At 41.0% G+C, this 245,083-nt stretch overlaps 2 protein-coding genes, 2 long non-coding RNA genes, 1 other non-coding gene and 1 pseudogene across 8 annotated transcripts; 3 read left to right on the plus strand and 3 right to left on the minus strand.

Annotated features, from left to right (window-relative positions):
* Window positions 1-11,543: 11,543 nt before the first annotated feature.
* LOC114225805 (transcription factor BTF3-like) lies at window positions 11,544-12,029 on the minus strand. Of its 2 annotated transcripts, XM_088022103.1 has the most exons (2): window positions 11,648-12,029; window positions 11,544-11,590 (listed from the first exon to the last, which is right to left on the minus strand). In XM_088022103.1, exons 1-2 carry the CDS (start codon window positions 12,027-12,029, stop codon window positions 11,544-11,546), a joined length of 429 nt encoding a protein of 142 aa, XP_087878229.1. The 2 variants fall into 2 exon arrangements, with proteins under 2 accessions (XP_087878229.1, XP_087878228.1); XM_088022102.1 differs by having other exon boundaries at window positions 11,544-12,029.
* Window positions 12,030-12,752: 723 nt separating this feature from the next.
* On the minus strand, window positions 12,753-12,859 carry LOC114226082 (U6 spliceosomal RNA). The gene has a single exon (XR_003612670.1). It is a non-coding gene; the product is annotated as a U6 spliceosomal RNA (small nuclear RNA).
* Window positions 12,860-47,987: 35,128 nt separating this feature from the next.
* MAP3K20 (mitogen-activated protein kinase kinase kinase 20) lies at window positions 47,988-226,609 on the minus strand. 2 transcript variants are annotated; one of them, XM_088021634.1, is made up of 20 exons: window positions 226,528-226,609; window positions 213,555-213,747; window positions 147,860-147,947; window positions 134,150-134,251; window positions 129,498-129,563; window positions 125,055-125,083; window positions 124,796-124,933; window positions 117,372-117,458; window positions 111,657-111,731; window positions 105,632-105,738; window positions 98,343-98,478; window positions 86,074-86,118; window positions 84,226-84,256; window positions 83,991-84,130; window positions 79,282-79,344; window positions 78,196-78,288; window positions 62,347-62,463; window positions 59,779-59,853; window positions 57,251-57,401; window positions 47,988-49,647 (listed from the first exon to the last, which is right to left on the minus strand). In XM_088021634.1, exons 2-20 carry the CDS (start codon window positions 213,711-213,713, stop codon window positions 48,947-48,949), a joined length of 2,403 nt encoding a protein of 800 aa, XP_087877760.1. In that variant the 5' UTR covers window positions 213,714-213,747; window positions 226,528-226,609; the 3' UTR covers window positions 47,988-48,946. The 2 variants fall into 2 exon arrangements, with proteins under 2 accessions (XP_087877760.1, XP_087877761.1); XM_088021635.1 differs by lacking the exon at window positions 62,347-62,463.
* On the plus strand, window positions 87,442-93,216 carry LOC114223741 (uncharacterized). The gene is made up of 4 exons (XR_003612234.2): window positions 87,442-87,863; window positions 88,171-88,363; window positions 91,890-92,073; window positions 93,137-93,216. It is a non-coding gene; the product is annotated as an uncharacterized LOC114223741 (long non-coding RNA).
* LOC114223735 (uncharacterized) lies at window positions 94,159-111,043 on the plus strand. Of its 2 annotated transcripts, XR_003612233.2 has the most exons (9): window positions 94,159-94,572; window positions 95,740-95,840; window positions 97,916-98,046; window positions 99,653-99,787; window positions 101,281-101,407; window positions 101,945-102,211; window positions 105,655-105,999; window positions 107,325-107,436; window positions 110,758-111,043. It is a non-coding gene; the product is annotated as an uncharacterized LOC114223735 (long non-coding RNA). The 2 variants fall into 2 exon arrangements; XR_015767864.1 differs by having other exon boundaries at window positions 97,916-99,787.
* LOC114223726 (large ribosomal subunit protein eL38 pseudogene) lies at window positions 110,319-110,530 on the plus strand (annotated as a pseudogene).
* Window positions 226,610-245,083: the final 18,474 nt, after the last annotated feature.

The raw sequence follows: 245,083 nt of genomic DNA on the forward strand, positions 1-245,083 counted from the left end.
AACCATTCGAATTTTCTCCTTTAAAAACTTTTCTCTCGGGAATAATTCCTTTACAGTAAGAGAGCATGCGTGAACACACCGCGTTCCCCTCTGGATGTATTGAATACAAAAACTTGTGCGCAAGTAATACCAGAGAACAATGGATTGGAAGAATTGGGAGGGTCTTGGTCAGAGTCTTCGAGCCTTTCTAAAACACGCCTGCCCATGGTCACTCTGTCACAGTGTAAGGGACAAAGAACTCACGGTCTCGAAGGTAGGCGCCAAGAGAGGCGGTTGGTTTGGCGAAATTCTTGGCAGTGGTGGTGATGGGGGGGGCGGGTGAGTGACTCAATAAGTATTGAGTAAATAACTATATAAATGGTGAAAGAACTAAAATTGTCGTTGGTGCTGTGTCCTTGGGAATACAGTTTTTTGCCACTGAAATATGTGAGAATTTGGAATTGTGAAATGCGTAAAGTAAGGGAAGATTAAGTCCTTTGAGAAGTTCTGATAGGAAAATTCTTAATTCTCTTGGGGCACTAGAAAATCGTTTACATATTAAGATTAAGATGTCTGGTCTATCAGTCTTTTTAGTAAACCGAAAGATGCAAATTAAAACAGATACAGTTTCACTCAGAGGCAAAAATTTAAAAAAACCTGATAAGACCAGGTGCTGGTAAGGACATGAGGAAATTCCTGCAATGTTAGAAGTGTAGTTTTTTTTTTTTTTTTTTTTACTTCACAGGACAGTTCAGGGATATTTAGTAAAACCCAGCAAAACCATTTCCAGGTATATTACCCCCCCAAAAAGTTTTTCACACTGCTGGTTAGAACCCATTGGTGAATTGTGACATCAACTTTGTGGGTTACAGCTAGCACACTTTCTTCTTTCTTTTTGAAATTGGGTAAAAAATAGTAGTAAGTGTGAGTATTGTTTTCTCGAACTGTGTCACTTGTGTGTGTGTGTTTTGTATAAATGCGTATTTCATATTGCGCTTTGCCATGGACAGAATTTTCAAAATAGCATCCTGGAGAATGTGCATGATGAGTCTTGTACTGATGTTCTCTCATTCATTCAGGTTAAGTATAGACAATGCCTATTACAGCAGGCACTATTCTGAGAACTGGAGACTCAAAGGCCAGGGAGTGTACATCCTAGCAGAAGAGTAGAAGTAAACAAGATAATTTCAGGTGTGATAACTTCTGAAAAGAAGAAAAAATAGGAAATGAAAGAGGTATTAATTCAAATAAGAAAAACAGGAAAGGCTTCTCTGAGGTGTTACCTGAGCAGGAGCCTGAGTAAAGCAAGGGAAGAAGTCATAGGAGATAAGGGAAGTGCTGGTTTTAAGCAGAATGAACAGCTGGTTCAAAGGCTCTATAAGGCAGCTAACAGAAGAAGCCGAGTATGCTGTGACTATAGAGCTAGGGTAAGAAAGGGAGAGGGCCCAGATCGTGTGGGGTCTTCCTGACCATGGGAAGAGCTTTGGATTTTATCCTAGGTATGATGGGAAGGATTTTGATGGAGAGACCCAATCTGACCCCATGGACTGTATGAACTGTAGGTTGAAGGGGAGCAGGATTGAAAGCTCAAGGCACTTAGGAGCCCCTGGAGGAGAAAATGATGGCTTGGACTAGGGTAGTTTTAGGGTGGGGAGAACTGCTCAGATATATTATTTTGAAGATCGAGCTAATGGGACTGGAGGGATGGATGGTTCATTCATATTAGCATTGTGTATCATAGTAAAATATGGCAAATTAAGTGCCCCTCAGAAGGGAAATGGATGCACAGACGGTGGTATATTCATAGAATGGAATTTGAACAGTAATTCAAATGAATGGTATGGCTTACTTGCACCAATGTAGATAAATCTTAATATTGAATGAAAAAGCAAATTGCAAACATTTCTGCAAACTGTACCCCTTAGGCAAGTTTTAGAAACATAAAACAAGACCAAACAAAAGAAACCTAAAATCTACTTAAGTTGTGAAAGTATAAAAAAACCTACATGAACAAAACAGGATACAGTAAACTCTGAGGAGGGAAAGATGGAAAGAGAGGTGAGGCCTTCCACTCTATCATTAATGCTTTTTTGTTGTTGTTACTTTCTTTAAAAATAGTGTGAAGCAAATATGGCAAAGTGTTAAATGTGAATGGTGGGCACACGAATGTCTTTTATATTTTTACTTTCCATGGGGTTTTCTTTTTTCTTTTGGATCCAAAACATTTTATAATAAAATTTTTAAGTCTGAAACACTTGACCCATCTGTCGATCAAGATCTAGGTTTGTAGTGTTAACTATGCAGTCCCTTTACAGGGTCCTATAAATGGGAATGTAAGTTCATCTTGCAATTTTAGGTACCTTATAAAGGTCTTCAGTCACTGTGTTAATTGTATCCTGGTAAATACGTTCATTTTAAATGAAAGCCACAAAAAGCATAAGAATGGAAATTCAGTGTGCTCAGCAACAGGTAACAGGGAATGACATTTCATAGGCACATACCTGCTATCTACAGACAGTATCTGGTATGAGAGCTGTAAATACAAGTACTCAGAAAATACTTATTACCAACTAAAATGATTGTAGATGGAATTTTAAACCTAAAACTTTCTAAAATACTGTCTCCTATTGAAGAGCTTTAAGGTATGTGTTGTCCTGTAGCTTTTATTCACCTTGCACAAAGAATTCCATTTCCTATTATTGGGTTTGAAACTTGACAACTCAGCACTTAAATAATGAGGTAAGGTGAAGTCAAACTTGAACTCAACATAATTGATTTTAAGACAAAGAATGCAAGAATTAAGATCATTTTTAGAGGCGTGGGTGTACTTGTTCTCTGTCCCATACACCCTTCCTTCTCTCAGGAAATGTAACGTGAACCCAAGTGGCTCAGTAAATGAGAGACCTTCAATAGACCATGCACACCCAGAGACAAAGGGCTGGTGAGGGGTTTCACTGTGTTTGTGGATACAGACAGGTTGCAGTCTGTCAGGTCACAAATCTCTATTCTAAATAACCCCCTAATTATAGATTTACCTCCCCCGTGTCTGCTTTCAGGATGTACAAAGGCAAGAAACCTAAAAGGCCTAAAGTTACCCTTCCGTTGCCAGAAGCCACTCTGTGGGAGGGCCCAGCCCATTACCACCCTGGTTGAGTTTAGTCCACAAATCCTACCTCTCCAAACTCTACTTGTATGTTTGCTTTTGATTATATGTCTGCACTGTTGAGCAGGTCAGTTTGCAGACATCGGATACCTGGTTAGAGAAAGGAATATGGAAACATGAATGCAAATCTGGTTGTTTTTAGCAAGAGGAAATACTTGTTTTTTCATGGATAAGCATTGTTCATTATGAAATATTTGATGGTATAAAGTGTTAAAGCATCATTGAACACTAGATGAGATAAAGTCATGTTTTAATTACTGAATCAGTTCAAACATTATGGAAGCTGAACTATAAATATAACCTAACCGTCTACATTTTACCAACCGCAACTCCCCTCTAACTTGTTCTCCTTCTATAACTTTTTAAATTTGCCCTTGATAAAGTGTTTTTACAGGGGTACAAATATTTCTTGGAGTTAAGGATTTCATTTCCCTTGGATATAGACCCAGAAGTGGAATTACTGGATCATATATTTCTATTTTTAGTTTTTTGTGGAATCTCCATACTGTTTTTCCATAATGGCTACACCAATTTGTATTTCCACCACAGTGTGCAAGGGTTTCCTTTGTTTTCCCCATGTCCTCGCCAACACTTGTTATCTCTTATCTTTTTGATATAATAACTTCAGAAAACACAATGAGGGGAGGAAAGAAGTCCAGAAAGATGTAGCAGAAAGTTGGCAGAGATTTCTTCTGGGATAGGGGAGCTAATGGTGATTTTTCTTCTCTCTTCTCCTCTTTTGTTCTTTCCAAATTATCTGGAATGAGCTCAAATGACTTTCAAAACCACAGGAAAAACAACAGAAAAAAACAAGAGTGGCTCCCTATCCTTAAAATAACAGAAACAAACCATGCCAAGGAAGAGAGGCTGAGGCACTTAGGGTGATTTGGAGGGGATGAAAGATGGGGGTGGGGGGAGTGGTGTGTGAAGGGAAAATGGAGTCAAGGAAAGGGAGGGTCTGTTGATGGGGCAGCCAGCTATGAAGTGCTTCTCAGTTATCCTGGGGGCTCTGACCAGCACCTGCTTGGCCTTCTGGGACATGGTAGCAAAGTCCTGCTGAGCAGCTTGGGGCCCATAGGCACCTAGCAAGATTTTTGGTTTTACTCAAGAACTTCTTGTTTTTAATTTGATCATTTCCCCTTCTGGAAACAACTAGGATGCAAAAAAAAAAAAAAAAAAATTCTGTGGTTTAGTTGTGAGCAGTCTCTGTTCATTGCATAGACAACTTCTTCTAAACTATTATGGTTGTGAATTTTCCAGATCATAGAATTCTTCAGATTTCTTTTTAAGCAACTCTTTGGAAAGAGAATCGTTGCAGAGAGAGGAAGTTTATTAGCTGAAAGGAAACTTAGGGATTGTCTATAGAATGGTTAATTTCTGGAGTGAACCAAATTCAAGATGGTGAGGGACCTAGGGAGAAGTCTAATCTGCACATTGACATATAGAATTCAAAACCAGTCTACCAGCAGTCCTTAAAACCTTAAACATAAATACCATATGATCCATCAATTCCACTGGTCAACTGGCAGAATTTCCGCTTTTTCTCTTTATCTCTTTTGGAGTCCCCAGAGGTAACCTTGTGAATGGTATGGCTCATCTTAGTCGTTTTTCAAAGCAGCTTTCTTCAGGCTTCAAATGTAAAGCATACAAACTGCTATGGACTAATACTTTCTCTACCACTCACTCCGGAATTTCATATATCCCAACCCACAGAATTCACTAAGGAACACTGACAGAAAGCTGAACGCTTATTTTTTATTTTATTTTTAAAAGATTTTATTTAACAGTCTCACTTAACAGAGAGACACAGTGAGAGAGGGAACACAAGCAGGGGGAGTGGGAGAGGGAAAAGCAGGCTTCCTAGGACCCTGGGATCATGACCTGAGCCGAAGGCAGACGCTTAACGACTGAGCCACCCAGGCACCCCTGAACTCTTATTATTCTACTTTGCTTTTCCTTAGGCTTATCAGAAAAACAGCTGGTACCACACCCAGGACACCTGTAGGGGGCTGAATTGTGGCCCCTCAAAATACATATCTTTGTTCTAATACCCAAATTCTGTAAATGTTCATTTAGGAAAAGGGTCTTTGCAGATATAGTTAAGGGCCTTGAAAGGAGACCATCCTGGATTATCCACGTAGGCCCTAAACCCAATAACAAGTGTCTTTATAAGAGAAGAGAAGTCACAGAGTAGGTCATTTGAAGATGGAGACAGAGATTGGAGTGAGCAATCACAAGCCAAGGTACAAGGACAGCCCCCAGAAGCTAGAAGAGGCAAGTAATGGAATCTCTCCTTGAACTTCTAGAGGAAGCACAGTCATGCCCACAGCTTGATTTCAGACTTCTGGTCTCTGGAACTGAGAGAGAATACATTTCTGTTTTAAGCCACAAACTTTGTGGTAATGTTTATGGCAACCACGGGAAATTAATACAACCACATTGGCTTCCAGTCTCTAAAGAAGAGGAGTCCAAACAGAACCAGCTTGACCAGGCTTTCATGATAGAGATGGGATTGCCATTACAACTCTGGTGACAAACTAGGTTAGATCTTTCAAACTCTTACTCTGAAAGACAACTAGAATAACTAGGCTTTCCCAATTACCAGCTCGTGTTCGTGACTTATGGAGCCAGTGCTAGGGACTGAATGTATGCCCACCCTCCATTCTACCCACCCCATTCATATGTGGACATCTACTCTAATGAGCTGATATTTGGAGGTGGGGCCTTTGGAGGTAATCAGGTCATGAGGGTGGAGCCCTCATGAGTGGGATTAGTGCCCTTATAGAAAGAGACATGAGAAAAATTTGCTTCCTCTCTCCCTGCTCTCCACTTTGTGAGGATCCAAGGAAGACCACCATCTGCAAACCAGGAAGAGGGCCCTCACCAGATACTGGATCTGCTGGCACATTGATTATGCACCTCCCAACCTCCAGAACTGTGAGAAATGAACGTCTGTTGTTTAAGCCGTGCATCCTGTGGTATATTTGTTAGACTAGCATTAACAGCCAGTTTTTACAGTTTCTAATTTTTCCGAGTTTTAGATAATTGTCCTTAACACGGTCCTGATCAACCCAGCTTTCCTACTGTCCGTTATGTTCTCATGACACTGACTTTACAGCAAGCTTTTGTCTGCCTTGGATACAGAGCATCATTTTGCCTTCAATCTTACTATTGGCCAGCATTATCTCTTGGTATTAACAAGAGATTAAACCAAGAGAAAGAAAATGATTGGCTTAGGTTCATCTTGTGTATGTGTGTATGGGACCACTACGGTATTATGGATCAGTGGCCCCTATGTCAGGTGTCCAATCTGTGCTATCTGGGAGCATGAGAGAATTATCATGTGGTATCAAATGTGGTGCTTAAGTAGCTGGGGCTGGGTATTCAGATGCTGTCTGGCACAGTATAAGGGTAAATAGTGTGGGCTGTGCCTGGGTTTGCATGGTAGCTCTGTCACCCACCACATGTTTTATGATCTTGGGCAAGTTAATCTCAATCTCAGTTGTATTATCTGTAAAATGGAGATAGTAATCCAAGTCTACCTCATAGGGTTGGCATGAGGAATAAATGAGTACATATCTGGCATATACTCAGTACTCAATACATTTTTTTTAAATTTTTTTATTATGTTAATCACCATTACATTACATCATTAGTTTTGGATGTAGTGTTCCATGATTCATTGTTTGTGCATAACACCCAGTGCTCCACACAGAATGTGCCCTCTTTAATACCCATCACCAGGCTAACCCATCCCCCCACCCCCCTCCCCTCTAGAACCCTCAGTTTGTTTTTCAGAGTCCATCGTCTCTCATGGTTGGTCTCCCCCTCCAATTTCCCCCCCTTCAGTGCTCAATACATTTTAACTATTATTGGGGCTTAAATTTACCATTTAATTTTTTATTTCCTGTTTTTTCTCCTGTTTCTTTGTTTCCCTGTTTTATTCTGCTTTCCGGTGGGTTTGAACATTTTTTAAAATTCAGTTTTGACTTATTTATAACTTAGTGTATCTCTTTATATATTATTGTTTGCTCTAGGTATTATACTTATCACAGGCTACGAGGGTTTCCATTTCACAAGTTCAAACTATTATTGAACCTAATAAGCACATGACTTTTCCCATTGTGTGATTCCAGAGATGCCCTCAATTAACATGATTCATATGTCACTTATTCATATGTCACTTATGGCTGAGTAATATTCCATTGTGTGTGTGTACACCACGTCTTTATCCATTCATCTATCAAGGGGCACTTGGGCTGCTTCCGTAATGTGGCTATTTTAAATAATGCAATAAACACAGGGATGCATATATCCTTCAAATTACTGTTTTCATATTCTTTGGGTAAATATCCAGTAGTGTGATTACTGGATCAGATGGTACTTATATTTTTAATATTTTTGAGGAATATCTATACTGTTGTCCACAGTGACTGCACTAGTTTGCATTCTCACAGCACACAATGGTTCCTGTTCTCCACATCCTCATCAACACTTGTTTCTTGTGTTTTTCATGTTAGCCATTCTGACAGGTGTGAGATGGTATCTTATTTTGGTTTTTGCATTTCCCTGATAAGTGATGTTCAGCATCTTTTCATGTGTATCTTAGCCATCTGTATGTCTTCCTTGGAGAAATGTCTGCTCATGTCTTCTGCCCATTTTTTAATTGGATATTTGTTTTTTGCTGTTGTATAAGTTCTTTATATATTTTGGAAACTAACCCTTTATCAGGTAAGTTCTTTGTAAATCTCCTCCCATTCAGTAGGCTGTCTTCTAGTTTTGGTGGTGGTTTCCTTCACTGTGTAGAAGCTTTTTTATATAGATGTAGTCCCAATAGTTTATTTTTGCTTCTGTTTCCCTTGCTTCAGGAGACCTATCTAAGAAGATGTTGCTACAACCCATGTCAGAGAAATTACTGCCTGTACTCTCTTCTAGGATTTTTATGGTTTCAGGTCTCACATTTAGCTCTTTAATCCACTTTGAGTTTATTTTTGTGTATGGTATACAAAAGTGGTGCAGTTTCATTCTTTTGCACATAGCTGTCCAGTTTTCCCAACACCATTTGTTGAAGAGACTTTGTATTGTATATTCTTGTATAATCTTGTATACATTGTATATTCTTGTATAATCTTCAACATATTCATGTTGAAGATTAATTGACCATACAATCATGGGTTTATTTCTAGGCTTTCTATTTTGTCCCATTGATCTCTGGATCTCTGTGTCTGTTTTTGTGCCAGTACCATACTGTTTTGATTGCTACAGCTTTGTAGTGTATCTTGAAATCTGTAATTGATACCTCCAGCTTTGTTTTTCTTTTTCAAGATTGCTTTGGTTATTTGGGGTCTTCTGTGGTTCCATACACATTTTAGGATTGTTTGTTCTGGTTCTGTGAAAAATGCTGTTGGTATTTGGATAGGGATTGCATTGGATCTGTAGATTGCTTTGGGTAGTATGGACATTTTAACAATATTTGTTCTTCCAATCCGTGAGCATGGGATGTCTTTCCATTTGTGTCATGTTCAGTTTCTTTCATCAGTGTTTTAAAGTTTTCAGAGGACAGGTCTTTCATCTCATTGGTTGAGTTTATTCCTAGATGTTTTATTATTTTTGGTTGCAATTGTAAATGGGATTGTTAATTTCTTCTTCATTATTAGGGTATAGAAATGTAATGGATTTCTGTATGTTGATTTCATATTCCGAGACTTTAACTGAATTCATTTATCAGTTCTAGTAGTTTTCTGGTGGAGTCTTTTGGTTGAATATACAGTATCATGTCATCTGCACATAGTGAAAGGTTAATTACTTCTTTGCCCATTTGGATGCCTTTGATTCCTTCTTCTTGTGTGATTGCTGTGTCTGGGACTTCCAGGACTATGTTAAGGTGGTGAGAGTGGATATCCTTGTCTCATTCCTGATCTTAGGAGAAAAGCTCTTAGTTTTTCCCTGTTGAGTATGGTATTGGTTGTGGGTTTTTCATACATGGCCTTTATTGTGTTGAGGTATGTTTGCTCTAAACCTACTTTGTTGAGCGTTTTTATCATGAATGGATGTTGTACTTTGTCAAATGCTTTTTCTGTATCCATTGAAATGATCATATGGTTTTTATCCTTCCTCTTATTGATGTGATATATCACATTGATTGGTTTGCAAATACTGAACCACCCTTGCATCCTGAAAATCCCACTTGATCATGGTGAATGATTTTTTTTTTAAGTATTATTGTATTCACTTGGCTAATATTTTGTTGAGGATTTTTGCATCTATATTCATCAGAAATAGTGGCTTGTAGTTTTCTTTTTTTGTGGTGTCTTTAAATGGTTTTGGTATCTGAGTAATGCTTCATAGAATGAATTTGGAAGCTCTCCTTCCTCTTCTATTTTTTGGAATAGTTTGAGAAGTTCAGTAGAACTCACCTGTGAAGCCATCTGGTTCTGGACTTCTGTTAAGAGGTTTTTTTGTTTGTTTTTAAAGACTATTTGAGAGAGCACGAGCAGGGTGAGGGGCAGAGGGAGAAGCAGACTCCCTGCTGAGCAGAGAGCCCAAAGTGGGGCTCAATCCCAGGACTCTGGGATCGTGACCTGCGCTGAAGGCAGACCCTTAACCGACTGAGCCACCCAGGTGCCCCTAGGAGGTCTTTGATTACTGATCCAATTTCATTGCTGGTAATCTGTTCAAATTTTCTATTTCTTCCTGCCTCAGTTTTGTTACTTTATATATTTCTAGGAGTTTATCCATTTCTTCTAGGTTGTCCAATTTGTTGGCATATAATTTTTCATAATCTCTTATAATCACTTATATTTCTGTGTTGTCAGTTATTTCTCCTCTTTCAATTCTGATTTTGAGTCCTCGCTCTCTTTCATTTGATAAGTGTAGCTAGAGGTTCACCAATTTTGGAGAACTAGCTCTGAAGGAAACTGTTTCCTTTGTTCCTTTGCTCTAAACCTAAAACTAGCTCATTGATCTATTGTATTATTTTTTTAGTTTCTATCTTATTTATTTCTGCTCTAATCTTATTTCCTTTCTTCTATTGTTTTCATGTTTTGTTCTTTTTCTATCTCCTTTAGGTGTAAGTTTAGGTTGTTTGAGATTTTTCTTCTTAAGGTAGGCCTATATTATAAACTTCCCTCTTAGGATTGCTTTTGCTGCATCCCAAAGATTTTGGACTGTTGTGTTTTCATCTTCATTTCTCTCTCTCCCTCTCAACCTCCCCCCTCTAATAATATATATTATTTTTTCCTTTTTTAAGTAAGCTCTGTGCCCATCATGGTGCTTGAAATCCCAACCCTGAGATCGAGTCACATGCTTTACTGACTGAGCCAGCCAGGCATCCCATGTCTCTGTATATATATATTTTTTTTAGTTTCTCTTTGATTTCTTGGTTGACCATTCATTGTTTAGTAGCATGTTATTTAACCTCCATTTACTTGTGCTCTTTACAGGCTTTTCCTTGTGGTTGATTTCTAGTCTCATAGCACTGTGGTCAGAAAAGATGCATGGTATGAATGTGATCTTTTTGAATTTGTTGAGACTTGTTTTCTGGCCTAATATGTGATCTCTTCTAGAGAATGTTCCATGTACGCTGGAAAAGAATGTGTATTCTGCTGTTTTAGTGTGGAATATTTTGGATATATCTGTTAAATCTCATGTGTCGTTCAAAGCCACTGTTGTTGATTTTTCTGTTTGGTTGATGTGTCCATTGATGCTAGTAGGGTGTTAAAGTCCCCTACTATTATTGTATTACTATTGATTAGTTCTTTTATGTTTATTAATTGCTTTATGTATCTGGATGGTCCTGTGTTGGGTGCATATTTACAATTGTTATATATTTTTATACCCTTTATGATTATATAGTGCCTTCTTTGTCTCATTACAGTCTTTGTTTTAAAATCTATCCTGTCTGATAGAAGTATAGCTATCCTGGCTTTTTTCTTACATCCATTTGCATGATTAATGCTTTTCCATCGCTTCATTTTCAATTTCCATGTGTCTTTAGATCTGAAATGAGTCTCTTGTAGGCTGCAGATAGGGGAGTCTTTTGGAGCACTTAGTCCATTTGCATTAAAAGTAATTATTGATAGGTATGTACTTCCATTTTGTTACTTGTTTTAATTTTTTTTTGTATGTGAGGTCTTTTTTTTTTTTTTTTCCTAGGCAAAGAACTTTATTAACCTTGTTTCAAACTTTATTCCCAGGCTTCTTCAGCTTAATTAGCTGCAAAGAATGAACTGTGTATAAGCAAAAACTGAAAAGAGCTGCAGTGTCCAAGGGGCTTGGGCTTAAAAATATTAGAGATCTAGATTTTATCAGATCCATGAACAAAATTTTAAAAAGCAGTCATAATATAAAATAGCAGCTCCCAGTAACTTCAAGTTGTATCTTCTTCAGAAGTTGACTCAATTCAGTTTGCTTCGTTCTTGGAAGCTTCATCAAAATTCTCCACAAGATCTGGAACTTCATCATCATCACCCTCTCCGGTAGCAAGTGGTGCTTCTCCATCCACAGATTGTTTGGGCAGAGCTTCAGCCAGTCTTCTTAAACTAGTCAGACTGTCTGCACCAAGTTGGTTTAAGATACTGGGTAGCATTTCTGTCAGCTGCTTTGTCTCAGCATGGCCTGTAATGGTGAAAGTGTTTCCTGCCAGCGATGCCTGAACTTTAGGGTTGTTAAAGTGGAGCACTGTTCCTTGGTTTGTGAACATATTCACTTCTTCAGTACCAGAGATATTGCTTACCCCTAACTTCTTTAACGAGAACTGAAGTTTTTTATCATCTGCTGTAGCCGTTCTGTGAACCACCTTCTTTCGGCGAGCAGTTCCTTTCCCACCAATGTGCACTTGTGCTTGCAGTTTGGCGAGTTTCTCCTGGTTCATGATAGTTTCTTTCATCTTGTTGGAGCGGAATTGGGACCGCTCGGGGGTCTCAGGCGGACCGGCTGAGATGAGGTGCACACATGCTGGGACGCAAGATGGCAGCTAGAGGATGTGAGGTCTTTCTTAAACTTTGTTTTCACCCTAATAATTATATAATTCTGACTAGAGACCAATGTTTTACTTTAACTTCTGATACCTGTTTGTTTCTTGGAATCATGGTTTTTAATTTTAGTTTGTAGTTTTCAGTTTTAAAAATATTTCTACAGACTTATATACTATTATGAATGTAGTTCATTGGCTTATTTTTGAGGACACTAATGATATTCTCTTTCTTTAATGACAGCACTCTAAATCTCTTTATTAATTCTATTTTACAATCTACCACAGCTTTCTTATTCTTTCTCTGAATTCCTAAAAAAATTTTACATCCAGTTTTATGCTCACCCTTCCCTCTAATCCCACTTGAACCATATTAAGTTAGCCCCTCATGATTTCTTGTCCCAATGGCTGGAATAGATTCCTGGTTTTCTAGCATCCAGCTTATTTGCCCCCCTTCCTATACATTCTTCATCCTACTGCCAGAGTGCTTTTTCTAAAATGCAAATTTTATGATATTGTTCCTTTGCTCTAAACCCCATTGTCTTCAGGATACAACCCAAACTTAGGCCTTTCATCAAATTCTAGTCCAAGAGGCTCCTGTGATGTCTTTGGTTGCCATTAAGTCACCCCTGTCACACCTGTCGGTGCCTCTTCTTCACAAATTTGCGTGTCATCCTTGCGCAGGGGCCATGCTAATCTTCTCTGTATCGTTCCAATTTTAGTATATGTGCTGCCGAAGCGAGCACTGTCGGTGCCTCTTCTACTCCATTGCCTGGTGGTCCCAATCAGCAAGGTCCTTGCTGTTGCAACTTATATCACTCCATCATCCCCTCAATCACTGATGCAGGTGTTTGGTGACATTTTAAGTGCAGATGTTGGTCCTTCTGAAACAGCAAAAGCCTTCCTCCAATTTTTGCAATTCTTTCATTAAATTGTAAAGGGAGTAGGCCATTCTGAGTTACAAACTGGGAGAAACAAGTTTCACCAGGACCATTTGGAGACTATTAGAGTAGAATCTTTGTGTCCTGTTCCAAAACATCTGTTTGTACCAAAACTCCATCAGTGTTCCAGAAGATACCTAACTTAGCCTGAGTGCTCTATTAGTTATTTCCTTTCACACTGGATGATGTTCACCTAAGAGCTAGGGATGCCATTTCTCCCATTGCTGGATCTCTGTATACCTGGGTCAGATTGACAATTCTGAGTGTTTTCATTTCTTTTTGATGGCCCAGAAAATGAGTATATGTTTGTGGGTATAGAGATTATGTGCCACTGATAGTAAAATTTATTTTTATTTTTGTTTTTAAAAACTGCAATTTTTAAACACTGTTAGAGCAGAAGGGAGCTGTGAAGTATGACATTATGGAGTATTTATAATTCTGTCATATTTACAAAGGTAATTTCTTCTCTCTGGAAATCTGGGAGAGGATGGGGTGGAAATCTGGTTCTCCTCCTCATTCCCACCACCTTTTACTTGACCACATGAGTCCTCACAGAATCAGGACTTCTGGTGTACTAGTTTTTTGTTCTTGTTCTATTGTGTTTGTGGTAAAATATACACAAAATGTACCATTTGAGCTATTTAGTGTACATATAATTCAGTGGCATTAAATGCATTCGGTGTGGTGTAGCTATCACCACTGTCCTTTTCCAGAACTTTTCATCATCCCAAACATAAACTCTGTACCCAATAAATAATTTCCCATCCCCTACTCCCACCCCAGCCACCGCTCTTCTACTTTCTCTATGAATTTGACTCTTCTAGGTACTTCATACAAACGGAATCCTGTAACATTTGTCCTTTTGTGTCGGGCTTATTTCATATCACTTCCAGGGTTCATTCATATAGTATCAGAATTTCATTGCTTTTAAGGCTGAATAAACCATTACCCAATATGATAATAGATCATTTGAATACCCTATGACTATTAATGAAATGGAATGTGTAATTTTAAAACTCATAAGATATATCCAAGCCCAAAGGAGATTCTACCGAACATTTAAAGAATTAAGACAAACTTAAGCTTAATTAAGACAGTTTGGGACAAAATATTTACAAACTGCATATCTGAGAAAGGACTAGTATCTGAAAGCTATAAGGAATTCTCAATATTCAGCAGTAAAACAAGCAATCCAACTTGAATGTCCACAAAACTCATGAAGAGACATTTCACTGAAAAAATTTATAAGCACATGAAATGTTTGATATCCTTAGTTATTACGGAAATGCAAATTAAAACCACATTGAGATTATCACTATACATCTATCAGAATGGTTAAAATTAAAAAAAAAAAAAGTGATACCACCAAATGATGGTGAGGATGGAGAGAAACTTGGATCACTCATATATTGCCAGAGGGGATATAAAGTGACACAGCCAGTCTGGAAAACAATTTGGCAGTTTCTTAAGAAACAAAACATGCAAATACCATATGTCCCAGCATTTGCAGTCCTGGGCATGTATTCCAGAGAAATGAAAACTTATGTTCATATAAAAACTACATAAATTTTCATAGCAACTTTATTCATAATAGTGAAAAACTGGGGGGGGGGAAATTTACATGTCTTTCAATGGCTGAATGGTTAAACTATGGTATATCCATACTTTGGAATACTAATTATTAAAAAGAAATCACCGATACATACAACCTGCATGAATTATGAGAATTACACTGAGTGGAAAAAGCCAATCCCAAAAGATTACTTGTGGAATTATTCCATTTATATATATGTAAATTTTTTTTTTTTTAAGCAACCTCTACCCTCAACGTGGGGCTCAAACTCGACCTCAAGACCAAGAGTCACATGCTCTACTGACTGAACTAGCCAGGCATTCTAATTTATATACATTCTTGAAGCGACAAAACTATAGAAATAGAGAACATATTAGTGCTTGCCAGGGATTGAGAGGATGAGGGTTGAGGGAAGTAAGCATGGCTATAAAAAGGCAACATGAGGATTCCTTGTGGTGATAAAATGTTCTGAATCTTGATTTTACCCTGGTGATTATGTTGTACTATGGTTTTGCAAGAAGTTACCATGGCAGGGAGGGGACTGGGTAATGTGTGCATGGGGTCTCTTATTTTTTACAACTGCATGTGAATCTACAATTATCTCAAAAATCAAAGTTTGATTAAAAAATAAAGCTGGGGTGCCTGGGTGGCTCAGTTGGTTAAGCGCTTGACTCTAGGTTTCAGCTCAGGTTGTGATCTCAGGGTCATAAGATTGAGCCCTGAGTTGGGCTCTGTGCTCAGTGCCGAGTCTGCTTGAGATTCTTTTTCTCCCTCTGCCCCTTCCCCCACTTGCATGCACTCACTCTCTCTCAAATATATAAAATCTTAAAAAAAATAAAGCTGTTAAGCATAAAATATACTGAACAGTTATCTATAAAGTAAAAGTCTAAAGATACTGTCCCTAAGACAGTCCAAGTTTTTTGGACAAAGACAACGATAAATCAATTGCCTGAAGGTACAAGAGAGAGTGACCAAAAGCAATCAGGAACTTCGGAGTTGGAGGAAGGGACTAGCTCTGTGGGGTCTCCCATTTCTGTAACTTTTACCTGAGGGAAGTCCCTACTTGGCACCAGATAGGCAGGCTAAAACTCCAATAGGAACCTGCAGTGTTACTGGCTTGAAAAACCAGAGTCTGAAGTGGCCACAGCAGCTGGAAATGGACTGAGAATCTCAGAAGAGAGACATAAAGGGATAATCTCAAAATCTGCACATAAATTCTGCCCAAATCTTTGATTCCTAAACTACACATGTGTGAGACAGATCCAAGAAGTTTATCCATGACTAAAAGAACTAAACAGATTTCAGCTGCTGCTAACTGCAGGAGAGTTTGAGTTTGGAGTTTGAAGCAGGCGTAGTTAACTTTCTGTTAAACAATCAAGACTCTTTGGAAGAATAAAATCCAGAGTTTCTACAATGATTATTAATAATGTCTTGAGTAAAATCCAAAATCACTGGATATAGGGAATAAAAGAAAGAAAACATGACTCAGGCATTCAGTGTAGACTAACTTCAAGATTCCCCAGATGTTGAAGTTGGCAAACAAAGATTGCAAAACTGCTGTTATAACTATGCTCAGGGACATAAAGGAAAATATCTTGTAATTGATAAATGAGATATCAGCAGAAAAATCAAAAGTATTTTTTTAAAGATTTTATTTATTTGAGAGAAAGAGAGCATGAGAGGGGAGAGGGTCAGAGGGAGAAGCAGACTCCCTGCCGAGCAGGGAGCCCGATGCGGGACTCGATCCCAGGACTCCAGGATCATGACTTGAGCCAAAGGCAGTCGCTTAACCAACTGAGTCACCCAGGTGCCCAAATCAAAAGTGTTTTAAAAAAGAACCCAGAGGCGCCTGGGTGGCTCAGTCAGTTAAGTGGCTGCCTTCGGTCAGGTCATGATCCCAGGGTCCTGGGATCGAGCCCCACGTTGGGCTCCCTGCTCAGTGGGGAGTCTGCTTCTCCCTCTCCCTCTGCCTGCCTCTCTGCCTACTTGTGCTTTCTCTCCGTCTCTCTGTCAAATAAAATCTTTAAAAAAGAACCCAAATGGAAATTCTGCAGCTCGAAAATAACCTAAATAAAATGATGGATGGACTTAACAGAAAATTGGAGATTATGTAAGAATAAGTGAACATGAAGATAGATGATTAGGAATTATTTGGTCTGAAGAATAGGGAAGAAAAAAGATTGGAGAGAAAGGAAGAGAATAGAACAGGGACTTAGTGACATGGGACAATATAAAAATTTCTAATATATGAGTAATTGGTGTCTTAAAAGGAAAGCAGAGAATGGGACATAAAAATATTTGAAGGAATAATAATAGCTAAAAATTTCCCAAACTTATAGATTCAAGAAACTCAATGAATCCCAATAGGATAAATACAAAGAAAGCCACATCTCTGATATTCTTAGTAAATTTTCTGAAGACCAAAGATGAAGAGAAAAACTTTAAAAGAAGTTTTTAAAAATACATTGTATACAGGAGAATACAATACAAATGACCACTGGCTTCTCATCAAAAGTATTTAAGTATTCCAAAATCTGTGTTTTAGTGTAATTCAACTTTAGCATACTACCGGTCAGAAAAAAAGCAGTAGGACACATGTTCATGATACTAGGCCCTTAACAGAATTATTGGAAATTTTTTGTTTAGTTCCATTGTTCAAAAGAGATCAAAGAACCAGCTACTACATACTGGACTGATGAAAACTTACGTAAGAAAATAAAATTGTGCTTTCACTATATAAATATTAACACGCAAGTTGTCCTACCAACCCCTGAAGAGCTAGAGTAGAAAGGACTGGTAGCAGAGTTTAGAAACAGGATCGCTGATTAAATTGGATTATCATCCTGACAGCCTCTTCTAATCTCTAGTCAATGCTATTTCCCTAGGGGTTTATTTTCTTTCTATTCTTTGGATAACAGAAGTGTTACTTTTCAGATGATATTGACCTGATCCAGGACTAGAATCAGATGACTTAAAATTTTATTACTCTCCTCAGGATCAAGATCAATGTAGGAAAAAAGAAAAGCAACAATAGATATTTCTGAAATTGAAGTGTCATCAGAGACATTCAAACAAATGAATTTATAGAGGTATTTTAAAGCTACCTTCACAATGGTTGGAAAGAAAGCAAAGCAAATAAAAAAACCATAAATCAGAAGTGGAATTGAACATGTTACACTGATTCTTAAAAAACTTAACCTATAAAGATAAAAACATCTTAGGGAACCAAAGATAGAACCTCATAGAATGGCTGTATTCTCAACAACCTTTTACAGTAAAGCTATAAAACCTGATTTTAACAATGGCACTGGATTGAAGGTCTTAAGCCTTTGAATTCTCTAATCTCTATTTCCAGTCCTGACTTGACTTCCTAACTGTAGACTGCCATTCACCACTGCCTCATGCTTAGAGGAAGTATGTTACTGAATAGTATTTTCCTAACTTCAGCCATTCCAGCATTCTTGCCTCATGTTTTGCTGTAACTGTATAACCCTGGTACTATTAGTTTTTATTCATTTTCTGTACTTTGACTCACAATTTTGCTTGTATAAAAGTTGAAATCATAGCTATAGTTGGAAAAGTAGTATCATTAGCCATCAGTAAAATGATAAATGGATAAAATACAACACATGATTATTAAATTCTAATTAGATGCTATTGTCTTCCAAAGCCTGAGACCTGTTCTCTTTTGGATAAAAGGTTATCCCCTTACATAATGATTTTTAAAGGATTAAAAGAGACTTGAGAATTCTGGTGTTGATAATGGCAGAGTTGCCAGGATGAGAATAACTGTCCCAGAGATCACAATTATAAACTCAGGACAAAGTGTAGCCAGACAACTATTTGAAGACTCTGGAGAGGGGACAAAAGCAGGCAGGTACTAAGGGGAGGCTTTCATACCTTAAAAGAAGGGAACTACATGCAGTGGATGAGATCCACATTTATACAGATATTCCCATGTCTAGGCAGCATGGGGCCACCAGAACTCAAGCAGAAATCTGCAGTCTTACTGGCTTGAGGTGTCAGAGCTAAGAAGCTAATGGAGGAACTAAGAGATTGAATACTAAAAAAAAAAAAAAAAAACCCAGAAGGATGAAAAGAAAAAATAGAGAAACAAAAAATAGTTGAGATGGATAGAAAACAGGAAAATAGAACTGAATTCAACAAACCAATAATTACATCAAATGTAGATGAACCTAGCACACCGATTAAAAGGCTAGGATTGCCAGACTGATTTAAAAAAAGGAAGTCTAACTGTGCTATCTAAAAGAGACACACTTGAAGAGTGGCTATATTAATGTGAGGCAAATTAGACTTCAAAACAAAATATATTACCAGAGATAAAGAAGAATATTTTATAATGATAAAGGGATTATCTCACCAGGAAGACCTATCAGTACCAAATGTATACAAATCTAATAGCAGATATCAAAAAAAAAAATTTAAAACTTCGACATAACTAAAGAGGAAACTAAAATTCATAATCACACTTGGAGATTTTAACACCCTTATGTCAAAAATTGACAGACCAACATACACACACAACCAAATACCAGGATATGAAGAATTTGAAAAACACTATTCAGCAACTTACTTGACATTTATAAAATATTTCATCCAGCAACTGTAGAGTAACAGAATATATGTTCTTTTCAAGTGCAAATGGAACATTCATCATGATAAATCTTATTTTAGATCATGAAATAGTCTCAAAAATTTTAAAAGAAATCGCAGTTATATGTAGTATCTTCGCTGACCACAAGAGGATTAAATTAGAAATCAGTAACATCTAGAAAAGCCTCAAATATTTTGAAATTAAATAACACACATCTAAATATTATCCATGAGCCAGAAAAGAAATCATAAGGGAAGAATATTTTGAATTGTATCATAATGAAAGTAGAATATTAAAGCAGGCACAATGAAACTGGCAGTAGAAATCAGAACAGTGATTGCCTTTGGCATGTGGGGTAACTGATGGCATGAGGGATGACATGCTCTCACATTAGCAAAGATGTGACTTTATCAGGATGTTTTTGAGGAGCAAATGATCTCAACCCTTGGGCAATGGAGTCATTATAGCCTATAACTCCTGATACTGTATCTCCAGCAAAGACTTTTTATTGGAACTCCACACTCCCATATCAAACTAGCTGTTTGATGTCGTTTTGAATATAACAAACATTATCAGTCATGGATCTGTTGGCTCCTTAAAATCCATTCATCTTCAGATCTTTCCACTTCAGTAAATACCATCATCATCTACCTAGTTGCTAGCTAAAACTCAAGTGTTATTCTTGATTCCTCTCTACCCCTTATTTCTCACATCAAATTGCACCAAATACTATAGATTCTACTTCAACAAGTCCATCACCCCTCTACTTCTCTCCATCTCCACTGCCATCATTCTAGTCTAAACCACCATCATCTCTCTGGATACTCCTTTGATTTCCTAAATTTCCTGTAGATACACAGGAGCCAGAGCAGTTTGTTGTTTTTTTTAGACAAGTGACTTAGATTATGTCATTCTTCTGTTTAAAAAGTCCTTCATTAGCTTTCCACTGCTCCAGGTCCCATATGCTCTGGCCTTTGCCTACCTCCTCCAGTTCATCCTTACTAGTGATCGCCTTGCTCAGTGTGATTCCTCCACAAGAACCTCAGACTCATAACCACCTCAAGGCCTTTGCCCTTGCTATTCCCTCTGTGTGGAATGATGTTTGTACTGATTCCTTCAAGTCTTTTCAGATGTCACCTTCCTAGGTCTTCTATTACATTCACAGAGGCCTTCCCTAAGCCCTATTATTTTCTATTACAATATCCTATCCCTATTTATTTTCCTCACAGTTCCTCTCAGAATCTGATGTTTTCATGGTTATTTAATTAAAATATGTTTCATACCCTACTCCCAACACATACACACACACACACTACCTAGAATGTAAACTCTGGGAGAGTAAAGACCCTGTCTGTCTTGTTCATGGCTCTCATCTTAGTACCACGGCTGATGTAGAGATTCAGTATATGTTACCCCCAAATATGCCATTTTGGCATATTATTTTGAATTAAAGGAACTGGAGAAACAGCTGGTGCAGAAAGGATACTCACCCTCCTTTGGCCCCCTGAAAACAGGAGATAAATCCCCTAAAAGGTACCCTCCCTATACTAGAAGAGTAGAAGACGTCTCCGGGAATTTAGGGCCAAGATGCTGTCCTTGTTATTTCTTCACCATATTATTACCTGTGGCGCAAACCCCTTTGTCTAGTCAGTTCTTCACAAATCCGGTCACTTCTGTCTCATATCCTTGTGGGGCTCCCATAAGTATGAATGTAATTAAATTAGTTTTCCTTCTCCCTGTTAATCTGTCTTTTTATTACAGAGTAGTCTCAGCCAAGAACCTAGAAAGGAAGGAGGAAATTTCCTCCCCCCCTACACTGGCATATAGTAAATGCTGAATGAATTAAGAATACCTGCGTATGCTAGGAAAGCCTATGGAGAGTTTCTTGGTTATACTATTTATTACGTTACTGTTATAATAGTCTCCTTTTTGTTAAAACCTAGCAAGGCTTCTTTTAGAATGAGCCTAGGTTTGTCATTTTGATTTTTCACAATTGTAAAACAGAAGAATTAACCCTCATGGCCTGGGAAGAAAAATAAGTCTTTGGCCTTAGCCTTCGTAGGCTCCTATAGAGAGTGGAAGAGAGAAAATGATGAACAAAGAATGAAGGAGCAATGTGAGGAGACTGAATCATCTCCTTGCTTCCTATCTCTCCTCCACACACCCATCCAGCTTCCTGGCAAGCTACTGTTTTTAATACACACACAACCATATAGTTTCCCTATTTGCAATTCCTCAATGACTCTCCTGAACAAAAATTCAATAATTTCAATCCAGCCCTGTTACCTATTGGTCTTTATTTCTTTGGCCGCTCCAATGACTCAGGTGTTTCTCGTTTCTTCTTACATCTCCAGGATCCACCATTTGTTCTATCACTTGGTATTCTTTTTTTTTTCCTTTCCCAACACTGGCTATGGAATGGGTCACATTTCCCCAGGAACCCATAGAGGCCCGAGTTTATAGACAGTCTTCCTGTTTCCACTCTAAAAATGTTCTTGGGGGTTTTGATCTAGGTGTTCTCCTCTATCTACACACACTGGTGGTTGATCACATACAACATTCCTCTCTCCTTTCTCGTTCTTACCCTACTCACCCCTTTTTGGGCCAAGTCTTTAGAGATAGGGTGTCTTTCTCTTTAGAAGAAAGGCTGATAATTCTAGAGGCAGAGTGAAAGTGAACGAAATCCAAGAGTGGTATATTTGTTTATACCTTTCTCCCTACAAGCTGGGCTGCCCTGGAATTGCAAAACATGTCTTAGTGGTGTACTTAATAGACTACAACGCAGCATGGAATACCTCCTCTTGACCTCCTGCTCTCTTCACTTAGTCTCAGGCTAACTTCTTTTCTCAGAAATTAGGCCAGAAATAGCAGCCAATGAGCAATAGATTCGCTTTGTCTTAAGTGGTTTATTTGCATTTTGAGGACTTCCTTCCTAGGAAATACCTGTCTCAAAGAGCTTTTGCCTCATAGAAGAATGACCTCTGAGAGGTCATTTTCTATCTTTCTAGACTTACTTAGGTGTTCCTTTTCTGAGTTCCCATCAAGACTATTTCATATCTTAAGACTGTTCTCACCCATCATTAAGATGCTTGAGAATAGGGACTTAGCATTCCTGATACCTACGACAAGAATGACAAGGGAGCTTCATTTTTTAGTACAAACTGATGGATTGGTAGTGATTGCCTGGAACATTGAGAATGACCATGATCCTGGGAAAGTAGGGGAGAACAGTAGCCCCTCAACTCTGGCTTAATATGAAAGAATTAATTAATGGTCATTATCGTATATCAGCATTCTCCTTGTGAGCCTTCATCCTGGCTAATAGATGTCTAAGTGTCTTGTGTACCAAAAACAACCCTATGGACCTCAGGCTTTTCTATGGGAACTCTGATTACCCTCCAGCTCTTATAGAAATGAATCTTAGTGCAGCACTCAACACCTGTAACTTCTGACAGGCCTGAACCCTCATCACGACCACCTGGCCAATTTCAGGGCTCCAGATGACACCCTACATCTTCCCACCCTTCACCTACCATAAACAAGAAAGCATACAAATTCTCCTAGTTCTTGATGGCTGATTTCAGTTCATTGGTCTCCAGCTTTGATGCCAAAGCCTTTTGAGGTTCCCACCACACCTGCCTTCAATTCCACTATCTGCTTCCATGGCTCTCATTTACCAGCCTCCAGGTGACCCAGGATTTGCCATTATCCTCAGGAATTTTAGTGCTATGCAAATGATGCATCTAACAGCTTACCACCAGACTCCCTATACCTAGTTCTAATGGTCCCCAAATTCTTCTCATACCTCAAAACTGTTCCATTTGCAGGGGCGCCTGGGTGGCTTAGTTGTTAAGCGTCTGCCTTCGGCTCAGGTCATGATCCCAGGGTCCTGGGATCGAGCCCCGCATCGGGCTCCCTGCTCCGCGGGAAGCCTTTTTCTCCCTCTCCCACTCCCCCTGCTTGTGTTCCCTTTCTCGCTGTGTTTCTCACTCTCAAATAAATAAATAAAATCTTTAAAAAAAAAAAAAAACGTTCCATTTACAGAATGATCAACCTAATGGCATGACTTAAGAACTGTCTCCTGTTCTGTCTCTTGCTTGCTCATGTGCTTACTTGCACAAGGCCTTCTTTATATTTTACCAAAAGCTGCTGTCCTTTTGACAGCTCTTTTCTTGCCCTCAGGCACGGTGGTCATCGTGCTTACACCTTTCCTCTCTGGACTAGACCTCATGGTCCATTGCTTCAGTCTCTTGCTCACCACCAGCCTCAGCTCCTTCCTTGCTTGTGCTACTGCCCTACTAACTCTATAGGCCTTCTCTGGCAGCTGAGCTATTGTTGTAAAACCTCATATGAAAAAACAAAGACTTCATTTGATGATGAGGACTGGTAGCATTCTGAATTTATGATGTATAGTTTAAGATGGATTCTCAGTGCTGCTGGTTAATGCTTTATAGGGTTCCATGTCTGTTCCTTCATTAAATCCCACCGAGGCTAACCCAAACCATTTATCCCTTTCATCACACTACTCATGCTACACTTACCTCCTTTTTTGGCTCAAGATTCTACCTCCTATTTCAGTCAGAAATAAAGACACACTTTCTTGACTGGTTTCCACCTAACACTGCTCATTTATTCTTAATCTCCCTCCTTCTCTTGTTCAAGACTATTTTCCTGTGTGTTTTTTTTTTTAAGATTATTTATTTTAGTAGGAGAGGGGCAGAGAGAGAGGGAGAGAAGCAGACTCCCTGCTGAGCGTGGAGCCCAGTGAGGGGCTTGCTCCATCTCATGACCCTGAGATCATGACCTGAGCTGAAACTAAGAGTCAGATGCTTAACTGACTGCACCATCCAGGAGCCCCACTCTGTGGTTTAGATCAATATTCTCCAGATGTGACTGTAGCTTTAGCAGAGGTCTTGGAACTTGTTAAAAATGAAAGTTATCAGCCCACCCAGACTTACTGAATTATTCCCTTTAGGGATGGCAGGGTATTTAACAAGCCCTCCAGGTTACTCTGAGGCAACCAAAGTTTGAGGATCATGGGTGTAGACTTCTTCTGAGGATTTGCTTGTTCTTTCATCTATCTGCATTCTCTTTTTTCACATAATATTTCCCTTTATGGGAATTTATTCTAAGGAAATAATCTAAAATGAGAGCATGTTTGGGGCGCCTGGGTGGCTCAGTCAGTTAAGCTCTGCCTTTCACTCAGGTTATGATCCTGTGGTCTTGGGATCGAGCCCTACATCAGGCTCCCTGCTCAGGAGGGGGCCTGCTTTTCCTTTTCCCTTTGCCCCTCCTCCTACTGGTGCTCGCTTGCACACTCTCTCTCAAATAAATAAATAAATAAAATCTTTAAGGAAAAAAGAGTGAGAATAGATATTAACTCTTCTTTCAGTGTTTGGTAGAATGCACCTGTGAAGCCATCTGGTGCTGGACTTTTCTTGGGAATTTTTTGACTACTGATTGTTTCATTGCTGGTAAGCAATCTGTTTAAATTTTCTATTTCTTCCTGCTTCAGTTTTGGGAAGACAGATGTTTCTAGAAATTTATCCATTTCTTCTAGGTTGCCCAATTTATTGGCATATAATTTTTTGTAATATTCTCTTAATATTTGCATTTCTTTGGTGGCAGTTAATTCTTTTTCAATGGTGATTTTGTTTGAGTCCTTGTGCTCTCTTTTTTTTTGGATGAATCTAGCTAGAGGTTTATCAATTTTGGTCATCTTTTCAAAGAACGAGCTCCTGGTTTCATTCGTCTGTTCTGTTGTTTTTTAGTCTCTATATTGTTTATTTCTGTTTATTTCTGCTCTAATCTTTATTATTTCCTTTCTTCCGCTGGTTTGGGGTTTTTGTTTGTTCTTTTTCTAGCTCCTTTTGGTGTAAGATTAGGTTGTTTATTTGAGATTTGTCTTAGTTCTTGAGCTAGGCCTGTGTTGCTATAAACTACTTTCTTAGAACCACTTTTGCTGCGTGCCAAACGTTCTGGACCAGTATGTTTTCAATTTCATTTGTCTCCATATATTTTTTTATTTCTTCTTTGATTTCTTGTTTGACCCATTTATTATTTAGTAGCATGTTATTTAACCTCCATGTATTTGTGCTCTTTCCAGATTTTTTCTTGTTGGTCATTTCTAGTTTTAGCATTGTGGTCAGAAAAAATGCATGGTAGGACTTCGATCTTTTCAAATCTGTTGAGACTGGTTTTCTGGCCACCTATGTGACTTATTCTGGAGAATGTTCCATATGTACTTGCAAAGAATATGTGTTCTATTGTTTTGGGATGGAATTTTCTTAATCTGTTAAATCCATCTGATCCAATGAGTCATTAAAGTCAGTGTTTCTTTTCGGATTTTCTGTTTGGATGATATGTCTATTGATGTAAGTGGGGTGTTAAGGTCCCCTACTATTATTGTATTACCATTGATTACTTCCTTTATTTTTATTATTTACTGCTTTATGTATTTGGGTGCTCTTATGTTGCATACATAAATATTTACAATTATATCTTTTTGTTGGATTGTCCCTTTTATGATTAGTGTCCTTTTTTTTCCCTCTTGTTTTAAAGCCTTTTACGGTCTTGTGTTAAAGTCTATTTTGTCCGGTAGAAGGATTGCTATCCTAGCTTTCTTTTCATACCCATTTGCATGAGAAATGTTTTTCCATCCCCTCACTTTCAATCTGCCTGTGTCTTTAGGTCTGAAATGAGTCTCTTGCTGGTAACATGTAAATAGGTTTTGTTTTTTTTTATCCATTCTGTCACCCTGTGTCTTGATTAGAGGATTTAATCCATTTGCATTCAAAGTAATTATTGATAGGTATGTATTTATTGCCATTTTGTTACTTGTTTTATGGTTGTATTTGTAGTTCTTCTGTTTCTTTCTTCCCTTGCTCTCTTCCGTGATGACTTTCTTCAGTGATATAATTGGATTCCTTTCTCTTTACTTTTTGTATCTATTAGTGGCTTTTGGTTTGGGCTTCTCATTATATAATACCTTCTACATGTAGCAGTCTACATTAAGTTGATGGTTACTTAAGCTTGAATCTATTTTTTGCAACCTCCCCACCGCCCTTTATAGGGATTTGGTAGCATACTTTACGTACTTTTATTTTGTGAGTCCCTTGACTGCTTTTTAAAGATACGCTTATTTTTACTGCTTTTATGCTTACTTTTATTACCCTTACTTATGGTGTCTCCTTTCCACTCAACCAGTTCCCTTTAACATTTCTTGTAGGACTGGTTTAGCAGTCATGAATTCCTTTAACTTTCGTTTGGGAAACTTTTGAGCTCTCCTTCTATTCTAAATGATAGCTTTGCTGGATAGAGTGTTCTTGGATGTGGATGTTTTCCTTTCAGCATTCTGAATATATATCATGCCACTCTCTTATAGCCTGCACAGTTTCTGCTGCAAAATCAGCTCATAGCCTTATGGGGTTTCTTTTGTATGTAACTGTTTTCTTTTGCTGCTTTTAAAATTGTCTTTTTACTACTTTTTGCCATTTTAATTTCTGTGTGTCTTAGTATGGACTTTGGTTGATTTTGTTGGGGGATCTCTGTCCTCCTGGATATGAGTTTCTCTTTCTTTCTCCAGATTTGGCAAGTTTTCAGTTATTATTTCTTCAAATAAACTTTCTGCCCCCTTTTCTTTCTTTTCCATCTGGGATCCCTATAATGTGAATGTAATGACACTCGATAGTGTCACTGAGTTCCCTAAGTCTGTTCTCATTTTGCATAATTTTTTTTTCTCTCACTGCTCAGCTTGATTACTTTCCATTATTCCATCATCCAGGTTGCTGATTTGCTCTTCTGTTTCCTCTAGTCTGCTATTTATTCCGTCTAGTGTATGTTAAATTTCATTTTTTGTGTTCTTAATCTCTGATTGATTCTTTTTTTTAATCTCTTCTTTGAGGGTCTCACTAATGTTCTCTACTCTCAAGTCCAGTGAGTATCTTTACAATCATTACTTTAAATTCTCTATCGGTCATATTACTTATTTCTGTTTCTCTTAGATCTCTTGCTGTGGTTTTTTCCTCTTCTTTCATCTGGAACATATTCTTTTGTCTCCTCATTTTACCTAACTGTCTGTTTCTGTGTGTTAGGAAAGTTGGCTATGTCTCCTGCACGAAGAAGAGGTTCTGTAGTGCCCTGCAGGGCAGTGTTCCCTGTTTACCAGCACCTGGTGCTTCAGGGGTGTCTCTTGTGCGTGTCGCATACACCCTGCTATTGTGGCTAAGCCTCTTTTTCCTTCAGTCCAGTTGTGTACAGAGACCCTTTGCCTGTTGTAGGCAGGGTTTGGTCTGTGTGGTGTTACTGGACCAGTCTGAGGTTGCCTTGGGCTTGAGTTGAGTCAGATGAGGTGTTTACCAGAGATGTAGTAGCACCAAATTGCAGGGTGCTTTCCCTGTGTTGTCCCCTGAGAAGCTTTCATTGGTGGCCAGGAGTTGCAATCAGACTATAGATGTCTGCCTCCAACCCAGTGCTGGGTCTGAATTCTGAGTGGTGTGTGTGGTTATCTTCCCCTCTTCCCAGGTCAAGAGTCACTTTGGAGTGGTGCTGGTCCCTGTCTGGGCTGCTTGCACACTGCCCGGCTTGTGGCCCCTTTTGAATGGGCTCCATCTGAGGGAATATTGGAGGGGGTGGGTATGAAAAGTGTGTGGGGGTAGGGCAGGCAGTTTTAGTAAGGTTTGTACACCGGTCCTTTGTGAGAGGGGACCTGCTGTTGCCAGGACCAAGGCCCCACAAAGTGCGTGGGTCAGGAGACAATGTGTTAGCAGGCTTTGCAATGGTCTTCTTGGGGAGGGGGACCCACAGCACTGGGACTAAGGCAGGGCTGACTGGAAAGGGCAGATCCATGAAGCCCAGGGCAGGGCTTGGTGTAAAGAAGTTAGGTGGTACATGTAGGCACAGGGCTAGTTCCCACAGGTGGCTATGTTTTTATGTTGGGGTGTCAGGGAGGGAAATGGCACCTCCCTGTTCCTTTGTTCCTGGAGGAGTCCCCCTAGAGATCTCTGTCTCTCCAGGACATGCTCTGAGATTAGTAAATAACTCTCCCTACCATATATCCCAGACATTTTTCAAACTGCTGCTTCTGTGGTATAACTCCGCAGACTATTTGTTGTGTTCTCTTTAAGGATGAGGACGCCATCCCGGCTCTCCCAGAGCTGAGCCCACTGATTTTTAACATTCCATGTTTTCAGGCCTGCTGGTTGTAGGAACTCACGAAATTTGGCCCGTCTGGTGTTCAAAGCCAAAAGTTGTGGGGATTCATCCTCCCCTGTATGATATTCTTCTTCTCTCCCTGCTCCACACTGGCATTTCCTCCCTCCCATGGACAGCCCCGCGGGTCTGCTTAGCTCTCCAGCAGGTCTCCGCTCTTCCTTAACCCTATTCATGTGACCTCTTCTTTACATTTACTTGTGGAGTTTTTCTGCCAGTCTTCAGGTCGTCTTCTGGGTCATTTACACTGATGCGAGTGTTATTTAGTAGTGTCTGTGGGACGAGGTGAGGTTAGGGTCCTCCTACTGTGTCATCTTCCCAGCAATCTCTGGTCAAAACATTTTGAAAGCCACTGCTCTGTAGTGAGAACACAGGTGACAAGCTACACTCAGTTTTTCAGAGCTTCCTATCAGCTTTTCTTCCTCACTCTAAAAGATGGTGTTGGAGGAAAGCATGTAAAATGATAGAAACAGACAACTAACAAAAAATAGAGGAAACTTGGTGAAAACAGAGACTCTACATGGAAAAATAAACATTAACAGGAAAAGACTACATTAATATTCTCAAAGGGATGAGGAGATACTAAATGAGGACAGAGTGAACACTCAGAGAACAAGAAAAGGAGAGCCTTCAGAATAAAAACTAAAATTGCAGAAATGGAAACCTTAATATAGGTTTTGGAAGATAGATTTGAGGAAGCCTTGTTTACCTTTGTATCTCTTTCTAGAACCTCATTCTGCATAAATCAAATAATAATTAAAGATCTGTTAAATGACCAAGTGAACTAATGACTATAGAGCACGGAGAGGTTAAGTGATTTGCCCCAGGTCACACAGGTAGTTTTCAGTGCTAGTATTATAAACCAGACCACCTGGCTAATAAATCTTTCTACCATACCAGAAAAATGCAATAAATACCTAAGTATTTAAATATATTTTGTTTTGGGGCAGCTGGCTGGCTCAGTCAGGAGAGTGTGTGACTCGTGTTCTTGGGGCCATGATGAGTTCAAGCCCCATGTTGGCTGTACAGATCACAAAAAAAATGTTTTTTAATATACTTTATTTTGGGGCGCCTGGGTGGCTCAGTTGGTTAAGTGACTGCCTTCGGCTCAGGTCATGATCCCAGGGTCCTGGGATTGAGCCCCGCATGGGGCTCCTTGCTCGGCAGGAAGCCTGCTTCTCCCTCTCCCACTCCCCCCTGCTTGTGTTCCCTCTCTCGCTGTGTCTCTCTCTCTTTCTCTCTCTCTCTGTCAATTAAATAAATAACTAAAAAAAAAAATCTTAAAAAAAACTTGTTTTATGAGGCACATGTTCTGTTTGCCTGTTGACATGTGGAAAGAAGGAGTAGGCTGAGCTGGTGTGACATTTGAACACTGGTGTTTTTATCCGGTTGAGTTGAGAGTATCAGCTTCTCTGTGCCTATGACTTTTGTGGAGTTACTGGAAGTTCGAAGGACGTTATCAATGACCCTAATAAGGAGAGAGCTGAATAGTGAGAAAAGACCAATCTATGGAAACAATTAGACCATTTAACACTTTATTACATAGTCTCATTAAAATAGTAATAGAATGTAAACATCAGGCTGTCAGTAGTATAGGAATTTTGAGAAAGGAAAATCAAACTCTTTGTGAGCCTGGATCCTCAGAGGAGGCCAGAAAATCGCTTGGGAGGTATTTCCTGCCTGATAATTTCCTCTAGCAGAGAGCTGATGGATATTGTGCTGCCCCTGCAGTCTTTAGCTTAACCACTCTGGGGCTTTCTGGCTGGGCCTACCGTTGGGCCAATTCTGTTTTTCCACAGCAGATGTTTACACCTGGTTAAATATAATCTCCACAGACTGTTACTAACTTTAGACATAAAAAACTCCTACATGACCTCCAACCTGTCACAACCAACAATGTGATTCTTAGAGCTCTGGAAGTTTATTGGAAAAAAAAATTAGACAAAACTGCTTCCACGTCACATATAGCCCATCACAAAATATTTTTGCTGATCTCCATCTTTTTCAGGGGAGTATGGTTATTTTCTTCTAATTTATTGGTATGTAATGTCAGGAGGTCTTTCTGGCTCAGGTTTTTCCCCCTCAATTGCCAAGTAACGTAACTCGTCTTTTCTGGCTTAGAGTACTAATAGTAATTAGGACAGAGGGCATTGCACCATGGAGGTAAAAATTCAAATGAGTATCTTTGAAGCACATCATCAGTATCTTTGGGAGCTGGGTTTGTGGAAAACACAGACTTAAAAGGCAGAGGTTATGATCCTCCGCAGTATCGCTTAAACTGGTAACAGAATCATCGCTGGTGCTGTCGCACACAGAGATCTTTGTTTTGAGTGATTGCGCACAGTGGGGAGGGAAGAACAAAGAATGTCTGAGAAACTTTGTGGCCTTCAATCAGCTCAGCCAGTTTCTAGATAATGGTCAGGGAATAGTTTTGATGTGTCCCCTTGTGGGGTGTGCTTCTGCTGGTCTTCCTCAAGTACTCCCACATGCATGGGGACATCTACTGGGGGAGGCCGGAATAAAGGAGCGGAAACCGGGGATTAAACAAATAATAAGAAACTCAGCATTCAAACACATCTGAGATGACTGAAGTTGACTGGTGGCAGAGCCAACTAGTTATTACTGTAGTTTATTGGAAACTCCCAAACCACGTTTCTCCACAGGAGTGAATAATGTTCTGCCACTCAACTTCCAGTAACATCTGTCATGCAGAAATTACTTTAGAGACTGTCTGTGTATGTCATGTTCTCTTTGCTATGACAACTGTATGCACATTTATTTACTTATTTATTTTAATAAAAGATTTTATTTATTTATTTGACAGCGAGAGAGGGAATACAGGCAGGGGGAGTGTGAGAGGGAGAAGCAGGCTTCCCGTGGAGCAGGGAGCCCGATGCGGGGCTCGATCCCAGGACGCTGGGATCATGACCTGAGCTGAAGTCAGAAGCTTAACAACTAAGCCACTCAGGGGCCCCTGTATGCACATTTAATAGTTTTCTGACAATGGTTATCATTTGAAAGAGAATCCTGCAGGTAGGCAGTTTGCCTTTCTGATGGAGTTGCAAATGTTTGTGGAGTGTATTTCACTTTTATTTTAAGATTTTATTCATTTATTTGAGAGAAAGAGAGAGAAGAGAGTATGAGAAGGACAGGGAGGAACAGAGGGAGAGGAAGAAGCGGGCCCCCTGCCAAGCAGGGAGCCCAATGCCGGGCTTGATCCCAAGACCCTGGGATCATGACCTTAGCTGAAGGTAGATGCTTAACTGACTGAGCCACCCAGGCGCCCCTGTATTTCACTTTTATAATATTGATCACATATAATAATAGCTACTTACTGTATGCTGGGCTCTCACTGTTCTAAGCACTTTACCTTATGAGATAGGATAGGTACTATGATTATCTTATTATACTGTGGAGGAATCTGAAAAACAGTGGGGTTAAGTCACTTACCACATGGTTTGAAAATGGTGAGCTGGAATCTGAGCCAAGGCAGTCTGATTTGAGAGGCCTCTGGCTGTAGCCTTGACAATTTTAGAGCTACAGACTTAGAAGGTAAATGTCAAAAAGCTACGAAAAAAGATTCTAAGATACTGAATCTGAAAATGAACCCTGCCCATAAAGTATTTTATCAGTGTAATTATTTAGGGAGAGCAAGAAGGTCTTTACGAATACAGGTGGTTACTAAATTAGAAGGGTAAGCAGGACAAAAGCTTTGTTATTCTGGGACTAGAAGTAACATATATGATTTGGTAGTCATTTAATCAGCTGCTAGATGAGCATAAACAGTTGATCTAAGTACAGATTTTACATGTTTCACACATAGATATATAAAAAGTACTTTCTTTTTTTAAAGATTTTTTTTTATTTTATTTGAGAGAGAGAGAGAGAAAGCACATGAGATGGGGGGAGGGTCAGAGGGAGAAGCAGACTCCCTGCCGAGCAGGGAGCCTGATGCGGGACTCGATCCTGGGACTCCGGGATCATGACCTGAGCTGAAGGCAGTCGCTTAACCGACTGAGCCACCCAGGTGCCCAAAAAGTACTGTCTTAAGAGGTATATGCATCTTCATCATTTCAATAGCAAAGAGTGCAGGCTGGTTCCCTTTCACTGGCAGGGCTGTGTAGGAGAGCTTGTCTTTCGGAGATGTTCATACTTAGCTGGTGGTGGAAAGAACAAGGAGCACTTGCTGTTGTAACTACAGAGAAGAATCACAAACATAGCTACTGCATGTTGAATGCTGGCTCGTGCCAGGCACTTTGTTTGGAGTTGTACACGCATCCCTAATAGTCACAACTCACCTGTGAAGACAGGATTCTTGGACCCATTTTTATAGGTTGGGAATGTGTGTCCAATGTGATATAGCTCCTAAGTGACAAATTAAAATTTAGGGCTGTCTCAGTCTCAAGGATGAAATTCTCAGCTCACATCTGATAGAGCAAGAACTCGGAGATCTTTTCAATAGCAGTGGTATTGATTTGTACTAAGGTTTGTTGGTTACCTTTTGAAGATGCCTGGCTGGAATTAAGGGTGCAGACAGCAAAGTGGGCACATCGTGGGTAGCTGGTATGGTTCCTTCAGAGCCTGGTGAAATACAAAAAGGACCCACCAGGCGGAGGAGAAAGAAAGCTCTCCCTAGTAGGTTTATCTAAAGATATTCAATTGTAATGTTTACATAGGTACATTCTTAACTTAAAAAGATACAAGTAATTCACCCTCATTTTTGAGGTATTAAATGAGCACAACAAGGAGAAAAGACAAAGTGCCTGTTATCCTACTACCCAGAGAGAAACATTTTACTGTATATCTTTCCAGACTTTTTTCACACATGCACACCTTTTTTTTTTTTTAAGACTCATTTTAGAGAGAGAGGGAGGATGCACACACTAGCAGGAGGGGCAGAGGGAGAGGGAGGGGGAGAGAAAATCTCAAGCAGACTCCGTGCTGAGTGCGGAGCCAGATCTCCTGACCATGATCCCGACCATGAGATCACGACCTGAGCTGAAACCAAGAGTCAGATGCTTAACCAACTGTGCCGCCCAGGCGCCCCGTCACATACACACCTTCAAACTTTTTTGTGCAATGATACCAGATTAGAATCTTGGGATCCATTAAAAATTTATAGAATTTTGCAATTTACCAAGCTACCATGGTATTTAGTGTTTAGGAACGTAAAACTTGTGCAACCGAGTCCCTAATGTACAATCCTTAAAATAGCCAAGGCTTAGAGGCAACAGGTGTATTTCTTCTGGTTGGAAAGTCAATTGGATTATAAACTTTTAAGGAATTTAAAATTTGATCCAGCACTACTACAGCATCATTAAAGCAATATAAAAGCAAAACAAAGAAAAGGGCTGGGGACAATGGTGTTAGCAAAGATGAACAAATAGAGTAAAACAGATATGTAAGGGCTCACCTGGGCATTAGCTGTTTTCATCTCAGGCCTAGCCATTTTAATTTGAGTTTTAAGATGTAATAAAATACTAATAACAAAATGATTATCGCTATAATTTATTGAGCCCATGGTGGGAGCCAGGTGTGAACTGAACACTTTACATATATACCCTTTTATCTTTTAAAGATAACTTATTAAAGGGGCGGCTGGGTGGCTCAGTTGCTTAAGCGTCAAACTCTTGATTTAGGTTCAGGTCATGATCTCAGGGTCCTGGAATTGAGCCCTGCATAGGCTCCACATTGGGTGTGGAGCCGGCTTAAGGTGTTCTCTCTCTCTCCCCCCCCTCCGCCCCTACCCTCGCCTCTCTCCCTCCCTCTCTCAAAAAAAAAAAAAAAATGCTTATCTTATTCTTATTTTGTAGTAATCTTAAATAAGAGCTAAGGACTTTGCTTTCAAGGTGATATAGGGGAGGAAAAATAATTTTCTCTTTACCCTTCTGAGTTCTTGGCCGAGACCTCCCCCCCACAACCCCCATAATAGAAGACAATTTCATAGGAGAAAAATAAAACCAGCTTAATTACCTACATTCATACTGGAGTCTCACAAAAATAAGAGTTTCAAAAAGTGACTAGACAACTGTGATGTATATCATCCTGAGCTAAGCAACGGGATAAAGGCTGGGGCTTCAAAGGGAGAAGCAATTCAGGGGAAGGTGAGAAGAGAGAGGTTTGGTAAACAAAAATGTCCTACTGGTAAGTCCCTCAGGTGAAAAAGTTATCAGGTAATAGTTCTCTTCCTGGTGCAGGCCCCCCTTTCTAATGTAAATGTCCTTTATAAATGTAGATTTTCCTTACAAAAGGGTAACATCTACTCTTCAGAGCTTCTCCTGCTTCTGCAGTTTCTTAAAAATGGTTAGCTCAACGTAATCCTTATACTAAAGAGGCTTGTGGTGGGGTGGCACATTTGGCTACCCTTCCCCTTCAGGAAGGAGAAAAAATATATCTCTAGGATGACCTTAAAAAAAAGTCAGAATTCGGGGCACCTGGGTGGCTCAGTCATTAAGCGTCTGCCTTCAGCTCAGGTCCTGATCCCAGGGTCCTGGGATCGAGTCCCGCATCGGGCTCCCTGCAGGGAGCCCGCTTCTCCCTCTCCCTCTCCCTCTCCCCCTGCTGTGTTCTCTTTCTCGCTGTGTCTCCCTCTGTCAAATAAATAAATAAAATCTTTTTAAGTCAGAATTCTTTATTTTGTGTGGTGTTTTTTTTGGTCTTTTCAGTTCTATTTACTTTGGTCAGTGAGCCAGTACTTTCAGTGGTGGGTCCAACAAGCTGTTGAGCTAAAGGTGGCCTTCTTACCCTCAACCCAGCTTGACTTTGGCGAATTTACAAATGTGCCCAGTGTTAAAGGTCAAAGCCTGTTAAGTGCAGAAGTGATGGATTTCTTCTCCTTCCCTTGCCTGTTAATGGCATTGTGTTATTTTTCCAAATGCTGCAGTCAGCAAACTCGAGAGTGTGTATTGATAACCAGTGCCTTATTTTTTAGGTTTTCGTGTTCTCAGTAATTTGTTTTTAAACTAAGAATCAACATGAAGTCATTCTTTTCAGTTTGGATATAACTTCAATGCTAGGGAGTGACGTGCAGCAGAACATGTGACTCCAAAATGTGCCACTTTGGCATGTGGATTATTTTGAGCTGAAGGTTATCAAGACCTAACAGACCAGGAAGTTTTCTTTTTTATTTACCTCTCCCTTAACTGTCTGTGAGAATTTAGATAGGGGGACAGACCAGCAAGAGAGCTATTACCAGAGAGAACTTTTTACATTAGAAAGACTGATCTGCTCAGCGAACATTTGTTTACCAACGTCTGCTCTTCCCACCTTCCTGTGAATTGTCTTCCTTACCTTTGAAGTCCTAGACCTCTGCCCCCTTCTCCTTAGCTGAGAATGGGATATAAACCTCAACGGCCTGACTATCTGGGAGACCTATAGCTTTGGGATTCCTGTGCATATGAAATTTAATTTGTTTTTCTCCTGTCAACCTGTCCAATGTGAACTTAATTATTAGACCAAAGAAACTAGAAGGGAAGAAAGGAAAAGTGTTTCTCCCCTACAGGAACTACAGAAAAAAATATACCTTTTAGATATGCCTAGACTTTATTTAGTATAATTTGTTAACAAAAATAACTTGTTAACAAAGTTTGAGATACCCATTCCATGTAACAGATTCGCAGTGGGGATGGGGGAAATAGCGATCTTCTGAGAAATTCTCTTTTAAGATACACATCAAGTTAGGGAAATTTATCTGTTATTATAAATTGTATGCTTTTCTCCTGTTAATCCGTTTTTGTCAGTTTAATTTTCAGACCCAGCCAGAGACTGGCTGGGATGAGAAAGGGATGAGAAAAACTTTTCCCTCCCCTACGGCACTCATTCTATTTTTTCTGTAGCTATCATTGGAATCAGTCTTGTAATGACAGTGTTGTGAATGGAACTATAATGATTTATTTGAATTAAAGACTAAACTTAAGTTCTCCCGTATTCCAATTTAGACAACACTCTAGATGTTTCTAATACCACAGGGAAATCTTTTCGCCTTTGTAGATCAGAGATAAGGGTTTTCAACACAGCGGCGGCCTTGGGTATGGGGCCCAGCATTTGTGGCATGGCCATAAAGCACTGCAGAAAGGAGGAACATTGTTACATTTGGTACTTTTCCGGTCTGTGTTTGAAAAACCTGTCTATGAAAAATGGTGGGTTGAGAGGAGAGGAGGGATGCTTTCTTTCGGGGAACCTGACTATGGAAAGCAGCTCACAGCTGAACACTAAAGTACAGAGGTTTTCACTAGCATGTCAACTGGCTTGTATTGAGCACCAGATCACCACAGCTCTATCTGAAGCAAAATGAACTCTCTCTCTTTAAAGACAACAAAAAGCTCTTAAGGTAATGACTGGACAAGTATCATTAATTCAGGAGACAAGTATCATTAATTCAGTAGACCAGCATGATTCAGGTTGAAAGTGCCAGCCTTCAGGAACATGCAGCAGCCATTCATCTTGAAAAGCTGCTGAGCTAAAACAAAACAAAACAGAACACCTCTAAGAGACAAAGACCTGGAAAAAACAAAATGGTAAAACAAAGCAAAACTGAAGACAGTTTAAGATTTGAGAAGTCTAGTTAAACATTCAACAGGGTAATGTTTATAAAGCACCAGGCACATAGTAAGCTATAGTTAAGATTTTATTTATTTGAGAGAGAGAGAGAGAAAATACAAGTTGGGGGAGGGGCAGAGGGAGAAACAGACTCCCCGCTGAGCAGGATCCTGAGATCTTGACCTGAGCAGAATTGAAGGCAGCCGCTCAACAGACTGAGCCACCCAGGCGCCCCAAGTAAGCAAGCTATAGTTAAAATTGTAGTTGCTATTGTTGCTACTACTGAGAATAGGAGAGGGAGAAAAGGCAGGAAAGGACGTTGGAAAACTAATGGGAAGCAGTATGTAGTTCCTCAAATTAAAAATAGATACACCTTCCGATCCAGCAATCTTAATTCTGGGTATATATCCAAAGGAAATGAAAATTGGCTCTTGAAGAGATATCTGTACTCCTATGGTCATTGCCTTGTTATTCACAATAGCAAAGATATTGGAGACATCCGAAGTGCTGGTCAGTGGGTGAGTAGAAAAGATGTGGTGTATGTACAATGGGATATTATTCAGCCACAAGAAAGAAGGAAATCCTGCCATTGCAATGACATGGATGGACCTTGAGGAAAGTGTGCTAAGCCAAACAAGTCAGAGAAAGACAAATACTGTATGACATCACTTATATGTTGAATCTAAAAAAGCCAAACTCAAGGCGCCTTGGTGGCTCAATCAGTTAAGCATCTGACTCTTGGTTTTGGCTCAAGTCCTGATCTCAGGGTCCTGAGATCAAGCCCAGGGCTGGGGGGCTCCCCATTCAGGAGGGAGTCTGATGGGACACTGATTTAGGTTAACCCTACTAATTTCAGATGGCAGGCACAAGGGCCCTGAAATATAAAGAAACCTCTGAGCTACCTAAGATAGGCACTATGACCTATTCATCCCAAGAGCCCAGAACTTGGATCCTTGGTAAACGATTATTAAACTCAAGTGCTCAAGAGAATCAAGAGATTCTCTCTCCCTCTCCCTCTGCCCCTCCCCTATTCCTGTGCCTGCACGCTCTCTCTCAAATACATAAATCTTTAAAATAAAAAAATAAAAAGCCAAACTCATAAAAATAGAGAATAAAATAATGGTTACCAGGGACTGGGTGGCGGTGAGGGGTAGAAATAGGAGAGATGTTGTTTAAGGGCCCAAACTTGCAACAGGTCGTAAATAAGTTCTATAGATCCAATGCACAGTATAGTGAACCTAGACAACAATATTGTATTATCATCATCAAACTTGCTAAGAGACTAGATCTTGATTATTCCAACCATTAAAAAGAAATGATATGACAAAGGTGCTAATTATCATTACAATGGCAATCATAATTTATAAATGTATCAAACCAACATGTTGTATGCTTTAAATTTACAATGATATATGTCAAATATATTTAAATTAAAAAAAAAAGAAAGTCACAGTTAGGTGACCCAGCTAGGCAAGGACTGACCGGCCTCCCAGGGTGGGGTCTAGGAAAGAAGATAGGTATAAAAAACTAATCCTGGCTCTGTTACCATCTTGCCATGGTACTGGGCACTTGAGTTTAATAATGGTTTACTGAGGATCCAAGTTCTGGGCTCTTGGGGTGAATAGGTCATAGCGCCTATCTTAGGTAGCTCAGAGGTTTCTTTATATTTCAGGGCCTTGTGCCTGCCATCTGAAAATTGGTAGGGTTAACCCAAATCAGTGTTCTCAGACTTTAGTAATATATGTTCTTCTTTTAAAAGGAAAAGAATTGGGGTGCCTGGTTAGCTCAGAGGAGCATATGACTCAATCTCAGCGTCATGAGTTTAGCCCCACATGGAGTGTAGAGATTACTTAAATGAATAAATAAATAAAAACTTTAAAAAGAAAAATTATGAAATTCTAAAAACTAAATTACTATTAAATTATTAAATTAAAAAGAAAAATTAAGAATTATTAAATTTAATAAATTATTTTGGTTATAATGTTACTTAAAAATAAATACCACCACCCAAAAAGCATATACTTCTTGCCTTATATAGTAATCGTCATTCAACTATACAACCCAAATTAATTTATAAGCTGAAAATCAAACGAGCGCATTAACTGGGTATGAAGAATGATGTTTTTTGAAGTAAAGTTGTTGTCCCCATCATGAATATAGCACCTTCACTTACTCAATTCTGTTACCATTTTTCTCTCGTCTAACCACCGGGAAACTAAACCTGTGTGCAGGTTTACCAACTACATAAATGTAGTTCATGTATGTCAAGTTTTCCTTTTATCATTTGCCCACCAAAATGAATTTTGATGCTATTTAGAATCAACAAAAACGGACCTCAAATACAAAAATTGCATGGCAGTACATAGATTTGAAGTGACCATGCAGATGATCCAAAATGTGCTCATATATTGTTTAGATTATTATTAGAATACAAACACAAAACTTAAGATTTCTTAAAGAATGTGTGACCTTTAGAATACATCTGACCCCAGTTTGGGGGACACTTGGGAACAGTAAGTCCTTCCTAGCTCTCAAATCCTACAAACTCTATTCCTACACTTAGGAAGTTAATCCTTGATGTTACTCATCGTTGGTGCTCAATTAAATATTGGTTTGAATTGATTACACTTTGGTATATAAAGTTACCCAGTCTGTGAAATAATAGGAAATACATATATTGGTCTTTGCTCCTGGTTGCTGCCACAGAGCTCCTAAAACCCTTGTGGTTTCCTAAGTAAGGAGAACACCTTGGAGCATCTTTTGTTCTAATATTTTGTTTTGATTCTGGTTCCCTACGCTAAGCTTCTCAATCCTTTGCAGTTTACTGGGTGATAGGAATGTCTGTTCTAATGAGGAGATTCTCAGTGTGCTCCTGGGTAGGGGCTTGTCACAGGAAAGATCTGCTCTTGATTTAGAAGCTTGGAATTTTCAGCCCCATCACACATTCTCCAGAGAGGAGAGAGGGGCTGGAAGTGGAGTTAATAATTGATCATGCCTACATAATTAAGCCTCCATAAAAATCCCAGTAGTAGGGGGTTTGGAGAACTTGGGGGGTTGGTGAACCAATGGTGGTGCTGGGAGGGTGGTATACCCAAAGAGACACGGAAGCTCTGTGCCCCTTCCCACATGCCTTGTCCTTTGCATCTCTTCTATTTGGATGTTCATCTGTATCTTTATTGTATCCTTTTATGATAAACTGGTCAAAAGTCAACTGTTTTCCCATGTTCTGTGTGCTGCTCTAGCAAATTATTGAACCCAAGGACGCGGCTTGGGAACCTCCAGTGTATAGCTGGTCAAAAGCACAGGTGACAACCTGGACTCGTGATTGGCATCTGAAGTGGGGGGGAGCAGTCTTGCGCGCTGAGCCCTGAGGTTAACTGTGGGATCTCTAGGAATATAGTGTCAGAACTGAGTCAAACTGTAGGACACCCCGCTGGATTTGCAGAATTGCTCAGTGTGGGCAAAAAGCCCCACACACCTGGTGTCAGAAGTGTTAGGAGTGTGGTAGTCATGTGAGTGTGAGGAGGAGGTAATAGGTTTCCTACTCACAATCCTGTGAAAAAGTCCGTTTACAAAGCAGAACTTTTTATCTGCATAATTTTCTTGGTATAGTTTATAAATGCCACCAAAAACTACTTGTTCAACTCAGCCAATTACTTGGAGTATGCCCTTCTAGTAAACGGTGTAGATTAGGTATCAGAGGATAAGTGTGCTGCAAAAGTATGCCTATACCCTATTTTAAGAGAAATTATTGCAGCTACAAGACCTTACAGCCTAGATGGCCATACTCTCTACCCTATGCCATCCTCACACTCCTCTTGATAGGCCACAGGACCAGGGAGGGCACCTAGCTAGCCTAGGGTCTGCTGAGCAACCTGTGACTTCTCAGGTCTATCTCAAAAACATGAGCTGGGCCAAGCTGAATTGGTCTCTTTTTGGGGGACTTTGAAACAACGAATATGGAAGGAATTATTACCAGTTAAAGGCAGGAGCTGGAGCTGAACGTTTAGAGGAGGCATCTGTGATGGGAAGCCTTATTGGTGCAGACTGATATACAGGAGAGCAGCAAACATCAGACGTTGGTGCCGTAGAAAAAGCAGCAGCCATATGGGCGTAGCTGAGTCTCATTAATGGTAGAGCATGGAGACAAGGATCCAGTGACCTGACCCGGATGCTGAGAGCCACCTTGAATTCCGAGCAACCCTCCAGCACCAGTCTATGTGGGGTCACACCCTGTTGCAGTGCCACTTCTTGAATTACTTTGGGCAAACAGCTAACCTCTCTATTCCTCAGTTTCTTCACCTGTAAAATGGACATAATAATAGAGTCTACCTCATAGGGTTGATTATGAAGATTAATGAGGGAAGGGCTTCGAATGAGACTGGGCACATAGTGATCAGTCCATAAATGTTAACTCTAATCACAATTATTTCTTCCATGATATATTTTATATTACGTTAAAATAAATTTAATTGTGTTTGAACTAGCTAGGATGGGACTGTGTTTCTTATCATGAAACCTCAGTAAAACAAGCAGATGGTGTTGTTTTCCTTTGAGTTTGCCCGGAACTTCATTCTGAAAATTGGCCACCTAGCATTGGATCTCTCATTTTCAGTAAACTCATTTTGATTCTTTGATAACATAAGACTGTGATTTGCTATAATGGCTCAAATTTAAGGCTGGGTCATTTTGAGTGTTTTCTATTAAATGCAGGAACTAGTGATTTTTAGGCATTTTTTTTAAGACAAAGAATAGGGGTGCCTGGGTGGCTCAGTCGGTTGAGCATCTGCCTTCGGCTCAGGTCATGATCCCGGGGTCCTGGGATCGAGCCCCACATCAGGCTCCCTGCTCTGCAGGGAGCCCGCTTCTCCCTCTCCTCCCTGCTTGTACTCTCTCACTGTCTCTCCTTCTCTCTCTCTCAAATAAATAAATAAAATCTTAAAAAAAAAAAAATAAGACAAAGAATCATTGTGTAAGCTAAGTCCTGAGAACTGGGAAGTTCAGAGGCACAGGTGCCCCAGGCCAGGATGAAATGCAGTGAGAGGGAGGGGCTGGTGTGCAGAAAGAGCCAAAGAACCACAAAGACGTGGGGGAGGTATTATTCCTGGTCCACAAAATACATGATATCTCTTTTCCATTTTATCTTTCTAATTTAGTCTCTAGAAAAATAATTCCCCCTACCTCTGAGATTTGTTTCTGAATTTACAATGGAAATCACACAGAATGCAGGGCCAGTGTCAAACACACAGTAGGACCTCGGCATATGTTTGCTTGACTGAATTGAGCATTAAAAGGTACTCTGCAGAGCACCTTGTTAGGAATACTTATTTCATAAAACAGATGCTCTGTCTAAAGCACCAGAAATCCAAAGGAAACCAACAAAGGCCTGATGAAAGACGGAGGAAATGTATTTGCCCTGATGGTTTTTAGAAGCATCTAGTCATACCTCCTAATCTCCAGTTGCTGTGGAGACTTAAGATGATCCAACTGTACCAAATAAAGTAAGTGTTAACTGATAGCTGCCAGACCTCAGCAACACCGATTTCACATGGGATCGAACATTTTGCAAAGCACAGGCTTCCATGAGAACAGTGTAGAGGAGAGCCTCGAGGGGTGGCCTTGAGCTCTGCCTGCCTTTGCCTGTGACTGGCTGAGTTGCTGCGTGGGTATGTTGCTCCAACAGGCTTTGGTTTCTCCATTTGTAAAGTGAGGGCACTGAACGTCTGATGGTCTCCATGATGCCTTCCTGCTCTAACACTCAGTCGAAGCATGTTCAGGTTCAAATTTCAGATTCTGAGAAAATGTAAAAGAGGCGGAAAAGGCAAAGCTCAGAGGGAAAGACCTCAAACTGCGGTTGGAGGGGTGGGGAGTACAGAGATCGTAATGGTGTCTGTGGTAGCCAGCCTACAAGGTGACCCAGTGACTCTCAGCTCGTGGTGTTCACAACCTTGGGTAGTCCCCGCCCATGCTGATAGGGCTGACCTGTGTGAACAGTAGGATATTATGGGAAGTGACTATGTGTGACTTCTGAGGCTAAGTCATAAAAGATATTGTCGCTTTCCCCCTACTTTCTTGCTCACTCTCTCTGGGGGAACCCAGCCACCGTGTCACAAAGATACTTAAGTACGTAGAACTACCCACATGAAGAGGACCGGAGGCCTCCTGCCAACAACCAACACCATGTAAGAGAACCGTTTTGGCAGCAGACCCTCCAGCCCCAGTCAGGCTTTCAGATGAAGGTAGCTCCAGTGAACACCTTGACTAACACTTCATCAGAAACCTGAGCCAGCATCAGCCAGCTAAGCCACTCCTGAATTCCTGAACCATGGAAACTATGTGAGATGACAGATGTTTATTCTTACTTTAAGCCACTGGAAGTTTTGAGGTGATTTATTACAGAGCAATAGATAGCTGTTACAGTGTCTGTAAGAAAAATATATTCACGTAGAGAGGGTTTATGTAACATGTGCCGGTTAGTTCACCTTCATTCCTTAATTTTTTCACTCATCAAAAACTTTATTGAGAACCTATTCTGTGGCAGGCACTCTGCCTGGTGGTGAAATTCAGGAAAAAATGGAAGTTTCCTGTGATGGAGAAGCTCATAATCTGGGAAGCTGGGGGGCTGGGTGGGTGGTGGCAAACCGTAAATGCTTCTAACAGATGCCACTTTAATATCCCTGCTTTAATATTGCATTTTCCATTTCTGCCGGTGTTTTGAGTACATAAACTTTGGCTGTGACTTCAGCGGTTGAAGAGAATGCTCATCAGTTACTGCGGAATGACTGTTTTTGGTTTTAATAAGAGTGATCAATACCATCAGCTCCCCCTTTAAATGCTAATGAATGCTTTAACACAGCAGATGTAGACATACAGTACACTGCAGATTAAAATTAGGCACAAAATTAAATTGCTTACACATAGCAAAGGAGCCAGTTTGGACATCTTGATAATCAGCCGCAACCAGCTGACAGATCTTGAATTGTCCCTGCACCAACGTCAAGCCTCCCCCAGTCTCAGCCAGAAAACAGGCATCATCTGGCATTAGGAGTGCTCCTGGTACCTTTGGGTATGAGAAAGGAAAACTGCCAGGTTAGACTTTCAGTAAGCCTTATGTACTTTTAGAAGCAGTCACAGCTGCACTGGAAAGGGCACTAGGATTAGGAACAATTGCTAGTCATTAAAAAGACAGAACTTTAGGCCTCTGGAAAGGACAGCCTTGTAGTGAGACTCTATAATGTCTAAAAGGACAATGTCTATGTTTGAACTTATTTAACGTACATAGTATATCTGTTTCTTCTTTTTTTTACTCCCATGGCAAGTCTTTATTGAGAGCCCGTGTTTATAGTGCTATACTCTAGAAATTCAAAATGGAAAGTATGTAAAGTTCACCATGATACAAAGAGCTGCTTCCTGAGCTAACGTTTTCCTTGGGGCACTTGGCATGTCCACAGTCTGCTGTCAGTGATAAGCCCCAAATTTAATCAGTGTCGCAGAGTTATTCTCAGGGGCCAACTCACACCGGCAAAGCTCACAAAAGACTGATGTATAAAGTCCGAATGGCAATTATTTTAACACCAGAAATACAACTCTAAAGTGGGCTGGAGACTCCTGTTAAGGTCACTTAGTGAGCACAGGATTAGAACAAGAATTTAGATGATTTAATTGTTTGTTAGCCTGATTAGTAAACTAATCAATGCATTCATTCAGCAAATAGACTGAGTACCAACTATGTGTTGGAGACACACTGGTAATCAAGATAGGCACAGTCCCTGCCTTCATAGATCTGATAGTCTCGTAAGGAATACAGATAAACAAATTTGGGGACAATTATAACAGTGGGGATACATGTGATTGAGTAACCAAAAGGTTCTCATGAGGAAGGGCCTTACCCAGACCTGGGGATCTGAGAAGGTCTCCTCGAGGCAGTGATGTCTTAGCAGAGAGCTAAAGGATGACCTAGCCACTCAGGGCAGGGGAAGCTGGATGGAGGGATTAAACGTTTCGAAGACAAGAGGGAACATGGGAACGGTTCAGTGTGGCTATGGCATAGTATTTGATTGCTGTGGGGAGAGGCAAATGGTGATGCCGAAGAGGTAAGCAGGAGCGGGACCATATGACCATCTCCACGGCAAGTTCAGATTTCCTCAACTGAGTGGATTCTCATGTCAGTTTGGAAAGGGCTCTGCTGGATAATATTGTCCTGCTTAAGGGGTCTCCGTGAACGACTGGACATATTGCGCCCTGCGTGAAGGCCTGGCATGGATAGTAAGGCTAACCTTTTCCCTTGTGGGTCACCTCATTCTGGCCTTCCAAGACTGACCACCTCTGGCTGCCTCCACACCTATCCCTTAAACCTCCCACCACCTCTAAAAGACTCATGCTCTCCTTGGATTGCTTCGTACTTCCAGTCTGATTTGCAAACATGTTTTTCAGGCCTGAGGGGTATTGAACCATTTGTGGCCATTCCATTGGTTAAGTATCAGAGGTTAGTGTTGCTTCCCTATCAACACATTTTAATTTAAATTTAAATTTTACACTGAAGATTTTATATATCAAAAGGTGTTTTGTTCATGCCAAGTTTTACCAATTATCGCTTGTGCCACTGTGAGGATTCTTTTGTGGCCATTGTTTCTTAATCTGACTTTCCCCCCGGGGTCAGATCTTACTGTTCTGTTTTACCATGAGTAGTCTTAAATATTGCAGTTCAATTTTTGTTATTTTTATGAACTATATTCATTATTAATTGGTTGAAAACAGTTGCTAGTTTATATTTATTTCTAAAGTAGTCCTCGATAATCTCCATTTTCCTATACAGATTTGGGATTATTTGATTATTCAGACTATTTCTATGGAGGGGCACCTGGGTGGCTCAGCTGGTTAAGCATCTGACTCTTGATCTTAGCTCAGGTCTTGATATCAGGGTCCTGAGTTCAAGCCCCCTGCCCCTCCCTGCACTGGGTTCCATGCACATCAGGGAGCCTACTTAAAAAAAAAAAAAAAAGGACTCAGACTATTTCTATAGAATTGCTAATTCAGTGACTTTGCAAAGAGCAAAATATCTTGCTTTGTCTGGGCTATGCCTGGAATAATCAGTACCTCTGTGGGTAGCAAGCAACAAAGATTTAGCAGTTCTAGATTCCATCAGAAGCCTACTTAAGGACCACTAAATCCTCACATTTAGAGATGCCCAACTCAAGATAGACTTTCTTAATTTGTTTCTACTGTAATTTTTCTCTTAAAATATCCTTTTTTATTATTTTTAAAAGATTTATTTATTTATTTATTTGAGAGGGAGAAGCAGGCTTCCCGCCGAGCAGGGAGCCCGATGCGGGGCTCCATCCCGGGATCCTAGGATCATGACCTGAGCCGAAGGCAGACGTTTAACTGACTGAGCCACCCAGGTGCCATCTTTTTTTTTTTTTTTTTTTAATTCAGTCTCCTCAAAGTTCTATAGTTTGTCATTGTTGACAACTGATTTAGTTGGATGGAAAAAAAATCCTATTAATCCTTGCTCTGTTCTTGACTTATATTCATCTTTCAACCTGGCAATCAACTTTTGGAGAATAAACATCATTAGAAAAAAAAAAAAAAGAAAAGAACAACTCTTACTTTTGCTTTACAACTAAGAAACAGATTCCGGATGTTCTTATTCTGGTTTTGGGCTGGGAGCATTGATGCTGACAAGTATTTTTCCAATAGATATTACAAAGTGATCAGTTTTGTGGGCTGTTGGAATAACCACTGTGTGATCAGCTACTATACTAACTAGGGCTGAGGTCATTAAGTCATTTCACTACCAGCCTGGATTCTCCAGCCCATAGCCCAAGAAAGCTAGAAGAGGAGAAAACAGCCTGAAACCAGCAATCATTTGCATAACACTTTTTAAACTAGAGTCTTAAATAATTCTCCAGAATGCCCATTTTGTTTAATAATTAAAGCCATACTTTTAGAGTGACTCAGTTAAGATTCTGTTCTGTGTTCAGGCACTTAACCAAAAATTCTAATCAAATAAAATATTTTATTGCCTATTTGGAAGCAGCATGCTATTAAGATAGCATACTTTCTATTAGTCTATTTTTCTTTAAATTTAAACTCAAAGGACAAGAAGAAAATAATTAAAAACAGACTGCAGTTGCTATAAGCTTTGTGAGAAAGGACCACAATGGAGCTTACAACCTTAGAGACATGGGTTATGCATGATGGAAGAGAGTACCCCGCCCTCTGATTTTACCACTGCCCATTGTTTTTGCCTATAAACGCAGATGGCAAACATGTACTACAACTTACAAAACCGAGTTGTCAAATCAATGTTTAGGTCACAACTTCTCTTGTAAATAAAGGTCATTTCCTATAACCTTGACTTTAATGCGTCCCAAATACAGTTTTCCCCACCAGGCCCCAGGCCCTTATCAGAGCACGGCAGCTACTCTGGGAACATTCGCTCAAGTTTGATGACTGGTTCCTATTGAAGAGAACTCAGCCCCACGGAATTACAGTGTGTCATTAGAACTTCTCCAGAGCATTGAGAATCCTTTGCAGGGCAAAGGACACTTGATATTCAGGGTGAGTGAATATTGAACAGAATCTCAGAATATATTGAAAGTAACATTTATTTATTTATTTGACATAGAAGTTTGTTACCTCTTGACTTTTTGATTTCTAAAATATGAAGAATTTCAGAAGTTGGATCTCACAATTCCTGCCCTAAGCTGCAGGCAGTTTCCTCCCACCTGCACCATTTACCTTCCCCCGCCCCCCACCTCCCGCCCCCCCCCCCCAGCTGCTTCGAGATTTCTTGCTGCAAGGATGGTATTTACCATCTTGCTCTTAACAAGATGTTGGTAATTTTAAATTTCTTTGGCTTGTGGCTTGTGACGTTATTATCCTGCTCTGTGTCTGTTTTCTTCCAGAGTTTAGATTTCTGACATTCCGGGAGGTCTTTATGGACTGTTGTTTTTCCCTCTTTGCTCCTCCTTTGGTAAAATGTAGAAAATAATATTCAAAAGCAGTCCCTGGGAGCTTTGGGAAAGCAGTAACCACAAATCTCCTAGGCAACTTTAGATCTTTGGTTTCTGATGAGTCTTAATGAAAGAGATATGCATCACAATAAACATTAAGTTCAGTAACCTTTTTTATTGCCTAAAAATGACGAACCAAATCACTTCAGCTCTGACCATGATAAAAATCTAAATACCTTACTAAAATAAATACTAACCAGCAGTGTCAAGACTGAGGCACTTGCCTCAGGCACAAAATTAAGGAGGCCTCCAGAAAAAACAAGAAGCCCCAACACCTCAGTAATCAAGACAAATGATATTTTAATGCAGTATTTTAAAAATTAATGCAAAAATTCATGATGAACAAAATATCAAAATTTTAAATAGACTGGATCCGTAACAGTGCCTTGCCAAGCCATATTGGAGCCTTAGACAAGGGGAAAAATCAGTAATACTGATCCTATATTTATGGAGAATTTTGACTTTTTGTTTATCACAGAATTTTTTGCATTAATTTTCATTTATTTAAATATTGCATTAGAATATTATGTATCTTGATTACTGAGCTTTCTGGCTCCCCATCAATTCTGCACCCAAGACAAGGACCCCCCACTTAACATCACCCTAGTCCAGGCCCTGCTAACCAGAATGGCAGTGGTTAGGGAAATAAGGTGGCATATCTCCTCCTCTCAAAATGTTAATTCGAGGGTGGGAGGGTATGTATAGTTATGTTTAAGTCTAGTTATCATCCTTGGGCAACCAACATCCATCATTTGAGCTCTGGTTTGGCTGTAGTTGCAATTAGAAGGCATTTCCTAAATCCAAAAATGGAAACGTTGTCTTTTTGTTAATTCTGTCTGAAGGTATTGTCTTATTAAAATCCATTACATCTTTAAAAAAAAAAAAAAAAAAAAGGAAAGAAGAGAGCCTATGTAGGAAAACTCATCTAGTTCAATTCATCAGAAGTTTCTCCGTCCACGGTAGTTTCCTCTGGCTCTTTCCCTGTTAGTCTTGGCAGCAGAGGGCCTGTGCGGTTTCTTACGGTAGTCCACCCTTGTCCATCCTCCCTCGCTGGCTTTGCTGTCCTCTTCACTGGCTCGTGAGTCGGTCTCAGGGTGTAAAGGCATCCCTGGTATGGTCCTGGGTTGATGGCAGTCATTTGGGCTTCTCTTGAAGTCAGGTGACTGCTGAATATTGAGTGCTGACTGAGAAACCCTGTATAATTTTCCAGAATATCTTTCTCGTGAAGGTGTGGAATGCTGACTTTTCCCACTGTACCTTCCCCTAGGAGAAGAATTGAGTGATACGCTACCACGATCATATTTGTTCTTGCTTCTATCTGAGTATCGACCCCTCTCTAAAGAGCTGTCAGTTGGCAGACTGGAAAAGCCACTGTCCCTGGAGTTGAGATGCAGGGAAGAGAAGTTTTTGGTCAGTCCATACTGAGTAGGAGAGGAGCTTCTGGATTGGTTTATGGGTGTAATCTGTTGATACTTAATGGGCACCTGGGTCCGCCTTACAGCAGCAGCATAGGAATCCTGGTCATTGAAATAGCGAAATAATTGTGACCCCAGAATGGGATTGCTCTGGGAACGCTGTAAAGAAGTATCGGATGCAATCTGCCGCAACCTCAGAGTATCCAGCCACTGGCGATCAGCACCTGCAGAGGAAGTGGAAATGAGCATCTTCTAAACCACAGTAAAGCTGCATGCCTAATTCATAAGCCTGTCTCAAGACAGTTCAGGCCTGCTCAGGATGCTCCAAGCTTTACCGTTCATAGAAATTCTAGGCTAGGTATAAGGACATTTCCTTTATTATTATAAATACTTCTTAGAAAATAAGGGAATTGCACTAAATGAGTATATGCTATATGCTTGGCCTCGTTCCAGAGGCTTTATTTACATGGTCTCATTTACTCCTCTCAATGGTCTCAGGGTAAGTACAAATAATCTTACTCCATAAACCAGGAGACTGAAGCTTGGGAGGTCTGGTAACTTGCCCAAGGTCACTCAGCTAAGAATTCCAGATTCTTCTGCATCTAAATCCCATCTTCTTCCCACTTAAGCCATGTCATCACTTCTAGAAATTGCTGTTTGCATGTGTTTGGATGGTAGGGGCATGTTTAGTAAACGAAAGGTTATTTGCCAGCAGGCACTTTTAAATCCTCAAGAACCCTAATGCAGATAAAAGAAATTGGGTTCCAGTGGTTGAGACAGCTGGGGATTGTCTGGAAGAAAGACAGCTCACATCTCTAGAGGAGAGATTCTGAGGTTCAGGAATAAGAAATTTTTTTTTCCCCATGAAAAGTGAAGCTTCATGGCAAACAGGAAGAGAAGGTAAAAGAAAATGGTAAATAAACAAGAACCATTTAGTAAGCTCTATTTCTGTGAATAAGCAAGTCACACCTTGGGTCTTTTCTGCCTTCCCTAAGGGCCTCAGTCGTATTGCCCACACCCTTGAGTTTCCTCCTAGTCTTTCCTGAGCTATTCTCACCATGCCTGTCAGGAGGAGCTTCTGGAGAGGAACAGAGCGTGCTCACTTCTCTCTCCAGCAAGCAGCCCCCCCCTCACTGCCCTGCACAGGTGACCACACCTCTGAGGTGAGTGACTTGTCCCAATACAGGTGACCTCCTGTGTCCAGACATTCCTCACAGCTTCACCCAACCACAGGGCCTTCTTGCCTTCCCCTTGACTTCTCTGAAATTGTCGCTTCTAACAGAGCCCCTGATTTTGTTCGGTGTTCATCCTCCTCATGGAACCAAGTGCACTGGGGGAAGCTGACCACCTTCTGGCTCTGGTGGCAGACTTTGATTGGCCTGAGCCAGATGCAGTGATGTCGTGGGCAGGAATGGACACGCTGCTCAGTTTCTGGCTAAAGCAACCCAAGGGATCATCTGCTGGGGGTGTGTAGGCAAATCTTTCTCACCCCTCAACGTGAGAGCAGGAAAGGTATTGGCCCCTCGTGTCCTCTGCACACTGCCATATCTTTACACCATGGCTGTGACTGCGGAGGAGCTAGGCCGCAGGCAAAGTAACAGACTGAGGATGGCAGAGTGGAAAGAAGGAAAGGTTTGTTCCTTGTCCTTAACATGGGCGACCCAGCCGCTCTTACTGCACCTGAGCCCAGCCTTCTTCTGGACTTCCACAGAAAACAGCACATTTTGTTATAGTTAAAACCTGTGGTTTCAGAACTTTAGAATGCCTACATTGTTGGTCCCTACCCCCAGTTTCTGACTCATCAGGTCTGCCCTTGGGTTTGAGAATTTGCATTTCTAACAAGTTCCTATACATTGCTGGTCCCTACCCCCAGTTTCTGACTCATCAGGTCTGCCCTTGGGTTTGAGAATTTGCATTTCTAACAAGTTCCTATTTCTAACAAGTTCCTATCCTGAGGCTGCTGTTCCTCGGATTCGTGGTCCATTTGGGAGGAAGCCAGTGGAAGTTGGATTTTCTGTTGCTGCTAAAACATATATCCTAACTGATCCAGGTAGTGTCCTTTGAGTCTGCACATCAAAAGGGAAAAAAACAGGAGGGGGCGCCTGGATGGCTCATTCGTTAAGCATCTGCCTTCAGCTCAGGTCATGGTCCCAGGGTCCTGGGATCGAGCCCCACATCAGGCTCCCTGCTCGGCGGGGAGCCTGCTTCTCCCTCTGTCTGCCGCTCCTCCTCCTTGTGTTACCTCTCTCACTGTGTCTCTGTCTGTCAAATAAAGAAAATCTTAAAAAAAAAAAAAAAAACAAAACAGGAGGAAGGAAGGGAGGCACACTAGCTAAAACTGGGGTAAGCCAAAGGGAGGTCACGCCCTCCTTTTATCCTGCAACCTCTCCTGTTAATTATAATCAGAGAGAAAGGCTGATCCAAAGCCATCCCACTGGGAGTTTAAAAGGTATTGACCATTCCTAACTCTCTTAGAGAAATAATTTGCTTTTTCCCCAAAAGATTTAGATTTCAGAGGGGTGCAGGACACTTGTTAGATCTCTGCCCATTGTCCTCTTTGGGGAGTGTCCCTAGCCTGTCTCTACCTACATGGCTACAGTTCAGTGCACCACCTGCCTCCCTCCCCGCTGGGAGTGTCCTCACCACCTGCCTCCCCCGCTGGGGGTGTCCTCATCACCTGCCTCCCCCGCTGGGTATGTCCCCACCACCTGCCTCCCTCCCCCGCTGGGGGTGTCCTCACCACCTGCCTCCCCCACTGGGTATGTCCCCACCACCTGCCTCCCTCCCCCGCTGGGAGTGTCCTCACCACCTGCCTCCCTCCCCGCTGGGAGTGTCCTCACCACCTGCCTCCCCCGCTGGGTATGTCCCCACCACCTGCCTCCCTCCCCGCTGGGAGTGTCCTCACCACCTGCCTCCCTCCCCGCTGGGAGTGTCCTCACCACCTGCCTCCCCCGCTGGGGGTGTCCTCATCACCTGCCTCCCCCGCTGGGTATGTCCCCACCACCTGCCTCCCTCCCCCGCTGGGAGTGTCCTCACCACCTGCCTCCGCCGCTGGGGGTGTCCTCACCACCTGCCTCCCTCGCCCGCTGGGAGTGTCCTCACCACCTGCCTCCGCCGCTGGGGGTGTCCTCACCACCTGCCTCCCTCGCCCGCTGGGTATGTCCCCACCACCTGCCTCCCCCGCTGGGAGTGTCCTCACCACCTGCCTCCCCCGCTGGGTATGTCCCCACCACCTGCCTCCCTCGCCCGCTGGGAGTGTCCTCACCACCTGCCTCCGCCGCTGGGGGTGTCCTCACCACCTGCCTCCCCCGCTGGGTATGTCCCCACCACCTGCCTCCCTCCCCCGCTGGGGGTGTCCTCACCACCTGCCTCCCTCCCCCGCTGGGAGTGTCCTCACCACCTGCCTCCCTCCCCCGCTGGGAGTGTCCTCAGCACCTGCCTCCCTCTCCCGCTGGGAGTGTCCTCAGCACCTGCCTCCCTCCCCCGCTGGGAGTGTCCTCAGCACCTGCCTCCCTCCCCCGCTGGGGATGTCCCCACCACCTGCCTCCCTCCCCCGCTGCGAGTGTCCTCACCACCTGCCTCCCTCCCCCGCTGGGAGTGTCCTCACCACCTGCCTGCCTCCCCCGCTGGGAGTGTCCTCACCACCTGCCTCCCCTGCTGGGGATGTCCCCACCACCTGCCTCCCTCCCCCGCTGGGAGTGTCCTCACCACCTGCCTCCCTCCCCCGCTGGGGATGTCCCCACCACCTGCCTCCCTACCCCGCTGGGAGTGTCCCCACCACCTGCCTCCCTCCCCCGCTGGGAGTGTCCCCACCACCTGCCTCCCCCGCTGGGGGTGTCCTCACCACCTGCCTCCCCCGCTGGGTATGTCCCCACCACCTGCCTCCCTCCCCCGCTGGGGGTGTCCTCACCACCTGCCTCCCCCGCTGGGTATGTCCCCACCACCTGCCTCCCTCCCCCGCTGGGAGTGTCCTCACCACCTGCCTCCCTCCCCCGCTGGGAGTGTCCTCACCACCTGCCTGCCTCCCCCGCTGCCAGTGTCCTCACCACCTGCCTCCCCCGCTGGGTATGTCCCCACCACCTGCCTCCCTCCCCCGCTGGGAGTGTCCCCACCACCTGCCTCCCCCGCTGGGGGTGTCCTCACCACCTGCCTCCCCCGCTGGGTATGTCCCCACCACCTGCCTCCCTCCCCCGCTGGGGGTGTCCTCACCACCTGCCTCCCCCGCTGGGTATGTCCCCACCACCTGCCTCCCTCCCCCGCTGGGGGTGTCCTCACCACCTGCCTCCCCCGCTGGGAGTGTCCTCACCACCTGCCTCCCTCCCCCGCTGGGAGTGTCCTCACCACCTGCCTGCCTCCCCCGCTGCGAGTGTCCTCACCACCTGCCTGCCTCCCCCGCTGCGAGTGTCCTCACCACCTGCCTCCCCCGCGGGGGATGTCCCCACCACCTGCCTCCCTCCCCCGCTGGGAGTGTCCTCACCACCTGCCTCCCCCACTGGGGATGTCCCCACCACCTGCCTCCCTCCCCCGCTGGGAGTGTCCTCACCACCTGCCTCCCTCCCCCACTGGGTATGTCCCCACCACCTGCCTCCCTCGCCTGCTGGGAGTGTCCTCACCACCTGCCTCCCCCGCTGGGGGTGTCCTCACCACCTGCCTCCCCCGCTGGGTATGTCCCCACCACCTGCCTCCCTCCCCCGCTGGGGGTGTCCTCACCACCTGCCTCCCCCGCTGGGTATGTCCCCACCACCTGCCTCCCTCCCCCGCTGGGAGTGTCCTCACCACCTGCCTCCCTCCCCCGCTGGGAGTGTCCTCACCACCTGCCTGCCTCCCCCGCTGCCAGTGTCCTCACCACCTGCCTCCCCCGCTGGGTATGTCCCCACCACCTGCCTCCCTCCCCCGCTGGGAGTGTCCCCACCACCTGCCTCCCCCGCTGGGGGTGTCCTCACCACCTGCCTCCCCCGCTGGGTATGTCCCCACCACCTGCCTCCCTCCCCCGCTGGGGGTGTCCTCACCACCTGCCTCCCCCGCTGGGTATGTCCCCACCACCTGCCTCCCTCCCCCGCTGGGAGTGTCCTCACCACCTGCCTCCCTCCCCCGCTGGGAGTGTCCTCACCACCTGCCTGCCTCCCCCGCTGGGAGTGTCCTCACCACCTGCCTCCCTCCCCCGCTGGGAGTGTCCTCACCACCTGCCTGCCTCCCCCGCTGCGAGTGTCCTCACCACCTGCCTGCCTCCCCCGCTGCGAGTGTCCTCACCACCTGCCTCCCCCGCGGGGGATGTCCCCACCACCTGCCTCCCTCCCCCGCTGGGAGTGTCCTCACCACCTGCCTCCCCCACTGGGGATGTCCCCACCACCTGCCTCCCTCCCCCGCTGGGAGTGTCCTCACCACCTGCCTCCCTCCCCCACTGGGTATGTCCCCACCACCTGCCTCCCTCGCCTGCTGGGAGTGTCCTCACCACCTGCCTCCCCCGCTGGGGGTGTCCTCACCACCTGCCTCCCCCGCTGGGTATGTCCCCACCACCTGCCTCCCTCCCCCGCTGGGGGTGTCCTCACCACCTGCCTCCCCCGCTGGGTATGTCCCCACCACCTGCCTCCCTCCCCTGCTGGGGGTGTCCTCACCACCTGCCTCCCCCGCTGGGAGTGTCCTCACCACCTGCCTCCCTCCCCCGCTGCGAGTGTCCTCACCACCTGCCTCCCCTGCTGGGTACTGCCACCTACCACCATCTCCTCCTGAGGAGAGACTTAACTGGTCCAGAGGAGAATGCTTGGACAAAAACCGCACAAATAAGTCTTACTCCAGGGAATCTGGAATTGGGACCGATGAAGTATTTGGTGATTCTCAAAGTGGTGGGATTTGAACTCCATGAACTTGGAGGCAGCTGGCACCTCTTTTTCGTCATGTGGGTTGGGAAACAGAAAACCAGCTTTTAGGGACGCCTGGGTGGCTCAGTCGTTAAGCGTCTGCCTTCGTTTGGCTCAGGTCATGATCCCAGGGTCCTGGGATGGAGCCCTGCATTGGGCTCCCTGCTCCGCGGAAAGTCTGCTTCTCCCTCTCCCACTCCCTCTGCTTGTGTTCCCTCTCTCGCTGTCTCGCTCTCTGTCAAATAAATAAAATCTTAAAAAAAAAAAAATCAGCTTTTGGTAAAAGAGAAAAGTACTGCAGAAGTGGAGAGAGAAGACCCCCACAGATTTCACAAGAGTGTTGTAGGGATCAAATATGAAAGCCCTACAGAAGTAAAATGTGCCTTATAAAAATTAATTCACTGGGATGGGAAAGTTATTATAAGAGGTCCTTGTAAAGGCATGATAGGAAGCATGCAAGACAAGATGGTTGAATTAGCAAATAAAAGAACTTAGAAATGCAGTGCTCTGTGCTACTGAAAATCAACACATTATATGGGTTAGTCAAGGGTAGAAACAGCATGCTGTAAGAGGTTATGTGAAAATGTGTTTTGTGGCTGAGAAAGCTTGGTAAAAACTCCAGGTCAGTCATGGTAGCCAAAATGTCTTCTCATGATTAATTGTGAAAGAAAAGAACCCAATCAACTGTGTTGAAAAGGCAGGCAGGTCCAGCATGCTGTCAAAAATTTGTTGGTGAGTTTTGAGTACCGCCCAGGATTCTGGGCCCCCTGGGCTGGTGGATAGAAGAAGGCCTGGTGCGCTTGACAAGCCAGTTCTACAGTAGAGGACACATTAGCTGGGTTCTCATAACTCTGACACCACCCATGTGGGTACTTCTTTTCCAGGCCACCAAAGAACCTCCTGATGTGGCTTTTCAGGCGTATTTTCTTATTGGGAAAAATAATGCACTGATCAGAAAACATGTACATCTGGTTCGTTTGGCAGGTGTATTTCTCTTGGGGAAAAAGTGAATTGCTTGGGGGTTTATGCGTCCAACTCTCACACGTCTGTTAGCTTGTAGTCCCGCAGAGCCTATCTCAGGGTTGTACCTGAGTTTCCGGACCTGCAAAGGTGAAGGTCAGGACCTCTTCCCTGAATCTACCAAATAATGACCAATTGAACAGCAAGTCAGCGGGCGCCTGGGTGGCTCAGTTGGTTGAGTGACTGCATTCAGCTCAGGTCATGATCCTGGAGTCCCGGGATCGAGTCCCGCATCAGGCTCCCTGCTCAGCAGGGAATCTGCTTCTCCCTCTGACCCGCCCCCCTTCTCATGTGCTCTCTCTCTCTCTCATTCTCTCTCTCTCAAATAAATAAATAAAATCTTTAAAAAAAAAAACAAAACAGCAAGTCAGCTGGCCTTCCCCTATGTAAATGCTAATTTGTTTTAGTATAGCATCTATAATTACTGCCACCACTGTCCATCATAGGCATTTCATGTTTTCTCTTTCTCTATCCTTCCTTACCTTTCCTTCTCCCCTCTCCTCTTCCCCTCCTTCCCCCCCTCTTCGACCATCATTCTTCTGCTTCGATGTATCCGTGGTGGTCAGGACTCAAGAAACTGCCCCAGTGATACCTCTGGCTTCATAGGAATATTTGCTGGACCCAGAAGATTCATATCCCTATCTACAATTTTGGAAACTGAATATATATGTATAAATATATATTCTTATTTACCAATATAACATAATCATTAATTTTCATCTTTGCTCATAGTTATCCAAATACTGAAATTTATTGTAATATGCTCATTTATAAGTCCATAAATACTACTGTCCATATAGTCTGTCTATAAAACCAGTATTCTAAAAATAAAAGAAGGAAGTCTTATATTAGAAAGCTATGTCTATTCACAAACTGGCACTTATCCTGGGTATGAGAATTTGATGTTCAAGTTTTTGGAGTCTAGCATACAGCACACGTCTAAACTTACTTGAGTCAGACCTGCTTCTACAGTTGCCTTCTGAGTTAGGGAGTAATGTCTGAATGGCAAGTTGGACGGCTTTCACTTCATCCTGAGGTTTCATTCTACTCCACTGAATTGAGTGGACGTGCTTAGTGCTCTTTGGAGCTCGAACATCACTCTGTTAAAACAAAAACAAAAACAAAAAAACTCACGACCAAATGCTCGTGTTTATAAAATAGGAAGAAAAAAAAATCAGGTTATCATGTCACTTCAGTTTAACTCCTTAGAACACTACTATCATAAGGCATTAGGTGAAATATTTGTACAGTTTGCCTTTTAACCACTTTATTCCTTGGATTATATAGTAGTTCAAAACGCAGTTGTCTTCCCTCAGAATGTATTCTGTTTGGCAAATCTCAACTTACCTTTTTGTTTACTGAGAAATGAAAGACAATTTCTTCTGTTTAAAGTACTTGAAGACAGATGTGAATACATAATCTGACCACTATCCTGCCCATGACTGCTTTGGATCATCCGGGCAATCGGGTGACAGTGGGCAGCGTGGCGGACTAATTGTCCCCATGGAGGGTGCACAGTAACAGGTGCAAAAGTGAGGCAGGATAGGGAGTTAAGAATAATGACTAGAAAAAGGAGAGGACACCAGATCCAAGACAAACCACCTTCTCATCCTGAAACCCTTCATCACCTCATTACGGTTATGAAGTGACCATGACAAACACAAGTAGTGCATCATCACAGACCATAAGAAGAAGAAAGAGGAGGAGGAAGAGGAAGAAAGAGAGAGGAGAAGAAAAGAATTTAGTGTGGTGTGTCTCCACAACTAAGGCAGGCAGAGATGAAATCTGGCTGTTGGAACTGTCCAATTACTAAAAAGAAGGCTTGTCCTGCACAGTGGGGACTGGTCAACAGATTCCAGAATAGTCTAGATTCCAATCAACTCCGTCATTTAGGTTTTGTGTCCTCCAGGCAGCACTTTGACAATTACTGCTGTTTCTCAGGCAGCTCATCCCTGATGAGCTGTGCTCGCTGGCTGGTGAGGGTAAGTAAGTGCTGTAATACTCATTGGCTTCCAGTATCAGGTCACCCTGGATAAGCGGAGTGGCCAGGGTTTGGATTTCTAATGCCGAATCAAAGCTAATCTGGCAACTCAGAAGACCGTCACAATGCAGCAGTGCACGGAGTCCAATGTGAGACTGATTTCCTTCATCTTACTGCTGGGAAGGGAACGAGGAGGACAGCTGAGGAAGAGTGGAAGCTGGATTTACAGTCAGAGAATCTGGGTGTGTCGCCACTGACTACCCCAAACCTCAGGACTTCCTTCCATCTCTCTGAGCTGGTTTTCCCTAGCTGCCAAACGAAGCTAATGCTCCCTATCTTTAAGTATTGATACAGGGTTAATGAGAGAAAACAGGTGTAAGCTTCTCTTATAGGGCCTAGGTCATGGTGAATCCTTACTAAATGTTTCCTGCATGAATAATTGAATGAATGAATGAAATGCATGTCCTTTGGATGGCAGATGCATGCTAATATCTCCCTATGTGAATAGACTCTGTGCCCTGCTTCTTCCCCTCCACCCTGTTTCTGCAGGGTTTCTCTACCTTGGAAAGTGTATGTCCCACCAGCCATGAAGATATTGCTGATTTTAAAAAACCTAATTACGTTATTTAAAGCAGTAGACTGCTTAAAACACCCCATTGGCATTTTTAGTAAATCCAAACTCCTCACTGTGACCCTGTGAAGCTCTGTGATCTGGCCTGCCCACCCCCTGTCATTGTCCTCTGTGCCTCAGGAGCTTGGGCTTGCCTTTCCTCTGCTGCCTTTTCTTGCTGCCTCCTCATCAGAGGAATAGGCCTTCCCTAACCACCCAGTCTCATGCCCCAAGTCTCACTATTTTCTGGTTACCACTTACCACTCTCTACTTATTTGTTACCTATTTATTATCAATCTCCTCCCGCTGGAATATAAACCTCAAGAGAGAGTATAGATTTAGTCTATCCTAATCATAGAACAGTAACTGTCAGTAGGTATTTGCTAAATATATGGATTTTAATTTTAATAGCATATTTTCTTAAAGTGTCAGTTTTTCCACTTTTCTATATATAAAATATATTGAATCTGTTTTTGGTAATAGACCTCCCTGCCTGCCAGGTGATAGTAGAAGTTGTGCTCTGTCCTTCTGAAGAATCCCTGATCTACCCTCACCCCTAAACTCTAAGCACCAAGAAGGCAAAACTCTGTTCTGGTCACTATTTGGTCTTCCCCAGTACCTAACACGTGACGTGACATGTGGAAGATGTTCAGTCATTAACTGACGAATGGATGAATTACTACCTCAATCTTTATCTAGGTGAGAATATCCTGTTCTCTTTCCTTACCAACATTTTGTTAGCATAGTTATGTTAATCTTCCCGTATTCATATTGGTTGAATAGTTTCTCTTCCGATTTTATGCCCCATGAGGGAGCAAATAAATTCCCACTGAGAAACTGTCGGTAAAGCCACCAGCGCCCCACCCCTCCCCAACACCAAGCTTACCTCATAGGTGACAGTGCATTCTACAGTCTGATTTTCCATTATTCCTATAGTCCACTTCTCCATTACAAATGGGGGCTGAAAAACAAAAGTTAGGATGGTGTAGAGCCTGCCCTGCTATAGCATGTATCTTTGAGGCCAGCTACGCCATATGCAATTGGCAAATAGGGCATAATGTCAGATTATCATGAAAGTCGTGTTGTTGGTTCCCATGTGATTACTCACAACATGCTAATGTTTTGGATGTTGATTTTCATAAGGCATCCTTTTCTATAATTATAAACAGCTAGTCTTAGTCCCATAATCTTCTCTTCTCGGATATACCACTCAATCCTATCATTAGGTCATTATTCATGCTAACGTTTTAAAGTATCAGTAGAAAGCTTTCTCATATTTAAGAGAAAGCCTTAACAATACAGACCCCGATGTACCTTCCTTGGAGTGCAAGCAGTAGCTGAGTTAGTGGCTTCAGCAACTACTCTGCTTTTTCCCTGTAACCCGGCTATCCAGCTATCAGGCTGTGTGTGCAGATGAAACTGTGGCGACATTTCCCCACTGTTTTAAAACAAAGGATTAATGAAGAAGCCTATGCCTTTCAAGGGGAGACTGTCTCACCCCAAAACATGTCACTTTGGCATATGTATTGTATTTTTAGCTGAAGGCCATCAAAACCCGGCAGACTCAAGAAAACTTTTACCTCTCCTGTAACTGCCTAAAAGAATTTAGATAGGGCACCTGGCCCAGAAAGAGAGCTATTATCAGAGAGAACTTTTTATCTGAAAGACCTATCTGCATGGCAGGGCAAGCTTCTAATTATCAAACATCTGCTCTCCTTATCTTCCTGGGAATTGCCTTCTCCCCCTTTGAAGCCCCAGGCCCCTGGCTCATTCCTTAGCTCAGGATGGCACATAAGGCTCAACTGCCTGACTTGCCCTTGAGTCTCCTATCTTTGGGGCTTCTGTATGTACAAAATTAAATTCTTCTCCTGTTAATCTGTCTTGTGTCCTTTTAATTAGCAGACCAGCCAAAGAACTTAGAAGAGTAGAAGGAAACTTTTTCACCCTGACACCTTGGATCCTATTTTAGTTCTGATGAAAATGGTCTTTATTATAAATGAATCTCCACTCTCTTAACCACCCTCCACCCCTTCATTCTAGCTTTAAGGTTACAAATGACCGACTGGGCTTGAGATGGGTACAAAGCACACCACGTGGTAGAGATTTAACTGGGCTTTTTTTTTTTCTTCTTTTCTAAACGAGGACTGTTATGAGTCTTGTCGATGTTAAAAAGTTCTACAGATTTTGAATGGTCTGCCCCAATCCTATTTTTCCTATAACCCCAGTTAATGTTGGTGTGTGATGTTGCAGAAGATGTGCTTCTTTGGGAGTGCATATGTGGCATTATACCAGAAACACCTGTATTTGGGTTTACAACTCTACCCTGTCATTTTTGCTGTGAGCAGCTTCCTTCTGTTATCAGGCAAGGGCTAGGATCTTGCTTTTAAATGGCATAGGTTGGGGGGGAACGAGCAGGCATCTGTCCAGTCTTCAAGACATCAAAACATAGTATGTCCCAACAAAATCAGGGAAAGTTAAAACCAGAGCATAACCTTTACAGATAAATAACACCACTGAAATAACTCCCAGTTACTCAGAAGATTCCAACAATGAATATCAAATCAATCGACTTGATGAATACACTTGCAAATTCAAAGGACTTGGATGCTTAGCAATCTTATGCCTAGGAAGGAACACATTTGCAAGTCTAATGCTGTGGCTTTGAAGACTCTTCACTTCGCCACTTGTGTTTGTACCCAGGTTCTTCTTTGCTACAAGCCCCATTTTCTTCACTGAAACCAAATACACCATTCATAGTAGACTCAAGAATGGCTTATGTGATGTTTCGAGTGACTGTCCAATGGATAACATGGATATCCATGTTGACCTTCTACTATTGAAGTCTCATGTATTTTTTTTTTTTAGTATTATTGGGACAGAACTGAATTTTTTTCCATTTTGAGGAGAAGCTAAGCATTTCTCTGAGTCTGTCTTCTGTGTTTTAATGGATGTGCTTCTACCACTGACCCTAAAGTAGTGAGGTATTCTCTGGCCAGAGGTGTGAACTCAAGGAAGCCAAGAAGATGTCAACAAATGCCTCATGAATAACCTCCCCTCAGTCCTTCAAGAAACTGAAGACAACCAAGAAAGCCTTCCTCCTTCCAAGTTTTTCAAAGTTTCAAATGACCCCAAAGTTGTAAATATTTTCATGATGCCACTTTCTTTCCTTTAGTAAATGATGGAGTAAGTGTAAAGAAATAAAGAAGGAAATTTTTTTAAAAATTAAAGGACACTTTTTTTGTAGTACTTTTTAGTTCACACAGCATAAGTGGAATTTTAACAAAAAACTATTATGATCTCAATCTGCTAAATAAAATGTGCCTTTCAACAGCCAGCTTGAGGCTGAGCTGATGTGAACATCCACAAGCACAAAAGTATACTGCTGGGGGATTTTAATGTCTTTGTTTGATATCTGTGAATTCCAAAAGCTTTTAAGCCGTAAATAGAACCCTACCTTTGTCATCTTTAAAATCTCTGCATTGGGTAGGTTAGTGTTGAATGTCACATCTTTGATGTAGGTTATTGCAATTTCATCCCCATCCATCTCCATATACATTTTCCACTTACAATCCTGGAATTAAAAGCAAAATTATAGAATTTCAGAAAGTGAAACAATTTGTTTTAGTCTCAATGTTTTATAACACATGAAGTTTTCTGAATGAGATATTATTGAAGTATTTTTTTCCTTGTTCGAAAAAAGGACGTGAAATTAAAGCTCTTTATATATCAAAATAACCCCCAGTTAGTGCAGTCTTGAGACATGATTCATCAATGTAAATGTTCTATCATAGGAGTTGCAAACTCAAAATCCTAAAGGAGCCAGGCAGATAAAAATGAGTAAAGCCAGGCAGTTTCATTATAGAGCCCTAAATTATAATCTTTCAAAGTAGACCCATTTAATTTACATATTAAACATTGTCAGAATATTTTTTCATTCACACAAAAAAATGTGGACTTCCCATTTTGAAATATAAGGCCCTCTTGATCTAACTTTCACTTTTCCAGTATTGATAATATGGGCTCAAGAAATAGCTCACTTTCCTCTTAACAGGAAGGATAAGTGCAAACGTGATATATGATGACTGATAGCTGGCCCATGTGTTGGGGAGTTATGGGAGGGTTAGGACGTTGGGGGTCTAAAGGGCATCTGCCCTAAAGGGACGGCCACCACTCAACTTCTGTTGATTGTCCCCATGTGGGAATCTGAGCTCAGTCTTGCTAGGTCCTTTGAGGTTTCTTGAAAAGCTGGATATCTGGATTTTTATGTGAAACCTCTAGATTTTTTTTAAATGATGTTAATTTTCAGTAAAACCACTCTGTAGTGAAAAAGTGCTCTACATCATTAGGGGAATGTGAAATAAAATGTCACCACAATGAGATACCACTATATGCCCACCAAATGGCTAAGATTGGTAACATCGAATGTTGGCCAGGATTTGGAGGTACTGGATTGCTAGTGGAAGTGTAAATGGTGCAATCACTTTGGGGAAAGTTTTGGCAATTTATTATAAGCATATAGCTGCATGTATAAACGTAGCATCTACTCGATGACCCAGAAATTCAACTCCTAGGTATTTACCCAAGAGGAATGAAAAAAGACTTGTACAGTGTTGTTCTGAGCAGCTTTGTCATAATAGCCAACCCCCCACCCCCAAAACAAAACCAAACCCTAGAAGCAGGCCAAGTGTTCATCCTTAGGAGAATGGATGAACTGTGATGTATTTGTAGAATGGAATGTTACTCAGCAATACAAAGGAACAAATCACTGATGCATGCAGCAACATGGATAAATCTCAGAAACATTATAGTGAGTGAAAGAAGTCTCACACAAAAAAAGAACATACTAAGGATTCCGTTTATATGACATTCTAGAACAGATAAAAACAATCTATGGTGGAAAACATTCAGAAAAGGGGTTGCTTCTGCAGATGGGCATTGACTGGGAAGGGGCATGACAAGACTTCCTGGGGATGCTAATACTCTGTTCATAGGGGTTTGGGTTACAAAGGCATATGTACTTGTCAAGACTCAGCGAATATATACTTAAGATGTGTGTACTTCTTACCGAACTCCAGCATACTGAGGTATTTAGGAGGAAGCGTACTGATGTCTGCAAGTTACTTCGAAATGCATCAAAAAAAAATAAAGATGGATATATATGGCTAGAGTAATAGATGGACAGACATGTGATAAGGCAAGTAGAATAAAATGTTAACGGCTGAATCTAGGAGGTGGGTACAGGAGGGTTCGCTATAAATATTTTTTAACTTTGCTGTATGAATAATGAGAACGTGGGGGGACAAACACTGTGTGTGCAACTAAAAGGAAAAATAAGCCATGTCTTTGCACCAAATTGGACCCCTGGACCATAAATTCACCTTCTCTCATGTTATTTGAAGAATGAAGGATTCTGAGAGGTTAAGGATAATGTACCGAGCACCTTACATGCTGAAACTAGAAAATGCTCTCATAGGAGTAGACCTGGAATGTCTCCTGAGCAGGCTCAGACAAAATTATTACGGAAAAACACTAACAAAGAGGCTGTTGAAAACCTGTTGGCTTCCACAGAAAGCTGGGGGAGCTCAATGTTTTAGGAAAGCTTCTAGGCAAATTGCAGAACCAAGCAGGGCCCATGCCTGAGAGGAGTGACCCTCTTTGCCCAACCACGTTCACAAGATGGAGAGCCAATTAGTGAAGGAAAAGATCTATTCAATAACGTGAAAACCGAGCTCTTGGCCAACATAAGTCAAATTAGTCGCTCAGAATGGACAAATCTCTCAGTATTTCTTTGTTTTGGAGCCATTGCTGCCCCGGCAACGTGGGCCCTGAGATAACTGGGCAGGATAATGACTGTTTGGAGTCATGATTGCTCTTCTCTGAAATGGCAAGCGCCTCCTCAAGCAGTGACTAGAATAAAAAAGCCCTAGGAAAGATGAATTTTACTTATATCTTTTTCTTTCGCCTGTCCAGTTTTGGAATTAAATGAGTCAAATCACAGGTGAAAGACCTCAGGTTGTGTGGAGATGCCCGATTCCCTCTGCTCCACTCTCCGACCTCACAGCCCAAGAACTCTCCTTGACCTCAGGCTGGCGATCAGACCCTCCTGTGCACAGGCTCAGAGCGGCTGTCTGTTGAGAAGGGGCTGACGGGGGGGATCTCACGTTTGTGGACTACTTCATCTGCTCCTGGCATGCTGCTGGGTACTTACATGGTGCTGTTCTGTTTGATATCCACAATAACCCTGCAAGTTAGGTTTATTTTCCCGCTAGGTGAGGAAAAATAAGGCTCAGATAAATAAGGAACTTTCCCAGGGCTTCCTGGCCAGTAAGTGGTGGAGGTGGGATTATAACAGCACAAGGCTGCCTGGCTCCAAAGTTGGAGGAGCTACCGAGAGGGAAGGGCAGTTGGGAGGCGTGGCAGGGTGTACTCACTGGATGGTTTTCCAGAGCCCCACAATTGGGACCAGCTATCAACAACAGGCAAGTGGGAGAAGGACCAGAGAAGATTTTGCTGAAACAACCAAAAAAGCAAGTGGTGACAGGTCCTCCCCTGCAGCAACTGCTTGCCTGGTCCCAGGGTCCAAGTTGGGAAAACAAGGATCCCCGTAATAGTGTTAGAGACCTCCTACTTTTCCAAATGTTTTCTCTTTACCTGGAAGAAAGGCTTTTGCCTGAACCATAAAAGATAATGCAGAAGCAATAAAACGATACTCAAAGGCATTATAAGACAAGGGGGGCATTATCCATTTTATGAAATTACAAAGCTGGGTGGGAAAGGAAAAGAATATGCAGTGTTCACCTAAATTATTAACTTAATCTGACAGTGCCCTGACATAATTGCTAGGTTTTTTTCAGGGCATGTATGATTTCATCGTTGCCTAGTTAAGAAAAGTAACCCATAAATAAAGTCATGGAATTCTTTAAATTCTGCTCAATTTCTTATTACCCCCAGGTATTCCTGGCATTTTTGCTACACATGGAGTCATTAAGTTGTCAATAAGCACTGCTCACAACTACCAGGACTTAAGCAAGATATTGAATTCCACAGAACCCAACTGAGGCGGGACGCCATGTAATGAGTTCTTGACCAATCGATCATTGAAAAGGTTTTCCTTAATAGTAAGGTGAATTAAATCATCAATAACATCTAACAACGTTAGAAGTAAAAACTCCGCATATTTATGAGCCTAATATAGAATCTTACATGCAAAATTGCTACCTTTTCCATCTCTTGGTAGTGGTAGGGACCAGGTAGTGGGAACGTGGGCCCGGATTTAAAAACCATTCACTTTTACCAGGGTGAACTATTGATTTCGGCTTGATATGAGTGATAGAAATGTGGGTATTGATTTTTGAATCGGAAACATTCAAGAGTCACTGTGGACATCTTGAGAACAGCTCTCAATCCTGACAGGCAGAAATCAAAAGCAGACAACTCTGTATTCTCAGAGCCCATGGGGGCCTCAAGGGACTCCTTTTCCAAAACCATTGCACCCCTGGCGGCCTGAAATGGCCCCATTCCTTTCTCATTTGGTTTAAAGTGTTGATGGGGGGCGCCTGGGTGGCTCAGTTGGTTAAGCGACTGCCCTCGGCTCAGGTCACGATCCTGGAGTCCCGGGATCGAGTCCCAAGTCCCGCATCGGGCTCCCCGCTCAGCGGGGAGTCTGCTTCTCCCTCTGGCCCTCTCATGCTCTCTCATTCTCTCTCTCTCAAATAAATAATAAAATCTTAAAAAAAAAATAAAGTGTTGATCATTGTTAAGATAGAAATAATATAGAAAAGGAGTACACATTAAGCCATTACTGGGGGAGCAGCAGGGCGTGAGGGGGACAGTTCCAAGTCCAACTCCCTGAGCTTGAATCCTAGTTTTGTCACCCCCCAGCAACCTTAGCCAATACACAGCCTGTTTGAATCTCGGTGTTTTTTATACACAAGTGGGTTGTTGTGTTGTGTGAAGATGAAAGGAGATAATGTACATAAGGTACTCAGCACAGTGCCAGAGCCCAATGAGGAACTTGGAAAGGAGCAATTATAACTATTGTTACCAATATTAGTCCCCAACACAGCTCCAGTGAGTTTATCAGACTGGCCGGCCCACCATCCAGCGACCATCTAAGATCGGGAATGGGCCAGAAGTTGAGTGCGCAGTACAGCTTGTTCCGAAAAGGAATCCGGCCAGCGCAGGCAGGCTGGGTCACAGCATCTTACCTCGGCAGGAGTTTGGGGATCCAGAGGGTAGTGAATAAGTCTGGTGCCAAGGGCATTATCAGTGTTGCAAAAAAGAAGAAGGTGTGGCCAGTGGCAACATAAGGACTGGTCTTACGAAATAAATAGAAGAGGGAAGAAACTTGTGTCTTCTGACACAGATGGATTATGTAACACCAGTTCTGCCCTTTCCCGAGTCCACAGATCCTAATGCAGCCCTATCAGGGAGAGCCAGCGGATGTCTGGAGGACAATGGCTATGAGATGTGATTGACAGCCCGAGAAGAGCCCTGCCGAGGAAACTGAAGCAGAGAGAGAGGAGGTAATTTGAGCAAGATCGCACAGACAGCAAGGGGTGGAGTTCAGACTGGATCCTCAGTGGTCTCTTGGCTGCTGTAACGAGCAGGTTTCTAAAGCCTCGGTCTTTTCTGAATCCTGAACTCTTCCTTGTTATGGGTTAACAAAAGTAAGAATTACAGTACAGAGGAGTTCCGTCTTCCGAAAGCAACAAACAGTCCAGATCATCTTGGTGAATTCCTTTGTAAGTCTCCATGGCAGAGACTGAAATACAAGGTCTCTAGTAAGTCCAACATAACCTACTTTCCCTCCCTTATTGACAAAGACCCTTGCTAAAAGTGCAGATGCTGCCATTCCGCTGTCTGTCTGCTCCTTTCCTTGATTGATCGGGTCAGTATTTGGAATCACCAGCACTTTCCTCCAGTCCTGGCTTAGGCTGTGTGGCTAGGCATGACTTCCACTCTCCAAACCAGAAACAACCCGCTCCCACTTAGTTGCACAAGTGGATTGTGGAGACAGGTCTGACCACTGTGGATTTTTATTTCATAGCTAGATTCCCACCCAAGAGAATGTTCTCACTATTCAAATTTGTATCCTGATGCCCATTTCCAGGGAATGCTACTACTAATCAGTAGGAAAAAGGCACTGGCCAGGAGCAGTGCTGGGCCCTGGGATGTTCTTTGCTTTGAATAGCAAAACATGGCCATCCAAACCTTTCCACTAACTGGATTATCTGCCTCTCAATGCAAATCTACGAGAAATGAATGGAATTTTGTTGGGAAGAGGGGAGTTTTTTGCATTTGAAACTGATGAAAAGAATTGACAGTGCTGTTGGGTGCCCAGGATATGTATTATTTATCTGGGCAGCTGCTGAAATACCTGGATAATTTTAGAAGCAAGTGTGGTTAATGGAGGAGGAGAAAGCATTCCATTTGCACCACTTCTGTATTGCCAATTATGTTAAAAATTTTTCTGAATTAAGATTACTGGCCAAGTAAAACAGAAACTCTTAACACTGTGAAGACAAAATCCTAAACAACACTCAGTTAATGCTAGATTAAGTATCTCTTTGTGAGAAATCACTATTACATTCTTTGTAAGCTGTTTAAAATTCTTTGGAGTTCCAAGCTGGTACGAGTGATGCCAAACACAGATATCCCTTCTCCCTCCCACAAAAAAAAAAAAAAAAAAGAAGAGAGTACAAAGAAATGATCCATATAGAGGTAAATTTTACAAATAGAAAAAGGGATTGAAGATAGCACAGAAATTAACTTTACGTATTGTTTCAAGTTCTGGGCAGTTCAGAGACAACAGTCAATCGATGGCTCACTCTCTCTCTCTTGCTCTGTTTCCCTATCAAAATTTTATTGCAAATGTGAACACCATAGATAAGTCTTAATCTAGGGCCAAGATTATTCAGGACATTTCAGAAAGAAACAGACCCCACATTAGGCTTTTAGGTTCCTACAGGTCACTTCTACCTGAAGATTACAGACAAAAAATTTTTGATGTGTTTTTTTATTGAGGTGGTGCATACTTTGCAAACAATAAAATGCACAGATTTTTAAGTACACCAAGCAGTGAATTTTGACAACTGTATGCACCAGCGTAACTACACAAACAAACGAGATAGTCCCACTACCCTAGAAAGTCTCCTCATGTCCCTTCCCAGGGGATGCTCCCCGCACAAGTGGAGGTACCCACGCTTCCCATTTCTATCACCACAGATTCATTTTGCCTGCTCTAGAACCTGACCAAATTGGAACTGTACAGTAAGCACTTGTATTTGTTTGGCCTCTTTCACTCGGCATGGTGGTTTTGATATTTGTCCATGTTACTTAATCCCTTCCAGCCTTACCCTGTTGTAGATAGCCCTATCTCCATTTTACAGATGAGTAGACTGAGGCTCAGAAAAATGCAGAGATTTGCGGCAAGGTCACGTAGCTGTGCCGGGGCTGGGACTTAGGTTCTGGGCATACCTTGTCTAATGGTAAAGACACTGAGTTTTAAAATCCCCCCTCCGTCTCCACGCCCCCCACCCCAACCATGGATGGAGAAAAAGCAAAATCACCAGAGATTGCTCGTGATTCTAGCAGAGAGGCCCCTCCACCTTAGAAAGGCCTGTACAGAGGAAACATTTTAAAATATAAAATAGCGGTCAGAATAAACTTTGTAAGATTCAAGAGGGGGAGAAAGGGAGACAGTCTCCTAGCAGGTGACTGTTGGAAAATGTAAGAAGTAACATGAGATGAAATAAAAATGCGGTAGAACTGTTGGTCATGCTGGTATTAAAAGTAGTAAGATGTTGATGATTTAGGCCTCCGAAGGCTCCTTTACATGCGTTGCTATTATGTAGCTCAGCTGCTGAAACCTGCTGTTTTAAAGGCAGGAGAGTGGAACATCCCGTGAAAGCACCTGGGTTATTTATCATTATGGATAACCCCGTTACTCTCTATTTTATTATGCTGCCTTTAAAAAGAAGATAATGCAAGTACGGTTAATTTGCTTCTCTTCTTTATCTATACGGTGTCATGACCCATCACGGCTTTGTCCCACGAGATTTGTTTTTCAACCAAAAAGAAACCCACAAGAAGCTCTCCCTAAAAATTCCATTAATAACCTCTTTCAGCGCGTATAGGTTGCAGGGTCTGGAACTAAGAATGTTTTAATCTCTTCAGCAAAACAATGTCTCATAATGATGTACAGGACTATTGCTGTACTGATGAAGAATCATACATAATTCAGCACCTTTCACTTGGCACCACTGTGATGTCCTCATTAGCCGTGGCTCACAGTGTCTGTCAGATGGTGTCCATGCGAACGCAGGCATTATATTGTCTTTGAGATGTGCAGCTGCTTCCATGACACTGCCAGTATATAAAAACATGACGCCGGTTTGTTTTATTTAGTGCTCAACCTTCCAGTTTGTAAAAACAAGGCTGACACAGAGCCTGACATGAGGCAGTGAAAATAATTAGCTCTCATTTTCTCAGCCTTCTATTTCCTTCTCCCCGCTGTGTTCTCTTTCCACTAAACCACCACATGTCAGTCGGAATGGGAGGCAATTAGCGGGCTCATTTCAGTCCCCACAACTGTGCTGAAAAGAAAGTATTTATGATGGCACAATGAACAGCTGAAAGATTAAATAACATTTGCCTTTTGAAAAGAAAATGACTTCTAGCTAAATGGGCAATTTTTGATTATTCTCAAACAAGCTTAGAGTAGTTGGTTTTTAAAATACAAGAAAGGAAAATGAGTCATTTTTAGGTGAAAGAATCAAATAAAACTTGACACAGTAATGCAAATAACTGATGTTTTATTGCAAAATATGTAAATGCGTTATACCCTTAACAATGGCTTGTGTCTAAGGTCAGGGCAGATTGGTGCCAACTAGACACCAGTAGAGATAGGTTGTTATATTGCCTTTTGGGGGCTTGTTATTGGAGTTATATATGAAAAAGGGACTTTAGGGATGATGTTAAAGTGAAAGAAATCAAGTGAGACATACTTTCATATGATGCATTACACACTTGACTACCTGAAATGGTTCAGATGTTAGCTGACATGTTTGGAAAGGGCTTTTTCGTTTTAGGGTTTTTTTTTTTTTTTTTTTTACTCTCTTTAGAATTGGAAGGTACTAGGTATTCATCTTGGAGAAAAAATAGTAAGTCTTGCTATTGATTTTTGAATAATTAAGAATCTATTCTCAAGACTGGGTTTCTTAACCAATATAGAAGGTGTTCTAGCGTACCTAATTACTGCATAAGCTTTTTTTAAATGCGGGCAAATGGGCTGCAAATTGACTTTTACCCAGGACACTCAAAATATAAAAACAGTTTTTCTGACTGCTAAATTCTCCTCCCTTCCTATGACTTCAGAGGTGATGCCAAAAATTACGACTTTTGGGAAAAAAAAAAAAAAGACCAACAACACTGGCCTAATTAGTAGGCATTGTCTTTTGACAATGAGCTGTTCTCAACCCAAATCCTGATGTCCAGGATTGATATAGTTGTCATACATCTTTGCTTTTCTGATGCAGTGCTTTTAATTTCATTTCAAATAATCAGTTCCTGTTATAGTTGATTATTCTCGAGACCTAATTTTTGGTTCAGAAAACGCAAGTTATTGTGAGTTATTAAGGTCTTCTCTCTGCAGTGATCCTCAATGGCTTTGGAAAATCTGCTTCTAAAGGCAGAGATGTCCTCTCTTATGACGGAACATTTTAAAAAGACAATCACAAATTTAAATTTTGTTTCTCTGTCTCCATAAGTCTATCCCGCTCTTTACAAACTCAAATCCTAATTTTTGATTCATACAATATGGTCATTCTATCTATATGAACCAATGGCAACCCATGGAAACCTGAGTCAACTATGGATTCACTAGGAAACTGGAGCTCTCTGTGAGCTAATTACACATATTATTACAGCTGGAAACCAACAATAATGTGTTTGTCATGTAGTCAAACCTGTATTTTATCATGTATACTTCCTTGCTGTTCACTTTTCTAAAAGGAATTCGGGGTCTTGATTAAGAAGACCACAAGTGATCCAGTCACAGTATGCTGGAGCCGCCCTCACGAGATGGTTGCTCAAACCTCTTCCCAACTTCAAGTTCAGTGGCATCAGACTGGTAACCTGAAATTGGCCGTGGTAAAAATATTTGTACCATAGCGATCTGCAAACTCTACAAGTCAGGGCTGTTTCCTCCCATTGTTAGACATTTTCTGGTGTGCCATTTCTACATGTGACTATCAGTCTATCAGCAAATATGTACTGAGCAGTTCTGCTCTGGTTCTGTAGGCAGCAGCTTGACCCATTTGGGGAAGCATAGCCCCACTGTTATTAGAAATGCGGAGCAAGTCATGCAGTCATATTCTGAGCTGCATTTGCTCCTTTGCAGTCAATTAAAAGTTGTATTTCTTATAGAACCCTGCTACTGCAAGCTCATATACTCAGGCACACTAACACGTATGTGTACATATATTTTTTTTTCCCCTGAAAGATAGTCAGTCGTGGGAAATAAACTTCCTTCCACTGCATTTTTAATAAATGCAAGATACAGCAAAGTAAAGTACAGTGTGTAGCTGTTCTGAAATTTACAAAAAGTGTTGGCTTTTCACTTCCTTACAAAATCCTTTTCTTTGTGCCTTATTTTATTCATGTTTATCTATCCATTTATAAAAATTATACAATAGGAAAAAAACCCTATTTGACAGTTTTTTTATATTTACAGTACTCTGAGAAAGGGCCTGGAGATTCAATTAAGTTTATTAAATGCAACGTTTTATAAGCAATCCACTAATAAAGACCTGAAAGCACAGTAGTAGGTGGGAGGTATTTGTAAAAAGCAGGGCTTCTAACCTCTAGGTGAAACAAGTGGAGAAGCAGAACCATTGACTGAATTGCTTCTGGTGAGGTGTGGGAGAAGGGGCCCAGGTGCTGCCTGTCAGGCGTGTGGAAGGAGCCAGAGGGACGGACAGAAAAGGGCTTCTGCTCTGATGGGGGCCTATTGGAAGGCTTCCACGCCTTCAAAATGTTCCTCTTACTTTCTCTTCCCCATTCACTTGCTCCTTCAGAATTCTGCTCAAAAGAAAATCCGAAGTGGTGGTCCTCTGGTAGGAAGTACCAGAGTCCAGACGCCTGTCTCTCTTTCGGGGTCTGCTGGAGCCAGGGTGCTGGGAGAGACGGGGTGTTGCTTTCCCAGGCTCCCCTCCGACTGTCATGGCTTTCAACTTAGACCCACTAGTTTTGCGCCTCACTGGGGAGAAGGAGGGAAGTAGGACTCGAGGGGCAAAGTCAGTGATTGTCCAGCACGCACAAGGAATGCACGACTCCCCAGATAGTTCCTTCGTAACCCTGCTTTTGAATTTTTAAGACACAGTCTCAGAAAGTTTCTTGGTGAGAAAACTGCTGGGTGATTTGATAGTTTATTCCTTGACAATCTGAGAATCAATATTCTTTTTTTTTTTTAAGATTTTATTTATTTGTCAGAGAGAGAGAGAGAGAGAGAGAGAGAGAGAGAGAGAGAAAGCACAAGCAGGGGGAGTGGCAGGCAGAGGGAGAGGGAGAAGCAGGCTCCCCGCCGAGCAGGGAGCCCGATGCGGGGCTCGATCCCAGGACCCTGGGATCGTGACCTGAGCCAAAGGCAGACGCTTAACCAACTGAGCCACCCAGGCACCCCCAGAATCAATATTCTTGACTGGCGAGTTTATACGAGATGTAATAATAAACTCTATGGAGCTGAATATGTCAGTAAAAAAGGGTGGTTGCCACCCTGGAGGGGGTGGTACATGGAGGTGAGATTCTGGAAGCCTTTTGCCTTCTGTGCCAAGTCGAAGAAGGCCTTAGATGACAAAACACAAGGCATTTCCCACACACAAAAAAAGTGGTAATTTAATATTAAGTGATCCCCCCAAATTATCTTTTTATTACCAATATGCCTATTTTGGGGGATGATGATACTTTCCAGAAAGGGGAGTATGACACAGTGGTTGAGTCCTTGGACTGGATCTGCCCCTAAATGGGTGGGGCCTCTGGGTAAGGAATTTTACCTCTCCCTTTCTCAGTTCCTCCCGGACAGTGATACAGGGATGACGCTCCCTGGGACGGTGGCTTGTAACAATTACATGAGAAAAATGTTTGTAGAGCACTTACCACACTGTCTGGCAGAGGTATGAAATAATCATCATCATCAAGCATTTCAAGCCTGAGCATGGGAAAATTTTGAGCTGAGAAAGACCCCATCTCTGCCAATTCCACTGGCACAACTTGAAGTTGCCTCAACATATAGCATTATTTAAATTAATAATTTATTCTTTAGAAATAGGTCAAATACATGAGTAAAACCATTCTCACTTATTGTTAATTTAATTTGGTCCAATCGTATTTTCCCTGCTAGTTTGTCCCACAAAGGAGAGAAAAAAAGCCTACTTCATTTGTGTGAGAATTCTCCAAGTATGTATGGGGCTTTAGCCTGCTGAGGTCCTGCTCTCCAGAGGGTGTGGCAGGAAGACGGATCACAGCAAGGCATCTCGAAGTGGCACTGAGCCACTCTAGCTGGCATACAGGCACTCAGATGTGAATGGCTTTCCTCAGTTGAGCAAATCAACCTTACTTTTGTGCCAGAATCCATCTGGTTGTAAAATGAGGCTAAAAAAAAAAAAGAATTGTATCTGAATTCTTAGAACAAAAGGCTGACAGGTCTTACAACGAAAGGCTTTTTCCTCTACACGTATTTGTATGTTTGTGTCCAAGGTCGTATTTTCTTTCTCTCCTCCTAGCAGGTCAGTTACTAAAATGGCCTTCTCAGATGCAATGGGAAAATGTAGCTACCATTTTCATGATAAAGTCACTGTCCTATATTATTCCCAGTGGCTGTAATTAGAACGCATTTTTCGTTTTATTTGTAAAAGAAAAGGCGAAATGGTCAAGCAGATCTCCCTGCTTTGCAGGCCCAGGTTTGGAGAGAACTTGCAAAGCGCCAGTGTCCTCTTGTAACTATTCTAGTCACTGAAAGGCTTCACCTTTTCTGTGAAGATGGGTTTATGAGAACTCAGTTGGGATTTTGAGGATGTCTCTTTTTTTCTTGGGTTCCACCTTTAAGGGTCAAGGTAACAAGGTTTTCATGTGGGGACTTGGAATTTCAGTTCAAAGCACATTTTTGGGAAAATGTTTCATGATGCTGGGGTATATATATATATATATAGGCTAGCATAACTGGGTAGTTTAGAACTGGACAGTAATTTATTCTAGGATTATTTTATGAAAATTTACAGATGGCTTAAATATCTTGGGTCAGGTATGAGAGCTAACACATGTTTAAGAAGAAGGTAATGATAAAGATGTAATTTCTGGTCTGAGCTCTGTCCTCGCCTCACCTAAGGCTGCTCAAACAGCTCCCTCTTGCTGTTCCCTGATCAGTGATGGCAATACTGTACCTTACGCCTCTCACAGAAATGCCAGGGGGATAGATGAGATGACATTTATGAAATAACCTGAGCTCTTTAGAAAGAAGCAATCTCTAAGCATCAGCTTTAAATACTATATTCAAGAAGTTATTTGCAAATGACCATGAACCTCTTCAAGTCTCGTTTCAAAACTCACCCCTTCCAAAAAAGCTTTTCCTGGTTGATCTCATCCATTCCAGTCACTTCTTTATACTTTTAGCACCAGGGCATCACATCCACTTTGTACATTTCACTCGATCTATTACATTATAATATCGTCTGTCCAGCTGCCCACACTGGAAACCTCAGCACCATCCTGGCCCCTCCCCCTTCCCCCTCATTACTAGCGGGTGACCCAGGCTGATCAGTTCCATCTTGGAGTCCTTGGACTCGTGGCATTTCCATGGCATTGCCATCGCCTCCTCTCCTCGGCCCCTTTAACCGGGTTGTCTGCATTTCCCGCTCCCAGTCTTTCTCACATTAGCCTGGTCCTTCCCAGTTCATCCTCCCCTGTGCTGCTGAGAGCTATCTCTTAAAAACAGAAATCTGATCCCATCTACTCCCTGCTTAAAACTCTTCACACTCCTTGGTTTAGCACTGAAGATAGCTCTCTTACTGGTTGCCAGCCACTGTTCTGGCCTTAACTCTCACCGCACTAGTTCACCGGCTTCATGCTAAGTCTCAGAGGCAGTGCTGCTGGAGGTGAGTTGTGAGGTCCCATAGGAACTCGCCCAAAGAAGAGCTCCCTTGTGTGTTCGCGGCTTTGGGCTTCTGAGCTTTTGCATATCCTGTTCCTTTTGCCTTCCTTGTCTTCTCCCTACCGAATAATTCCAAATGGTTTTAAAATTTTAGTTGAAGCCTCACTTCTACCAAAAAGACCTTAAGATCCTCTCTGACCCCTCTCTGCATCTGCTTTCAATGCACATCCAGTGTGCTTCCATTGAATGATGTGCTTGATGTTGTAAAAAAAAAAAAAAAAAGCATCATTCTGTACTACAACCATTCATTGATCTTGTCTGTTTCTTCCAATCAGATTTCTTCCAATCTTCTTGCAAGTCGGAGACTATACTTTTTGATTTTGTATTCTGGCCATCTCGCAGAGAGCCAGATCCTCAGTAAATGTCTGCTGAATGCATCGTTGAAATTATTACTCTGTAGGCATGATCAAGTACCAGCAGACTGACAAAAATTGCAGTGACATTAGGCCTTGTAAAAACCTCTGGCTCAAGAAGTCTACACAACTGTGGCCAAAAACAGACCACTGTTGGTCTCAAAGATCAATTATACCACCCACGTTAAAAAAATCCAAAAAGATGGATTTTTTAGTTTTCCACATTAACAAGTCATTTCCTTGTTAACTGAAAATGATTTTCTTGGTTGAGACTGCTTTTGACAAGTCTCTCTCAAGAGAATTTGTCCCTCTTCTTTTACTACCTATAAGCCATAAAATGGTTTAAACAGCGAGTACTAAGTGCCTTGGAGTTGAGGATATCAAAGAAGGCAGGTTAAAATATATAATTTGTTTGCCATCACATGGACTTGGGAGTGCCCACAGCTACAGAATCTCAGGGTGAGAAGGGCGCCTGGTTGTTGCTGGAGGGAGAGGATCTGCCTCTCCTGGCCCTCTTTCTGTAGCTGCTTCTAACAACAGGAACAAATACACAGTGACCCCCTTGAGGAAAGAAAGGAAAGTGTCCGTATACAAGCAACCTGGAGTCACAGCAGTTTTCGCTCAACCAGCTCCTATGGGGCGAACTAGGGAGGTGAAGATTTCCATTCAGCAGAAGCACCAGCAGACCTGCCGGCGCAGGCAGGACGCTCGGTCAGGTGTCTAGAAAGTGTATCTTTTGAAGCCCTGGGTGACACTCAGCCCCTCCCAACCACTTCCAGTCATTCCCAAGCACGCGTTACAGGAGCGGCCTGGGATAAGTGCGGTGTGCTGGGCGGCGGGCCCGTGGACCAGTTCTGCCTACAGCAGCCCCGCCGGAGCAGCTGGCAAGGGGCTGTAAGGAGTTGTATGCACCAGGTCTCTTGTCTGCCTCAGAAGAAAGGTACAGGTGGTGCAGAAGGTAAGAGCTTGGTTCTGGGGTCCCAGAGGCCTGCGTTCAAATCCTCATTCTGCTGCTTGCTAGCCCGCTCACCCTGGGGCAAGTCATGGACCCTACGGAGCCTCAGGTCCCTCATTTGTAACGTGGGGGGGAAGTAGCATCCACACCTCAGTACTGTTCTACTGTGTCTGGAACGCAGTAAGTGGTCAATGAATAGGAGTTATCGTCAGGACTACCTGTTTACAGGAATCCAAAGCAACATAGACCTGTTGTGATTCCAGTTCATCTGCCGTCTGGGTCAAATAACTGTGCCATACTCTAAAATTAACATAAAGTGAAAGCCTGACTGAATGAGTGCTGGTCAAATGCCCTGCTGTCCTATTTCGAGCTGGTAATTTGGGTTTCCATATTGCCTATAGTTCTACTCTCGGTGTCATTTTACTTTCAGTATTCTAAAACAAAAATACGAAGATGGGATGCTCGAAGCCCAGCAGCATGAACAATCACTCAGATATGCCCCAACCCCCCCCCACCCCACCCCAAGCTTTGTTGTGAGTTTCCTTGATGGTTTGGGTGGCCTCACACAGGACTCTTCAGCTAAACAAGAGTAAGATTCCAAGACTGGATTACATATGTGACTGGCAGCTTTTTAGCCAAATTGTGTTTTATAAAGCCCCTAAATTTACTCAGAATTGAGTTATCGGCTGGATGGGGGCAGGAGGGAGGTATATGAAACCACAGAGTTCCGAGAGAGAAAAAGAGTAAATTAGATTGAAATTTACCCAAAGGATTTAAAATGTGATTTACCTGTGGGCCGGTTCCTGGTTTCAAGTGAAAACCAAAAACAAGTTCAAGGTTCACAACTTTTTCCTCATTTTCTTTAGGTTCATCTACTGAGTCCTAAAACAGAAAAACCAAGCACCATTTATTCTAGATGGTACGTTGTGTTTTTATTTTTACTTCTCATATAAAAGAGATGATTTCTCAGCACTAGTGTTTCCATTCTAACCTACTGATTCACGTTTCGTTATTTTGGATTAAGCTCCAAATTACAATTACTTAAAGCAAGAGAAATGACACCTTAAGCCTTTGAGAACATTTCCACATGATTTATCTCACGAGCGACAAACTGAATGTCACCATCTTACAGGGTTTCACAATGCATCTTGCATTGTGCAGTCTGACCCTAGAAATGCACTTAACACCTAGAGATGCACTAGGAGACTTCACTCTGAGAGTTTCATAACACTCAAGATATTTGCAAGCTATTCCCAGAGAGGAGCTGTGTGCTTGCTAGAGCAGATGAGGATGAAGGGCCAAGAAGAGGAACAGAATGAACCTTCAGGAGCTTAGAGATGGAAAACCATAGTTAGTGAGCAAGAAGAGTTCTGTGTATTAATTGCAAATATCTACTAATTGTATAAGAAAATATGCCATATACCTTTAGACTATATTCAAAATAATATGTCAAATATACTAACATATCATTCAAACAATAAACCTCCCACCTCCCCGCCCTAGTGCTAGTGATAGATAATCCAGAGCCCTAGGGTGTGAATTCCTTTAGTGACTTATGTGTGGGACAAAGGTCTCCAGAGACAGGTGGGAGGCCACTGTACTAAGCCACAGTGTTAGTACTTATATCCCCTAGCCACTAAGGTGACGTGTTGTTCTTATCACAAATATATTGTTAATATTTCAACTTGCAGGAATCAAGCATGTTCAATTTATGTACATCCTAAGCTTCACTCAAAGGGCCTTTTGTTAGATAAAGATTAAATTTCACTTCAAACAACAGTTCCCGACATTGGCAAATTGAGGTGTGGATGTGGCAGGTGCATACATCAATGAAATGGGACATTCTCGGTAAGAAAAAAAAAAAACCTTTCTTACCTTAATTAGTGGTGGGAAGTGAAACAAGTTTAGGTAATCATGGGTTAGTTTCTCAATGGCTGACTGTAAAAAAAAACAAACAAACAAAACACATGACTTTATTAATGATCCAATAGTGCCGAGAGGATTAAAATTACTGTGCACATATAAAGACATTCTTTATTTATGTAGCCCATAAAATATCTTGGGGATGTTACTATCCACCATCTATGGAGACTAAAACTGATTGTTCAAAGTGTTATAGGTAGTTTGTAATTATTTAATGGAACAGGAAGATATTTTAAAGATGTTAAATCTCAGACTACATAATAAATAAAACCACTCTTCAAGCCCTGGTAGGGTATACTCGTGACAAGTTAATGTTCTAGTGTACAGAATGCAGTCGTTGCCCTGAGTAACTGTGGGAAAAACAACAAAGAACATGAATATATCACCAGAGACTTTCATCAAGGCTGAAATCTCGCTAAAGGGTTTACTGCATTGTAAGGGCTCTTCTATGGGTATGTGTCCAACACGCCCTCCCCCAATGGAGTACAAAGAACTCTTAAAGGAAAGGAGGACAATTTAAATTATGATTTTTTTTTTATACTCATCAGGTATAATCCAGCTTTTCTGTGAACTGAACATATCACGTAGAGAGTAAAAAAAGTGCTAATGTGAGAAAAATTAGATGCATTTTTCAAAGTGAAATGAAAGCTGTTGACACTTGACAATGTAATGAACACTTACGGCTATTCAGCCCCATTCCTTCCACATGGTCCCTCCACATGAAGGCTTCCGGGCACAGGGAGAAGGGTGCTGAGACAGGCTGAAAGGGGCAACCGAGTGGCAAAAGGGTAGGCAGAAGGACTGTTCACTTTGATGACCTACCATATAAGGGCTGAGAGTCTCTCTGTGAAAGTACCCAGAAATGACTGTGCTTTCCTTAGTGAAAGAGCAGAGAATGGAGGGCACATTCTCACCCTTGGAGGGTGGTGGTGGGTGTGTGGGGGGTGGTGTGTGGGGGTGGTGTGTGTGTGGGGGTGTGTGTGGGGGGGTGGGGGTGGGTGTGTGGGTGCGTGTACGTGTGCGTGGGGGTGTGTGCGCGTGTGTGTGCGCGCGCGTGGGGGGTGTGGGGGGGTGTGCGCGTGCACGTGGGGTGTGTGTGTGGGGGGGTGTGCGCGCGCGTGGGGGGTGTGTGTGTGCGGGTGTGCGTGTGCGTGTGCGTGATGTCTGACAGGTACCAGGAGGGGGGGCTCCTTTAGTCTGGAGTATTCACCTGATGTCCTGCCCCCAGAGGCCCAGCTCAAAGCATTCTTTATCCTCATATCGCCATGAGTGTATACAGATCTCCCAGAGCAAGCTTCCGTCGTCCTTTCCCCTTAATCTTTCTCTGTCATATAAGCTTATTTGTTAGAAATACCCATGACCCAGCTGAGTTGAATGGAGTGCCACATGTTGGCTGAGCCCCCCACGAGTGGCCAGTAACATAGCCATGGTTTTGGCAGGCAGGTGGACGATGCATATGTCTGACTTCTGAGACTCCCCTCTCTGGGAACTGTCTTTATGCGCATAAGCATTCTCACCCATGAGTTTCAGGGGAGTCTTGGGTTCCCCCACAGATAATTGGCCTGCTCCTTCTTTTGGAGCTCAAGGCAGACACTGCTTCATGAGCAGAGGACCACTGCACTGACCCCATCCCAACCAGCTGCTTCCAGTGAGGGCTTTTTCTCTATGCATGTGTTCTTTGGCTTCTCTGCAGCATTAGACTCTGTTTTTATGAAGCTTTTCAACCTTTGGCATCTGTGACACCATTCTCTCCTCCTTTTCCTACTTCCTGGGCGGATCAGCCATCAAACAGAGAAAGCTTCCCAGCTGGAAGACTGTGCGTGGTCCGGCGTGTACGTGCAGCTGTGCTTTACTTCTTTTTATTTATTTATTGAGGTGCAAACCACTACCATGAAATTAACCATTTTAAAGTGTGCTGAATCGGCAGCATTTTGTATCTTCACCATGCTTTGTGACCACTACCTCTGTCTAGTTCCAAAACATTTGGGGACCCTGTGCCCATTAGTAATCAGTCCCCATTCCCTCCTCCACCCAGTCCCTGGCAACCACTAATCTGTTTTCTGTCTCGATGGATTTACCTATCTTCTGGATATTTCATATAAGTGGAATCCTACAATATGTGACCTTTAGTGTCTGGTTTCTTTCACTCCACATGGTGGTTCTGAGGTTATTCCATGTTGTGGCGTGTGTTCACAATGCTTTCCTTCTTGAACCTGCAAAGAGATCTCTTCCCCGTGGAATCCTTCCCTTCTCTATTCACATTTTCATGACACTAGCTAGGCCTTATTATTTTGCCTCATAACCCCTGAACCGGTCTTTCAAAACCCAGCCTCTCCTTTCTAATCCACTTCACAACTTCCAGAAGCAAAGTTTTAAACATGTCAATTCTCAAAACTTCCAGTCCTCTCCAGAGCTGGTCTAATTCCAGACCCCTGGCCTGAAGCCCCCTGAGCTGCCCAGGGTCTGGCCTCGCCTCTCCCCCGCTTTTGTGGCATGAAGCCTACCCGCCACTGAGGCTTCCATCGACAGAACCACCTCTTGCTCCTTGCATTGGACCTGTTTTTTCTGCTCCTTTACAATCTCTTCTGTTTCTTTCTCTCTTAACTCCTTATTCTGTCTGGATTCACATTCTTGCCTTTCCTGCTCCTGTCTACATTTCAAATTCTGCCCTTCTCCAAGATCCAGCTCAGGGGTCCACCCTACTTCAGGAAGTTTTCCCTCTTGCCACCCCACACAGCCCCTCCCAAGGAGAGGTAGAGATTAGCTCCTTTGCTCCCAACTGCCAAGACTCTTATGAGAAGTTGTATGTACACGTTTTCTCTCTTCTCTGGGGACGTACGCTCCTGAAGGGCAGGATTCTCCTCGGTATGTGCACAGACCCAGTCTTGCGGTTAGTAGGTATTGCCTCATTTTGTTGAACAATAGTAAGTTTGGACATCACTTGCCCTAATGATACCAACCAGCTCGGAGGGGGCACTTTGTCCTAGGCCAACTCGGGATATTTAAATCACTATGGTTTTGTGATTTACAGCTTGCCCACCCCCTTTCCTCCTGACAGCTCCTTAAGGAATGTTGGGTCCTTTATCAGAGATGGCAGAGGGGAAGGGGACGTGGGGGCATCAAGAGACAAATAAGTCTTCTGCCAAATAGGACAAGGTTTACCACATTGCTCTGCTGGAACCCTGAAACTTCTCTGCACTAGAGAAAATAATTTTTCCTACCACAGCCCATCTAAGCCAGCTTAGCTTTTCAAGATGGACGTGCCCATACCCAGAGGTCAAGATTAAATTACTTGCCAGCCTTTGAGATGTATGTTTATGCACGAGGTTTCCTACCCATATCCTTAGAGGGAAAAGACAGTGTGGTTAAGGCTAAGCCATCATCCAGTGGGTGCTGAGGGGCTGTAAGGCTATTCCTTGCATGGGCCCAGGACCCACAGAATAGAGGTAGATGGGTTGTCTTTGGACCTTAGAGGGGATTTCTTTAGAAAGGCCACATCGGTGGCTCTAACCAAAGTAAAGGGGCAAGTAGTTGGTATGTTGGTAGAGACTTGGTGAGATGTGGATTTGGCTAAGAAGCTGCTTTTTCTACATTTCCTTCTTTGATTTCTCTTCTTTCTACCCTGTGCCCCCTCCTCCATCCACCCACACTGTGGTTGAGGAGGTTCAGGGAACAAACTGATTGTATCCTAAGATCTCTCTTGAAACAGACCTCTGACTAATAACAATGTCCACACAGATGCCAGCAATTATTTGGTTTGAGTAACTAAAGAACAAGACAAAACAAACAGATCTGGTTGCTAAACTACCAAAAAAAAAAAAAAAAGAAAAAGAAAAAGGAAAAGCAACAGCAACAAAAACAGGTTTAGCTTTGCAAGTGTTCAAGACTTCAGTTTCAGGGGACATGTTAGGATTTCCTGAGAAAATGATGACATCCCCACGTGGTGGTGTCAGTTCCAGGTCAGAATGACAGACATGGCCAACTGAAGTCGTGTCCCCACGACGTGAGGTGCTACGGTGGCTTGGCTCAGCCCGTGGACAGGTCCAGCATCCTCAGGGACTCCCAGTGGATACCTAGCCTCTGGCTTTAAATGAGGTCGCCTCCTTGCCTCCTGGGTGGATGGCAGTCCCGCAGGCCCCCCACCGCCATGTTTCCAGGTCTTCTGGCACACTAAGCTTTGTCCCACACCGCGGCCTCCCCCCCCCCCGGCAGTGCCGTACCCCTGGAGCACCTCTTCGCCAGCGTCCCCTTCACCCGATTCGCGGCTGCTCGTCCTTCCGCTCTCCGCCTCGGCCTCTCCGCGGAAGGCCGTCCTCGCCCACCCTCACTCCTTCTTTGTGGCATTTCCTACAACTGTCATTTGACCATTCTTGCACGATCAACGACTATCTTCTCTACGAGACTGGAGATTTCCTGAGGCCATGGAGCGATGCTCAGGTGTATCTAGGTGACTTCTGCTGTGCCAGGTGTTAACCCTTTTGCTGTTGGCCCATGAGGAGGGAGTAGGGGTCCCATGGGGATGGCAGCTATTAGCAGCTGGTGTGGAGGTATTCAGTATTATAATAGCCAGTGCACTTGCGTGTGTACCCTCAGCCTCTGGCACAGGGTCTGCTACAGGGTAGGTGCTCAGCAAAGATCGTTGACTTCCCTCTCTGAGGTACCTTCAGGTGAATGATGTGCCCTTTGGAGACAATGCCCATGTCTTTCAAGTCTTCTTCCTCCAGAAGCAGCAGTCGCTTTCCTGTAATGTTGTTTTCCTTAAACAAGCTTGCATATACGCTCATCTCTGCTGAAGAGTCTCCTGAAGGAAGGGATTAGAAGGCAGAACATTAGAAGAAATCCTGTCCAGAGCAAAGTTAACTGCATGAATTAAGAAGGTTAAGTTATTCCACTTGCCTTTTCTGACGAGCTGCTGAACCCAAAAATACTGTGAAAGAGAGGACATATATGGTTTTGAAGATTCACACGTGGTCAGTAGCTGACTTCACAGTAAAACACACTTTTCAATAGATTAAAATATCTGTAATTTTGCACTGTAAATTTCTGACTCAGCCACAAAGGTAAAATGAAAGACATTCTCTTTATTGGTTTTAAAACTTTAAGCTTTCAAGTAGGAGATATCCCTCCCTGTGGAAGTCTTGGGACACTTAAGGGAATGTTGGTTTTCCTCCTTATCTGGGAAATTTTTAAAAATCCTTCAAGAAGGTTCTTACTTATAATGATTTTTCTCTTTATGTGCTGGTGGTCCCTGGGGTTGCTGAGAGGTACTGGTTTACCCGGGAATTGTATGAGGAACAGGGACCACACAGCGGTGGATAGAGGAGTGGGCAGAATATGCCCTGTGTTCTAGGCCTGGTCAGGAAGTAGCTATGTGGCCCGAGACAGGTTAAAGCTCAGAGCTTCCTGTAGAGAATGAAGTTGGACCCAATGACCCTCAGTCTCTGAATTTCACTCGGCACGTGTTTACTGGTAGCCTCTCACACAGATGGAAGGGAGGCCAGACCCAGTCCCAGCAATTCTCTGGGGAGCCCTTAACCCTGGGATTTTTATTTACATGGCTTCAAAACCACTCGACCTCAGAGAAAAGACTAAAAATAACTGTTAGAGCTCAGTGCTTTTTAAAAAAATTTCTTCTCAAATGAGATGGGCCAACTTTGCAGCTGGGGATAAAGAGATTCTATCCAGGCCCATGAAAAAGGAGACCCTAAGTTCTTTTTCCTTGTGAAGCAGGGCTGGTGGGAACTTTACAATCAAGGAGGCCCAACGAATGGGAAGAAGTGGAGACAAGTGGTGCCAAGTTTTCTTACACCCTATACTATAAGCCAAAGAAGTTAGCTAATGCTGAAAATAGTCGTACTTCACCAGAATACACTAGGCAGAGAGGAAAATGCCCCAGTCCAGAAACCAGGTTGAGTTAGGTAAACACGCCTTCCCAAGAGTTTCCAGTAGTGCATTTGTACCCTGTGGCATCCGGTCTGTCCCCTGGGGTAGGGGCTCCCTGCGGCCTGGCATTGCAGCTGTTTTTCATATAATGATAACCTCGAGCATATAAAGTGGACCTGGACAGGCGTAAGCCCCTGAAGTCTCTGATCAAGAATTTTGTGGACCTTTCACTAAAGAAACAGATGCAACAGGCTAAGAAGGATTACCTCTTAGGGTTTCTACCCCAGTGTAAGGTATAGAACTTCCTTTGGACTTAAATAATCCGTCCTCACCCTCTGGCTGCAGAGAATGTCTGGGAGCTGGCGGCCATTCCTCCTTGGGAAGGCCAGAGTAAAGATGAACCTGTCACTTCCAAACAGGCCTGAGGTAGGAAGGAAACCCAGGTCCGCAGAACCCCAGCTAGCACTGCCTTTACCAGATCTTTCTCCACTGTGGTTCAAGTCCATCCCTGGTATTATAGGAAAATTTAAGATCAGATTTTTTTTTTCAGAAATGTTCATTTGGTATCCTGGACCACTCCTTTAACACTGTCATTGGTATTCATGATAGTATTCTGGAATACCTTTCAGAGCAAATAGGGAGGTGGAATCCTCTTGTAAGATTTGAAGAGATACTTGCTTTGCTCTTGAGGCCTTATTTTAAATCATTACTGCATTAAAAATAGAAAAACAAGGAATTTGTCAACTTCTCCTACTTAGACTTTGCTAAGGCCCAGACCCCTCCGGCTGCATTTGTAACTTGTGGACAAACGTCTGAACCACCAGCCCGGGCCAAACGAGGCGTTAACAGAAGCGGGCTTACCACGTCGTCTTCAGTCCACGAGCCAATCTCAAAGGAGGGCAGCAGCTGCATGGGAAATACGAACGCAGTGAAAAACAAAAGCAGTATCATCATTGTCTTTTTGGTTTATCCCTTGTCTTCCCATTTCAGCTTTCGGCTGCTGCTCTGGCTTGGTTCCTCCTACAGGTGAGGTTCCTGACCTTATGGGGAATTTCTCAGTGCTCCAAGCATTGTGCCCACAGAAGCCAACCATGGGCACCAGCTTCTCTGTAACAATTCCTTGCACTTGGTGAGCTGTGGCAGGGGGACTGTAGATCTTGATACTGTCCTCTCTTGGTACCTGGCACACGCACCTCCCTCAATGGGGCTTGGCAGTCAAGGAGTTTCTGACGTTTGCCAGAAACCAGAGCCTCCCTTGGAATTCCCAGTCAACATGAAGATCACATGATTATTAAAGAAAATTCCAAAGCAACCCTTTGGTAATCAGATGACTTACATGCTTCTTCTTACAGGAGAATTTCTAAGTGTTTAACCAAATGACTCATTTGCATTAACCAAGTATTAGGACCCATGGATGAAAGACAAGTTAGATGGGACTCTGTCCCAAGAAACAGGTTGCAGAGTCTGCTATAATGGAAACTCAACTAACCTATCAGGTGTAGACACGAAAGGTGCCTTTGCAAAAGAACGTTGGCCTGCATCATTTTCAAAGCCAGAGAGCTACTCGTTTCAGTATATGCCCACGGCCATAGACTCAATGAGACATGCCTACATAATCTGAAAAAAATTGGTGTGTCCTGTGTCTTGAATTAAAGTTTGCCATAGCCATTAGCTTTAACTAACTTATCTTGCCAGAATGGTTGGATTGCTCATAAGATAACATGGCAAAGCGTCTTTCAACCTTTGTTACAGAGATTTTTTTCTGTGAATGAGTTGAAAAAAGTTGAATTTGGTTGCTTTTAATATTACTCGAAAAATCAGAGGGTACGTGAGTTAATCCTTCTAATCTGCAAATATTTTGAACTCACATGCTTAAATCCCTGCTAGGAAAAGTATGCCCCTCCCTTCAAGCAGCTTTTAATTTAATTGGGGGTGAAATAGATATGGATTATAGATGGAGGAGTTCAAGGCTACCTTCACGCTGGTTTCCTCAGTGCCTGGCGAACAATCCTTGGTAAGTTTTTGTTGAACCATGTTGAATGAATACAACTGCAAGGTACATTTACTAAAATGCTCAGTTCTCTGGGTTTAGCATGGAAAAGCAAGGGTTTCATAGACTAAGATGGGGGAACAGAAGGCATGGTGGTTTGAGCTGGGTACTATAGGGCAAGAAATGGAGAAGTGATTCTGGGTGAGGAGAAGCAAGAAGGCCAAACACTGGCAGTGGGAGGAGGGAGAGGAGGGAAGGAGGGCATGTTTGCCTTACTGGAGCACTGGATGCAGCGTGCGCATGTTCGGGGGATAAAGGGGAAATGCTTAACAGCTTTGCTTAAAATGCTTAAATTCTCTCTGGCAACGGTTAAAATCTCTAGGGAGCCAAGCAGATTTAAAAACAAAAAACAAAAAACAAAAAAAACCCTGCAAGTTACACTACATTTGAATGTGTAGAGTTTTAATATTATGGCTAAGTTGCAAGGGTATAAATCACTGCTCTTCTGTATGTACCCATGTGCCCTAGTTCCCTCAGGACTGCCCCTCTCCTCCTCTGAAATACTTGACGTGTCAGAATCGTCACATGCACTCACCTGCTTCAATGATGCAGAAAGGAAAATGACTTGAAGAAAATCTAAAACTGAATTTGATCACAGAAGGTACATGACAAGTTTTATGTCTTCACAGGGCAGCTGAATTCAGCTGCAGAAAGGTGTCATTCCCTTTTCCCATCACAGAAACCAATGTGAAATAAGGAGCATTTTGAAAAGTTCAAGGAACAATAGACTGAGTTACAGAAATATTTCCCTGCATTAAGGCTAGTCTCTATAGGGAGTGGGGGGATTGTAGTGTTTTGGTTTGTATATAATTCCCAAATGGTGTGCTAAACAAAATAGAGAAATAAGTATCTCTTGGATAAAAGTTGTAAACGTGACAACTAATCAAAACCAACATATATGGTTTTAGGGTCCAAAGGAGAGGGGAAGAGTTCTCGAGCCTTCCGAGGGTGGCTCAGCAAGATTCTGATGCCGGGAGAAAGGCATAGATTCAGCTTGCTAATGCCTCCGGCAGAATTCTTGCTCCAGGCTTGCAGAGATCAGTGAGAGGGAGGCTGGAGCCAGGCACTGCTTCAAGACGGTTTGAATTTGGCAAGACGGAGGTAAGAGTTAATGATCTCCAACCACATCGTGGTTTACCATTTCCTTTGTGCTTTCTGTACCTTCTTAGCATGTCAGTGTATCTGCTGTAGGGTGAGAGCTCTAAGCCTTTCGTTCTTTGGGGATTAAAAACAAAAGTCAACTTGTGACTGTCCCATCACTTTGCAAATTCGTTATTTATACCCAACTGATGTTGGGAGAGAAAAGCTCACATTCGTGTGGATGCGTGTGACAGTGATTCCTTCCAAGGATGTTGAGAATCCAATCTAACAAAGATCTAATATACACAGCAACACATTACAAAGGGATTTACTGTCAAAACGTTTATTGCAAAATGGAGTCTTAAAACAAAGGAAAGCAAAGAAAAGTTCACATCAAAATGAAATGTATGACACCAACTTGGATTTCTGAATACATTGTGGACTCTGTGCTGGAATATCAAATTCCAACTACGAAATCGATAATGAGTAGTCTTACCACACACGAGTGAAATGTAATCTTCCATAAAACATTATACAAGATATATGGCATAGTATTTGCTCAGAATAACACTGTAATAGAATAGTTGAGGAAAAGGTTTTGTTAAAAAAATAAAGTGATAATGCCATCCTCTATTCAAAGCGCACACTCAAAGAATATAAATATTTCCTATTATTTAGTACAGAATTCTTTAAAACAGTGCAAAAGCAGTATGTGCAGTGTATTGTATCTCACATTAAAAGATAAGCTAGTCTGCACATTATATAAAATAATTAATGTAGGTGCTGAAAATGCTAGTTGTAAAGTCAGTAATCACATGCCTGAAAGCTCCTCACAGGCCACAGAATGCAACTCAGTTGCAGCCCGAGGCAACGGCGCTAGCAACGTCGCTAGCCCTTCAGGTTCCCTGGTACACACTCCTTTTCCAATACAGAAATGCTACCGCTTGCAGGCTATGCCACAACCCAAAGAACAGAACAGATTCTTCTCTCTGGCAATGCTTAAAGTCAGAACAGGAAAGCAGTCTGACTCCAAAGCAGCAAAAGGTGCCTGATTATAGAAAAATGATGCTCTATCATAAACGTGGTGTGGTGAGACACTGCCTGTTCTAACAGGACCACAGCGAGTCTAGTGTTACCAAAAACCAAAAAGGGTATCAATATTTAACTCAGAGTAGCTTTTAAAATGATCTTCTATGAAATGCTCAGCACGCTGAAAAGTAAAGTTATGTACACATCACAGTGCTATGAGAAGTCCTTCTGGCTCTCTCCCACATCTTACCTCTGATTCCTTGATTTTAATGGGGATCCATTCTGAATACCTCAGCTGTTGCTTAAGTCTAACAAATGTGCTGCATGTTAAAAATCACTGGCTGCACGCCGGCCCTCAACATTTCCAGACCATCCAAAACAAGTGTGCTCTGTGCCTTCAACCACTTCCCCTTGGTTATGAAATGTAGAATATTAAAATATGACTTTACTTCAACAGAAAGTCCTTTTAAATTAACCTCCCTCGGTGATGGGTTTCTTTTTTATTTTGGAATTAGTGTCATAGGAGAGTGACCTCCTCCCCCAAATCCATTTTGCTATTTTATAAAGTTTCCACCAGAATTTTTCAGGGGAAAGAACCCATTTTTCCACAAGTGGGGATTTAATGTCACCAACCTATAAAATTCATATTGTATAGTAGTTGTCATTTTGAAACTGCATCTTTTGACTTGAGCAAGTTTGTTTAGGTGGGAAATGAGATGTAGAACTCAAACTGCCAGGTTTTGCAAGTTTCTCAGTGGGGGGAGGGACAATGCTGTTGGTATTGTGGATGGAGTTCTTTACTGGGTGGGGCTGCCCCTAGCGCTGGGCACTCCACACCACCCCCAGTCCCTGTGACAACCCAAACTCTGCCCCAGCACTCGCAAACACCAGTAGGGGCCCCAGATGAAAGTGTAAGATCTGTATGATCGACTTTCTGAATACAGAAAAAAAGATGAAAAAGAGTAGTTACATTTTCCGTTGTATGGCTCTGACAATTATTACTACAGAGTTTATCATTTTGAATCTTTAAATTTCTTAGTGTTTAATTACTCTCTTTATAAATGTACATTCTTTTAAGTCAAGTAACTGGAAATACATCCAACATCAATAATTTGCCATTTCAGGGGCGCCTGGGTGGCTCAGATGGTTAAGCGTCTGCCTTCGGCTCAGGTCAGGATCCCAGGGTCCTGGGATCGAGCCCCACATCGGGCTCCCTGCTCAGCGGGGAGTCTGCTTCTCCCTCTCTCTCTCTGCTGCTCCCCTTGCTGTGCTCTCCCTCTGTCTTACAAATAAATAGATGAAATGTTTAAAAGATAATAATAATTTGCCATTTCAAATACTGGTCTGAAAAGTGAATTAGAAGCTGCACAATTAACATCATCTTTAGAAATTCTATGTAATAAACAGTTCTTTTAAAAAGTAATAAAACTAGGGCGCCTGGGTGGCTCAGTTGGTTAAGCGACTGCCTTCGGCTCAGGTCATGATCCTGGAGTCCCAGGATCGAGTCCCGCATCGGGCTCCCTGCTCGGCGGGGAGTCTGCTTCTCCCTCTGACCCTCTTCCCTCTCGTGCTCGCTCTCTCTCATTCTCTCTCTCTCTCAAATAAATAAATATCTTAAAAAAAAAAGTAATAAAACTAATAGAGTCTAAAAGTCTTCTACATAATCTTCACGGGAGTGAGAACCCTTTAAAATTCTGTTTATATGATTCAGATTTTTAGGGATGTTCGAAACCGTAGAAAGACACTGATTTGGAACAGAGTAAAATAATGCTGTGTGGCAATTAGAATACAATGCCAGGTGGAAAACAATTTCACACCTATCATGGAAGCTTTCAATTCTGCTGTATCCTAAATCCCTGAGGTTCTTCACGGTAGAGTATTGAGCTACAACCATCTCTGGAATACTGGTGAGGAAAATGGCAGCACTTGAGAGATCGGGGAGATCTTACCTAATTAATGGTAAACCTCGGTCTGCGAATAGAGAGTCCTATTACCTTTTACGTTTGGCCCTAATTGGCTCCTTTTATTAATGCACCAAAATTTTATGTGTAATTACAATAGGTTTATATGTAAATGAAGAAAAATGTCAGTTTCATTCTGTTCCTATGTTCTAATTTTGCTGATGATTCTTATTATGAGAGACAGGGTTTACATTCTTATGTAACGTGCACAGATCCCAACATCAGCCCAGAATTCCCCTGTCAGGGGGGCCTTCCCTGCCCGGTGTAAACTCCACACACCCCCCTGTGTGTGTTGTGTGTGATCCTCTTTCCTCGGCTCCCCTTCTCAGCATGCACCTGTCACACGTTTACATAACATAAGGCATTTGTTTTGTTGATTGTCAGGCTCTCTGCTCGCTGGCATGGATGCTCCATGGATTCCCCTCTAGCTGGTCCCTAGAACAGTACCTGCCACAGAGAGAGGGCTCAATGAATATCTGTGGAACGAATAACTATCTTTACCCAGAAAGACGTGCAAGAGGCTTTTAAACTGCTTCCTCTTTGGCTCTCTCCTTCAGGTTGCTAGACCACAGTGACCTGGACATGCCGCAAAGTCAAGAGTTGAAAACCATCTCTCTGCTGCACTCCCAGATGTTCTCCTTGAGGGGCTCAGCCTGAGGGAGGGAGCACATCTCTGCTGAGCACAGACAGACAGGATGCCTGTATGTGTCCGTGCCTGGGTGCCGCCAGGACTAGCTTGCGGTGAGCACGTATCTGTGTATGTTTGCATGGACAGAAGGTGTACCCCATTGGCTACTAGGGAACCCATCTTCTAGGGAAAAGGTCTACCTGTTCCTTCTGTTTTTACTTAGTCTGTGCGTGGAGGCAGGGCCTGCAAACGCTTCAGGTACATAGGCTTCAAAGAGCAACAGATTAAATTTGTTTATATAGTTTATATTCTAAGAATGTTCTCTTATATCTATCCTGAAAGCTATTCACTTTAACTTCCATCTCCTACTACTCAACAAACATGACTTGAAATTGACAGTTTAGTTTTCCAGGTTACTGTAACTATTTATTTTTTTAGTATCTTTTCACTGGCTAAAATTAACTGACCACTTACCATGGGCCTGGTACTGTGTTAAGCGCTTTACATGTATTATTTCATTTCATCCTTACAACAGTCCTTTCAAGTGGGTCCTGTTCTTATTCCCATGTCAAAAATGAGCAGGCACACACACAGAGGTTAAGTCATTTTTAACAGATTACACAGCAGTTCTGAATCCTAATTTGACTCCGGATTCTTCTCTTTATCTCACTGTGGTATATAGACTGTTCTACATTTCACACCCAGAACATTTTAATAGTTATTTTTCTCCAAATAAAGCTGGCACAGCGTACTGATCATTTTGTGATATTTTTCAGCTGTTAATAGGGATTAGAAGCATGTCATGTTTCAAATTTCAAGAGGCTTTTTATGATTGAATATAGTTGGAAATAGTATTAGATAATATCTATGATGATATCCTTTCTTAAATTTCCCATAAAAAGAACCACCAGCAGTATTTTAGTTTAATCATCAAATGAATGGCACTTCTTTCCAATACAGGGTGAAAAAAAGTTTTTGTGCCTTTGCCTGTGTGTGTGTGTGTGTGTGTGTGTGTGTGTGTGTGTGTGTGTGCGCACGCACGCGCGTGCGTGTTGTGTGTGTGTGTGCGTACATATATATGACTACAAATGTTTTGTAGTTTTTTTATCAGTGTTTTACAGTTTAAACAAGCTTTGACAAATATAACATTCTGAGAATATTTCTCTGGTGAACTAGGTTGTTGGAGCAACACCTACATTTACTTCCGTTTAACACTGGCATGGCTGAGTCAGGGTTAAAAGAAAAAAAAAAAAAAACTCTGGAAGGCTGGATTTGATCTAAAAAGGACCCTTCATCTGGTACTTCTGTCTCAGTAAGTTTAACTTATCTGTGCTATTCCTTTCATAATCTTTTAGTTCCCTCTTTAAAACCTTTATACATATATCTAGAACCCAGGATGCTCCTGCCCCTCTGGAAAACAAACATGTGCACGCCACACTGGGGGTGCACAGCGGGTCTGTGTCAGCACTTGGTATCAGCCTGCACGTAGCCCTTTAAGACCATCTCTTTCTCCTTTTATAAACTAAGCCTTAGATGACAGTGTGTTGTTCGGAAGCTTCCAGGACTAGCACTGGTATGAAAGCCTACAACATCTGCTGTTGGTTTCAAATTAGAGCATTTCTTCTCTCAATGTACTATTGAGAACATCTCTCAGGTTTTATTGTGAGTAGTTGTGCCATTAAGGATCGAAAATTCTTGGCATTTCGGTATTTCGGAAGAAGTATTTGTTATAGCCTTCTTTCATCTCAATTTTTTTATTGTTAGATTTTGTAGTCACTGTCAATTATTTCTGACAGAGCAGTGTATTACCATAAGAAAAAAAATGTAGTGTGTTACAGGAAAATCAGTGTCAAAGAAGAATTAGAGGAGGTAAGAGTGCTTTTTCAAAATGTAAGTCTTCTTGAGCAATTAAATAAATGAAATCAAATCAAATACAAACGTTAAAGTATTTGTTTAAAAAAAAAAAAAAGCCAGAATGTAATTAGTTAAAACTACTATATTGTAATAGAATCACAAATTTCTATAATCAGGCACCACATCTGCTGACTCATTAAATATACCTTTCTGGCTTAATTCCCCCCGCCCCCCATTTTTCTGTAAGCAGAAAAAAAAAGTAAAATCATTCAAGAAATGACTGTCATAGAAATGTGATTGGCCTACAAACTCAGTGCTTAGTTTTCTACTTCCTTACTGGTTTTTGTACAGACTGAGAGAGCAAGTTTCTTTCATTTTTCCAAACATTTTCAATTTTATTACTTTGCTTTCTGGTTTCATTCACTATTATTATCCATGTCATTATCCTCCTCAGCACCGTCATCATCATCATCATCGTCACCTTCTGACAAGTCAAAATCACTGAACCCCAGGGCCATGTTGACCTTCTTCCCCTTTCTCTTAGATGTGGTTTTGGAAGAATTCTGCTTGGCTTGCATGTTTATCTGCATCCCAGAATGCAGCACAGCTCCTGCTTTGTTCATTGAGAAGATATCCCCAAAGCCCATCAGCATCATGGCCTGCAGACTCTGGTTCATGCCATGGCCCTCCCCGTTACTTGCTGCTGTGATCTGACATGACATCTCTGCACTGTTTGACTCCTCTGTCTTAGATTCAAAGTAAGACTCCTCAGACATTCTTGCAGCAAGAGGCAAGAGAAGCTATCATGAGGAAAGAAAGGACAGAAGTAAAAAGAGAAATTAGGACCAATTTAAATAAGGAAACTGATACCACAAAATTAGTAGGTGCTGCACCGAAGGTAAATGATTAGTGAAACAAATGAATGTAGGGAATTATGTGAGAATTTATTTAATGGCAGGTTTGGCTCCAGCATATTTGCCATAATTTATAAATGACAGAGTAAATCACAACCAAAAGTTTGCAAAGCATCATGGCGGGCCAAATTTCAAATGGGAAGAAGTTGCAAGTTTTAAGCCCTCATTTCACTTAAAATAGTTTTGAGGATTGCACTTAATTTTTCCCAATTTCACTTTCACAGAAACATTTAGCTAACTATTAAATTAAAAAAGAAATTAAGTCGAGATTAAATCTCAAGTAAAAAATCAAGAAATGTTGTACCAAAGAATAGAGCTTAGAGGAAGCGTGAAAACAGTTCAGCAGTAAATACCCTTCTATGGAAATCTGGGCCATTAATCTCCTTTTCCTCTAGGTTACTATTTGACGCTAAACTAAAAATGAGTCTAGAATTCACTGGTTTCCATTTATTATTTATTACAGCCAGATATAATATTAGTTATTTAACTTATGACATAATTCACATGTAAACAAACTCTAGATCTGTCTCTAATACTTAAGTTATAAACAAGTATGTAAATACAGATGACAACTGGGAGGAGAGGAAATTAGTATTAATTTAGACTGTTACCTTGTGCTCTATTCTCTAAGTGTCCTTCTTTTAGCAAAATTTGTTTACTAGGAATTCCCCCTCTCACCGTGGATACTGACATCTATTTTCTACCTTATGTAATTATTTTGAACAGCTAACCTATTCCCATAAGTACTGATCATATTCATTTCAGAGGTAGAATTGTCAGGATCTAAAAAGTGTTCCTGCTTCTTCTTTTGAGGAATAAGCAAACAGGCTTATATTTTTGGTATTGCTTAAATATTGGTAAATTTATGATAAACAAGTAACATATGGAATGACCTTTACATCCTGGGTGTAAAGATACATTTTAAGGCCGATTTCCTAATTTTTAAATTGGAGTTTTGGGGTTTGTTTTAAGTTTTTTGTTTGTCTGTTTTGTTTTTTGTTTTTTTTCAAGTAATCTCTACAACCTATGTGGGGCTTGAACTCATGACGCCAAGAGATCAAGCGTCGCATGTTCCTCCAACTGAGCCAACAAGGCACCCCCGGAGTCACAAGGTTTTTAAAAACTATCTTACTCTATTAGGAAAAGATCTCCAGAGTTGTTAGCTCAATAACAACTTCAGAAGCTTCAGCTAAAAAGTACCAGTTATATGGAAGAAAAAAAATTGCTTTAGCTCCTTTAACATTGGAAACAGGATATTACTTCCCTTGCAGTCAAACTTCCCAGCTTTTCAGATTTGTTTTCAAATGTTAGATTCTCTTAGGGAGCGCTTTGTTGCTGATTTATTTCATTATTTCATGGGTTCTTCCTCACATTATGTTAAGTTCTCAACAGATGTCTCTCAAATAAGTTTTTATTTTGAAAAGAAAATTTTTACATAAAGCTACAACAATAATAGAAAAATAAACATTGACCATATTTATGTATGGAGAATTCATCTTCCCAGATACCTTCAACTAATGTTTTAATTTCAGGAAAGATAATAGTATCCTTCCTAGAAATAAATCCAATAATTCCATCTTTTATGAAGTTACATAAATGTTAAACTTTTATAATTAAGATGAGGCTACACACAAATGGAAAGCCTAAGCCTCCAGCTACTTCCTTTTACAAAGGTTTATTTTATCTTTCTCTCAGAAACCTCATTTAAAGTCAACTAGAAACTGATGTAAGGATAAAAGAAAATACCTACTTAGAAAATACGTGAGCACAAACTTTCTTTCCTTCAGAAATACCAGCTCTAAGCAGAAGAGACATTAAAAGCAAGTACTGTAAGAAAGAAAACTTAGCCCTCATAGGTAAAAAAAAAAAAAAAAAAAAGAAAAAGAAAAGAAAATCTCTGAGACCATGCTTCATGCTGTCCATTGTTAGATGGTAGCCTTCAGAGCAGGTCCTTTACAGAAAGTTTTCTGGAGTTAAAACACAAGCATATAACCTACTGAGCACTCCTACGGTTTCATTATTTATTACACAACAATGTTACTAATAGCAATAATGTGTGCAAGGCAGCCCATGATTTCTTAGCAAAACTAATGCCAATAAACCAAAGAAAGATTCTAAGGCATACTGTAACAGGTAGTTTAAAGTTTTTTCTTACAGTGCTACATTTAGAAGGAGTCAAGCCATGCAGTGCTTTATAGCTTAAGATTTCAATGTACTTAAAAAAACCAAAACAAAAAACACCTCTCAGCCTTCAGAAGACAGCCATATTTCTGCCTCTCCTCAGCTCTGGCAGAAGCAGTGCTCCTTGCAGACCCTTAGGGTAATGCTTCTGAGTCTGCTGGTTGGTACCAATTTAACCAGAACAGGAGACTTCCCTCCACTTCCTTCTTGAGAGGCAAGTTAAATTCACTGAACTTATAAAATGTGGCACCTTTTAATGTCCCACGGAAGTCTTACGTATAGCAATTCAGTTCTTACTTTGGAAATCCCTGCACAGCCAAAGTCATTTCGGAAAAAGTTAAATCTGATAATAAACATTTAACTTCACTATATTTCCCTTTTCTGGATATCAGGTTGCTTCTCCACATGAATTGGAAAAGGAGGCAAACTCTTTTATTCTTTAGACACTGGAAAAATACTTTGCAACTGGGCACTGGCTGCTTGATGAAGATTAAGGCTTTTAAAAATAGGAAAGCTTTTTGAAGATTACAGTAAAGTGAAGGGCATTTAAGTATTTTTTGGATATAACTGCCACAGCAACTATCAAAAATGAATTTAAGATACATAACAAGATTACCTCTAATTTTACCATTACTTGTGATTTTAAAGTGGACAAACATTACCCATTAAGAACCCTGGAAAAGCCAATGATAAACTGAATTCCTGAAATGATAAATCATTCAAAATAGGGAAGAATCCTAAAATTTGATTAGACTTTAGTATATCATGGCAAGATATAGGCGCAAGCTAAATATGTAACTAGTGAAATCCTTAAAAAGAATTTTTATTTTCCTCTAAACAGAAGACTTGGAAGAAAACCAAGGTATTTCCTAAGTGTAGTAAATACTGGAGGCTTGTCCCAAGGGAAGTCTTTTTCCAATCTCTTGCTGCAATGATTATAACACCAAATCGAGTGAGGAATATTAATGCTTGTCATTTATATGTCACTAAGTTTGCTTTCTTTTAGGAGGAAAACTTGGTTAAGTTCTGTTACATCAAGACTCTAGCTAGCTGCCGCGGCGTTACGCTTATTAATTACTGATGGGCTCCATGGAGTTAATCAGCCTTTAGGCACATGTTCTGGGGATCTAACAGATGGTATGAAAATACACTGCATTTTATTTTTGTAATTCTAATATACAAACACACTGATAATAACAGTTCTTAGAGAAAGAGCCAGAAATAGGCTAAGCTTTTCTTTTAAATTTCTGGCATTTTGTTAATTGAAATTAGATCTGCGTGTTACTTGAGTGTCAACGCAGCCCCTTTCCCATGCAGGCAGAAGGCAGCAAGTGAGGTGGTGGCAATGTAGGGGGAGGGGAGGGCTGCCATGCTGCCCCGCTCCGCTACATCTTCTAAGTGGGGGGCTGAGCCACCCTGGTGGGAGCACTCACCGGGGTGTTGGACTGCTCCGTCAGCTTTTGCTCCCACATCTTCAGACGTCTTTCCCTTTCTTTGAGTTCCTGCTCTTTACAGCTGAGGTCCCGTTCGAGTTTCTTCAGCCTCTCAAGAGTTGCCTCGATTTCGCACCTGCACAGGGATGACTGGTGATTTTATAAGTCTCAGCGTTGCTCAAGAGTTAGTAAATGCTTAGTGGTTCATCGGAATGCTTAAGCAGTGTAAAAGGCTAACATTTGCGCTTTTATTTTTCACCAGTTTTATTGAGATATGATGGACCTACATCACTGCGGAAGTTTAAGGTGTACAGCGTACTAATTTCAGTTACGCACACTGTGAAATGATGACCACTATAAATTTCGTTAGCATCTATCATCTCATACAGAGAAAGCAAAAAAAGAAAAAAAAATTTTCTTGTGATGAGAATTCTAAGATTGACTCTCTAAACAACTTTCACATATATAATACGTTAGACTATAGTCACCATGCTATACGTTACATTTCTTGGACTTGTGTATCTTGTACCTAGAAGTTTATGCCTTTTGACCACCTTCCTCCTATATGCCCTCCCCCCCTACCTCTGGTAACCGTAAATCTGATCCTTTTTCTCTGTGAGGTTGGGAAAACTTGTGCTTCTAAACCAAACAGTAAACTATCAAAGAAGAAAATCTGTCATATCCTGCAAAATCAACAGGTAGTTTCTAGTTTAGGAAAAGAAGTTCAAAATACTTCTTTAAAATCACTTCTTTAATGAAGCATTGAAGACCCACTGGGGTAGAGCCTGAGCTATGGAGCTGCATCCTGGCTTAGCTATTTAGTGAATGCTGACATTCAAGTAGCCCTTTACAGTTTAGAAAGCACTGTTACACAGTATCTCATCTTACTCTTGTAACAGCCCCCAGAAACAGATACTAATCCCATACAGATGGGGAAAATGATATTCAGGTTAGGTGATCCACGCCACATCGCCAGTAAACTCATGTTCGCTTATTCCCTAGCTGGGTGCCTCAGTCAACTGATTAACTGACCCAGTTTCCTCAGCTCTAGGGGGTGATGATTATCTTACATCAGGGTCCCCCCCTTGCTTGATCCTAATAACTACTTGGGCAGCTTGTTAACAAATATACAATAAAACACGGATTCCCAGGACCCTTCTTTAGGGCTCATGATTCAGTAGGGCTGGGGTGGGCCTTAGGAATTTCCATTATTTAATAAAAGACCCAGGTGACTTTTATAATCAGGCAAGTGTGGGCCAGATGAACTCTAAGATTCTTTTTGAAGTCTAATCATTTTTTTTTTTTGGAAGTTCCCTCCTTAGTCTCAATAGGCCAACCAAGCTCACCCCTTGGAAATTGTCCAGTTCTAGGAGCCTGTCCTTTGTAGAAAGTGAATTGTTGACTTCGCTCAACACAAGCTGTCTTCTTCCTTCAAGGCTGTCACAGTAAGTCTCAGTTACACTCAGAGCTGGAAGTGGCTTCCCTTGGGTTTCTTAAAGGCCTGGAAGCAGCTGATGGCTGGAGGTTAACTGCGTGCTGCTTCCGGGTGCCACTGAGCCAGACCTGCTGTACCCATGGCATGAGGCTGGCTGGGACCCTGACTATGGAAGGTACTGGCCCAGACCTAAGTTAATGGGTGTATGTAACCCAAATCTGCCTTTTTAGCTCCAGGGAAAATTAGAATACACGGCCATCTTATTCCAGTGCCCTTGTGGATGAGAACTAAATGAAAACAAAAATGCTGTGGGCATTAAATGGCAACATCCAAGACAGGGAGCAGCTACTGAGGGGGGTCTGGATCTCGGCCGGGCACTTTGCTTCCCTGGCTGTCTGAAAGGTACACCTCGGAGCCAGGGAGGTAGCAAGTGAGTGTAAAAGCATCTGCTGTCAGCGCTCCAGCCCTTTTCCTGGTGCCATTTGAAAATAATAGAACGATAGAGTCACACTACATACCCTAAAGAAAGGCACTAAGTCAGCAATCTTTCAGAATCATGACTGTCATAAAATCCAGATCGTGTATTTCTGGGTATTTCTGACAAGAGTATTGTGCCCATTCAGAGATGAGTTTGTGTTTACTTTCCAAATGGAGGACTGAGGGGGTAAAAATCACTGGAAAACCTTAGGTGAAACTTTTGTAATGAAGGAAGGAAGGACCAGCCACCCTGGGAAACGAAGGGGGTCAGCGGGTGATGGAAGGAGGCAGCAGAGCCCGGCACGCTCTGTGGCAGACGGCCGGGGCCTGGGGCTGCGGTGTGCTCGGTGCTTCTGCCCCGCCACCTGCACCCCTGCCAGAGAGACGGAGCATGCCCAGACTCTGTTTGGTCAGGGTACACGGCCAGCACATTCAAGTTCCCTCATAATTTAAGCCAAGTTTCAGCTCTGGGAGCCGACTGTGATTTTGAGCCCTTCTGGAAAACAGATCAACAGTTAAGTAAGCTGAAAGATGGGACACAGAAAACCAAACACTGAGTAAAATGTGCTTCCTCAATCCATCTCCTCAGGCTCAGCACTTCCAGCTCTGCTCCCCCAGTGCCCCGGGTCTGCAGGGAGTGCTGGATGCAACGCAGACAGCTGCCCCCTTCGCTGTTCCCTGTGTTGCCCATGCATTGTTTTGCATCAGAAGCATCTGTTGATGTACCTATATTACCTTCCTGTTCGATAAATATGAGTGTTTTAAAAAAGTGTTTTAGTTGATGAAAATTACAGTTTTTTTTCCTTAACCCAAATCCAACTAAGGTTGACTTCCCCTAGTATCAATTCTCCATATGCCAAAAACAGAGTGAACTGGAATTTTCTTTTTAAGGCCAATTTGTAAAAACAGCCATATTATACATGATAAATAGGTAATATGTGTAGTAATATTATATATTAAATGATTGGTGCTAATATCCAAATTGCAAAGATTACATTTTTTGATCTGTTTTTTGTTTTTAATAAGGCATGCCACAGCGAGAGTATTCTGATCACCAAGGAGGAATACAACCAGCAAAGTATTCTGCCAAGAGGCCCAGGTCCGAACACGCCATCCCAGCACCACAAAGCTTGCTCAGTGCGGATTACCACAGGTCTGGAGACAGTCACATGGGGCAATGAAAATTGCAAACATGACCAACAGGGTGACACATTTCCTGTTCTTAATACTCACTGCTATTATTGCTAATAAATCAATAAAAGGAGAGACAAGCTAAAGATATGATGAACAAGGAAATGCCTGACAGATTTCTTTCCTATCATCTAATAGGTCAAAGGAAAAAAACATAGTTTATGTGGTTTTTAATAACCTAGTTTTAAAAACAATTTTAAGATTCATCATTTAATTCTCTCAAACAGGATGTTTCACTGGGTCTATGTGTAAGGAAGCTCTACCAGAAAACAAGCATTTGCCAGAAATACCAGATTTCCTACACATGCTTTTGACCCTAGTCACGTGGTTTCAGACACCAGACAAAAGGGAACAGTCTGAATGTGTATTCTTAGAAATATCCAGATGATCTGACAAAGCATTTAATTCTTTCTGGTATGTGGCATAGACGGGGATAGTTGTTTTGTCTTAATCATAACCTAAAATAATCATGCTCTGTAGTATTTCTCTTTGCGCAAAGGAATCAAGTCAAGTGAACTCTGCGTGCTAATGAGTGGAAGATTCGGCACTGGCCATGGGGGTCCAGGAAACAGCACCACATAGACTGTGTGCCCCGGCAGGCCTGTGGGACCAGACCGCGTGGGTTCTAGCACTGGCTCTGTCTTACACGGTGTGATCTGGGACAGGTGACCCAACCTGTCCAGGCCTGAGATTTTACATCTGTGATAAAAGTTAGAATGGCCATGTGGATTAAAACAAGATGATCCAGATGAAGTACAAGCGTCTGGTAAGAATATAATGAATGAGAGCTGTGTGTACTGACTCTAATTAACATTATCATTACTACCCCCTATGTTTTTAACCAGCTGCCAAGTTCAGTTAAAACAGCTCTACGACTTCTCAGACTGCTTTAGTGGTTCAGGTAAAGATAGGTAACCTTTCTCTCACCAGCCCTCAGGATTAATTAGCTCCTGAAGGACAGCCAAGGAAGAAGCCAGCTAGGCAACTGCTTGCTTTTTACTAAAACACATTAATGTATTACCAATGTTATTTTCCTCATCTTTTCATCGTGAAGCATTTAAAAAAATGTACTATTCAACTATCTAGGTTTGCAGGACATAAAGATATCCAAAGAGAAATCACTCTCTCATAATTTCATTATCCAATGGTAACACTGGCCTTTTGATACTTTTCACTATGTGCATACAGCATATACACATAAATGTCTATTTTACAAAAAACCAGAATCATTCCAGTCATACTGGACCCTAGCACCTCTATTTTTAAATCATCTGTCAGATCTGTTATATCATGCATGGCTCCATCTATTCCGTATATGGAGATATCATCAGTTTTTAAAACCATAAAAACCACAAAAACCCAAAAATCTCTTTATTGCACTTTATGCCATTCTGGTTTGCAATTCTAAATGACACTGTGCTTACAAGCAGGTGTCCATACATTCTTGCACAACCTTTCCATTTATTTTCTTAGAGATAAAATGGTAGTGGTGGAGGGGTTTGAAAGGCAGTATTTTCAGCAGCAACATACTAGAAAGTTTATAATGCTGGATATTTTCATAATGTAAAACTTTGCCAATCTGGTAAATGAATTATGTTCCCTTATAGTTACCTGATTGGTAAGTGAGGTTAACTATTTTTCATATATTTATTGGCCATTTGATTTCTCCTTTTGTGAAATGCCTTTCATGTCCTTTAGAATGAGATTATAATTAAAATATTTTAAAGACAGTAACTCTGTCTACTACAGTGGTTTTCAAAGTGTGATCTGGGGACCCATGAGAGGTTTTCAAACGATTCAAGAGGTTAAACTGGTTTTCAGAATAACATTAAGACATGATTTGCCTTTTCTACTCTCATTCTCTCACGAGTGTACGGACTTTTCCAGAGGCTTCATGATAGGTGGCAAAGCCACAGGCTGAATGTAGAGGCAGGATTTATTGTTTCTTAAATGAATCAATAACTACATATTTACATTTTTTTCTCCATTCTCATTTTGAGTGTGGTAAATATTGACAGATGTAACTCACTGAAACAAAATCTCTTTCTTTGTAGTCCTCAATAATTTTTTAGAGTATAATGGAGTCCTGAGACCAAAAACTTAGACCTGCTGAGCTATTATATGGGGGGGAGAATGGCTGGATCACCGTATGGCCTTTGTCTTGGAAGTTCATGATGGGTATTGCTTTTGGCCGTATGGAGCTTTTACATTTTTATATCGAAAACTTACCAACTCCCTCCCTCTATTCTGATATATAGTATCTGAGATACTGTATCTCAAGGGTATCAATAGTAATGTTAAAATCCCACTGATCTTTTGGAGAACAGATCAAACAGCATCTCCTCAGGAAATCCTTTTATTACCTTGTCAGACTAGATTAGATTTCATGGTTGTATAGTCTCACATGTCCAGTACTTCTCTGTCATCATACTTATCAAAATAGTCATAAAAAGTTACTTGTATATTTATATTTAGTAGTTTAACATTAGACACTCCAGTCCATGTGCATTGGAGCTGTTCTGCTCATCACCACAGCACAGTACAAGAGCACCTTGCCCCAGCAGAGATTCAGGGACTATCTGAATGAATGAATGTCAGAAGCACACTTGTAATAGTCAACAAATTAGCTTACATGTTTATATTCCCTTGTGTAATACCATAATGTCTTTTAATATTACTACCACCGTGGTGTTTCCTTCCTCTAGTATTTATTGAGCCACTGCTATGTTCAAGGCACATTCTAGATGCTGCAGGTATAGTAATGAACAAAAGAAATCATCTGACCCATTTACATTTCAACCAGCGAGACACAGATGAAACAACAAACCAGAGAATTGCTTATTCATTCCAACAGCAGTCGTGGCTATGAAGGAAGGAGATGCTCTTAGGGCACATAAAGTAGAACCTCATCTATCTAGGGTCAGAAACATTTCCCTAAAGACATGTTATTTTAGTTGCTATCTGAATGATGAACAGGAGCCAAGCTGGATGTAGGTGTCAGGGGTGGTACGCCACTGAAAGGGATGAATTTTATACAGAAGAAACTGCATTTGCAAGGACTCTGAACGTGGAAGAAATACGCATCTGTTGAGGGACCAGAAGCCAGAAATTATGAGGCAGAACTATGCTCCTCAGGTCAGACTGCTGAGGTCAAAGCACAAAGGCTCTCATGAGTCTCGTGAAGCGTTGGCCTTTGTACTAGAGTAATCCCCTACGTGGATTTAAAAGCAGGGTCATCTGATTAGATTTGCACTGATCTTGTAGGAAAGAACATTATTACATGTTTCGTTAATTATTTAAGTCCAGAACAAAACCCGTAATACCTACACTCAAGCAGACAGTATGACTTTTGTTTCCCTAAATAAAAATCCATTTAACTCACTGGCCCTGGACAGAGTTCAAAAGAATAAAAATAAATAAGGTTATTGTAAAACACAATCAAACAGAAAGCCCAAGGAAACGTCTGATCACAGGAGTAAACAATGCCATCGTTTTCAGAGTGCCTGCAGTATTCCCTGGGCATCAGCAGGTGGCGTAAGGCGTCGCGTTACCACCGCGCCTCTCAGAAGCGGAGATAAGTTACTTAAATCTCTGCTGAGTCAGGGAGGAATAATGTCAGCTCCCAAACATGCTATTTATATTGCTGCAGCACGTGACCCGGCTCAACTGTCTCATTCCAGGCTTGCTTCTTCCACTCACACAATACAATTCTCTCATTACTAAGTTTGTTTTACACTTGACAAAATTTAATAGGATTTATAACATCAAAAGTTTTCTTTTTAAAAGTGTTTTTATAGTCTCCCTACCCCTTCCATCAACAGATACAGTACTCTGCAAATCCCGAGGCAAACAGTATTTTTCTCTCTCACTGGACAGATGCCAAGGCTTCCTAACACAGAGCGTGTAGTACAGAGAAATGTCTGGTAACCATCTTTTGTCTCAGAAGATTCTTTCCAAATACTTAGATATATGATAAGGCAACAAGCTTAGAGGATTGCTTTTTTGTTTACATATGAAAGGGAGGACTTATTAGATGTCCAAAAAAACTTAACATAAACAACAAACAAAATGCTAAGTTATGCTTAGAAGTTAGGACTGTCCTCAAGTTCAATGGTTCTCTTCTTCAGTGAAGCTGGTCACGGTCTTTCAAAGCGAGAGGCCATGACTTGGTACAAAGCTTACTTACCTCCACTCTGCCTTGTTGTGCAGGAATGAGTTACACTGGTCGGGAAGGTTAGTGTCGTTTGACATGGACTCCAGAATTGAAATGATTTGCTTAAAAGATGGCCGTTTCTGAGGAAGAGAAAATAATCACTTGTTGGGACTTAGGAAAGCAAGTCTTGAAGAGAAAATCCACAAGCACAGCAATAAGCTCGACGCACCACAACAAAATAAAATGGCATGCAACGTCCTGAGTTATTTTACGACTGTCAGACTGCTCAGGTTGAAGGGGACCATATTCCTTATTTTCAATACATTATTTGTAAGAACAGAGTCAGATGTCATTTTTCTATCATGTGGCCTAAGGTTGGAATAATTACAGTTTTTCTCCAGGTAAGGAAAGTACGAATTCTCTCTCGGGTCTGATTAAGGACTCCTAAAAGGGAAAAGGCAAGTCCTTTAAAAACCTATGGGATATAGGCAAGTTTAGGAAAAGTTAACCGTAGAATCTGGGTAGTAGGTGTACCGGTGTTCACTGTTAAGATTCTTTCACCTTTTCTGTAGGCTTCAAATTCTTATAATAAAATGTTGGGGAAAACCCTAGTTAATCCATGAGAACTAATACAATTTCCTCAACCACTTGCTCAGAGAAAAATTCCCCAATTTTCAAGCCATCTTAACTTTCATTGTTCTCAATGTTTATTCCACATCATAACCCGTTTGGAGCTGGGAAACTCGAAGGTGCTGTTTACTAGAAATTGAAAAAGCAGCGGTTAGGTGCATTTCTTCAGCTAGTGGTAACTGTACTTGTCTGTTTCTTTAGACTCTAGCCAAGGCTGAGACAAAAGGTTAAAACAAAAATGGAAGAAAGATAATAAAAGGATGATGCACATTCTCTCTTCATCATGCCTCATAATTATACCATTTCTGAGCAAATTACAGTTGCAGCAATTAAAACATGCATTTTAATTTAGGAGCACAAAACAAGAAGGAACAATGTTGAGGTGGCTTGCTCTCAGGACTTGAGTACTTCCTACATTAAGAGAGACGATTTTTCCATTTCTCAGGAATATAAATATAAAACTGGGATATTTATTCCGAGTTCTGCCTTTATTGCACTCTTAAGGGAATGTGTGCCTGTGTGTGTTTTACGTAGAGGGCGTAAGTATCTGATCCACATTAAAGCCTTCTAATAAGAAAAGAAGTAAATGCCTCAAGTAGGAAATTTGAAAAATATTTTGTCTTCTTTTAACTTTATTCCCATTTAATTCCTCCTACTGTGTGTCACTGTGTGAAAGGAAAAATGTTTGAGCTGTTTGCACAGGAATTAGTTATACAATAAACATAGAATTTTCATTTGGCATGGAAAAGCAACAGGAGAGGCTAATGAATTTTTAAAGAATATTTTCCCTACATTTAATCATTCTTGAAATAAAGTAAAACTCTTGAAATTAGGTGACAAGTATCCCTAGAAAAACCTTAATTTTATAGGTAGAATATACTCTCAGATGGAAATTATCAAAGTGAACATTTTAAAAACAACAACAATGTCGAATTTTGTGGTAATGATATTTTGTGAATACGCAGGTTGCAGAATACAATATTTGGTCCAGGAGGTTCCTTTTAGTATTATATAGGTTTTGTTCACATTAAAAAAATTATAACTAGGGCCATCTATTAAGCATCTATATACATTATTTGTTATCTTCTTTTTATAGGTAAGAAAAAGCCATCTCAGAAAAGTATGGATTGCCCAGTATCACACAGGAAGCAAGTTTCTGAATCAGGGGCAAGGCTCTGAAACCCTTCAATGTGTTTTATCACATGAGGGTAAGATGTTACTTCCTATCAAACTCAGGGCTTCTTTTTCCTATTTAGAAATGCCATTTTAGAACTGGAAACAATACCCACCTTTACTTCCTTCTTCTCTTTGATAAAACACTTTGAGCACCTGGTGTAAGCCACTGGCATGACCTGACATTTACCCAACACCAGCTTTCTTGTATTCCCTTCCCCCTCCTCACTGCAAAAGAACATTTTTCTACAGGTGAGCTGAGTATTTTCATCCATGTCTTTAAAGCGTAAGGGCTAGGGGGAAAAAAAGTGTTTAGCCAATGATAGCTCTCTCTGTACGCACAGGAGTGGCATCCATGAGTGCCTGAACTGCTCCATACTTAACAGCCAGAGAACTAAAATGTGCCTTGGTCCGGCTACTCTGGCCAACACACGGGGCCTCTACTTACTACGCGTGTGTGAGGTGCTAAAAGCAGCTTCGTTCCCTCAAAGAGACTGCAATCCGTGTAGGAAGAGAGATTTAAAAAATACAACCACACAGGGTAAGGCAGTAGCCCAGACTGTGGTTTAGGAAAAGGAGGACTCAGTATGGGCTGGAGTAAATAGAACAGCCAGGGAAGGCGGGCCAGCAAAGTCCTCAGGGAGGAAAGAAAAAAAGACGGCATGCCCAGGGAAGGAAGGTGTGTAAGGCCTGACTGGAGATCAGCCACAGAGAGCGCTGGCAGTGTGGGGTGTATACTTAAATACAGGGGGGCTGTATTAATTGTATCAGAATAAAATGCCTTCAATTTAGGAAGTAAAGATCAATCTTAAACTTTCTTTATACTTCACCTGGCTAGAACACAAGATGCCGCTTGTCCTAAAGAAGGATAAACTTGCTGCATGTTAAAGACATGCCAGCTTCATAGCATCAACACCAGGCCTAATGTCCTTCCTGTGTTAGGTGTTTACACTATTATTTAATTAATGCACCATAAATGTATATTCTTAGAATTTTAATGAAGTACAAAGTTTCCGATTAAGAAATTCAAAACCTGCTTTGCATACTGAAATATAACTGCAATTATAGAGAATCTAGTTGCAATAATCTAATTCACTGTAAATAATTTCAGGTGAAATTTTTATTTAAGTAGCAGAAAAATACTGCCAAAATGACTATATATGTCACAATGGACACAGAACTGGTAGAAAGAGTATGGAGAAGGTAGTACCATAGCATTTTAAAAATACAAATGTTCTAGAGCAAGCCTGCAAACAGCTGAGTGTATTTTCTGCTGGATTAGCTACAAAGGGCAGGCATTCCTCTTAATGCTTAAAAACCCCATATTCTGCAAATCACACACTAAAATAAAGGACCTAGGGGCGCCTGGGTGAATCAGTGAGTTAAGTGGCTGCCTTCGGCTCGGGTCATGATCCTGGGGTCCTGGGATCAAGCCCCGCCCAGCTCCCTGCTTGTCGGAGAGCCTGCTTCTCCCTCTCCCTCTGCCTGCCACTCTGCCTGCTTATGCTATCTATCCTGTCAAATAAAATCTTAAAAAAAAAAAAACTTTAAAAGAATAAAATAATAGGACCTAGGGGTGTCTGGGTGGCTCAGTCGTTAAGCATCTGCCTTCGGCTCAGGTCATGGTCCCCGGGTCCTGGGATCAAGCCCGGCATCCGGCTCCCTGCTCGGTGGGAGGCCTGCTTCTCCCTCTCCCACTCCCCCTGCTTGTGTTCCTGCTCTCGCTGTGTCTCTCTCAAATAAATAAATAAAATCTTTAAAAAATAAATAAAATAATAGGACCTAAACAGAGGCAGGGCAGACCATGCCATAACTATGCAACTTTGTCATGGAACACTAATAAAAACAGTAATACTAAATAAAAACACTAACAATTTAAAAATGTTAAATTTTTTTTTATTTTAAAAGATTTTATTTATTTGAGAGAGAGAGAGTGAGAGACAGCACGAGAGGGAAGAGGGTCAGAGGGAGAAGCAGACTCCCCGCTGAACAGGGAGTCCGATGTGGGACTCAATCCCGGGACTCCAGGATCATGACCTGAGCCGAAGGCAGTCGCTCAACCAACTGAGCCACCCAGGCGCCCAAAAATGTTAAATTCTTTAATAAAAAACAATACTAAGTAAATATAAGACTCCCCTTTTTAAAAAAAAAAGGGTGAAGGTAGTTTGATGAACAGGAGTGAAAGCAAAGATTAAGGCTGCTGGTTTTCAGGTCAAAGGTGAAATGTGCAAATCTGGGAAGCCCCCACAACAAACTCCTCCGAGACAAGGCACAGGCCGGGCCAGCCCAGCCAGCAGGGAGCACACCGGGCCAGGCCTCACAGATCCGCGTGCCCAGCTGCTCTATCGGCCGCACTACTGTACAAACTACTGTACTTGGCATTGAGCTGTTCTCACGTGCGGGGGGGGGGGCGGAACCACGTGCTACGTCACGCATGTGATTCGGCGCGGTGAGTACTCAAACTCACCGGTTGTCGTGCATTCTCCCCACTAGAGAAAGATGCTGTGTGTTACCCGCATGCATTCTTCCTCGGGGCCAGATTGGAACTGGGTTTAAATTAAGGAAGAAATTCCATTCCTAAGTCTTTGTTTTTAGATCTCTATTTAAAAAATCAGTTTGCAATATATCTAGTTCCATGAAAGAGTGGACAAATTTGAACTATAAAATTATAGTTCCTTTCTTGGGTCTGTCTCTTTCAGTGTTTAATCTGTGAGGGTCTTTTTTTACTTTCTAACTTTTTATTATGAAAAATTTCAAACATAAACAAATGTAGAAAGAACAGTGTAATTAACCTCCATATAGGTGAGTGTTTCAGGCGGTAAACGGGGCACTGAGGGGTAATCCGGCGTAACCCACGACTGGGTACCAGCGGCGCGCTCCCCTGCCCACACCCCCCGCCCCCCCCGCCACCGTAGCCATGCCTCGCAAAATCGAGGAAATCAAGGACTTTGTGCTCACGGCCAGGCGAAAGGACACCAAATCCGTCAAGACCAAGAAAAATAAGGATAATGTGAAGTTTAAAGCTCAGGGCAGCAGATACCTTTACACCTTGGTCATCATGGACAAGGAGAAGGCAGAGAAACTGAAGCAGTCCCTGCCCCCAGGTTGGCAGTGAAGGAGCTGAAGTGAACCCAGCCCACTGATTTGAACTGAAAGTTTTAAAAATTCTTAGGGAAAAAAAAAATGAACCTCCATATACTTATCACTTGGCTTCAAAAATTATCGTGGCCAATCTTGTTTAATCTACACCACCATCTATTTCCTTTCATTTTATTTTGAAGTAAATCCAAGATTCGCCTATCATTTTATTCATAAATAATTCCATATAAATGTGTCTTTTAAAATGATCTTTGCAGGGAAAGGCAATGGGCCTTCATGCTCAAATGTGCTAACCACAGGAAAGTCTACATTTTGGAATGTCTCCAACTCTGTAGTGATGGCTTCAAAACATCATGAATCCGGACAAGGAGTATATATCAAGTTTCTCTAGAAGTGCTACTCTGGGGGCGCCTGGGTGGCTGAGTCGTTAAGCCTCTGCCTTCGGCTCAGGTCATGATCCCAGGGTCCTAGGATCAAGCCCCTCACTGGGCTCCCTGCTCTGCGGGAAGCCTGCTTCTCCCTCTCCCACTCCCCCTGCTTGTATTCCCTCTCTCGCTGTGTCTCTGTCAAATAAATAAATAAAATCTAAAAAAGAAAAATAAAACAGAAGTGCTACTCTGGCCTGGTCTTTGGTTCAGACTGCTTGGGCTCATTCTCCAGTCTCACCATGTACTAGCCGTGGCCTTGAGCATTACTTAACTTCTGTATGCCTTGATTCTTCATCTGGAAAATGGGTGGAATAACACAACTTATGTCATAGAGCTATTCTGAGGAATAAATGAGCTAATGTACATAAATTTAGTGCTTGGAATAGTGCCTGGCACAGAATAAGCACTGTATGCTGGCCATTTTTAGAACACAAAGGTGCAACAGTTCTTATTAAAGATTAAAAACAAAGGAATGCAATTCTTTCCGTTGAATCAAGAGTGCCAGAGGGGCTGTAAGAAGGAGCCAGTAATGAATTTCTAAGGATCAAGATAAGCAGATAGCAACAGAAAGCCTTAACAGTCCATCTGGGGCTCACAGGGACAGCAATCCAGCTTTACTTTGTAATGACTCTCATTACCCCAAATTTTAAAAACTCAAAGCCAAACAAACAAGTGAAATTTCAGAATTCTGAAAGACGACCAAAAAAAAAAACAACTGACTTACATACCTTGGCATCAGCTTCCCAACACTGACGTAACAGCTCAGCAAAACTTCTGGGGCAGCTGCTTGGAATGGTTAATCTCTACCACAGAGAAGGAAAGACAACACAAGGATTTACTCATGAAGGTAAGTAGATACTCACTGAAAGTTCATAAAAGAGTTACATTTAGAGCACAAACAAGTCATTAAATTTTAAGCTTCCATTGATTGATAGATGGCAGATGAGAATTTATGTTTAGGTACATCATATCTCTAAAGAAACTTTTAATACCGTTCTTCCAAAAAGGCATCCCAGTGGATGGAGAAGTCCGGTTCCGCACGACAAATACAATGAAACATAGACTCAAGTCTAAAGGAAACTACAGGAGGAGAAAGGCAAGGCCTAAAACCACAAATCTTTGCACAGGCGGCTATGAAATAGGCACGCAGCCCAGGCAGCTAGGAAAGCAGCTCATCTGTGGCGGTAGGCGTGACACCTCTGGAAACGTCTTTAGCACACACCGTCCCAGAGATCATTTGAAAGAAGTGTGCTTCTTCTCATTGGCCAATAAGAGATTCTGGACATATGACTCATTATGGCTAAAGCACAAGGGCTGGATACAACAAAGATTACACTGTGAGCATCTGTCCTGTGCCAACATTTTACAGAAGTGCTTCTCTAGAACTTGCCATGCCCCTGGAGGCTCTTTAGATATCTATGGAGGCATTTTTGTTTTAAAAACTGGAGAGTTGCACCTGGAGTGGGTCAAGAATGCTGGACATCCTTCACTATGTTGTAAATCCCTAAGTACTCCCTTGCACTCCACCAAACTTCAGATGCCCCATGTGCAAACAATGAGGTTTAATCATTTTTCTGGCTCTAGACTCTCTCTTTGATTTACAATAAACACAAAGTATATTTTGAGCAGATTTAAAATGCAATGAACTAAGAATGCAACTACCAAATAAAATAAATCAAGGGCAGATTGATCTTTGCATTATTCATAACCTTACCAAGATTTTTGGAAAATGTCACCTACAACAGCATTCCTTATGCTGCTGGAATCGTTGATACAATTCAACTCCATTCTGCATTTGTAGCTGTTGAATCCTATTTATCCATAGGTATAAGCTCTGAAACTATTCCATTTTCTCCTCTCCTGCAGTCATGCCTGCGCATTTATACACCGTAATACGTATTTATTTCTTCTGTATACTACGATGAGAGCATTATGTTGACTTTAAAAGTACAATGTGTGTGGGTAGGTTGTACTACATCTGCATGTCATTTCCAGCAAGTAGAGGGAGCATGAAAAGAGTTGTTATCAAGAGAGGCCTGGGTGTGACAGCTGAGAACCACCGCACTAAGAAGTCCACCGCACTAAGAAGTACTAAGATGATTTATTATGCAGTATTGTTTACCAAAGAAGTTTTGCAAATAAAAAACTGAAACTGAACTTAGTTGGATTTGGGGGAGGCTATGCATAACACTAGAAAAAGAGTTGCCCTGGCAAAAAAACAGATGGGGATCTGTATTTCGAATTACAATAACCTTAAAATCAAAATAAACTAAAATATATAAAACCTGAAAGTTTTAAACAAAACAGCCCTTGCCAAATTAAAGGCTATGCTAAACATTTTTTTAACTGATTACATAGAATACAGGAGATCTGGTAAACTGTACTCTTATTTTACTCTAATGTGAACTGGAAACCTTTTGATGAAGATCAAAAGGAAAATCAGGTGTTTATTTTTTAAAAATATTTGGCAACTAAGAGAAACAAAGTGATTGCAATTACTCAGCTGAATGTACCCCATGGCAAAGTAATTTCTCATAAAAAGGAACATTTTCAATGTAACTTTTTCACATTTTTCTAAGAACTGAAATGTGACCTGGATGAATATGGATGGATGTTAATCTTTTCTATCATCTTTTCTTACTGAGAAACTTTTTAGCTACCTCATCTGAGACATTATGAAAGAAGACATAATTATTTTAGATCATCTCATATGGTCAAATATCAGTTAAATCTAGACTCAGACACTAATGTAAGGGTTTATTTTGGTTTATTAAAAAGTACTTTAAAAGAAAATCTGAAGTATTTAAGTTCTGTTTACAGAACTGTGGGCATTCCTAATGCATTAAAACATCCCGAAATAACCAGATATTAGCAACAGATTTAGCCGCACTACTTCAAACTTAAATACTTTAAAAGTTCCAAATTTAAAATGAAAATATTTCCCAACCACTAAATTAGGCATGACATTTTTTAAAGAGCATATTTTTTCTGCACCATTTTCTTTAAGATGCAAAAAATTACTTTTTGTCAATTATTTTTTATTATCTTTTTTCCAAAATGTAGTCAACGATGCATTGAGGATTTCTGTTAATAGTTTGGGGCACCTATTAAGAATACTTAAGTTAGGTGACTGAAAATGCCCAGGTCATAATCTCAGGGCCAAAAGAGGGAGCCTGCTTAGGATTCTCTCTCTCCCTCTGCCCCTCCCCCCAACTCACGTATATGTGTGCCTGTGCACTCTCTCTAAAGGAAAAAAATTGTTTTGCTACTTAGAACAAAACATATTTTATGAGAATCTAAGTACTTGTAACGATAGAAATTATACTGTCAGAATATTCTGAATGACCACTAATTCAGTTTTATAGAAATTACAAAGACAAACATACATGTCTATAAAAATTACAAAATTTATTAGTAATACCCTAATTTCATGACTTCTGTAAGGGTTCAGTCTTTAACAGTGCTTTATGTATCTAGTTTTAATAGGATTTAATATTAGGAAAAATTATTGTTTGAAGGCCTTATTTCATTATTAAGCATTTAGAAGCAAACACCTTCAGATATTTTTAGAACGTATTGATCTTCCTGTAGATCCAAAAGCAATCTAAATGGTGAAACTGAATAAGGTCTAGAGTCTAGTTAAGAGTAATGAATCAATGTCAACTTTCTGGTTTGGGTGTTGGCCTATACCTGTATCTCACCAGTGGGGGAAGCTGGATGAAGGATACACAGAATCCTTTCTAATATTGTTGCAAATTCCTGTTAGTCTATAATTATTTCAAAATAAAAAGTTAAAAAGAAAAGGTAACTCTAATATTTGGATATAGGTGCATTCTAGGGTGACTGGCTTACATTTAAAATGTCTCCCTAGGTTTAAACACATCATTCTTTATTTAAATGAGGCCTGTTAAAAAAAAAAAAATACAGCTTGTTCTTTTCAACTCAAGAACCCAAGGTATTCCAAAGTAAAAATAAATGAAATAATTGGAAGTTGGAAGAATTTTGTAAATTATTTTTAAGTCAGAGTCTCAATTTTATTATGAAATGAAATAAATCCTTGGCCATTTTTTCCAAGTTTTTATTTAAATTCCAGTTAATATACAGCGTAATATTAGTTTCAAGTGTACAATGTAGTGATTCAACACTTCCATATACCACCCCGTGCTCATCAGAACAAGGGCCCTCCTTACTACTCATCATCCCTTTAGCTCATCCCCCACCCACCTCCCCTCTAGCAACCCCTTCAGTTTGTTCTATATAGTTTAATTCTTTTAATGTTATGTCAACAGAATTTGTTCTGGTAATATGTGTCTACATTTATGAGATGAAATGAAGACTCCTTTGTGAATAATGACAATGGAAAGTACAGTTAAACTTAATTTCCATATTTTTGACAAATATTGTGCAGAGTGAGAGTAGACAGGTAAGTAGCCTTCAATACCCAATTTTCCTTAAGTTCAGTAGAAAGTTGAGAAAACTTGTTTCACCATGTGGGGTTCCTCGAACTTGCTATTCTGCGTACAGAAGGGGAGGTATCTGAGTGGTCTCCATCAGTTATTAGCCGACTATCAATCAGGTCACACCATGGATAAAACAGTACGTTCTACTCTAGGGAATCCCTGAGGAACCGGGGGGGCGGGGGGGCTGACAGCCTCGTCTGGTACATGTTCAGGAAGTTCTCAAGGTTATTTATGGGTGATTCCAGCCCTCAAGCCAGCTATCCAAAGGCAGCTTCTAAATTCATTTTTCTTGTCTGCTTTAATCATCCTTGATGGAGACTCATGTTTTGAAAGTGCTTTAGATGCACACCTCTTCTGCCATCCTTTAGATGAAATATTATTTTAAAATATTGTTTTTTCTTATACGTATTTGGAGGGTCCAGTCAGCTTTTAAAACACTTTCTTCTAATTTTTCTTGGAACAATGTAGAGGGAAAAAAGTTACATTGAGTGTTCCACTCCAAAGTCAACATTAGGTCAATCATTTCCTTCACTCTCATTTGTAAACCCAGAAGCAAACATCTAATCACCTCACTGGCAAGAGGAATAGAACAGAGACAAGCGGGTGCTCGTATCATGAAAATACCAGTTATCCTGGGTACAAGGGTCTGATTTAATAGCACACCGGGAATAACCAGGACATTTAATTAAAACAGAACAGCTCCTGTGAAACACTGAGCAAGACACATTCTTGAATATAACTCCTTCTGCTTTTTCTTAAATTGGCAGCTCTCTCCCATCAAGTTCAGCTATCACGAACATTTCATCTGTTCTCAATAGCTCAGGAGGACAAATTAATAAGGTAGCGGGATTATGTGATCTAAACTATGGAAACTTGGTTTCTCTTAGTCAGTAGCAGCTGTTTGGTTAATCTAGTCTGTTCCTGCACTCACATGGGGAGCAGATCAATCTAATTCTTTCATAGCATTAAAAAGGGCAGATCTCCGCGTATTCACCTTTTTGCAAATTATTTTATCCTCAGGTTGCACTCTTACCTTCTGCGGAGGGCACAGATCAGATCTGGAAATGAAGCTCTGTGAAATAAGGTTGTTTTGCATTGCAAAGACAACTGCGTGCTTCCATTACCGGATCTAAGTTCTCATAGTACCTTGATACTGGATGCTTCATCCTTATGCTGAGGATTTCCATGCCTGTGCATTTCAGTCACAATTTTAAGCCTTTCAAAATGTAGTTGCTCTCTTTGATATGAATGTACCACGTTCTCTGATGTAGGCTCATAGGTCCAACTAACTGAAAGCCTCAATTTGTGGGAAGAAGAAAAGCGAGGCTGGGGACACAGCACAAACGGTGTTTACGCCACTGAAGTTCTTTTGAAATGGAAAGGCTCTGCATGAAGACGGGAACAGTTATGCCACTGCCTCGCCAATTCCAGTGAGGAGCTCATCTTCAATGTAGTGTTCAACGTAGGTGGCAAAACTGTAATTTTTCCCTTTTTTGAAACTATTTTTTCTTCTTTTATTTTTGAAATTCTCATCTAAGCGACAGTTTCTTGTACTATAGTGACTCCTGCTGGGAGAGGTAAGTTGAAGTAGCTGAAGGTCTCTTACAGATATATCAACTCCCGGCCAGTAAAAAAGATGTCCTAAACGCAGGAGATGGAGTTAAACTGTTCCCCTACCTTGGACGCAATGGCTTCTTTCATCACTAAGAACAAACCCCTAGGTTTTACAATTGAGACTGAGAAACTAGTACAGTACTTGTACAATTTTTGATCTACAGCATCACGACGTGAAGCTGCAACAATTAGATGTAAAGGGTCCATTCATGAGGAATAACATCACTTTGACCCTTTGTGTTAGCTCCTACTGCTAATCTTTCCATAAGCGTGAACTTACTTTCAATTTGAAGAAGATGAAAAAGTCTTTTGCAAAACCCCAATACTGTTTTCTGATCTATGTACCTGAATGGAGAATCGTAGTCTTACCTCGTTTTTTTCCACTACAAGCCAAGCTACTTGTAATCCTTCCAAACCTTTAAAGGGGACCTCCCTTGTTAGCATCTCCCAGAGAACCTGGAACAAAAAGAAAATGGAATTTTTATTCTTGTACTTTGTATTTTTGGTATTTTACTGAAACTTTATCTAACACTTAACTGTATCCAATTACCAGACAAAACCAACCCCACCTGTAGAAACTTGGACAAAACATATATTCATGCATAGGACTTCTTCCAAATATTACACACACACACACACACACACACACACACACACACACGCACGCACACATTCATTTTTTGTTCATTTTTATAAAGAAAAAAACTAGTTTAGAAATCAGAACATTTAGAGCCAGACTTATGAAACCAGTGGGCCTACATAATTTATCTTGTAAGTTACTAGAATTCTCACAGATTCCCACAAATTAGGTTTTATATTTTGTTAGTCAAACTGCTCCTACCTTCAATCACCAATAAATTTCTCTATAAGATAATAACTGGGAATTCAACCGTATTTTTAAAGGATCAGTAATGGTCTGATAAAAAATATTGAGCCCTAAATCCGAATCACTGGCTAAACCATTCACCCCATAATGGTAGGTACTTGCAGAACTGTAACATTTAAATTTTGTTTTGGAGGAAGCTCTCTCAAAATGAGTTAGTCTAAGGGAGTCATTTTCTTCCACCTATAACATAATTTACTATCTGTTCTAAAATATAATAAACACTTTATGTTCATATATATAGGCTAGGTGTGTGTGTGTGGGGGGAATGTATGTGTGTGTTCATCTCTCTGCAATCCTTGAGATCAGCACAATTAATAAATCTGCATGCCCAAAGAAAGCAAACTGATGCTAGGAATGCTGAAAACAGCCAATGATTTGGGTTTCATTTAAAATACTAAGTAATGGAGATTTTTACATTCAGGTAACTTTCTCGATTTATACAAATGGGCATCAAAATCTGAGTCTACCAATATTTTCTGAAGTGCAAAAACAATTATATTTTTATCAACAATCATAACAACTATCATTTACTGAGTGATTATGTTCCAGATACTTTGTTAAACTCTTTACAAGTGTTGTCATGATTAATATCAATCCCGGCGAATAGCTATGATCCTCATTTTATAGATGAGGAAACTAAGGCTTCAGAAAGTTAAATAAACTTGCCCATAGACGCTGTTATCAAGTGGCAGAGCAAGAATATGAACTTGCTGCCTCCCCTAATGGTCAAGCTCTTAACCTGACGTAAGTCTAGAGAAGGGAGGCTGCAGTGAGAGAGAACGTGATGTGCCATATTTCAGGTGTGGAGCCATGGCAGAGGTGAGAAGCAAATGAATTCAGCAGTTTTGATTTAGATTACTCTTGTTCTAAAAAAAAAAAACAACCCATTTCTAAATAAGAATGTAGATTGAGAACATGTACTCTATTCAAGCAGGTCCTACAAACCTTTAACTCTGTATCCACTGTTTCCTCAGCCAGTGCTCAGTCATATTCGAATCAGAACATGCTAAATGAACTCTGGCTAATTAGCAGGAAAATCAGGGAAATTGGCAGATGCTGCTCAAGCAGGAGAAAAAAAATTCACCGAAGCCTCTTTGGGCTTTTAATCAAGTGTGTAAGGTACTTCTTTAGAAGAGCTACTGAATAATTCTATTTGAGTCCCAGAAGTGATTAGGAAAAGGTAAGGGGCATCCCAGAAGGGGATGATTCTAGCAAGCACTATAAGTAAAGGCAGCGTTTGAGGACCAGAACAGGTATGCAATCACCCCTGAGACCCTGCCTGCACAGGGGAGAGGGATGGAGCAGCGAGAGGGCTGAGCAGGAAATGAAGCCCCCTCCATTGCACCCAATTACCACTCCCCTGGTGCTGAGGTTGGGGAGGGAGAGGGGTATGCAGAGCAAACAAAGTGAGGAATTTGGCCTTCCTAAGGAGAAAGGGAACAGTGACTCAGCCTCAAATAAATCAAATGCTCCAGACCCCAAAATGTCCAGGGAGGTGGCCTCCAGCACCGCCCCCCCCCCCCCCACACACTTTCTGACCCGGGCCAGCACGCACAACCCACTGCGCAGGCGCACACACAAAGGCTGCCTGGGTTTTACGAGGTAAAATGCAAAACCAAGAGCTTGGGAAGTGATAGACAAAAAGATTTATGTCATTCTTTATTCTCAAATATTCAGTTGGAAAATATCCCAAATCTACTAAGGTCTGAGTTCTGTTTCCCTGGAAAAACAAGAGTTTCGTTTTAGTCCATGTGTGGGTCTCGGCCGAGCCGCCACAGCTGAGGGGCCGCGTGCGGGCGGCGCACGTGCGGGGCGCGGGGTGCGGACGCGGCACAGGCGCGGCACAGGCGCCGCTGGGGCCCAAGTGAAGTCCCAGCGTAAGCGCAGCGCCAGCGCGCGCCGAGTCCCCGCTACCGATCCCGCAGGTGCGGGAATGTGGCACAAAGCAGGCGGCATGAGACAGGACAACAGCGGTTTCTGCACTAAACACAATGGCACAAGGCACAACACAGTCCTTTGTGGAGGAAGTCATGTGAAGGTCTAAAAATATATTAAACTAGGCCTGAAAACATCAGTGACAGGGATGCAGGCCAAACATTGTGATCTTTCCCCTTAAAAATACTTTCCAACTCATTCTATCTTGAGACGTATTTACGTCTAAACTGTGCTCACAAGGAAAAATTTCTATTCTCAGTTTGCAGAGAAACTTGGACAAGGCTGTGTACTTTTCTTGCCCTTTCTTTTACAAACAATGGCAAGCCATTACCTGAGCCCGGCTTGTTCTGGAACAGGGCTCACACACAAGCCACACACGGATGCTCACTCTTAAGCCACTCTCTTCAAACCGTGGTTCTGGCTCAGAAGCTTCTGGGAAGGTAATCCTTTCTGCATTGTCATTAGGACAGCTTTGTTTTTAAAGAGTGGCTAGGCCTTGTGTTCTCAGAAGGCTTGTTCTGTCAATGATTTTTGCTTTCCTTGAGTCTTTTCTTTTTTGTGGGTAAGACACTAAACACTGCGCTGGTTCCGTCCTTCAAGAGAGATCACCCTAAAGGGGTAGCACAATCTCCTCTCTTGTAAAATGGAGAGAAACAACTGCCTGCCCAGCAAAGTTTATCAGTTTAGAAGCAAGGATCACAAGATCCACTTCTGGCATTCACAGCACATTTATTTTAAGGCTGGCCAAGGCTGGTCAGTCTTGCCATGAGTTAAGAAGCAACACAGGTTTATCAAGTTGCAGGGGCAAGGGACTTCGATAATACCAGGGGCTAAATTCTTACAGCAAGTCTGAAAAAATAGAAAAATGAAAAGCAAAAATATATTAGGTATTTTTTTGTGTTTTTTTTTGGGGGGGGTGGGTTTCAAAAAAGGACCACTCTTTTTTAGGGTCTTATTCATCTGCTAGTGAGAAAGAGAGAGTGAGAGAGAGAGAAAGAGAGAGAGAGAGTGTGTGTGTGTGTCTGTGTGTAGGCACAATGAACAGAATGGACCCTTCATGAACTATGGGATGTTTTATGCCAAGAGATACTGTACTGACAAATGGTCCTGGCTACTTACCTATTATTGAAAGGACATTAAAAATTCTAAATAACCACGTTGCTTTCCCAGATGAGTATTATTTTCAGTCTTTGGACAACAAAGTTCTAAAACTAACATGCCCCTACCTTAACAACCATTCTCTCCTGCTAATCTTTTAGGTAATACCTACTTTGACCATGCAATGCTTTCTGTATTTTTCAAAAATTCGTGATTGTTTAAAGAAAAAGCTCTGGAAAGCATGCCTTGTACTATTTCTTTCACTTAAATGGTGTTTATCTAGAACATAATGGGAAGGGGTCAGTATTAAATAAAATCTTGAATTCTCATTTATAATTCAACTGGTTTATGTGCAACTTTCTATATAGGGCTTTTTTTTTTTTTAAAGATTTTATTTATTTATTTGACAGAGAGACACAGCAACAGAGGGAACACAAGCAGGGGCAGAGGGAGAGGGAGAAGCAGGCTTCCTGCGGAGCAGGGAGCCCGATGTGGGGCTCGATCCCAGGACCCTGGGAGAATGACCTCAGCCGAAGGCAGACGCTTAATGACTGAGCCACCCAGGTGTCCCTATGTGCAACTTTCTGAGTGAAACTCTGTTGATACAGCTATGGGTTGAGCATAACCAGAATTCCAAGTAAACCCTTCTCTTTAAGATACTGTTTTAAAACAAACAGAGTCACTGGAAAGGCATTTTTGTTTCCACCAGTCAAAAGAAGCCTCTAACATAACCGCAGAAGCAGGTGACTGGGGCGGACAGGTCCCGCACGGCAGCATCCAGTGTGTAAATACCGAATGACACTGCAAATGTTCAGTGAGTGGCTATCGAGTTTGTGACAGTAAGTGAAACTACTTGATGGAATGATTTGTTAAGCATTTGTTAAATCCCTCAGAACAGAACGAAGGGTCGGTAAACAAGTCCAGAGAAAACCTCATTCACCAACAGAAATGTTCAGGCCCATCTACTAAGAGGTTGTGCACACTCGAAAGAAAAGCTTCTTAATAATGTAAACAACATTTGCAGCCTTGGAAAGGTTGATTCAAACTATGTTTAACATGAGGGGGTCAATGAGGAATGAGTGAAAGGGATTTAAAAAGATACAGGAAACATGGAAGTCACTAATATCTTTGATAGTTTGCCTGTGAAAATGAATTGGTCCTTGGTTACTGGGACTGAGATTCTACTCTGGTTCAGGAAACCCAGTGACGCCCCTGGTTTGGTAAGGTTCAGGAAGGAAGCAGTGTGAGGTTTGTTTTCATAAGTGAGATAATCCTGAAAGCAAAAGTTCACTCTATCTGGAACCCATAGTTGTCTTTCAGATCAAACATTTCTGGGATAGGGAAAGTCCAAGACTTGGGGAGAATTTTCAAAGTACAAATGCTACACCAGAGCTTGGGGAGTGCTACTAAAATGAGCCTCTAAAGTCTTCTAGTTCACATGCAAAAATAATTTAAAAACTATAACCGCCTAAATATGTGTGTGTGTATCTAAATGCACAGGCAAGTGAGGATGTGAGAAGTGTGGTCTCTTGCTGACTCACTGTGACCCACTCCGGCCCTGAGGCTTCCTTTCCCTCCCTCAGGCTCCACACAACTTTTTCTGTGGACTGAGCCCCGTTGTGGATGGAGTGCATAGTGGTTTTACCATTTGTAAAGGGTTGTAAAAAGCAAAAGAATACACAGCGGGGACTCCTAGTGAGCCTCAAATTCTCAAGTATTTACTCTCTGGTCCTTTACAGAAAAAGTTTGCTGGTTCCTGTTCCACAGGATAGAACACTGGTCCCAATGCGCAGGCAAAGTCCAATTTACATTACCCGAAGTTGGTGTCTAACACCGTGCCTGACACAATAAACACATTGTTGCTTAAAGATGAAGGAACATAACTTCCTAAGAGAAAACATCTCACTAAAGTCTGAAATTGCAACAAATTCCCCCATTTTCAGACCTCCCCAGCAGGTGATTGGTGGGATGGTCAGAATGTAGTAACTTTTGACATAGGGAACCAGTTTTAGAATCCAGTCTCTTCAGGAACTTATGTTTCTTCCTCATCTTTCAATGAGACTTATTTGATCGCTGTCTATAGTAGTTTATAGCCTTCAGTCTTAGAAATACCCAGAATTAAGGGAAATGAGATATTTAGCCTGAAGCTACTGTTGTCTTCCAACCTTTAAAATTCTAGCCTTTTGGGGCGCGTGGGTGGTTCAGTCATTAAGCCTCTGCCTTCGGCTCAGGTCATGGTCCCAGGGTCCTGGGATCGAGCCCCACATCGGGCTCCCTGCTCAGTGGGAAGCCTGCTTCTCCCTCTCCCACTCCCCCTGCTTGTGTTCCCTCTCTCGCTGTGTATCTCTCTGTCAAATAAATAAATAAAATCTTTAAAAAAATAAATAAATAAATAAAATTCTAGCCTTTTGCTAAAAGCACGTATCTCATTCTTGTAATGACTTTTTCCAATAGCCAATAAAATTCATCTCTATTATATTAAATTAATTTGGTAGGGCGCCTGGGTGGCTCAGTCAGTTAAGCATCTGTCTTCAGCTCAGGTCATGATCCCAGGGTCCTGGGATCGAGCCCCAAGTAGGGTTCCCTGCTCAGCGGAGGGCCTGCTTCTCCCTCCGCCTGCCACTCCCCCTGTTTGTGCTCTCTCTCTCTCTCTAATAAAATCTTTAAAAAAATAATTAATTTGGTACACATAAGATATATTATAATTTAGAAAAAGTTTGCCAAAGAAAACAAGCCCAAGACTTAAGTAATGAAGCCAGCAGTAAATCCTGAGAGGCTGATGGCCTCTAGAGAATCAGGAATACATGTGACAATGCAGGTCTCCTCTTGGGCCATCAGCTGTCACTTTCAGTAGAAACCACAGAAGTCCGGAAAGAGGAGGCATGGGGGTTTGGGCCAAAATCAGTCTGCTCCTTTTCCTGTTATTATGAAAATATCCTTTTAAGAGTAATAATATAAATATAGAGGTAGTATGATTGAGAGATGAGACCCGAAGAGAAGGAGTGTCAAATACTACTTTGGACTTTTTAAAAGATACACAGTATTTTTAAGGATAAAAAACAACAAATAAATTCCTTCTACCACCAAAGAACCACCGTGCCCTTCTTCCCCTCCCACCCTACTGTTCCCCCATTCCACTTACTTCTTTCCCTCTGCTTATTCCTCGAGAATGATCCACCTCAAAACCCTTCCTCCAGAAGCTTCTGCTCCTTAAGGGAGTCTTTCCTGTGGCTCCATTCCCTGAGCATCCCCACCCCCACATTATCCTGTTTCCCTCTGTGCTGCTCTGTTGTGATTTTTACATACCTTAGAGTTATGCCTCAGAGAGTCACACTACTTTGTAAGACTGGCAGCAGGCTTGGACAAGGCCATAAAAGCTAAGTACATTTTCTTCTGTACTCTCCGGAAACTCACTAATCATTTTAATAGTTGACATTCAAAAATCTCCTGTAATTCACTCATGAGGCAGACCTAGTGTGTTTTGAGCAACTTACTACAATGAAGTCCTGTTCCAGATGACCCACGTTTCCACTGACTTAACACAGACACTCCACAGTCGTGCGTCCAGCCCAGGAAAGCACTCTCCACATAAGTGCATCAGGCCCGGCATTATTTTAGGTTCCATCTAATTGCTCTTTGGAAGTAGCATTGGTTTCTTCTCAACACAGGACAAAATAACTCAGATGCAGAAAAGTGATCAAAATGAACATTCTGGCAATTAGGAAGTGTTCTGTCTGTGGCCATTGCTCTAGGCATTCCACGGGAAACAGCGTCGTTGTCTTAAAATTGTGTTAAATTGCTGTATCCCACTCCTGGAGGTGTTTGCTTTTTTAGATTTCCCTGAGCAACAAAAAAAAATTAGAAATGAACTCACCACACCATAGGAATATGTGTCACAAGTTTCAGACACAGGGAGACTTTGGATAACTTCTGGGGCCATCCATGGGAAAGTTCCAACCAAGGACATGTGTGTTGTATGGTTATGGAACCGAGAGGCACCAAAATCGCATATCTGAGAAAAGAAAACAAGTATCAACCTTCAGCCACTGATTAATAAAAGAATTATCTGTCACAAAAACTTACATCTGAAGTTAACAAATACTTTTGAAAAAAATTAAAAGAAGGAGTCCTACCTTCAATACCCCATCAGCAGCTATAACAACTAAAAAAAAAAAAAAGGAAAAAATTATGACAATCATCTAATTTATTTGAGTCATCTTACACTGAAAAAAACCCATAAATTTCTACTTCTGTCTTCCATATGGCATATGAAAGGTAAAACTGAAGTATTTACTGCATTGAAGCTTTTGAAACAAGAACAAAAAACTAATTCCATGAAGTACTGACTAAAGGCTTTCGAAACATTTGTTTAAACCAAATGTAGTACTAAGGTCCAGTAAAAATGACATAGGTTAGTAGCAGTAAAGAGAACCAAAATTTTTTTAAAGATTTTATTGATTTATTTAAGAGAGAGAAAGAGAGTGCTAGTGACCTCCTCAGTACCCCACATCGGGCTCCCTGCTCAGCGGATAGTCTGCTTCTCCCTCTGTCCCTTCCCCATGCTCATGCTCTCTCTCTCTCTCTCTTTCCCCATGCACGAGCCCGCCATGGGACTGACCCTGGGATCATGACCTGACTGGCAGATGCTTAACTGACTGAGTCACCCAGGCACCCCAAGAACCAAAGTTTTTACTTGGGTTCTGCCACTATACTGCCAGCACGGTACTGAGGAGGTCACTAGCAATTACTACTTCCTGGTATGTATCTTTTCCTCTCAACTGAAGAGTAATTTTCTTGTAGGCAGAGACAACATTCATTCATTCACTTATTCATACATTCACTCACTTAACAAATATTTGCCAAGTACCTGTTATGGGCGAGGCAATGTAACATGTTCTGGAAGAGGAAGGTGAGCAAGACTGGCTTTTCTCTGCTCCTGTGGAGCTTACAGTCTCATGGGAGAGACACTGAAACCAATGTCTATAGTCAAGTGGGACAACACCTAAAGCTAATATAATACTTTGTTAATTATACTGGAATTAACATTTAAAAAATTTTTTAAATATATAATTATGTGGGATAAATTCTATGATGAGAGACACAGAGATTGCCTTGGAATCAAAGAGCAGGGGTATCTAAGTCTAAGGAGGTCAGCAGGAGTTTTCTGGAAGAAATGGTGCTCACACGAAGACCTGAAGAACAAGCTGGGACTAACCAGACAGAGAAGCGCTATGGGAGTAAAGCATTTTTTAGGCAGAAAAAAGACCCTTGCAGAAGGTCAGGAGCAGAGGGAAACACAGGCAATTTTGCAAGGCAGGTGCCTGGTCCGGGAGGGCCTTTGTGAAAAATGGAAATCCAATGAACAATTTTAAGCAGAGAAATGAAATGGTCAAATGTGCAGAGGGGAGAGCATATGAGAGAACAGAACTGGAGGCAAGGAGATCACTGTGCACCCAAGTGGCTGTAGTCCAAAAGGACAAAAGGAAGCCCAGACAAAGGGCTATGGCACAGAACAGGAGAGGGAGACCAAGTCAAGAAACATTCAGGAGGCCAAATCAGGGGCGCCTGGGTGGCTCTGTTGGTTGAGCGCCGGATTCTTGATTTTGGCTTTGGCTCAGGTTGTGATTTCACGGGTTATGGGAGCTCTGCGTTGGACTCCACCCTCAGTGGGAAGTCTGCCTCCCCTCTCCCTCTGCCCCTCCCCCTGCTCACATACTGTATCTCTCTAAAATAAATAAAATCTTTTTTTTAAAAATGGGGGGGCGCCTGGGTGGCTCAGTCAGTTAAGCGGCTGCCTTTGGCTCAGGTCATGATCCCAGGGTCTTGGGATCGAGACCCACATCGGGCTCCCTGCTCAGTGGGGCGTCTTCTTCTCCCTCTCCCCCTCCTGTTGCTTATGCTCCCTCACTGGAACACTCTCTCTCAAATAAATGAATAAAATCTTAAAAAAAGAAAGAAAGAAAGAGGAAGAAAGGAAGAAAGGAAGAAAGAAAGAGAGAAAGAAAGAAGAAAGAAAAGAAAAGAAAAGGAAAAGAAAAGAAAAGAAAAGAAAAGAAAAGAAAAGAAAAGAAAAGAAAAGAAAAGAAAAGAAAAGAAAGATAGATCTAGGAGGCCAAATCAACTGGACTTAAGCAGTGGGGGGAAGACTCAAGGATGAAATCAAGTAACGAGGCAATACAGCATAATGGTTAGAACAAGATCTCTGCAATCAAACTGTTCCTTTTTATCTCATTTCTGGCTTAGGCAACTGGTATTGCCATTCATGGAGAAAAGGAATAGAGACATAACTTTTGGGGGGCAGAGACGAAATGAAAAGATCAATGGGGACATGATATATTTTGGGGTCCTACAAATATCTATGTGGCCTCTCCCAATAAGCAGACAGACACGTGGTTCTGCAGCTGCCCTCTCTCTGGGAGTGCTAATATGCAGATGGGGCTTTTATGGGAGTGGGTGACTAAGAGAAGAGGCGAGGAGACCCAAGGTAGACCTTGAAGAACTGTTCTGGCATTTCTTTCCTTTTTTTTTAAATTAAATATTTTATTCATTTATATTAGAGAGAGTGAATGAGCAAGCAGGGGGAGAGGCAGAGGGGGAGAGGCAGAGGGAAAGAGAATCTCAAGCAGACTCCGCACTGAGCGCGGAACCTGATATAGGGTTCCATCTCACAAGCTTGAGATCATGACCCCAGCCGAAATCAAGACTTGGAAGCAACTGACTGAGCCACCCAGGTGCCCGCTGGCATTTCTTTTGTAAGCCACACAGCGCCCTGAACACAGTAGCTGATCAATTCTTACTGAGCTACTACTAATGACCTTGGTAAGTGGGAAAAATAGACTCTTTGCATGAAATAGCCTAAGGGTAAATGTGATACTATATATAAACTACCAATTTTTTCAAATAAAGATAGAAATTCTGTTAATACCATATTCAGTTACTTTTCAAAAATACCTCTACTTTTTTTTCTCATTATAAGATTAATAAGTGCTTCATTAAAAAAGAACCTAACATAAAAATGTATAACATAGAAAATAAGAGTCTTGTTATTCCGTTTCAGAACAAAAAAAAAAATTGCTAAAAGTTAGGTCAATATTTTTTCAATGTGTACGTGTTTTCCCATCAAGTAACTGCACAAATTGTAATTTGTAAAAATCCGGACACTCTCCATTGTTACTTAGTTTTCATAATGAGAGCATGGATAAATCTGTAACTTAATCATTCTCATCCCATGAGATATTCAAGATATTCTGATAAAACATTTAAAAAAGAGAAGTCAAATAACTTGTGTGGACTGAAATTCTGAGCATGAACTAAAAATCTATAGTCATAAGACTCTGATACTTCCTACTAGATTCTAGATTATTTCCCAACAACTTCCTATTAGCCAACGCATCTCAAAAGTGTTTAGCTCCAGGAAGTTTATGTCTATGAAGAGCCAAAGGATAAGTGATGACCTAGACAAAGGAGAGAACAGTCAGCCCCAGTTGCCAGGCAGGGTCGAGCTGGTGGTCCAACCCGGACGACTGATGAGTGGCAGCCACCAAGAACTTCCCTTTCTCCACCCCACAGACCTCACGGTCCCAGAAGCCCAGCAAGGACAGCTGGCCGGTCCCCTGCTTCTCTTCCTCCACTTACCATGACCACCCACTGCAAGGATCACACTCTTAGCATGTACCCATTTTAACTGCAGTGATTGAAAGATTTAAAAAAAAAAAATAAGTAGTTCTCTTCCTCCTTACTTAGAAGAATTACTTAGAAAGCATGTAAATAAGTAAAACATGTAAATAAATTGACAGTAAGATTTTTTTTTTTTTAAGTGGCAAGTTCTAACATTTACTTTAGCTAGTGTGGGCCAGCTAAATAATCCCACTCACTGCCTTTGTCCATTAACTTCCAAGTGACACAATAGAAAAAGCATTCTGTTACTTCCCTACTGAAAAGTAATAAATGTCTAATCCTGCGAGACATTTTAAAATGCTCACTTTATAAATTAAAAAATATAAGATCATAAATAAACTTTAGAGAGTACAGAAGAAGAGAAAGAAGAAAAAGAAAGCCTTTGCTTTCCAAACTCTGAAATGTTTTGATCATTTTTGGGCACAACGCCAGGTAAAATGACGGACATAAAAAGTTTACACCAAATAATTCAGAAGTAAAAAGAACAAAACTCAAAACTGCTAGTACAGAGAACCATCTAAAAATAGGAGACTAGAAGTATATGACTACATGCTTTGATCTAGCAATACCTCTTCTAGAAAGTGATTCTAGAGAAATAATTAAAGATGTGTTAAAAATTTTTGCTGAGAAATATCAAGCTCAACATTTTTTATCATAGAAAAAAATGTAAGTAACCCAAATGTCCACATTCTGTGCTACTGATACAATGGAATACTATGCAGCTCCTTGAAATAACAAAGAATTCTGATATTTATTAACAATGGAAAGATTTTCATGGTATCAGTGATGAGTCAAAACATCAGGGTACAAAAGATATGAAAAACATGAGCCTATTTCTATAACAAGGTGTATGTATTTCATAATAAAATAAGTAAAATAAAAACATAGGACTACATTACCATTTCGTGACTTGAGATCTCTGTGAATCACCTTGACAGGAGCCTCCATATGTAAATAGTGCATTCCTTTTCATACAAGAAGGAAGAAAGGCTTTTAATATCATTTTCCAACATTGCATTAGTATTAACTTTCTATTTTAAAACATCAGGACTACCTTTCATATTTTTGCAAAGGATTCAGTAGCAGAAACTAAATTCGTGTGTTCTGTTCTTATATGATTGATAAAATAGAGACAGGATACGTCTACATTAGGAAAATTTATATGCTAAGGAAAATTCATGTGCTTTAATCTCTTAGAAGTTAGAATTTGATTGTGGGTAAAGTTATTACAGTACTTAATGACACCTTTTCTTGAGTCTGCACAAAAACAGTGCAGTTAACAACTGGAAGAAGTGCCCCAATGACTAAGGTATTCCACTACCAGCTGCATTCTAGATCTGCCAAAGTTCTGACCAAGGTTTTCAGCTTTCATTTGGATGTCTGCAGCTACCCAGTTGCAGCCTGGTTTATTTTCTCAGTACTCATTCCAGTAAGACCTTGGGAGAGGTGGAGGTGGGAGGGAACTGGTTGGATTCATAAGTTGTGGTTGGTAAAGGACTTTATGATCCTCAGAAAAATTTACAGTAGTTACAAAATAGTCTCTTTACAAGGATGAATCTTTGGGATAATCTATATTTAAATGCACTCCAAAATTCTCTCCAACATATTGAGAATGTACATCAAGTTACTTCAGTAAATTGAATGTATATATAGTTTTATTATTTTGAATAAAATATTATATTTTAAAATTATACTTTAAAAGACATATTTCATAGTGATCCTCTTAGTAGTATTTGACTCTTTTTCTGTATTTATGTATTGTATACCCCCTCAGAATAAAGCAAAGGAACATTTTCTATTGAGATATACTATTTCCTTTCCCTTTACTTCTCAAGTTGTCTTTTCTAAATAATGGAAGAAACAGCCTCCCCACTGCCACAACCAAACAAGCTCCTTCTGTTAATGAACTAGCCATTACATGTAATAAGTAGGCTTTGGTTCTTTTTGTGAGCATATGGAAAATTTCAATTTTATAAAGGCTAATTTTTTTAAGTAATCTATTTTTTTCCACCATTCTGATTCTTAGATATTGAAGGTCCTGTAAGAACAAAGAAAATTAAAAAATTTAAACTCCTGAGATACAAAGACATGGCGGAAAAGAGTCCCGTTTACAAAAGTATCACTAATTTTAGCAATCTTAAACAAGACATAGCTAGAATACAGGAGAGCATTCTTCTAACACAAAGTTCTACATACCACACACTGAAGATTCAACAGCTACAACTTGGATAACTTTTAATAACTTCTAGGACTGAATTTCATAATTACCTCTTTCTTGCTTAAGAACTAAATTCAGGTAGAATCTGTTTAATTACCATTAGAGGCAGGGCTAGATAGGGTCTACACTGGCTGACAAGTAAAGATTTCCAAAAACAACACTCAGGTACTAAAGCTTTAAACAGAGGCATTTTCTTCCTTATGGCAGATACTATGAGAAAAAAATACTGTAAGTTATTTGTGTATAATGTATAGTATGCTTTTATATTTAGTGTGCATAAACACAGTAGTAATCACAATCATAGAAAAGTCTGTTTGTTTTTATAGAGCCATCCATAATTCTGCCTTATTTTTATTGCAAACAATGAAGGAGGCTAAAAAAAACCCCCACCATCATCAGTTTTAAGATTCACAGCTCCTAAAATAAAAGATTTGACTGGTGTCATTCGGGGGAGATGGGGAATCAGTGAGGACCCTTCTGAGACTGGATCCCGGTGCACCTGCTTGAACTGTTCCGCTTATACACTGGGGAGGGACTCACAAGACTTTCAGATGTACCTGCTGGTCCGCCCTCCACTTTCCTTTCTACCCAGAAAGGGGAAGCGCTTTTTTTTTTCCTTTTTCTTTTTTTTGTTTTTGTTTTTGTTTTTGACTTTGAGGAGGTATTCTCTCGGCAGTGATGTTAAGCAATGCCTACTTCAAAATGCATGAATCAACTCTTATTTGAAACGAATTATTCATTCTTTGATTTCTTAACATCTCGTTGCTCCAGTGTCTTCCATCATGGTCAAACTGAAAGGTGCAGAGCTGAATGTGACACAGAATCAACAAAAATCAAGGCTTCCTACTTCATCTCCGAGTTCTGTGCACAGCTCTGCCACAGAGAGTTGAAGTCATTCTGAAAGCACTGATTTCTTCTTCCTTTTATAGGCCATTTTAAATAGTGTTACTCGTGACTATAAATAAGTAAGTCTCTTCTCTGCCTCACTCTTCTCACCTGGGGCCACATTCGAACCTGCCTCTCAGGGCAATTTCGCAGCCACAAGAAGGTGATTTTATTGCGCTGCAGTTGGACACACAGTCCCCTGCCCTCTCTCTCACCCCCCCCCCCCCCCCCCCCCGTTTACCTGGAGTTCCAGTCTGCTACTTCATTAGCCCTGTTCTTTCTCTTCTTTGTCCTTCTGACAGAGTGCCAGAGGGCTTGAGCGAGCCCAGGAATAACTGAGCTGATCTGGAGCCAAGGGACTTGCCCCTCAGACAGGGACTGCAATGGGGAAGGGCAGGGAGGGACAAGGTTTACAGGCCCAGGCCAGGCCGGAGGAGGGGAGTGCCAAGGAAGCTTCCAGAGCAGCGTGTGCACAGCAGGAAGCAGAGTGACTGATGTCAGTTGATTTGTTTGCTGTCTATCTATCCTAAGTGCCATTAAGTAATAACATGGGTGTAATTGGCTAAGCACCCTAAATGCAAATGTCTGTAAGGTGAAGTGCGTTCAGTCGAAGACTGCTGGGATATATATTTACATTTATGGAAGTGTTATTTCCACAATGCTTCTCGCGGCTCCCGGTGATAACGCACCCCCCCCGGCTTACAAACAGGTGGTTCCTGCACACTACAGACTTGACTATGATGTTACATGAAAATGGCTTGAAGAATGCGAGAATTTAAGTCTGATTTGAAATGCTTGATGCATGAATACACAATTAAGTTAATTAACACAGCCAAAGCCTTAAGTACACCATCCTAAACATAGAGCTTATTATTCTTATAAGGTAATGAAGTATCGTTCAGCAGCAGCATTTTGCATGAAATTTAAAAAAAATTTTTTTTCACTTTCCCTATTTGAAGAATTTGGCAGGTGTTGATGAAACTTAAAACTGACAAGAAAATTCCCCAAAAGAAAGACTGTTACTTTTGGAAATCACTGTATGACTTCCCAGTGAAAGCCAAGTATGAGTTGCTCTCCTTAGCGCTAAATATCCTTTTACTCGCTTTGTAAATAGATGCTTGTAGAGACTGGAGGAGCAAAATGCAAAGGAGTGAATTGCCCTGGTAAAATCTGGACACACTTGCTTTCTAGGGGTTGCTAGAATACAAATGTAACTATCAGTGTTCATTATTTAGATTAAGTTGTTTCCAAAGCAACTTTGACAGTTATAAATAAAACTCAGAAATCTTCAGCTAGGCAAATGGAAAAAAAAAAAGATAAAAATAAATGGAATTTAAATTGCCTTAGAAAGCATTAGTCTATGCCAGAATTTATGAGGGAAAAAGAACTGGGCACCTTGTTTAGGGGTTCTGTGTATTAAAAATATTTCATTTCCAGGGTGATTTCCAAGTTTACGTTAAATAGAAAATAAAATCTGAATTGCTTTCACATGGCAGGGCAAATAAAACTTTTTTTTTCAAAGTGGTTACAGTTTTTACCATATTATTATGTACACAAAATGAGTAGGACTAATCCTACAATAAATCACGTTTTCTGGGTACTGAGTCTAAGTGGAGACTTGCGGAACAACAGAATTATGAGCTTTCCATTTAACGTGTCAAGGAGGCTGGTCAATTACAATGTCACAAAATGTGGCAAAAATGGCTTTGGAATGAATTATTCATTCTTTGATTTCTGGAATCAAATGAGAATCTAAAGTCTTATTTTTTATTGTTTTTACTGATCTCAGTGAAAATCACTGATTTTGTTGGAACTTAGTTTTAGGGAAAGAAACAAAGTGAAGAGAGGGCGCCTGGGTGGCTCAGTTGGTTAAGCGACTGCCTTCAGCTCAGGTCATGATCCCGGAATCCTGGGACCGAGTCCCAGTGGGGAGCCTGCTTCTCCCTCTGACCCTCTCCCCTCTCATGATGTTTCTCTCTCTCTCTCTCAAATAAATAAATAAAATCTTAAAAAAAAAGAAATAAAGTGAAGAAAGAAAAGGAATGCAAGAGTGGATAGGCAGTGACTTAAAATATCTATACCCACCCCCCAAAAAAGAGGGATAATGAGAGAGAGACAAACCAAGAAAAGACTCTTAACTAAAGAGAACAGATGTTTACCAGGGGCGAGGCTGGGGGGGGGTGTGAAACAGGTGAAGAGGATTAAGGAGTGTACTTGTTGTGATAAGGACTAATATACAGAATTGTTGAATCACTATATGGTACACCTGAAGCAAATGTTAACACTGTTACATAACTATACTGGAATAAAATAATCTGTACAGAAAGTTGCAGAATTCTTGCTACTTGTAGTCTGAAAAAGAGTAACAAATCTTCAACCTTAAGTCACCATGTCATGAAGGGAAAACATGCCCCACCAATTCTGTAAGAATACAGGAAGCTTTATTACCTTTGGCTACATCAGTGGCCCAGGTCATAATGTGATCCATGTCCATCTCTTCACTTCTGTTACTGTTAATGTAGTCATAGAGTGATCCCAGAGAAGCATATTCTAGTTTCAAAGAAAAAGGGAAGCATACAATTAAAACCAAGGGGCATTTCAGAAATAAGACTGTGTACACCTGAAACTAATATAAATCAACTCTACCCAAATGAAAAAACAAACAATAAAAAATAAGACTTTAAATTCTCATTGGGAAAATGTGTTAAAGAATTTACCAAAGGACATTAAAAGCACATAAAAACTGTTCCATGCTGTGGTTTCTAAAAGTTATTATTCTCCTGAAAAGAAATTTGTTAAAGACAAGACCACTGACAGAATGAATGGTAAAACTTCGACTCAGGATGAACTCAAGAGCCTTCTGGATGGAACTGAGAAACACAGGGAGGTGTTGGAAGAATGCATCTGAAACAAAGGCAAACACGTATATAGGTATTTCTTTAAAAACTGTCATTCTAATGAGACAGAGGAGATTAAGATATATAAGCAGGGCATTTATGTGACAAGGTAAACAAATCAATCCTTGTTACATCAGGATTTAGAAGAGCTCTCAAAACTTAAGCACACACACATAAAAACCACAAGAAAGTAAGAAAATTCCTTTAAAAATGGCTTTGAGAGCATCTGCCTTCAGCTCAGGTCATGGTTCCAGGGTCCTGGGATCGAGCCCCGCATCGGGCTCCCTGCTCCGCAGGAAGCCTGCTTCTCCCTCTCCCACTCCCCCTGCTTGTGTTCTTGCTCTCGCTGTCAAATAAATAAAATCTTTTTTAAAAAATGGCCTTGAGATATAAATTACATACCATAAAATTCACCTACTATCAGTGTACAATTGGGAGATTTTCAGTAAATTGAGAGAGCTGGGCAACCACTACCATAATCCAATTTTAGAACCTTTCCAGCACTCCGAACAGTTCCCTTGTGCCTATTTGCAGTTAAGCCCCACTCTCAACCCCAGCCCTGCAGTCTGATTTCTGGCTCTACAAATGTACCTTTTCTGGGTATTTCATGTAAATGGAATCATACAGTATATGGCCTTTTGTGTCTGACTTCTTTTCCTTCACAAGATGATTCCAAGCAATCCTTTCTATTGCTCAGTAACAGTCTATTGTGTGGATTTACCACAATTATTTTATTCACTCACCAGTCAACAGACATTTGGGCTGTTCCTGATTTTCGGCTATTAAGAATAATGTCCTATGAACACTGTGTACATTCCTTTGTATGGAAATAATGTTTTCATTTCTCTTGGGTAGATTCCTAGACGTGGAACTGCTGGGACATATAGGGAGTTTCAGTTTAACATTTTAAGAAACTATCAAACTGCTTTCCAAAGAGGCTGTACCATTTTACACCCCCACTAGCACTCTATGAGGGCTTCAGTTTCTTCACATCCTTGCCAACACCTGGTACTGTCCGCATTCTTAATCACAGCCGTTTTAGTGAGTGTAATTCCAGGGGTATCTCGTATCGTTAACTGCACTTTCCTAATGACTAATAAAGTTCAACATCTTTTCATGTGCCCAGGAGCCCCAAGTATATATTCTTAGGCAAAATGTTTATTCCAATAGATTGCCTGCTTTAAAATTTGGTTGTTTTATTAACACTGAATTTTAGGAGTTCCTTGTTTATTCTGGAAGCAGGTCCTTTATCAGATTTATAATTTGTAAGCATTTTCTCACAGTCTGGAACTTGTCTTTTCATTCTCTTAACAGCACCTTTCAAAGACCAAAAATTCTTAATTTTGATGAAGTCAAATTCATCATTTTCTCTTTTATGGATTATGCTTTTGGTGTCGTATCTAAGAATTCTGCCTAACTCAAAGGTAAAAAGATTTTCTATTTTTCTTCTGAGAGTTCTACAGTTTTAGCTCTTAACACTTATTAGGTCTATGACCTATGTTGGGTCTATGACTTATTTTTTGTGTGTGGTTTAGGATTTAAAGATTTTATTTATTTGACAGAGAGAGACACAGCGAGAGAGAGGGAACACAAACAGGGAGAGTGGGAGAGGGAGAAGCAGGCTTCCAGCGGAGCAGAGAGCCTGACGTGGGGCTCGATCCCAGGACCCTGGGATCATGACCTGAGCTGAAGGCCGATGCTCAACCGACTGAGCCACCCAGGCGCCCCATGGCTTAGGATTTAATACCATTTTTTTACATGTGGATTTCTAATTGTCCCAGCACAATTTGTTGAAAATACTATCTTTTGGGATGCCTAGGTGGCTTGGTCAGTTAAGCATCTGCCTTTGGCTCAGGTCATGATCCCAGGATCCTGGAATCAAGCCCCGCATCAGGTTCCTTGCCTCAGCAGGAAGCCTGCTTCTCCCTCTGCCTGCCACTCCCCCTGCTTGTGCTCTCTAACAAATAAATAAATAAAATAAAATTTTTTAAAAGTTTAAAAAAAAAAACTTTTACCCATTGAATTGTCTTGGCACCTTTGTTGAAAATCAATTATTAATCAGTGTTAAGTTTTTCCCCTAAATTCTTAATTTCGTTCCATTGGCTACATGCCTGTCCTTGGGCCAATATTACACATATCCTAATATTACTGATCACCACAGATTTATAATAACTATTGAAATGAGTTAGTCTAAGTCTTCAACCTTAATTCTTTTAAAATTCTAGGTCTTTTGCACTTCTTTGTGAATTTTAGAATCACCTTGCAGTTTCTTATTTTAAAAAACCTGCTGGGATTTAGATAGGAATTATTTTGAATTTATCTATCAATTTGGGGAGAATTGCCACCTTGACAATAATGAGTCTTCCAAACCATGAACATGTAATGTTCTCCATATTATTTAGATCTATAGTTTCTCTCAGCTATGTTTTATACTTTTCATGATAAAAAGTCCTACACTTTAAATTTATACTCAACTATTTTATTCTTTTTGATACTACTCTGAATGAAATTGTATTTTTTTAAGATTTTATTTTTAAGTAACCACTACATCCACCATGGGGCTCAAACTCACAACCCCAAGATCAAGAGTCACATGCCCTACTGACTGAGCCAGCCACATGCCCTGAATGAAACTGTTTCTTAATTAATTAATTTGTGGATTCCTTGGGATTTTCTACATACAGGATCATGTCATGTAAGACAGTTTTATTCTTCCTTTCCAGTATGGTCTCCTTTTATTTTTCTTGTCTAACTACTGGTTTAGAACCTTCAGTGTAAGTATAATGTTGAATAGATATGGCAAGAGCAGAACCTCACTGCCTTGTCCCCAGTCTTAGGGGAAGAACATTCAATTGCACCATTAAGCGTGACATTAGCTGTGGGTTTTTTTAGATGCTATTTATCAGGCTGAGAAAATTCCCTTCTGTTCCTACTCTATTGAGATTTCTAATGATAAATGGGTGTTGTACTATGCCAGAAAGTTTTGTCTTTTTATTCTATTATCAATTATAGTGCCTTACATTAACTGATTTTAGATGTTAAACCAACCTTGCATTTTTGGGATATATTCCATTTGGTAATGGTATATAACCCTTTTTACAGGTGGCTGGATTCAGTTTGCTAATACAGCTCTTCCTTGACTTACAATGGGGTTACATATCAATAAGCCCATCATAAGTTGAAGATACAGTTAAGTTGAAAAATGCATCTAGGGGCATCTGGGTGGTATAGTTGGTTGGACATCCGATTCTTCGTTTCAGCTCAGGTCATGGTCTCAGGGTTGTGGGATCGAGCCCCACACTGGGCTTTGTGCTCAGTGGGGAGTCTGAGGATTCTCTCTCTCCTTCTGCCCCCCTCAAATAAAATCTTAAAAAAAAAAAAGTAAACGCATTTAGTATACCTAACCTACCAAACATCATAGCTTAGCCTAGCCTATTTTAAACTAAGCGCTCAGAACACTTAGATTAGCCTATAGTTGGGCAAAATTGTCTAATGCAAAACCTATTTTATAAGGAGGTGTTGGATACCTCGTGTAATTTACTGAATACTGTACTGAAAGTGAAAAATAGGATGGCTGTTATGGGTACAGAACGGTGGTAAGTCTGTCAGTTGCTTACTCTTGGGATCGTGTGGCTGACCAGGAGCTGTGGCTCTTGCCGCCACCGACCAGCATCACAGGAGAACACCGTACCACATATTATTAGCCCCAGGAAAGATCAAACCTCAGTATCTGAAGTACCGAAGTACGGTTTCAACTGAATGCATATTGCTTTCGCACCAACATAAAGTCAAAAAACTGTAAGTTGAACCACTGTAGTTTCGGAACCTTCTGTATATAGTTAAGAATTTTACATCTATGTTCATGAGGGATATTGGTCTATAGTTTTCTTTTCTTAATATGTTTTTGTCTGGCTTCGGTATTGGGATAATACTGGCCTTATAGAATGAGTTAGTAAGTGTTCCTTCCTCCTTTATTTTCTGAAAGAATATGGGAAGGACTGATGGTGTTTTTTTCCATAAACATGTGATAGAATTCACTAGTGCAATCATCTGGGTCTGGGCTTTTCATTATGGAAATATTTTAAATTATTAATTCAAATTTCTTTATTATAGGTCTGTTCAGATTTTCTGTTTCTTCTTGAGTCAGTTTTGATAATTTGTATCTCTATAGGAATTTGTTTATTGCATCTAAATTGCCTAATTTGGTGGTATAAAATTGATGACACCATTCCCTTATATTCCCTTTAAATCTGTAGAGGCCATAGTGCTGTCCTCTCCTTCATTTCTGAGTTTGCTAATATGTATCTTCTCTCGTTTCTCTTGGTCAATCTAGCTAAAGGTTTGTCAGTTTTAATGATCTTTTCAAAGACCAAATTTTTAGTTTCACTGATTTTTCTCTACTATTTTTCTGTTTTCTATTTTATCATGTTCTGCTTTCATCTTTATTATTTCCTTTCTTTGCCTTGCTCTGGGTTTATATGGTTCTTTTTTGTAGTTTCTTAAGGTTGAAGCTTGGATAATCAATGTCAGACCTTTCTTTTTGTGACACAGATGTTTAAAGTTATAAATTTCCCTTTAAGTATTACTTTACCTGCCTCCTATAATATTGTTATGTTGCATTTTTCATTTTTTTTTCTGTCCAAAATATTTTAGTCTATTGTGATTTCTTCTTTGACTCATGGAGTATTTAGAAGTGTGTTGTTTAATTTCCAAAATATTTGGAGGGATTTTTCAGATTTCTTTCTGGTGTTGATTTCTGGCTTAATTTTATTGTAGTTAGAGAACATACATTGCAGTATTCCAATCCTTTTAGATGTATCAAGATTTATATCAAGATTTATTTCATAGAGGCGCCTTTGTGGCTCAGTTGTTAAATGTCTGCCTTTGGTTCAGGTCCTGATCCCAGGGTCCTGGGATTGAGCCCTGCATTGGGCTCCCTGCTCTGTGGAAAGCCTGCTTCTCCTTCTTCCACTCCCCCTGCTTGTGTTCCCTCTCTGGCTGTCTCTCTCTCTGTCAAATAAATAAATAAAATCTTTAAAAAATAAAAATAAAGAGAAAAGATTTATTTCATAGCCTAACTTATGCTATATTCTGGAGCATGCTGGATGTGTACTTGAAAAGAATATGTATTGTTTGTTGGGCTGAAATCAAGTATCGTTGAATTGCCTATTTATCCTTTAAATTCTGTCAGTTTTTGTTTTATGCCCTTTGGGGACCTGCTGTTAGGTATGTATACCTTTACAATTGCTATATCCTCTTAATGTACTGATCCTTTTATCATTTATGAAATTACCTTGTTCATTTCTAATAATATTTTTTCTCTTAACTCTATTTTGTCTGAAATTAATAGTTACTCCAATTCTCTCATTGTTATTGTTTCCATGGTATGTCTTTTTCCATCCACTTACTTTCAACCTGTCTGTGTCTTTGAATCCAAAATGTGTCTCTGGTAGACAGCATATAGTTGGAGCTTGCTTTTTTTAATCCATTCTGGACAATCTCTGTCTTTTAACTGGGATGTTTAGACCATTCACATTTAATGTAATTATTGATATGCTTGATTTGATTTTGCCATATTGTTTTTACATGTCTCCTGTCCTTTTCAGTCATCTGTTCCTCCTTTACTGCCTTCTGTGCTGATATTTTTTATTTATCACTTTAATTCCTCAGTTGATTTTTTTTCTGTATTTTTTGAGTGGACCTTCTTAGTGGTGGCTAAAGGGAATATAAAATGCATCTTAATTTAGTACAATCTACTTCAGCTTAACACTAACTTAATTCTAGTAAAATACAGAAACTTTTCTCTGATACAGCTCCATTCCCTCCCTCATTTTTATGCTATTACTGTAAAATACATCTACATTTTTAAAAATTTATTTATTTGAGAGAGAGAGAGAGTTGGGGGGGAGGAGCAGAGGGAGAGGGACAAGCAGACTCCATGCTGACTGCAGAGCCCAACGCAGGGCCCAATCTCACGACTCTGAGGTTATGACCTGAGCCAAAACCAAGAGTCGGACACTTAATCAACTGAGCCACCCAGGCACCCCATCTACATTTTTTAAGTAAGCAAAACAGTGTTCTAATTATTGCTTTATACAATCTTATGTTTTTAAGGATGTTAAGAGAAGAAATAAGAACAAATATATCCATGGAGACTATAAAAGACTCCATTAACCTACATATTTATCATTTCCAGTACTCTTTATTTTTCCTTGAATTACTATCTACTGTCATTTTCTTTCTGCCTGAAGAATTGACTGCCTTTAGTATTTCTTGTAAGGCAGAATTAATAGCAACAAATTTTCTCATCTTTTATCCAAGCACATCTTTGCTTTTTTTTTTTTCATTTTTAAAGGATAATTTTTGCTCATATAGTTTTTTCTTTCAGCGTTTTAAATGTCTACTGCTTTTGGCCTTTATTGTTGTAGATAAGAAGTTACCCATTAATCATATTGTTGTTCCTTTATAGGTAAGAAGTTGTTTTTATTTGCTACTTCCAAGATTTTCACTTTGTCTTTAACAACACAGTTTGACTATGATGTGTCTAGGTGTGGATTCTTTTACACCTATCCTACTTAGAGTTCATTGAGCTTCTCCAGTATGTAGATGAATGCATTTTATCAAATTCAGGAAGTTTTTTTTGCCATTATTTCTTCAAATACTTTTCTATTTTTTCCATTTTCTATTTTTATATTTTTCTACTCCTCTTCTCTCTCTGCTACTATACACTAATCGGTACACTTGATGTTGTCCATAGATCTCTGAGGTTCTGTTCATCCTCAAATTTTTTCTCTTTTTCAGACTGGATAATTTCTATTGGCCCAGTTTTAAGTTCACTGATCTTTTTATTTTCTTTGCTATCTCAAATCTGCTGTTAAGTCAGTCTAGAGAATTTTTCATTTTAATTATTGTCCTTTTCCACCCAGAATTTCCATGGGGTCCTATTTTTTTTTTTAATTCGATTTGCTTGATGAGAGTCTCTGTTGTTTGATTCACTGTTTTTTTGTGTGTGTGTAATTTTTATTTTTACCTCAAAGTTATTAATAGCCACCAAATATCATAAAATTACAATGATAATCTTAGATGAACAAAGGAATGGCAAAGAAGAGCTTTAAGTTTTACTATGAAATAGTTTGGTCCAATGTAACAATGAAGGCATTAGAAGTCTATACTACCACATAATCTAGAAAAGTAAGCTGCTGTCTATAAATAAAAATATCCCTGGTGATATACTATTCAAATAGTTTTTGGTTACTAAAATAGCATTTAATAGAAGATTCTCTCAGCACCTTTAAGAGTTACTGTAAATGCCAAATATAAAGTAATGTTCATCCCCACCACCAAAAAAATTACTCCTCAGAAAAGAGTCACCTTTTATTAAGATACTTCTAAAATCTCTCATAGGGTGCTCTCTCAATTACTTTATTTTGTACAGCAAAACATATTTGGGGAAAAATATCTGAGCCTGAGATTACCTTAATCAAAGGCAAATTTTAAAGGCTTATCAAGTCACCCGTATGAGCGAGAAACACAAAAAAGAGGCAACAAAACTTAACACAGACAGAATAATTACTTCTGGACCTATGGACTCTCAACTGCAACTGTGAGATGTCACTGAAAACAAGTCTTCTAAAGATCACTTAAAAAGTAATACAATTATGGGGGCGCCTGGGTGGCTCAGTCCGTTAAGCATCTGCCTTCGGCTCAGGTCATGATTCCAAGGTCCTGAGATTGAGCTCTGCATCGGACTTCCTGCTTGGCAGGGAGCCTGCTTCTCCCTCTTCCCCTGCTCGTGCTCTCTCTCGCTATTTCTCTCTCAAATAAATAAAATCTTAAAAAAAAATAATAGAGTTATGGTTACAAATATGCCCTGTGGGACTAAAATATCCAACAGTCCTAATGTTATGCCATTGGGTACTTGAAGCTTGAGAGGAACATCCACAGACAGCTCATTGAGAAATCCAAAACCTACCGTATTTTGAACATCTTAGACTATGGTGAAGATGATTTTGTGATACTGTGATTTATATTACAAAATATATATCTGTCCTCCTCCTGTTTCTGAAACAAAGTTCCTAAAACCCGTGGAATTTTCTAAGCAATAAGAGTAATGGGAGCATCTTTTGTTATAATATTTGGTCTTTGTCCCTGGTTCCTCAAAGAGCTCCAGAGCCATCAAGTGAAAGGAATGTCTTCTTATTCATAACAAGCCCCTTTCAACACATCTGAGTTTATGTTAATGAAGTGGCTTTTGAAAAGCCCCTAAGGATGGGAGCTATTCTCCAGGAGAATAAGCAACTGTGATTAGAATCCCTCCCCCCGCAACACACACACATGCACCTTTGGGGAGGGGAGAGGGCTGGAGGCTGAAAATCACCAACTGCCAGTGCTTAGTCAACCATGCCTATGTAATGAAACATATAAAAATCCAAAAGGATGGGGTTCAGAGAGCTTCAAGATTGATGGAGAACATATCCACATGCTGGGAGGGCTCACCCCAAACTCCAAAGGGACAGAAACTCCTGTGCTCGGGATCCTTCTGGACTTCACCCTATGTATCTCTTCATCTGATATCCTTTAATATCCTTTGTAATAAACCAGTAATCTAGTAAGTAAGCTGTTTTCTTGAGTTCTGAGAGCTGCTCCAATATTTGATCAAATCCAAAGAGGGCATAGTGGGAACCTCCTATTTATAGCCAGTAGTCAAAAGTACAGGTGACAACCTGAACTTGAAACTGGCATCTGTGGGGAGGGGGGCACTCTTGTGGGACTGAACCCTAACCTGTGGTATCTGACGCTATCTCCAGGTAGATCATGTTAGAAGAGAATTAAACTGGAGAATACCCAGATGGTATCACAGAGTCACTTGGTGTGGGAAAACTACCACACACCTGGTGACCAGAAGTGTGCAAAGTGAAGTACAGTACTGGGAATGGAGGAGACATACCGCACAGTGTTTTTCCATTAGAGATGTACTCTGAAAACCATGTTAAGATCATTTAAAAATGGATTCAGATAATGAAAAAAACATGGATGTAGAAGATACATTATGAAATGAAATTGCTTCATGAATGTGAGGGTGCAAGAAAGTCAGTCCTATTATATTATTTCATATAAAACATGATCTGTAAATACGTTGGTAGATAAACCATTTTAAAAAGGTATATAATCCTTTTCATTTTTTTGGTCTTCTCATTGGAAATTAAGGACCCAGCTTATTATACACACATGATTATATGCTTTACAAACCACTTCACTTCTCCCTAGAACACAGTTTATTGGACTTTGGTATAAAGTATTTGTTTTAATTCTTTAAAAAAGGGTCATTAAGAACCATATTAAGGAAACATTTCCTTTTGATTTCTAAGTTTATTATTTTCCCTTTTAGTTTTATGGCAACCATAGCTGACTTTGAAAAATGTAAACATATAGTCAGTCTCATTGAAACAAATACCATTATCACAAAATCTTTTTATAATAAAATATTACAAGCAAGCTTAGTTTGGACTAATAGTACAAACGAATTTAGGTAAATGTCTGGAAATGGTTTTAACAAGACATGACATTTATTTCTAATTGGCTAATAAGAAAAGACCAACACAATATCAAAACATGCAAATCAAATGTGTCTCTGACTGAAATAAATCAAGATTGAGTTCAAGGAAATGAGATCAGGTACTTAAAAATTAGTATGTTTTCCATGGTTGAGTTTTAATGAGGATTTGGGCCTGTCAAAGAATTATACAGAACCAGCATCCTCTCTTAGAGTAGTAGTAGGAGGTCATGTAGAATCTGTAACAAATTTAAGAGGTGACAGCAGCCCTAGAGCACAAAGATGTAATCCCCCAGGCCTCTGAGACCCTCAGCCGCCTGCCTCTGGAGTCCCGGGACCCAATCTGCCTCCAGGTACTTTGTGCGGCGCTCCTCTCCAAACTGGCTCCAAAAGAACAGGACCCAGTATCTCACAATCCCACCCTCCTTCCCAGGAGTTATCTCACTATTACACTCCAGCCATCAAGGATTTGCATAAAGAGTTGTTAAGGAAAAGAAAAAAAAAAAAGATAAAAGAATGGGAGTAATACAGAATTAAGAGGTTTCCAAAGATCAAAGAAAATTTGATCTATTATTGTATTGTTTCTTTTGACTTTGGAGTCTGAGGTTGTAGTCACTCCATTTCTTTGTAGATCTAGGGGAAAGATGCTCACTTCCCCTCCGAGGGATATCAAGTGACAGCTGTCTCTTGGACTCTTCCCTGGGTCCCTCTATAAGCAGGTCTTCTAGGTCTGTGATGAAAAGTTTCGGCACACATGAATGCACAGGTGCACACACACATACACACTCCCACCCAGAACTCATCTATTCTAGTCCCTTCGTTCACATAGAAGAAAACTGAGACACGGATCATCAGAGACCCATCTATGCAGCCTTGGCAGAATCACGACAAGACTCACGTCTCCCAATCCCCATACCAGTGACATTCCATTCTGACACTCCGATAAATCATTCTTTCAAGTCCTCCATCTGAGTGCCAACAGCTGCTTTACTGCAACAACCTTTCCTATTAACAAACTCAAGTGGAATGGACTCAAGCCATTCAAGTTTCCCCCTCAAAACCCCAACAACTGAGGAAGATGACAGAGGGCAAAAGCGGGGGGGCAGCTAAGCTGAGTGATCAAGGTCTCTGTGCTTGTCTGTCTCTCTTTTCTCTCTTAACCTCCCCATAGTAAGACTTAACTGTGTTCATTTCAAGAGGCAGAAGAAGTGCTATCATCCCCAACCCCTGAGCTCCCAAACTAGGCTCAGTTGGCAAATGGACTGCTTCCACCCATGCACAGAACACAGCTTGATCTTTAAGCTGCAGGAGGTGGTTTGAAGAGCTCTGATATTTCTTTGGTAGATACTTGTAAACATATAATTAAAATTAGTATCTCTAGAAACAAAACTAATCTTATCAAATTAATACATTTTAAAACACCAAAACTTGGTTAAGAAGTGTCTTTAATCATCAACCTCACAGGTCAATAAAGGAGCTATAAATACATAATTTACTATCACCTGACAGTTGTGAAACTTGTGTGGTTTTAAAGAAATGTTTACTGTTAACAGTTGCTTATTCCTGGCTCTACAGGGAAAGAGTTAGAGATCTAAAAAGAACTAATCAATTATAACCAAAGATTTGGTGTAGATATAGGTAGGGAATGCTAGAGAAGTGAGGAAACAGAGGACTGGCTAGTCCATAAAATAACTACGTAAAATCAAACTTACTCCTCCAACTCCTTGGATACTTTCTTCCTCTTTTGGATGAGAAGAGCCGGGTTGAGTATGCTGGCTAACAATGAGTGTGTTTCACATCCTCCTGGGACTCAGAATAAATTCTTGGAAAAAGGAATTCACACCATGACTTAAGTCCCTTTTCTATTCCTCATCCTCACCTCAAGAAACTAGAAACCTTCATGATTAGTCTATTGAGTTCATTAAAGCTAAAGTCTTCCACTCAAAAGCATTAAATTAGATCAAGGGTACAAGACAAGAAGCCCAGTTTCTTCTAATCTCTTTGGAGCACCACATTTTCCTCTGCTAGATAAGAATAACTTAAGCCACAAACAAGGATCAGAAAACTGGATTCAGGGGTGCCTGGGTGGCTCAGTCTGTTAAAAGTCTGCCTCTGACTCAGGTCATGATCTCAGTCAGGGCCCTGGGATTGAGCCCCTCTTCGGGCTCCCTGCCCAGCGGGAAGTCTGTTTCTCCCTCCACCTGCCGCTCCCCGCCTTGTGCTCTCTCTTTCTCTAATAAATAAATAAAATCTTAAAAAAGAAAACTGGATTCAGATTTTTAAGGTAAACCTAACTAGTAAAAAAGTTAATACAATGGACTAGGAAAGGCGGAGCAATATGGTAACTGGGTCAGAGACAGGGTTTAACTTAAAATCAGAAATATGACCTAAAAGATTAGATGTGGTTTACACCCCAACAATATAACCCATTCTCAGGTATTCAGGTTAATAGGAAATGTACAGATTCAAGACTGAAAGCTGCCACATTACCCCGTTTTAGGCACAGATCTAAACATAGCTGAATGGGAATAAAATTCCCTCCATGTAAGAACTTAGGTAAAAATGCTGTTTATCAGAGTAAAAGCATGTTAAACTGCTTGCTGCTCGAAGGTGGAAGTAACAGCAACCATGTCCCTATGCGGGTAAGAACCAGTGCGCGCAGCCTTCTGGAACCTAGCCCACATACAAGAAGAGGAGCTTCTATTAAGATCAACCTGAGAAATGTACACTAGAGGTTCAACCACTAGCTGGATGACCTCGGGAAGGGTACTTAAGTTAGAGTTTTAGTTTCTTATTTATAAAAATTATTTATAGAAATTATTTTACCTATCTCATGGGGTCACTGTAAGTATTAGATGAGATCATTTATAAAGAGTACCTAACCCACAACTCTTTACTGAGGATGTTTTGTTGTTATTCTCTGTAAAGACAATCTAAGCTGTTAACACTACAGCAGAAAACGGGGTTAATCTTTTAAGGTTTTCTTGTTGGTTTTGTTTTAATCAAAGAACTGTCATGATAAAGAAACGGACCAAAGTTAGTTATTATAAAATTGAACGTTATACTTACTATGAACCTAAAGCTGCTCATTGGATTGTACAAATATGAGTACAAAGTATTAAAAATATGTGTCTTTCTTTGTTTTTATATGGCAAAATTTTCTGTGTGCTCTTCTTTGGAAAGGGTATTCCCATCAGTTATAAACTGCTGCTCCAAATGTGATAATTTAGATCAAGGTCATTACCAACCCAGATGACCAAACCTGAAAAATACTGTTCTCACGTCAGAGACCTTGAAGAAAGAATGCTCTAATGGGATTAAAATACCTTGCAAAGAATTACAACATGAACAGCTCAAGAAATCTTAATTTGTAAAAGGTCACAGAGTTACAAAAAACATCGCTCATTTCAGCTAATTAAATGAAATTTTAGTTAAACGGCACCTTTAAATATTGGTATTGCAGCTGCAAGTGCATTTAAATAGCGTTTACGCAGATATAATTAGCACAATTAAACATGGGTAGAAGTGGAAACACCATTCTTAATTATATTGATATAATCAGTTTTATTAATGCTTTATAGCAACAAAAGTGACATCTGACAGTAGCACACAATTCATGACTGAACCTAATATTAACCATTTTAGCATATTAAGGAGTCTAAAGCTAGGTAATTGGGGAAAGAAAGAAGTCAAATAATGTGTGCCTACCTGTGACGATCCCATAGTTGGGAGGTTCGAGAATTACTCCATAAAACTGGATGATGTTTCTGTGACTGAGGACACTGAGTATTTCTGCCTGAACGAAAATCAAATACAAAGTTACGTGAGATTTCACATTTATAAAAGTCTCATAAAATAGGTTTCCCATTCAGTTTCCTTTTACATACATTTACAAAGATAGATTATGTGCTCAACAAGTATGTGAGACTGATAGAACTGTCTTTAGTAGCCTTCTTGAAAGTTTAAGAATTTCAATTGAAGCTTTCTGACAATTTAAAAAGGAAATGGGGGGCGCCTGGGTGGCTCAGTCGTTAGGCGTCTGCCTTCGGCTCAGGCCCTGGTCCCAGGGTCCTGGGATCGAGCCCCGCATCGGGCTCCCTGCTCCGCGGGAAGCCTGCTTCTCCCTCTCCCACTCCCCCTGCTTGTGTTCCCTCTCTGTCTCTGTCAAATAAATAAAATCTTTAAAAAGAAATAAAAAAATAAAAAATAAAAAGGAAATGGGATTGAAGGTGCAGCAGCAGAGGTGCGTCCTAGCAAGCCAGCACGACAGGAAGTGAGGAGGGTGGCGGCAAGGCGAGAGGCCGTATCTGTTTACAGAAAAGTCCTCTTCCTAGTAGTTGAATATGTTTTTTCTGCATCGTGTCTCTTGCGGGAGACTCAAGACTGAACTTCTACCAGTTGGATGAATAGTCATGACAAAATTAATGGAGGATTTCTTAACTATTACTGAAACAGGTTCAGGTAATACCCATTTATATTATTCATCTAATCATTCAAAATATATCCTTGCTCTTGTACTGTATGCAGCAAAGTGGTGGGTTCCTGCCCTTCAGTAGTGATTTGGGAAGTAGGGGAGCCATACTTTACATCTGAAATTTATTAAATACCAGAACACTCTATTGCAGAATGACATCATAAAAAATTATTAATTTTTTAAATGAAAAAAAGAGATACTGCAGTGTGTATCTGCTAATGTCTATACGAAGGGTATCCTCTAAATTAACTAAGTCATATATACTTGTTACTTCTGTGGAGATAAAATATGGCTAATCAGGAATTATAAATACAATTAGATACAAAATGACTTAGGTGCAAAAAAAACATTTGTTTTTAAATGAAAAGCATGTTATTGGCAGTAAACAAATAGGAGATTTATAATTCCCATTCCAGAAAGGGTATTCAGAAGGTAAGCAAATAAGGAAAAATGGAACAGGGTTTGGTTCGAAAGGGGACTCCCCTTTGGGAATCTGCTCAATGTAAATTAGTATTATTTGTTACAAATTTTTTGTCACAGGATAAGAATTGAGATTTCATTAAAAACACTGAAATTTGTTTTTAAGGTGGTATAACTAAGTACAAAAACAGAAGTTTAAGGGTTGCCATGGGGTCAGTATGGAATCAAGAGAACGGAAAATCATCATTGACGGGATGAGACATTTATCAAAGCTTCTTTGCTAGTGTTCTTCTTTTAGTGATGCAGGTGCTGAAAGGGGCTATCAAAACACTTCTTTCACACTCCCTGAGTGCCTACTGTGTGCAGAGGTTCTGTGTTCATCAAACAACCTTCTTCCCATAGTTTAGTTTTCCAAGTAAAAAGAAAATGCATTCATTGAGCAAGACAATTATTCATCAGTATGGCAATTCTATTCTTATTAAGAAATAATAAATGAACTTTGTTCTTAAAACAGAGCTCAGGTGAGGGACACCTGGGTGGCTCAGTCAGTTAAGCGTCTGCCTTCAGCTCGGGTCATGATCCTGGGGGTCCTGGGATCGAGCCCTGAGTAGGGCTCCCTGCCCAGCGGGGAGTCTGCTTCTCCCTCTGCCTCCCACTCCTCTCATGCTCTCTCCCCTCCGCCCAATAAATCAATAAAATCTTAAAAAAAAAAGAGTTCATGTGAAGTTTGGAAAACATAAGCCCCCCTATTTTCAAAGCAAATCAACTCTTTGTGAGTAGAGCATTAGAATTCAATGCAATAAAGCACTAATGTTTGGACCAGTATTTATCAAAATAGGGGAGTGTTAACCTTTGGTAGGTTTTGGTGTATTCTTTGGGGTATCTAAATTCTGTGACCATTAAAAATGTTTAACTCAAGGGGTGCCCAGGCTGGCTCAGTCGATACAGCATGTGACTCCTGATCTCAGGGTTGTAAGTTTGAGCCCCATTTTGGGCGCAGAACTTACTTTAAAAACAAAAGAAAGAATATTCTAAATCTTTGGATGACCATTTTATAATTCAGCACCACATGGGATTTTCAATGTTCCAGCTAATTTTCATGTTTACATTTAAGATATTGCCAAGTGATGCCTTGGAGAGACAAAATTTATCTTTCAAGTGCTGGTAAACATATGCAGATGTTAAAATAACAACCATTATTTTGTGTCCCATTGTTATGCTCATTTAAATTTTTTTACAGTTAGCAAAAACTAAATTCTTGCGGTATAATTTGTAAGTAAAAGACATTTTCGCAGAATAAGACTTTGTTCTAATTTAACAAACTAAAGTTTTGATTTAACATTATAAAAACAACATACTACTTTAGAGTGCTGTACTGGTTCCATGGAAATGGTCTTATAATAAGCAGAGAGCTAAATAAATAAGTGATATTTGTAATAAAGGAAGATCAAGTAATGTCCTGATGTGACCAACTGAAGCAAGCTCCAATAGAAATAACTGTGGGATTAACCAAGTGACTAAAATCTGTGCTGTAGCAATCAGTATCTGACAGCAAGCGGATGTATTCTGTAGATTTGCCTTTATAGGCACCTGCTTGCCAACAGTTCGTTAATGCAACTGTTATAGTAAGAAAAAGCTTTTCTTTAAATTGTTTTCCAGATTTATGTTTTGGAATACTGTAGCAAACAGACTGCCCATCAAAATAATGGATTAGTGGTTTAAGAAGTTCACTGTTATTAAGGAAACATACTAATGATGAAGGTTAAATATAATGGTCCATTGTACCAAAAAAAATTTTTTACACTATCAACATCAACAAAAGCCATTTATTTTCAGTAAATGTAATTTGATGAAAATTGTTCATTTTAGTTATGTTGACTTTATACTTTTATTTTTACTTAAGTGAAAAACTGGTTTTGATTTTACAAGCGCTATAAGCATGACTTCTGGGGTGCCTGGCTGGCTCAGTCAGTAAAGCATGGGACTCATGATCTCAGGGTTGTAAGTTTGTGTCTCATGTTGGGCATAGGGATTACTTAAAAATAAAATCTTTAAAAAAAAAAGCATAAGTAGTTCTTAGTTTTATGCTGTGTATAAAGTTACACTGAAATAATAATTTTAATCAACACTGGAAATACAGATGACTTAATATTTCTATATATTTCTCAGTTTGCAAAATGCCATTCTAGGAACTCAAACAGAGATATGGATGCCAGTGTTCACTGCAGCATTATTCACAATAACCAAAAGGCAGAAGTAAGCTGAGCTGGGCAGAGAAACAAAATGTGATATATAAATACAATGGAATACTAATTAATTTTGTAATTAATTAATTAATTAATTTTTAAGTTCTGATACGTTACAATACAGATCAACCTTCTTCACGCTAAGTGAATAAGCCAGACACAAAATGACAAATATCACATGACCCTTCTTTTATAACATATCTTGAATTGTCAAATTCAGAGATAAAGAATGTAGGTTAGAGATTACACCAGTGTTGGAGGAGGAGGAAATGGGGAGCTGCTGCTTAATGTGCAGAGTCTCTGTTTGGAGTGATGAAAAAAATCTGGAAATAGATCGTAGCAATGGTTATACAACACTGTGAATGCAATTAATGCCACCAAATTGTACACTTAAATATGGTTAAAATGGCAAATTTCATGCTATATATATTTAACCACAATAAAAAATGTTTAAAAAATGCAGTCAGAATGGCTATAATTAACAAGTCAGGAAACGACAAATGTTGGCAAGGACGCGGAGAAAGGGGAACCCTCCTACACTGTTGGTGGGAATGCAAGCTGGTGCAGCCACTCTGGAAAACAGTATGGAGGTTCCTCAAAATGCTGAAAATAGAGCTACCCTACGATCCAGCAATTGCACTACCGGGTATTTACCCCAAAGATACAAATGTAGTGATCCGGAGAGGCACCTGCACCCCAATGTTTATAGCAACAATGTCCACAATACCAAACTGTGGAAAGAGCCCAGATGTCCATCGACAGATGAATGGATAAAGATGTGGTATCTATATACAGTGGAATACTACACAGCCATCAGAAAGAAAAAGAAATCTTGCAATCTTTAACAACGTGGATGGAACTAGAGGGTATTATACTAAGTGAAGTCAATCAGAGAAAGAATTATATGATTTCAGTCATATGTGGAATTTAAGAAACAAAACAGAGGAGCATAGAAGAAGTGCGGGGGGGAATGAAAGATGAAATCAGAGAGGGAGAAAAACCAGAAGAGACTCTTAACCATAGGAAACAGAATGAGGGTTGCTAGAGGGGAGGGGGCTGGGGGGATGGGGTACCGGGGTGATGGGCATTAAGGAGGGCACATGATGTAATGAGCACTGGGTGTTATATGCAACTGAGGAATCACTGAACTCTACTACCTCTCAAACTAATACACTATATGTTAATTAACTGAATTTAAATAAAATTAAATTTAAAAAATAAAATAGAGCTCTCAAAAAAATAAAAAATGCTATTCTAGACTTGTATAGAGATGATCATATTCTTTCCCTATATATTTATATACATGTATGTGTACACATACAAAAAATGCTATTCTAGACTTGTATAGAGATGATCATATTCTTTCCCTATATATTTATATACATATATGTGTACACATACATAATAATCATCTCAAAGTTACAGAACTCAAGGTCTAAATATCCTTGGGTAAATAAGTACTTTTCCAGATTAGGATTTAAGGAAGTAAGGAAAGTCTGTGACAGACTACAACAATTTTAACTCTGGCTCAGAGACTCTCCATAAAGGGTCCCAATCTGATATAGAAGAGAAGTCCCCACAGTCTATCCATAAAAATGACCTCATCAGAGTACAAAAATGTCTCCACAGACAGAAGACACGTGACTGCTACTTCCAGCGGGCTGGTTCCTTCCTCTCTCCTCTCCCTCCCCTCCCTTCCTACTTCTTTTCTTCTTTCTTTATAGGAAGGATTACAGGCATTTTAGTGAACAGATCCAGGGCGAGGAGGTATTTTGTCATATGACAACACTAACGAAAGAAAGTAAAGATACCGATAGCACTCTACTGATCTACGGACAACACTAACAAAAGAAATGGTTTCTGAAGACCCACATCATTAGGCTGGCAGGCTCTATTTACATCTTCTCTTAGGAACAGGCTTTATTTTATCTGGCCCTTGTCTATGTTTATATGGACCGATGAGCTGCTAGCTCAGTTTGCCATGTTTTCAGAAGTTCAGCCAGCATACAGGTTCCAAATGGCCGATTCAGAGAGATTAAGAGAAGTTAAATATTATAATTTAAATTAAACTAAATTTAACTAAATATAATTTAAATAAATTTAAGGGAATTTAAGTGTTAATCCTCTTCTTTCAAAGTACTTGCAAGAGTCTTAAAAGAAGATTTTAAGTCAATTAGTATCTTTATCTTCAGAGCAATCCCTTTCCCTCAATTCAGAACTTATTTTTAGGGGCGCCTGGGTGGCTCAGTCGTTAGGCGTCTGCCTTCAGCTCAGGTCATGATCCCTGGGTCCTGGGATCGAGCCCCACATTGGCCTCCCTCCCTACTCCGCAGGAAGCCTGCTTCTCCCTCTCACACTCCCCCTGTTTGTGTTCCCTCTCTCATTGTCTCTCCCTCCCTGTCAAATAAATAAAATCTTTAAAAAAACAAAACAAAAACTTATTTTCTATTTTGGCAAAACTGCCTTTTTGAAAAAAATTGAGATATAATTGACACATACATTATATTAGTTTCAGATGTAAAACATGATGATTCAATATTTATATGTATTAATCACCACAATTAGTCGTTAACATCCATCACCACACAGTGACAAGTTTTTTCTTGTGATGAGAACTTTTAAGACCTACTGCCTTAGCAACTTTTGACTACACAATACAGTATTATTAACTGTAGTCACCATGCTGTACATTACATCTCCATGACTTATTTTATAACTAAAAGTTTTTCAACCTAATCCCAAATTTAAATTTGTTTAAATTAGGAGAGCTGCCATAAAATCCTTAAAGATTCTGTTTTTAAGGCTTGTTTTACATTTTTTACATTCCACTGACATAGTCTATATGTATTTATGTGATAAATATATATATATATTTTTTTTAAGTAGGCTCCACACCCAGCATGGAGCCCAACATGGGGCTTGAACTCACAACCCTGAGATCAAGATCTGAGCTCAGATCAGGAGTTGGACGCTTAACCAACTGAGCCACCCAAGGGCCCCTGCGATAAATAAATTGTTAATAAAAGTGAGTTCACTTCCTTTTTGAAAGAAAGAAAAGATACCGATAGCACTCTACTGATCTACGGACAACACTAACGAAAGAAATGGTTTCTGAAGACCCACATCATTAGGCTGGCAGGCTCTATTTACATCTTCTCTTAGGAACAGGCTTTTCTCCCAGGTTGTCAATAGCTATTACCCTCCACATAACAGCAGGAATGTATCCTTCTGCCTGTGATGTGATACTGACAACAAAGACAGTGGGTATAATAAAATCCAAGGTATGCATCTACTGCCCACAACTGTCAACTGCTCCTTCTTGCCCTCTGGCGCACGTGACATTTAAAACATCCCAGGGACCGTGATCTCTGAGGTCCTCACCAATTCCAAGATTCTCTGATTCTATCACAGTATGACAGTGAAAAAAAAAGGAGTGGCTCATTCAATCATTCCAAAGAAGTAGTGTCCTTCACACTCTGCATTCAAGGTCAAAGGCTTTCTCCAATGACAGCTCTGTCTCCAAAATACCAATATGATCCAGGATCAGTATATTCTCTCAAAGTTCAAGAAGATAGGAGATGATCCCCCTTTTTAAAAATATAAATTATATGTGTAAGAGAGACCGAAAAGAAATAAAATATTAATTACAGTCATCTCTAGGTAGCAGAAAGAATCAAATGATTTTAAATTTTTATGTATTTCTAAAATTCTTCATAATAAGCCTATATAGTTTTTTAAAATTTTTTTAAAGATTATTTTTATTGGGGCGCCTGGGTGGCTCAGTCGTTAAGCATCTGCCTTCGGCTCAGGTCATGATCCCAGGGTCCTGGGACCGAGCCTGCCATTGGGCTCCCTCCTCCGCAGGAAGCCTGCTTCTCCCTCTCCCATTCCCCCTGCTTGTGTTCTTGCTCTTGCTATCTCTCTGTCACATAAATAAATAAAATATTTAAAAAAATAAAAAAATAAAGATTATTTGAGAGAGAAAGACAGCACGAGCAGGGGGGAGGACCAGAGGGAGAGGGAGAACATGGGGCTGATCCCAGGACCCTGAAATCATGACCTGAGCCGAAGGCAGATGCTTAACTAAGTCACCCAGGCAATCCTAAACCTACATAATTTTTTAATCACAAAAAGCATGCATGCAATATATATGACCAGAAAATATAAATATAAAATGAAAAATATTTATTTGCATGGAAATTCTGATTTTCTCTAGGATTAGATTAGGAAGAAGTAATACTCTTTCCTTACCTTCCCAGAACTACCCTAGACATATTAAGAACTAGTTCAGTTAACCTCTGAGCTGTGAGTTTCTCCTGACCTGGGTCTGGAACAAAGTAATGTTCACCTGAGTTATTCTTGAAGAAGGCCACAGGTCCTGAGAGGCCAAAAGACCACAGATGTGGGTGCTGGAAACTGAAATCTAGATTAATTTCAACCTACTCAGTATCTGCACTTTTATTAAATGATCTCCTCCACTTTACATTTGCTTCTGTGGCCTGCTGCCCTTTAGAGAAGCCTTTCCTACACTGCTCATCTTGTAAAATGTCTAGTATAATACCACATGAGGGAGAAAGGTCAAATACTTTATATATAGGAAGCACTCAATCTTCTCTGCAGAATGAACATACAGTATTTGATGATAATGGTATTTAGTGTGTTTAAATAACTGCTATAGAGAGTCCATGTTAGTAAATGTTTACTCTGAACAGCAAAGTGGGAAGAGTAAAATGTCAGAGGATGTAGATTTGCTTCAGTATGGACTCTGTTCTTCCACATGCATAAGGGCTGTTTCTAAGGCTGGTATTTCATAAGAGTGACAGTCAATCAATTACATAACTGCAGAAGCCCCATCCAAAATTTATGCCCACTAGCTCATTGTTGATTTAAACTTTCAGAATGAAGACTTGCACTTTGCCTCTGCAGGCTCTGCAGCCCAAGGCGATCACATGAGCACAATTTCTTGAGTCCTTTCCTGCTTTGCTATTCTCTGGCATGCCCCTGCTTTGACACTGTACTCTTTCAGATTCACAATGCAGAGCCTTGCTTAGTCTTCAACCTTCCATTTCCAATTTTCTACCCAATATGTTTTACCATATACAGTTGAGCAGATTTGAACTGTGCGAGTTCAAATATGTGGGTTTTTTAAATAAATATAGTATGGTACTCTAAACGTGTTTTCTCTCCTTTATGATTTTCTTAATAACATTTTCTTTTCTCTAGCTTACTTTATTGTAAGAATAGGGTATATAATACATGTAACATACAAAATATTTGTTCAATCAACTGTTTATATTATCTGTAAGGCTTTAACAGTAGGCTATTAGTAGTTAGGTTCTGGGGGAGTCAAAAGTTAACACGCGGAGTTCTGACTGTGCTAGGCCGGAAAGTAATTGGTGCCTCTAACTCCCACATTGTTCAAGGATCAACTCTATTTCCAAAATCACCTCTGAAGATAAACCAGACTTTTGTCAAGTCCACACACTTTCCATACCCACTGTTCTACCTGAACACCGTGGTAGATGCTCCCTGCTGTACACTGAATGCTTGCATTCCCCCAAAATTCATATGCTGAAATCTAATCCCCAGTGTCACGGTATCTGAAGATTAGGACTTTGGAAGATGATTAGATTATAAGAGTAGAGCCCTCAGGAATGGGGTTGTGCCCTTACAAAAGAGACCCCAGAGAGCCCCCTTGCCCCTCCCACCAGGTGAGGACACGGCAAGGAGATGGCCATCTATGAACCAGGAAGCAGGCTCTCACCAGACACGGAAGCTGCTAATACCTTGATCTCGGACTTCCCAGCTTCCACAGCTATGAAAATTAACGTTTGTTGTTTATAAATCACCCTGTCTTTAGTGTTCTGTTGAAGGAGCCAGCTTGGGCCAGTGTCCTAAAAGTCCACAGTAATTCAACCAGGCCTCTTACCAACAGGACGATTCGAAAAGACACGGCCACTGGTCTTCTCCGTACAGCATAACTCTTCTCTTTATCACCCCAGAGCCCAGAACTATTGTACTTAGTGGCAGAAGGTAAGGGACAAAGGGAAATTCTTGATTTAAAAAGTCCTAAAACAGTACTTACAAATCTGTAAGGTCAACACACCTAGCTCTTTCAGGCAAGGCACAGGCAGAACTTCTCTTCTGCTGTAGGCTCTGATTATAAAGATAACCGAGGCAGAATGGTCAGTCTCAGTAATCAAAAGATTTTATATGCATCAGACCACAAAAACCAGGGTCAAAAGCAAGAAAATACTGTTTAATTTCTTTTTTTAAGATTTTATTTATTTAGAAAGAGAGAGAGTAAGCAGAGGGAGGGGCAGAGGGAGAGGGAGAAAGAGATTCTCAAGCAGGCTCCACACTCATCTCGGAGCCCAATGCAGGGCTCAATCTCACAACCCCAAGATCATGACCTGAGCTGAAATCAAGGGTCAGACACTTAACCGGCTGAGCCACCCAGGCATCCCAAAAATACTGTTTAATTAATTGCATTTTTACCTCAAGAGTATCATGGTTAGGAGCATTTTCCTAAAATAAAAGCTTGTTTTCTTATGTGTATGGCAAGATGGAAAACCAGCCCCTCTGCTCCTAAAAATGCTATGCCACAAGAATAACTTATAACAGTTCTGTAGGTTCTCTTTTCAATGCTGTCCTTTAGGTATTCAGGGAAGTAAAGAAGAATAAATGAACTGAATTCAGGTTCTATAATATACAGCCCATATTCCTAACGATGTTTGACATCATGAAGACTTTTCTTTGGGAGGAAAATGGCTAGAGATACTAAGAAGAAAAAATAAGCCAATCATTTTGCTCACTCATCATGAACACCCAAGATGGAGCCATGTGGGATTTATTACAAACATCACTAGTGCTGGGAAGCCTACTGCTCAATGGTTTTCCTGGTGGGTTGCAGCAGACTCCACGTGCGGCCACTCAGACAACAGCGGGGGCTCCCCTCCAAGGATCAGGCTGCTCTCTATTTAAGGCCATACCTGACTAAGGGCAGGCTAACCTGGGAGGATAGGAGGGTGGCTAAAACTGAATGAGACAAATAGTGAAGACTGAAGAAATGAAGAGATCTTTCCAAAGCATAAAAAGGCTAAGAGATTTTACATTCTTCACGCTGGCAAGAGAATGTCGCCATGATGGCATGAAAAAATCAAACACAGGGGCGCCTGGGTGGCTCAGTTGGTTAAGCGACTGCCTTCGGCTCAGGTCAAGATCCTGGAGTCCCGGGATAGAGTCCCACATCGGGCTCCCTGCAGGGAGTCTGCTTCTCCCTCTGACCCTCCCCCCTCTCATGCTCTCTCTCTCTCAAATAAATAAATAAAATCTTAAAAAAAAAATAAAAGTCAAACACATTGTAAACAATCTGCATTCAGTTTGGGTGACAAAAGTTTTGCACGGTGCATTTCTTCATTCTTCTGTCTACATACAGTCCTGCCTAATTTGATGGCCTGAGGGGGAAAAAAAGCACCCTGCTTTTCACAAAACAACAACTCCTGTAACTTGGTCGCTGAGATCACTTGGTGTTAAAATTACATAGGCTCTCCCCTCCCCCACCCCAAAGACAGCCTTTGAATAAGCCTTGAAGTATGGACTAATGAATGATTAGGCTTTTAAAAGATTGAAAGCAATACAATTTACTCAAATACTGGACAGGTGAGTGGAATTTAAATTCTAATTCCAAAATGGATGGCCCTAAGGCTTCCTGGTCACTGTGGACCTTGTTCTCTTCCTAGAAAATAACCTGACTGGACAGAATTCTCTTTCAGATTCCTTCATGCTTTAAATTTCTATCCATTTCTATAAAAAAATTGATGTCTTATTAACAGTACGTTATACAGATGGATACTCAATAAATATTTGATAAACTGAACAGAGGTAATTGACCATGGCGTGTTAGGACATCCTCTAGAGTCAAACAGGCTTGAGCATGAGTGGTGGCTCTGCCACTTATAAACGTGGCGACTCTGAGGAAGTTATTTAACTTTTCTGGGCCTCAGTCTCCTCATCTATAAGATAGGGACAGTAATCCTACCCCAGTGCCCAGCAAATGCCAGGTGTTGGACCAATGCTAATTCTGTTCTCTGTCAGCTTTCCCCTTCCTTGATAATCAATCTATTCTTCAGACTCAAGTCAAGCTTCTGAGCAAATTCAGATCTCTTCCAGCAGTGGATTCTACTGTCATAATCTACTTGTTTTAATTAGCTTCATTTATTTCACTATATGCGACTTTCCATGTTTAGATAAAAATATTTCCATATATTTCCCTAATTATAGCACTTTAACATTTTCAAAACACTTGTCTTATAGGACCCTCACAAATAAGTTAGCTATTTTAGCATGTTAAGAGTGAAGAAAACTGGGTCTTTGATTTAAGTTCACTTTCCAGGAGCTGAGTTGAAGTCTAATAAAATTTGAGTCTAGATCTTTTACCTCTGCCTCTTTTTATATATTTCTTCCCTCTCTCCAAAAAAAAAAAAAGGCCAATAAAAATATGACTCCTTTCATCTAAACATTTTTTTATTAGAAGCTGCCCTTGCTCAAAGAGATTCCAATTTGCAGACTCCTCCACAATAACAGCTACCATTTACTGAGTGCCCACTATGAGCCAGGCCAAGCGCATCACGCAGACTGAACCTTCAAACCCTCACAGCACACCATGAGCCTAGGGCCTACTACTATCGCCCTTACTCAAGGGAAGAAATCTAGGCACAGAGAAATCTTGAAACTTGCCCAAGGGCATGATAAATGGCAAAGCCAGATTTTCAACACAGGTAGTTTGATGTCCTACTTACAATCACTAAACCACCCCATTTTACTTTATAAACCTTATTTGAATATGGAATGGAATGTTGGTTTATAGAACATCCAGAAATTACAACAGGCCTAGAAAATTCCAAAGCTCTCTCTAGTTAGTTACACAAGTGTGAGAAACAATTCCTCATCGACTCCCTCTTAGGGCCTCAGCTGCTGCCCCCACTACAAATTCCCATGCCTTCCTGACACTCGATTGTGCAGTATCGAGTCAAAAACCAAGATCCAATTCTCCACAGGCACCAGCCCGTCAGGCCAGCTAGCAACAACCAAATTTATATCTAATAAAACCAGTTAATTGCACAGCATGAAGTACCGTCTCTCTATGCAAAAATTACATGGTTAGGAATTTTGAGCGACTCTCACAATCTGATTAGCTAAGTGCTTTATAATATTACTCTACAGTGCAACAGAGTTTGATTATTTATATCCCATAAGAGAAATGTTTGCCACATTTATTATGGAAATCTGCAAAATCATTTAGAAGAATTCAGGCAAATTTAATATTAAAATAGTCTGAAAAGTCCTTTAATATCTTGTAGATGCCACTTAGACAGTATCTTGAATACCTGGATTCTTCAGCTAAATTAATGATCTCACTATTTCTGGGTTCTGTCAGCATACTCAAACAACAGTGAATGACAAAGGTATGTGGGTGACACCTGCCAGACTATGGATATTTTTTTAAAGTACCAAACCCTAACAAATATATGGTAAAAATAATCTTGAGTCATAGATTCTGAAGAATGGAAGGGATTTGAAGTCTTCCAGTCTTTTCTTTCACTGCCCCCAACCACAAGCCCCACCTTAAAGCAATTCACTTTTAAAGGCAAAAGATCATTTTCCCGTAAAGGTTTAATGAAAAGAGCCTCCAATACCTAATAACCATCACCAGCAACCACAACATCCTTTCTTTTTGCTTACCCTCATGCTGAAATACAAGTCTGTATTGGTGCTCAGTAGGAGACAGTGAAAGAGAATTCCTGAAGCCTTATGACTACTTCCTGAAGGCCAATGTCCAGGATAGTTTCTCCTAAGCCTAACCATTCTAATTCTTACCAATTTTCTTGACACGTCTTATTTTTCAGTCTTTTGGTTACCTACCTATGTCTATGCAAAGACAATAGTCATTCTGAAAACATGGTCAGATAACTGGCATTCTGCAGAGCTGCCCAACTATATTCACTTTTTACCCTGATGTTGGGGTACGGTGTAAACTTATTCATGGTGGTTCTCCTAAAACCTGTCTTTTGATATTCTCCTCCCCCACCTAAAAGAAAACTTCTGATGTTATTATGTAATTCAATCATATAAAGTTAGAATTCAAGCAAAATAGTCTTAGTAAAAGAAATATTTCTAATTTTCCTGAACTGACCTGTTTTTATCCCACTCCCGCTGTGATTACTATAACCTATCGTGTTACATTTTTCACCCTGATTGCTGGCAAGCTTCTACCCAAATCTCTTGCCTACATCTAAAACTACAGAGAACCTCATGGGTGCGTTTTTATCAGACTAACTTCATTCCTGCTTCCATTTTGTTTTTTACCATGTTTGCTCTCTCCCCCATTTTCCTATTTTTAATTTTTTTAACCCCACAATTAGTATCTTTATTAGTTGCCTTAAATCACTTCGACAAGAAAGCCATACAATAAAATAATATTTTGTAGTGCGTCTCAAATTAGAACCCTTCAGATTCCTGGTCTACAGAGAGGTCCTTGGTGGCACATGAAATCAAACTTCAAAGATACACTGGTCTAATTGAAGGGTTAGCTCTTGGTTACCTATCTGTGTATTCAAATACTATTTCCTTGACTTTCTCTTCTCCAGGAGACTTCAACAGCATTCTGCTTTAGCAACCTATAACGATCCCTTACACTCTTTTATTACCCACCCATCTCAAACTTAGAAACCCCTCTCTGACCTCAACCCCTTATCCTTACTCCCATTAAAACTGTTCTTCATTTGGCCCACTGAGGTCTCTTACCCTTAATTCCTTTCAGTTTTTCCTTTCTAATCAACTGAGTTCTCCTGAAAGAAACAGAGATCCAAAATAACAGTAGTTTAAACAAAACACTTTACATTGTCTCAAAAACAAGAAGGCTGCAGGAAGCCCAATATGGCTGCTCCACAACTATACTCTTTTCCACCATCTTTAGCACTGGCTTGCATCCTCAAGGTTACCTAATGGTCACAATATAACTCCTGGGGTTCCAAGCCATTATATTCACATTCCAGGAAGCAGGAGGGAGGACAGTACATAACAGTTTCCTCCTAGGTCAGCCTCTTTTAAAGAGCTTTCTCAGAAATTTCATCTTATTTTCAGAGAAGGCTGGAGAATGTAGTTTTAAGTTACAGTAGCATATCTAACAATACATGAACCCTAAGAAAGACAAGGGGAATAGATATTGGGTGGATAACTAATAGTTAATGCCATAGCACCAAGCTGTTGGTGATCAAGCTTCTGTCTAATAAAAGGGTCTTCAAGATACCACACATAACTTTACACTCCTTGGTCAAATACCGCAAAACCCTAAAGCTCTAGTTCTCATCCCACCAATTTCTAAGTATGAAAAAATCCAATAACTACCTTTCTATGTTTCTCAGTGCTTGCAGACAAGCTTTTATGACAGAAACATCCTGAGACAATTAACATGGTATATTTATAGTCTGTACATTTATTGAAAGCTAAAAGATGATAGCAATCATTTTGAGTATCTCCAACTGGCTCCCCTTTTCATTCTCCATTCACCCAACAAATATTGTCAATGTGCCAGGCACAATTTTTTGGTGCTGAGGATAGTGATGAACAAGATAGCAAAACCCTAACCTTCATGGAGCTTACGATCTACTGGAGGAAGACAATGATATCAAGAAATAAATGAGGGATGCCTGGGTGGCTCAGTTGGTTAAGTGTCTGCCTTCAACTCAGGTCATGATCCCAGGGTCCTGGGATCAAGTCCCACAAGCCTGCTTCTCCCTCTCCCTCTGCCTGATGCTCCCCCCGCTCATGCTCGTGCTCTCTCTCTCTCTCTTTCTAATATATAAATAAAATCTTTAAAAAAATTAAAAACAAGACAATTTTCAGGAGTCGACTATAATAAACCTCAAGTCTTACGTCCTTTAGCTAGTCCTGTCATCCTCAGATGACTATGAATACTCTTACGCTGGGGAAACAGGCCTAACTGCCTTCAGCTTTCCTACCTTACACTCCCGTTCTTCCTTTCTGCCTCAGAGAGAAAGCAAGCCTTCCTTCCCCCCAGACCTTACCCTGACACCTGTGCCCTTTATATCGCCCTTTCTTCCCTCAGGATATGATACACCGTCAATTATGTCCTTTCTGGAATCTTTAATCTCTAAGTCTCTCCTCTAGGTTAAAAAATGCCTGAGTTTCATCTCTCCAAGAACCAAACAACTTTCCTTGACCCTCATCTCCTTCTCAACCTACTTTCCTAAACATCAAAACTTCCTGAAATAATACTTCACCTTAAATTCTATTTCCTCACTTTCTATTCACCCCTTAATCCCATTATGTTTGGCTGGATTTTTATTCCATTGTTAAAATTTCCCTAATAACTGAATTCTGATCTTTTAAATACTCTACAGTTTCTATTCTCAGTTTTCTAGTTAAATATAACCATGCTTCTTCCCCTTAACATTTTTTTAAAGATTTTATTCATTTATTTATTTGAGAGAGAGAGAGAGAGAGAGAGAGAGAGAGAGAGAGAGAGAGCACATGAGAGGGGGGAGGGTCAGAGGGAGAAGCAGACTCCCTGCCGAGCAGGGAGCCTGATGCAGGACTCGATCCGGGGACTCCAGGATCATGACCTGAGGCCAAGGCAGTCGCTTAAGCAACTGAGTCACCCGGGCGCCCCTTCCCCTTAACATTATGATATTGTCTTTAGCTTCTGTACTTGTGTTATATCCTGATATGAATGAAAACAAGGATGCGACAGGCACTGTAAGTCAAATGGAAATAAATAAACCACTACTGTCAAGGGCTTACACAGTACCAAAGGGAAAAGAGAAGTGCAAAATAACGAGGTGCAAAATAACCACCAGAAGGACAGAGTGCTGTGGAGTGTGGAGGATCCATGTGCAGATCTGGCGACAGCATGGGCTAATGCAAACCTTCAACTGGACCATGAAGAATGGTTCAGATACAGACTAATAGCTGGGGAAGGTCTGCCATTCCAAGCAGAAGAAACAGCAAGAGCTTTGGTGGACAGGCAGCATGGGGCAGCAAGCTTGAGGAACAGAAGCACCTCCGTTTGACTGTGAATGTGAAACACATGCAGGGAAACAGAAGTAGGTAATGGAATTGCTAACACGCGGCAACATGGCAACACATGCCAAGCTGATTTTCATGTCGCATTTCACTAGGAGCCACTCCTAAAAAGTGAAAAAACACTTCAAAGGTTCAAAGAGAACCTTTCAGGATCAGTGAGGTCTATGGAAGTGAAAGAGTTACTAATTTACGACCCCATGGAACTTAAAGGTCATCTGCTCTAACTGGCCTCTTAATGAAGTTATCCCCATAGGGATATTCCATGAAATAGACACCCCACCTCTGACTGAACACTCCCAATGACAGGTCAACACCAGGGGATGTTTTATTGGGAACTGAGAAATGATTGATCTAAATGGGTGAGGCTGGAGATGGGTTGAGTCACCCTAGAGTGAAAGATCCTTCCAGGACCAGAGGACAGGAGATAACTTGATTGAAAGTACCAACATATTTAATAAGGAAGTGTGTTTGCATGGGCACACACGTATGTGTGTATTGGGTGATAGTTAGAGATGGTCAACCACCACGGCCTGGAAAAGAGTCAAAGACTCTTTTAGTAAAAAGTAAAAAAGTAAAAAAAGTAAACCCTGGCAGGGAGAAGAGGCTGGGGGAGGGGTTAAGGCAGAGGAACTTCCCCAGGGAGAAGGCGCCTCCTGTTTAAGGGCAGACAAATCAGACTGTTAGCAGAACGCAGTATTAGAATATATTCACATCCCATTACGAACTCCTCTTGTTCTGATCCACACTCATAAAGCAATGTCTTTATAAGTTTGTTTCCCATATAACTCACCTACAAATAGAAAATTTTCAAATTAGCAAATTGATTTTATTCTTCAGTCACAGTCAAATATGTTAATGGGATTTAGCATCCCGAGTCCACCGCTCCGAAGATGAAATTTCTGAACACATAAAGCAAAAGCTACCTTACTAGGGATCTATTTGGGTAGCTACCAGCTTTGCCTAGGAAGTACCTTTACTATATCCTTGGGAGCCTTAAGATCTCCTATAGCAGGAAACTACTTTTCATGATAGCCTATTTTAATCATTTCAAATTACTAGAGCTGACTCATGTAACTTCCTGTGTTCTTGAATTGAACTTGCTTGCCAGATCCATTTCAGTTCAGATTTTTATCTCATTTCCAAACACCGCCTCACCCCAAATTCCAATTTTTCTCTTTGCTTGAAGAGTCAGTTGGTATCCTTAATCTGACTCTACTTAATACCTTAATACCTCTGAGCAGAAAGGAAGAGAAAAGAGTTCCTTTAAAGGCATTTGGTAAATGGTACTTAATGATACTGTAAATGGACCCATTCTTCCATGCTGGTTGACTAAAGCAGTGTTTGTGTAACGGATTCCTTTTATTTCTTGCAACAATGCACAGGACCCCGGAGAGATCAGGGACAGGCCTCAGTTGATACCTGGAGTTCTCTAGATGGAACTCATCTCATGTCAAAGACTTTATCACTAGAAGTCTAAGAGAAAATAATTCAAAATTTTCTGTATAAAACTATCAACTACACATGACTCTGAAGAGACGAGAATTGTTTTGCATGTAAATAAATATAAACCTGGAGATGATTGATGCCATATACCAACCTAAACCAGAGCAACCTTCTGGCAGCCCAAGGCATTTAACAAAACACACAGAAAGTCATGGCTGAATATGGTTGAGATGTAACAGTGGGCCCAGAGATAAAGAAGAAAATATATTAGAACACCACCATGTTTTAGAAGACAGATAGAAAATTGTGAACTATAACGCATGAGTGTATAGACCCTGTTAAGGGCCTGCAGAAAGCTATACATATGTCTTTAAGGCTGAGAGAAAGGGATTTCATACAGGTGACCCACATCACAGAAATACTATCATTAGTGTAATTCTTTTGTAGTCCATGGATGTAGAAGCCATGGAGTTCCGGAACCTGTAAGCTGAGTACATCCTTCCTCATACATTACTCTACCTAATGCTAATGGAAAGCTTCCTGTGTGTCAACACTGTCTCATCACCTCACTTCCATTAGCTCATTTAATCCATGAAGTAAGCACTATTACCATCCCCGGTTTATCTCTAAGAAACCAAAGAACAGAGAGATTAGGTAACCTGCCCAATTCAAACCAGGAGTTAACTGTGATGCAATACCGCCTCTCTCGCAAATGAATATCAAGTTCCAAAATCACACAGATGTACATGCACACATATTTCTAGATATTACATATGAATAAATAAACTCACCTATGATGGTACTTGTGCCTAGGACTTTGTACACAGTACAAATAAATAACATATTTATTTGACCCGAGTATGGAGAGAACTCTAGAATCAGAATCAAGAGACCGGCATTCCAGTCTTGCTTCTGACACTTGACAGCTATGTGATTCGGGGTCAGCTTACCTACGGAAAAAATGTCAAAATGTGAAGGTGAAAAAGACAGAATGAATGATCTAAAATCTCTTCAACTCTAACATTCTGTCTTAAATCTCATTTCATTAGTACGGGGTGGAGCCCACGTGCGGGTGTCTCTTGGAAGCTTCTCAGGTGAGTCTAACATGGCTTAGGTGAGCAGCCAGGATTCAGACCCTGGAGGGTAGTTCTGGGGCAAACCTGAATGGTAGTCCAGTTACTCCGGAGTCGGAAAATGCCCGGGCTAAATATCAGCTCTACCAGGTATGAACTGCGTGACCCTGCAAGTCTCTTAATGTCACTGAGCTCGGTCTTTATCTACAAAATGAAGAAAACTGTTATCTACTTAAAATAGCTGTGAGGACCAAATTTAAATGGAAAGTACTCGCTAGACCCCAGTTTTCCCCAATAAATGTTAGCTACTAGCGACTGTACCTAGAGCAATTCAAAGAAAAAAAATGTTAAAAGATACACAGAACTGAACTCAGATATACAGAACATCAGCCAGAACTATGCATTGCTAGCAAATAGATCACAGACTGGCAGCAACAGCACAGTGAAACTCGTAAAAGAGGCCAAAGCACAGGTCTGGGCAGGACACTGAGCACAGACCAGACAGTCCAGTGAATACAGCATCAGTAAAGAGGTAAGGCATAAGTCATCCAGCATACTCCGGTAATCATCATACCTGGCAGAAGAACCTCTAATTAAAAGACCAAAATACACCAAGATGACCAAAGGTGTTAAGCCTGATTCTTTAAACCTCAAAATAAATCTCTTAAAGTCCCCTACTATTTTAAAAGATCAAGTGCCAAGCTGCAAGTCACTGAACATCCCTTCTCCTTGCCACTCCCAGGGTAAGGAATCTGGCTTAGCATCACTAGCCTCCCGATTACGGCACCCGTGGCACGAATCTGAATTTGACGGGGCCATGCTTGTGTTTCTATTTCCTGCCCATCCTCAGGTTTCTGTGTCAGAGGTCACAGACGACCACACCATGCCATCATTCTTTTTTCAAAACACCTGTCATTATTCATCATGGTGAGGTTTCTATTGTATTGGTTTAATCAAATACGTACTATATTCTCCATTCGAATATGGGAGGGCCCCTGGCTCAACCTCAACAGCAAACATATTTTTTAAGTTATTTTTCCAGTGCTGAACACAGACCATAGTGATCTGTTAGCTGTAAAATGAAGATCTTACCCGTGGGGAGGCTGCCAGGGGAAGCAGTGTGTTCTTACGGAAGCAGCACTGAACACGGGCACCGAGCAGGGAATGTATAGACTGCGTTCTGGGTCTGGTTTCTCCACACCCCCGGGTGCCGGGCAGCCAGCTTCCTAGCCTTTCAAACATTAGAAGTCTCTGGGCTAGGGGACAGGAAGAACTTCCAAATAAAATTTTTAAAAATACACTTAGTACTCTGGAGTAATTTTTAGATTCAGAGGAAGGCTGGGTTTTAGACCGAGTGTCCACTTAAAGAGTACATATGTCAAACCCATTCAATATAACGTAATGTTAGCAGACAAAAACTCCGATATGTGGGAGGGGGGCGGGCAGGGAGAGGGTGGGGGAGTGGGACAGTGAGAAAAAGATGGTGGGCAAATAGCTGAGCAGAGGCACGAGAAAGAGTAAATTCTTTAGTTGTAATGAATAGCAATCCAGCTATTTCAGCTTTCAGCATTATCTTCAGGAAAACCATATTAACAAATAAAATCCAGAAAACTTTTAAGTCTTTTTGGAAGCCAGTTATAGAATGCTTCTTGATCAAATTCATATTTCAGAGAGGTTCGAATTATTCCTTGTCAAGTCTGGTGGCATACTATTTTGAGTCAAAAGCAAAGAGGCTGTGTGCCGTGGCAACTGCTGCTGGCTGCCTTTTTTTTTTTTTTTTTTTTTAATTTTTTTTAAAGATTTTATTTATTTATTAGAGAGAGAGAATGAGAGATAGAGAGCACAAGAGGGAAGAGGGTCAGAGGGAGAAGCAGACTCCCCGCCAAGCAGGGAGCCCGATGTGGGACTCGATCCCGGGACTCCAGGATCATGACCTGAGCCGAAGGCAGTCGCTTAACCAACTGAGCCACCCAGGCACCCTGCTGGCTGCCTTCTATTGTGTTTCCAGCAGCCATGCCCCACCCATATCTGTCACCTCCCGATCGGCTCCTCGCTAAACGTGGCCATGGAATACAATTCTGGCTAAAAGAGGTAAGAAATTACTATTCACATACAAAAAATAAAGTTGGACTCCCTTCCTCATACCATACACAAAAATTAACTCAAAATGGATTATAAACACAAACAATGAGCTAAGACTACGAAACATTTTAGAAGAAAATATCAGAGTAAATCTTTGTGACCCTGGGTCAGGCAAAGCCTTCTTAGATATGACACTAAAAGCATGAGCAACAAAAGAATCGGTATATTAAACTTTATAAAAAATTAAAAACATTGGTCCTTCAACAGACACCACAAAGAAAATGAAAAAGAAAACTCAGAGAATCAAAGAATACATTTGTAAATAATATATCTGATAAGGGACTTATATTTAGAATGTATAAAAATTCTTACAACTCAATAATAAAAAGACAATTAACCCAGTTAAAAATAGGTAAAGAATCTGAATAGCAGTTTTCCAAAACAAATATTCAAATGGCCAATAAGCACATGAAAAGATGCTCAACACCAGTATTCACTGGAAAATGACAAATCAAAACCACTATGAGATTCCATTTCATACCCACTAGGGTGGCTGCAATAAAAAAAAAAAAAAGATAATAACAAGTGTTGGTAAAGATTTATCCAGAAATTAGAACCTTCACATCCTTCTAGTAGGAATGTATAACAGTACTGACGGTTACTCAAACAATAAATACAAAGCTATCGTGTGACTCAGAAATTCTACTCCTAGGAATAGTGGCAAGAAAAGAAAAATCCTATGTCCATACACAAATGTTCATATCAGCATTATTCCTAATAGCCAAAAAGTAGAAAACAATCCAAATGTCTATCATCTGATAAACAGATAAAATGTGGCATATCCATACAATGGGATATTTGGCAATAGAAAGAAATAAAGTATGTGATACTGTGATTTATAATAAGTATATATTTGGTCTTCTTCCCCATTTCTGGCACAGAGCTCCTAAAACCCTTGGAATTTCCTAACTGATGCGAGTGAAAAGGGGTCTTTTGTTCTGTTAATGAGGTGACTTTGGAAAGCACCTAAGCTTGGGGGCTGGTTGCCAGGAGAAGCAACCCTGTGATTAGAGGGTTAGAACTTTCATTCCCCTCCCCCCCCCCGGCCTCCTGGGAGGGGAGAAGGGCTGGAGGGTGAATCATTTGCCAATGGCCAACGATTTAATCAATCATGACTGTGTACTGAAGTCTCCACAGATGGACAGGGTTCAGGAGCTTCCAGGCTGGTGAACACATGGAGATGCTGGGGGAGCGCGTGCCTGAAGAGGGGAAGGAAGTCTCACCAGCCTCGCATGGCCTTGCCTTAGGCATCTCTTCCATCTGGCCGTTCCTGAATGGTATCTTTTTGTAATAAACGATGATCCAGTAAGTAAAAACGTTTTCCTGAGTTCTACTGGCCGTTCTAGCAAATTAAATGAACCTAAGAAGGGGGTCATAGAAACCTCTGCTTTTTAGTCAGTCAGAAGTACCTGTCACAACCTGGGCTTAGCCCGTGTTGTCTGCTGCTGTCTCCAGGTAGACTGTGTCAGAATTGAGTTGAACGGTAGGACACCCTACTGGTTTGTGTGGAAACAACCCCTCCCCACACCAGAATTAGGTCCAGGAACCCATTTAAGTAGATATATGCTACAACATGGATGAGCCCAGAAAACATGCTAAGTCCAAGAATCCAGTCACAAAAAGCCACGTATTATATAATTCTATTTATATGAAATATCCAGAGAAGGCAAATCTACAGAAAAAGTAGATTAGTGGTTGCTTAGGGCTAGGTTGTGGGGGAGTTGAGGGAATATGAGAAATTACTGTAAACGGATCTGGATTTCTTTTTGGGGTGAAAATATTCTAAAAGTGATTGTGATGATAATGGCATAATTGTGAATGTACTAAAAACCATTTAATTGTACACTTTAAATGCATGGGTTATATGGTCTGTGGATATTTAATTTCATATTCAGTGTTACACATATGAATATACATGTATATATTTATACATATGAAATTACTGATTGGTGCTTTGGGAGAAGCCCTTTAAAAGGCAACAGACTTGCTTGGCTTATTCTTTTGCCTTTTTAAAAAAACTGAACTTTTGTTTTTTAACTAAGGTGAAATTTATATATCATAAAATAAACAGATCTTAAATGAATAATGTAAAGGGCTTTTGATACACGTAGGTATTTGTGTTTCATCGCAATCAGGATATAGACTATTTCTATCTTTCCATGTACCTTTTTGTCAATACGACCCCTCATAGGCACTGTTTTGCTTTTTTTAAAAAAAAAGATCTATCTATTTTAGAGAGTGCGTGAGCAGGTGGAGGGGCAGAGGGAAAGGGGAAAGGATCTAAAGCAGACTCCCGCTGAGCCTGGAGCCCCATGTGGGGCTCCATCTCATGACCCTGAGATCATGACCTGAGCCAAACCAAGAGTGGGACGCTTAACCAACTGAGCCACCCAAGCGCCCCAAAACTGTTCTGCTTTCTAGTACCACTGATTAGTTTTGCCTTTTGAAATTCACATAAACGGAATCATACCATATGTACGATTTCTTACTAAACAGTATGTTTTTGAGATTCATCTATGTTGCTGCATTTATCAGTAGTTAATTCTTTTTATTGCTAATTAGAATTCCATTTTATCAATATAATATTGTTTATTTATCCATTTTCCTACTAATGAGTATGTGGGTTATTCCCAATTTTGAGCTATTATAGATAAAGATGCTACAAATATTCTTATACTAGTCTTTTTTGAACATATGTTTTCATTCCACTTGGGTAAATACCTATAAGTTGAATCGCTAGATCATAGGTAGGGTAAGCTGGGGGCTTAATTTTTGAAGAAACAGGCAAAAAACACCCCAAAGTGGTCATACTATTTCACACTCTATGAGAAGGTGCTAATCTACATTCTCACCAATATTTGGTGTTGCTGGTTTTAAAAATTTTAGCCATTCTAATGGGTGTGAAATGAATCTCACTGTGGTTTTAATTTGCATTTCCCTAATGACTAATACTATTGAGCACTTTCACACATGCTTACTGATTATCCATATACAGTTGACCCTTGAACACAGGGATCGGTGCACTGACCCTCTGTGCAGTCGAAAATCTTTTGACCCCCCCCCTCCAAAATTTAACTACTAATAGCCTACTGTTCACCAGAGGCCTTACAGATAATGGAGCCAGTCAATTAACACATATTTTGTATATGTACTATATACTGTATTATTACAATAAAGTAAGCTAGAGAAAATGTTGAGAAAAATCATTAAAAAAATACAGTGCTGTGGGGCACCTAGGTGGCTCAGCTGTTAAGTGTCTGCCTTCAGCTCAGGTCATGGTCCCAGGGTCCTGGGATCGAGCCCCCCCTCGGGCTCCCTGCTCAGCGGGAAGCCTGCTTCTCCCTCTCCCACTCCCCCTGCTTGTGTTCCCTCTCTCGCTGTGTCTCTCTCTGTCAAATAAATAAAATCTTAAAAAAAAAAATACAGTGCTGTATTTATCAAAAAATCCACATATCAGGGGACCTGTACAGTCCACACCCATGTTGTTCAAGAGGCAACTGAGTATCTTTTGTGGAGTGACTGTTCAAATCTTCTATTTTAAAATTTTCTTATTTATCTTTTTCTTTTTAAAGATTTTATTTATGAGAGAGAGAGAGAGAGAAACAGCATGAGAGGGTAAAGAGTAAGAGGGAGAAGCAGGCTCCCTGCTGAGCCGGGAGCCCAATGTGGGACTCCATCCCAGTACTCTGGGATCATGACCTGAGCCAAAGGCAGTCGCTTAACCAACTGAGCCACCCAGGTACCCTTATTTATCTTTTCAATATTGATTTGTAGGAGTTCTTAAATATTCTAGATATAAATCCTTTGACAGATACATCTATTATAAATACTTTTTCCCAGTCTGTGCCTGCTTCTTTATTTTTTAAACCATTTCTTTTCATGAGCAGAAATTTAAAATTTGATGAAACTCTAGTCATCAATTTTTACTTTTATTACTAACATTTTTTGTAGTTTGGCTACCATAAGATTGTAAAATATTCCTTTTCTTATAGAAATTTTTTGGTTTTAACTTTTACATTTTGGTTTATAATGGATCTTGAAATAATTTTTTGTGTATGGTGTAAAGTAGGAGTTAAGTTTTTTAAATATGCATACCTACCTACTGTTCCAGAAATATTTACTAAAAATATTTCCTCTTCTGCATTTAATTACATTGGCATGTTTATTAAAATTCAACAGACTTTAATATGTGGAGGGCTAAATCTGAAATTCTGTTGCATTGATCTATGTTTCTACCTTTACGCCAATACCACACCATCTGAATTACTGGACTTTTGCAGTCCGTCTTCAAATCAAGAAGTGTGAATCCTCCAACAATGTTCTTCTTATACAAATCAATTTTTAGGGGAAAGTGACATCTGAACAATAGTGTGTTTTACAATTCATGAACATGATCTCTGTCTTCTTATTTAGATCATCTTTAATTTTTCTCAGCAATGTTTTGTAGTTTTCAGCGTGGAAATTTTTCATACCTTCCATTAAATTTATTTCTCAGTATTTCTTGTTTGATGCTATTCTAAATAAACTGTTTTCTAAAGAAATTTTATTTTTTGAATTGTTTGCTCCTAGTATATAGCAATATAATCAACTTGTTTCCTGTAACTTTACTAAATTAATCCATCACTTCTAAGAGTTGTTTTGAAAACTTAAGATTTTCTATGTAAATAATGATTTCATCTGCAAAAAAAGGCAGATTTATTTCTTCCTTTCCAATCTTTAGCCTTTTGCTTCTTTTTCTTGTCTTACTGTTCTGACTAGGACTTCCAGTACAACACCGAACACAAATGGTGAAAGTAGGCAAAAGGATTTATCCTGCTTGGGGTCTGCTGAACTTTTAGGACCTATATGTTTTCCACCAAAGTTGGGAAATTTTAAGTTATCATTTCTTCAATTTTTTTTCTGTCCACCCTCTCTCTCCTTTCCTTCAGGAAGTCCAATTGTATGTTTTAGACTCATATTGTCTCATATTACTGAGTTTTCAATTTTTTTAAGTCTTTTTTCCCTTGTGGTCTTCAGATTTGATAAATTCTATTAATTTGTTTTTATATACACTGACTCTTCCTTTTGCCTTCCCTAATTTGCTATTAAGCCCCATCTAATAAAATAAAAACTTCAAAGACTGCAGTTTTTCATGTCTAGAATTTTTAGTTCCTTTCTTTCTGCTGAATTTCCCATTCTGTTCTTTCATTATGATCATGTTTTCCTTTAAGTTCTTGAACCTGTTAATAAAAGCTGCTTTAAATTGTCTGCTAATTACAACATCTGGGTCATCTCAGAGTTTCCAGTAAAACATTTTCATGTTTCTCCATGTGTCCAGTATTTTTTTATTGTACACTGGCCAAGAATATAATTTGCTATAATAAGTGAGGGTAAACAAATACTATTTAAACACAAAATATAAAAGCTACTAAAAGAAATGAGAGGGCTCTCTATATAGTCACATAGTGCCTCAATATACTAAGTTTAAAACCCAAGTTTCAATATATATACATATAACAACAGCATGACCCAAGTTTTTAACATTTTATTTTATTTTGAGGTAACTATGTAGCTGTAAAATCCCATATACCCTACCCAGTTTATATTCTGCATACCTTCAGCACAGTATCATAATCAGGAAATTGATACTGATATAATCCACTGATCTTATTCAGATTTCACCAGTTTTATATGCACTTGTGTGTGTGTGTTAAGTTCTAGATAATTTTATCATACATATATTCAAGCGATCACCACCACAGTCAAGATATAGGCAGTTCCATCACAAATTTCCCTCATGCTACCCTTTCTAGAAATATAATCCATTTGTATGGAGGGAAAAATATTAGTACAGCTTATAAATGCAGAGAAAAAATCAATCTGGAAAGTTATTCATAAACTGCTAAGTTTCAGAGTATAAGATTATAGGGAGGAGAAATGTTTTGCTTCTTTACAGGCTGCTGTAATGTTTGTTTTTTTTTTTTTTTAGAATGAGCATGCATTTTTTTAATATAAAAAATAAAATCTGGAAAATAAATATAACATGGAAATATCTGGTTATACGTATAGCACAGTGAAAAAATGGATAAAAGTAGAAACTTAAAGAAGAAGCATGATACTGAAGTATATCAAATAAGATATACTCTTTAGAAATCTATTTTCCTATTATTAGTGTACTGTCTCCAAGTTACGTTCCTTTATTTAAGTAAGAACTGGTCACTTTTAATACTAGGAAGAGATTCCAAAAAGGAAAAAAAAAAAAACACTTCAAAAATTTTGCAGAAACCTAAAAAGTCACAATAAATGGAGCTATAGTACTTATGAATAAGATAAGAATTAGGGGACAATTAGACACTTAATAAATATCACCTGGTAAGAGTTTCCTGAGTATAATTTTAATGTCCTTTTAAAAAATCACATTACAGTATTGCATTATTCCTTTAATGCTGGGCCAAAACTGTTAGCATGTGGTATAGACTCAGAATAATTTAGAGAAGAGCTTTCTGATGGTCAGTTTTCCAAAGATGAAATGGATTGTCCCAGGAGGTTAATGAGTTCTCCATCATTAGTAATCAGAATTCAAACAGAAGCAAAATGCTTATTTGCAACAGGAATGTTGCAGAGGAGATTCAGGCATCAGAAATATTGATTAAGGTCTTTTCCAAAGCTGAGGTTCCAAGGGTAAACAGCACTAGATCCAGAGCCAGAAAACCTAAGATTAAGTTCTGTTTTCTCCCATATAATTTTGGGAATCATACTAAACCTGTTCCAATATTAATAAAGGAAATGATATAAATAACAGTGCTTTGTAAATGGTAAAAACGCTAGCTGAATAATATTATCATTTGAGGATAATGCAAGGGATACTGGATTAAAACCCTAACAGAAGTTATTTAAGCCAGCCATTAAGCAGATTTCTGAATGGTAAGGATCATAGAACCCATTTTTCCAGAGAGGCTGTGGAATTTTAACAAGAGATAGATTATCTGCAATGACTTAGATAAAATCTTGATCTAGAACAAGAAGCTCAATTGTGATTTATGTGGTGCTACTTCCCTTGCTGCTAGAAACACTATGAAGAAAAGCAAAATGACCTTTTACTGCTAATGTTGAAGTGTTACCAAATGCCTATCATTCAAGCATATTTAACCTTCTTTCCTATAACAAGCAGAGGGTAGGCAGCTGAATGTTATTTAAAATCTAACACACACAGTAGGAACTTGTCAGTGTGCTCCTGACAAAAGCTCCAAACTGGCAAAGCAAAGACCTGGGCCCTACGACTGGATTTATTGCTACCCAACATAACTATGCTGCACTTCAGATTACTGATTTTTGGAGGTTTGGGACTGTCAGATTAAAATAGCTATTAAAAGTTCGGTTTGATTACTGTATTAGATTTCTTTTTTTTTTTAAGATTTTATTTATTTGAGAGAGAGAGAATGAGAGGTAGAGAGCATGAGAGGGAAGAGGTTCAGAGGGAGAAGCAGACTCCCTGCTGAGCAGGGAGCCCGATGTGGGACTCGATCCCGGGACTCCAGGGTCATGACCTGAGCCGAAGGCAGTCGCTCAACCAACTGAGCCACCCAGGTGCCCTGTATTAGATTTCTAAGATAACAGACCTTTTCATTATTATGTGCAAATCTACCCAATAAGCAAAACACCTACCACAGTATCAATCCTCCATCATCTTTCAAATCCCCTCCTATTATCTTGACGTGACTATATACAAAGTAGCTAAATCTTAAGCCATCCATAATTAGGAGTGCACAACACACAGAAAAGAAAGTCTCATAGTTCAATCATAAACACTTTCAGATTTTAAATATCCTAAAATTACAAATATTTATTAATTTACCTGGAATAAATGAGAACTGTTAAAGTAGAAAGAAATGGCTGGATAATTGTTTAAATAAATTTTTGTAGGTTGACTGACTGAAGAGCACTTTTACTTTCTTTTACTTAACCCTTGCTGCCCAAGAGCCAACAGTCCTCGTATTAGAAAATTTTATGTGGGTTACAATTTAAGTCACTACTGTACTTTAAACACTAGACAAAATCAAATTTCCTTCTGTTTCTGCTCATAGACTCCCATTTGTTTCTTAGGACCCACAGATTTTCAACAGAATATAAAATACAGTAACAGCAACATACCTATTCACTGAAAGAGACAAAAAAAAACCCACACACAGTTCTTTTTTACTGCTATATGATTACTAGACAATCTCCCTTACACACAAAATTACTTGCCCAGAAAAAGATCTTTTCAAGCTGACATTTTAATTAAAATGGATGCTTCTGTCTTCTTGAGCCTGCCTCCCCAAACAGAGAACTTGGGATATTTATAATTCTCTTCTTTACACACCTGCACCACACTGTGTGCCTCAGTAACAAGGTGACTATCAAAATACAAAAGACTTAATACAGTCATAATCACTATTATTCTTTAGGCCAAGTGTTTTGGCAGATCCCAACTCTAGATTCTGATAGTAAATGGGGAATTCTGCATATAAATTCTGGTAAATCATTATTTAAAATATAAGAAAATGTAACAAAGAGCTTAATAAAATCCAGCAGTTTAACACTCCCTAGCAATAAACACAGGAAATCATGTTTTCCCATGCAAAGTGCACAAACACAGCCATGATCCTTTTCAGGTTGAGAGAGAAACTGGGAAGACCAATCGCCTGAATATTTTCATAGCTACTGCTCCTGAAAAGTGGTACCTCTTGCAAGGAAAGGATAGAACAAAGATCTTAATGTTGCAGGTCTGAAGGATACCCACATCAAAACCAGGTAGAGTGGCCCTAACCTAAGTAGCTGGCAAACCGCAGGATGGATGTGGGCACTCTTCTGCCTAATAAAATCTGAATCAAACACTTTGCATCTGATTCTCCATGTGAGCTTTTATGCAAACTTCTAAAGTGCAAGGAATCCTGGGGTGGAAGAGCTATTCTGAGAGATTTCACATAGTTCATGTAATTAGGGAAACCACTTCCTTTGATTGTAAGTGTTCAAAACAGCTGAATTTCTCCTATCAAAGGCACTCTGTGATTTGGGTCACCTCTTTTACTTTCTCTTTCATGTTTCCCAGGATGAGAGGTGAAGCTGGAGAGCACATTATTTAGGGGAAAAAAAGATCTTGCTTTTTGTTTTAGGGATTGAACTTACACTATTCAAAAGACTGTCATTTAGAATCTTCCTTTCTTTCTCACCTCCTCTTTCCTTCTCCACCAAGGCTCTTCAGTAGAACACAATCCAAAAAACGCCAATTTAAGGCTGATGGAAAATGGTCAGATTGTGTGTAGAAGGATTCTAATTTTCATGTTTGGGTTTAAAACATAATTAGAAAGAATTTTAGTCTGCAGGATCTTGATCTCCATATTTTGAATTTTTGTTGTTCTAACATTGGAATAAGAAAGAGACAGGGACAGAGAGAGCGCGAGCGAGCGAGCGCGAGCGAGCGAGCACTGGAAAAAGCAGCCTCCTCTCCCCACTCCCCGCCCTCCCCCCCCATAAAAAGCACAAGTCACCAGCAGCAAAGACTGCAGAAGAAACTATCACCCTGTTCTTTTCCTATATCCCTGGAGTATCCTTTTTCCCTAAAAGTAGAACACAGGCTTATTCAGTGAGGTGGTTCATGCTGCTCTGCTGTAGCTAATCTTAGCACTGATGCCGTTAAGGTGTTCAATTCGACTTATTCTAAAACATCCTGGTCAGTTTAGCACAGTTAGTTTTGACAGCGAATACACAAACTAAAAGGTAAAAAATAATTCACCGTTTACCAGCCACTTGGATGCCCATATTTTTACTGAATCTAAAACAAGATGAACAATAATATCTGTACTACAATCTCTAAGATTTTAGTTAATTTAAATGTCAGTTAATTAAAACTCTGGATAGTTAATAAAGACTAGTGATGTTATCAGTCACATCAAGGAAAAAGGGTTTTGAACCATATAAATAAAATATGACAAAATTCTCTAGAGTGACAATAATACCACTTGCATTCATTATATTTTTTACAATTCAAGGGAAATATAACTAAGCAGGAATTAAACCCATTTTACAGGTGAAGAAACTAAGTTCCAGAGTTAGCTGACTTGCCCTATATCCCGGTCAATAGGAGCAAAGTAGAAGAGGCTCTAGAAGTTTAAACAGGGAAGAACAGGGCATGGTCTCCATTGCTCAGGATCCTAAGTTTCTCTTATCACAGTCTAAAAAATCGTATTAGCTTCTCCAGCAAATACATCACACTTTAACTCATAGTAAGCCAAATATAAAATGTCCTTCTGTTAAGCCATATCGTCCTCATCATCTATTTACACTTAGTTTTCCAATGTCTAAGATGTTGCCTTCCCATCTCCTGGCTCACTGCTGTCATCTGTTGAGTTCTTTTCAGATTCTTTTTTTTTTTTTTTTAAGATTTTATTTACTTGATAGAGAGAGACACAACGAGAGAGGGAACACAAGCAGGGGGAGTGGGAGAGGGAGAAGCAGGCTTCCCGCGGAGCAGGGAGCCCGATGCGGGGCTCGATCCCAGGACCCTGGGACCATGACCTGAGCTGAAGGCAGACTCTTAATGACTGAGCCACCCAGGCGCCCCAAGTAAATGGGAGTATTATGCTACAAATTATTTTTTTTAAAGATTTTATTTATTTATTTGACAGAGACAGAGATAGCGAGAGCAGGAACACAAGCAGGGGGAGTGGGAGAGGGAGAGCAGGCTTCCCAAGGAGCAGGGAGCCCCAGGCGGGGCTCGATCCCAGGACCCCGGGACCATGACCTGAGCTAAAGGCAGACGCCTAACGCCTGAGCCACCCAGGCACCCCTCTTTTCAGATTCTTGATCTTATTGTGCCTTTTAAACACGTCCACTACTTCTCCTACTATCATACTGAGTCAGGTGCTACCTAAATTATTAATGTGTAAGTGTTGAATAGGACATGAGTAAAATTATTTAATTCCACAAAGATTAGATGTTCTTTACGTACTTGTAAGAGTGTGTACAAATTCACCTAATTTGTACATGGAAACTTTATTTCGATATTTTTATTGCAGCACCAGATAAATTTTGCCTTCCACACTGTAATCCATCCTCTTTGTTCCTATCACTATTATGATCCTTAGCACATTTTTGAGCCAAAATGTATTGAGCACTTGCTCTATGCCAAGCACTGCACTGAAAACCTTGCCTTCCCCCGAAGGTACTCTGAGGTAGGTGCTGGTAGTGTCCTTACTTGAGACCTGAGGACACAGGGCACAAAGACTATGCTAGTCAAGCGGCTGTGCAAGGGATTCCAATACAGGTCTGACTCCGGAACCCACACTTCAATCCACTGCCTCTGTATGGAAGGTGTTTGTCTACAACCTTCTCTCTCCTGGTTCCACTGTAATATCCCTGTGGCTCCTCCAACATCCACCAAGTTCTGGTGTAGATCAAGTCCTTAATAAATGGTTCTGAAGTAAGGTGAAATCACAGCACAATAAGGATGGAGAGGGTGCTACAGGCTAAATAAAAGGTTTAAAAAAGACATCACACCTGTCTCCAAATATTGAGGGCTGCCAGGAGGATGTGCCAGACCCAATTTATCCGGTACCAGTGGATAGTACTGGAATCAATGGACTGAGTTAAAGGGTAGCAAATTCTAACTGAAATCACCTAAGGGAGATTTAAAAGAGAACACCACAAAAGAGAGAAAAAGGGTGCCTTACTATAAGGTTCCTATTATCAGTGCTATTTAAAGTATCCAGATGACCAGCAAGGGGGGAAAATAACCCCATCCTGAGAATCTTTGGTTAGGGTAGACCGGTGGTTCCTAAACACCAGTCCACTGACCTGCTACATCAGGGATAAATGTTTCTTATAAACACACACACACACACACACACAGCTGCCTGCCTAGGCTCTACTCTGGAACTGCTAAATCAGAATTCTTGAAGTAGGACCGAGCTATGTGTAGGTTAACAAGCCACCAGGTCATCCTGATGTGCAGCCAAAATTAGGAAGACCGGACATGTGCGGCCAAAATTAGGAAGACCGGACTTGTGAAGTTCTTCTCAACTTTAAGCTCTAATTTTATGAAGATGTGCTTTCATTTGTCTCTTCACTTTATTATTACTGCAGTTAAACTTCTGAAGTACTACAGATGTTATGGTCCCTGACCGACTCTCTTTACACCAAACTCTCCTTTCACTTTGTCCTTTCTGTTAAGAGTTATTGTGAGAGCTTTTTCCAGGAAGTCAGTGTCCACTTGGAGTTTCCCAGTTGTGTGCCATCTTTCTACACATTACCCAATCTGTTTTCAGATCCGAGCCACTTTTGTGACCAGGCACAAAAACAATGACATCGGCTTTATGGGTGAGGGACTCTGAGAAGTTTACATCGCTTTGCTATGGTCTTCTAAAATTTAGAAGTTACATATAAAATCTGTATTCTTCACCCATATTTCCCCCTCTTAGAATACACAAACATTTAGGTCAAGCATTCAGAAATAATGTTCCCAGGAAGCCTGGGTGGCTCAGTCGGTTAAGCGTGGGACTCTTGATTTCGGCTTAGGTCATGATCTCAGGATTGTGAGACTGGCCGGGGTGGGGTTCCGCACTTAGTGGAGTCTGCTTTACTCCTTCTCTCCCTCTACCCCTCCCCACGCAGTCCTCTCTCTCTCTCTCAAATAAATAAATCTTTAAAATAATAATTATAATAATAATGTTCCTTACATTTCATATAACTCCATCACCTTCGTACTAAAAACTTACTGAGGACTCTGCTGAAATGAGCCACGGTTTTTAATCAATAAATATTTCTGAGTACCTACTATATGTAAAGTGCCACTGGGAGGTGGGAAATCGAAGATGAAAAGCGATCCACGGTGCATATTCCTAACATTTGTCTAATGCTTACTATGTGCGTGCTCTCTTGCAATTCCTGCAAGCCTATGAGAACTACCAATCTTCTCTCTAGCTTGCAAATGAAGAAAGCGAGACTTGGTGGTGAAGTCACGTGCCCTGGGGCACTAAGCTGGTAAGTGGACCAACTGCAAGAGACTTTACCCCAGGACGACCACTTCCGAGCCTATATTTTCAGCCACCGCACTACGCGGAGTCCATACTGCTAACCATGCCGCTCCAAGTCCCAATGAAGGAAGGGTTAAGGCTCACAAAAGCAGCCTAAGACAAGTGCTCCAGAGAGGTGTCAATAGAGTTCTATGAAAACACAGAGGGAAAACTGAACTCTGCTGGGGAGGCGGGTAGGGCCGGAAGAGCTTTTAAAGACAGGTATTTTAAGGACATCAGGCTCCTGACTGCCTGGGAGACGGTAGAAGCGGTGGAGGCAGGAAAGCACACTGCCCCTTTGGAGAACATTCTGTCCTCTCCCGAAGCTGACACACAGCCTGCCAGAGGGGAAGGTAGCAGGAGAGTGTGGAAATTTTGTTAAAGGGCCTAAGGTCACCTTAAGGAGTTAGAATTTATTCTATGGGTAATGAAGAACTATCAAAAGTTTCTGCTGCAGAAATGCCATGATCTGATCTGTTTTTCTTTCTTTTTTTTTTTTTAATTTGGTATCCATATGGCAGATGGATCAGAAAGGGAAAATAGCCAGATTCTGGACGGAGAGATAATAATGAATTAAGAGAAGCAGAGATGGAGAGAAGAGAGCACCAATTCCAAAACAAAAACAAAAACAAAAAGCCCCACTTCCCACTGTCAACAAAATTTACATGGTTAAGAATACAGCTAAAGGAGAACCCATTTCCTTAGGAGCTCTGTCTTTCCATTCCAGGGACTTTGTTTTGGAATGCATTCGATTAGAGATGAGAATTCCCCTAGGGAGGGCCGGGGGTGAGATGGGGGCTCTCTCCAGGAAATGGAGGGATTAGAATTGGTCTTGGTTGCAAAACTACTCCCAGACACAGGGGAGGACATGAAATCACATCAAACCAGTTAGCTGCCATCCTTACCACCGCTTCTATTAGTTCTTAAAACTTGCTCCTTTCCCAACTGGTTGCCTTGCAATAAACTCAGAGGCCAGCCGAGGGTCCACAACACCGAGTGCATCGGAGCAGACCATCGGAGGACCTGCCTCCCACTGTCCTTCTGTCATCCTTCCGTATTTCTACACTTGATTTTTTGAGATTTATTTGTGATTAAAATATCTTCTCTTAAGAATATCTAAATGCCACATCACTTTCTAGCTGAAATGATGAATTCTGCACCGCTACGGTTGTTAATTGATACTCATTTTGAAATGTGCTTTTCTTTTCATTGACAATTTTGAAAACAATTTGTAAATGTGACTGGTTTAATGGTTCTCATCTCTGGACGGTTTATTTTTCACTCCACCTCAAAATGAAACTGTTGAATTCCTAAGCAACTCTTTCCCCATCTCCATCACACTGGGTATCCATGGCAACATGTCCTGAAGAACTGGTACACTGTGGCATTTCATTGTTTAATGGAGCACCTAATGTCAATTACTATACATGGAACTTTATATGTGTATTACTTAATCTCCTTTATATTCTATAAGGCACATAGGATAGCCTCTGAATTCTCCAGAGACAATGCATTATCCCCTCTAGCGGATAAAAGCCAGAGCAGAAAAACAAAATGAGTGTACGCACAAGGATGATTTAAGATCTTTGGCCTGCTGCTGGCTCTGCTATTTTCTCCAAGTTAGACGACACAGCCAACGGTTTTATCCAGGCAGACAAAAACTCTGTACAACTGCCACTACTATGTGAAGTAATTATAATCCCTAAGAAATTGTATGCACATTGTTTTCAAGTTGCATTATTTTTTCCCATAGATCTTTGGCAACTGTTTGAGATCATGATTTTAGGATATTACTGAGCGATTCTTTCCTAAAAGTGCAAGGTAATAGAACACTTCCTGCTCAAATAGAATTTCCTTTAATGGACATTATTATACTAGCACCTGTTTTATCTGTAATAATTTTAAAATTAAGAATGTTCAACTGTTTTACAATAAAATATGATTCAAGGAACTAAAAAACATTCTTCAACTCAATTTTAGAAATCTTAAACATTAAAAACAAAATTACAGAAATGTGTAACACTGCATCAATAATGAGCAACATTCCTGGAGTGTTTGTTATGCTAAAACTCAGAGATGCCTCATTTCATTTCATCCTGACCACAACCCTGTGAGGTTGGTACTACCGTGTCTCATCAAATCTAAGATGCTTTTCATTTAACATGAGCCATTACTATATGCACTACAATGAAAGATAAAAGGCTGCCTGTGAAAGTTGTCAGGGGACACCCGTTTTAATACAACCTTAATGCTAGTGATACCTGGAGAAAGACCTGGAGAAAGAAGTGTACATCTTAGAATCCGTGAAATTCAACATTATTGCCAGCTTGACATGATAAAATTGGAATGCTAAGAAAAGCAAAATTCTGCTTCTAAGCAAATTATTTACAAAAGTGTTTTTCCTCTCTTTCCCCCATTTTGAACAGCAGAACAAGTCTTAAAAGAAGTCTTTGTAAAGAAGCCTGCTTTGTTACTTTGGGCACCAGTGCTGGGAAACCCTAGCATCCTCTCTGTCATGTCCTATGCCGGGCATTCTATTCCCTGCTATATAGCACCAAATCCAAAACTCTATACTCTAATTTATATAAGTCCTATGGAAGTACCACGAGCCAAAACCTCACACAAAGCGCCTTTAGAACAGACGTATTTAGAGACAATGTCTCATTCTTTGGATTAAACGTATTAAAAGTTCCATAAAGACATTTAATGATATTGCTTCAAGGCATTTGTTTTTAATCATGCTAGTGGTATAATTTTCGGTTAACTTATAACGTACACTGTACTGCATAATGTACATTGTACTGTATAATGTACTGTAAAACAGAACTGAAAGTATACATCCCTCAATTTAGAAAATTAAAAGAAAAGAAAGAAAAGAAAGCCTTTTGAGAAAACTCCTCTCTGGAATGAAATGCATCTTCTCTTCTGTTCTTCAGTGTGTACTGATATTTTGAGTGTTAGACCATACTTGTACATTCAATAACATAAGGTTCTATTTGCAATGAACATATCTGAAATTTGACTTTGTTTTCTATTTTCAAACTGTGGAAGAGTCTTCTAAGCAGGAAAACACAAGTAAGTGAGGCTGCTACCAAGGTAATCTGAGATCTTTGTTTTGCTGTGATGAGAGCTCTCATCCAGCTAGAAAGCCATAAAACAATATACGTTCTTCAGTTATAGTCCCAGGACTCATGGGGATATTAAGGATCTGAAGACTGAAATACATGGGCAAGAATTTATTACACTGAGAAAGTGCTTTCTTTTAGGAGGTCAGATGTGTGACATTCTACAAGGGATCTATTTAAAAGTGAACGAAACATGCACATAGTCCACAAAATATATAAACAAATGACTAGGCAGTTGATTTTCAATGTACGAAGAAAAAATGATACATCCATTTCTTCTCAAAATGACCTGGTACTTCACAAATACGTGCCAGGTATGAATTAACTGCCTCTCAGTTCTGCGCCTACACTTCGCTCTCCTTTGTAATACTTGAGCTGGACCCTATAGACACTTCTCCTTAGTGGGTGTCCTTTTAGGCTTTGTTAATACAGGCACGGGAGGGTCACTGCAAGGCAAATCAGAGGAAGGGGCTTCTCTTCCCTGCTCCTCAGCTTTTCCCAGACTTGCAGGGGAGATCCAGGAGAGCTCGACCTCCAGCAAGCTTCCCCGCGCCTCGGCGGCTGGACTCTCGAGCCACACCCTAAGGGGCAGCTGCCTGCCCACCAGCTCTGGCCACCGGCGCTGGCCCGCAGGTAACGCAGCGAGGGGCTGCTGGGGAATGTAAGCCGGCAGCCCGGCAGGCCTGGGAACCGGCCTGGGCGCACGCGGCCGCGGTCCGCTCTGCCATCACCCAACACAGCCACAGCGTCTCCAATGCGGCTCCATCACCGCCGGCTTCCCGGAGTAGTCGCCCACACCGCCAGGGAGCTGAAGCGTTTAGTAGTTTGCCGTCTGTCACTAGTTAATAATTCTCTATATTAATTTTCCTGACTAATACAGAACTAGTACGGGGTGTGGTCCCAGGCTACAGACCCTCAAAAAATAGGATTTTAGGGTTTGCTCGTACGCTTGGACAGGAATGCAGGGCTCAGTTTCCTGTCAATGAGAAATGGGATATTAATAATCCACAGCCTAACGTGGCATCAAAATCAATCATGCTCTCATCTGTGATTAAGTGCATGGAGTTCCAAGGGAAACAAGGCCCGACAGTCAGAGTGGCTGCCACCCTTACGGCAGCCATGATGAACAGAAGGGTTGTGAGGAGGACCGGAGTCTTCTGAGAGCAAGGAGGTATTTACCAGAAGAAAATGCCAAGCTCGGGTCCTTTAATCCCCAGTCCAAGTCACAGTCTAAGAACCACAACGCTTCCATAGCGGATCTAAATCTTTTTTAACTGTAGCCACAGGGCCGATATTTCCAAAAATCAAAAACAAACTTTATTGTGTGTGTTGCTGAATGACAACATCAGTTGAATTCACAACCTCACCAAGTTCCTCCTGGGAAGTCAGCGTACGGATTGGCGAAGAATGGGATGTGACACCTGGAAAGGGGTACATCTGCTTGGATTCAAGATGAAACTCACAATTTCAAATCTTAAAGTCATCCTGAGGTTCCCTTACCTAGGGAGGTAGCTTGTCCTCCTGTGTCTCAAGAGACTAGCTTTCTTTTGCTGGAAAACTGCTGGACAGCCTCGCCTGGAGAGGACAAAGGGATGCTTGTTCTTCTCAAGACCTGCCATAACCACCCACTGTTCTCAAATTTTAACATGCTTCAGAGGGTCAGGTACATAGTACCACCCAGAGGAAAATAATTTACAGCCAAAAAAACTACAAGGTTTTTGTTAATATATATTGGAAAAACCCAGGGAATATGTGGGGGGAGTAAATATCAAAGGTGTTAGAGGAGGGTGGGAATATATAGATCTGACTGATCTCATGGATATGGATGCATTTCCTAGGGATTCCAGATTAATGCATTAGCTCATGAAGCCAGAAGTGTCTTAATAGCTTACTTGGTTGGTTGAAACTTGAGCCCAATGGTACTTGAGCCCTACATGTAATAAGGCTGAGATGCCAGGGCTTCCCTATGGAAGAAGGAATCTAAAGGCTTAGGAAAGAAAAGAAAGTTGGAGTGGATTTATCCTATGCAAACTGCATCTCCACCCACCCACCCCAACTACATCTCCTGAGAAGGACCAGAGACTCTCCTTGCACCAAGACATTGAAAAATACATTAAAAAGCAATATGGCATCTCTGAAGAACTCTGGCCATTCTCATTTGTAGACCAGGTATGACCACAGGAGATGCTACCACTGACAGGGATGGAGACTCCACGTGGGCCCAACAACACGGACTTCCCCCACATCGAAAATGAACAGCAATAACGCCTGTCACCAGAATCACCAGCTGCCACATGCATGCCTCCTTCACCATTACAGTCTTCCACACTGCGCAGCTTCTGTGGGAGAAACCATTTCACAGCAAAGGAAGTACAGCAATGGGCTCAAACACCCAGGACTAACTGGTCTCACCACATATCAATTCACTCAGAAACAGCTAGCCTAACAGAAAGGTAGAATGGCTTAGGAAGTCTCGGTTATATCATCAAGTTGAGAGAACATCCTAAAAGCATTTCTGACTGAGAGGATGAGGTATACGCTTTGAGTCAGAGGCAACTGGATCTGGTAATCAAGAAAGGCTGGTGGAGGGGCCTTTGTGGACCAGCTTCAGCCAACCACATCTAACCAGGCTCAGGCGGTTAAGTGCCCAACTCTTGGTTTCGGCTCAGGTCATGATCTCAGGGCCGTGAGACAGAGCCCGGCCTTGGGCTCTGCACTCAGTGGGGAGTCTGCTTGAGATTCTCTCTCTCTCTCCCTCTGCCCTGTCGTTCCTCCCTGCCCCACTTATGCGTGCACTTGTGCGCTTTCTCTCTCTAAAATAAATAAATAAATCTTTAAAAAAAAAAAAAAGAAAGGGAAGTGAGAATGGTTCCTATCACTATTGTATCTAATCATCTATTCTCAGATTATTTGCTCCCCATCCCAACAACTTTGAGCTCTGCTGGTGTTGAGGTCTTAGCTCCCAGTGATGGAAATTTTTCCACCAGGGACACAATAATGATTCCAGTGAACTGAAACTGGATAGTGCCACTTGGCTATTTTAGCTTTTTTATGTCACTGAGCCAACAAGCAAAAAAAGAGGTTCCTCTACTGACCAAAGCGATGGATCCCAATTACCAAAGGAAAATTGGGTTGTTGCCAAACAGTGGGGGCAAGGAAGTCTAGGTCTGAAACCCAGGAGATTCTATGGGTGACTCCTAGTACTTCTATGCCCGAGAATAAAAGTTAATGAAACACTATAACAACCAATAATAGGCAGGACTACTGAGGACTCAGAACCTTCAGGAATGAAATTCAGGTCACCCCAGCAGGTAAAGACTCCCAGCCAGCTGAGGTTTTGGCTGAGGGGAAACTGAAGTAGAAAATGAGCAGTGGAAGAAGAAAGCCAGAGATCAGAACTAATTGCAGAAATGAGGACTGTAAATAAGGATGGCAGTAGCTTTGTGTATTTTCCTTTTGCTTGATATCTGTATATCCATATCTCAATGTATACCCTTATTTCTGTACATCAACTATTTCTTCTTTTTCTTCTCATTTTGTCTTTTTCCTAGCTTTACTGAGGTACGACTGACAAATAAAAATTGTATATATTAAGATACACAATAGGATGGTCTGATATAGACATTGTGAAATTACCACAATCATGCTAATTAACACGTAACCGTCATCTCGCATGTGTGTGATGAGACCTCTTAAGGTTGACTCTTAGTAAATGTCACATGAGTATTAACTACAGTCACCATGTTGTATATTAAGTCTCCAGGACTTATTTATAACTGAAAGTTTGTACCTTACATACCACATTTTCTTTATCCATTCATCTATCAACAACACTTAGGTTGTTAGGTTGTTTCCATATCTTAGCTACTGTGAATAATGCTGCAATGCACATGGGAGTACAGATTTCTTTTCAAGACAGTGATTTTATTTCCTTTGGACATACACCCAGAGGTGGGATTGCTGGATTATATGGTGGCTCCATTTTTAATTCTTTTGAGGAACCCCATACTGTTTTCCATAGTGGCTGTGCTAATTTACATTCCCACCAACAGTATATAAAGGTTCCCCTTTCTCCACACCCTTGCCAACACCTGTTCTCTTTTGACTTTTAGATAACAGCCAGACTAGCATGTGTGAGGTGGTATCTCACTGTGGTTTTGATTTGTATTTCCCTGATGATGAGTGATGTTGAGCATCTTTTCATAGTATCTGTTGGCTAACTGTATGTCTTCTTTGGAAGAATGTCTACTTCCTCCATATTTTACATACAAGTTGTTAGAGGTTCACTTTATGATTTAGATTTTAGGTAAGAAAGTATTCAGTGGGACTATGATGGGCTTCGAAGAGAAATTAATAAAGTCAGCAATGGGTACAATGACTACTGGCACTGTGTGTCTCCTTATCTGCGGTAAAGGGTAAGAACTTCATTTGTATGGAGGACAGCTGACCTTAACTGGTAAAAGCACAGAGTTGTTTCATTATTATTTGGAAGTTCAAATGTGTGTAAAGGGTATACAGAGAAGCCAAGTAGCCAAAGGCAAGAACTGTGCCAGTTAATAATTTGCTGCCTCTCAGCACCCTGTCTATTGTTTTGTGTTCTGCCTTGTGATACTGGAGCTAGCCCCTACAAACATTTTTTTCTTTGCCACCTGGCACAAGGTTAGGCTGTGTCAGTAAAGAGCACTGGAGGGGCACTGCCAAGGCACAGCAGAGGAGGAGACTTCTCTTCCTGCTTCCTGTGTAACTTTTTTCCCACTGGCCATGGTCACCAGCAGCACGTGCCAGATCCAATGTTACTCACCCTCAAATGTTTTACTAGCACCTCCGTGGGAAGATTCTGTGGACCAGCTTCAGCCAACCACATCTCACCAGGCGGCTTCCTGCACACCAGCTCCAGCCCATGGCACCACAGAGAACAAGTAGCCCAGCGGATGGCTACCTGTCAGCCAGCTCCAGCCTGTGACGGAACAACAAAGCCCTCCAACGTCCACCAGGCTACAGCCAGATCCTGTCCAGGGAGGTTGACGTTCTGAGTCTGTCCCTCCCTGCAGTATTCTCCCTAAGCTCTAGAGGTGGTAGCTGCCCCCTACATCTGCTATTCCTATACTCTTTAGAGGCATCTGACAGTTAATAGTAGTTTATCCTTTGCTAATTGGTAATTTTAGTATTAAATTTGCACTGTTCAAATTGCAGGGATGCTTTCTGACTCTTGACTGGATCCTGACTGATAGAATCTACTGTTTTGTACTGAAGAATCTCCCATATCATGGTATTACCCATGGGACTGGATTTACTAATTGTACAAACTGTACTTTCAAAACTTAATTACAATGACTTTAAAATTATTTTGATCGTATTTCCAGTAAGTAACAGGAAGTTGTAATTTCTTGAACGCAAGAAGACAGTTTGAAATCAAGTCTAACATACCATGATGATGCAGATGCAAACAATGCTGGGGAACTGGCATAATCGCTACCAACTTCTAGGTCAAGCCTTGCCATTAAAGACTCTCTCACCTTCCAAGAATCCAGTACATCTCTTTGTCGAATGGATTCTCCGTTCCACGTTTTACACTATAAGATCACTGTATCCAGAACAAAGGCTTGTAAAAAGCTGAGGGGAAAGTGTGTTGGCTGTGCCTGTGTATATGCCTGTTGCTCCTGAGTGTTCATGGCCACAAGGATCAGATTTAGATGCACGGGGAACCCAAGTCACCAACACACAAAATAGGTATAGGTTACATTTTTTACTTGCTGCTTTTCTAAATTGCTCCCCTACCACAAACCTATATCACAGGGACAAGAATCTGGAAGTAATTTCAAAAAATTAAGAGGTCCATAAAACTCTGTGGTTAGTTCTTGTTCCCCCAACTAGACTCATTATGTTACTAACCTCAGATCTTATTCTTTGAGGCACATCTATTTAAAGAAAGATTTTTATCTCCTTCCATGTAAACAATACGATAAACTAAGAATTATTCTGACTTCAAGGAAAATGGAATTACAAAGAGAAAAGAAACAGAACCTAATTAATCTTATGGTCTGCTACATGGCTAGATCTCTCCATTTGTAAAATATGTGAGCAAAAAAGAGCTGGCCTCAGATCGTATGCTTTCAGGTCCAAAATTTTCTGATGATGATTGTATAAAGAACAGAAAACCCCTTGAGGCAAATCTCCTGCCATACCAGAGACTTAGATCTGCGTTCTTGTCACATCTCTCTCCATTTATCACTCTCCCAAGCACCTGCCATCCATTCTCCCGTCCTTACCTTGACTAACGGCAGGTATATCGCTCTAACTAAACAGAGAAGGCCTTTATATAACTTAGGTGTTTTCTAATATGCCTTAGGGGGGAAAGAGGACAGTGTCTCATTATTAGGTGCCAGAAGAGATTAATAAAAATTTCGGTAGCTAAAAATGATTTATGTCTGTTTGCCTCATCCAGATGCATTTCCTAGATAAGCACGCCTCTAGACTATCCTAATATTTGGTCAGTACTGTATAAGCTTGGAATAAGTAATCAGTTCTTCTGTACAATTAAGGATATTTATGTTACAATCTAAAAGGTAAAATTTTATTAAGAAAGTAAGTAGCAAAATAGATAACGTGTGTGAGAACCTTGGTATTATTTTCATGTAAGGGTAAATCATCGAGGAGCCAATCCATATACAATCTTATCTTTTTACTATTACAAACGTCATCATTTTTTTAAAAAAAACTCTTCAATCAAACCAAAAATTAAATATACCAATGCATTTAACACTCCTTACGTTTTTGAAAAAAACTCCTGAAAGAGCTGAGAAGCCTTTCAATGGAATGGAAATGTCTGCCAATATAACATTCTACCATGTATAAGACGTTACGTGTTTTACATCTTTCGCGATCACAGAAGCAATAAAAGTAAAAACAAGAGAAATGTGCACGGACTGATCATTCCAGAATTTTCAAAGGAAGATTTTTTTTTTTCAGAGTAGCTTTCCTCACAGAAATAACAGAGGTCAGAAGAGAGAGCTTCACGTGGGAGAAGAAAATGGAAAAGAGACAGTGATCTTATCACTGTTCTTGGTTTTTGTCTCATTCCTTTATTGCCACTGCAGGACTGGAACAAAAGAATCACTGCATTAATACTTTACACCACATAAAAATAATCACTATGGCTGTGTTCAGGAAAACGAGTAGAGGCAAGGAATACACTGCTATCAAATCAGAAATAACTCAGCACATGTGGACATGGTATTTGCAGTTCTCAGAAAGCTGCTGCTTGCTTAAATGCACATTTCAGCTATTGTTTTTTTATATTTTGCATGTTTGTATTGGTATGTAAGCTTTTTTGTGCTACCATGAATTCCAAGAATAAATTTTAGTATGTTCTATTAGGAAAAAAAATTAATGAGGAAGTTTAGAAGTTTACACGGATATATCCCTACTTCATAAAAGGAACTCTTTTGGGTGTTCTTAAGAGAATTCAGCTTAACACTCCCTTGTCTTTCAGATACACTTCACAGATAAATATTTTTAAAAGACCAAGTCTTTTATTTTATTGATTGCATTGTAAAATGCTAATGAAAACTGCATCTTATTATATGAGTCTTCCTTATAAAATTGTAGTACTGAACTTCACTAATCCTTTAGAACTGGTACTTCAGGGGCGCCTGGGTGGCTCGGTCGGTTGAGAGTCTGACCCTTGGTTTCCCAGCTCAGGCTGTGATCTCAGGGTTATGAGATCGAGCCCGTGTTGGGCTCCACACTCAGCGGGGAGTCTGCTTGAGATTCTCTCCCTCTGCCCCTCCCCCGACACACGCATGCTCTCTCTCTAAACAATAAATAAGTCTTAAAAAAAAAAAAAAAAACCTGACACTTCCAAAGGAGCCTTGCTCGCTCTTATCAATGAAGCCACTAGTGTTACCAATCAACAACATAGATCCAGTTTGCTTCTTTTTCAAGGAAGCTAGGAATCTGGATTTTTATCTAAAATCATCAAACTTTTAAATGTTGACAATGAATTTTTAAAAATTAGACTACCATGTGGACCAAACACAATGCATCTGCAGCACAGATGCCCCCATGAGCTACCAATTTGGACCATGTCCTGAACAATGACAGCCCTGGGGACGAGCACACAGCTAGCCGCACAGTGCAGAGGCCACCTCTGGGCTCCCCCAGCTCCGGCACCTCCCACTGTGTGACGCTGGGCCCCCTTCGCTCCCTTAGGTTACTGCGTGTAGACTCTGGAGTTGGCAGTCCTGAAAGTACAGTCCTTGCAATTCTATTAACTGGTTCGCTGGTGTTATAAATACTTGTCTTCTGATGGTAGGTTTATTAATTTTTGACACAGCCAAAAGTTATTAGAACAAAATCTGTGAAAATGTTAACTTGCGTTTGCGTATTAAGAAAATACACACTGTTGAAGGTGATGCACAGATGCACAAAGCCACTGTCTTTGTCTTCAAGGAGTAGCAGGTTAAGGAGATGAAAAAAAAGGGATTTAATAGGATTAAGAGGTGAGCACTGAAAGAAGTACATGGTGGGAAACCTGCAGGCTTGGAGGCAAGTGAATCCAAACGGGGGAACCTAGTCAATAACACTGTACTAACTTCGTACGGTAACAGATGGTGACTACACTTATTGTGGTGAGCATTTCGTAATGTATATAACAGTGAAGGACTATGCGGAATACCTGAAACTAATGTAATATTCTATACTGACTCTACTTCAATTACAAAAAGTTGTTTGTTTTTATTTATTTTATTTTTTTAAGATTTTATTTATTTATTTGAGAGAGAGAATGAGAGAGAGAGAAAAGTCAGAGGGAGAAGCAGACTCCCCGCTGAGCAGGAAGCCCGATGTGGGACTCGATCCCGGGACTCCAGGATCATGACCTGAGCTGAAGGCAGTCGCTTAACCAACTGAGCCACCCAGGCACCCTGTTTTTTTTTTTGTTTTTTTTTTTTTTAAGGGAGTGCTGAGTTTGAAGAACACAGGCCAGATGTCATAAGGGTAAAGAAAAGGAAGATGTTGGAAGACTGGGTAAGATGAATTATGGGCAGAGAAGGGAAGCTCGGGCTCGCTATTTCCCAGGTAGAGCAGTTCTAAGCTTCGAGATGTTAAAGGTTTTACCCATAAGTGGCTGCGGGGCAGTGGAGCCAGGTGGTGAGAGAGTCCACAGTTGGCTCAGAGGGCCATCGAGTGGGTACCAAATTCACGCAGGCGCATGGTCAAAGACAGGGCAGAGACATTAACCGAGGCAGGCACTGAAACCAAGTAAGGTGGGAATGTCTGCAAGATCGACTGCTTCAAGTGGTTGTATGGAGACAGACTTAGTGAGAAGACGTGGAAGCAAACAGAAAAACAGACTAATCTTCGTATCTAGCTTATGAACTGATTCTGTCAAAGAGGACACCACTTGTTTTGATTTAGAAGTTGTATTAAAAAGGACTCTGTCTAGAGGGGAGGGGGTGGGGGATGGGTTAGCCTGGTGATGGGTATTAAAGAGGGTACGTTCTACATGGAGCACTGGGTGTTATACACAAACAATGAATCATGGAACACTACAACAACAAAAGGACTCTGTTTCTATTTAAAGTTAAAAAGGTATTAACTTATGTCTTACTTATTACAGAATTGAATAATATCTTAAAAAAGGATCATCAAACGTTCCTCTAGAGGAGACAAATATATCATACAATGCCCTCCAACAAGATTTCTTAAAATACTAGGATGAGAGAGATATTTATTGTATCAAATGGGGACCAAAAATGAAAGGTGGTTTTCATTAAAGAAAAAAATTCTAAACCCCAAAGTCTATTTCTGAAAATGTATTAAAGAAGTATCTTATGAACACAGACAATTTGGCTAGGTGAGCTGTAAGATGGGCTCAAAAAGAGAAACTTTGGAAAGATCTTTGTGTGTAGACACAAATGGTGGACCCCTCCATCTGGCTCTAAGTGCTCTTATCCAAAGCTGACAAGGTCATAGGATACTCCTCTCTGAATGGAAGAGTTAATGGAGAATCTACCACCCCCCACCCCTTTCTGCAGGCCCTGCTAAGATAAACAGGTGTGAAATGTTTTTCTCTGTTTATATAGAGTTCTTAAAAAGGAAAATTTCTTCCTAACTTATCCTGACAAATGGCTGTGGGTAAACATTCCAGAACCTTTATGAGTTTGCTAAAACAAAGAGAAAAAAAAATCTACTACAATAAAGGAAAAGACATATTTTGAATACCACCCAAGTACTGAGTTATAGGTTCTTTATACATTTTCACCTGCAGAGCAAATACAGATTTCTCCCCTTTATAATTACCAGATCTGGAGCAACTAGAAACACGGGCAAGGTTCTAAAAGCCTTACTGGTTAGCAACCAAATGTTCCATTTGTATTCCTAAAGAATACTAAAAGGAAGGTGCCAAGTGCCCAGATAAATGCAAATCACATTTAACTTAAAATGTCTGTAGTGTTTCTCCAGCTATCAACTAAGACCTGGAGAAACTCTTAAGTAGAATTCATGTTTACTTTATACCCTATGTATGCAGAGCTTCATGACAGCAAAGAAATTGGGGGGAAAAAAGAAAGATAAACAAGGAGATTAAAATTCTGGGTCATCAATGATATTCTGGGAGAGGTGAAGCAGAAAATATCAAAAAACATGTGAGTAAACTTCAAAGTACTTTGCATGATTCAAAACTAAACAGGAGGTAACTGCCTATGTGTACAGAACAGACCAATTATAAAGATATTTTCCCTGTCTCTGTGCCATAAGATTCCATGCATTTGCTTCCCATTTCTCATGGCCATACACAACACTGAATCCAATTGCATGTGCATCTTTTCCAGTTATTCCCTCAGAACAAATTCTCACAAGTGAGGACGAGGGGTCAAATGACATTTCATTTTAAGACTTTTGTGAATCTCCCAAACTGCCCTCCGGAAGGTCATGCCATTTTAGACTTCCACTGAAAGTCTAAACTTCTCTGAACTCTGCCTCATCTTCTCTGACGGAAGCCGGGCTCTCCTCTGCAGGCTTTTCTCTCAATGGCAGCAGGCCGGTCTCTCTCAGCACTTGCTCCATTGGGCCTGGAAGTGAGCAAGATGTCCTCCCTGCTCAGTACCACTTCCAGACAGCTCTCCCCCACCTCCCTGAAAGCTGAATGTTATGGACTGTATCACCCTTCAATGTTCGTATGTTGCCAACATACACCAAAAGAGGAGTGTGCCCATGATCGCACACTCTCACCCAGCACTAAGTGCCATCATTCCTTCCCACCTGCACCAATGTTGTATGGGGGAAAATATCTCCATATTGTTCTATGATGCCATCGGAAGGGTCCTATGTGACCGTGATTCTCCACTGGGGGGAAGATACCAACTTCTGGAGGACAGGGAAAGGGGAGGGAATAGGTATAGTTTTAAAAAAGGTTAAAATATTCTACCTAATGACACAAATACATGAGGTAAATGATGAAATGTTATTGGCTGGTAAGAAAATGAAAAAAAAAATAGGATAAGAAAGCACCACAGAAAACGTGCATTTTAGAAGTTTGGGAAACACTATACAATAGGATAATGTAAATACCTAGTTTCCAACAGCTCTTAAAAGAAGAAAGCTATTCTGAAATGTGCTCACCAAGCCACAGAGGAGAGTGTAAGCACTGGGTGTGTTCAGACTGTAAGTTGCTGAACTAACAGTAATTAACAACAGTCACAAATGTTGAAAGCTGACCAGGTACCGGGAAGCATGCTGAGTGTACTGACATGGATTACCTCATCTGGCCCTCCTAATAACCTTATGAAGCAGGCCCTATTATCATCTCCATTTTATAGAGGAGGAAACTAAGACCTGACTAAGTAATGACTAGTGCGGCCAGGATTTCAATCTCCACGGCCTGACTCCGGAGGGCAGGCTCTTAAAACACTTGGCTCAGGAGCTTCCTAGGAATTAATGCCTCCATCTTCAACAAAAGACAGACGATATGGTTTAAGAGGCAAATGAAAATTCATTCTCTAGTCTTCGTAAATATTGTGACTGCTATCTCAGCCAGTGGACGGATTCCCTGTTAAGGACATGCTGCCGGAAAGAAGTTTTCCCTGGTTTGTCTAGAATGGCCTCGTTCTCAAGACAGTTATCTCCTCAGAGAGTCACTGACAAATTCCAGATGACACAACCTGGAGTCAAGGAAAATCCCTTCTGTTGTTAAACAGATTTTCGTAGTCCGTATGCTCCTCCTCAGGTCTCTCGGTGTCCAAGGCCAGGGGAGCCCTAACACCCACCCCTTCCTGCCTCCACGGCCCAGCCGCCACTCTCTGACTGGAATACGCCAGGACTAATCTCACTGTGCCCGTGGTCCCTGTTTATGTCTTCACCACAAGACAGCCCGGGCCTCAGGTTACCCGGCCACCATCTTCCACAGGCTAACTCCTACATGACACCACAGAGTCCAGCTAGACCCTACTTCCCAGTTTTCCACAACTCCTGAAACCCTCCCCCACTGTGCCCTCATGCTCCACCCGCAGCTAGACCCCTCTATTCTGAACCTCTTCCCTAAACTCTGCCTCATCTTCTCTGATGGAAGCCAGGCTCTCCTCTGCGGGCCTCTCTCTCAACGGCAGCAGGGCCAGTCTCTCTCAGCACTTGCTCCGAGTCTGGAGGTGAACAAGGTGTCCTCCCTGCGGCTCCTCGGTACCACTTCCAGACAGCTCTCCACCTCCTCCCTCAAAGCTGAATCTTATGTCATTAGATTGCATCACCCGCCATCCTTCATTGTTGCCAACACACACCAACAATTCCAAATAGCTCCCCTTCATTTCTTGATGATTTTAGCTCCCGGCTCACTGTCATTTTCTCCAATGACTATTCTTGTCTCACAGTGTGGGAATGTTCACAGGCACATAAATGAGGCTCTGGCACTTGTCCTCTCAAGTCCTTGAACTCCCCTGCCAACAATCTAATCCTTCACCACACCTCTGTCACGCATTCCTTTGGTCACACCCTAGACCCAGCATTTTCAATACCGCACCCCCCTCCACATTCCGAAACCCACCCATCCCACCTCCTCTGTTCCCAGCTCCACCTGTTAGTACCTGGGCTCCAATGGTCCCACGACCCAGAAGCACCCCTTTGGCGCCATTTCCTTCCCAAAGGTCTTCCCTTCCTTCCCTACCTAGCCAAAATTCCTTGGCGAATCACAGAACCTTCCTTTGCATCCATCCTTACCTACCTTCTTGCACTTTTCACTTCACTGTACTCAGGAAAACCCAAAACCCTGAAAAAACCCAGTTCTCTTGTCTTTCCCACTCCTGTGCCAGTGGAGCTGAAAAGGGCTGAGAAAACACACACCGTTCTCACTGCTCAGCCGCCATCCTCCGTTTCCTTAGTCCTGTGGTTCTCAGGGTCCTGCAGATAGATGCTAATTGTTTCTGCACCATTTGTTGAAAAGATTAACCTTTCCTTCATGGGACTGCCTTGGTTCCTTCATCAAAAATCTTTTGACCCGGGGCGCCTGGGTGGCTCAGCTGGTTGGGCGACTGCCTTCGGCTCAGGTCATGATCCTAGAGTCCCGGGATCGAGTCCCACATCAGGCTCCCTGCTCAGCGGGGAGTCTGCTTCTCCCTCTGCCCCTCCCCCCTCTCATGTGCTCTCTCTCTCTCTCTCGTTCTCTCTCTCAAATAAATAAAATCTTAAAAAAAAAAAATCTTTTGACCAAATCTGGATCTATTTCTGGACTGTTCCACTGGTCGATCTAGGGCATGAATACCGCACAAGCTTGGTAACTGGAGCTTTAGAGAAAGTAACGACATAAGGTAGTATATTGTATGAGTCCTCCAACATCGTTCTTCTTCGAAAGTGTTTTGGTTATGCCAGGTCCTTTACATTTCCATATAGGTTTTACAACCTGCTTACCAACTTCCACCAAAAACTGGCTGGTGTTATAATGGGGATTGCCCTGAAGCTACAAATCAATTTCAGGAGAACCACCATCTTAATAGCATCCATTCTGACCTATGAACGTAGTGTCTCTCTCCATTTACTAAGGCCTTCTCTTGTTTCTCTCAGCAGGGTTTAACAGTTTTCAGTGTAAAGATCTTACACAGCTCTTTTGTTAAATTTATCCTTCTGTATTTCATAGTTTTTATTGTTTTATTTTTTTTATTTTTAAGGATTTTATTTATTTATTTATTTGACAGAGAGAGAGAGCACATGAGATGGGGGAGGGTTAGAGGGAGAAGCAGTCTCCCTGCTGAGCAGGGAGCCCGATGCGGGACTCATCCAGGGACTCCAGGATCATGACCTGAGCCGAAGGCAGTCGCTTAACCAACTGAGCCACCCAAGCGCCCTCAGTATTTCATAGTTTTTAGAAACAGAACTGTATAGTTTAGTTGTGGTACATAATATAAAACTTATCATTTCAACCATTTTAAGTGCACAACGCATTAAGTACCTTCACATTGCTGTGCAACCCTCCCCACTATCCTTTTCCAGAATTTATTCATCATCCCAAACAGAAACTCTGGACCAATTAAATAATAATTCCCCATTTCCCCCGGCCCCTGGTAACCACGATTCTGCTTTCTGCATCTGAATCTGCCTATTCTGGGTACCTCATATAAGCGAAATCACACAGTAATTGTCCTTTTGTGTTTGGCTTCTTTTGCTTAGCATACTGTTTTCAAGATTCATTCATGTTGTAGCATGTATCCAAATCTCATTCCTTTTTAAGGACTGACTACTATTCCACTGCAGCCACATACGATATTTTATCCATTCATCTGTTGATGGATATTTGGGATGTTTCCAACTATTTCATATTTTTGTTATATTGCAAACGGTATTTCTTTAGGCTGCTAATTCCACCTTTTCACTGCTTGTATCAAAAATGAACTCCTGATCTTCTCTCACAAATCTGTCCCACCCACACTCTTCCCTACGTCACAAGATGGCAAATACATCCTCCATCTCCTCAGAGCAAAGCCTTTGAGCCTTCCAGGACTCTCCACTCACACGGCATGTCCAATCAGTGAGCAAATCTGGTTAGCTCTACCTTTAAAACATACCCCAAATGCAACCACTTCTTACTGCCTCCACTGCAACCTTCCTGGCCCCAGACACAAATACCTCTCATCTGGACGATAATTCTAACTGGTCTTTCTGCCCCTGCCTCTGCCCCATATGGTCTTTTCTACAGAGTATCCAGAGTAGCCATATTAAAACATAAGTAAAATAATCTCACTGCTCTAACACAAAGCATTCACTTGCTCACTACTTCCCACCAACTTAAATCAGAAGCTCCTAGAGTTGCCCACCAAGCCCTATACCACTCAGCCTTGTTACCTCTCTGTCCCCATTTCCTGTTTTTCCTCCCCTCATCCACTCCACTCCCGCCACAATGGCCTCCTTGTTATTTCTCCAATGTAACAGCTATGCTCCCACCTGGCATGGCCCCTCTGCCTAGAAGTTTTACCTGCATATAAGCATGGGGCTCCCTCTCTCGCTTCCTTCAAGTTTTTACCCAAAACCACCTTCTCAGTGAGGCCTCCCCTGCCCAACCCATTTTAAGTGCAACCTTGACCCCATGCTGGTACTCCTAATTTCCCTTACTCTGTGTTTTTCCTTATATTTTTATAAACTTTTAATTTGGGAATGATTTCAGATGTACAGTAAAGTTGAAAAGATAGGGCAGACAGTCCCTCTCACCTTGTTTCCCCTAATTTTAACCTGTTGCACCACTCAGATTTGTCAAAGCTAAGAAACCATCACTGGTGCTTACTATTAACTAAACTCTGGACTTTATTTGGATTTCACCATTTTCTCCACCAATGCCTTTTTTTTCCTTCTATTCTAGAATGCAGTTCAGGATACCAAATGTTTGGTTTCTATGCCTCCTTGACCTCTTCTGGATTGTGACAGTTTCTGTTAACAACACCTTGAGAGGCAGTGGCCAGGTATTTTGCAGAATATCTATCAGTTTGGGTTTATCTGGTGTTCTCCTCATGACTAGACTGGGATTACAGGTTTTGGGGAAAAAGACCACAGAGATGGGGTGTGTTTCTCATCACATCACATCAGGGGTACATGTGCTGATGTGGCTTATCCCTAGTGATGCTAACCCAGATCACTTGGTTCACGTGGCGTCCGCCAGGTCTGCCTACTATAAAGTTACTAAGCCTAAAGTTCCTAGTGTTTCCTTTTCTACACTCCAGTCTTTGTAAGTGAGTCACTAAGTTCAGCCCATACTTAAGAGGAATAAGCACCTTTATGTTTTAACATACAATTTAATTTTTTTATTCCCACATTTGAAGGTAAACTCTAAAAGGACATGAATTTTTGTCTACTTTATTACTGATATGGCTCCAGTGTCTAAAATAGTACCTAGCATGTAATAATATTTGTTGGATGACAGAATACCAAAAAGGAGATTTCCTAATAATCTGTTTAGGTCATAGTCTCCTACAGCAACAATTATATATTCCTCACCTAGAAAAGTGTGCTCAGGAGAAAAATCACATGTCATTCATTCTAAGGTATTACTAACATGTTGAGTTACCTTTCTCAGTGGTATTTGTAGTTTTATTAGGAGAAACAATCTTTTTTTTTTAAAGATTTTATTTATTTATTTGAGAGAGAGAGAATGAGAGATAGCACGAGAGGGAAGAGGGTCAGAGGGAGAAGCAGACTCCCTGTTGAGCAGGGAGCCCGATGTGGGACTTGATCCCGGGAATCCAGGATCATGACCCGAGCCGAAGGCAGTCGCTTAACCGACTGAGCCACCCAGGCGCCCCAGGAGAAACTATCTTAAAGAGTGAAATTACAATACCAAAATTTGAGGCATTAGTAATAGGATTAAATAGAAAATATAGGTCAACTGCTTAGAATATAGTGGCTGCAAATAATAGGAACTCAAGAAATGTCAATTTTACTTCTTTACTCTACATGTGGGAGAGAGAGATTTTGGGGACTCATAGGGTCTTCCCTGGAACCTCAGAAATATACTTATTCTGCCCGCTAACAATCTTAAATCATTTTCGAAACAAGGCAGCGTATAAATTTTTAACATTCCACATTCCTGAATCCAGTTATTGATTTCTTAATCTCTTACTAAAAATCTGTTCTTGGCCTGCTCAGCACTTGAGGTAAGTCTATCTAGAATCAGAGTTCCCCACATATCCTCATTGTTCTGAGACATGTAATCTGGCCTTAGCCCCAATTCCCAGGTTCTTCGGAGTATGAACTGTTTCCCAAGGAAGAATGCAAGTTACACTTAGGGGCCTTAGTTTGTGGTTAAGAAACTGTCCTGAGATTCTAAGGGGAAAAAGTTGTCCACTTTCACAACTTTAAAGACTTGCCCACCGTTGAACTGGTTTAGGAAAAGTCAGTTGAGATGCCAAGTGAACTATGGACTATATTTAAAATACCCATCCGATGATGTAAAAATGAATACCTGTTGCTTAAGATCGACTCTCCAACTCTCTAATAACAGAAGCAATTCAGTTTCTCACTAAAGGAAGCGCTGTTCTATATGTTCTAAAAATTTAGTGAGTTAAACGGATTTTGTTCATTAATTCCTTAATATAATCTCTCTTTAAAAGCAGAGCAGCCATATAGTTCCCTCCTTCTTGAACAGAGCCTGCACAAACACGCACCAGACATTGTCATCCTCGTCAGTGTAGCTGCTCTAATGTAGCTATTTTCACCAAGCACTACTTTCTGAAGAACAGCAACAGGGAGGAAAGTCATATTCTCAAGTCATTAAGATTCTGGCAGTCTCGTTTCATTTAGGACACCTTAACCTTTCTCAGGTCATCCATCAGTGAACATCTGATATTAACAGAGCTAAGAAAAAGGCATCTTGGATTCCTTTTTTGGAAACATGTTAAAAAAAAAAACAAACGAAGTAAGAACCATGGCCAGGAAAAGCCTCCCTAGCTGCTACAGAACAGAACCTTTCATTCAAAGACAAACGAATTTATTCAGACCTCAAAAACTCAGCCAAACACAGAGAAGGAAAGACTATGAAGTAGACTAGGAATGTCAAACTGTGTTCTTTTCTGTAGACTCAGGAATACAAAACCTTTCTGTAACTCTTACAAATGAAGAAAGCTGAGGTGTGAATACCATGCTTATTATTTTATTTATGCCCTATACATTGATTGATTGCTTATAGCGAGCTCAGGAAATACAAAGATCAATAAGATCTAGATCCTGTGCTCAAGAAGCTGACGTACAGAAGAGGGTAAGATTTGTTCTATGTGCCCCGGAGCTGGAGCCCATTATTAATGTCTGGAAGTTATATTAATAAAGAACTTTCTAAGAATTACACTGTTCCAAAACTAAACAGCCTGCAGCTCACGTGTCATCAAAGGCAGTATTCAAACAGAAACGGGGTGTCCTAACCAGGAGCAGGAATTAGGCATGAGTGAAAAAAGAATTGATAAGCTAGCCTCTATCTTCGATAATTTCGTGTGACTTCCTGTCTTCACTAGAAAGCAGAGAAGAAAATTCTAGGTACCTATTTATTTATCTATCTTTAAAGATTTTATTTATTTGGGGGGGAGCGGGGGAGGGGCAGAAGGACAAGCAGACTCCCTGCTGAGGGCGGAGTTGGACCCCAGGGCTCAATCCCAGGACACTGAGATCACCACCCAAGCCAAAGTCAGACGCTTAACCAACTGAGCCACCCAGGTGCCCCTAGGTACCTTTTTAATAGCCAAGTGAGATAATCCTATTTTGGACAGCCAACCATATCTATTTTGAAACTGTCTGAAATACCCGTGGATGGCTCTTCCTCTCCTCCAATTTTTCAATTGGTTTCTCTGTATTAGGCTTTGAATTTCTCAGAAGTTCAATTTGTGCTTCATACCATTTTTATGAAGCAAGAGCCTAGCTTTGTATAACACCAGTCAGGATATAACATTTTTATTGGAATCAATATTCATTGGTTTGGTTTCAGCACAATATTTAGAGCACGGCTGGATATTAATTAACTGAATAATATTAACTAACTGAAATGTTTATTGCTTAATATAGCGAGATCAATAATACTTTAATGAAAAGCTGAAATAACAGCTGCAATAATGTTCCTCATATGGCCAATCAAAAATGACTTCCACGTGCAAGTAAACATATAATCTAACAAAATTTTGAAAGGATTTTAAAAATTTAAAACAGCTAAGTAGCAAAAATAAAAAGGATAGGGGCTTTCTCTTGCAAATAAAACATTTTTATGGTCATATCATTAATCTGAAAAAGTGTAGTTTGCCTTAGCGTAACTGCATTTCACATACAACGATAAGAACATTATAATTCAGGTGATTTTCTAAACTCCTCCTGGTTCTAGGAGAAACCATTCCTGTGGCTTTCCTCACTCTAAGGTTACCTCTCCTGTAACGTTTATGTTGCCTTCAGAAAGATCAGTAATACATGCTTACTCGTTTAATTTGTACATTTGTTCACTACGTGTCTCATTTCTTAAATCTCTCGATAGCGGGTCACTTTGGGGTGTCTTAAATGGTAAGACACGAACAGAACTGGCTTGAGGAAAAGGGTCGAGTGATGGACAGCTGCTCAGTATATACTTCTGGATGATGACTGCATGAATCATCAAATAAAATGATTTATTTTAAATTGCTTATTCTCCAAGCAATGAGTTATATATGTAGCACAAAATTAAAGTACGGCACACTGAACTGTTTAAAATTTCTTACGTGGAAACGGCATGCCAGCATGAAAGGTAGCAAAGCATGGGCACTTGTCAAAATCCCACATCAGGTACCTTAAAGAAAAGGGAACAACTAAGAGTTCTGTTACTGTGTAGCTGAGGGAAGTCAGCACCAACAAGTAAAGACTGGTGTGTTCCATCCTCCCTGGCGGCTCAGAGAGCAAATGAAGAAAACGTAGGTACGCTGATACAGGATGCCTTTCCTGGATGAGAAAGAAAGGAAAACGGACTGCATTACGACACCAAGGATCAAGGAACAGACACTTACTGTGAGCAGGGGCGCAGTGCTGGGTGAGGTAAGGCAGGCAAGGAAGGGCGCTGTTTATATTAGCCAGGTCACTTAACTTCTCTGAGCTGTCATTTCTCATGTACCAGATGGAGATTATAGCCTTATAACACAGCCGTGGAGGAGAGGAGGGCAGGGACAGAAAGGCCCTAACCAGGTGACCACGGCGGTAGTCGCACTTGGTTACAGTGAAGACGGTCAGGATGGTGACGGCATTGGCAACAAAGGTAAAGCCAGCCCTCGCCCTCGGAGAGCTGCCAACAGGGGAATACGCCGCGTACCCTCCTGCCCTTCCACCAGCACGCTGAGCCCTGCCGCGGCTCCTGCCTGCAGACGGTAAACATGGCCTCTGACACCTTTCCCAAATAAGGTTCTAGGAACCAACATGACACCAATGTGCCACCGTGGCTTCAGGGTATCGTTGCGAAGATACAACAGATGGCTGACCGTTATCCAGGTTTTGCTACGTGCCAAAAACTCTTCGAGACAGTTGACCTGCATTCTCTCATTTAATCCTCTTGCCAACCCTCTGGGGTCAGTACTGTTATGAATAAGCTCCACTTTTCAGACGAGGGGACCTGGCATGTTCACAGGAAAAGTTAAGTGGCAGTAGCTCCCAGGTCCTAGAGTCGCAAGGCAATTATAATCATGTCATGTTAGTAGTACGAGTGTTAATAAGTTCAGAATGAGAAGAAAAAGGATGCTTGTAGGACCTGAGCCTATTTCTCGCAGGGAAGGAAGAAATCAAAGCCAGAGAGTGGTAAGGATCTGCCCAGGTGGGGAGGACAAGGGCATTACAGTCGCAGGAAAGAGGGAACAAGGTCACAGAAATGGAAAAGGGCGACAGGAGTGGGAATTCGGGTTAAAAAACGAAAAGACACGGCTGCCAAGGCAGGTGAGGAGCCAAGACGGGAAGGTTTCGAATCTGAAGGCATTTGCCTGAGGTTCCCCAGATGTTTACCATTGCTAAGTCAGCCCTCGTTCATCATGCTCAGTGACCCTGCCAGGCAGCCCCTGTGCACAGAGGGTCACCTGAACATGGGAAATTTAAGGGTCTGAAAAGCCTCTAACAACCACTACCAGGTTTGACAGGGGACCTAAAATTCCAAACTGAAGTTAATATCCTGACCATACGCACGTGACCTATGACTGGCCGGAGACAACCTAGAGTTCTCAAACTCTAGTGGGCATTGGAAACATCTGGAAAGCTCATTACAGCCCCGACTGCCAGGCCCCACACACCTGGGTTTCTGACTCAGTAGCCGTGAGGCCCAAGAAGTTGCATTTCTAACAAGTTCCCAGGTGGTGCTTGATGCTCCTGGTCCAAAGGGCACACTTTGAGAACCACTGACCTCAAAGAAAAAAATCCAGAACGGGTAAATTCTGACTGGGGACAGGAAAAACTGTGCATGGGGTTGTCTTAAATAAGAACTCATGACAGGACTCCTGAGTGAAGGGGAAGAACCAGACTAGGTAAGTGGAGATGCTGTAGCATACGGGAACTTGAAAGCAGCAGCTTAAAACGTCAGCTCTAGTATAGTGAGGTCTACCCTCTGAGTGCTTAAAAATACCACGTGGCCAAGCTTGAGCACCATTCTGGACAAATTATCTCAGCAACTATGCCAGAACTCGGCAGGAATCAAGTATCCAACGTATTTTTGTTTACACTGGTCTTATCAATGTGTTGAAATAGAGAGAGGATTTTGCAGTTTTATTCTTCTGTACTGTGTTCAGAGACAGGGGAAAATACTAAAATAGCATTCCTACAGTTAAAGTAAATGCAAATAATTCATTAAAAAGTCAGCTACAGAACTGCAAAGAAAACGTAAACGGGTCTTCCAATGAGCTAATAAAGTGATAAAAACATTCGCTAGCCTTCTATGAAGCACTAAATGTTGTCATGTTGATAAAGTCTGTATGATGAAAACTTTCATTTTTAGTTCACTGAGTTCTGTGTCAATTTCGAGATTGTATTTTCTATTTCACACAGGTATTTCCCCTTTTATACGAAAACTTATTGGTTGTTCCTGTTCTTATGCCCTGTTTTGACATTTTGATCTCTATTTATAAATGGGGACAGTTTTGAAACTTGAATTTATCTGGCTTTCAACATTTCTACAACAAATTTGGTAAGAATTTTTTTCTTTTTTAACAAAGGGAGGGGTGCCTTGCAAAAGGCAAGGCAAGTGAATCTTCATCTTTTGCCTCTTGAGCACTCTGTTTCCTTTCAATTCTTTTGGGGAAACAAAAAGAATCATGTTTCATATCTCATACTTAAGTCTGGTTTCCTACTATCAGTTGGATATCCACAAATATCAAGGTAACATAAATGCTTGCAGGTTTCCATCTTTTTGAAAAACATATCATGTTGCAGACATGTCTGGTTCAACATACCACTAAATACACTGCAAGAGCAAAATGAAGCTGTTGTGATTAAGCCTTCCTGAAAGGGTTGTGAAGCTGATAGTCTCCTTACTGTGTGAGGTCAGTGGTTGGAAAAAGGACACTGACCCACAACGTCCTTCTCTGCCCTCTCCACTCCTTGCTTCGATTTTTGCCTACGCAGCATGGTTTGATCTCAACTCATGTGGAATTTACCAGAAAGATACAATACTGGCTTCTTTTCTTAACCTTTGGTATAGATCCTTAAGGTATTATTGCTTTTCCCATTGAAAACTTTTTTTTTTAAACAAAAATAAAGAGTGCACTGTAAGTAAATCTGCAACTAATATAAACAAGCTAAATTAACACCAAAAAATTCTTTGGCACTACTACAGAAAATCGACAGAATAGTAAACATTAAACATTTTAGAGGCACCTATTGAGACTGTAAAATTAGTAATCTGTGGCATATTAAAGAGTTTTATAAAATTCAATTCACTTGAACATCCTGAGAAAGTGACATGGATTGTCAGAGCTGTAATTTTTTTTGAGTTTTTTCCAATTATAAAAGTAAATACGTGGCTCACATGGTGTTCACATTTGTCAAAACTGAGTGATTTGTGCACTTCATTGTATGTAAATTTTACCTCAAGAGAAAACAAAATAGTAAACACAGACTGAATATGCATGCTGAAGTATTTAAGGGGAAAGGTACTGATGCCTATAACTTATTTTGAAATGCATCGAAATGGACTGATGGGTAGGATACATAGCTGAATATATATGTGATGAAGCAAGTATTTATGTTTATGACAGACCCTAGATGGTAGACATATATTCACTAGAAAACTCTCTCAGCTCTTCTTTGTGTTTGAAATTTTCATAATAAAATGTTGGGGAAAGACATGAGATCATTATATAAAAATACGGAAAACAAAGGAAATATAAGAAAAATAAAAACACCATATAGACACCAAGCAGGCACCCAAGATCTTACTATATATAATGCTTTGTAACTTGCTTTATCACTTAGCAATATATAATGAGCATTTCCTTAGCTCTTTAAATATTCTTCCAAATGCAACGGAATTCCATTGTACAGACGTAGAATAATTTTTTTCAGCTTTACTGAGGTATAATCAACAAATAAAATTGTAATATTTTAAAAGTATAAACCATGATGATTTTATATATATATACTGTGAAAGGATCCACAATGGAAGTAACACATCTATCACCTCCCATATTTGCGTTTGTGTGTGTGAGAAGTAGCATAATTTATAAGATAATTTGTTATAGAACACTTGAGTTGTTTCCAGTTCTTCGCCATTATCCCTCTGAGATGAGCAGCCATTACCTCCATCTTTCTGCACATCTCTGATTACTTCCTTAGGATAAGGTCATAGAAGTAAAATTTCTGGCTCAAAGAAAGTAAATATTTTAAGATTTTTGATACGTTTTGCTAATCTCTTTCCAAGAATTTACATCCCTAACAGGAGCATATCACAGATCATAACTAGCCATACATGTGATATTAATGTTTAAATTAAATGCCTCCAGAAGTAAAATTTATCTATAACCATTCTTTCTCCCAAAGAACAAAGGCTCTTTTTCATTGTTTTTTCAAGATTTCTTTATTTATCTGAGAGAGAGAGAGAAAGAGAGAGACAGTGTGGGGTGAGGAGGGGCAGAGGGAGAGGCAGAGAGAATCTTAAGCAGACTCCGCACTGAACGTAGAGCCCAATATGGGGCTCCATCTCACAACCCTGAGATCATGACCTGAGCAGAAACCGAGAGTCGGATGCTTAACCAACTGTGCCACCCAGGCGCCCCCAAAGGCTCTTTTTAAAAAGTAAGTCTACAATAAACAAAACTAGTATCCAAATCTTGGTTTCTAAATATCATAGTCCCAAATCAAGTACCTGGAACCAGGGCTTTTTTTTTTTAAGATTTTATTTATTTATTTGACAGAGAGAGACACAGCGAGAGAGGGAACAGAAGCAGGGGGAGTGGGAGAGGGAGAAGCAGGCTTCCCAACAAGCAGGGAGCCCGATGCAGGGCTCGATCCCAGGACCCTGGGATCATGGCCTGAGCCGAAGGCAGACGCTTAACGACTGAGCCACCCAGGCGCCCCAGGAACCAGGGCTTCTTGAAGAAATGGCTGATTCCTGGAATCAGGAAGGAACTAGATCAGCCTGGAACATCTTCTTGCGCCAGGAAGAAAATGCTAAAAAGTGATGGAGACATCAAAAGGACACAGGAACTAACTTGAAGGGACTCTTGCATTGGGACATTTTCAGCATGAAAGTGAGTAACAATGTAATATAACATTTGAATTTGAAAAAGAATCCGTAAGTCTATAATGAAACAATAAATGAATAAATAAGTGAAGAAAGGAAGGCTCTCACTTATGCTAGACCTTTTTGCTGTCTACACAGTAACTGTCATAATAATACCCGATTCAAACAAGAATCGCCAACGGACGCTTAAAACATTGAGTAACTTCTGTTGAGAGAGGATATTTACATAGCCTCAAAGTATCTTCCAACAGCTTAATTATTAATTACAAAGGGGAGAAAAAAGGTATTTTTACTGTAGAGAAATTGGGCGAACCCCTTAGTCGAGGGTTCAAAATTAGTATCACCAATAACGAGACAAACGGACATCGTAGTCTCCCATTAAAATATGCCAAGGGCTTATGACCTCTGCAGTATTCCTACCAAAACTACATAACCTTAAACTAGGCAAGAGGAAGGGAAAATCGGATAAACCCAAAATGAGGGACATTCTACACAACTGTCCTGCACTCTTCAAAAATGTCAAAGTTTAAAAGACAAAGAAAAGCAGAGAAACTGCTCAATTAAAGCAGACTAAATAGATACACCAATTAAGCGCAATATGTGATCCTGATTGGATCCTGGGTTGAAAAAAACTGCCATAAAAAGTCCTTATTGGGACAATCAACAAAATTTGAATACAGACTGTAGGATAGGTAATATTATTGCATTAGTATTAAATTTTCTGATTGGAGAGTTGTATTACAGTTGCATTCTCAGGAGATTCTGAAGTGTTTAGGGATAGATGTACCTAGTAGCTGCAATTTATCTCATGGTTCAATAAAATATGTATGAATACAGGGGCGCCTGGGTGGCTCAGTCGGTTAAGCATCCAACTCTTGGTCTCAGCTCAGATCATGATCTCAGGGTCATGAGATTGTGTCCTGCATCAGGCTCCACACTCAGCAGGGAGTCTGCTTGAGGATTCTCTCCTTCTGCCCTCTTCCCTCTGCCTCTCTCTCTCTCTCAATCTCTCTCGAAATAAATAAATCTCTAAACAAAAACGTATGAATACGTATAAATTAATATAATATATAAAGAGAAAGCAAATGTTGAAAAATGTTAATAAGTGGTGATTCTAGGGGAATGCTAGAATTCAATTCAATTCTTGTAGTTACTACCTAGTGTAAAAATTTTTTAAAAATTAAGTTTTAAATAACTACATAGATTTTAAGTAAATTCCATTTTCCTTTCTTTTCTTCTAAATTAAAAAAGTAATAGATACTCACTAAAGCAGAGAAAAGTAATACATACTCACTAAATTAGAGGTCTACAAAAAAAAGTCAAAATAGAAAGTCATTCTCTATCCTCTTATATATGTGAAGTTCGAGAGTTTGGTAAATATTTTCTCCACCTTTCTCGGCTAAGTTCATAAAACATAATCAGATATCAGATACCCTTCAAGAGTTACATGAGTGAGCTTCAAACATATTATTAAACGTCCCATTGCTTCTTGGCAAAAATGACCAAGTAACATAAAACTGAATCTACACGATGGAAAAAAATCCAGAGCTTATTACCTTTACCTTACTTAGAAAACACCTACCCGGAAAGCCAGTACACAGCAGTTCATAAACTATAACAAAAATCAACCTAAGAAATGCATATTTCCTTTCCCAATAACTGCCAACCCCTAGCCAAAATGTTTTACATCTCAAACTCATGTTGAGTCAGTAGGTGTGGGGATGCTTTGTAATAATTGACCATATCTCCTTATCACTGACAATCACTGACTAACCAAGCCCCCATGGCTGAAACTGAGTTTCTGGTTTTCCTACTTAAAGTTTATGAGTTATGTTCCTGCAGTTTACTATAATCAACTCAATTTCTGAATGATAACCCATTTAGGTTAAATACCTACATAAGAGCAGGACTTGGTAGTTTCCAACTCCTGCTTTCACCCCTGTGCTTTCCTATGTCATTTTCCTAGCTTTCCCAAAGATAGTAAAAAAAAAAAAAAAAAAAGAAAAAATTAAAAAAATTAAAAAATAAATGGTATTACATATGGGGGGTGGGGGTGGAGTGAAGAGGTTGCAATTACTGTTTTCCTGGCAAAATTTGTTCTATGACTCAAAAAGTCTTTCTCACATCCAACAATCATATAAGAACATGCTTGTTGTACGGAAGCTGCATGACATAATGCTTACAAACATTAGCATGCTTAAATATTTTGAATATAAATTTGATGGAACTGGTTTATTTTCTATCTAACCTGGTCAACTACAGATATCAGAGTTAAAAACTACAGAACAGGGGGTCTGATCTCCTGGATTTTACTTGCCCCTCCTGAGGCCCCTTAATACATTTTTCAAATCTCTGTTTCCCCAACTATAAAATGGGTACAATAATGCTTGCCTGTAAAGGACGTAGCGTTCACTAGATAAAAGAAGCTAGGTTCCAACCAGGGTAAGGAATGGTTTTACTATGTGGCTACCATTTTCAAATGTGTTGATCAAGAAATAAGGGGGAGGAAACTTTTTCTACATAGCACCCTTCTGTTTTGTGCGCACACTGGCGTTAAAAGTTACCGCTCCTTAATGCTTTCCACAACCTATAGGTTACCCCAGAGCAGAAAGATCTTAGTCCTTCTCACCTGGCTTCAACAATTGGAAACCCAGCTGGTGACCACAGAGTCACACAGCACTGCTGGGAGGAAACGCCACAAAGTGTTGCCATTCAGGTCTCCTTCTCTAATCAATTGCTATGGTTCACTGACAGCAGTTAATGGAAAAAAAAAAAAAATGAAATCATTCAGGGAAGATTAAAAGATATTTATGGAAAAGTTCCCTTTAAAAAGACACTGGGAAAAAAAACAATAATTAGCCAAAAGAGGACATAAAGAGAAATGACCGAAACAAGGTCCAGAGGGTAGCTGTTAAAAGCTATCAATGCACTGAGCCCCTGCAGGTCAGCTCCACAATTAGCTTTATTCTCCAGGTCCCAAACTGAACGTGGGGACCAAGCTGTGTCACATTCCTAAGGAAGAAGAAGGGCCTAGGTAGGAGTTCCGCGCTCCCTCCAGGACCAGCACAAGTTCCGGACTTGGGAGCCAGACTCTTTTCTGCTATTACAAATAGGGCAGCTCTTTGTCTAGCACCTGTCAATTCTTTATTAAACAAAGTCCACCACTTTCGGCTTCCAGTAGAGGTGAAATCCAAGAATCTAGTATTGTTTATATTTCAGTAGAAAAATAACGCTTTTTATTTTTTAAAAGACAGTTCCTGATGGCCACAAATTCACGAAACCCAAAATAGAAAGGGAATAAAAATGTTCACATGTTACTCTCTACTGACCCCTCTCGGTTGACCTGGGGAATGCAAAGCCTGAAGCCTAGGAAGGTCTGAAACCTCACCTTCCCCTCAAGGAGAGCTCAGAGAACATTCGAGCCTTTCATGCCATGGAAAGAAATCCTCTCGGTTCAAATGACCCCTAGGAGAACTCAACCCTAAAGCACATGTGGCAATGATTTCTATTTATGGGGCTCCCAGAATGGAAACTGGGAAACAGCCTCATGGATCAGCCCCAAAGGCCTCACTTGCTAGGGCCCTGACAGCCCGTGCCCTCTGACTCGGTTGAAAACCTTACATAAGAGCAATTGCAACCATTTCTGACAGCAGAAAAAGACCTTACCTCTTTCTCTATTTTGAGCAGCTTCTTTACAGCCACCTCCTTGTCCTGGGATATCCATTTGGCTCGATATACACTCCCAAAACTTCCTCCACCGCAGTTTTCAAAAAACTGCAAGTCATCAAATTTAATTTGCACAAAGGAGGTACCGAGAGACGACATCTCATAATGACAAAGTATTAGACTCCCACAAAATCTGCAGAGAGAAAGCAAAAGTTGGATTATAAACACGTTAGAACAAATCCTCTGAATCCCACTTTTGATAATGTGTAACAAGCACTGTGAAACTTCCAGAAAGAACCAGATGACTTAGGAGAAAGGAAAGTGAGGCTATGAACGAGTCAAAGTGAAAACCCTTACCCTGGCAGCCCGGGCAAAAGTCAACAGCCACTTGTCCAGACTTTGAAACACAGCTGTCCACAGAGAAATGGCTCAGATTTCCCCCCTGACAAAACCCGTCGCGGCACTTCTTGCACATCCCCAGGAGCTCTGCCTAAAGGCTACTGTGTCACCAGGTCTATCACGAAGCCCTGACAAGCGGGAGGCATGCTTTCGGCAGCACGCTTGCATAGCTCTCCCGGCATCCGAGGCACGCCAGCTCTCCAAGTTGTGCTCACTTCAGGCGAAATATACATAACCTAAGCTCCCGGGCATCGGGCACAAGGAGGGCCACCATGCTGCAAACTCAGCACACGTTCAGGGTTTCTAGTCCGAGAGCAAATGTTCCGTTTAGGGATGATAGGAAAGCTGGCCAAGTGTTTTCCACAAGTAGCTCCCTGGACTGTATACTGTAGCAGAACTTAATTAAAGAGGAGAAAATTTGCCCTTGATTACAATATATTAAGTCATCCAAAGAAGTCTGCCAAGAATGTTTAAAAAAAAAAAATATTATGTTTGTCTCCAGAGGAACAGATTACCCCTCCCAGAGATTATTACAGTGATAGTTTCTGCAACTCTAAGGAGTTTTACTACTATTCGGGTAAGCGGTCATTCTTTACACCCCCATGCCAAACCACAGATTAGCAGGAAAAAACAAAACAAAAACATACAAACAAGAAAACAATGGACTAAAATATTGAACCTGCATAAAAAGCAAGTAGATAACAAAAGTCTGTACACAAGTTCTCGCCAAATTGTAAACCAGAATCTCACAATGAGGGAGCAAAAAGACAAATCCATATGCATGCAAAACAACTGGCCTGGGGTCCTCATAACAGTCAGTGTCAGGAAAGATTTAAAAAAACAAAAAGCAGGAAAATTTCCTAAGGAGACATAAAGATGATGACTTAATGCAATGACTGACCACTGACTGGATACTGGCATCAAAAAAATCTACAGAAAGTATTATTGGGATTTGAAGAAAACCTGAATACTAACTACATATTACATACTATTATTTTATCCATGGATAATAATGGTGTTCTGGTCTGGTAGGAGAATGTCTTTGTTCTTGGGAGATCTACTGGGAGCCATATTTAAGCATTATACCTACAACTTCATTTAAAATGGTTCAACTCCCCTCAACCTCCCAAAACAGTGCATGGGTATAGAGAGAGAGGAAGCACATGAGGCAAAATGTTAAGAACTGGTGAATCTAGGCAAAAGTTATAGGAGTGTTTCACTACTCTTTCCATTTCTCTGTGGGGTTTGATTATTTTCAAAATAAAAAGGTGGAGGGGGCAGTTTGTATCTATATAAATGGTCAAAGTTTCTTCATAAACAACTTGAAGCTCTGCTGAGTGATGTACACAGTCAGCTCAGAGATCCTAATGTGCAGCTGACTAGCAATCCCATTTTAGGAACATCATGTCACTGAAGAATGCTGATTTTTTTTTTTTTTTTTTTTAAAGTAAGCTCTATGCCTAATGTGGGGCTTGAACTCACAACCCCGAGATCAGGAGTCACATACCCTACCTACTGAACCAGCCAGATGCCCCAAGATTGCTGATTTCTTACACAAAGTCAAACTCTGCTCTGCTCTGGGGAGAAGGCAAGAGAAAGGACTGTTAGCTTACAGTCAACATAAAAATACGGGGCAAAAAAACCTACTGCATCCAGCTTTAGTCTATACACATATGTGAGTCAACAATTTACCTTACTAACTTTTGCTTCAATTCATATTCAGTTAGTTACAGAAAAGAAGAAAGTTTGGATAAAATTTAGGGATGTGCCAAAGGTAGGTACAAAGAATATGCAAGCTAAAAAGTTGGTTCAACAAAATGCAAAGCACCACTTGCAAGATGCCCTCAGTGTTACTGATGCTAGGTCTATGTTGTTATCATTTTAATTTTATCAAAGTATAAAAATAAAATAGGACTACAAAGCTTATAATAAAAAACAGAACTCTCCTACTCCACCCCTCCCACACCCAATTCTCTCTCCAGAGGGAACTAATTTTAACTCCTTTAGCATTTTCTTCTGCTATTTACCCCCATATTTCTACAAAATGTGTTCATATTGCTATTTCTTATCTGTCCCATTTCAGATATTACCTATTAACTTCCCCCTATGGAAGAGGATTTAGTTTTCATATACCCCCTTTACTTCTTGCACAGAAATACGCCACACTTGCCCAATCCTCCCAGCTTCCAAATATATTGTAACATTTAGTTAAACCAATAGTCAGTAGTCTGACTACTGTAGACAAATGAAATATTCCCAGAACTGCTATGTAGGAGTCAATGATTTCTCCTTTCTTGGATAACTTTTTGTTTCTCTTAGAATTATTAGTTGCTCCGTTTTTGTTGTTTGCTTTGCTTTTTATATTCTTAGCACTTATGTACCTCATCAAACTCTCCCAAGCTGCAAAACTCCTCTAATAAAGTGAAAACATCAGGTAATTTGGGGGAGAGTGCTCTATTGTTTTCTTAGAGACATTCCCCTTGTACTCTTCATCTTGATTCAATCTGGCTGGATGGTTGCTATATATACAGGCCCGACTTGGACTGGAACTTCCCTTCACCATCATCCCAAAATTTCCTTCACCTTCTCTGTGAGAACCCCCGTCCCTGAATCCCCTGGTTTCTCTTTCTTGGTTTATTCCCTTGTTTTAACAGTGGACATCTCCCATTAGCAACTTTAAATAGAGTACTCAGAATGCAATTTTTTTGAGAATCTGTGTGTCTTTAAATGTCTTCATTGGTAGCCTAGCTGGGTTTGCAATTCCAGCTGGCAAACAGTGTTCCTTATAATTTCAGAAGTATTACTTCGTAGTCTTCTAGTTTCTAATGTGGCTGTAAAGCAGCCTGATACTGCTCTGCTAACTAATCTTTTTTATACTATTACTCCTTCCCTGAAAGCTTTTAGGACCCTGTATTCATTTCCAGAAGCCTGAAATTAACCGCACATGTTTAGGAGTGAGTCTTTTTTCATTCACTGGTAGGACATTCAGTGAACTCTCTCGGCCTGTACTCAGTGAACTCATGTCTTTTAATGCTGGGAAATTTTCTTCTGTTATTCCTTTACCACTTACAGCTTTTACTTCTTGTTTTCTCATACACACATGAGGAACTACATGCAGTTCCCAGGACTTGCTAACCTCTCTCACATCTCCATACCTTTGCATAACCTAGTTCTACTTTGAATGTCTTTCTCTGCCCAGGAAACTCCTGAACCCGACTATCTGCTTCAAGTCTCATAAGCCGAATTAAATTCTCCTTTTGGGCCTTAGCACCTTTCTTTACCCATTCAGCTTTCCCACTTACTTCCCACCAGACTATAAATCCCTTAAAGGCAAAACTCATTTCTATTTATATCTGGATCTTCAGCATCTAGTACACAGCCAGGCACGCTGCACATGTTCCATTCAAAAAATTGCTGAATGAATGAACAAATGAACAAATGAATGAACAGTTTCTGGCTATTCTTCCCTCATACTTTTTGTAGCTAGAAAGATGCCAATCAGGCTAAGTAAAATCTGACATCTGTAGTGTTTACAAGTTCCCCCCAAGGATCGTGAAGCAAATCCTGAGTTGGAAACTGCCACCTAGGCTTGTTGGGAAACTGAGTGTGTATCTGGGACTCCAGCACTGGGTAGCAAAGGACAGCAGAGAGAAGGAGCAGGAACAAGAAGAGGAGAAAGAGGAAGGAAATTCTTTTCAAAACAAACCTAGAGATCTAAATCAGGATGAGATCAATGTGAATAAATCTAAACCTTCTGTACAGAGCAAATCCAGGGAACATGGATGAACTGAGGTAGGATCAGTTACATTTGAAACTGACCTAAGGATACCAGAGAAAGGCTGACCTCTGAGAAGTATTGTTCTCCAGGACCTTCATTCCTTGAGATGAGGCAACTAATCCTGTTCTTCCCAGAATCACTGTTACTCACTTTGTGATACATCTTGCCATTTGGAAAATGGCTATGTGTGAATGGAACTATGGAATTACTTGAATGTTTTATTGAGACCATAAAAAATTAAGTCCCATCTTATTACCGAAGAGACTAACAATTCTGGGGAGTACGAGTACAGGTTTTAATTCCAGTGAGCTTGGCAAAGCATCACGGACTTAGCTGAAAAAACCTGACTGAGATTCCCACTCCTTCTATAGGAGCGTCAGACCATGTACAGGTTTCCCCCACTCTCCGAAAGTAGAGCCTTCCTATGAAACCTTTCATTAGCCAAAATGGTGTGAAGCAAAAAAGCAACTGTCATTAATTTACAAGGAGAAAATTTTGAGTATTTCCAGACTCCAAAATTAACCCCTCTTAGCCTTTTCGGATAGCTTAGGGCACAAAATAAATCAAGATAAATAAAGTACAGATGCTCTCAGACACAGTTCAAAGCTACTGTGTTGGGGTGCGTGCCGCCTCTTTTAACAGCTCTCTGCAAAACAAATGCTAAATGCAATTTTCCCTTTTTGCCTTTTTTTCCCTAAAAGTGAAAATCCTCTTCAGATTTCTTTGTTAGCAAAACCAGGTATTAATGTAGGTCTTTCATAAGAGCAAAGTGGTGTAACGCAAATTTTCAAGAAACGGAACATACTTGTATATTTATTTTTCCCCTTGAGCTATCCCCCTTTAATTTAAAATCATTATTCTAAGAGGATCAACTTAAGATCAGAAGAATGGAAAATACAAGTTGCTGATTAATCATACTTAGAGCATCCTGGGGAAGGCTACTACCTGATCAAATTATGTTCTAATTTTTCAGAGGTGTTCTCCAGTGAACACACCCAAATTTAATGAGTCATCTATATAAATGTATTTACCTAGCATACCCAATCAAATGATGTTTATATCCCACCATGTTAAAATAACTGCTTTTACACAAGACAATTTTTCTCCATGCAACAATTCCCAGTCCTAACTTGTAGCATTTTAACTTTTGTTTCATAAACTCTCACAGCTGTTTTAAATATTAATAAGTATCTACCACACAGCCCTGAAGGGTAAGCTAGAGCGGAGATATTACAAAAATCAAAGCATAACAGGGTGTCATAGCACTGAAAATGCTAAAAATCGCTAATGTGCTGGTGGAGTTCAATCATTTGAGTACTTGAATAGTAAGAAACTTTTTCAATTTTTTTTTAAAATGTGAAAATTGAAATTTAAAAAGATTTTTAACTATTAACTAAATTGCTGAAAGCATATCTATATATATCTATCTATCTCACCATTAGCGAACTGTCAAAAGTGAAACCATATGGAGGCAGAAAACCTTAAATGGAGTATTATTTGACTTTAAAGTTCTCAGCTTTCTAGTCCAAAAAAATGGACTTTTGTCCTGAATTAAAAACAACAAAATAAAACAAGACCCTGCTAACATTCTAACATTAAAAAAAAAAAAACCCACAAGATTTAGGATTAGATAATGAGTTTGAACTCTGCCTCTAGCTCTTGCTAACCCTTGAACCAATCACATTTCCTACCGTGACATTTCTAGACCCAATAAGTAAAAAATTTGAAATCTCTACCATTCTGTTACCAAACGACTCAAAGTTGCTAGCTCAAAAGTTATCAAGTTTGCAGAATATTATTTGACTTCTTTAATGAGTCTTCTTTCCAAATAACAGCTTCCAACAAATGGAAATGACGGGTGTCAAGTTATCTTAGTAAGTCTTTTTACCATAGTTAGCCATCGATTTCTTCGGCTTCCATCATTTGGTATGCTCTCCTCCATAGTTTTCTTCCCTCTGTTTTCAGAATCGTTTTACATCTCCATTAGTTTGGCAGAGCAATGATTAATAGATAAATGTACTACTGGTCCCTAAATCCTTCTTATCTGTGTAGGTTAATTTTTTCCTCATCCCTCTGTTTGCTGCTTTTGGTTTTGGCCATTTTTGCAAGGTCTTATTAGTGCGTAATTATAATTTTCTTTTAAACTTTTTTATAAGGAGAATAAGTTATTAAAAGACGGTACTTTTTTTTTTTTTTTTTTGCACTTTTTAGATAACGGAGTTTCTAGGACCTACTTATTTCAATTATAGCATTCACTTTGGTAGGTTCCTAGAGTATACCTACTTTCCATGCTGGCCACGGTCTTGCCTTTAGATCTTATCTACTGCATATCAAATGGATTCAAGAAACTGCAACTACCTTCATTAGATACCTGCAAATCATAACTTTTTTAAATTAAATCCACCTTGGGTGTCTGGGTGGCTCAGATGGTTAAGCGTCTGCCTGCGGCTCAGGTCATGATCCTGGAGTCCTGGGATCGAGTCCCGCATCGGGCTCCCTGCTCCTTGGGAGCCTGCTTCTCCCCTCTGCTTCTCTCTCTCTCCCTCTCCCTCTCTCTCCCTCCGTCTCTCATGAATAAATAAATAAAATCTTAAAAAAAATAAATTAAATCCACCTTATAAAAGGACTAACTTTACTAGAAAATAGGTATTTGGACTTTTTCTGGATTTTTCTATTTTTTAGATTATATGGGCCTATAATTTCTGAATGCAGATTCTTCCTGTTTTTCTATCCCTAATTTACATTTTCCTTTTTCCCTTTTGCACAAAAGTTACAAGTTTATTTTTGATTCACTATAGGGAAAAAACCTAATTTACTTTACTTTTTTTTAAGATTTTATTTATTTATTTGACAGAGAGAGAGAGACAGCGAGAGAGGGAACACAAGCAGGGGGAGTGGGAGAGGGAGAAGCAGGCTTCCCGCGGAGCAGGGAGCCCGATGCGGGGCTCGATCCCAGGACCCTGGGATCATAACCTGAGCCAAAGGCAGATGCTTACCTGACTGAGCCACCCAGGCGCCCAAAAAAACTAATTTATTTTAGAATGACCTTAATAGGACCAAAAAAAACCTTCTAGAAAACAGCCCTCAACAAATTCTTCTGCCAACCTTGCTGCTCTAATACTTATTTATGCTAGTATTGTTTCAGCCTCCTTAACAGAGATTAGTGAATAAAACAGGGGCGCCTGGGTGGCTCAGACAGTTAAGCATCTGCCTTCGGCTCAGGTCATGATCCCAGGGTCCTGGGATCGAGCTCCACATTGCGGTCCCTGCTCAGTGGGGAGCCTGCTTCTCCCTCTCCTTCTGCCTGCCACTCCCCCTGCTTGTGCTCTCTGTCAAATAAAAAATAAAAAATCTTAAAATTTTTTTTAATTAAAAAAATGTGCTTTATCATCATGTGTATTAAAACAATACCACTTGGATTATGGTTCTACAATGATTTTTTTTCCTACCAGTCTAATCTTCAAAACATGGGGAGAGCTTGAGTTTGGTGTCTTTGTTCATAACAGCAAGGGCAAAGATTCTAAGATTCTGTTCTTGAACAGGGCTGTTCTACTGTTTTTGTTTTTAAACCACTCAAAAAAGATCTGTAAGACTAAGTATGCAAATAGGGCCAACCAGTATTGTGTCTACCATAGATATTCCTTCTTTCCTCCAAGGCTGCCACTGGAAAGCAGCAGATCTTGTGCAGAACAGGTTGGGCTCAGTGAACAGGATCTTTAGTCATGGATATCAGAGAGAAGTAGACTGTGAGACTCTAAAAAACAGAACAGCTACTGTTTCATTTTTTTGTGTCTATGCTTCACCCTACAAGTAACAAATCCCTCTAATTAGAGCAAAGGTTAAAATAAAAATGAGCCAGTTAAATGAAACATTCTTATTTGTACTTTAATATTTCAATTAATGAAGAAAACAGACTTCCATGACACACTTCCTTGCCAGAAATGTTGTTACTGGAGGCAAAACACTGGAGAAAAAGGGATGTAGGAAGCAGGGGCACTTATGCCACAGAAATACTATGTGGAAAAGTGTGTGTGCTCTAACAGAAGCCCAGCGAGGCGACACGATGCAGGTATGATCAGTGACATGGGGTCCCTGCAGAGGCCCTGTGTCCAAGGACTGGAGGCCTGGGAAGAGAGCTGGGCCAGAGCCTACGAGTAAAGGAGCATTGAGAGGGCACATTTCCACGGGCTGGCTGGAAGAGGAATTCACAGATGTCTGGGGGTGGCAGTGGGGATGGGGGAGAAAACAAGAGTAAACAAGGCTTACTTCAGTCAGCAGGCCTACCCATCCCTAATGCTTCTACTACTTGGCTTTTGTTTCTACCCTTGAACCATTTTCTGTCAAACAGAAACTATCTAACCCATCCTGGCTGCTAACAAATAGGCACAGTCTTGGACTAATTACCTAGAACGAATGTTCCCGGAGAAGGGTAAACAGGACAGTTAAAACCTGGTAACCTCGACATAAGATGAAAGCAGATGGGGATTGTTAAAACCAGAGGCGGCCATGGAAGACCCCATATTATGCATCGCCAATCTAAAAATTACAGAGAGAACTCCTGGTTATTAGAGTTGCCGAAGAAGAAAATATGCCTCTCTGTCTAGTAGTGAGCTGCCTATCGAGCAGAGTGTTCAACGGGAGGTAGGCATGTGCAATAGGCGATTCTTGCAACAGCCAGGCAGCGACCCTGTGAGTATTCTAGGACATCAACTTACCAGAAAGGATGGATGGTCTCCCTTCCCAGGGATACAGTCATGAACCTGACCTAAGAGTTCCTGGCAAGGCGGAGTAGCAGTGATCGCCGGCAGCGATGCAGACGATGGATGACTGGGCCATACTCCTCAATTTCTCCTCCCAAACTGGCTGGGAAGGTAAGAGTCATATTCCGGATTTCTATCCTACAGCTATCCTTTCCCCTCCCCCCTCCCTCTCCTCCGTTCCCAAAGCAAAGAACTTTGTTCATGCTGAAAGCCACAGGATAACCACGGAAAATAAAAACTCTCTGGATGATGATCTACTGCTATTCTTTTCTCTGCAAAATGGAACTGCGTTACCCCATGTAGTGGGCTAGGCTGCAAAGCCTAATGGTGCACATCCATTGTCAGAACCAGGCTCCTCGTCCTCCACCTGTGGAGGACCCAGCACTGTGCAGAAGGTGTAATAAACCCCCGTCCTACAAGTCGATTTTACCTTAACATCTGGGGGAATAAACACGCCATGAGTGTCTGTACTGGTTTGTTCAATAAAGTCAACCAGTGCAGAAGAGAATGCAACATTCACATGAATTTTTAAGATGAAATACAAGATTTTAAAGAAAGTGCTTGCTTACATGGGGGGTGGTATTTGTGGCTATATTTACAGATCCCTGAGGAAATACATTCTTCTCCACAATAGGATACTTTGGTAGAAAAGTTTCATAAGCAAAGATTTATTCCCTGACCTTTAGATAGAGAGTCTTGCCTTCTCCTTTTGGTTTTCCTATACAGACTCCAGAAGGAAGGATGTCAGCCCCTGAAGATAAGCTGTGCTCGAAGCCAGCTATAAGAATGGTTCCAAGTAATTTTGGTTTTGGTCTTCTAGGTCATAACCTTCCCTTATCCATATAACTCCCGAGTTCTTCAAATTCCTCATATATTTAAATGCAATAATCTTCAGATTCTTTCCCCAAAATATCATGAAGTTGCATATAAACACAGAGGTACACACAGCTGCTTTACAAATCCTTATACTTAAGGCAGGAGAGTGGCTAGGAAAACCTCCCAGGCCCATATACTCACAGGAAGTATGCTTTGGGAACGGAGCCAGCTACCGAGGGCAAGCCTTACCTGGGTATAGGTGAAACAAGCAGCTTGCTCTGTGTCTAACTTGGGAATGTGGAAAAACAAATTTTCTCTACCACTCAGGCATGGTGGCTGAAGTTTGGGGTGCTGGTTCAAGCATTTCCACATGCTGACCCATATGCTTATGCAGCAAGCAGGTATTACTGTCCCCAATTTACACGAGAGGAAACAGACGATGAAGGGAATGAAAATTGCCCAAACCAACCACCTAACTTACAAGTGACATGACCAGGATTCAGACTCAGCTCTGACTTCAAAGTCGTGTCATTTTTTTTCACATCATGTCTTTTTTCCACTGTATCATTCTGTCCCCTCCTTCAAATCTGCCTTTTTTTCTTCTTTAAACAAACCCTTTCCTTATGACAGTAATCACCAGATTGCTTATTATCCACCTAAAGTTCAATTTGAGGCTTTAATTTCCTATTAGCAATTGCGATGCGGGGTTAAGGTGTCAATGCACAGCTGCTTTGTTCTCACAGAATCTTCTCCTGTGTTGGGATTATTTAACTGCTATTAGGGCATAATCAATGCTTCAGCTGTCCGTAGGAGGGTCTGACACAAAAGCACCCACGTATCAGGCAAACCAATCTAAACTCTAGCATTTATAGCTCTCTTTCCTTAACAGGTACAGTTTTCTGGTCACAGCTGGAACTCTTGCTTATTCGTGTGTAGTGGGGCAAAGTTAATAGCCACAAAAGAAGTAGCCTAAATCTTCACTGCAGTAAGACCAAAAGGTGCCTTAGCTATTCCTATTACATTCAGATAGACAAGACACCCTCCCTGTCAATCTGTCCTGGGTAGAATAAAATGGAAAACAAATGATCCAAATAGATTTTTATTTTCAATATCTCTGGATACAGATTCAAGGCTATCTTACTCCAAGAAGTACGACAGCACCACAAACACCTTTTTCTGGGTTTAAAAAGAAAAGAATCATTGATTCTCTCCTCTCTTTTCTCTGAATCTAACAATTTCTAAAAACTGTCCATTTTTCTCTTTTACACCACACTAATAGCTTCACTGTATGTCTGACCTCTTTTCACGAAACATCACTGTAATTTCCCTGTGTTTTCTCTGACTAGATTATTCCCTCCACACCCCTCACAACTCCTGTTTATAGTTTTGTAGCGCGGTCAAAGTCAGTTCCACCACTCATTCCAGATAGGCACTCAGCCAATATATTGCCAATAACACACACTCTTGTGCTAACTTAAAATACACAGTGCAGCTTGCCAAGTTTCCTTATTTGGCAAGAAGGTCCCTCAGTTCCCAAGATCTTTGACCATCCATTTTTAGATCCAAATCCTCCTGCTTAATATTTGGATATTTCTCTCTCTTTTTAATGTGTCTTATGTGTTCCTTAAAAGAGTAAGAAGAGATCGGTCATCTACTTGCTTTCCTAGACAAAAAAAGGGTCCTTGCCACGGCCTTGTGATCACTTACTCTGGAATTATTATCACTATAATTTCTGAATCAAACAATATTTTCCAGGTTAAAAAAAAAAAAACTCCCAGAAAAGTTATAATAGGAATTATGTTGTGAAAGACTAAAATAAACAGTACACATTGCTTTATGGGACCATTTTCCTTTATCTTAATTCACGCTCTCCAAACAAGCCAAATTCATGTTCATTTGCAATCTCCCTAATCTCTCACTATTGTAGCAGGAACTTTAAACAAAAGCTCTACAAATGACCAAAACCATAATTAAAATGCATCCGTCATGTATTTTTTTGAAAATCAAAAAACGACATGAAATTTCGCTGTGGAGATAGGCCTACTACAAAGAAGCCATTAACTGCCTTGAAGCGCTTGTTTATTTTTGTCTTTATATGTGTTTGTTGGTTCGGATCCACTGAATCCCGACCGTTCACTTCAACTGAGGTCAGGAAAGCAAGAAGGCTCTCCTAAAACAGCTTCAGTGATAAAATAGGAGCATACTTTAGCAACCATCTTAACTCAGATATCCTCGCATTAATTCTGTAAGTGGATTCTAAAACACCATTATTAATAGAGAGCTGCTGATTATAATATCATTGGATCGGGCCACTAAATGATGCTGCTTTCGTTATTAAAGAAACTAACAAAAATACTAATTAAGTCCTCCATAAACAGTGCTTTGCGAACATCTCGAGGCGCATCAGAAACACACATTTTCAGCGATCTAACAATGACCTGCCCCGTTTTTTACGCAATTCGGAGCCATCTCGCCGGGTCCGTAGTAAAGCTGGTCTGCAAGCTGTCAGGACCAAGCGAAGCGCGGCGGCGGCCCTCAGCTTGGCCCTCCCGGCCCGGGGCAAGTCTCGGAGCCCGGGGACCGAGAGACGCCACGGGGTCGCCGAGCAGCACTCTCGCCCCACGTGGGAGGCAGAGGGGGCCGCTGGAGGGTGCGGGCGGCACGAGCTGCACGCTGCCCCGGGGAGGGCTGGGGAGGGCGGCTCGCGGTGGGAGAAGCCACCCCGGCCGGCTGGAAAGCAGAAGTTAGTGGTCTCTCCTGGCACGCACAGCCCTCTGCTGGGAAGTGGCCCGCGCCCTGTCCTGATGTGGAAGACTCGCGTTTCGCCTCGCAGAGGGGCCGGGTCGCCCGCGGCGAGGCCGGCCCTCCGACGCTCAGGCCCCGGGGGTGGCGGGCTCGGCCGGCGGGGTCCCGGCTTTCGGCGAGGCGAAGCGGCGGCCCCCGCACCCGCGCCGCGTTCAGGGCCGGGAAAGCCCGACAGGCTGCGCCCGCCCTTCCGGACGCCAACTTCTGCGTGGGACCGGCCCGAACTTCGCCGGGCCCTCTGGGCCGCCGGGCGCCGGGAACGCTCGCTCCGGCCGCAGCCGCCTGCGCGGGCCCCGGGTCGGGGAGGGTGCGCAGCGGAGCCCCGCAGGCCGCCAGGGCCTCGGCCCCGAGCCTCGCGAGCGCGGCGGGCCTCCGACCCACCCTCGCCCTCCGCGGCCTCCGGCCGGCCCCTTACCTGGCTCCCGGGCCGGGCGCGAGCAGCAGCCGGGGGGCGCCGAGGCCCCGCGCGCGGCGAGGACAGGGCCGGCGACCGTGGGGGGTGCGGCGGGGGGGGTCGAGAGGACGGCGGCCCGCGCGGCTCCCACGCTTCCGCCCGAGTCAGGAGTTGAACATTCCGCCTCTCCGCCCCGCGCCAATGAGGGAGACAGTTACGGCAACAGCACCACCTACCTCCGAGCGCGGAACGGCCGGGCCTCTCTGCCCGCGCCGCAGCTCAGACGCGCCGGCCGGCGGGGCGTGGGGAAGCGGGCGGGCCGGCCTCCCGGGCCTGCGCCCCTCGAGGGTTCCGTGCGCCCCTGCGCCCCGGCAGCCACCCGGCCGGAGGGATGGAGGAACTCCGTGCGAAGAGCACCTGCCCTGCAGTGCGGGGCGCCGGGAGAGGGAGGCGTGCCCCTGGGCCTCGCGGTAGCTTCGCCTCATTTTCACGAGTTCCCACCACCTGTCGGGCCAACTCAGTCCTCATCAACCAACACTTACCTTGTCAGAGGCGCTGGGGATACAGAGAGATGGGAGGCTGCTTCGTGCCTCTTCTGGGTGGGAAGGGCACAGACCTGGAAAGATATTTCTAGGAGAGAGGGCTGAAGGCTGCCTGGGTGGGACCGTCAGTAAATACCTACGGAATTTTGAGGAGGGGTCGTGGTGGGCTGCCCTGCTTGGTGACTTGGCCAAAACTGAGTTCAGACGAGGACACTAGAATTCATTCCAGGTGGGAGCAAGACGTGGCAATAAGTACTGGGAAGACAGGTAACTGTTGACTGGGGAGGAAAGGAGAGACGGGGTCGGAAAGGTACCGGCAGCATTATCCAGGGGTTTGGGTTCGGATTTTATCATCTGTGGGCCCTGGGGAACTGGGGGAAGTTGGAAGCAAAGAGTTAAAATAGGTGTTTGTGTTTGGTGATTTAGAGAGAGAGCAGTCCGCGCGCGGTTGTGGGATGCGTTGCTAGGGCAAGACTAGGAGGCGGCAAGACAGGTTAACAGCGTCACTACCTGGTAAAGGGAGTGTGAGGACCTGAAGCAGGAGGTAGGAAATGGACCTCGAAAAGGAGGAATGGCCTCTCAGGAAGAGGCCACAGGACTTGGGGGTGTGGAAGAGAAGAAGGAAAGAGAGATGATGCCGAGGTTTCAGCCTCGGGTGACTGGAAGAAAGATGGTGCCGTTGACAGGCATAGGGATGTGTCGGGGAGAAGCTGGCTTCCTGGGGAGTTCGAGGTCATGGGAGGCAAAACAGGTAGAGACGCAGCAGTTGAAATATGAAACGGAGACTCAAAAGAGGTCACGAGAGAAAGAATTGTAAATCGTCAGACAGTTGAAAATAAGAAAGCAGAGGGATGCGTGAATATAAGCTAAAAACACGCCACGTTCTCGTCTGTTACTCAAATTATTATTTTTTTAAAAGATTTTTTTTTATTTATTTATTTGACAGACAGCAAGAGCAGGAACACAAGTAGGGGAAGTGGCAGAGGGAGAAGAAGCAGGCCTCTTGCAGAGCAAGGAGCCCGATGTAGGGCTCGATCCCAGGACCCTGGGATCATGACCTGAGCCGAAGGCAGACGCTTAACGACTGAGCCACCCAGGCGCCCCTGTTATTCAAATTATTAAATTACCCCTTTGGTGAGAATTAGGAATTTTAGCACTGATGGATTCTATTTCAGTAACTGAGAAATTAGGATTGATGAAAACTGTCATGCTAACCAAATTCCTGATGTAGGTAATCAAATAATTCTGAAAATCGTCTAAACATCTATCTTCAGGATAGACCCACGTATGACGTGACTCCAGTCATTCTACCTCACCAGGCACTACATTTTGATGGCAAAGACCCTAGACCGGGAATCAGAGAACCTGTTTCTGGTTTTAGTCCTGCCATGTATCAGCTGGGGTACTTTGCTAGACAGGCCTGGTTTTCTCCTCTGCAAAATAAGAGGGCCCAGGGAGATGTTAGACACAGGCTCCAGCTTTAAAACTGTGAATGCATTACTTTAAATTTGAAGCACATGACTTAAGAGTCTTAATATTTTCACCACATCCCCCTTCCTTCCCATCTATTTTTCCTTCATTCTATTTTCCCTACATAATTAGGCAAAGAGAATAACCAGCAGGAACAGTAAACACTAAAGAGTAGTTTCACAAGTATGCTTCAGTGATAAACTGGCAGGCATTCTCTTATCTTCCCAACCAGGTTGCAAGTTCCTTGAGGTCATATCTTATATTCTGTTGTATCTGCCCATAGCTGAAATAAATGCATAATTGTGTGATAAACTGGATGCCTCAAGCCTGACTCTTCTTTAGTCAGGTTGCCCATTTCCTTATGACTAGACTGATCTCTTTGAGTTCCAGACCTAATATAGTCTAGTGTTTATTCCCATGGCTGACTCTACTTTTTCAAACTCTCACATTTTTTTTTTAAGATTTTATTTATTTGACAGAGAGAGACACAGCAAGAGAGGGAACACAAGCAGGGGGAGTAGAGAAGGAGAAGCAGGCTTCCCGCTGAGCAGAGAGCCCCATACGGGGCTCGATCCCAGGACCCTGGGATCATGACCTGAGCAGAAGGCAGACGCTTAATGACTGAGCCACCCAGGCGCCCCCACATCTTTTTTTTGAGAGCATATTGGGTAATTCTCACCTGCGTAGGTTTACAAATGTGAATAGCAATAGCTAAAGAGACCTAGTCAAACCTCTCTTATCAAGCCTTCCTATTCCTTTACTTCAAATGTCTCCGCACTAAAAATAGATGTACTCTCAGCAGTGGGGTGGATTGGGAGTCCTTAGCACCCTCTTATATCCAAGAACACCCTCCAAAATAAATATGCAATGTCAGTAAAAACAGTGTATTTGCTATGCAAATAGAGCTTAAAGAAAAAAGTATTCTGGTCCCCCATTCAGATTGTTGTCCTTAAGCTCCTCTTGAATAGAAATTCTGAAACTGCCACCAGCTATCGGTGGATCAAAGAAGTGCAGACATAAATTCCATTAAGGATAGAAGGAAAGGCAATTTACAAGGAAGAAAGCATTCTGGTTATCCTTCCCACCCTTTGTAGTGATAAGAGTTCTGAGGCACATGGGGACCCAGGAGCATTTTCTCCAGCCATCTCAGTCCTCCATGGCAGACTGTGAGTGGTCTGAGTCTAAATCATAGCTAAGAATTACCAGCTTTTACAAAAAGGCTGGTGTTTGCCCTCCTGCACTATGCTGGATCCCTGGGAAATGAAGGCACACAGTCACACATCCTTTAAGATAAGCAACCATGACCTTAAAATCAGGAGTGAAGCCCTGATTTTGGGTCATTGTTGGAACTCAGCTTTCACATCGAGCTTAGGGACTGAAGAATTCACAAGAATATTTCAGGTACCAAATTTGCTTAGGTGTTTCAAGGCCTGAGTAGGGCAAGTAGGGCAAGATGAGAAATTGGGGACTTTGGCAAAATTTGTTCAACAAGCATTTACTGAATGGAAGGCACTGTGCTGAGCATGCGGTGGTAACAGTGGTCTCTGTTCTCACAGAGTTTGCTGAGTGCAACGGAAAAGGCAGAAAAGACACAAGTGATTATACTGTGGTGTGCTCTTAGGACGGCAAGGATGTGGGAGAACAGCAGGCACATGCCACAGTTTTGAGAGGTGAGACAAAGAACCTCCACGTCTGTGGGAGAAGAATGAAGTGAATTTGCTGGACAGAAAGGTGGGAAAGGTATTACAGGCAGAGGGAACAATAAGTACAAAGGCCCAAAGATCATTTAACAAGTTCAAGGAATAAATCCTTCAGCTATCTGAGTAAAGGCGTTGCCAGCTTGGAGTAATCGTCCTCGTGATGGTAGTAATAGTCGCAGCAGGAGCAGTAAGAATACTGATAATGACAATCATCCTAGTGATGGCCACTATTCACGGAGTGCTCGCGTGCTAGACACTGAACTAAGAGTTGTACACGGCCTGTGCATTTGACCTTCACAACAACCCTGTCCGGCAGTTGGAATCATCATCCCACGCTGTAGGGCAGGAAAAAGTCTTGGAAAGCTTTAGCGACTCGTCTTCCCTCAGGGGGCAAGAGGTGGACTTTAGGGCTTGTTCTTTTAGATTAAGCGATTTTCCAACTTTTTGGTCTCAGGACTCCTTTACACTCTAGAGTGTTTGAGGGTGCCAAATAGTTTTTGTATAGGTAACTTATATCTATCACTATTTATCATAGTAGAAATCAAAACAGAAATCTCTTTATTTAAAATTCACTTATGCTAGCATAAATAACATCTTTTAATGAAAAACAAATGCGCAAAATGAAAAAGTGAGAAGACTGTCATTGTTTTATATTTTTGCCAATCTCTATAATGTCTGGTCTAAAAGAAGGCAATTGGATTCTCATATCTGCTTCTGCATTTCATGTCGTCTGGTATCACACCACATGTACCCTCTGGGAGAGGCCACTGTTCACTCATAAGAGAGTACAGTGAAAATAGCACCTTAGTATCTTTATGAGATGAGTTTTGACCTCACAGACTCGCTGATGGGTTTCCCGGAGTGCATCTGGAGAACCGCTATTTTAGAGAGTCTGAGGTGCTCTGGAGCTGGAGGGGAATCAGTTGCCTCGTATCCCACCTGCTTCAAGACACAGCTTTGCAGGGCAGCTGCCCAGGATAGGAAAGAGAGCACTTTGCTAGACCTCTGATAACCTGAGATGTGGTGGCAGCCCTATCCCCAAGCAGCTATCGCTTAGTTGGGCCCCTGTTGCCTCATGGTCATGTGAGATGATAAAGGCCTACTTACCTTTGAGTCTTGAGTCCTATGCACTGCTTACTTCTGCTATTGTTTGCCGTGCTGTTCTTCTTGAATATCCTAGATTTAACATGTGACCGAATCATAACTGAGTTTATCATACCCTTTCAGCATTGAGCCTTACCATCTCTCCTGTTTGCTCTTAGCCCTACTTTATTGCAAGGAACTCATATGCTTCTTCCCCAAATCTATAACAGTTGGTATGACTTTTCTGGCAAGATCCTAGAGTTATTATTAAATGCCATGATTAAATGGAAAGCTGGTAATTGCTTTGAGTGTGAACACCAGGAACCAGCATGGATTCATTGAAATCGAGACGTACCAGACAAACCTGGTTTTCTCTGCTGGAATCATGGAGGACAATGAGGACTTCCTCGGTGAAACATGACAAAGTTTCTGATGATGACTTTATAAATCAGAAGGGGATTTTAATGAATGACAATACAATACAGTAAATTGCTGTTAGTTTGAAAGGTATACCCCAAAAGTGCTGATGTCACTCAGGGTGCATTGTTCCCTTACAAAGGGTTTCTAATGGTACATTGCTGAGCTCTGTTCTCTATCCTGCCCTGCAACATTTCTGCAATTTGGGTGAAGACCTAGGTGGCATGCCTACCCGATTAGGGAATAACATGTATTTGGAAGGAATATCTAACACAGTACATAGAAGAATTGTATCCAAACTCAAAAACCTTTACTCAAACACTTTTACTGACACTTTGCTGCCTGCTAAATACAGTCCAAGATCCCTAGGGCACACAATCTAATCCCGATTTTCCTCACCAACATTATCCCCAATCTTCACTGGCCTGACGCTGCCTCCTCCTGACACCTCCACCCCCTTCCCTGGATTTTCCTTTGTCAGTTCTCACCCTCAGCATCACACCTGGCCACCAAGAAGACTCTATCCTCCCTCCATCACACGTGTGGCAGTAGCAGGTTCTACTCAAAGGGAGCATGAAATCTTAAGGGAAATAGAAAATGTAATGAAAATAGTCATGTTTCTGAAATTGAAGGTTCTGCTTTAACAGAGACAATAAATAGACCCGGGCTTTCATCCCCAGGTGAGCTGGTAGGACATTGGAGATACATTACTTAGTTTCTTAGCATCTCCGGAGCTTCCGGTTAACCCATCTTGCTGTTCTTCTGGATGAAGCAAATTCAGACCTAAACTTCCAGACATTCTAAAAAGACCAATGATATTATCCCATATGGTATTCGGAATCTCACCAATTTATTAGATTTGGGCACATGTGATTAAGAAGGAAAACTTTTCTATCTGTTGTATCTGGAAAAAGCAAGAACTATATTTCATAAGGTAATTATTAGTTCCAGTGAATAAATGCTCATAAACAATCAAGTGACATCAACCATCTTTTACATCAAATTTTCAGGTATCTGTAGATTTTTCATTGTAAACATTATTAGATGATGATACCAATATGTAATCATGTGTCTTCCCTATTCAGTAGTCATTCTTTTCTCTTCAACAAGCAATTTTTTAAAACTATTTTACCTGGTCTGTTTTCTTCATTTTGCTTGCTTCCAGAAAGTCTACAAGTAAGCAATATAGTGTTTCTGGTCTGCATATAGAGGGGATAGACAAGGGAAGGAATGGCTCCTTCCCAGTAGCTGGCCTAGGACCTCTCAAGAGTGGATTAATCAGTTTATTATACTGGAAATCCTGATCAAATTTCAAAGTCACTTTTCCATCCACACTTCTTTACATTATTGTTTCTCAAGTTGAAATTTTTTCAATGAATATTTTTATAAGTTCTATATGCCTTTTTTTTTTTTGCTACCATTGGCTTTCCCTAACTTTTTAAGGTCCATTTGTATTAAACTCCTGTCCACATTGTTGTTTGTAACACCTTCCAATTTAGTATCATCTGAAAATTTCATTAACATGCTATTTACTCCCTCTTCCAGATCATTAATAAATGCTATTTCTTATGTATTAAATTTTGTGGTCGAATAGATTTAATTTGCTGTTGTAATTTCAATGCATGTTTTCTAAAGATACAATGCCGTTAAGAATGGTCTTAACATAGGCTTAAATCCATCCCCAGTTTATAGTTATTTTACTATTATGCAATCCATTTGTATTCTCTAATCAGCACTGTTGTGAGCTCCATTGAAGCAATAATCTATTGATTTTCTCTTCCCTCTTTTTCAATACAGTCATCATCTTGGCTTTAAATGCACAGCAATAGCAGAGTTAGAACTATTGTTGTGCTCTAATCCACAGCTATTTATAAAGGAAATTAAGTCTTTTTTTCTCAGTGGATATTCTTCCACTGATATAAGAAATATTCTACATTAGAAAATGATAATATTTTTTCATAATATTTTATTTTCCTAAGTGTAGTTTCAGTATCCTAAAATGAGAGAGATTCTAGATCTTTTCTTCAGCAAGCAAATGCAATATATACATATGTTGCATTCATACATTAAATATATATAGGAAAAAATGTGTATTAGAGAGTGTGTGTGTGTGTGTGTGTGTGTGTGTATATTTTCTTTTCTTATAGATCTACTCACTGCTTCCCTGACACCTAGAGAATCTGGGGTGACTTTGTTTTTTATAATAGGCTTAGACATGTTACCTTCAAATCAGAGAATGAGGTTCATTAAGCCTTTGCTTCACTTTATGTCACACATCATCTTACTTATTAGGCCTTCCATAGTGCCAGCGCTCATTTTCAATGAGATGAGGTCTCTTACACACCACTTATTTCTGTCCTTATGCTCACATATTGCAATTTTAAATCATTATGCATGAAGTTAGTCTTCGTGTTCCTACATATCACAGTTCTCCTCACCACTGGATATCAGGCAAAAGTAAGAGAGTTGAAATAACTGGATAATTGTCTTAGTGTTTTACTTCATTAATACAAAGCAAACCTTGCCCAATTGTTATGGCAAAACATTTCAAAATAATTATGTCAGATTTGCAAAATCCTACTGAACTATTTCAGTTGAGTAATCAAAATTCAACCTCACTTAACCAATCATGGCCTGTCTATACAACCAGTTTATCTGGATCACTTTGCCATGCAAATTAGTTGCATAAACCCCTGTAACAAGTTTCAGTGTGTTAGATTACACTATGAGCAACATCCCCACCCTCTGGAGGAAGTAGTGTCAGATGTATCTCCAGATGATGCAGATTATTTCCAGTCCTGAGGATCTGGATGCAGCAAGTTTTAGTGTTGATATGCTGTGAATGATGCTCATAGGTATTCTTGAAGTCGTAGGCTTTAATTCAGTAGTCTCATCTCCAATGTGTATGTAGATGGCAATCGAATTCAAGCCCTCGCCCTTTCCCAGACTTAGTCAAGTCAGGTTGGAACTTAAGTGGTCTTAGTATGTAAGAACTTGAAAACTTGATGGATCCCTTGAGATAGATGTTAGTGAGGACTTTGAAGCATCCAAAACTCAAAAATGAAGGTTCTCAATGCAATAGAGCATAGGGACTAAGAACATGGGCTTAGGAATTAAATAGACCTGGATGAGGTCTGCTGCTTATGAACTGTATGACCTTGGATATTTTACTCAGCCTCTCTGGGCCTCAGTTTCTTCACCTGTAAAATGGGGACCATTATGGGTTTTTTGTTTGGATTAAATAAGTAAATATATGCACAGTGTTTAAAACAGGACCTGGCTCAGAGTTAGTGTTCAGTAATGCCATGTATTATTATTGTTATTATTGGTCATGTTCCACACGCTAAACATTTGCTATGACTATTGCTGTTATTATTACTATTATGATTCAGTTACCTGAATTATTTCTGTTTCCTCTGGAGTCAGTTTTTCTCCTTATTTCCCTTTCCTTTTCTCTCTTACAGTACTAGTTTTCTCAGATATCTGGTGACCATTAGTTATTGTTTATGTTTAAGAATGAAAAATTATGTTGACTATTTTAAATAGCTGGCATGGATTTTTCTCTGCTGCTGTGAAGTAGATTTTTCTCCTATAGAACATGTCCCTGAATGGAAGAGTCAATGGTACCCTCAAGTACATAGAGGGACAAGTTCACTGGCAAGCATGCTTTAGGATATTTTCATAGTTGACTCAGCCAGGACAGTAGGATTAGTATTAGCATGCCTCGGACTTTCTCTTTCTCATATTGTGAAATTATAACCCATGATAGCTAAAGAAAACATGTGAAGGATAGTGCTGGAAGTGTACCCGGGAAAAATACCTAGGAAGAGTAGCCCAGTGGGTGAAAAGTTTGCTACAACTTGAGGGGCCAGTTATCGAGATGGTGAAGATCAGGAAAAAAATTAGGAATTGGTAAAAGTCCTTTGATATTATGAAGGGCATCAAAAATATCATTGTAGCCTCCGAGGATTTGTCAAAAATAGCAGGGAAAAAACTATCCCCTAAGCTTATTATGACTTAGGGGATTTTAAGAAAAAGGAAGAGTGATGTCAATGTGCATTCTGGAAATTTATCTCCACACAGAAAGGTAATGATTTGGTTACGCTCCTGTTACCGTGAATGTATGTCCATGCTGAATATATGCTAGGGCACAACAGAATTGCAGAGAACTCTGATGTTTCCGTCTTTCCTTCTTTCTTTTCCCATTGGTTTCTGAAATGGAAAATAAGAGGAGAGAGATTTACATTCCTGGTATGAATTATGACATCCACCTTTAGGAGGCAGAAGGAGCATAGCTAGTTTGGGTTTTATTTTCTCTATTATAATGATAAAAAAAATTTTTTTTGTCTTTTTTACTACCCTTCTAAAGATAATGACCATGGCAACAGGAGGGTCCTCTGTTTGCTGAGGACAAACAATATCTTCATCCTCAGTTAAAGTGGGGACCTTCATGTTTGGAGCTAGGGCTATGGGGAAAATTAAGTTGATGTGCATTAAAAAGAAAATATGACTTTGGGTCCCCAAGGATGATCTGCAAACTAGAGGGGTGGAGATTTGGGAATGGGAAGAGGAGACCATACAATTGGTAGCAAAGAAGAAAGATTTGGAGGACAAGATATATCCTGTGAGGACTTTTTTAAAATGAAATACCACGGGATTCTGTAATAAAACCCCCCTCTCCATCTTTCTACAAAATATTCAGCAAATCTACGTCCCTTAAAAATGCTTCAATTTCGGTGGAGTCACTTTTAATGAAATGAGGCATAGAGAATAATATGAAAACAATAACTTGGCATAAGAAATAAAGTGTTTCAAATACAACAGAAGTGTCTTCCTGAATATGAGTTGATTCTTTATGGTGAATGCAGAGAAATGTTATATCATCCTGTGAAATTAAAGACTTCCCATGGCATATACATGATATATGAGATTTTTATGAAGGGCCTCCCCCCCCCACACAGAGTTCTATTTTGAAGACAGACTTTAGAGAAAAATACACCCAAATCTCTTGTCTAAACTCCACTCATAATATTTTGGTAAAATTAATCTCATGCTTTGGCTCCCCAAACTCTCTTCTGTTATTTTTAGTTTGTGTCATCAAAAGCCTGAATAATCCGTTCTCTTGGGGGCAAAAAGAGAGGCAGACAGTATGGCCTCATAGTTAACAACATATGCTCTGGAAGCAGATTATACTTGGTTTGAAACCCCAACTCTGCCATAATTTAAGCATGTGACCTTGAGCAAGATAATTTCTCTCAGTGTTTCCTCATCAGTAAATAGTAAAACTATTCCTCTCATAGGTATTTAGAATAAAATACTGTGTGTATGTGTCTGGCATACAGTCAGTATTCAATAAATGGTAGGTGAAGTGACAGGTTGAAAAGCATTGATTACTGAACCAGTCTATCCAGAAAATTCTCTTTCAAAGCCAGCATTCAGAGAATTTTGTATTTGAAACTCTGTATTCCTTACTGATCTCGCTTTTCTTCTCATTTTAAGTGGAAGTACAGAATTTCCTCTTTTCCCACCCCAGCAATCATCCTCTCTTGCTGCTCAAAATATTTCCCTGCCCCGTGTTACAGAACGTACTCAGTTGCTCCAAAGATGCTGTTTCTAATGCGTAAGGGAACCCCGCACACCAGACCTATACTACAGCTGCATTATCTCCGGTATTCCTACAATCCTCCCCCATGCAAGTGTTTCAGTGTTGACTTAGTGTTGTTCATTTGCTGGTGTTGTCAGTGAAAACAAATTCTTAATTAAAAGGACCAGCATCACCTGGCTCACACAGAGTGCCACAAGCAATAATCTCTAATTTAGTGTACCCTCTGCCTCATACCTTCAGTTTAATTTCTGGAGCCAGATATACAAATGGAGTTTATAATGGGCTGTGAGCTTCGGGAGGAGATCAGAACCACTAATGAAGAACTCTTTCCTTGGGAGGAACTCACGACAGCACGTAACGGTTTCTAGGCGATGTGGACTGAACATGTAAATGAACACCCAGGTTAGGTTCAAATCGAACTCCTAGTGTGATCTGTGTATGACTGTGTCACACGTGGGTTAGCTTCTGAGCTCCTCCTTCATTCATGAACGTGGCCTCTGTTGGTAAAAAGTCCGAGTCTTATTCTCTCTTCACCTCTCCCCGCTTTCACTCGGTCCTTTGAAAAGTTTTCCAGTCCACTGCAAATAACTCTTAAGATGGGTCTGTTCAAGATAATGGTATCCTGTTTCAATTATTGGAGCAACAACATTGATAAATTGGTGTACATTTGGGGTAAAGGACCAAGAACGAGGATAAAGGCCAGGCTCTCCAACGGCTCCTTTGCCTCAAGTCAATTTCAATGGCTCGAAGCCACCATTGTAGGTTTCTTCACTTGTCCATCCTTTCACGGTTGTTTCGGCTCAAGACTCTCAGGCGGTCCCTCAATATTCTGAAGCTCTCTTTACAATTGCCTCTCATTACAGCAGAGAGGCAGGAAAGGCACTGAAATTTCCCGAGCCCCAAGCACTCCCTGCACCAGGCGCTTTATGTACCTTAACTCACTGAATCCCCAGGCAGCCTTTGTGCGGGAGGTATTAGGATTCCCATGAGCAGAGGTGGAGATTGAGGCTCAGAGGTTAACTACGTTGGCCTGTGTCCACAGCGGAGGCCTCCCGCATGGAGGGGTGCAGACTGTGGGATATGCAAGGGAGCTTGGTTGAAGGAGAGCTCTCCAGGGGGACAGCGCCAGCTGAAGACAAGGGTCGCCTTTCTTCCTAACACGCATGAAGATGCTGAGTCAAACCCACATCCGTCTGATTTTATCTTTCTGATATTCCATGTCCCTTCCGCAAGAGCTAGATTCACCCCCAGAGAAGCGCTTGAAACACCTGGCAGCACCAGGCCCTGAGAAACTGTCACCAAACAAGAGCAGTGTCCCCTCTAGCCACTCACATTTTGGGCTAGCCCCACTCTAGTAGACTATGAAAATGGCAGCAAGCTTCCTTTCCCCGTATCCACAGTCTATGTGATGGGACTTTGAAGCTCCACACAGCAAGACGCAGCATTGTTTCTCCACCCTTTGAATCTTGGCGGGCGCCCTGGCCCACTTTGGCCGGCAGAGTATTGCAGAAGTGAATGAGCCTGTTTGGAGCCTGGGGTGAAAAGGCTCTCGCTTATCTGCTTTGCTCCCTGGGAGCCCTTCCCAGCTGGCAAGTAAGGAAGCCCAGCCTGGTCTGCTGGAGGATGGGAGGCTGTGTGGTGCAGAGATGACCCATTCCATCTCAGGCCAGCCTATACAAGCCGACGGCAGACTCATGACCGAGCTGAGCCCTGACCCGCCGAGCCTGGCCCGGATTGACCCATAGAGTCATTATTGTTGTTTTGAGGCACTAATTTTGGGGTGGTTTATTACACAGTGTGATAGTTCATTTTCCATGTTAACTTAGAAGATGTTTTTTTGGATGAGGTAAACATTTAAACTGGTGAACTTTGAGAAAGCCGAAAGTCCTCCACAACAGAGTGGGCCTCATCCAATCAGTTGAAGATCTGAACGGAACAAAAAGCCCGGCCTCCTCACGCAGGAGGAAATTCTCCCTCAGACTGGTTGGACTTTATCCACACCGCTGGCCCACACTGCAGATTTTGGATGCTCCAGCCTCCATAATTGTGTGAGCCAATTCCTCAAAAGAAATCTCCTTCCATCTATACATAAATTCCCTTGGTGCTGTTTCTCTGGAGAACCCTGTCTAATATATACAACAACTGATGTACTTACTGATACGGTTTATCTTTACACAATGTGAATGAACCGCCTCTTTCCTCATCCTTCTTGGCTGGTGCAGAATCTGTCTACCCCCAGGGCTGCTGTGTCTCCTCACAGTGAGCCCCTCTCCTCCCTAGGGAGACTGAACTACTAGACTGGGTCTCTCTGCCCTGAAATGTCAAGACTCTTGCTGGAACCATCAGCTGTCCTCCACTCCTGCCAGGCCCCTGTTGTTGGCGCACTAGAGACTCTTGCCACCTGCCTTCAATTAAATAGAAACCTCACGAGGGCCTTCCAATCCTCTTTTATTCTCAGGCACTGCAAAACCTGTCCTGAAGAATTTTATGCCAACGTTTGCTCCAATTATTCTCTTGTGTTGGTCCTCCTACTATAGAATTTTCACTCTTCCTGCCTCTCCCCACCAACGAAGGATCTGAACCCTCCCTGCCGGGCTGAGGGGAGGGGACTGTTGCAGAATCGGACATCTCTCCCATGCCCTGGCCCCAGCCTCTCTCTCTCTTCCCCGGGTCTGGAGGAGCTCCCATACCAGTGCCCATGAGCTCACAGTGCCTTGTGCATACTTCCCTTTATAACAGGGTTTGGGCCCCGATCTTTCTAAATTTAAATCAGCCCAAGAACAAAGATGCTGGCTTTCTGTAGCATCATCCTTGACCTTCCCTAGCTGCGGGACAAGCACGTGCAAAGGAGCCAAAGCAAGGCAGGCACTTTTCCCATTCCCACGCCCTTATTCTCTTGGGGTTAGTAACATTTCCTCCAGTCCTTCAGTGTCAGGCCACAGGCAATGGTAGTCTGACACGGTAACCAAGAAGGCAGCAGGGATGGACCAAGGTTCTGGGGCTGTGACTGCCTCATGGGTCATGCTGGCTTAAAGGAGGGCGCTGTGGCAAATGGGAGCTTCCTGCTCCTTGCTTGGATAGCCACATACGGAGCCCTGGGTGCCCTAGCCACCGCTCTTCCCAGCAGCCATGCCATGCATTGGCAGCCTTGGTCTCCAAGGAGAGGACATAGGCAAGCGTGGGCCACATCAGATGTAGCCCATAAAATGATGCAGCAATTGTGGAATGCAATAGGACAGCTCCTCAAAAAAGTAGACATAAATTCCCATATAATTCATCTATTCCACTTCTTGGTACAGATCCAAAGAATGAAAGCTAGGACTTGAGCAGATATTTGTACACCCAGGTTCATGGCAGCATTACTCACAAGGCCAAAAGGTGGAAACGAATGAAATGACGGATGAACGGATAAGCAAAATGTAGTATATACATGAAAGGCAATATTTTTCAGCCTTAAAAAGGAAAGAAATTCTGACACATGCTACAACAGGGATAAAACTTGAAAACGTAATGCTAAGTGAAGCAAGCCAGACACAAAAGAACAAAGACTGTATGATTTCACTTATATGAGGTAACCTCTACATTCAAAGAGACAGAAAGTGGAATTGTGCTTACTGGGGGCTGGGGGAGGGGAAGGGTGGAGTTATTGTGCAACGGGTAGTTTCAGTGTGGGCTGATGAAAAAGTTTTGGAGATGGATACTGGTGAGAGTTGCACAACAATGTGAACGTACTTATATCATTGAATTGTACACTCAAAAAGGGTTAAAATGGTAAATTTTACGTACGTCTTATCACAAAAAATTAAAAAGTGGTCCAGTGTGGACTAAATCAGGAGGAGAGATGGTTTGACTCTGGGTGAGTGTCTGGGTCCACTACTGCTTTTAATATTTACCATTATCCACAATTCCCTCTGGCTTGCCTTTAAGCCTGCATAATACAGTCAGTCAGTAACGAATTAGGGGTGACACTATGTGTCACCACAATGTGGTAACATGAAGCAATGACCCTGCACTCCAAGGGCTACCATTAGGAATGCAACCCCCCACCTCCAGCACTTCAGTGGTTTCCCACTGCTCTTAGTCAAACATGAGGTTCCTTGAAAAGGCCTGGAAGGCCTCGAAGCTCTGAGTCTTCTTAGGTCTCCAGCACATTCTGGAGCACGCTCGCCGGCGCCCTCTCGGCTCTGCCACAGTGAGCTTTGTGCCCTTCACACTGCCAAGATTATTCCCTGCTTAGGACATATTCTTCTCTCTGCCTCGTTAGATCTTCATCCTACAGAGTACAGGTCAACTATCACTTCCACAGGAAACATTTCCTCACCTCAGGATCAGTGTAAATCCCATTATTACATGTCCTTGAACACCAGATGCTTCCCTGGGAGCGTTTTTATATTATGTTTGATTCTTTGATTAGTTTTCTGTCTCCTCCATTAGGTGATAAGCTCCAGGAGAACAGGGACCTTCTAGTTTTTCTCACCATTGAATGCAGAGCTCATAGAGGGCCTGGCACTCAGTAAGTCCCTCAACCATTATTTGCTAATGAACAAGTGAAAAGAAAGTTAACTGACAATGTCTAATTAAGTTAAAGTTTCTTTAAATTAAATTAAAGGTTTATAAGTCAGTTTATAAGTAACCTGCCCATCTGATACCATGCTGTTCTCGATGTAGGGGTAGGGCCCAAGGGCAGGCTATCCACGGTGGGCAACTTTGGCATGAAGAGCTTTTGAGTTAAAAAGCAATCAAACCCCAGCAGATTCAGAAAAAGCTCTTTACCTTCCCCCTCAACTGCCTAAGAGAGGAGCTGCTCCAGGAAGAGAGCTATCACCATACATAACTACGGTATAATATGAACTAGGTACTGCAGACAGGGAGGAACCTAGCAAGACCTGTTCGATCAAAGTCCTCTCTTTGTCCCGTTCCTCCTGAATGGCCCAGCAAACATGTGTTTCCCAAACATCTACTATTTTTCATTCTTCCTGAAGATTGCATCCCTTCCCTTTGAAGACCCAGCCCCCTATTCCATTTCTTGGTTCAAGATGACATATATACTTCATTTTGCCTGAGTGTCTTTAAAATTTCTGGGGCGCCTGAGAGGCTCAGTGGGTTAAGCGTCTGCCTTCGGCTCAGGTCATGATCCCAGGGTCCTGGGATCGAGCCCCCATCGGGCTCCTGCTCAGCCGGCGGCCGGGGGGGGGGGGGTCTGCTTCTCCCTCTCCCTCTGCTGCTCCCCCTGCTTGTGCTTTCTCTGTCTCTATCAAATAAATAAATAAAATCTTAAAAAAATAAAATTTCCTTGTCTGTGTTGGGTATTCCCCCTAAGTATGCCGTTAAATTTGATTTTCTCCTGTTAATCTGTCTCATGTCAATTTGATTCTTAGCCCAGCTAGAAGGACCTTGAAGGGCAGAGGAGCTCTTCCTCCCCAACATAAAACAGAGAAAATTAAGATCATTCTACAGCAAGAATGTCAGACATTTTAGATCAACAGTATAAGGAAAGCTATTCGAGACAGGAGTGCATTTTTACCACACTGCGTATCCTGTGCTGAGTTTTTTAAAAAATCATAAGCACATTTTAAAACCAGAATACATTTCTTTTAATTTTCTCACACTGGTGGTCATTGAGCATTGATATTTAAGAGGAAATGCCATTGAATTCAGGAGCAATCTATTTAACCTGCATGGTATTCAAAAATTGCTGCAAAAGCTTAGCTCTTGTACATTGTGCCAGTGACCTTGCTAAGCAGGTATGTTAAACATTTACATGTATCATTTTCTACAGGCATTTTTGGTAAAAACATTCTTTCTTCTTTTTTCATGTCTTCCAGCAGACCTCATTATCCTTCTTGTGACCCTGTAGGCCTCTCATTTTCTTTTGGCTCATTTATAAGTTTTAAAATATTAACAGCATCTCCTGCTCCAGGAAAGGTTGTCTGGCTACTACGCTCCATTCTACTTTGCCGGTGCTACCGTATTCTCATTGGGAGGAGTAAGGGGGTATGTATTAATTTTGAATAATGTCGAAACTAAATTAAAAGATCAAAAAATGTCAGTCACCATAAAATTGGGGGAAAGAGGCTATTAGACATAGGATACCAGGTTGGTTATTTTTTAAGATTTTATTTATTTATTTGAGAGAGACAGAGAGCACACGTAGGGGGAGAGGCAGAGGGAGAGGGAGAAGCAGACTCCCCGCTGAGCAGGGAGCCCGATGTGGGGCTCGATCCCAGGACTCCGGGATCATGGCCTGAGCCGATGGCAGCAGCTTAACCGACTGAGCCACCCAGGCGCCCCTAGGACACCAGTTTCTAAGTAAGGTAGGAATAAAGAAGAGTAAACAAGAGCAAGAATGCCCAAGGGATAGGCTATCAGCTTCTTTTCTCAGCTTTCAAAATTATCTAGAAAAGGAAAGCTATATAATGGTGAAAATTTGCTGACAACACTGAGGCCTATGAGACAATGAAATGCTGAAAAATAATGGCTTCAAAAAAATTTATTTGGTAACTTTTTTTTTTTTTTTAATTCTCTAGTAAATTCCAGGCATTATGCTCCACTAGGTGTGGGAGGGATAACACTGCACAAAACAACACCCCTCGGGACCTTGAACTAAGATACGAATGAACACAGAGAGGCATTTGCCTGCTTTAGCATTTCTCAAAGTGAGCTTCCGCTGTGGGGTATTGGGAGGGGTTGCAGTGGGACTTCTCAGAGCCTTTAATATGTTAATGAATATTGGGAATCATTTCTAAGAATGGGGTGTAAATCATGCCGTGGCTCCCAAATTTATTTGAAGATACCATCTTGGTTTTGTTTTTTGCTTTGCAGTTGCGTGTCTGTTTTCGGAGGAACAGTTTGAGCTTGTGAGACTAGTATAGCCTGGAACACACTCTGGAAAATGCTAACATGAAAAAAAATAGAGACATATTTGGACTTTAAAGAATTTTAGAAATCTCTTCATCAAATATTTACTAAGTGCTTAAATCACTGAGAAATGGTAGGAGGCCCCATACCAGGCAGTTCTAAAATTGTGCCTTTTCATTGCTGCTAATAACCAAAAAAAAGTGGAACAACCCAAGTGCCCATCAACTGACAAACAAGCGGTATATCCACATCATCAAATATTATTCAGCCATAAAAAGAAATGAAGTACCAACACATGCTAGAACGCGGATAAACCTTGAAAATGTTACACCAAGTCAAAGAAATCAGATATATAAGGCTACATATTACATAATCCACTTATACAAAATGTCCAGAATAGGTAAGTCCACAGAGACAGAAAGCAGGTAGTGGTTTCCAGAGACTGGGGGGAGAGGAGAATGAGGTGTGTCTGCTAATGAATACGGGGTTTCTCTCAGGAACGAGGAGAATGTTCTGGAATTAGTGATGATGGTTGAACAACCTTGTGAATATGCTAAAAACCACTGCATTTTGCACTTTAAAAGGGTGATTTTTATAGTATGTGAATTTTATTTCAATTACAAAAACGCTGGGACCCCACAATACCTCCCATATTATAGGAATTGAGAACAACACCTTTTCTTGTCAACAATTATATTTAATGAAGATACTAGCTGTTATTTACAGAAGATATACATACATACAATTCCTACACATTAAATGTAGCCTAATTGTGAAAACAGGAAAAAATGTATTCCAAAATTACATACTAAATAAAATAAATAAAAAGTAATCATTTGGCACAATATCTATCATATAGCAAATAAATAACTCTATACTGCTGACTGAGTGAACTATTTACA

Source organism: Eumetopias jubatus, unplaced genomic scaffold, assembly GCF_037043125.1.
Source record: "Eumetopias jubatus isolate StellerSeaLion01/CBP00866 unplaced genomic scaffold, mEumJub1_p1.0 scaffold_3, whole genome shotgun sequence".
NCBI classification, from domain to species: Eukaryota; Metazoa; Chordata; class Mammalia; order Carnivora; family Otariidae; genus Eumetopias; species Eumetopias jubatus.

Coding starts and splice junctions, on each gene's coding strand:
- LOC114225805 (XM_088022102.1), bottom strand. CDS start 12,029: ATGAAAGAAACTATCATGAACCAGGAGAAACTCGCCAAACTGCAAGCA.
- MAP3K20 (XM_088021634.1), bottom strand. CDS start 213,713: ATGTCGTCTCTCGGTACCTCCTTTGTGCAAATTAAATTTGATGACTTG. Junction 147,948..213,554: donor TGCTCAAAATAGAGAAAGAG/GTAAGGTCTTTT, acceptor ATTTTCGTTCAG/GCAGAAATACTCAGTGTCCT. Junction 129,564..134,149: donor GGCCACTGATGTAGCCAAAG/GTAATAAAGCTT, acceptor TTGTATGAAAAG/GAATGCACTATTTACATATG.